General features: G+C 41.0%; 5 protein-coding genes across 9 annotated transcripts in view; 1 reads left to right on the top strand and 4 right to left on the bottom strand.

Moving 5' to 3' along the window:
* The window catches only part of bnip2 (BCL2 interacting protein 2), a gene marked incomplete at its 3' end in the record, with an annotated part of 10,652 nt that extends 1,278 nt beyond the window's left edge, over positions 1 to 9,374 (bottom strand). Inside the window, exons 1-10 of one of the 4 annotated variants that reach the window (XM_080504528.1) lie at positions 8,370 to 9,374; positions 5,556 to 5,651; positions 5,380 to 5,447; positions 4,857 to 5,033; positions 2,594 to 2,776; positions 2,270 to 2,372; positions 2,060 to 2,191; positions 1,820 to 1,906; positions 1,627 to 1,725; positions 964 to 1,020 (exon numbers count right to left, since the gene is read on the bottom strand). In XM_080504528.1, coding sequence (XP_080360654.1) covers positions 964 to 1,020; positions 1,627 to 1,725; positions 1,820 to 1,906; positions 2,060 to 2,191; positions 2,270 to 2,372; positions 2,594 to 2,776; positions 4,857 to 5,033; positions 5,380 to 5,447; positions 5,556 to 5,651; positions 8,370 to 8,743 — 1,376 coding nt within the window. In that variant the 5' untranslated portion in view covers positions 8,744 to 9,374. Of the gene's footprint in view, positions 1 to 963; positions 1,021 to 1,622; positions 1,726 to 1,819; positions 1,907 to 2,059; positions 2,192 to 2,269; positions 2,373 to 2,593; positions 2,777 to 4,856; positions 5,034 to 5,379; positions 5,448 to 5,555; positions 5,652 to 8,369 lie in introns of those variants that run through there. The other 3 variants (XM_080504529.1, XM_080504530.1, XM_080504531.1) reach the window with 3 other exon arrangements.
* A 28,664-nt stretch (positions 9,375 to 38,038) lies between these two features.
* foxb1a (forkhead box B1a) lies at positions 38,039 to 38,980 on the top strand (the record flags this gene model as incomplete). Its single annotated transcript, XM_080504210.1, has 1 exon — positions 38,039 to 38,980. One exon carries the CDS (start codon positions 38,039 to 38,041, stop codon positions 38,978 to 38,980), a length of 942 nt encoding a protein of 313 aa, XP_080360336.1.
* Positions 38,981 to 76,002: 37,022 nt separating this feature from the next.
* LOC308136171 (annexin A2-A-like) lies at positions 76,003 to 80,144 on the bottom strand. Its single transcript, XM_080504408.1, has 13 exons — positions 80,077 to 80,144; positions 79,323 to 79,371; positions 79,109 to 79,202; positions 78,311 to 78,405; positions 78,121 to 78,234; positions 77,910 to 78,000; positions 77,644 to 77,723; positions 77,464 to 77,523; positions 77,079 to 77,172; positions 76,885 to 76,980; positions 76,727 to 76,785; positions 76,398 to 76,520; positions 76,003 to 76,299 (listed from the first exon to the last, which is right to left on the bottom strand). The coding sequence occupies exons 2-13, from the start codon at positions 79,368 to 79,370 to the stop codon at positions 76,240 to 76,242; spliced, it is 1,014 nt and encodes a 337-aa protein (XP_080360534.1). The 5' UTR covers position 79,371; positions 80,077 to 80,144; the 3' UTR covers positions 76,003 to 76,239.
* Positions 80,145 to 80,401: 257 nt separating this feature from the next.
* ice2 (interactor of little elongator complex ELL subunit 2) lies at positions 80,402 to 90,295 on the bottom strand. 2 transcript variants are annotated; one of them, XM_080504356.1, is made up of 15 exons: positions 90,189 to 90,295; positions 87,834 to 87,935; positions 87,416 to 87,716; positions 87,198 to 87,317; positions 86,971 to 87,105; positions 86,648 to 86,764; positions 86,150 to 86,309; positions 85,568 to 85,749; positions 84,738 to 85,470; positions 84,480 to 84,649; positions 84,244 to 84,373; positions 82,633 to 82,717; positions 82,342 to 82,392; positions 81,170 to 81,410; positions 80,402 to 80,688 (listed from the first exon to the last, which is right to left on the bottom strand). In XM_080504356.1, the coding sequence occupies exons 1-15, from the start codon at positions 90,200 to 90,202 to the stop codon at positions 80,560 to 80,562; spliced, it is 2,670 nt and encodes an 889-aa protein (XP_080360482.1). In that variant the 5' UTR covers positions 90,203 to 90,295; the 3' UTR covers positions 80,402 to 80,559. The 2 variants fall into 2 exon arrangements, with proteins under 2 accessions (XP_080360482.1, XP_080360483.1); XM_080504357.1 differs by having other exon boundaries at positions 84,738 to 85,467.
* Positions 90,296 to 97,509: 7,214 nt separating this feature from the next.
* Positions 97,510 to 281,778, bottom strand: roraa (RAR-related orphan receptor A, paralog a). The gene is made up of 11 exons (XM_080504568.1): positions 281,613 to 281,778; positions 157,420 to 157,449; positions 109,418 to 109,503; positions 107,522 to 107,663; positions 104,265 to 104,660; positions 103,497 to 103,618; positions 103,259 to 103,391; positions 101,900 to 102,007; positions 100,784 to 100,894; positions 100,470 to 100,582; positions 97,510 to 100,055 (listed from the first exon to the last, which is right to left on the bottom strand). The coding sequence occupies exons 1-11, from the start codon at positions 281,764 to 281,766 to the stop codon at positions 99,891 to 99,893; spliced, it is 1,560 nt and encodes a 519-aa protein (XP_080360694.1). The 5' UTR covers positions 281,767 to 281,778; the 3' UTR covers positions 97,510 to 99,890.
* Between the last annotated feature and the right edge of the window lie 6,580 nt (positions 281,779 to 288,358).

Raw genomic sequence — 288,358 nt, 5'->3', positions numbered from 1 at the left:
TGACGCTGGCTTGTCAGGAGCTGCTTAAAATCATGCACCAAACAAACGTACCTGTGACAAAAGTTTTATTACCAAGAAAAACACTTGTTTACTGAAACGTCTCAAAACGTGAGGACTGTTCTACTTTTTAACAATGCTGTTGACATTCAGCTGCGTGTCTGCGGAGTCATCCCCCCCCCCCCGGGAAAGTGAACACGGTTCTTTATTCCTTCTCGGGATACGAGTCGAATATTTCCGGGTGCATGACCGACGCTGACAAGGCTCTATTACCAAACATCAGCGGGGGAAGCGGGTATGCAGTGAATCATGCAAAGAGCTGTTAGAGTGAACAGACCGTGTGTTCAGTGAGAGCCGGAGAACCATGTGAGGGCATGGTTCCTGTGCCACCAGGCACACGCACACCACAAGTGACTAAGACGAGGTGCTTCCCTGGAGTTCAACTCCATCCACTCGCACAAACATGAAACTTCACATCAAAGCAGTTTTGTTTTGTTTTTGGTTCATAACATTTGGCTCAGTGCAGCTCAACGCCCAAACTCTCACATCACAAAGCAGAACTACAATGAAGTGTTTTCCAAACTATTCTGCCGGTTTCTAACGTAACGATTTGCGCTATCTTACAGTAAAATCTGCACCTAGCCGACATGGCCATGTGATAGAAAACCATTTCAAAAGGTCCTGGCTTTGCGAAGAACTTCACAGAGCTGGCTCAGAAAATTTAGTTGGTTAAACAGTCACCAAGCCACCTATTTTTGGAAATCGGACTGCCACAGAATTTTTTTATCAAAAAAAAATACAAATACATCAAGAACAGGAAAAAAAAAAAAAGGTCAATTTTATTTGCTATTTTAATCATTCCACTCCCAAACTGTCCAAGAAAATTAGGTGTCTTGGTGCATTTCTGAAAGCCAACTGATCATTTCTTTGTTAGTTTCATGAAATGCAAAGGATGCGGAGACTGACCCTCGGTGAAAGTGCGTATACCTGTTACGGCTTTTCTTATTTTTTTCGTCGTCAAACCTTAAGGAGGGGCAGGGAAACGTGGTTAAAGAAAACACACAGCCAACAGCAACCACACATCCAAAACATCATTACCGAGGCAGAGTTAAGTATTTAAGCTGCCTTTTAAAATAAAAAAAGAAATCCTAACGATCCTCCAGATGTTGAGCCACATGGTGGAAGAAGCTCAGCAGTTCTGCATATCGGCCGAGGCTGACGCTGCAAACTGTGTCACAGCCGTTTTAAAAGACACATAAATCCGGATTGAAATATATCCAGCTATAATGTACTCAACCTATGATGTACTGTTGATAATTAAAGTGAAAAAAGATGTTGCTGCTTAGACTGCACTTCAAATCATCAGTAGATTACTTTTTTTTTTACATACATTAAAAGCATTAAATACTATTTATGAGAGGTGGGAAGACAGACTCTAGGATTCAGGAAGGTTTCCGAGGAATGTTCGAGCTTTTATAAATTAAAAAAAAAAAAAAAAAAGTGCCGTTACCAACATTTTTAAGTTCAACATCCCTGACTCGTCTACATATATCGCATCCATAACATATCTGGAATCACCATGAATTGATCACTACAGCTTGCAGAGGCCCGGTTGGTTCCAATACTTACTGTTTGATACAGTCTGGTATCGACACGTACTCCATGGGGACCAGTTCAGCGAGGTCAGTCAAGCTGTACACGTACTTGATTTTCTGAGTAAATTTGGAGCTAGGAAGAGAAAGAAGTAGAAACGTCACAATCCGAAGAGTCGCACACAAAACGTGTTAACTGGTGTGCTTCGATGATGTAAAATATGAGTTACCTTATGAACGGTTTTGTTAGAGCCAGCAGTGTGCGTATAAACCAGGAGGGATGTACAATTATCAAAGACTTTAGGTTCTTCCGTAACCTGTGTGGAAACGGGGAGGTGAAGGGAAACAATTATACACACCATGTACTGATGAGCCATTTCAGTTGACACTGATATCCTGTGTATTCGCGCATTTTTCTCGATTGTTGGCACGGGTGGTCGTAACGTTATGGCTGATGGCGGTAGACTTACCTCCTATCGATCTGCTGGTAACATTTTCTGAGCCAGCCGACAGTTGGCATCTTTTTCCGAGAGGTCGCCCCGTTTAAATACACAATCATATAGTTCTCAGCCACCAAAAGCTCCAAAGTGCCGATGACGTACCTGCAGCAGAGAGAACCCGTCAGTAACGGCTCGGGAACACCAGCTCAAAAGGGCCGAAGGGGTTCAAGTAGCACTCACTTGAATAAATTGTCCATGATGTATCTGTAATTTGGTTGATTGCTCTCGGGCATAAAGCACACCGCAAACACAATTATGGCATTCAAACCGTCTCCATAGTAACCTGCAGTGAAAAGTTAATAGAAATAAGTATTTCCGTATCAAATCACAATTTCTATTCAGATTTATTTCTCAGCATGTTTAAAAAAAATTTTTTTTTAAATGCTTTAAACTCTTTAGTTTATACCGTTTGTGAGTGTGAAAATAAAGATTCTGCTTTGTTCCCTGAACGTCACAAGGAAGCTAATAAGTGTGTGCGTTTGAGCGTATAAGCCTGCTGCCGACCTCCATGGCTGATGACTCTCTTGTAAGGATCAATGGCTTTCATGTCCACTCTGTGCTCCTGGTCTCCGATGCGAAACACCCTCCAGCGCCGGCCCTCCTCCCGCTCCTCCATGGCCGAGAGCTCCTGCACCGACTCCACGCCTTTCTGCAGGAGGTCTGTGGTTTTTGGCTTCGGAAGATCATCTGAAACAGCCGAGTGACATCTTGAATATGGCGACTGGGTGTCATTCAAATCAGATTCATCTTTGATCAAAAATGCCATAAAATTTTCAGATCATTTAATTATTCATGTTTGAACTTTAGAGTCACATGCACTGAATATTTTGGGGGGGGTTTAATCTTCAGTTCTTCTTGATGACATGCTTTTTTTTTTTTTTTTTTTAACATTCCAAATCAACACCAACAGTCACATTGTTGATTCCCTGTCAACATTTTTATTTTCCAGTGATGAATATATAAAATATACTTGGAACATCACTAATGCAGAGCTCTGCATTGGCTTGTCATATCACCATAACAAAAGGAAACCATCACAGCAAAGCACCACTGCCGGCGTACCCGAGGACTCCTGGAAAGAATGCATGGCTGCATGTTGTGCAGAACATCAAGATGTGATGGAGACATGAGGGGAAGTGTGCAAAGGATCGCGTGTCTCCAGCATGCAACAAGCAGGATCGAAATAAACAAGTCTGCAACCAAATCACACAGAGAAGCCTGCTTCTGAAACGGTTACAAGTCAGACAAGTTGTTCCAAACCTGTGTTAGAGAAGTCGGCTAACTTTTATCATTGCAGTCGAGTCTGATGCGTAAACAAGGAGAGGTATCAAACCACAATGTATTGTGATGTGATATCTCCTCATACATGATTTACTGAATCACTAATAATCTGACGGCACACATATTGAGGTCATTAGCATCTTCCAGAATTACATTTCCCCGGGTGACAAACTGCTGTAATTTCCTCAAACAAAAAGGAGATTCAAAGAAATCAAAAAAACATTCAGTGAAAAATGAAAGCGTGTGATTTAAAGGAAGAAAAAAAAGATGATTTGTTTGAACAGCTGAAGACATGATCTGAATGATAGGGAGTGATTGATTCATGGTTTACAAAAAAAAATTAAATATACAAAACGAGGGCTGTCCATGAGACCTTACCACAAGGAAGAGAGAAACCTGCTGTTGGCCTGCAGCCAGGCAGAGATTGGAAACAATTCTTCCAAGTGAAAAAGAGGAAGGCAGCAGTGTGGAAACACAAGAACAATAAAACATATTTTAACCACATTTTAGACTGTCAGCTGCCTGCAGAACCTGGAAAATGTACAAAAAAGCTGCTATCTTCTCCGCATACCGGCCATCACTCCTCAGGGAAAATCTCATTATAGAAAAGCAACGGGGACATCAGCTGAGTCCCATTTTAACATTTTATACCTTTTATATCAGAGGGCTGGGCAATATGGAAAAATACTAATCACAATATGATTTCACCATGTCGATCGATATTTATTACACTTGTCTATTTTGTATCATGGAGTCGGTTTAAAGACCACGTTGGCCGTTTTAATTTTTTATGAACAATAAAATAAAACAATATATTAATAATTAACAATAAAATGTGAATAATAACAAAATTTACATTCAACACGCACTCTCGGAGCTGTCTGTGGCCGTTTACTGACCAGAAACACCACGGCATGTTTCAGTCACGCCCCAGAAGCAACGCGGGATGAGTCTGTTTTGAAGGAAGCCGTGTGAAGCTGCACAGACGACTGACAGGACAGGAAGTTCCCACACAAAACGCACCGGGAAGCATTTTTGTATCGACGATGGGTCGTATACTACATTCATTTTCAATATAATTTAACAGCCCGATTATTGATGTGAGACAGGACATTTCATCATTCATTTGCCGTTGGTGTGGACTGATTGAGTTTATAAATGCAACCGTTTATGATTACCTGTAGTTGTGACGTTTTTATTTAACTGTCACTTGAAAAAGCCTGAGGTGAGGATATTTCTCTTTCTTTTGATCGCCAGCTATCAAAATGGAAATTCGATACAACTTAGGTAGAACGGTCTGTGTTTTGATCAGTAGTATTGTGTTTATTTACACTCATCCTGCAGCAAAGCACTCAATCCGTGAAACAGACCTACGGTAACTAAAACAGCCCTACTTTAACATCTACATTTAAACTTCAGCTGGTGACATTTTGCGAACCAACGGGCCGTACCAACGCAAAACTTGGCTGAAAGTGAAAACCCTTACCTTCCCATTCAAACTCGTTGCTGTTGTCAGACGGCGTCTCGATGTCGTCCAGGTCCAGCTCGGTACTTTCATCCAGCTCATCAGAAAGAATTGAACCATCGCTGCGGTCCAATGTGAGGCTGATGTCTGGAGCGGCCAGTTTTTTCTTGGTCTTTTTGCCGTGGTTCATTGCATAGCCTGAAGACGACGCCAAATGAATAAGCACTATCCATGCAGACAACTTCAGTGAAAATGCACATGAAACACGCGATGATTAGATTTAGAACATATCCAGTTTAGTGTGAATGCCAGAGTGTGCCGAGTTATACGCAATGCATTCTGAATCGACACCTTGGATTTCTTCCAGCATTTATTAGCTTCATCCAAATGCCAGGATGTACACTGAAGAATGAACAGGAAAGACTACAGGAAACAACAACCTTTAAGTCGCCTGAAGGGACAATATTTCTGCCAATAACTTTAAACCATGGCAACATCCTTGATCGCTGAAGCAAAGTATGATGTAGTGATATAATGCCGTTACCAGGGTCTCCTTCTTCAGAGGTTCCTGCAAACAGCTCATCTTCAAGCTCCTCTTCCTCTGGGAGGGGTCTATAATTCAATCACAAGGCAATGCTGCTGTGAATATCTCTTCATGTGGCTTTCAAAACACACAGATGCAATATAAAGTCATGACGTTAAGAGCGATTGACGCCATACCGTGGAAAGTCCTCGTCCTGCCACTCTTCCTTAAGCTCGACTCCCTCCATCCTTAGACGGGCTTCTGTTGTGGCGACTGACTCCTGGCGCTCCAGGCTGCAAAAAGTAAACACCAATTTGTAATGGATAATGGCCTCCTATTGTTCAACCTCGTCTTGTGCTGCTGATTTACTAGAATTAAGCAGAAAGAGCAGAGATTATCTGTGAAATCAAAACACAGCACTTGTCATATAGGAGAGTGACTTATGGATTATGCTGAAAATGTTGAAATTACACTGAGCTGCCAGGAGTCAAAGCAGGTATTTGTTCTCGAGTTAATACCACAGTGACTAAAACCTTCAAAGTTTGAGGCTACTATGATTTGTCTTGGCTATACAAAGCACTTCAACAAACTCTGAAAACGAAAGTGAAAAGTATATTAAGGGGAAAAAAAAGCTCATAAGATAATGAGAATTCTTGTTAATTAACAAAATCTATCATATATTCTCGTAGGTTTCGAGTTTACAAATGAACATATTCTATAAATCCTAATTGTGGAACTGAATGTAATGAAGACAAAAAGAAAACAAGCCGTCATTAAAAACTATATGAAAATTGCATGAAAATGTAAAGTCTAAGTGACCTGATGTTCACTTTTAACATAAGAGTGTCTCGCCACCACGTGCAAACAGCAGCAAACAGGATCAACAATTATTTAATCAGCTGGATGGAGAAGAGTGTGTTTTTGACTTGATACCATGTCATGCAATGCATTAATAAACAAACTCTGCTAACGAAACAAGCCAGTAATCATTGTGCAAACTATGTTTAATTGGTAACTGGTTTGACTACATTTAAACTGTCCGTGTGCAGAACTGTCAACATGTCAACAAGTGCAGTCAAATAGTAAGATGCACTTATGACAAGTCATTTGACTGATGGCATTTGTGTCCTTATGACTTGAGCTGCCACACCGACAAGCACCGACACGCAAAGGTTCCCGGATCACATAATAACAAATGCAGGTCGAAAACACACACAAACAAAGGCTTTAGCAAGAAGCACTGAGCTATGGGAATTCATCTTGTTCATTGTTGAAATGTTTATATAATGTAGCTGATAAGTTCACAGATGTTTTTTTCCCCCACTTAATACCAAGGCCCAAGCACACGTTACGCCCCCGTTTGAATTACTCACTATGACAACCTCAAGGCACATGACAAAGCATTTAGGCAAGGCATTAATTATGAACTCCTACTGCTCTCCGGTTTAAATATGTGGCATCAACTGCAGAGCACGTTGTACCATGCTTTCATGTACTGTATCCCACCTGCCACTTACTACCAGAGCATTTCATCAGGTCACAATTATGTTTCGACACCACATCATCACAAAAACCCGGAAAACCTGTTGGATTGGTTCAATGAGTCGTGGATTTCCCTTTGGCTTTGTTGTATCTGCAATTAATCGCACGTTGTGCAGCACTTCCCGATTAAAAAAACAACAACAACAAAACAACTCAGGTCTCATGTTTAAGAGACTTTAAGAGTTTCAACTTGCAACTGGCCACATAATCAGATCACTGGCTCCTCGGAAAGCTTACAAGCTTGTGTTAAGGGCTTAGTTTATAAGGCCACTCACTAATGCTGACCATTGCATCTGTATCTTTGCTGTACAGAGCTCCCTTTGATGAACTAATCATATACATGACTGCATATGTGCTGCCAGACACAAAAACATTCTGAGCATTTCACAGCGTATCAGTTTAGCCGACTAGTAACGCACGGTGCTAATCGCCACGCTGCGTCCGACTGCCACAAGAATGCACGTGGATGAAATTAGTTACAGCAGGACGGAAAAGCCGAATACTATTTAAAACCAACAACAATAATAAAGCTTTGAGTGAAGACAAATCAATAGCAATCACATATGGTTGGATTAGCTCAAGTTCACTTTACATAAACAGATTCCGAACGGACCTATTTAAAAGAAGGCCAAGACAAAGGGAACTCTACATGAAGACGTCTGCAGAGGGGATTCCGTTTCCACATAGCTGCTCTGTGTTGTTATGTTTCACCAACATGTGTTTTGCTGCGCAGCCACATTGTTGTGATCCATTACCATGCTTCATTTAAATTGGGTTTATTTATAGCAGTAAAGTGTAATCTGGTTGAACCTGTTGGGTGTTGTGTTGTGCCGCTGCCCACAGGCTTTCGAGACACTGACACTGGTACAGGTGGAATGCCACGCTGTCTAAATACAGTAATCTTATAATTCTCATATTATTCTTATAAGTCTTTGTTGTTTCAGTACACATCATGTGAAAGAAATGTTTGCTTAAACAATGTGTATTTATTTGTTATAAGCTAATGGATGATGTGGTTGCATATTTACACTGTATTGTGATCCTGTTATATTGTTTGCTCAAATACATACTACCCTCTAATGCCAGCAATTTCACTTCTCTGTTGAGGCTACAGATGGAATAACCTCTTCAGTTTTGGAAAGTACATTTCCTCATCTTGTAACAGCACCTGCTTGCAGCCGATTCAGAAATGTGTCAACCCTGGCTTGTAGAGGTCTGGCATGCAAGTTTTAAAGCAGGCATGGGGTCCAGTAATCATATTTCTTGACGTGACACAGTTAGGTTCAGCCTGTGAGAGAAGGCCAAAGCTTGAGGGGCTGAAAACGACAAATTGACTCATTTTCCTGGCAGAGAATAGAGGATCACGGGCCTGGCACTGAAACACACTGCAACACTTGAATGGAGGGCAGTGAATGGACTCTGTGGAGATGAAACACAACAGTTTACAGACAAAAAGTAGAACTACAGACCTTGAAATGGGGCCAGGTGGCGATCGTGGCTGCGGGAGGCTGACCGGGGTAGAGCTCTTCTCTCCTGGAGGTTTTTGGACATTGTCTGGCGTTACTGTCTTTCCCTGTGGCGTGCCTCTTGTTTTGGTTAGGCTGTCTTGGAGTGCCTCTTCGCCATTTTCAACAACAGCAGAAGCTGTGCTGCTCCGCAATTCGATCGAGTCCTCGTCATCGCCTTCTCCCGACACCCCGGAAGATGAGGGACTGGACGCGCGTCCGTGTCCCGGACCCTCAGCAGTCCTCCGGGGTGTGACAGACTCCGGGCTGCTATTGTTCAAGCTCATATCATTGACACCCTTCAGCACGGCCTCGCTCTCAATCACGTCCGATGCCATGAGTCCCAAGTACGAGCGGGCGAAAGAGGCCGGCTGTGTATAACTTTCAAAACACTACTTTGGCGACGAGTTATCCAAATCCGGACACGACTTTCTTTGAGGAAGTTCGTGGCTAGCAGGCTAGCTGGGGTCTGCTAACCGACAGACGCGTTAACAACAACCAGCCTCGCCGACCCGCCGCATATCTCGTTAACTCGACAGTGTCAAATGTCACGCGGGATGCACAGATAGTCACCTTTCCTAAGTGCGTCACGGTGTGAACTCCGGAGTGCCGAAGTGTGCTAGCTTTGCTCAGAAATCCCACTTTATGGGTTTCCTTCCTTCCTTCCTTCCTTTTCTTCCTCCCCCCGATGCACAGCAGCGCTCCGCTTCGGACCGGACACAGACGCCAGTCACGCCGCTAGCTCCCCTGCTAGCCAGCCCAGCTTAGCCTGGAGTAGCCGGGGCACGAGACGAGATATGTAAACTTCACAGCCGGTCGTCTCCTACAAAGTGCGGCTTTAACGGGGCCATGTTGGGCAGATAAAGTCAGAATCCGAGCACGAAGTTTGCAGAGTTCTCCCAGACATCAATCTCAGCAGGTTTCCGCGGAGGGAGGGTGGGATGTTTGCTATCGACGTCAGTGACTGTTAGCCGCCTAGCGGGACCAGCACTTCTGCAATGCGCTCAAAGCAGCCCGCACTGGGTTTTACGGTAACAGCTTTATTCCCGTCATTACGGTAACATGTAGTGAAAAGACGCGTGGAAGTTTTGAAGTGAAACCGCTTCCATGGAGGACAGCAACAGCCACCTCATTTTTACACGCAAAAGTAAGTACATCGCAAGAATAAAGGCTGTTTTTTGAAACAATTGGATCAAAAACAGTTTAATATCTTAAATAGACACATTCTTAAATATAAATTAACTTATATTAAGTATAGTTTTCTCTCCACCGAGTATGCCCACAAATTCATTCAGCATTCAAACCTTCATTTTTCATTTAATTAAGTGTATTTATTGTATCTGTTTCTCATCTACATTTGTTTACATAACAACATTTAAATCACGGTTATTTTGATCTGTATTTATTCTGAACATATCCAGTTCACAAAATAACACATTGACAAAATAGAGAGGGAAAAACATTATTGTTGTTGTTGTTGTTGTTGTTTTTGTTGTGGAGTTATTTCAATTATTTTCAAATGTGTATCAGTCTTTTCTGAAGAGATATTGTAAAGAGAATTGTATACAAAATATACTTATTGTGAGTGGGGGCTTTATCTGTTTCCAATATATTATACATCTTGCACACTTTAATCGTTAGTTCGTGTTTATTATTAGACTATACATAGATGAGAAGAATATACATACTGAGAAGAGTGCAATCAAGTCTCACATCAGTCTAAACCTTCAGCTGTTTAATTAGAAAATGGTCCAAGGAGGCCTTAACCAGCACCCAACTGTTAGTTTTATGAACTCGCAAAGTTTTAAGCTTAACCTTAAATGTAGGGACTGTTTTAGAAAGCAAAGTGTTCTTCTGGGGTAATATGGGACTAAGTTCTTTAAGATATGATTCAATTCAATTCAATTCTACTTTATATAGCACCTGTCATTTCCAGGCGCTTTTTACTGAGCGAAATCCAACAAATATGCACGAGCAAGTGTAAGTGAAAAATTCCCTGAAGCCTGGTTGTTAAGAAATGTATATGTTAAAAGATTAAAAACAATTCTATATTTCATATAAACCCAATAACGAAAAACCAGTATGGGAGTTATATTATTTTTTCTCTTCTTTCCAATATTCATCTTGGATCAGTTGGAGCCTTTTCTTATTTTTGTAAGATATTTATATACTCTAATGACAAGAAATAACAGTCTCAAGTACTTTGATTCATTTCTCAGCTTCACACCAACATGTTCCTGATTTAATAACTGTTACGATGATTATTGCAAGTGGGGTAAATTTCTATGAGGTGCTTCTTTGTCCAGAACTGACCGCAGCTGTAAATTGAATCTATTCAAGCAAACCTTTCAGAGCGTCACATATCTTCAAGAGCCACCGCACTTCATCGGGTGAGCAGTCACCGCTCACAGCTGTCAAAGTGTCTGCTCTTATAATCAGAAAGGAATGGCACGACTGTGCTAAAGAAACTCTGATGAAAGGTTCATAAAGTCCATTCAGTGGTAGCAAAAAGTAAGTGAACTCTGATATTATTTTAGTTTTCTATTTAAATTGGTTGTAAAGTTGAATCTGAGTGAAGACAATCAAACATTACAATTGGAATACATAGGTTGTACACAAAATGTGTACTCATCGGGTATAACTACTGCCACACTTAAGAAACATTTGGATTGTGATTGTCAATAGATAAAATGGCTGTCTCGACAGACAGACAGACAGACAGACAGACAGACAGACAGACAGACAGACACCAATTCTTTAAAATAAGTCCACATCTGCTCTGACCTTCAGTGACCAGAATCTGCCACTAGGTGGAGCCACATGCCTGCTAAAGCCCTGCACCCTCTGCGAAGGGAGGTACAACCTTGCCAGTAACCCTGTGCAAAAACAAATTCCAGGTCAAAAAAAAAAAAGGAAGATCCAAATTAGAATTGATTGAAAGAAATATGATTTTTACAAACATGACAAATTTCCATAATTTAAGAATAATATGAATATCTGTCTACTTTTTAATTCAGGGAGTCGATACGGGTCTTTGTAATGATTGATTCAAGAGTTACATTTATCCCTCTGTGTGGTTTTCTGGAAACATTTTCTTTTTTGAGTATATGTATCTGCTGTACAATAAAAAGGAAAGGCGGCTACCTCTCTGATATGATGATCATGGCTTATTGAGGCTCCTTCTGTGTGCAGTGGATCATTCAGTGTAATTTCTAATTAACACATTGCTATTTACTCTGTTGGATCATTAGGCCTAATCACAAAAGGATAATCCAGGCAAATTGAGGGTTTATGCGCCCCTTTCACTTTCCACCATGTAGCTGTATGCTAATGACTCATGTGGAAATCTGTCTAATGAATTGGGACAAATGTTGCCTGCTTAACCCAAAGAAAAAAAAAGGGATTTCACATGGTTGAATAGTTGATATAAGAAATGCTTTATCCACAACAATTTATCCTAAATATTTATACCATTTTTTAAATTTACACTTGAAAAAGACTGAAATGTAACATTTTATGTTATATGATGTTGGAAATAAATGCCACTGGAATTATTCGTTTTTAAAAAGTGAAATTGGCAATAGATGTTAGTTTACAATGCTGTGTTGCATGACATTTTTTTGTAATGTAAACGTGCTGTGTATTATTAAGTGGCAGCTATTGTTGTCTGTGCAGTAGACCAGCCATAGCTCAGTCGTTGGTTAAAACAACGAAAACGAAAGCACTGGTTTTGATTTAGGATGTATCAGAAGGATTAATTCTTCTAAAAGTAAATCAGAATTCCTCATGTGGAGCAGACTCTTCCTCTTTCATCACAAAGGAGGAATGAAGGTTAGGATCAGAGATGGAGGCTGTATCCTATTTGTGCAGCAGAATCATTAGGAAGGTTCTCCTACCGATTTCCATAAGTGGGGTAGCGGGAAGTATTTAGGCTACTCGAAGTATATCACTAATGAGAAAAGACAAAAAGGATTCTTGTGCATGTTTTATGCGATCTCTTTTTGGGTGTAGATGAATAATTATTTATGATTGGAAAGCCTAAAAGGGAGGCAAGAAGATAGCAACCGCAAAGAGACTGGTAAAAAATTTAAAGAGGAAGTTAAATGAATATTTAAGGGAAGATGAAATATTTAATGGAAACAAATGAGCAAAACATTTAAAACAGCATGATAAATAGTAGTGGGTGCCATTAAAATGGCCCTCATAATTTGTGCTATTTGCTGCAGTAGCCGCGAGGTCTCACTCACATGCTTGCAACAGTGTGAACCGAGGACTCCGACAATTGTTTTCACCACGCCAGTCACAATACGAGGACGTTGTGTCTGTAACCCAGAGCTGACCTCCTATCTGAGAAATATTAGCCTTTGATTCAGTGTAGTTTGTATTGATGCCACAAGGCAGAAACAATTCATGTTTGATTGGCTGCTGGGGTTGAAGTTCAGTTGGGGGGGAAAAAAACACATAATGACATAAATTCTGTATTTGGTTGCAATAAATTTCTCAGGAGACATTCAACAAAATGGAGCTATGAATACAGCGCATGAGCCTGAGACTGTATGTTTCTACCTGGATCCATCGGAGGGAAAGAAATCCAGAGTGAGCTGCTGTACAGGTTCGTTTGTTTTCCAAATGTGAAAATAATTAAATCTGCAAACAAATAATTATTCAAGTCAATGAGAACAATTATCTCAAAGATGCCTCTGAGACTTGGACGTGCATACTGAATTGATTAATTATCATGCCGAAGATAATTGAGTGCAGCCAGATCTTTGACTGCCTCCTCTCAACGCACTCCTGTCTCCATCGTAGTCATGAGCGATGTTAACGCCAGCATCATTTTCTACACGTGATCAATGTGGACCCTTTCGTGCGTGCTCTCAGTGCGGACCGCGTCGTCATGACATAGAGGTCACCGCATATACGTTGGCAGACAAGACTGTTTTAAACAGCTTCGTCTCAAAAAATTAAAGTGCGGCGGTAAAGTTTAGTGACATTCTCTTAGATACAAGATTTGTTACAAATCTTTTAAGCCTTTTTTGTTTTGATCTTTATCAGATTAGCTGTTCAGTGTTATACAGTATCTCAAAACAAAAAAAAGTTAACTTTTCCATTATATATATATATATTTATATACGTATATTTTTTTTCCAGTCATCTGTAATAATCCTGGATCAAATGAAAAGGATCTATGAATAGAAATAAAGGGCCGTCCAATTTGCACTTCATGTCCCTTTGGTTTTACAACATATTCTAATCCTTATCAAATTGCCTATTAAATTGACTTCAAATGTAGCAACACACCCCGGCCTGTGCTCATCTGTCCAAGTTTGTCTCCGTGCCGTGCCCTTTACTAACCTGTGGGCAGACTATTACTTACTTGTGAGCCAGACAGAGATCATTACCTCCGTGAATGATGGCCAGGCAGCCTGGGCCCAACAGCTTTATTTCCCAGCTCAACTCTGTGAACGCGAGCCATCACATCCTGTTAACAATGCCATGGCTCCACCGTAAAGATAAGCTTCCTCAATCAGCCCCGTCTGTCTCGATCGCCACTGAGGGGCCATCAGTCATCGCCATCCAGGAGCGCGGCCCCGCTCGTTCGCTTCTGATTGACAACCGTTTAGAATGAATGAGCCCGGCCCGCTCGGGCTGCTTGCTCTCTCTGCGGGCCGGCGTTCTGTTTTCTGATTGAGGCTGTTCATTCAATATTTATTTTTTGATATCAGCATGTTCACATTTGTGTAATCAGTCCTTTCAGTCTGAACAAATATTGGGCCATTTCATGTGGAATCTTTACCGAAATGAATTGAGTCAGAGGCTCTGACATTTTAATCGGACAGAACGTAAGTGGCCAATTGTCACTGTCAAACCACATGAAGGTCACTGGAGTGGTTAAGAATCTGCTGGCCATAACATTTAATTCGCATGTCCTAATGAGTCGTTTACATGTGAGATCCGGTTGATATTTTATGTATACGCACACGATCCAGCCAAGGCCTTCTATTCTATTAACCTGTGCTGCCTTTATTAGATCCTTTCTGGGATAATTCCCATATGGCTTAGCCTTTGATAAATATGCTTTTAGGTCTACCTAATTAATGCATTCTGCTGTGATTTTCTTCACTTGTCACCCACTCTTTAACCTCACAGCGAAGGAACAGACTTTTCCCACTCAAATTAAAGGTCCTCTGAGACGCCGTACATGTGTGAGCTAATGATGTAGTGCACTGCACAACCTGGTATCTTATCTTAAGGGCCTTGTTGGAATGTCTTGAGTAAAAATGAATTGCGTGACCTCAGCAGCACACAGTGTGGATATATTTCAAGCAAATATGTGTTAGTTTATTGTGTCTAAAACAAGTCATGTTTGTGACATTTTCAGCTTAATTACCCAGTGAATGTGTTGTTTACGTTCTGCCACTGTGAGAAAATATCGTAGATGCATATCTATTGTCACTGATGTATTTGCCTCCAAATTGCAGTTGACCGATTACCTATATTTTGTTTTAACTGGGAGCATATATTTCCCTCCATTTGAATACTAGTAAGACATACATTATATTCATGTGGGCACGGACCAGAACTGTGTTGAGACAGCATTTTCTGAAGGGACACAGGAGAGTAGACCTCCACTACTAAGTGTACTATTTCCAAATTAATTAAAGCAACTCAGCATTTTTAAATGTACCACTCATTTTTTTTCTCCCCTTTTACTGTCTGCAAAAGTGGAGTTTCAGGCCATGTGACCAAGGGACCATTCATTGATATAATGAATGAGATAAGCTGGTAATCAGCATTTCCACTCTTGGCCCTTTTCCATGACTAAAACCGCTTGAAAAGGAAAAAGGCAGTTGTACTCCTATAAGCATATATATAATATGTTGCCTTTCAGATGTTTTATTGTGGTGTTAGATCTAATGTGGTTTGATTTATTTACATTTTAAAAGCAACATGTGGCTCTCTATGAAGAGATACACAGTGTTGTGTATCTATTTCTTGAATAATTCTGAGAGCATATTACCCATAGAGACAATTCCTAATAAATAAAAACAACATTTTGCCACATCATTTATCTGGTGAACCTCCAGCGTTTGTGTATTTAATTTACAATTAGTGGTATATGTTGTTACTGTTGTTGCTAGTTGTTGTAGTTGAATTCACATGTTTCACGTCATACATAAACACACCTTCCAGTGAAAAAATAACCACAAATGAAGTTCACCGAGGACACTTGTCCTTAAGATTCGCACCACACTTATAACTCAGTAAAGAATTCTTTTCTTCTTTCTGCAATACTTAATTATCGCTCTTGACTGAGGTATTAAACAACTTCTCGTACATCTATTGTCAAGGTGCCAAGAATCTTTCAAAACCAAAGATGGATCCTGTCCTCAGCCAGCACGGAACTCTTTGAAGCGCACTTTTAATTTAACGTTTCAGAAAAGCCTTTCGGTAACTGTCAGTGCACACACCTCACATCCACTGAGTGATGAGAAAAAAACAAAACTTATAATTACTCGTTCTGTCACTTTGTCTTTTTCTTTTTCTTTTTTTTTTTTTACAATAAATGTTTAAGTTACCATCCACACAAAACAATAAATACTGTGCACAAAAGCTTCTATTTTCCCTCTCTGGCTTCCAGCCCTCTGAAGAATTTATTCACCATTACAGCCAAACAGTGTAACTACAAAAATACTTTTCCTTGTCTTTTAAAAAGATGAAATATTTTCTCTGCTGTGTAATTCTCGTCTCTGTATTTCGAGAGATACTGACCTAAAAAGGTTGATCAAAGACTGTTGGAACTCTACAGCCTGCAGCAACCAATAAATTGGTCCATTCGATGTTTTGCACTGACAAATTATTCTCCAGAGTACTAACATTCTTGGTAGCAACTCAATTAGCAAGAGACAGATGTAGCAAGAATTCACATTTATGTTTCATAGACGTTTCAATATTTTATTATTTCAGTGCATGTTGGCACGGACTCTTTTATGTCATGGAAATGATAACTGTTTGCTAATTCTCGCACAAAGTGATAGTTGTTTTGGTTGCGTTTTGCACATTTGTTGGGGAGCCGGAAAACTGAATAAAAGCCTTCAGGAATTTGTACAGTGTTCAACTGGCCTCGAGCGTCCATATGTTTTAATTTAACTGTTAAAACCCAATATTGCTTGCTGTCGCTGAGGGGAGGCTGATCCGACTCCCTGTCAATGTAAAGAGAAGCGTCGACAAAGGAAAGTGTGAAAAATATACACGCTCCGTGGTAATGCATCTGTGATGTTTATATGTTTAAAACAACATGAGTGAACTCGGTGTCTCTCAGTCTTACGCGTGACACAGTGAGTGATTAAAAAAAAAAAAAAATGTTTATCATGTTTGTCAGGTGATTACGTAAGACAAGGTTCTCATTCGCTAATAAAGGAGGCTGAAAACACATCTTCGCGGTTGTCTGCAGAAGAAAAACACAGGTTTGCCATCTATCTGATCCTCTTTGCACAAGGGAATAAGTACTGTCATTAATATGCATGGGTCCCTCTTGTCTCTGTTTGGGCATTTGATATTAACCCTCAGATACACGGATGACCTTTTGCCATAACCATATGGTTAACAATGAGCGATCTTCCTGCTGTTCAAGCATCATTTACCTCAGGAAGGCATGAAAATAGAAAGCTTCACAGCACTGAAGATGAGCGAAAGCATCGAGGGATTCTGTTCAGTTCATTGACTGTACAGATTTAGATGAGCCGTAACTTGTTTTTATTTTTATTCCTTTCTACATGGGCCATTTAAAATGTGAAAATAGCTCCTCTACTTAGTGTGCTTGTGGATTAAAGCACATCAACAACATAAATATATGATTATACTTACGTTTTGAAAATCAAACACGAGGGATTACTACCTTATGTCACAGGAATAGCATCCAGTGAGTTGATGATGCGCCGCTATTATAACGTTTTCCAAACAAAGCTTTGGCGTTGCATGTGGTGGGAGCTGTAAAACACATGGTGTGCTTTCTGTTATGCAAATATGAATTAGAATCAGAGCACAGAACAGATTTATAGTCGTACATTTGCTGAGAACATTTGAGAATACCAGACTGCATAATTAACTTCCAATGAACTGTTCCCTTGAGTCAGCACTCTGCTTTATTAACAGAATAATTAAGCTATTTTTAATTGGCCTTTTCATTGTAAACAAACTAATATAGAAAGACATGGGCACCGTTGCAGAAAGAGTCAGCTTCACTTTTATATTTCTAATCATGTCTAGTCATCGTGAAAATATTTTTCTAATCAGATTTATTTATTTAAATGCAAGTTAATTTGTCCATCATCTATTTCAAATAGTAATCAGTAATTTTTATACACTTTCATATTAATTAAAGTATTTCAAACCTTTTTTCCCTTGCAGTCTTTCTCATTTTAAATTATAAGTAATGGCAATTGTTAAAGAAAATCTAAATATTATATTTGTTGCTGTTGTAGGAAAACTCACCTTTTCAATACAATCAATTTTAATACGCTCTTTGTTATTCACCAATTGACAGCATATCTTTAGTTTGAAATGACATAATTTTAGCTATTTGATTTATATGGGCTCAGATATACTTGGTGATGGTTTTTAAACATGATGCAGGGCTTGGACCGCTAGAGAAACACAGCTGCAGCACTCATCACGGTTTGAGATGGAGTTGGAACTGTTTAATAATTCACATCAAAGTAAAAGTTACAGGAAAAACTGAAAGCAAAAGGCATTTTTGTGGAACCGCATGAGCATTTCTTGCAGCATAGCTTAAAGAAGATTATCTAAAGGGTTGACAAGGACATCAAACGGCAACAGAAAAATACAAGACATTTTTTATTCTTTTTTTTTTTTGTGTGTGCGTGTGTGTGGGGAGAGTTGAAGTGAGTCTGTCTTTTGTTGGCAGAGATTTCCAAACTGGTGTTACACCTAACAGTGGGGAGGCAGTCGGTGAAGAACAACCAGGATCGCCCTTTTCGAACTGCAGACCTCACCCACAATGGATCATTAGGATTGTGCCAAAGATGGATGGCACATTTCTGCACGACTTGCTGGCCACCGGTGGAGGAGTGAAGGTACGGGCTCTCCTCCGGTCCCTTGGCCTGCATGCTGACCTGCTCCTGGGTCTTAGTTAACATTCAGGGAGCCCTGACCTGAAAAGCAGGCTTGGCAGCAGAACCAAGGTCCCATCCTCCCCAAAGAAATTAGAGGTGGTAATCTTTCAGGAACAACTTGCTAACCTTCCCAGGCCATGTAAATGTAATAGATGCAGCTGATTGCCCAGCTTCTGTTGTGCAGCCCCCTCTGCGTCTTTCTGTCACCGGCCGTGGCGGCTTGTGTCCAATTTGTGTGTATTCGACAGCTCCGAAGTGACAAATGACAGCTCGGGCTAAAAGAAGGTTACATTTAAACACAGTACAGGTCAATGGGGTAGATGGCTGAATGCTAAATCATTGTCAGGAAAACTAATGATACAACATTATAAGACAACAGGCCACAGTGAAAGATAAAGTGTAGGATGTCATATTGATACTATAATCAACCAATGTCTGTTTCATCCGCACATTCATCTTGATTTTGCATAGACATTCATATATTCTGGTCACTGCTGAATGGAAATCCCATACAAGCTGTTATTCATACTGCTGCATCCTTTTGTGTGTCACAAGAGTATTGGGATATTGTAGTCGTTCTCTTCAAAATTTGGAGAACATTTGAGAATATTTCCCTGTGGTACTAAAGGTACTATTATAGATTCACGATGAGTAAAATAAAAATAAAACTTGTGTTAGAAACAAATATTTATTTCATGTCTAATTTGTGTTACAGCTGCTGTAGCAATTTCAAAAACACACAGGAAGCCTGAATAACCAACACAGAAAGAGCCTGGGAACTGAAGCACAAGTTGTGGCATCTTGACAAGTCTTTAAGTAATTCTTACAAGAACAAACACCCTTAGGCTTACTTGCTTCATAGGCAAGTCAAAACAGAGAGTACATACAGCCAATAGGCTGCCACAGAAATCACACAGCAGTGACCACTATTTAAATTACAGGTCTGAGTGTATTTTATGGCCATCACCGGGTAGATTAGCTTTAAATGTTTTGATAAACACAATGCAGTCAATTTAAATTTGGTCGCATTGAGACCATGTTATTTTCCCATTTGTCAGATTTTTGTTTTTTTTATTACAGAAAAAAAAAAAAAAACAGCATTGTGGTCCCTAATAATAGCCATTAGTACAACCAAACCCAAGCCTGTGTAGCTGGAGGTTATGTGGACATGGAGTGTCCAGGAAACTCAAGGACGGCTCACACTCCCAGATTAAACAACATTCACTCTCTGTCAAATGCTCAGCTCCCAAAACTGCCAAGCCAGAGGAAAATGAGCCCCCACACGACCCTCGCCGTGGATGACAGGATGAAACACAAGACAGTTGCGCCTGAAGGAGACCCGGGATAACGAAATAATCTTTAATCTCTGTCCCTTCAAGGCACTTTCAACACCTGTTATTCTTGATGGCATTGTGAGGGAGGGCAGCGCACAGATTCATTTTAAGCCTGGTAATTATTGCACTAATTATTCACTTCGGTGTGGGGTGATTACCAGTCCTCGTTCAGGTGAACACTCGTCCGCGTGCACACCAGCTGTGGCCAGAGCAGCTTGGTGGAACAGTTGTTCCACTCCCTTTTCCCTCGCAGATATTTGACCTCTTGTCATGTTTGCAATCTGTACTTTGGGGGGTGGATGAGAGAAAAACAGCCAAAAACTTTTAATTGCTCAATAGGAACACTAGTTAAAGGCACAGGTTTGGCCATCTGTTCAGTCTACACCGTCTCTTTAGCAAAGAAACTTCCTATTTAAACAGGTTGCCTCTTTTCCTACATGCTGGTCGACGTATCCGTGGGATTTGGTATTTTTTAATAGGAGTGTTGTTGCTATGCTGTCCTGTGTAACAATGAGATATTATTTCTCTTAAATTAATGAGTACTCATAGTATTTTCCCCCTCTGTTTAATAATTAATGAATCAAGATATATTCTTTTTATTTAATGGGATGCATTTATAATCACCGCTTAGGGGTCTCAAAGCCTTTAAGACAAATATTTCTGCTCTTTGACTAGATTTAATTCAATTAGTAGAAATACAACATCAAATACTATGCCTCCATTAACAGATCTTTCATGTTTAAAATGAGTATCATGAATATTTCATCTGTGGTCATATGAAAACAGCTATTCTGTGATGGTGTGAAGTTGGAAAAGGGATAAATAATTTCCCTTTGTGGCAAAGGTAAGTTTAAAATCAGTAATAACTTAATTGTGTCACTTAAATGTATTGTTTATTTTAACAAAAAATATTGTGTAAGAAAATGCCAAAGTTATCATGCCGCACGTTTGTGTGATTTTAAAATAACTTCCATGCTGTTGAGATATGAAATTCTTCATGTCTCGATCATCTTCTGTCTTGATTGTTTTTTTTAAATTTTTATACTTGAAGTATAAACAAGGCGTTTGCTTTATTTTAAATAATCCATTTGTCTGTCCTTCAATGTTTTGTGACGCCTCTCTATGCTCACATGCGCCTCAGCTTCAAACCCAATCATGTCTACTGAATACATGTTGACTGTTAAAATTGGTCACATTCAACTTCTTCAGAAAGATATTTTTGTGTTTATGTCTCCTGGCTGCTGTAATTCTTGCTCACACGGAAATATCATTTATTGTGGCCGCTGTTCTTCAGCAGATTTGTGAGGAATAAGTGACATCTCAGCACCAACCAATTTTAGATAAACTACGCTCAAGGAATTTGAAGATCATGCAAAATGTTTCTATTGCAAGTTTCATGGATGTGTTTGGGTTTAATATCAGCAATATATCAGACTTCAGAGACCAGGCCTACTTATTAGGATGAAAATCTCAGTTGCTTTGAGCCTTTTTACCATTTATGACAAATTAAAAACAGCAGAGTACAGTGAAGCCAGACTTTAAACATACAACTTGAAACAGGCTTTAAGGATTTCAGTAAACATTTGGATTGACAATACTTTTAGGAATAAACATAGAAATGATTCAAATCAAAAGTCACATGGGAGGAAGTGAAACAGTAATAGTGTCTGCGCTTGTGGCAATTTTCTTTGTAAAACACAGTAAAAACTGACTTTAATCAGAACAACTGACAATCTGGTTTATTTAAGACGTGATCGGGGCTATATTTGTTTGCATTCGTATACGATCCCAATGAGTCAAACACATTTTCATGTGCTGTGATATGTCCAACAGCCCCAACAATTAGATAAAAAAAAAAAAAAAGTGTATACCAATCCTATTAGTAAACATACAACATATTTGGTTTCAGACGTATTTCACATATTAAGAAATAATGTACTCATCTACTGTTAACCTTTAAGAAACTCATAATAAAACAATGTCTTTTGAAGTAAGAAAAAAACTAAAAAAAGAAATTACTTTTTTTTTTTTTTTTAATCTCACCTAAAGGTCATGTTTCACTGTCCCTGGAAGCACTGCTGAAATATAAATGTTCAGTAACACCCGATCTGCTGATTGCTATACTCTCTAGGCAATGTCAATTTTGTGGAAGTACTTGCAGATTAAGGCGGCAGAACATGAAGGGCCCTTGTAGAAGCTGCTGTCTTGTCTTAGCGAAGGGTCCGAAAGCCCTTGTCTATTACTGGAGACACCCCAAGGACAGATGTTTTAGGCTTAGGGGGGTGATAGAGAATAATAGCACATTAGATTCCTAATGTATCTTGGATGCAGGACTCGGGGGAGACAGAACTCCTGGGTAATCCAAATTCATCTTTCTCTCTCTCTCTCTCTCCCATTTCCTCTTTTTCTTTCTTGTCTATCTTCGCTCGATCCAGAGTTGCGTCCTCTCAGCCTCTTGTGGTTCTGAATCTTAGCCTGAAGCTACATGCCACACAATCCATTCATCAAAAGCGTGACCCTCTCCAGTCTGGGACAGGATGCTATGGACTAATGAACTCCTGGTAAGAACGTATGTTTGTCATATCTTGTACGTACGGGAGGGAGTCTTTACCCATTCCAGGCCACCGTAGCACATCCAGACATAGGAGCTTATCAATATTCTTGGTACAGATATAACATTTTACAACTATTAACAATAATAAAAACATATCTTTGAAATATATAAGGTGTAATATTCAGTTGCCCACCGACCAGTGTACACAAGTAACAGATGTGGGCTTTTGAAAAAGTACCTGCAGGGAAAGAAGTTCAGTCACTCAATCTTTTGCCAACTTCACCTACAGGCCTCTTTGTCTGGTAAATATATTGTCTTAAAGCTAATATGTAATGAACACCCCCCCCCTCTGGAGTTTTATTTTATTGTCATACATCATACGCAAATTGGGGATTTTCTCCTCTCTCTCTTTTTTTTTTTGTCCCAGCATGAATCTATGTTGTACTAAACACATGCTCATATTGTAAAAATCACTATCCCCCACCCCCCACAGCACCAGTGTGTCGCCCCCACTCCCACCCCCATCTCCAACCCCAGGCCAAGGGTACACCTTGATGAGTGAGGAGGGAGGCTAATTCAGTCCTCAGGCTTAATTAATCCAGTGTCTTATTTGATGAATGGCTCCCAAATTGTGCTGTAATAGTGGTATTTTTTTTTTATTTTTTTTTGTGGATGGGGCTGCAGAGTGGCGAGTTGACACGGTGCTAGGAGAAAGTCAAAGTCGGGACTTCCGATCGACTTGACTTAGGGCTTTGTTTGCAAAGTTGCTGTCCTCTGTGGACAGTCTGAGCCCCGTCCTCTGACGTGAGGCCGCTGAAGAGAGTGATGGTACGCTGTAGGGAACGTGTGTTTATGGACTTCTCCTCACTCGGATCATGATAGGAGTCCACCGGCTTTGTCACATGCTGGGTTTGTCACTTTTTTTTCCCAAGCATGATTTGTTGTCTGTAAATGCTCAGTGTGGCCTGTGATGTTCTTTCTGTTTTACATGAATATCTGCCTCAGGGGGACAACACATTACAATGATAAATCCCATGTTTGACTTTCAAATGGCAGATGCCTAAACTATGGAAAAACCAACAATTTTTCTTTGTGGTGAATCTAAATGTCACGCCAAATTGTTCTTTTACGCCACCAAGGTTGTAGCGGCGTACGTGCGATGCCTGAAATATGCCATACATCTGCCTTTAAAGTAAACACATTTTTTTATTGAACGTTTTTATTATGATAGGCAGATTCCCTGTACAACTGTTGTGTTACCCAATTGCTCTGCCATTTATTTTTTTTCCCCGTGTAGTAAATGCAGATCATATGATGTCGTTACTGCCCACAGTGGCAAGAGTCTTGCTTTTGCCCAGTTTAATATGAATCCTTTTGTCAGAAAGCCTTCTGTTTTAAGTATGCATTGTCCTAACAGAGGTAGCACTTAAAACTAACGATGTCATAAATTTTTTTGGCTAATGTGGCAGCCGTAAATGGGGCTTTGGCGGGTGGGGTGAGGGTCTTGTGATTTGAGAGCAACGATGATGAGATTCGGTGGCCTCGCCCAAGCAATGAACTTGATTAAACTAATCTCATCTCTATCAAAGCATCACTCAGACCCCCCCCCACCCCCTTGTCCCATTATTCATGGCAATGGGATAATTACACTTAGAAGCATGGGGACCAGACAGATAGTACAATGACACGGGCCCCCAGACCCTTGGCTATGCTATCCACTACAATGCAGCCTGTTCATTTTAAACACAGATTAATTATGGTCAATGGGATGGTTCACATCTGTCACTCTTTGTGAGAAAAATGGAAATTATGGGTCTCAAGATGATAAAGGATATATATTGAGTCATCTTGCAGTTTAACGTTGAATAGGGATGAATACAATCAGCATTTTAATACTTCCGCCAGCACAAGCATCAGAATAATCATATAATATCATCAATGTTGATTTTTGTCACCAAAAGAAATGTACATCTATATTTCTGTATGTTTGATTGAATGGACAAAGCAACAAAGACAGTTAGTGATTGTTTTTAAGTTTAAAAACTCACATTCAGTGATAAGTCATGACATTAATCTATGAAAACGCATTGAAATTGTATTTGCTGTTGTTGTTCGCTATTTTTTTTTCTTTTTTTTATTGATGAGATTCGGAATTATTTTTCAGGGAAGTCAATGGCCATGGTAGCAGCCATCAGAGATAAAGGAAAACTTACAGAGCATGAGAAGTGTGAAAGATTCCTCTTTCAACATATTCAAAATGACCCCTCAATGTATGAAAGAACTCCTTACTTTTAAGATCAACAATCATGATTAACAACTCTCTAGCCCTACTAAATGTAATGTTATTTGTTGAGAAATGTTCACGCCAAGCCTGTAGAATGATATCATCTGTGTTTATGTTGATAAAGAAAGTGTCAATATATTAAACAGAACTCTTGCAGTTCTACTTGCAAATATTTTCCTTTTCAAGTATTTTTAAATTAACAAACACATAAATAATTAAGTAATGCAATATTTATGTAATCAACCTAAAAGTGTTTGTGCTGCGGCATTAACGCCTACACAAGTCATGAACTCATATGGTGTATATTTTCATTTGAATGCCTTTAAAAAAAAAAAAAAAAATTTCTTTAGTGTGTGATGAAAGAAATAACAAGTTAGGCTGTTTTGTGAGTTCAAAACAAATATAACCCCGGGCAGCTTGATTGTACGCAATGCATGTTAATGGGTTTGGGGTCTTTGTTTTAGTTTTGTTTGAATGGCTGCGTCAAACCCGTGGATGCCTGTATCAGCAAGGAAGTGAGAGGTTTGTGGGGACCACCTGACACACACACACACACACACACACACACACACACACACACACACACACACACACACACACACACACACACACACACACACACACACACACCCCAGGGGATTCCTGAGGGACATGGGGTGATGAACAGGCACAAGTAACAGACACCCAGTCTGTGTAATTATCTCCTGAAGTGGTGTATGCAGTCAGTGAGCTCTGCCCTGCCACGGTCAGAGCTGTGTGGCCCTCACTGCTTATCTGCAGGTTGTTTTTTTTTTTTATCACCACAGTGATTTGGCTTCTCCCTTCTTAAGCCCCAAGGATGTTTTTCTGCAGCTCAGCCTTTCAACTCTGTCCCCGAGGACTAAAACCAAGTAACAGATAACTGACCATGCCACTTGGATCTAACAAGATTATTTGGTTGTACACTGCACTGGCTTTTTCTTCTTTTATTTTTTTTGGTTTTCAAAGTTGCTGATAGGTTACAAAGATATAGATTTGTTGTTCGCGTACAGATCAAAAACTGTTCCACAAGTATACGTGACTCTAAATCTAGATTTATTCTAATAAACGGGCCGTGCCAGATGTGTGCAGTCATGTTTATTTTCATCTTTGAGGGTTTATGTATTGGAATAATAGTGTATATCAATTAGGCCCCCTCTCTTTGTGCTGTAACTCCTCATAGTTGGATGTGATCCAGCTCAGTAAATATGCTCTCAGATACAAATGTTTATAGCTGTCCTCTCTGTAATAGCCACCTTTCATTGAACCTGCACTTTATATGCTATGACACAACACCGAAAGATCACAATGTTATATGATATCTTGCTCTGCAAAAGATAAAATTCTTGCTATTTTTAGTACACCAGCTGACTTTGTTTGGCTGAGAGCTGGACATAAAAGATGTTATCAAAGCCTGGAGAAAACATGACACAATTAGACTTGCTTCAAACCCTTTAAACAGGTTTGTGTTTATTAGTATTTCTTTCAAATATAGTACTCGGCATTTTAGTGCGCACACAATCTGTTTGTTCTCCTCTACGTTAGTCTATATTTTCTTAATTGTTCTCTCTTGACTTGCCCACCCCTGCTCAAGGGCGTACCTTATAAGCGGTAGCTTTACAGTCAAAAACCCAAAGAGGCCAATAAAATACAATTGGAAATCGCTAATAAACAACTTCATTTCAATGAAAGACTTTTTGAATTAATGTGTTTAGAAAATTATTTGCATAGCAGAGAGCCTCCTGAGTTGGAATGAATATAAAACAGTGAAATGAGACTTGGCAGTGACAGCGAAATAAATTGGGATGAAATATTTTGGCAAATATATAGATATATATTTTTGTTTCAGGCTGCCTGGACACAATGTTCTGCTGTGAAATGTCATAATATTAACAGATATCGTGTTTGATAGTATACCTTTTCATAATAATGTTAGCTCATATTGAAGCTGGTAGCAATAATACATCTCAAAACAATCTGACTGAGAGGCAAGAAAAGGTTGGGAGAAATAAGTGGTCATTTAAAAAAAAAAAACCCTGCTAAATGAGCACTGTGTAAATTGTCATGATCTCATGTTGTATCGCTGTATCATGTGAAGAAGAGACCAGATGAGAATATGATCCAGGAAAGGCTTTTCTATTTTCTCTTTTCTGTGATTACATTAATTGTCAAGCAAAGTAAAGAGGAGTGAGGTTTTCTCATATGTTATCCATGCACAGTTAATGGCTTTAGTACCGGGTTTCATTAGCACCTGGGGCAGTGTTCCCCTCACTCACCTGGAAGCACCAGCAATGCTGACAAATATGTAGACTATAGACGTTTTATTCTCTTTCAGGGAATAATTTTTTTCTGATGGGCTGTCATGGCTATAATGCTTCTCGCTACACTGCACCCTACAGGTTTGGCATACTCATAGTAACACTGAACCAGGCGTATATGCGGTCTGTGTCAATGAAGATTATTTTTTTTGTGAAACATCTGGGTACAAGTAAATGTGACCTAAAACAAAACAAGGTTCACCTTTTTATTAAAGTGATGCGTAGGCATTGTGCAATATCTGGTAAGAAGTTTAGAAAACTAACCAGCTTGTCACAGGCAGTCCAGTAACCATTTTGTCTGGTTACTGCAGTGACTCAGTGCTGCCACCCAATGTATTAATGGGGAATTACTTACGTTTCACATGTTGTGCCTTTTAAATATTACAATTTAATCAATCATGTCTTAAGTCAGTGTCTAAAGTGAAGTGAGGTAACTCACTTTTCATCAGGCTAAAGAATTAGATATAACCACTTGCATTTTACAAGTTTAACTCGCTCAATGTCCTGGGCCATTTGCCAGAGACAAAACATTTTTTTAAATTATTATTAAAAGTATTTACAGTTTTATTGTCAAGAAGTCATGAATTACAGTCAATAGACAGGGATTGAGTTAACCCAATGGGCTAACTGAATTACCTAAATTACCTATTTAACAGTTTGTGTTTTGGCTCCTCCAATCAGAGGACATCCTCCGTATTTCATCCAATACCTGACCCGATTCCACCCGAGAAGGTTGGGGCTTAAGGGCCTTGATCAAGGACTCACAATGATAGCCTGTCAGCTGTGGGATAAAAACCTGTAAACTTGTGGTTATAAGCTCTCTTCTCCAAACTCTCGGTCTTTACTTCCCCTTTTACTCACAGTGAGTCTGTTGTAATTACAGCTAAACAGCACAGGTGCTGCCAAAGAGAACAAAACCTAGGTTTTTGTGAGTATCACTTTAAGTTGCTGATAATTCTACACATTGTGTCTTGTGGTGTAGTAACTGGCATATGAAAAAAAATATGTATTTACATGTGATGCAGAAGAAGGTGTAGTAAAAGTTCAATTTATTGGAGAAGCACTGTTAAATTTAGAAATAAAGAGTTAACGGCAGAAACTGCATCTGGATTCATTCATTGTTATCGTTGATCAAATCTGCAGAACATTTTACAATGACAGAAGTTGTGAATGTGCAGTACCTAGCATTTTATAAAAGTTCCATTTTCCCTGTTTACATGTGCAGAAGTGAAGCATTTTGAAAATGTTATACTCTGGTAGCCATTTTGGAAAAGGTTCAGGTTTCATAGCCTCAGCTTTATAGACAAAGCTTGGCCTCAGATGTGAAATTGAATGCATAACACACCATTACAATTTTCCACATTTCTGTGTTCACATCATACAGAGTTCAAAATATCACTTTAGAATAAAGTGCATGTGTAATGCTCCAAATGTTCCCTCATATACAAAAACAACAAACTCCTCTTTACTTTTTTTTTTTTTTTTTTAGCTTGTTAAGTGCACTTTGGTTAGATCATATCTTAAGTAAATCAATATGTCTTTCAAGCATGGCTATTAACAGTGGTGTCCTTTCATTCCCTTTTCTCCATCAAACCACACTAATCCTGATTTACACAGTTTAAAACCTTGGCCATATCCCTTACCTTCCAAGGAGATAGGGTAATTAAATTGGTACTTTTTACAAGTCGTTCTCAATAAATCTGAATAAATTAACAAGGCATTACTAAGACTGCTACATTAAATTTGCATAGTGTGTTTAATGAATATGCAACTGCAAGTGAAAAGGTCTGCTACTGTGAACTCTTGAAATTAGCATAACTACTTCCAGCATGTTTCTTAAATAATGCTCTCATTTGCACATCACTGAGTTGGCTAATTCTAACTTCAGTCAGTGTAGCCTCATAATTAAGACTCTTGCTTTAATTTTTAATGAAGTTTACGTTACATCAATCCTGACAGTAATGAGAGGGACATGGAAACAAAAAGGCTGCTAATAATTAAATTCGCCAACCAGTTTGAGGCATAGTAATTCCTGAGGAGAAATTACATGACTAATTATTAATTTGATATTCATACCATTCCATGGATAGACACACATAACGGCTTGTCCTGGTGCCAGTTATGCTGAAATGCAAAATGCCTTTTCACTGCCCCTATGACTGGCGAGGGCTAACATGGATTTTAGTGCACAATTAATCATGTTGACACTCGCAATTAAATGCTTTTTATTGGTCCCGATTTATTGGGCCATATTACCTGAGTTGGTTTAAGGCCCTGTTGAAGTCCGTCAGTCAGATGCACACATAAATAGAGTAATGATTGAATAACAGTGTTGTGGAGGTGTCTTGACTTGGCTCGGTGCTGGTGCTGAATTTCACCTCTTATCTTGAACCAAAGGAAATAATAAATATATCCCAACTGAATCTTCCTCCCGGCCATGGCTGTTAACTTTCAGTGGTGGGGAGCCTACGTAAATACTGCAACTCAACTTATAACTTAAATGAAATGAAAATTTCAGTGTGACAAAATGATATTAATAAAACAAAAAAGAAAAGTGATTGCAGACATAACTTGTCAAGTTTTTTTTTTGATTCACCGTGCTTTTATTCATTAAACCATCAAGCAGTTGTCGACATAACAATAGGATTAACCTGGCATAATACTTGTTCTCGGTCTGTTTCTAAAAACACTTGAGGCGAACTTCCCAAACACATTTTCCTTTTCACTGCAAGAAAGGAGATGTTTTGATCAAAATTAATCCACATGTACGTCTTCTGATCCTAGTTGTCACGACAACTGGCTGCCCGGCTGAAAGTTAATTATTTGGGATTGTAATAGCTTTGGTTTAGGCAGGGGAACTGAACATCTCCTCAGCTGATAAGCCTCTTAACACTCTGTCTGTGCCTACAGTAGCTGTGACCAATACAGATTTTTCCTGATATGCAGCAGTACTTGACATTTCATTGGATTCTTCCTGCGCTTTTCCATTAGTGCATTATAATAGCACCAAACCTCAACTCCAGATTAAATTTGCTTGATAGAAATGTAATTGCATTCTTTTGTGTGCAGGCGAATCTGTGTGTATTTTCCCCATTTATAATTCAAATGCCTTGTCACAGCTGAAGCACTTTCTCCCGAGCAGGTCAGAGTCAACAACATTATTTTCAAGTGCAGACCCTTCAGGGTTTAGTAATCAACATCACAGTTCATCAGTTCTATCACGACTATCCTTCACACATAAATCATCTCAAATATCAGCTACAGTGGCACTCCAGGAACACTTAATCAACAGAATTTCAGACACATAAATACATATTTTTTGTCTGCATACTGGCTGTGCCTCGCAAGGTCCTTGGCCACCGGTTCGGTGGCTGCATCCTCACTTTGACGGTGCTGGAATAATGATGCGGAGTCTGTACTGTGCCCTCCCTGTGAGCAAGCTTGTACAGACACACAGATATTCTTGTCTCGCTTTAATTAACGTGACAAACTCCTTTTGCAGGGTTGCTTCCCGTGCCCCTTTGATTAGCTGTGGATTAACAGGACCTTTATGTTTTCCTCGCTGCACCCATGTTTTCAGCACAGGTTAGCTCCCCTATTACTAAACAAATGAATTAGTGCCTGGAAATGTGTCATGCATATTACCTTTCAGCAGGAGGCACATTGAGCTGGTCAACAATAAAGAGCAGTTCAAGGCGTACCGCGCGGCAATTCTCGTTTGTGCTGCTCTTTAAAGCTTCACCTGATTTACTGGGATGCTTGTTTATGCTTAGCAATGCAAATGTGTGTCTTCCAGCAACATATATCATAGACCAATTAAAACATATGAATGGAAGTGCCTCTTTGTGATTGGTCATTGTGTTAGTCACTCATGAGCAAAGTCCTGCCTCGTAAAATGCAAACACGGTCACAGGCATTAAAACAAGGCTGCTGAGACCAGCGGACTAAGCACCAGCTTGCCATTGAGTCCAATACAGTCTGCAAGAAGACCTTGTAAAGTGTTGCATTCACAGAGAAGACATTTGCTTTTATCTCTTTTTTATATATATAATTGAGGTTTGTTCATTGTATTCACACTTTTAGGAAGATTAGCCGACCTAACGCGACCTCAAAATCAGTGATTCAGACGGGAGAGTAACAGCTGTACTCGTGGAGTAACATTAGTTGTAAAGCCATAATGTCATAATGAAGAGAAGCCCTGTGACAGATTTGAGCTCTTTCAACAGATTACTCAAGTGAAACAGAAAGTGTTGTATTTCAATTGCAACTAACTTCAAAGAAAAAAGTACAGTCCACACGTGTGGCACATGACTTTTGAACAATACAAGGTGTTGATAAAAAAAAAAGATGGTTGAGATAAACATTAGGACTCGTTTTATTCGCCCTGCCCACTCAAGATTAATGGACTGTGTGTGGCCCCTGAACTAAAAAGAGATTTTTAAAAGGAAAAAAAACTATCTTATCGAAATAGGCAGTAGTTAGAATGAGTAAAGAACATTTCAGGTGCTCCTATTTTGTCTATTTTTATCAGTATTTTTCACCAACAAGTTAATTGTGTTGGCAGCAAACTTTTTAAATAAAATCTCTGTCATATGCTGTTCTATTTCACTCCTTTACCTTCCCCGTGGCATGTCCTCAGCGTCAGCCATGTGTTTGTGTTTACTTGTGTTGTAAACACTTCTGTATTGTTATTGTGTATTGTGCTGCTCTGGTCTTTGGCTGCGTCAAGCGTCCGTGGAGACCAGGCATTTCCCTGATGTATAAGATGAAAGACGGAACAAAATGCCCCTCATTTGGTCCCAGTTGGTTAAGTGTGTTCTGATCACTGCCAAGGTCTGGATGAACATGAGCCGCACAAAGGACCGTGCCTTGCAACCACACAGGCTCACAATAAAAAAGGGATTTGCCTCAGTTAAACGTCTCGCACACTGAACCCCCAAAGGACAGCTGTGTTGGTGGCATTGCACAGGATGCGGCAACTTTCTCAGAATTGATACTCCAGTTCAAAATGTTAATTTTGTTGCATCTTTTTACTTTTCATTATACAGATACTTTGCAGTGCGGTTTAATTAAAGCAAGCAGTCAACTCAAGCAAGTTCTCACAGTGTTCCCCCCTCAATAAAATGGTAATAGAAGAGTAAACACCAACGGGAAGGTTAAAGGTGAGAGGTTAAACTTACAACTTTAACCTCTGGGGGGGTTGTAATTTCACTTAATGTGACCTTGTATATTGATCCATTTGCAGCTCTTGAGTTAATAAGTCAGCCGCCGTCCGGGCGGGCGACATCAGTGTTAAATGGCACAACAGTGTTCAGCGGAGAATCGTCTTAAGTTTTTACGGCTCCCGTCTCCTCCCTTTTAAACTTGGTGCACCTTCATTAATATTACTTCATCCTATGATCTCTTCCTCATTGTGCATGAATGCATGGTTATCCATCTCAAAGCCTCCCACCTCATTTTTATCCTCTGTGAAGGATAACTCTTTGTGTGTGATTGACCTATGTTAATTCATACCTTTTTTTTGCATAAAAGCCCTTTTATCTTCCTCTTCGTGATGAAAGTTCACTCTTCTGTTGAGTTTGTTGTTAATATATCATGATCTCATATTGTTTAATATTACATTATCCTTTCATTTTCAACAATATATACAGTGAATGCTTGATTATTGTACATAGGAAAATAGTATAGGAGGGATTCTGCATTTTCTTTTCAATATTGATATGTACTTGATCATATTGTTATTCAGCCTTATTCCTGTCATGTTTCACCAATTTACATTTTTTGTCCCACGCTCTTTTCTTTCTTCCTCTTTGCACCTTCCTCCCCCCCCATAACTGTCAGCTAGCTAAGTATCACATGTACTATAATGGGATGATTTGTTGTTACGGAGTCATCTGTCACCAAAAGCTGAAATGATGAAATGAGATCAGGATCGGTACTGTCTTGTCTGTAATGAATTATGCAGGGGGTCAGGGGCCTCTGTTTTGGTTATCCTCCACAGCACAAACACGGACCTCAGGTAGTACACTCATCAGTCCTGCTGTTTACCACCATATGGAGTCGATGAACTGTGCTAACACACACACACACACACACACACACACACACACACACACACACACACACAGAGAGAGAGAGAGAGAGGCTTATTATGCACACACTCTTATGCCTATAATGTCAATTTCATAGTGATACCAAAGATGGATGGAGAAATATATATTTATAGTGTCCAATATTGCATCATACAACCTTGAAATTAACAGTGAGAATTTCAGGATGGAGAGAAATAGAAGGACACCAAACACAAGAAATAATTTTAAAGTAGTAATTTGAACTGGAATGCATGTTGTCTCCAGACAGACAGAGTTGGGGATTATGTACATTTCACTGTGTTGGAAAAGAAATACAAGAACTTGACTGATACAAAGCCAAAGAGATCGAAATACTGCATTTTTTCCAATTGAGGGATCTATTCATGAGACAGAAGCTGCCAATTAATTATTTGCCCCCATTTATGCTTGTTAAGTGAATTTAAAATAGTTGATAGACATTAAAAGTGGTTGATAGTACAACAATCACACGAAAGATCAAATAAGAGACAGACACCAGGGATTTAAAAAAAAGACTTTGATGCAAATAATTTGCATCTATTAGCTCAATGGATGATAGATGGACTGGCAGAATTGAAGAGGTGACTGTTTTCATACATTTGATTCTGTTTAAATTCTCTTATCAATTACACTGTCCCCATCTGATGGTCGTCGTGTGAAACTGCTGCCTCTTCTAAATAAAACTGCAGAGGAAATAAATCTGAAAAAAAGAATAAAATAAATAAATTCCCGTCTTATTATTTTAAAGGCCTCTGGATCAATACTTTGTCTCCCCCCCCCCCCCCCCCCCCCCTTTCTTTTTGCACGTCTGTCTGTGTTTAATTGGACGAAACTACCAAACAAATTGAATTAGATGTTCCCGCCTCTGTACAATTGAGATATCTGTTACAGATGATGTGCCGTATAATGAATGCCTAATTTATGTAATTAGACCATTAAGCATAATCCGAGCATATGTTGTGAATGCCCTGAGGTCTTCTTTCAGGTACTCCCTCTGATGTCGCCCAAGGAACAGCTAATGGACCGGGCTGCCGTCAGGGGCTCTGATAATAATCCCGGCGTTTGATGGAATAACGGAGAATTATATTTCCCACCGTATGTGAGGATGTGACAGGTATTATTTTTGGTTGTGATCGTGCGTTTTAGATTCCCTTTTTTTTTTTTTTTGCGGGGAATGCATACTCAAGGGGGCAGTGTGTGAAGGTGGCCTTTAAAAGGAGTGTGGGTGTCCCGTCATATAGGCTGAATTGTCCGTTGAGCGGGTTCTTGTGAGAGCTCTCCCGTCTGCTAATTAATTGTCATTCTGCTGAATATTCATACCTGATGATCAGTGCGTCCTTAATTGCTCCGTAAAACATCTCTGGGGGCTGAAAACACCGCGGACTTAATTAGAAGCGCGGGCCAATTGGAAGAGCTCGAGCGCACGGTACCTGTCTTCTTCTTCTTCTTCTTTTTCTTTCTCTCTTTCTTTTAACGCACTGGCCAGCACACAGCAAATCCCCTTAAATCTACAGGCCTGCTCGTGATTATCTGCTGGGAGGAAATTGAAACAGCTCACATGGAAAATTTGCGGGCAATTTACACGCATTCATTGGGATTACAAATGTTTGTCTTAAAAGGCAAATTTGTGCACCTCTAGCGACGATTTGTTTATTTATTGGTTGGTTATTGGCCTAAATCTACATTGCCTGGAGTCTGCCATGGAGCTTCGTGCAGGCAGTCTGCAACCAGGGAGTAAAGCACCACCTGGAAACACATGGAGAGAGAGAGAGGGGGAGAGAGAAAAAAAATGCGTTGAAAGTATCTTTAAAATCAATACATTTTTTTAATTGTATTTTTGCATCCACGTACAATCTAGACGCATTGAAGAAATTAATTTTAATTGACTTGAGCAATTATACGTTTAAAACCTCGTCCCCTGAATAAGTATTTTCCATTTTCTTACGCACTGAATTTAAATGTCTCCTCATCATTTCCTGAATGGCAACTCCTCCGTAGGTCTGGGTGGCAGCATATCTCAACTCGATTCAGTGTGACAATATTGTTTGGCTATCATTCGCTGCTTTAGGATGAATGGCATCGATCCTCTTTTAACAACATTTGTTTCCTATTGTGTTGTGGGGGCGCAGCAGAGGAGGGCAGACGTGTGAAAGTGGCTGTTTGATTCTCTTTTTCATCCCCATGACCTCAGCTTTTGTGTCTCGTCACCCTGGGAATGTCACGCCTCACTACTCTACTTTAAGATGTTTCAGAAAGTGGCCTTTGTTTTCGCTCCTCTCTTTTTCTTTCTTTTCTTTTTTTTTTTTTTAAAGCTCACACAAAATTGTTCTTGCCCCCCCCCACCCCCACGCTATAAAGGATACTTCAGGCTGAGGCACGGTTCACAAGTGCAATGCAATTTGGCTTATCCCAACCTTTGTTCGGTTTTCTACAAATGACCAAACATAGTGCAGACTTGATCTACTGCTGCTTGAACTCAGAAGTTTGGGAGCGGCTAAAAAAAAAAAAAAAAAAAAATACACCCATTCAGATTCAGAGTCATGGTGGTATTTTCAGTGTGTGCATTCGACAAGGGACAAAAGGCCCACCAATATCCCATAACCCTGAAGCTCAAAAAGCCACTGCGCCTGCGAGTGAGGGGAAGAGAAGCGGTCAAAAAGGAAGAATAAAACTCAACACTGCATTTGTGGATCGGTTGGTTAATGCTGACTGCAGCAGGTTAACTTGCAGGGCGCAAATTTGCACCTGTTCTTGGTGCAAATAAATACAACGGATTATTCATTTCGAATGGAAAATGTAAAAGCACGCGTAAAAGAGAAAGGCGTGAAATCCACCAGATTTGTTGCACGCCTCGGTTTCTGCTGTGCCATTCCACTCTTGTATAATTTCCTAATTAATCTAATTTGCAAGAATTAAAAATAACTTAATTCCGGACCGATCTGCCCGCCTTGTGCGCGGACATATTAATCTGTGTGAGATCGGATAATTCAACTTTTCGGCCCAATCTGTGACTGTGTGAAAAGGTTGCGCGTCAGAAGATGTTTGGTACTTAGCAGTGTGTTGTCATTATCCGCGGTGTTTAAGGTAGGTCGACGGGGCCATTTCCTTTTGGACAAAACCTTTTCAGCTCAACGTTAATGTGAAATGACAGCTGTTAAAAGCCACTCTGCGGGGAAGAAATACGGCACATGTAAGTTGATGGTTTCAAAATCTAAATATATGAACTTCACAATCTTTCAATTCGTTCCATATCACATATTTAGTAATTACATGTAAATGAAAAAGAAAAACCCCACTGGTTATAGTTTTCCTCTTTTTTTAAAATTTTATTTATCCTCGTCTTTCCCGTTTGAAAATAAATGCGTATACTCGTTTATTTGCACATTTGACTGTGGCTTTGAGTTCAGTCAACATTCAGGACGCTCCTCTGCAGCCTGCTCCTGGTTTCTGGGCGAAAGCAGCTCTGAGTCCCCCGCAATGCGATTCTTTTCGTAATCCATCAGACTGGTGATGGGGTGCACTGTGGGTTTATGGGGGGAAATTAGCATAAATTATGAGTAAATCTGCGTGTGCGTGTGTGTGGTCCCTGGCATTGCAAACCCTCCAAGCGGAAAGGTGGTCCTGGCCAAAAGCTTGAATAGCAATAGCTCAAAATAGGCTTCCCATTTGGTTTTCACATTCATATAATTGACTTATGGATATTTTATACAGTTTTCGCCACACCATCCTCAAGGGTTTATTTGCATTTCTGAAGTACTTTTGAATCTTCTTTACATAAACACAATAGACCTGATTGCCTCATGAAGTTTCAGTTTGAACAGCATTGTTTGCATTGTGTTGATGTTTTCATATTGTCTGCTTCCTTTGCCCAGCTTTGGGCCAAATTAGCTTTGAGAAACTAATAGTGGGCTCATCAACAAACTTGCTCATGGCAAATTATTTTGCATGGCGTCTGCATTTTATAAACAAAATTACGAGTGTAATTATAAGGAAAGCACCCCCGCCAAAAAAAAAGGTTTTCTCAGCTTTTTTCCCCCCTCTATAAAACCAGCATTCAAATAATTCTTTTTTACATTAAGGTTGATAACATACTTTATGGACATCTTTTTCATACCCATGCGCAAAAAATAAGCACATTTTAAAATTGTATAAAATAAATGAACAAACAAATACAGTTTTTAAAAAATCGCATAAGAGCTTTAAACTACAATATAATGTTCACGTTCATGCCAAATCATATATAGTCTGAGCTGCTCGTTAAGTCCGCAGGAGAAGTATTAGCGCATACCTTCACACCCTGAGTGCCATCGCAGTTCAATTCCGGTTACCGAGTCTTTTCGCCCCTTTTTCTGTCTTCAGATGGAAATGATTTCCATTGGCCCAAGGTGTCCATGTAAATAGGTGTAAATGAAACCAGATTATGCCTTCCTCCCAGCCCCCTCCTCCCATGGCAATTGTCATGTGATAGCAAAGAGGTGGCACATTAATGGAGCGCCTCTACAGGGGTCTTTTCTGCTCATGTCACTACATAAAACTATCAGATGGTTAGAGGAAGGCCATGAAGGCATACGCTTAGCGAGTCTTATCGAGGACGCCAAATGAAGTCTATTCAACTCTGCTAGCGGGACAAGCTGACTTACTTTGCAAGAGAGACTTACGGCGGCCGTCACTCCATAAATGTGCAGCGGCTCCTCCGTTGCTCGCCTGCACACCGCGGAGGCGCGCAAAGCGGCTGCTTTTTACGCACAGTGCAACCTCAGCTTGGTCCGCACTCAAACTTTCCTCAGCAGTTGTTTTCATGAGGAGAAGTCGGCTTTCGGTGAGGACTTAAAGGAGAATTTTTTTTTTTTTTAGACCGCTTTCCTGAAAACGTTCGAGGATGCCTCGTCCGGGGAGAAACACGTACAGCGACCAGAAGCCACCTTACTCCTACATCTCCCTCACTGCCATGGCGATCCAGAGCTGTCCCGAGAAGATGCTGCCCCTCAGCGAAATCTACAAGTTCATCATGGATAGATTCCCGTACTACAGGGAAAACACCCAGCGGTGGCAGAACTCTCTGCGGCACAACCTGTCCTTTAACGACTGCTTCATCAAGATCCCCCGGCGTCCAGACCAGCCAGGTAAGGGCAGCTTCTGGGCTCTGCACCCCAACTGCGGGGACATGTTTGAGAATGGAAGTTTTCTGAGACGCCGCAAAAGGTTCAAAATTCTGGGTGCGTCTGATCACCTGGCCCCCAGCAAGCAGTCGGACGCTGCGCATTACCTCCAGCAGCAAGCCAAACTCCGGCTGAGCGCCCTGGCCGCCACCGGCACACACCTGCCCCAGATGTCCACCTACAACCTCGGAGTGTCTCAGTCGTCAACCTTCAAGCACCCCTTCGCCATCGAGAACATCATCGCCAGAGAGTACAAGGTCCCGGGGAGCCTGGCGTTCTCCACCATGCAGTCCATGTCGGCCGGGTACCCGCTCCACAACCAGCTGACGACGGCCTGGCCCCACATGTACAACACCAGCGTGATCGACACGGCGGCCCCCATCTCCATGGCGGGCAGCGACTACAGTGCCTATGGCGTGCCCATCAAGTCCCTGTGCCACGGCGGACAGTCCTTACCGGCCATCCCCGTGCCCATCAAGCCCACCCCGACCTCCATGGCGGGCTTCTCGGCGCTCCCTCCCCACATCCCCGCGTTTCTATCAAACTCTCCGCAGTCTCTGAGCCCGACGTCCCCACAGACAGCGACGAGCCAAAGCAGCCCCGCGACCCCGAGCGAGACTCTCACGAGCCCGTCCACACTACAGTCCGTGGCTGTGCACTGACCCCTCCCCGGCTCTATGCGGGCCCCCCTCCCTCACCAAACCCAAAGTTTATATTTTCTGCCGTCGGAAAAAAACTATCAAAGGCGAGTTGCAGTTGCATAACGATTTATTTGTGTAAGTGTTGAATGTGTCGCTTTAAAATTGTGTTAAGTCCAGCACAGAATCGCACAGCGAACTATTTGCTCTTGAAAAGATAAATTATTTGATAGTTCTATTTTTCATTTTGTTGTGAGACGTGTTGATGGAGGGAGCGTTTGTTTTGGGCACCATACACTCTCGGTTTTTTTGTTGTTGTTTTTTTTAAGTGCTTACAAATCCTGTGGTGGTTTTTCAGTTTTGTCCAACAAGCAAAACTTTTGCACAGTTTCTGTGTGACCACTGTAATGTCAATGAAATTGCGAGGCGATGGCTCCTTGTTTTTATTTGCTTTGAATACTGGAATGATGGGTAAGGGTATACCAAATAGGAATAGGTTTTAGATTTGTTCTTATACCATCACTGTAAAATAAAAAGCAAATGGAAACCTTTTCCAAACTGAAAAGTAGTATTGTGGGACGTCCTCAAAATGCAAGATGTGAATATTGCAAATAACTGATACTGAAATGTTGTAAAATGCACTTTTTAGTTTTATGTTTTAGATATCTATTTTCCAGAAAAAAAAGTTCTGTGAAGCATTTAATTTAAAAGGCTGTGGTGACCATGTGTATCAGATGCTGTAAATTTGTACTTTTTGTTTTTTGTTTTTAGGTAAAGCATGCATTCGAGAAAAAAAAAAGTGTTGTTACAGTTGTTACTGTTGTTGTTGTTATTGTTGTTTTGTTTTATTCTTTTGCAAGCATGCGTGCTTTGGAGAAGTGTGCAAACAGTCTGCATTGAACTGGGGAAAAAATATGGTCATCGAAATATTTTCTCATTAAAAGTGACGTAAACAATCAAAATGTTTCTGAATATTTCATCCTATTATTATTATTATTATTATTATTGTTCTTATTATTATTATATGTGTATTTTCCAGTTGTAGATTGGAGCAATTTTTAAACGTGTAAACGCTTTATTTATTATTATCGATAACAATAATAATACTAATAATAATAATAATGATAATAATAATAATAATAATAATGGAGCATCATGGTGTAGGGAGGCAGACAGACTGTGGGGAGAGAGGTGAATCGAGCAGCATTAGGATTCAGGGAGCTGTGATGCTTCATCCACAGCGCAGACAACCGGGCTCATTCATCAAACAGGCCCAACAATAAACATTTAGAAAAGCTACACACGGCGTCCAAATTCCTAGATATTTCTAACATCGAATGAAATAAGCACCGTGTTATGTTTTGTATTAATTTTTTTTTTAACTTTAATTGTGAATTAAGTATATTGTGTCCCCCCCCCCCCTAAATTCGAGGGAACTTCATTCAACAGGTTTATAAATACAGAATGTGTACGTATGCGAAAAATGTGTACTAAACCACTTTTAAACTGTAAATTTTTTTTAAATAAATAACTAAATATATCTGTATAGAAAGAAGCAGCCCTTTTCGGAGCATTAAACAAATACATTAGAATTCCGTCACTTTATGCAATCCAGTAGATCAAATAAAAGGGTCTCGGGCCACTTCATTCTCCCTCATTCACTTGTATTGAAAAGGCAAAGAATGGTAAACTTAGACTGGGCCACCAATGTAGATTTAGCCTTTTTTCAGCAAGACAAAAAGAGTGATTTTTCACAAACACATTGCTGACTGGGGAACTAGGAAACGAGCTGCGAGACCCTTTTGGAATTTAAATCCACCCCTCCCCCCACGGACTGTTTGTACAACAGTGTTAGTTCTCTCCTTTTCTCTCTCTCTCTCTCCCCCACACACTTTGTGCATTTGTGTGTGTAACATTAATTCTCGGTGTGGATGATTACATGTATTGAAACTTGAAAAAAAAAAAAAGAAAGAAAAGAAAGAAAAAAAAAATCCAGATTACAGCTGAAAATCTGATTGGTTGTGAGAATTGCCTGATATGGAAATTAAATCCTGTAACACCCGTGTCACACAAATCTACAACGATAGGTGGTGATATATAAAGAGTATTTACAGCAGAATTATTATATTAGTACGTTTTTATATTCACGTTAATTTCAGTGTACTCTGTCCTACATATGTATTGCACTGTTTAAGGGTTTATGTGACATGGAAATCCATTTTTGAAATGAACTATAAATCAGCAGGTGAATTTTACATCTGCAGAAAGTTTTTATTATAATTTTTTTTTTGTTGCTCAAACAGAAACAAAATATGATGGAATTTGAAAGCTATTTAAAAAATAATAATCCAGAAATGCTCATTTCTGGCATAAAGGGAGAATTTCACGATCAGTGAACAAGGGGTTGTGTAAAGGGTAAGAGGTCCACATGGGTATTTACAATATTTTCCTGATCTACATTTTCTTTTTTTTCCAGAAACACATTTAGCTTCTCCTATGGGAAAAAAAAAGATCCAATGCGTTTAACCTTTAAAAACACATGAAACCACTTGTGTTATAATGTTGTTACAGGTGGGAGTCCATACATGCTTCATCCCTGACACTCATGAACTTGTAACAAATTGTCTGGATTACAGTTTTTCAAATAAAAGATCTCCTAAATGCCAAGCATTTTTGTCAGTTTTTTTTTTTTTTTTTTTGTTTAATTAAAAAAAAATACCATCAAATGGTCAATCAATTTATCCATTTTTGCCACAAAACAAATACATCCGGTTCTTGAACTCCGGTGTATAACCCAAGACTGCATCGTCCTTGTTCTTTCAACTATGTTCCACTTAGACAAAGAAGAAGGTCATCTTAGGCAGGGGGATGAAATATAGACCCACATGCAAAACCCCAATGTTGTAGTTTAATTAAAATAATTCATTAAAGTGCTGGCCCAAGGTAATTAGCATGTATAATTTATGATTTGCTTAATGCATGCAGGCAGTGGCCTCTGCAATAAACTCAACTTAACCTCAAGTAGGGAACTGATATGGACAGGGTGCTGTTATTTACTGTGTGTTTACTGTTTGGATATTTGTCAAGAGGAAGCAAGTGTTTCGGAAAGCCCTGGCTGTACACTGTACACAAACAACTTTATCTTTTATGTGTTTATCTTGCAGATTTATGCTCATGCATGAGAGATGCTGTCAGATTGTTGTGTGTGTGCATGTCTGTGTGTGAAAGGGAGAAAGATATTGGGAATTGTTTTCCTTTTTTTTTTTTAATTATTATTCTTTTAGTGTTGCTGCTCACCGTTATTCTGCTGGTCACTGTTGTTGAACGTGGTTTATGCTGCTGACAGAATGAGGATGTAGACAAACAAAGTACGTAGCTCATCTCCTCCTGTCAGCGCTGACTTCAACAAGAGACCAAATAGCCAGTGATAGACAAAACTTGCATAAATATACTTGGCAAATGTGTCAATCCTTGACAAGCCTGTGACATGGCCAGTGGCTATATTTTTATTTCCTGTAAATACAAGCAGTATTTTCTTATTTAATTTTTTTTTTTTTTAGAAAAACAACAAAGCAAAACAAATATTTTTAGATGGAGCTATGGACCACGGTAAACAGATTATTTTTGGTGGCAAACAGTGCAACACTGGGCTGACTTGACAGGCGGAACAGACACTTTCGGGTGCCTACAGATAAGTTGTTATACTTTTGTGAAACATGTGAGCCTACAGTGTATCTGAAGTCGACTCCGAGGTATGAAAAAATACAAATAACATGCCATTTAATCCAAGAAACACAAAAGTCAGAAGACTTTCACGCGGACAAAAAAAAAAAAAAAAAAAAAATCAGGGAGAGAATTAAACTCCACAGGTTTCAACTTCCTCGCCTGTCCTCATAGTGCATGTCATCATTATAACAGTATGTGGTTAAATCATCTGTGTGACCGCCAGGCTAAATACATTACATGGCTGTGTCAGAGGGCAAAGGGCAGGTATAGTGGGCAGCTGGAGGGGAGAGACAGGAGGGGGGGGGGGGGGGGGGGGGGTAATGCAGCAACATTCAAGGCTGGCTCAGCCAAACACCCATGTGTGCATGAAATTAGAGTGTCAACATCTGATTCATGCTGCTGGGTGGTGACTGTGAAACAAATTATATCAGCGGGTGGCAGCGGTGAAATTCCACCGAGCTGCAGCAGACAGTGGCTGCACAGAAGTTATAGCAGGCCATAGATTGTGTTTTATAAACTGTGAAACTTTTTTAAACTCAATAAATTCAGAGGTTTTCCATCTCACGCGTCGTCTCGCCACAAAACCAGGGTGAATGTTATTTATATTTTGAAGAATTGTGTTTTCAGCGAAGCCCTCAGCTGAGCACGGAGGATTCTTCAGGCACCCTAATGGAAGTAGGTCGGTTCACTAATGGGACGATAATTGTTATTCAAGATAAGGACGTGTATTGTGACAGACATTATGGGGTGCGAAGGACAGATGTCCCACTTTCATTTTTAACAAGTGTTTGTTTGGCTTGCAAACAACAACCTTTTTGTAAAGAGTTGAAGTACCAAATTATAAATACTAATATTACTGTAATGAAGTATTATTTAGGATTACTTTTTTCAAGTATGAAGTTTTTAATCGTTTTTAATCGTAGAACAATCTACTGTAATGTACTTTGCAGAGGAGACCGACACATTGAATGAATCCTTTTTATCATAAGTTTTCTTGCCAATAAGTTCTATTTTTTGACAGAGGAAAATCCTGCTTTATATCTGCATTTGCTACCACTGAGTTATTTTTCTATACTTTATTGTTTGTCTGAGAAATGGGTTTTGAATGGAGATATTATATACAGTTAAATTGAATCATTGATTTAAAAAAAAGTAACAAATACATTCAGCAGCTTTTCAGAGGAGTACATTTTGCTTTTACTTGAGCATTTTAACAACAGGACATCTACTTAAAAGCGAATACAAGGAATACACCCTCAATCCTCAACATCCCCAATATCCCACTTTCCACTTTCACACTGAAGATGCGGCTCTTCCTTGTGCGCAGATGGATCACTTGTAGCTGCATGAGTTTGTGCAAGTTTTTGGGCGGGTTGAGGCAAGGCCAGCCTGTCAACCAACAGAGCACAATTCATCAAACTTCAGGCTCCAGACCTGTCATTATTAACTTCCAGCCATCACGTATGACTCGCTTGCAGCCTGCTGCTTTTTAATTACAGTGTATAAATGGGGTCAGATAAGTGGGGTTATCTGATTTGGACATTTCAGTCATTCATTGTGCACATTTGTGGACAATGGTGTCGATTTCAAACTGATGATTGCAGGAAAATGTATCACGGATTTTTTTTTTTAAAGTGTTTTGATGTGTGTCTATATATAGTTCTATATTTATTTTTGACATGCCTGTACACGGCGTGGTCTTATAAATCAAAAAAAGTGTCTTTTTCCTCCCTGCTTGTCTGGTCTAGTCGGCTGCATCAGCCTATCAGATAGTTGTGTCAATTAATGTAAGATTCCAAGAAGTTCTTCAGTTAAAGTTTGACCAGGCGTTTTAGTGTGGGAAGCCAGCTAAACAACCATCCAAACACGTTGCTTTAATGAGGGCACTTATCAGATTCGACACTGCAATGTTTTTGCTTCTCAAGTGCTTTAGCTGTTAGGTGTTAGAACTGTAACAGATTCTGTGGATTTTAGCAGCCTCCTATTTCCCCTTATAAATGTGAGACGAAAAGCACATTCATCACCTTTCTTTGGGATCTTATCTACCCTCTCCAGCCATAAACTAACACTTACACAGGACTTCAAAGGTGCGCTTAGGTTGCAGAGGTGAGAAAAAGGGGCCTGCATCCACTTGGGACCGGTTCCTTCCAGAGATGAGATGGAGCTGATTAGCAGGAGTGCGCAGCGAGCCCCGTGGGGCAGCAGCTGGAGGAGAACTCCCCTCGGGATCAGGGGAGAGGTGTACGTTTTGACAGCTCCCGTCTGTCCCCTCTGGATACTGCAGGGTCAGGGCACCCTCGGCGGGCCTGGGCTCCACGCTGGATAGGAAGTCGGCAGTAATTGCCATTCAGCCAGTGGGACAGAAGCAGAGACAACAATAAGCAGTGAAGAACACACAGCCCGTTTCCTCTTTGTCCCCGCGTGTTTGAGGAAGGATGCTACCTCCTCTCAGACAGAACAAAGCCGCAATAAACCTCTCACATTCAAATACAATCTTGCAGAAGTTGAGGAAGACGACCATTTCGGCGAAGGCCGGTGTTGATGCTGCGCACTTGGAGGCTTTCACGAGCCCAGAGAAGGTCCAGATGGCTTCTTCTTCTTGTTGCATAACAAGACTGCATTGTTTTGTTAATGTGACTTCATCTGTCTTTGATCTAATCTCATGTTGTCATGCTCGGTGTGAAAATCCCTATTAAGTGCATGATCCTGCACTACGCTCATTGTGATTGTGATAATCTCCTACATTGAAATACCACTTTGTTCCTTTGTTTCTTTGTTAGTGAACACAATGTGAGGTTAATTAGCAGCCACTGGTAACCTCTGCGTTCCTGGATACTTCATCACAGCTGAAGTGTACTCTTCACCGGGTAACAGGGGCTGCTGGCACTAACAAGACCAAACACAAGGCCCCCGAGCCAATTGAAAGTAAGCAGAATACAAATGCAGCATTGAGCTAATCCTTTTCAGAGTAACACACAAGCACCAAAAGTATAAACTGTAATTGTCTCTTCACGTCATTAATTGCTCTCATCATTGTTTTCCTTCGTGTGCTGAAAACACACAGAGGAGGATTTGACTAAACCAGCACAGCATCACTATTTGCAGATAAGGTAGCAGTGGTCACATTTATCCAACATTAAAAAGCTTTAATGTGGTTAGGATCTGATTCCAAGGTGTCACAGTGTAATTTAGCTTCTTCTGTGGCGCAGAAGCTCTCAGCGCAGTGCATTTATCTGCAATATTGCCCTTCCGCCACTTCAGATCTCCCCATTCCCTGGTGGTCTAATTTATGTTAAGTCACAAACCTCCCCTATGGCTGTTTTGAAATGTTCAGAATGGAGACTGTGTGCTCCAGGTTTATGCCAGCACCACAATCCCCTGTGTAATTGTTCTCTATGGGAAAGCACATCTCAGTGAAACCATCTGCAAGTCCATGGGGCAGTTTCCTAAGAATGAGTGGACTTCTTAGGGGGTTCCACCGCAATCCAGTTTCTCTTGTGAAGCAAGTAATTAATTCAAATCTCAGGAAGTCAATAGCTGCCTGGATCAGAGGCATGTAGCACGCAGCTGCTGATACCTCCAAACACACCGCTTGTCTTCTCAGGAAGTCGCCAAACAAAAAGGTTACAATGGACGCACACATCCACACAAGGCTGGAATAACACCACTTTTTAACTGTGATTTTTTTTTTTTTTTGGTCTGTGTACTCTTATCATACAGTGCATCGCACACTTCATTAATGTAATTGTAGTGATGATGAGAGTTATCTATACACTTGGGAAATTTACAAATGATGTAACGCCATGTCAGTGAACATGCTTTCAAGGTTCTGTTGCTCCTCCAGCTATAATTATTTATCTCTTGTATTTATATTTTTCTTATAATTATAGCGGCTATAAGATATTAAAAGCATTAACATGGCGGGATCCTTATTTCCACATTTTTCGTATCATCTTCATGTAGAGTGGAGAGAAAAGAAGCCCCAGATTGTGTGACGGTTTTTGTGATGATGCACTTAAAACAAAAGTGGTGTTCTCTCTCATTTTCGACTTTTTTTTTTTTTTTTGTGGGGGGCTCATTAAAATCATTAGCAAAAGCACAGAATGATGAAATGCTGTGAAAGAGCCAGGGCAGCACTTTAAGAACCACAAATGAACATCACTTGGTCCCTCCATCTTTCTCCTCAATGAACTGTTAAGTAGAGCAGACAAGAAGAGCGTGTTACTTTGAGGTAGTTACTCCTGAAGTGGACCAACTCCATTTTGTGCAACTGCTGAAAACTTGAAGGTGTCGGACTGCTTGCAGACTCCGTCTATATATCTCAGACATGACCTCAAACTTCAGTTCTCCTTCACTTGCCTGTATGATCTCTGAGCTGTCAGACTTAGATTACTGTGAACAGAGTGGTGTGTGTGTGTGTGTGTGTGTGTGTGTGTGTGTGGGGGGGGGGGTCTCTCCAATTCACAGGCAGTAAACTTTTCACTCTACTTCTTCCAAAGGACGGGGCAGGGTTGGGCTAAATGCCTTGCCGGGCTGCTCCCCACAGTTCATTGTTGTCGAGCCCATAGAGGAAGCCACTGCTGTGCTTCCAGCCTGTCTCTGACAACAAGTGTAAATAAGGATCTGAATAACAAACAGAGGCATCCGAGCCTGCGTGTCACAGTGAGCTTCACAGAGCTCTGCTCCAGCCCTGCGCTGGCCACCTTAATGACTTTGTTGTCAAAGGGAGCGTGCAATGGTCAGCTAATTTCTTTTCTTTGGCATCATTAGATGGCACTGTAGCAGACAAATGAAAAGCAGAGACCTGTGTGTGTATGTGTGTGTGTGTGTGTGTGTGTGTGTGTGTGCGTACGTGCGTGTGTGTGTGTGCGTACGTGCGTGTGTGTGTGTGGGCGTGTGTGTGTGTCTGCGTGTGTGTTATTAGCTCAGGTCTTGTCAAAGATGCCAAAAAAAAAGCATGACACAAAGAAGATGAGAACAAGTTTTCCATGGAAGTTGCGGTGAGGATTGCACTCTGCAGTTTGCTCTCGTTCCGGTGGTTCATTCACACCAGTTACATGATGAACTACTTGTGGGAAACGCCTCAGTACAGGATGATTGGCAGGACATACAGGCCCTGCAGCACAGAATAAATTACACATCTTATTTACGATTCACTTGTTAAGTATCTCAAGTAAGTCTAAAGTGGAATGGTCATGCTGGATTCATGACTTTGCCTCGTGTAGCATTATTTAATGGAGGTAAAGGAACATTATGAGCAGTGTTTGACACATCCAAAAAGCTCTATTTGTTGCCAACAGCACTTGTCAAAACCTGTTAACATTTTTGTGTTTGCACGTGATTTTTCTGACTGTGGCTAAGTCCTCATGGTGTCACCCGAGTCCGTCTCCACTTGACCTTTGATAGTCAGAAGCCGTCCTTCTTACTGCATGGAGTGCGTGTGTGTTGTGCAGCTTGATTGAGAGCCCTTGAACATATCAGCAAGTTATGAGTCTGCCTCCTTCTGACATCCTCTCCGGGTTGGTGAGAGTATTGTGCCGAGGCTGGAAAAGTGCTTGCCCTTCTGGCCACAAATCAGCAGAGAAAGCAAGCTCGTATCTTCAAAGGGCGAGCTTCTCTCTGTGATTTACAGCCCCCACAGAGACAAAGTTAGGCACGGCCACTGTCTCTGCACCTGGGCCTTTATAAAGCAGCCAGGATGAGCTCTTTGCCGAAGACATTCAAATGTACAAGGAGCAGATTAGGCTGACTCAATCTTCTTTTGCCTGGAGAGAGAGAGAGGGAGAGAGTGAGAGAGAGTGAGAGAGAGAGAGAGAGAGGGAGAATAAAAAAAGAGAAAGGGAACCGGCTGACTTCAAAAAGGCCTCTTTCCCTCTCCTTTTTGAATGAGTGAAAGGCTTCGGGAATGAAAACAGCCTTGTGTATTCAAAGTGCTAATTCACAACTTATTCCTCTAATACACTCATGAAGCACTTTTAATTGTGTTAGTTCGCATTCCAAAGACATGTTTGTAGCTTTTAATTGGGGCTCTCTTTGAAATCATTGAAATGTATGACTTGTGGGGCCAACTTAAACAGTTCTTATGTGCTTGGCTTGGAGGCTTCACGGCTGCTTTTCATTCCCATGCCTGGGTGGCAATCAAATATTGGTTGTTCGATAGAGTGAAAGTGTTCCTGCTTCTCTGTAAACACAGCATTTGTTGTTTATTTGTTGCATTTATCTTTGTTATTGTTGTCTCAAAATCATCAGTTTTTTTAATATGTCAATTCATTAATGGTTATTTACTGTAGATTTGTAGTTTGAAAAGTTCACATGAAATGTGAAAATTAAACATGGAAAGAGTAACATTTTGGAAATCCAATTGTTAATCGTGACGCTTTAAAATGATAGCCTTCTGATATTAAGTGCAACTTTCCATATTAAGTGCAACTTTCCAAATAAATAAAAAACAAACCAATACAAAACTGAAACATGTTCAAACAAAAGTAAAAGACTCCAAACAAGTGTGACTGATTTATGACAGGATTTCACCCAGGTATGTATACACGTCAAACTGAAATGCCGTTTGGAAAAGACGCTGCGCGTTTCCTCTTGAGGGAGGGGCGAGGGTGTTTTGGTGGCGTTAGAAGGGCCACAGCATATCTCTGTCAATCTTCACACATGTCTGCAGCCCTCAATAGAATTTGGCAACCTCTGCAAGTCGCAGTTACTTTTTTCAGATAAACTATGGACTTCTTTCTCCTTGAATGAATTCTTTCTTCGGCCATTCTGCCTTCCTCTCCTGAATCATCCTTTAATCCAGAGAAAGAGACCGGAGAACTGGCTGTCATTTAATGCGGCCACTGCCAGGACTCTTAGCTTAAATAAAGTCAGTGTAGCATGAATCTAATTCTGTGGATGTATGGGCCTGGGATGGTGAATGTTGCGTCTGGAGGGCCAGTCCTCCTCAAAACCTCCGTGCGAATGCCTGGCGACTGCACGGTTACCCACAGTGAAAGGACCACCCACTTAGGGTTGAGAGGGGATTTGAAGCTTCCCTGCCTGCTCATTCCTTTCCAGGCCTTTCTGATACTGTTAGAGCTCATCCAATTGTGCCGCTCTTGCCATTATTCTATAGCTTTCTGAAAGTAAGTGTTTCTTTTAGGATTCATGTTTATTTTGTTGCATCTTGAAGGATTTCTTTGTGTATTTTATTAAATCGTGTAAAAGCAATAATGACACAAATTTCAACCATAGCGTTGCCGCACTAAAGGTGCCTGCCCTCAAATTTCCGAGTTCGGAATAGATATTGTATTTAAACATTGCAAAGTTTAAGAATAATGTACTAACAGGAATCAGCTCCCCTTGTTTGTATTTTGTTGAGCCACACACAGCAAACGTGGGGCTTCCCTCTCTGCTTTTTTCTTTGAGGTCTTGTATATTTGGATTTCCCGCTTCACTGCTCCACCCCAACATGTTCATTTCCAACTGCCCATCTCCATTTACAACCTGTTTTTATCAACTTTTTCCACAAAGCACAACAAAACAGAGGGAGGAGAGCCTCGCTACTTGTGTGTGTGTGTGTGTGTGTGTGTGTGTGGTGGGGGGACACGACCAGAAACATTGTCCATGAACTTCTCCTCATCTACATCCCCCAGTGTTATAGACAAACAATCCTTTCCATATGCAGAGGATGGGGTCGTGGCGTTAACAGAAGGAGGAATGCTTTGGGGAGAAAATATTGTTCAGCAATGACACAGAAGTAATTTGGGTCTCACTGAGTGATTTCATCAGGGCCTTTTGTTGCGTCAAAGTGTTTGACCCAGAGGTCCCTGTCAGCCCTGTTGTTAATGGGAGCCGGAGCAGAGTGACAGCCCCAGAAAGTAAAACATTTTACTACTAATAGTGGGCCTCCAGAGGCTTAGGCATAAATATTTAAGCTCTTCTCCCTTGTCCCAAATACTGGGGGGTCTCCATGGTACATTTATCTATAATGCAAGAAAAAGAGCAAATATATCCGCTAGATGTTACTATACCAGTTTGCTGTCAATTGTTTTTTTGGAGTATTGTAAAATAAAATGTGTTTGATGTGAAATTGAAGTAAGAGATTATGTTGCAAATATGCCAAAAAAAAAAAAAGTAGGGGCTTTAAAGAGGAATAACTCGTGTGATCATTAACAAGATCTGAGGAGAGCTCCCTAAATTCGTCCTGCATGAAGAAAAGGTACTAGCTTTGGCCTGTTTCTCAAAGTAAACTTCATTAAAAAGGCTATATGGCTTGTGAAGGTGGTCTGACGTGCCTTGAATGATGGTCTCCACAAACAAAGCTGCTACACAAGCCATCGAATTATCTCTGTCAAACTTTGGCGTAATCTGAGCTGATCCTCTTAAAAATATTTAAATGAAAACATTTGCACATCAATGGGCTCCATGGCAACACTGTGTGTATTCTTCTTAGGGGTGCCTCTTTAACACCGAGCTTTAGAAAAGCACATCTCCTCCGTTGTGTTGACAAACAACAAAACAAACAATATTAAATGGAGGAGCTGAAGTTTTTCACATCATTGATGGATAGAGGAATCTGAAAGGCTGAAGGGACTCACGCTGAATGAATACTCAAGTTTGAGACGTTGGTAATTATATGATTGGTGCTCGGGATGTGTCGTTATACATGGGCTATAAACCAGAGTGAGGGCATTTTGAATAAGATGACCAAGGTTGTGAGAGTGAATCTAATTCAGGACTCTTCATAAGTATTCACTGAGCTGCCCCATCAGTGCTTTATAGCTGCATATTATTGCTCTCCACAGGCAGAGACCTGAGAGGAGCACTTCTCCCCCTTGTGGCAGAGAACACGCTCGCACTTTTGAACTTAAAATCATCTCTCCCCGCTCAGGTTTGGACTCTTTTTACCCAAACGTTTCTCTGCTGGCTTCTGAATACATTATGAAATCCTGGGATGCAACTGCTGCAGCAAAATGTGATTATGTTTGTGAAAATAATATTGCTTCTGTGCTACTTCCTCTGCATGCAGGGAAAATGGGCGCTGTATTAATATAGCTTGTGGCTTAATCGGGTTTGCGATGGTAGGTTAATTAATTTGTGGCTAATAGGCACAAACATGAGAAAACAAACTTCTTTACTTTAAACTCGGGCTGTACATGCATCTAAGTAAGTAATGTAAATTATGCAGATTGTGTTGATTATTCTGACAAAGAGGTTTTTGTAAGAAGTGCTTTAAAAGATTAGTGCTTCCTGGCATTTTATCAATTGCACACTTCCATAAATAAGCTGTGGATTTGAATTATTAGTCTGCTTTGCTCTAACAAATATTGTTCTGTGATTAATGACATGGGTCATTTCTAAGTTATATAATATCATCAATTTCACAATACAATAGCATCTAAACTGCAAGTACACTCTGCTACAAGCTTGTAAAATAGATTACAAATATGAGCCTTTACACTGATGCTAATACTGTCAATCTTTTGCAGGAATGACAGTGTTAGTATCTGTGTTCATACAATGCAGGAAGCCAATTATACTCTCCTGTCCTTTACAACTGCACTTTTATCTTCAGCTTTCCCAGAAGCAACTGGATCTCTGATGCAACACACACACAGAAAAAAGATGTGAGCTTGAACTGGGCCTTGTAATTCTGCTGCAATCCATGCCTGGAAACGGATAGCTTACAGAAATAGAGCCCCCCTCTGGTCCTCAGCATAAAATCTGCTTTAATCAGCAGAACATCAATTAACAGTTGGAAATAAAATGTCACCTTGGTGTTTCGGGAGGGGAGTCTGCTCCCCTCAAGCTTTCATTGGTAAAACTTCATGAAAAAAAAATCTTTTTATGGTAATGTTCTGATTGTACTGTGTGCTGATGCCATTTTCATTTACTGCAGGCACTAATGATGTTTGCAAAGTTTTATAACTGAACAAAGCACTCAGGGTCAAATAGTTGTACCAAAAAAAATGCTATTGGTAATCTAAGTTTTGGATGAGAAAATGTTGATTTTGATATTTAGTCGGTTCAGAAATGACAAAGTTACTGAAGAAGATAAGTTATGAATACAGATCGTATAATTTAGCATGATTTGAATGGCAAGTTTTAGTCTGATTTCATTAGAGAATTAATAAATATAGCAATGCCATAACATCACTTGATTTGAATAGAATAGAATAGAATAGAATAGAATAGAATAGAATAGAATAGTATAGAATAGAATAGAATAGAATAGAATAGAATAGAATAGATTTGTCATAGATCAGCTTTTTTCTTTCATTTTGAGCGTAGTAAAAATATTACTTTAAATATTGACAAGAATAATCTTTTGTTTATTTCTTTAACTAAAGGCATCTTCTTAAATGTTTCAATGTAAAGCCAGGTCATTCTACCTGCTCCCTCTTTCTAACGATTTGGCCCCAATAAGCGGCGTGAGATCTCCCCCCTAAAATGCAGGAAGTGTATATGACACTGCGCTGAGGTGGGACTGTGCAGCATATATCAGCCAAGTGCTTCCCAGGTGATAATTCTTTGAAGTTAAACAGCCATAAAAGGCTTGAGAACTCTGACCTTCACAATCTAACTAAGCAAGAGAAACCAATGATGTGGAACAGACCCATCGCAGCACTCACACGATGATAAACCGTGCTCCAGCTTTGCTAAAAAATAACTGTATGTCTTCGATGACATATATAGCGCCAGCATTTCAATACGATCCCAATTTATTTTGCACTAAAATGGTTTATTGTCGGCTATAAAGCATATGCAGCAAGAGGCGGAAGGACGAGGCTGCTTCAGTGCAGCGAGAGTGTCTCAAAGGCACATTGTTCTCTGTGCTGCTCAAGAGCACATCTCAGTGATGTGTCTCAGCTCCTGCAGAAGGCCGTAAAAAACTATCAAAACTTATAAACCTTATCATTAGTCTGCCTCTTGTCAGTCATTCCTGCTACTTTACTAACAGCTAGCTGTTTTCGTTTGACGACTTTCGACAAACTTAAGGAAAACTTCTATCGTGAGTGGAAATTTTGACACAACAACATATGAAATGTTTTCTAACAAGCGCACGCACACGCACACACACACACACACACACTTGAATTTACAGACATTTAGGATCCTCAGCAGTGACTTTGTGTCAAAAAGTTATCACAAAGGGTGAAATGAAAAAAAAAAAAAAAACCCAACAAAAATCCCATCCCGCTTTGCTTGTTGTGGGACTTGTGTCATGATGCGGGGTCATTTACAATCCTATAACATATTCAGACGCTGAGCAGATAAGCGGGCGATACATCTTTCACCATGCTTGCCCTTCACACTTGTCATAGCAGCACCATAAACAGCATCCATAACAATTGAATCCACAGAGGGGAAAACCTCCGATATGCAGAGGAGCCTGGAGCTAGGGCATCCTTTGCAAAGAAATGGATATGTTTTTCAAGTCATTGTGAAAATAGAAAAGCATTGTTCTTCTCTCGAGCGCTATTTTCTCATCTCAGCAGGAATTTTATTTTATTTTATTTTTTCCCAGAAAACAGCTCCACAATTAATAAATAATGTAGTATTTAGCAAGAACATCGTTTTATTTGCATTGTTATCACTGTTCTATTATTTGTACTTTGTAGAGGAAATCTTCGTGGCGATGCAATTAATCACAATTAAGAAGATTTTGACAAGAGCTTGGGGAGAGAGGAGACAAAGCCTTCTTTCTATATTCCCATGGAGGGCACTGTGAAATGATGGGAGAGGTATGCAGGCAGCTAATGAGATACATTTGCAGTGGGTCTTGTTATGATCTTTGGTTTCCTCTGTGTTAAGGGAGACCATTGAGGGTTACAATCGCTGGCTGGAGAAGGGAGGACGCACACCTCTTTGTTTCTCTAAACCTCCCCCTTAGATCTATTACAGTGCATTTCACAAGGCTAAGTACCATTTAATTTAGTTGCCCTCCCATATTTATCTTGTGCTTGTGATTTATGGGGTTTGGATCTGTGCAATGGAAATGTAGGGGATCTCTTTATGATGTCGGTCCACAAAATTCTATGCTGAACAAACAGTCCATCTTTGTTTTGATTATTAATTAATTAATAAAAAGTTACTTGTGCATATCGTAATAATTATTGTTTTGGGTACATGTGAGAATAATGGTGGTACAACATAAGATCCACAATTTGAAAAAAAAAGCTGCTTTTCTAAAGCTGCAAAGGTAAATTACCTTTGTAGCCTGATCTGTGCTCGGTAGCCCTGACTTCATCTTTATAAAAAAATCCTTCATAGTTTTATTATCGTGTTTCTTTTCAATCTAGATTTTTCTTCATTTCTGGTGTTCATGCTTGGTTTTGAGAACAAAGTCGGAGCTCAGGATTTTCCATTAACTACAGATTATTTGTACATGTGACAAAATACACCTTTAAAATCTTTAATACACCACAACTCACCCCAAATAGCTTCCATTTCTCTCTTAAACTCAGACCATGAGTGACTCCAGTGTTGTAAGTGGTGAGAGGTTTAGGGAGAAAACCGCACAGTAATACGACATGAAGATAAAAAATATAAATCCTTCTTTTCTCTGGTCACCAACAGATAATAAATGTTGGGCTCTGACCTGTCCTACTTATCCCTGACTTTACCTTCATATAAATCCCAGCTTTGTGACAGTAAAGCATTTATATTTATATTTATATTATTGTATTTCTTCTCAACCGGGGTTTAAGGGGGAAGCTCACCACATTGCATTGCACCATTGTAGGGAAAACTACTGAAAAACATTGCTTCAATACAGTATCTTTAAAACAACATCTTTGAAAAGCTGTGGGGTTATTTCACAAGTTACCGAAACAAAAGAAAATATATATGAATACAATAGAAATACCCAGCTACTTTGCTTATGTGCAGTACTTTAATCATTACTCTTATCTAGGGTGTTTAAATACTGCGCAGGCAATCGTCTTGCCCTGATAGACTCGCTGAGCACCGTGTATGTCAGTTCATTGATTTATTCACACTGAATTAGTTGGAAGTCGGAAGTGGTGGACACATGTACTTTTGTCTTTGTGAGTGTATTTGTCGATAAGAAAGTCCAACAATTTCAAATATACTCACATTATTCCTAAAACTGCATTTCACTACACTGATCATCTGTGCTTGTTACAAGCACACGGCTCAGCCGCCAAATCTTTTGTTACTGTAGTGAACTGGGACCGTCAGAGCAGGCCTCAGTGGTGCTGATTTGAAGAATTCTGACCTGAAAAACAAGTACGCGCTCTTGTACTTACAAGTAAAGAAGAGGTGTGAACATGCTTTCACATTTCTAAGCCTGAGAAACACTGATAAGAGAGAGGTCAGCCACCTCGACATCGAGGAAAGTTCTTTGGAGAGAGTTGCTTGTCAGCACTTGTCAGTGTGTGTGTGTGTGTGTGTGTGTGTGTGCGTGTGTGACTGGAGGTGTTAAAGGTGTGACGCGCTGACTGCTTGATGAAAGTCTCGAGACTCTTTAAAGTCCAGAGCGTGTGACATAAAGAGGCGCCGATGTGATGAATGGCTCTGTCCACCTCTCTAATTTCACTTTTGGAAAAGAAAATGATCTCGTCTTGTCCGTGTTTGTGCTGTTGGTTAATTGCTCTTCTTGAGCTGCGTGGAGCAAGTGGATGACAAAGTGAGCCCACCATCTGCAGCAGCTGCTGACTGGAGGGGGAACGCCCCGAGAGCACGCATACTGTCCTGACACTGGCATTTCTCACTGCGCGCCGTTCATCCAGGAGTCAGGAGCAATAACACCACGCACTGAATAATTTAACCATCGCCTCACTTTAAGTCAGCGATCATCCTCAAAGAGAGCCCTGAGGGGGAATGGCCTCGAGGTAGCATAGTTTACACATGTTTCACTTGGCCTGAATGCTGTGATTAAACCGTTTTCTTGAGTGCAAATGAATGAGTAGTATGTTGATTGTTCTCATTTTGACACAAGACATTTTCTCTGTTAACTCTGTGACAGCAGCAGGAGAAATTGTTGGGGCCAGGAGGGTGCCTTTTCCCAAGATCTTTAAAAAAAAAATTATTATTATTATCCCTGTTTAGTAAATGAAGTTTGAAACATAAAGAATTTTAGCACTGAAATCAGTGTGATTTTAATAAAGACAAACTGAAAGGATGAAATGCGCTTCATAAGTGTAATACTTTAAATTAAAAGCATTTAACTTGCACAAGAAGAGCTTGGCTTTTTGTTGCCTATGAACCCCGACACTAAACATGACCTTATAATGTTAATAGCACAAGGAAGTCTAGCTTCTAATAACAACAAAAAAAATACTACTTGGTGTGAGACAAAACATGCAGCAATGATATGCTTTGAAAAGCCTTGCAATATAAGATTATTCCTGTAAAGAGTGGAGATTTGTTGAGTGATCTACAGCTCCGTCCCACTTGGCGAAGAGCTGAATTGTGTTTGATTTCATAAATAATTGCAGTCATCAGGGACACACATTGTTTTAGGCTTAACCGTGTTGTTTACCCATGCCACATGTCTGAGGGAGAGACACTGTTGTGGATACACATCGCCCTCAAGGAATCTTACCCAGGGCTCGTGGTTGGCAAGTGTATTAAAGGCTTCTCCAGTGTGTGTGTGTGTGTGTGTGTGTGTGTGTGTGTGTGTGTGTGTGTGTGTGTGTGTGTGTGTGTGTGTGTGTGTGTGTGTGTGTGTGTGTGTGTGTGTGTGTGTGTGTGTGTGTGTGTGTGTGTGTCTGTGTGTTTGCATGTGTGAATAACTGAGGGAGAAAACTTAAAAGGGGAAAGAAAAACAACATGCATCTAGTACTTGAGGTATTTAGGCGAAGCTGTAAGCAAACACATCCGTGGCTAATGAGGCTTGGCATATGGAGTGATCATTGGAATTCATCATAGCTCAGTGTTGCTACAGTGCAGCAGTGTTCTGCTCCATCACGGAGACAACCACTAACGACAGTAGAAAAGCTATTTTTCCGACCGAGTGTTAACAAATTACTGACACATCTGTGGGCCAGAGAGAGAAAGTTGAAAAGAAAGGTGATTGATTGTTCCCTTGTTGCCTTCCTGTCAGCTCACTTTCTGTCAGCAGAGGATACATGAAAGATAGAAACCATCTACGCCTCTGGCCCAAATCCCTCTTTGCACTCACAAATGTAGAAATTCTTCGAAAATAACAAAAAGCAAGAACTTTTCTTGTCCTCGTGACCCCCAAGAGTTTTCCGAACGAGAAAGGAAAAGGAACAATTGTTTTGGAAGAGGTGTGGCGCTCACTTCTACATTTGCTCATCAGAGCCTCATGCAGAAGTCTCAGTGGTGGACCGTGCGTGTGTGTATTTCGTGTGTGCAAATGTGTACACTTGCATTGGTGTGTGTGTATGTGTGTGTGTGTGTGTGCCAAAGCGAGCTGAGAGGTGGAGGCAGCAGAGGCAGAGCTGATTAGGAATCAGCGGCTCTGCTTCCTCTCACCGTGTTTGGTGCTGGAGATGAAAGGGAGTGGAGGTGTGGGTGCAGGTGCTTGAATCTTCATCAGAGTGCTTCGCCTGCACAGTGGAGGGACCGCTACATCCCTATTATGGGTGACTGCAGAGAGCACAGGAGTCCCAGTCACTCCTCAAAAAAAAAAAAAAAAAAAAAAAACAGCGGCACAGCATATCCGGTGTGGAGCCAATTAGGATTGAGTGAGCAAACATATGCTTCTGTCTCTCTTTCAAAAAAAAAAAAAAAAAAAAAAATCTTGATGAAAGTGCATATTGATGCCATAAATTAAAAGGAGCACAATAGATTGTTGGGCGTTTGTGTGTAAATGTTTAATTAACCTGTTTGCCTACCTCACTGCTGCGGTTTGCAGCTCAAGAATCAATCTACTTTGCAACCCATTTAACAATACAGGACCTGGCTTGTATGACACATTCATTGGGGACAGCGAGCAGTTGTTAATGTCTTCAAATTAACAAAGCCATTAACCCAAGTGATAATGGTCTGTTTCATGTCTATGTGCAGGGTATCCAAGGACGATAACTCGGTGTAAAACCTTGGGCTAATTTGCTTTATTGCTCCAGGTAAATTATCATTGTTTTAATGATCACAGACACATGTTTAAATCAGGATGCTGATGGTCTAAGGTGTGCAACAGCTTCATATGGGAGATAAGCAGAGGTGGGAAGTAACGAGGTATTTCTTTACTGTACTTAAATAGGTTATTCGTGTATCTGTATGTTGCGCAATAGTAATGGATGATAAAGAAGTTTGAATAATAATTGGAAATGTTATACTAAATTGTAAAGTACATGCGTGACAATATATTCAACTACAAACTTTTAAATTTTTCGAATGAAACGTAAACATAAATATCTGTACTTTTGACTATTCACCTCCCGAAAACTGACTTTTCACTCCTATGACAGCTTGACAAAGGAGACACAACACAGAGAAGAAACGTCAATAACAGGAAAGATGAAAAAGTGGTTTGGTCAGCTGAGCAAAAAAACATCAATCTCCCTTGGTGCACAAAAGTAACTAAGGTTTCCACCATATAGGTTGTCATCCATCCATCCATCCATCCATCCATCCATCCATCCATCCATCCATCCATCCACACACATATTTACACCCACAGCTTCGTGCAATTTAGAGACACAACCTACCTTAAATACAAAACGTTTGGATTGTAGGAGAAAACCAGAGTATTGGGAGGTCACTCTTCATACAGGAAGAACATGTAAACTGCACACAGTTCGTGCTCTGAAGATCCAGGCGGAACACACACACACACAAAATCAGCAGCAACAGTTAACTTCCTGTCTTTCAAAATGCATTGCAGCGATTTGAACTGGGTGATAAAATTGTAGAAGACGCTTTTGTAATTTAGTTTTAGTTTTAGCCCTCATTACGCAAATCTGGAGCCTCCACACGTAGTTTTAAAAAGCAATCATAAAGAAGGTCCATGGGTTTATTAAAGGAGGACATGAAATGTTTGGTGTAACAGTAGAAGAGAGAGGAGAAAGCAAGTCATCTATATAGATGAAGGCATATTCACCCCTCACCCTTACTATTATTGTGAAAAAAACAAACCAAAAACACGCGTATATTTCAGAATTAATACTTATTTAGTGTTACCTAAATAAATGAATTAAATCTTCAACTGTTTTCATCGTCCTTTTTCCACCACTTTTACTTAAAAAGGAAATGTGAGTATTTTCACCACCAATGACAATTATAAATGACAAAGGCAGTGTAGGAAAGAAATGCTAATATTAATTGAGAGTATTTGTATTTCAAAACATAGTTGCCATTCATTGTTCACCCTCAGCTCGTCGCTTTCCTTCATTCAAATATTGATTAAGCTCTTCAGCGATGTGTGTGAATGTTGTGGATGATAAAATCTGTCGTGGAGATTTTTACACCAATTAAATTCTCCACGGTTTGTTTTGTTTTTGCTTCCAACAGTACATAATAGTGAACAGCCTGCACCCCCTCCCCTTTTTTTTTTTTTTTTCACAGAGATCACAGAACACAGAGGGTGGGGTGGGGGGGGATGATGACCCCATCCCAGAGGAGCCTGCTGTTTTGCCTGCAAGGTAAAGAGCTGCGATGCAGAGGAGTTTTTTGATTTAATCACCGTGCTCCACAGTGCACAATGTGTACTAGGAGGAGATGGCAATTATAACGCCCGTGCCGGCCTGCTGTCCTGCCCGTGTGGTGATGTATTCCCCGGGGCAGCGCAGGGAGACAGTGGCGGGGGCACCGCTACCATGAAAGAGAGCAGAAATCCCCCCCTCAGACACACCAGGCTCATCACTCTGCACTCGGAGCCAATGACGAGCCGGATCACTGGGGCGTGCCACACTCAGTTAGAGCCTCCGTGTGCGCAGTATAAACACTTCCAAACAAGGTGCATTGTATTTTTTTTTTCCCCATGTTTTCTTTTGTGTGTACTTTTCTGCCAATACAGGAAATCCCTTCACCACACTGACCCAGTTTGCTTTCTGGCCTCAAATCGATTTGATTACACAGCTTTGTTTACAGTGCTTTTCACATTGTCTTTAATCCCGCTATTAATGCCTCTCTCACAGTCCAGATTTAAAGTCCTCTTTTGATTGTATTGTTTATACTAAGCGGAGAGGAGATGGTTTTATGATACAATATTGATATTTCCATAAATAAGTACTGGCGCCAGCTCTCCCACACACTGCATTCGTCAGACTTTTTCACACTGAGAGGAACTAGCGCAACAACTTTTCATATTGGATCAATCCTACAAGGAATATTGTTGTTTATTGGCAAACATCCTGACACATCATCATACACAATGAAGCGGGCATGAATAATTAATATCCTCTCATACAAAATATTCACTCGCACTCCAATGGTGTTTACTCCCCTGCAGACATCCATACTGAGGATAACCTCTGCTGTTTAGAGGAGCTCTGCGTCTCACTTCTCTGCTGCTGAATACTGAGAAGTTACAAGAGACGCAGTAACAACATGAAAGCGGCAAGAAATAGATCAGTAAATACACAGCAGCGCTGTTTAAAGAGTGGCTTGAAAACGCGGTGATTGTGTTTTTCGAACCAGGAAAAAATAGTGTGCTTCAGCAAGTGCAGTCGAGAGAGAACTGGTTGAATGCAGAAAGGCTCGGGCTCAGACAGGTGAGCAGATGATGAGTTTCATCAGGCTTTCCGAGTTTAAATAAACATTTGCAGGCACAGAAGATTCATTTATAATGCATACCAAGTAAGATCTGTTTTTTTTTCTGTAAATAACCTTGTAAGAATTGGAAGGTTTTTTTTAATTACATTGTTTTGAATTTCTCCGGGCTACATTTATTACCTCTGCCCTGTCTTTGTTTAGTGTGTTTGCTCAGGTTTGGCTCCAGCTGTTAACACATATTTGGATTGGATTGGATTTGACTTGCTCCGTCGATTTACGGCCTTTCTCCTTCAGTTTCCAAAAGCTGTCACATAAATTATGCCCAAGACAAAATTATTGTTAATACTTGTGCTCCATTTTAGCACATCCATAGTTGGTACCTCTGGTTTAGACGAAAACCAACAGACTTACAAGTGAATTTTGTATACCTTAGTGAATGTAACCCAGTTGGGTCCTGTAGACAGTGTGTACAGCTGAATATTAAACTGGTGACTGACTGACTGATGGAAGTGTGGTGCAGCCCTGGGGAGACGTCTTTGTGGGAGAAATGACACTCCCCTTGTAACTGTCTCGGAAGTCAGCGCTATCACATTGTCAAACTCAGAACTTGCTTCCCTCATTTCTTTTATTTTCCCCCCATCTCTGCATTCAAAATCATTCCCACAGCCTAGAGCTATGAGCGCAGACTTTTAGTGCACGTCCGCTCTAGACGGGAAGTGTGGGGGACGGGGCGCATCCTGGGCCACCCTCACCAGGGAAAGTGACAGCCTGGATAATTGGCACTAATCAAGCGACTGCTTGGATTGAGCGAACGTCGCTATCTGCTCCGAGAGAAGAGCAGGGTTGACCCACAGAGGTAGTGCCCAAGGCCTTCAGTCTCTCCTACAATGGATTCTGTCAGTCCTCAGCGTGACAGTCATCATCTACCAGCACAGTCCCTCTTTGGTCAATATTCACAAAAAAGGAAGAAAGATGAAGAAAGTCAGAGACAGAGAGGGAAGGAGGCGGGGGTGGTGGGAGAGGAGAGGGAGTAAGAGAGACGTTTCCTATTTCACATGAAAACTAGGATGTTATGAAGCGCATGCTACATTATTCTTTTTTATAATTTCTCTTACAGCTATTGCTTTGAATTACAGAGGACTTTTTTGTCAAGAGCGAGAAGGAGATGAATCAAAAATTCATCTGAAGAAGTTCTGCATTGGGTGAAGCGAATATACCTCTGGTGGAACCAACATTTGCAAAAGTTCTATCTCCTTAAGCAATTATTAGCGGTGATAGTTTGACATGTACAAGAGTTGTCAACAACTGACTTTAAACAAAGTACAAAGCAGAAGTAAACAGTGCCCAGGGCAAAATTAACTTGGGGGACTAGCCATCTCATGAATTATAAATGGCTATCTATTACTGCAGTGAGTGGTGCTACCAGGAGGCTTCATTCACTGGAAAAGACTAACCTATTTTCAACACATCTGAAAGTCGAGTGACAGCAAGACACGAAAGAATGCAATTCAGGGAAAAATTAGCTTGTTATTTAGTAAACGAGTTGTGTAATTTCTAAATTGTACCAAACTAACCGAGGAATGCCCTCGGGGGTTTGTGTCATCTGCTATACACATTTGCCTCCTAACTGCCATTCAGTTGCAAATTAATTCCCTTCACAGAGCACGTTTTAATCCATCTAATTAGCAAAGTGGCCAATACGTAAAAGCCTATGTTTTATCTTTTTAATCCGCACCTCCCCAAAGCTGCATGGTAATAACAGAAATTACGTCGGCTCTGATGAGAACACGCCTGGAGGATGTTTTTTTTTTTTTTTTTTTTTTTTTACAAACTGGACTTTTGTTAAGCGTTTCTATAGATCAGTTTTCAAAGTGAGGGGTGGGTCTCCCCTGGGAGCGCAGCAGGAGAAAAATCTGGAGGTCAGGGGGATATGGTTTTGTAATATGATGTTTCTTTTTTTTTTATTTATATATTTTGAGAAAAAAATGCTATTTGAAGAGATGTCATCAAAACTAACCTGTCTCAATACAGTAAAAATCACAATGATAAGAAGAGCCGCAATCCAAGGATCAAAAAGCAACGCCAGTTATCCCCTCCTGCATAAAGCCCAACAACTTAGAAGTCCTTGTTAAAAACACATTTTTAAGACTGGGTTTATTGTAAATGCAGGATGCGGTTTGTTGGCGGGATACGGCCCCTCTCTGGTCTGCACCACCCCCACCCCCTGCTTCTGCCGAATCACTTTTTATTACCAATGAAGATTAAATTAATATTCATAGTGATTAAAGCTACTTGACCAGCAGACCAGACAAAATACATTAAATGATTGTATTTTAAAAACATAAGTAAAACAGAGCTGTCACCTCTCACACATCACCAATAAATCTAACTGTAACTCTCATGCAGGACTTCCTGTATTTCAACGATAAAAGACACAGTTGTCAGCAGCTGATTGAGAAGCAATCAATTACATGTGTTGATTGATGCACTGTAGGTCAGAGGCTTCTATTTTGAAAATGGAAGCTATAATAATTTCCATTAAGTTGTGAGGCCTTGTGTTTTCATTGAATTGAAAGCTGCAGTACGGTTCAAGCTTCATCAATAAACGCTATTGATGGATGTTGTGTTTTTGCAACTCAGACACATTTGCATCTCTAGGGAAACAAGTTTAAACTCATCCACTGGAAGAAGAAAAAAAATCCACAAGTTCAGCCCCCCCCCCCCCTTTTTTTCCCCTCTCCACATACCTTCAGAGTGTTTTCCCTGTCATAATTCTCAAGGTGGAGATGTAGTACATCCATTGACCTGAGATGACAAAGAAGAGGGATTAGAGAAGCTCCCAGATGCAGTGGTGCCGCAGCCACAAGGAGTTTGGCTGGTCAACATTGATAAAAGACAACAGCGTGTCCTAACCAGGGACTTGTGCTTGCCAGTGCCTGCTGGGCTCCGTCTCAGGAAGATGGTGGGACGCCTGGATTGGCACCTCTCTGGATACGATAACCACTGGAGAACTGAGAAGCCTGAACTGCAAAGACTCCCTGTAGATCAAGCCACTCACCAAAGGCTTCTTTAGACATGAAGAGTAAACAGATGCTGAAAGTCAATTAGACAGAACAGGTTTTTTTTTTCTTTCAAGATTTTCTCACTCCCTAATGAAGAAACTATTTTCTGTTTTAATTCTAAAGGAGATTAACCTTTTTGTTGTCATACAGGAAGCAGGGCCGATTCTTCAGATTGCCAGATTGCAACAAAACTGGAAGCTGCAGTAAAAACATCACCGCCATATCTGTGAAATGCCTTGCTCCGTCTGACTTTCAGCACGCCACACAGAAGACACAGTTTGCTTTTCCAACCTTGCATTCATTCCCCCGTTCCTCTGCTTTCTCCTTTTTGCAATTTAAGTCTTTGCACAGCGTGTGCAGATCTGCCTCTTCTTCAAAAGACTAGTAAATACAACCCCTTTTTTACACCAGTGGAAATAAATACATAGCTGCATACGATAGGAAAACAACACTGTGATCTGGCTCTACAAACATGGTGATTGGCAGGTGTATGGCACAAAGTGGGCTTCAAGCACAGCTTCACACATTAATTGTAGCTGCCGTTAAAGGATGTTAACCAATATATATTCAATGCTCCCTTTTTAGACTTAGTTCTGAGGAGGCACTCTTCAAGCATGGCAGCGTTGTGCGAGCAGCGGCGCTGCGGAATTCAGGAGACTTGAAATGCCTTTTTTTTTTGTCGGAGCGTCACTGCAGAACAACATTCCCTCCAGGTGTTTATTGGCAACAAAATAAACTTAAAATAACTTTAGTTTGTTTTGAATTGAAAGTCTTCATAAATGAAAATAAACAGTGCCGCAGCGATGTGCTAGCGAATTTTCCTCCCCATACAAATGAATATATATTTACTTTGTATACTTTGCTGCATCAATATTTAAGTTTCTCTTATTTGATTTGAATGCTTTGACAAGGTCCAGAATTATTTATCATCCCGGACACGCCGAGGACACTTGCGCTTTGTTGTTTCTGATTAAGGGCCCCAGTTACAAGTCTATGCTAATCTGAAGAACACAGGACTGGGTGAAGAACTTTGCAGATGAAAGTCGCCGTGCTCTGATAAAAGGGACAGTGGAGCACAACACCGCATAACATTAGCAAGGTGCAGTTACTTCCACTGACTCATAATTGTCCAACATGCCTGGGAGATACACAGATGAGTTGGTGGGACTCCAAAATCCTCGCCCCTTGTTTTGCATAATACTCATGGAAGCGGGGAGAGGAAGCAGGGAGGGGCAGGTGTGAGTGATCTTCCCACTGTCTCCAAGTCATTTTGTTTATCATTCAATTGCAAACCTTGTTCCATTATCCATGAGGGAGCAGCAGTTATGTGTTAATGTCCCCTACTTCGCGGCTCATCTTTCGGTCCGTGCTGACAGCACCGTACCCATCCGTGTCACAGATGATGAGAGACAAAAGGCAGACAGAGGGCAGCAAAAAACAGGTAATTACCTCATACCTACACTTTCATACAGGCGACTCCCTCAGCATTCACGTCCCCGTGTAATATAATTAGCCTAACCAGGCCACAGTCGGGTGATGTGTGTGAGGACACGAAGACTTTGATGAAATCTGAGGTGTCAAGCTGACATGAAGGGACGCCAGCACTTTTGCTCCTCTCTCTCTCTCTCTCTCTCTCTCTCTCTCTCTCTCTCTCTCTCTCTCTCTCTCTCTCTCTCTCTCTCTCTCTCTCTCTCTCTCTTGCTCCTGTGTTTATGCTGCATGCAGTAAAAGAGCTATCGCACAGGGATCCACTGCCTTTATGGGCTCTATGTGATTGATTATTTAGTGAAAAACTCCACAGCCGAAATCAGTCTGAAGCCAGCAAATAAAGTCAAATAACAAGGGAGAGTGCAGGTCTGAGGGAGGGAAAGATCTCAAGATGTTTTTGAAGCGAGTCAGAGTCGCCAAAGGCTAGAAGCTCTTCACACTTTCATATCCCCCTTTTTAATATTTCTCCCCCATTTTAATGATGTGCTTCCTATCCTTGAGTAAAGTTCTTCATAGCCAGCCTTTTTGCCAGAAAGGATTTTTTCTCTTTGAAATAGAATGTAAGTATATATTTAGTCTCTGAGTTTAGAGGCTTACAGGCCAAAGCAGATATTCAAATTTGTGCTTTTATGAATACGCATATTGACGGTTGTCTGGCAATTGCCAGAATGTTAACAATATTTTAATAAATAGTGTGTGAGCTCTGCTTTCAAGCTTTGCTGGGGGAGCATAAAGGTTTGATTTTTCTGTTGGCAAAAATTAATAATTCCAATAATGCAAATAGTTCTCAACTTACTTATAGTTAAGATAAAAAAGGCAGGCATCGACATGGTCTTTAAAAAAGGTGATGTTTTCATATATGTCTCATGGAAATAAACAGGGTTGAACATGAACACTGAGTAATTTGTATAAATCATGGAGTCTTTGCATGAAGAAAAATCTAATATTGATGATGATGATGGTGGTGGAAAAACTTCCAACGGAGAAAAACAATGAAAAACCGAGGCAGCAGGCGTCTGTCGGTACAACAGCTGTAAGTGAGGCGCAGATTTCAAAGCCGAGCCTTTGATATTGCCAGTTTCACAGAGATCCGATCTCCCTGCAAGCGGCTATAATGAAGGCATCTCACCCCACTCTGTCCGTCACAAGCCAGAGCCGAGCTCCTACACTCAGCCCTTAAGGCCAGCTCAGTGTACCTGCTCCTCTTTTTCTCCCCGACTGAAAGAGGCACTCCTCTGATGAAATGCAGCCAGTGAAGTTGGAATATGAGGCTTTTTTGAGGGTTTATCGAGAGCTGGGATCCATCGTGTTGAAATCATAAAGACCGCACCACTGAAATATAGAAAATGATGGCCAGTAGAGCCTGTAGGAGAAGCTACACACATTAAAGATGGCTGCAGTGTTAAAACCAGTGCTGCTATGAAGTTATGCCTTATTGTGACGTCTCTACTTTTGGCAGTAATGCTTCATTATGCACTGCGTCATTATCGTTTTTGTTCAATGCCTCACATGTGGAGCTGCTGTCGCTCTCTGCCCTGTTCCCTCCACACTGCCTGTGATGTATTGGTAGCATTGAACAAACATTAGCATGCCTTGGTCGTTTATCTCAGCTGTTTTGTTGCTGCTTCCTCTTCCTTCCTTCATGAATCTTTTTCTTTTAAGAGCAGGTGTCACTGCTTAAGATTGCCTCCAACAAGTGGAAGCGTTTGCAGCCCATTTGAAAATATCCGACTCCATTAATAACTTCTAAATAACTGACGTCTCTTCGGCTGAATCTAATAAGTGATTCAGTCAGACTGATCCACACAGAGGGGACGGCTCAGCTGGCGTGTCACAGTAACGTCTGTCTTCTTTTCCTCTTCATGAGGTCCTGGTGGCAACATGGCGACCAAAGAGGTCCAGACATCCTCCTTCCCTCGCAACTTCCTCCTCCAACTGCTCTCAGGTCAAATAAGAGATTGAATCTCTCCAGTGGATCCCGGGCTGACCTCAGGGCTCCCTCCCAGCACACATTGCATTTCCAGGAAATGTCTTATTTTTGTTTAAGTGACGATTACTTTTGTAGTCGAGATTTTGGGCTAGGGTAGTTGTTTGCACAACACTGAGTTGTGCAAGTCCAGTGATGTCGTAGTTAACATTGTCTCTTCACTTTGAGGATGTCTGGCTGGACTAGTCTGTTTGCATGTTCTCCCTGTGCATGCATGGGTTTTCTCCAGGTACTTTGGTTTAACCGGCTCCAGTGTCCTGATCACCTGAACTGGATAAAGTGTAATAGAAGATGAATGGATTGGTCAAAACAAGTCAATATTCATTTTTGAAAAGAAAAGTGAAAAAAAAACAACGATCCCTTATCCGATTAAATTTGTATGCACTCAGACAGAAATACACCATAGTAAGGTTTTTAACAATTCCACTATATTTACCGACCGTGTGTCTCAGAAGCTGCCGCACAACAGCGATAGTTCACGGTTTTTACATTAAAAGGTGGTACACTATTGCTGAACCCATTGTTCTGTATCAAAATATTAACAACTTTACGGCAAAGACGTTGAAAAGGGGAAATATGTATAGAACAGGCCTCCCCCTCCTCCCTGTCTCGAGGCAGAGATAGCCATTGAAAAAAAAAAGTGCTGGTTCAGTCTCCCTCTGTCTCTGGGCATAGCTTTGATCAGTCCCACCTCAAGACTTATCCTGGAGGGAACACAGCACTTCTATTCTCCGTGGCTAATCATACTTCCTGTCTTTGTCTTTATGTGCTTTAGACAAGCGTCAGATAGAAGCACAGGAACAGATATGCCCGGAAAACCTGGAGAATAAAGCCTCTGGTTGTGCTGCAGCTCTTCTTCTCCAGCAGATTTCCTCATGAATATTTCCACTGTTTTGGAGAGGGAGGATTTCAACTCATTGCCGCTGTGAGACGACAGCCTCCTTTTTTTTTTTTAGAGAGAGAGAGACAGAAATGAAAGCCTTTCAGAGTTCAAGATGCCAGAATAAATGTACTGTATGTCACCTGTCTGAGGTGAATAATGTATTTTTAGTCGTAGGTACATTTGCTGGATGACAGAAGAATGAATACCCTTCATTGGGTATTCATTGACATATTGGAAAAATTCAACCCCTCGGAGTTGTTGGACGATGGTTTAAGATTTAGTTTGTTATCTAATGTCTTTTCACGTTTTAATATCAATAAGGGCAAGCACGTGACTATTCATGCAGGGGGAAACATGTTTGGAGGAAAATGTAAAAAAGCAGAATTCATGATATTTTATGATTCAAAACTTTCTCTTGATTCCTGCTAAAATGTTTTCCCCAACACCCTTTGCATCTTTAAGTTCTTCTTATGAAGTACACGAACAAGACCTCATTAAATGCATTGTTTGTACTATTGAACTACAGATTCCTTGCTGGCTGTACAGTGAAGACATCAGTCTTTCTCTCGACTCTGAGTTCTCCCAGCACTTTGTTAATCCGGATGAGAAGAGGCCTGAGCACTGAAATGGTTAATAAAATAGATTCACATTCACAGCAGATTCTTTGAGGCAATATTGCTGCCTGGCACCAGTGGCACTTTTTCTTTTTTTCTTTTTCAACCAAGAAATGTGCTTTGTGTGTTTCACACAAGTATAGAAAAGAGCATTTATGCCAGGAGCTAAAGAGAAATAGACAAAAATCTTTCTTTTCTTTTTTTTTCCAGGGAGAAACTGAAGGCTATGAAAAACATCTTGTGCTCTATGTCTGAACTGATTTCCATATCCATGACCACCTGAGGGAGGTCAGGCTGCTCCGGCCAACTTCCTCACAGGGAGAAGGACTGACGGTGACAGGGACACAAACCCAGAGTCAAACGCTGTATTCCACCCGTTCCAACACCTACGCCACTCATTATCCTCACTGGCACCATCCAGACTCTCACATGGATATAGAAATTAATGGCCACAAAAAGAAAACAGAAAACAATCCTTTTTCCCCCCCCCTTTTTACTTCTTTCTTGGTGTTTTTCTTCTGCTTCAAAGCCTGTAACGCTCTGCTGTGCCCCAGGGTTAATTAACATGAACCAAACAGTGAATGATCAGAGAGAATGGGAAATCTCCAAAGGTTAAGTGTCACGTGGGAAGCGTGTTGTCAGAAGAAGAAGAGGAGGTATGCTGCTTCTTTTTTTTTTTTTTTTTTTTTTTACATACACATTTAAAATCAAATGTGAGAGGAGCAGAGGGAAGGAATTTGTAGACACCTTTCCAAAACTTTGCATTTCTCCTGTCAGAAGGGCAGAGCTTCAGCGTCTGGCTTCAAACAAGGTCTGTAATTCTGTGACATTTTGACGAACAAAAGAACTCTTGCAGTTTTCTCCAACTTGCCGATCTTTCGATGGATTTATTCGCTATTCTGTATATCATTAGGATTCACTTTAGCGAAGTAGACACAACACAATTTGATAATGTGATAAGCAGGAGCTTTGCAGAGAAAGAAAAAAAAAAAAAACAAACACATCAATCACAAAGTTAATCACTGCTTTTATGGACCTACTCATTGAAATTGTGTCTCCTCTTGGTATCCGCCCCGCAGGGAAAAAGAGAAAATGACTTCATGATCCACAGATATCCTTGGTAGCATGTCTTGCAGGTGAAATAGTGTGAATTTCCTCTGTAATAATTAACATGGGCTCCTCTTCTCTCCCTGTGGCTTGCCGCTGACATTTGGTTCATGCTTGAGTGTCTGCCTAGCTGATTTCAATCTCTTGCATGAAGGTGAGGGTGTGTGTGTGTGTGTGTGTGTGTGTGTGTGTGTGTGTGTGTGTTTGTGTGTGTGTGTGTGTGTGTGTGTGTGTGTGTGTGTGTGTGTGTGTGTGTGTGTGTGTGTGTGTGTGTGTGTGTGTGTGTGTGTGTGCGTGTGCGTGTGCGTGTGTGTGTGTGCATAGGGTCCAGTGACCAGTCTGACAAGGACATTGCATGCAGGGTCTGCCTTCAGTCGATGGGATTAAGCATCATGACAATATGGATTAAAGACCTCCTCAGTCAAACCCGAACCTCCGGCACATTAGAAGTTGAAAGCCAAAAGCCCGAAACACAAAAGAGTCTCGTCAGTGTTCCACGTGTGTTCCCGCAACGCCGCGTGATGTAAAAGGGTCATATCTCACTCACCACTGAATAGATATTTGACAATTCCCGAATTTATCACACCGATCTCTATACATTTTGTCCACAGTGACATATAGCATTGATTTACGCCACGCACCAAGGATGAAAACACCTCAGAATAGTCACCTCGTCTACCGCTGCAACAGGCCTTATTTTACATTATTACATTATGTATGCAGGCTTGAGTATGGATAATGGATGAATCTAAAGCAAAGCAGTTTAATTACCCACCATCATTCTGTCTCACCTAGCTGCAGAGCACACATCTTATTAGCCATGGTGTAAATAAACATTAATATGCCAGCCTGATAAAGACTGTCCTCCCCCCTCCTGCAGTTCTTGGTATATTATCACCATTGCTGCAAAGTACACACTCCCAAACTGATCCAACGGCATGTGCAAACAACAGAAGTGATGCTACAGCCGGGGCCAGACCATTACAACCACTTCATAGAAAATTATCATTAGTGCATCTGGCTTTCAGCCACACATACACACACATACAGAAATGCACACACACACATGCGGCCCCATCAAAAGATTCAACCTATCAGACAGTATTCATACTCAGAACGTTAAACAGACTTTACTTGCATGGTGTCGTTTTAGTGTGCGTCACACGACCCATCACATCCTCTATGGCAACGACACACGAACATGACAAGCCAGGGAAAGGAGCCACGGTAGCACTCCTGCAAGTCTAACGCAAACCCTGCGAGTTTCTAATCTTTGTTTGAAAGTTGATCAAGAGGAGTTCTTGCGACGCGAGTCGGACCGGCAAGTGGCAGCAGTGGAGGCACAGGGGAGGAAGGGTGTCTCCGTGGACCAGCTGAAAGGAGGGGAGACGTAGATATATAGAGAGGGATATAGATAAAGAGGATGTAGGTTAACCAGCCACAGGGTATTTCTCAGCACGTGGCAATAGAGAAAAAGCTTGGAGCAAAGAGAAAACTCAGCATCCAGTCCAGCTTTGAGCATCAAACCGATCCGAGTGTCTACTTAAATCCCTCCAGGCAGGCCTTTTTTTTTGTTTTTTTTTGTTTTGTTTTGTTTTGTTTTTTAACAATGTGCATTGCGACGACTATCTGACATGATCGACTCAATGCAATTAAAAAAAGAAAGCATCTGTTTTCAAGGCACAAACCGTAGCGTTAAGTGTAATCACTATATTAAGCAGGCTGCACTGAAGCAGTACATCCACAGTGTGCTTCCCAAAAATCTTGTTCTTTCTCGCCTTCTCCAGATGACAGAAAGCTGAACTCTTCAAAGACAAAACTGAGTTACATGTACACAAAGCTCTTTTATAAATTTCTCCATATGTCTATTTCTGCCTGTAGATGGACTGACTGCAGCCAAAACCCAGGAGGAGACGGGCCTTCTTCTGCTCTCTTATGTTGTTTCAATCACCAGTCGACTGTACAAAGGAGGCAGCCTGATGGCGTGACGAGTGCACGGCGCTCGTCTGCCTGTGCTGTTGTCTCAGTTTGAGCCTCATAAAAGGAAGCGGGCCTGACGATGCCAGAGGCGGAGGATCCGGCTGTACGGTCTGAGCAGGGAAACATCAGCAGAGCGCCATTCTTCAGAAGGAGATGTCCTTCAGTGTGGTGCCAACTCTCCCCGGGGGCAGCAGCACAAGACTCAGCCTCTTATTTACCATATACAGGATCTGTGCGTGCCCTTAATGAGCCAGGATATTCAGCATCACAGAGACAAAGGCCACGCTTTCACTGGAGAAGCTGTGGTTTTGCTGAATTAAATAATGATAATTAAGAAAATATTAATCAAACTCTGGCTCGATAGATGTGTTGAGGGAGCGGGTCTTCCAGCTTCGCCTGTAGGAGTTCTCATTTAGAGTATGCCTGCGACCTATAAGAGCTGCAGGCAAACACGCAAACACACACACACACACACACACACGGAGAGATGCACACAATTAAAAGCAGACCCTGGTGGCCTTCCACTCTATAATTAAACACCCCTTGGTGCTCCACACAGAAACACGGCACTGAGTTCAGATGTGTCAAGGAGAGAGGAGTGAAGGGAAACATGAAGAAGCTGTTGGTTCTCTTGCGTCGCAAGTTTTGTTCAATGCGATGAATTAATAAAAAGCACAAACTAATACCTTCCCGACGTGCAGTTGCTATGTCTGGCGGGCCAGCAGTCGCTGCTACAGCTGTCCTGTGAAACTTTAATGCAGCTGGATGCCTGAAGCATCGCCTGGGCTTTTTCTCTGAGGTGAGGGTGGGGCGGAGACGGAGGCAACGTTTCATCAAGTCCACTGGTTTTTCAAAGTGTGGGGCAGGCCTCCCCTGGGGGGCACCAGAGAGCTTCACAAGGGGGGGCAGCAGCAGGAGAAATCTCGGGGTCAGGGGGACACCTTTTCTTTGCCTCATTTTTTTTATTATTTTGTTCTTGTTTGTTTGTTTGTTTGTTTGTTTTTTATTAGATGGTTAAACTAGTAATTGCGTTATTAAAGGACTTTTTTTAAGCAAATTACAATTTTTTTTGCCAAAAACATACTGATGCTGATGAAGCCATATTGACATTGTGCTTTTTCTTAACAACAAAAACTAAACTAAATGTTCCAGCTGTATCATGTCATGTGTTTTCTTATATGCTTTTGTTACACATCATGCATTTATTATTATTTTTATTATTATTATTATTATTATTATTATTATTATTATTATTATTATTATTATTATTATTATTATTATTATTATTATTATTATTATTATTATTATCCGGCCTAATTGTTCTGATCACGCTGGAGAAAAGTGTGTGTTCACTTTTGAGTAGTTGTGTGTTTAGTTCATGCTGTGCTTCCTGACAGAGGGAGTGTCAGTACCTGAACAGAGCTTCAAGTTTGGGCAAAAGAGCATCTGGTTTAAAAAACAAGTTCAGACCTCGGAGAATAAAAGGAATGAAGTTTACTATTTTAGCCACAGAGCAAATTCGATATGAAAATGATTTATTGTTCACAAGTGTAACAGTAGACATGGCTGCAGACCATATATAAAGATGCTCCAAGCATCAGTCAGTGAGAAATGATGACTTGAGTGTGTGTGACAGAAGAAAAGAAGAAAATCATGATATTATGGATGATATCGCAAATTCCACCGTATTTGAAGAGAAACATGATTTTTTTTTTCTGACCTTTAAAAAAACGCAGCCGTCTGAGAGGTGGGAACAGTGTTTGATTACATTTTTTCTTTTTTTTAAAAAACCCTCCTCATAGTGTCTTTTTTCCTTCATACAAAGTAGTCAAAACTCCCTCCTCAAATCCAAATGTTATTAGGTGATTATATGGTATTATTCTTCACCTTTTAGACTTCAGAGTGCTTGTCATTTGGCTCTAGTTGTTATGGTAATGCGAGGCTTTCCATCTCCTTCCCAGCATGCTCTGTGTTTGACATTCATGGGGTTAAAGTCCTCTGAATGATGAAGTGCCAGTGTTTGGGACAGTAAATTGCATCGTTTCAATTGAGAAGAGAGTTCCCCTTGGGTTTGCTGGAGGTCCCAACGGGCTGGCCTTGAGCAGAACAGCATGTTGTACATCCATATAAAAAAAAAAAGAGGGAAAAATATGGTGGTACTTTTCTCTTTATGATGCAAAGATTAATCTGTCACCACATCCCCGCATAAATCTCACTTGCTGCTTTGCAAAATACTGTTTTATCTTACTTTACACTATATTTTATTTTTTTTTTATTGCCCATAAACACAAACCATCACAAAGGGCTAATGGTCTCATCAATATTATTACAAAATGATCATAAATCCAATCCCTTGTTAAGATTTGAAGCCATTTCTCTCCTCAGCTACTCAAGCGTTGCGAACATTAGACAGAAGCTTTATTTTATCAAGCGATTTCTTTCTCAATAATAAATGATCCTCCATCCTGTTTGAGGTTCAGCTCACCACTTTATTTTCATCAGATTATTGCACGTTCCCTTCCCATCCGGTCCTCATCACTTTGTGAAGCAGTACTAATCCTGCCTTTTGGGGCTATTTTTTTTTCTCCTTCTTATCCTTCAGTAGAAATGCTTTGACAACACTGTGGTGGTTATTTCATCCTGAGAGACCACAAACTAAACAGCAGAAACACGTTGTATAGACGCTTGTTTAGTGCTATGCAAATCATCCTAGCCGGGGGTAAAATTAACATTTTCAATTAAAATATTAGCACCAAACAAACACAGAAAAACACACTAATGATTAAATCATCTTGATGGAAACTCGTCGTAGAATTTGAGGGTGATTTCTTACATTTCTTTTTATAATACAAAAAAAGAAGCAGTGTCAATCATGACTCTGATTTTATGAAAATGTGAATCTTTATTTTTCAAGGATGAGCTTAGTAGGTGAAGATTGAAAATTGTCTTCAATTATTGTGATTATCTTATTTGGCAAAAACTTTCCAAATCTTAAAAAAAAAAAAAAAAAAAAAAAAGCAGCATAGTTTTTATGATAGTGAAAACAAAGAAAATGTTTAGTTGTTGTTTCGTTGTCATTTACTGGAAAAAATAAAGACCAAAGATAATAATAGAAGGCATCATTTGCTACTTAAAATTATGTTATATTTATATAACTTGACAAAACATTTGAAGAAAGCGTCATCGTGAAGGCCTCTGGAGCTGTTTTCAACGCTGTTATGTCGCCCTCTGGTGTTCATCTGACAAAACATCAACTCTCAATAAACGAAATCATTACTAAGATTTGAAACAATCATTGTTTTGTCAGTATTCCCTACACGTACAATACATACATTTAACAGTTTCAGTTAACTCTAGTTTAATATGATTGTCAGGCAAGTAAAAGAGAACAAAATTATATTTTTTCATACCTCCTGAGATTAAAATGTAAAGAATATCATAGACAATTGTGATAATACATATAAAATATAGGAACCTTTTTAAATGAAATAGTTATGAATTAAATATCAACTTTTCTTTCCCCAGAGGTACCTGTTGGTCAAAGGCAATAATAAATGAAACGGTGCTCCAACAAAACAGCTTTATTAGTATCCGTGTCATCATAACAAATATAAACTGGAATACACAATTCTTATTTTATTTAAAATCAATCAAAAAGAAAGATAATTCTACTTGAATTTTGCATTCAAATATGTTGAGGAGCATTTTTTTAAAAAGGGCTTCAGTCACAGGAGTCATATCCATTAGCCCGAATTTCCAGTACATGTGCTTTTAATGGAAGACGAGGCCTTTTAAATCAGTTCCTACTCCTCCGGTCCACAGAGGCCGAGCAGAACCTTCTGGTAGTCTCCTTTGGTGTGTTCCTGCCGAAAGGGGAAAAAAAAGCACACAGAGCAGGTCAGAGGACAGACAAACTTAAGTGGAAATCAGAAATTAGCGGCAGGTTGTAAAATTCACTCACCAGGATCGTCTTCTGCAGGGACTGTCCGAAGGTGGCCTTGTACTCCGAAGCGACCTTTTTCAGGTCCACCTCACAGCGGGACACGATAATCCTGGTCACGATCTTCTCCTTGGCTCCTTTACTCTGCACAGACGAGCACAAGTCAGCACTTCAAAGTTGAACGTGCTGGATACTTTAAACTCCAGCGGCTGACGCAACGCCGTGGTAAGATAACTTCAGCCAACTTTGGATTCCTGCGGTTAAATAACACTTTCACAAGCCGTCGTGCTCCATACAGTTGTTCTTTCAAAATGTCTGGCGTTTCGACTGAAAGAGTGGGAGGACTGTACCTTCATGGCTTCATTGAGTCTCTTGGCAAAGTACAGCTGTTTGTTTTCGAAGCACTGAACTGTAAAACAGAAAGGAAGGTTATTTTATCATGTAAATTCAGCTTTGACCATCTTCAGTCCAAATGAACATTAATAACACAATAAAAGCATGGGCGTACCGAGCACCAGGAAGGACTTCTTTAGGTCTCCCTTCACTTCCTTATCGATGCTCTCCTGCATGTCGTACGGGCTGTAACTCTTGTACCTCTGAAACACTAACAAGTGGACGACAAAAGTGACACTTTGCTCTTAATAAGGACAGAAAAATCAACATTCCCCCGAATACACATGGTAAGAAAGCAGGTGTCATTACCTTTTTGCAGGTGAGGGACGCTTCTCTCAGACATAATGGAGATCCAGGTCGCCACATCTGTTCCTTTTATTTTTACTCCAGCATCATACAGAGCCTGAGACAAAGACCAGTGACTATCACCAACACCTTCCATGTTATTGGGCAAATATCTCATCTTTTGGTTTCAAAACGATCATATTTATACTCTCAAGAGGAGAAACGCACTCAAAAATGTCAGTGTTACGAGGTTCTGAATTCACCTCAGAGGAACAATTGAATCATTATTTATAACTTTAGTTATTTAGATTTTTTTCTTAAGTGATTTGTTGTTGAAATGACACTAATTTTATTGTAGGAACTATAAGCTTCCAAATCATTTGTATTTAAGGTGGAAGTGACGACTTACTCTGGCATCGCCGTCGATCTTTTCATAGTCCACAACAGAAGATGGCTCGTCTCTCTTTGTCTGAACAGAAATTTTAAAAAGAAAAAAGTAGCAAATTATAGAAAAAAACAAGGTTGACTTTTAAGCGCCTCAAATTTTCCGCTGTGAATCGTTTATTCTGAAGCTGTGCCAACACTTCACCTGCACCAGAGCCAGAAGCAGCTTAGCAAAGTTTCCAGATGTGTCACCAGCCACGTCTTTGTCCAGGTCCTTTTTAATCACTGCAAAGAAACATGTTTTGACAACTGTAGACCGACATTGATTGTATATGGAATGGTTCATCACTCTATAGTTTGCCCTATAAAACCCAAGTAAGCTAAAAGATATCAACCTATATATAAAATATTTCAATGCATTTTATTTTTTTTCAGCTCTTGGCATGAAACTCTCAGACGTTTCACACTCACAGTCTTTGTAAACCTTCTTGATTTCCACCAGTTCGGCGTTGCTGCGTGAGCACAAAATCTCAATAAGAGTTTCTTCATCTGTTCCCAAGCCCTGAAAGAGACAGAAACTTTAAAGTAACCGCTTCACTTCCAATCCTCCTGCAGAAACAGAGATGTCCCGCCACTGCTCCAGTAGAGGGCAGTATTGCTCCTTCAATGAATCCCTGGTTACCTTGATGGAGCCTCGGATCTCTGAGGCGTCATACTGGGCTGTGCTCTTCATCAGTCCAAGGATCACAGTTTCTAGAGAACCGGACAGCGCCCCCTTCAGGGCTGAGATCATGTCCTAAAAAAAAACAACATGTTACTTTGTGTCGCCCACATTTGATAAAAAAAAAGACACATAACAGTGAGGACTTCACCTTCTTTGTCCTCCTCTCATAAGCAAAAGCAATCTCTCTCCTTTGGCCGTAGGTGCGTTTTGTCAGGACATCAATGATGGTCTGCTCATCCACTCCTGAAATAAACCAAACGCCTGGATTATATATGAACTGTGAGGATTGTTCTGGATGGCAGAGTAACGAGTCTTACTCAACTCGGCTCAAAATCAATATGTTTGCTGTTGGAAGAGCAGCGTGTGACTGTCCACGGTCTACAGGAGCTCCTCTTCCTGCTTGGTCAGTTCTTGTGAATGTAAACTCTGCTAACAGTGATCGTAACACAGCGAGTATGAGTTAAGGTAAACACACAAACAAAGAGCTACGTACAATTGAAAAATGCCGCTGCCGCTGGCAGGTTGGTTATAATATTCTCACAGCCGATCCCAAACAGCCTTTAAAGAATGAGTTGCAGTGAATTTGGGCAGTTTTCAGAAGATATTTCGCTCCAGCACATGACATGGCCATAAGGTATCCCCCCCCCCCCACCCCCCGCCCCTACTCTCATTTGCAGAGAAAACATCTTTCCACATTGAACACATTCTTTATCACAACAAAATGGTCGGGCTGTTGAAGACTGAGCAGTTTGCTGCCAGCAGCTCTGGCAGCACTGAGGCTCAGACATGGAGGTGTGCCCAGCATGGCCACAACATTTTAAGCTGTGATGCTGACTCACAAATACCAGCGACTCATCTGTAGGGAGAAGCTGCAGACTCCAGCATTGATGGACTTTGAGTACAACACACACATACACACACAAACAAAACAAAAACTGGATCTTGCCTTTAGTTTTGATGGCAGTGTCGATCCTGGCAGCATCTCTGTCGGGGTCAAAGTCCAAGGCAGGCACCACGGTGGGGTACAGCTGCTCATGAGCCTGAAGATTAAAAACAAAACAAACAAAAAAACACATCATATACAAAACAGGGAAAGTGATGAAAACACAGCCTCATTTCCAAGCACTATTAAAGACAAAACAATAGTAGTGATGACTTACCCCGATGTTGAGAGACAGCTGCCCGAGAAACTCCGATACCAAAGCCATCCTGAAAAAGATGAAACGTCATCATTAGAACCCTACATGATCGTTCTCAGTTTACCCATGCAACAGGCCATGTTTATTATGACTGAAGATAGAATCACTGCAGCCAGTTCCCTTCTGGACAGAGCCTGTTGACCCCCCCCCCCCCCCCCCCCCACCAGTGTTTGTTCAATAAATCACAAGTCGTTCATTCTTTGTTTTGCCTGCTTTGCGATGTTACTACTGGAAACACAGGTGCAATTAAAAGATCAGAATATAAAGGAAAAGTTCAAAGTGAAACTATCATATCTTAGGATTCTGTACACTCTGTGCATCATCTTGTCTTCCAAGTCTTGAAAACTTGTTTCTAGAATTTAGCTCTATTGAATGATCTGAAATATTGTCATTGTTTTCACAGCAGCCGGTTCTTTTAGAAACATCCAAAACAGAGAGACACACCCTGGAAAAAGCTACTGTGCTGCAGACTGCTGCTAAAGATGACTACGCTTCACACACACACAACAGAACTCGTACAGGAACTTTAAAGTGGAAAACAAGGCCGAAGAAAAAGAAGCAAAACTCATTTTGACAAAGTAATTGCAAGGAAACTTAAATCATTGTTTTATAATGAATGAACATTTTGAAACAAAGTCCTTGCGACTGCAAAGGGAAGTTCATTTGAGCTACAAATGCAGTCATCCAACACCAGTATGTTGTATTTCAAACTTACCTCAGTTAGAAAAAGTTGCGGAGACGTGTCCTGGTGGCGTTTCAGTGGAATGGGTGTGGAGCTCAAACTTTTCCAATGAACAAAACGGCTTCCCCTTTTTCAACTCCTCTGACTCACAATCCCTCCCCTTTCCATACCCTCATGACTCCACCCTGGTGCAGCACATGCAGCGGAGCCGCAGTCCGGCAGCTCCTGGTGTTGAAAATCTGGAGAGGTTTTTCACACAGTCGCTGGTACAAAGTGTCTGGTGTGTCGATTAGAATCGAATCCCGACTCCAGGGCCAACATGAAATCACCTTCAGTGAATCACTTACAATCATAACGCTCACATAGAAATCCAGGTTTATTGTACAAAACTAAACATACACATTGTGAAGAAAATAAAACGAACACATTCGGTTTCTTAAAGTGCTTCAACAATCACATATTCAAAAGGTATTTTCTGTTGTTCTTTCATTTCCAGCTCCTCCATCGACTCCCGTTTTAAACAGACTTCTTAATGAACTTCTTTTTACTTTTGGCTGGACGTTTCTTTCGCTTTTTCGTCTTCCCTTGTTTCCCCGGGTTGCTCTTTGGCCCGGACGCCGTGTTGTTGGATCCATCTTTAGACATCTGTGGGAAGACGAGATGGGGAGGTTTTCAAGAAAAGCTCAAATCAAGAAACAACATGCTGAAAAAAATGCATTTTTGTTCATCACTGTATGAAGTTCTAATATACCAGAGATAGAAATACTCTGAAATCCTGTTTTCTCAGGAATGTTTTTCCTCCACTCTGAAGACGTGTTCAAGTCCTCACAGTGTTGAAATGTCGACAGGCATTCAATGAATGCCAATGCCTATAAAGCGTGCTTGAGCTGCTGGTGCTCATACTGGTATGTCCGCCATTGTTCCCGTGTTGGTTTTGGGCTTTTGCAGACAACGACGCAGCGCTCGGCCGGCTCAGCTTGTCTGATAAGAAAACGGCCGAGGGCTTTGCAGAGCCCACAAGATTACCACGGAGGCAAAGTGGCTTGAAAAGAATCTCTGTCAAGTGTATTTTAAAAGGTGTAGGCGCCCTTAAATTGGTATCGTCCTATTTGTTTCACTGACAAACCTTGGGGAATTGTTTCGGCGGGAAGGTGCAGGGTACTCGGCCGTGTTTCCGGTGAAAGTCCAGGGCCACCGCTGGGTTGACCGGTACCCAGGGCAGGAGGCCGGAGGCCGGGGTTGGAGGAGTCGAGCGGTGCACCTGCTGCAGGTCGTACAACTCCCGACTTGCACCGTCGGCTGCTCTTAACAGGGTCACAAATGGCTTCCCTGCGTTGTGTACGATCAGGTATCGTCCCTCGTCCAGCCTACAGAAACCACAGGAAGTCACCGATTAGCGTTCAAGACCAACATGCTGAAACATGCTGTCATGGTGTTGGGTCCATGATCTCTTGTTGTTGCATGACGACGGGAAGTCAGGTGAATGACGCTTCCAGAAAGGAGAATGTGACGCATCTACTGTATCTCATTGAGCAACGGATTGAGTAATCCTCCAACGCAAACACGAGGTCAGGATAACGTCATTTTTTTCCCTTCTCTTTTACCCCGAGGCTAAAAGACTGAACTGCACAAGAACTGCATCAGATTAATGAGTGTGAACATGTAGGTGTGCCAACAGCTCACCTGCAAAGTCTACACGCTCTCCAGCTACACAATTGAACGCATGATTTCACTTATCATATGCTGGACACAATATTCAATCTGAATTCATGTATATACAACATTATATGAGCCACGTGTCTCCATGGAATCAGTGTTTAGCTTCTGACATTGCAAGGCTCCATAAATCTTTCTTGAACTTTTCAGTGTTTTCCTGAGATTTACTTGACCGCGATTGTCATATAAACATTTAAATAACCTCAATGATTTATCACAAATACGTACCCACGATCTGCTAGTAGTTGGGAAAGATGTTGAATTAGGTCTTAACTTTCAATGGAAGTGTGTGTTTGGTGTGTTTAACCATCATGTGTGCATTAAAACCAAGTAATTAAGACTCAGTGAACCTTTGTTCCAACAAGCTTGAAGAGGTTAATTAGCTTTCACGGATTATTACGACACAGAAAGTATAAACTAAAGTGTATTTATTTTTTTAAAAAGTGTCTGTATGAATGAATAAATAAATACTTTATTTACAACAAAAATAAATGACATGTTACAATGTAAAGGCAATAAGGGTGTGGGCGCTCGACTCCTCCACAAACACATCTAATACAACAAACGCCCTCAAGACCTTACCCAGTTAGCTTTTTCAGGAGGTGGTGCAGGATATTCAATGACTTGGATAGCCTGAGGACGGACAAGACACATCATCAAGTGTTAGTCAAGTCTACTTTGGCTGGAATTAGAATTTCAACACCGAGACGACAGGAGCCGCCGCGAGGACGGCTCCCTCTGATGAAAAGGATCACTGAAAAAGTGACTGGATCTCGAGATGACGACGTCGAAAAGCGAGGTAACGTGATCACGGTGGGGTTATTAGGTTAATGATAATCGTGTGCACACAAACACCGTTCAAACGGCACTCACTTGAACCCACAGGAGATGTTCTGCTTCCAGTTGTCAGGCAGCTTCCTCAGCAGAGCTACTTTTGATGTGAGCGCATTGATGTGAGCTACGGAGTCAAACAGAGAGGGTGAATGATACACTGACGACAACGAGAGCCAGCGAGTGTGCACATCAAGGGCTTCACTTCATCATTGATGTCCCCCCCCCCCCCCCCCCCACCCCTCTTATTGCTTACAAAGTAATTAGTCGACAGTGATTTTCCAACATTGTTACAAGCTTGAGTGGGTGGTAAGCATCGCTTGTTGGTCTTCTCCCTCCCTCTCTGCCTCCCACTCCAGCTGGCGGAGCATGCCGATTTCAACAGTGCTTTTCATTCAATTATGGAGTGTTTGAACGGCTGCGACTACAGCCAGGAATAGAGAAACGCCACATGACGAGCCGCATGACGGACGACAAAACAGTGAACAAAGCAGGAAGTCTTATCAGCTGGGCTCCTTGACATTAGGTCGTTAATCAGAGAAGTGGTATTTTCACATATAGCTGAAAAGTCACCACTGCTTTCTTTATTTTGTCGTAATGCTGCTACCAAACCGACACCGTTTTAATCAATACGTAGTATTTCTTTCCTGCTGCCACTGAGAATTTGACATGCCAACGTCTCATGTGCATAACTTCTCCAGACAAATGGCTATTACGGTGGTCAGCAGGACTAATGGAGTATGACCAGTATAACCGGCATGTTTGTAAATTGAGCTTTTCAGAACCACCAACAACGTGCTTAAATAGCGAAAAATGACCAGATATTATAGATTAGAGTTATGTTGAAAAAAGGGGTAGAGACAATTACTCAACAAACATTGTTTGGGGCAATTTCATAAAATCTAAATAAATACATGAACATTACTCTATGGAACATGTAGAATTTCAGTTCTGTGGTTTACAAAGCTATACTTACAACAGTTAGGGGAAGCCTAAGACTACATTATGTAATGTAAATTATGCGAAACATGCAGAACTCTGTGATTTGACTGGAAAAAAAAAACTCTTAGTAAATGTCCTTGGACAGAAAAAAACAAACTGTTATTGGGTGTGTGTGTGTGTGGGGGGGGGGGTGGAGATTACGTAAATGTTTGGACCACATATTAATGACGGTGCAGAAAGAAAACGGTGGGGGTCTTCCCCCGAATGCTAACCTACAGGTTAACAGCACATGTACACATGAAAGGACATAATTGAAGCTAAAACACGTTGCTTTGGTCTGCCTAGGTATTTCAGTAATCACCCTATAATCAGACACGGCTGTAGTCATGGTAACAAAATAAACCAACCCCGTCCACAGTCACTGCAGGATGGTGAGTCATCTGCTGACTATTTCACTGGTTTGTGGGAGGACCAGCCTCGTGGCCCACAGTGAACTCAGTGAGCGAAGGAAAAAAAAAAAAAAGGCTTTTTTTTTTTTTTAAAGACCCATAAATGTTACTTTGGTTTTGTTTCGAGCTTTTACTAAAAGAAAAAAGAGCTTAAGAGCTGCTCCTTCCCACTTTGATTTAGTTTGGGGAACATTGCGGATTTCATTTTCACTAAATTTAATAGCAAATTCAAAAAAAAAAGAAAAAAAAGAAAGAACTTTACCGATGTAGGACTGTGCGCTGGAGTGGAGCAAGGTTTCAGTCCACAGCTGGCACGCCTCGCTGCTGGTTAAACACTCCACGCCATAACTTAGCTGGTACTCCAGTTTTGGCAAGACGTACAACGGCACAAACTATTGAAGTAAAACACAACAAAGTAATAACATGACAGAAGTTGTTAAATGAAGATTTTTTTTCCACCCCCCTTCTTCTGAGTGATTTGAAGGTACCCACGTATACCTGATTCTGGCCGCTGCCCACGTTTCTGCTGTTGGTCAGTGAAACCGAGCTGCGCACCATCAGCAGCATGTTGTGGAGACTGTAGAGCTTGTAGAGCAGGTTGCCTTGCGCGGGAGCCTCGTAATCTTTTTCGTCTTCTGCAGATGCCTGCAGGTCCTGCGAGAGTATTTCTGTACGGGTGGAGACAAGACAACGGTGGGTAATCCATCCACAGACCCGAGTGTATTCCACGATATGGAAAAATAAGTGGACACCAACTTCTATGCTCTGTGGTATTGGCGTTGACGAGCGGAGATCCGTGGGAGACGGGACAGGATCTCCCGTCCTGTCTCTGCTCGTTCCGATGTCTCTCCAGGTATGAAGACACGCAGGGTTTGACCAGGGATGTGGGATGCGAATGAGCCGCATGCTCCGCTCGTTGACCGGGTGATTTGGGAGAGGGTTTCACTGCGTCACCGGAGGACTTGAGCATGGCTGTTTGCATGCGCAGGATCTCACCGAGTTGGTCTCCCGAGACCTTCTGTCTTTTCGGCTGACGCCGGCAGGGTGCCGCTGGAGGACTGCGGCCGTCTGCCGGTGGATCAGGTCGTCTTCTCGACGTTGCAGACGCAGAATCATCAATAATCAGCTTTTCATCGTCGGAGTCCTCGGTAAGAGCCAAGCCTTCAACTTCCTGAACGCGACCTTGTCCCGTCTGTTCAGGATTTGGTTCAGTGTCATCATTCGCAGCGGGCTGACTCACATCTGCCATCAGATCTTCAGTGCTTGTCAGAGTTCTGTAACCGTCTTCTTGTGCACTTCTGAAGTCAATCACATCTTTCGTCTTCCTTGACAGTGGGGAACTTGAAACTTCTTTGCTCTTAAAACAATGATCCTGCTTTTCCTGCACCGTTTTAATAGGCGTCGACTCCCCAAATGTCTCCAGCTCAGTGATGTCCACATCAAAGTCAATGCCGTCGTTACGAGGCGCACAACTTTTTCTGGGGTTCTGCTGAATATAAAAAAAAAAAAAAAAAATACAAGCTATCAAAAGAGGCAAAGGAAACGATAGAACATGTATAGCCCCATCTACCCAAACATCAACATACCTGCGAGTGCTGGTGCTCAATGTCAGGCAGTTCTGTCAACAAATGAAATATATTTTTACTTCCATTCCTCCGGAAGGAGAGCTTCAGACTCTCCTCGTGGAAAATATGACTCCTCTCTCTCACTGTCATTTCAGTTTTCAGGAGAGGTGAATCTATAAACACAGTCTTCTTCTGACTGCTGCCTGGAAATGGACACCCAGAAAAAAAAAACAAGTGAAACAGCGTCACAACACTGGCTCATTTCACGCTGCATACGTGACATTTTATTCACTTATTGACTTTCTGTCATTTTATGAGCAGATGCAGCGCAAATATGTGCGAGCAGAGCGCCGATTCGATGATTGACAGGAAACTTCTGATGCATCAGTGGTCAGAGCGAACGTTAGTGCAGGTCGGGGCACGGCAACAACAACGAAAAAAAAAGGGGGTTTGAAGCAAGAGGGAGGATGGTAAGAAACTCTGGCTTCACTGCCAAAAGTTGGTACAATGTTAAAAACACGTACGGAAAGTTTTGGCCACAATGTAAACTGGTCTAAATCAAACTTGAAATGGTAGAACGGACACAGGCTGGTGCTGCTGTACCTTTTGCTTGGTTTAATTTGACGCATACGGGCAGTTCCCATTGCTCCCCAAAGTCAGGGCCGTGGTTGTCCAGCAGCCTGACCAAGGCGTCCCGAGTCAGACAGACGTGAGGCTCATAACAAGCGCACAGCTTCTCTGCATTCCCGTCACTGCTGACGGTCTGGGGAGGAAAACCAGGAAAGGTCAAGCCAACCACAATATAAACTGCATCCGTCCCATACAAGTGGCTATCCCAACTGTTTAAATACAAATCAGACACACTTGAACATTACTGCATGTGTGTGACCTGGCACGTTTCAGAGACACAATTAGCACTGGTTCTGCTGAGCAAGACAAGAACACCCTCTGGTGTCTTAAGTGAAAATTGCAAGAGCTGGAGTGAAGTTAACAATAGTCCTGCGGCCATGAATCCCATTCTGGCAGTAAAAAAAAAAATCTCTATGACTTACTTTATTGGAGCAATTAAAAAAAAAAAAAAAAAGAGAGACAATTGCTTACAGCATGCATGTCCTTAGCTTTTTTAGCTGGAGGAATCTCTGATGAAACACTCTGATAATCCGATGCAAGCTGTGCATCAGCAGGCACTATCTGGTGGTCTGTAATATTCACGTTGCCCTGGAGAAATAAAAGAAGTGGGGGTGAATATGGAAATGGAGGAAGTTAATCAACACCAAACGACTGATTCTGCAATACAACACTGCCGAGCTGAACGGAGGCATTTTAAAAAAAAATGGGCAATGACATTTTTTTTTTTTAACAACCCGTGGAAATGGCAACTCTCCACTCGTACCGCTGGGCCGACGGTTCAAAAGCACCATTACCAAGGTTAAAAGCTGTTTTTCAAAGGTCAGAGCGAGTTCTGGGTTGAATGTGCCGCCGGTCAAACTGGTCATCTCGTGGATCTGGTAGAGCTGCGGAAGTGTCCTGGTGTACTCTAAACATCCCCGGAAACATTCCTGAAAGAGACATTTGTTGAGCTGTGTTAGAACCGACGAAAGACGAACCGCAGAGACGTGATGACAGGCGCCATCCTTGCAGCGTCAGTTACCTCTGAATATTGCATCGCTCCTTGTGATATGAAGTTGTAGTCGTCAGCACATATTTTCGCCACGTCTTGCAGGTACCTGGTAAACTGCATCACTTCGTCGTTCACACGTTTCTGCAAGTTCTGAAAGGAAAGTGCAGATGAGGGGAAAACAGCAGTGCAAACCCAACTACTAAGACTCAAAAAAACCACAAAGGCAAACAGAGAGCTAATACAAGTACCTGCGGGGGGTCGCCCTTCTTTTTGCTCGTCAAAAAGCCAAGATATACGTTCTGCTCTTTGCTGGAAAGGCTGGACACGCATGGAAACGGCAACCTGGGTTCGGGATACGCCGGCCCAGCCTCGCTTTTCATCCACTTCGATTTTCCTTGTGAGTTTTTTGCATCGTCGCTGTCGCCTTCAGCAACACTTTGTGCACACGGATCGTCAGAATCACAGCTCTCCCAACAGGTCGCTTGGCTGCTGTCTTTAAACTCTACAGCTTCAGAGGGCGTCTTTGTCGGCTCGACATCACTGTTTACACTGTTTTAAGGAAATGCAAAACAAACAAACAAACAAACAAAACTGGTATAAACAAGTTAGCTTTTAAAAATGAAAGGAAATGCAATGTTCAATATGAAATAGAAATGTACGCTATACCTTTGGAGAAAGGTCCACAGTTCTCTGACATTTGGGGCAAGTGAGTATTTGTCATAAAGATCTTTGGTAAAGAAAGGACCCTCAGGGACCGCGTGCTCCTCCCTTGAAGTTGAGGACAAAAGTCAATGGTAATAGATAGTAGTAATTCCAAACAGATTGACAGTACTAGCCTATGTGCTTGGATTGAGCTTTATTGGTTTTTAATGTAAGACTGCAACTTGAAGTCACGTTCTAGTGTATACGTCATATCATGTAAATACAACCAAGTCTCGTGTGCTTCTTTCCGTCTTTCCAATATGTGATACTAATGAACTGAACCCAAATTAAAACATCTAACAAATCAACACAAAACCGATCAGTTCAGACATTTACTGCAAAATATCTTTTTTTCCCCTGAACATTCTGATTAAAAGAAATTATGCAATATTTAACTTTCTACACTACAAAACATAAGCTAGAATTGAAAGGTGTGTTATAATGTGTTTACACATCTGATGGACAGGCAACTTGTCCAGGCTGCCTCACATCCTTCTCAACTTAATCAAGTACTCTTCATACACTTTTTTTGGTAGAAATGATCTCATATTTAACGAGTCAAGAGTCAAATGCACCTCTGTTTAGAAAGTTTTAACTTTTTCCAATTTCATTTACTATTTCTTCACAAACATGCACATTTATGTATCAATTCATTAATCATAAACAAGACCTTCAAGACACATTTCACAGCTTTTTACTCCCAGCATTAGACATTAACTCAGACTCAAAATAGTCCAGTTTTCAATTTTCAAATTCATTTAAAATGCTTTCCTCTTTGGTCATTCTTAAGGCTAATTTATTTAACTATCTCCTGTCCAAATAGTACCCAACTGACTCTGCGTTGTATGTTGTGTGTTTTTATTAATACCTTTGTTATCTTTCTCTACTTGTCATTCCTTGATCCTTTTTCATTTTCATTGCACTATGGTTAATTGAAGGCAAGGATTTAATATAACGCCCTTTGGCTTCCTTACTCCCCTGCACCGTCAGGTTTAATTTCTTGCAATTCGGTTTTATATTCTTATCTTGTACAAGTAAAAGAAGAAAAAAAAAGAATCCAGCTTCATGATAAACAGCTTAGGGGCTGTAAACCTTTTCATACCGTTATTAAACTGGAGGTCTCAAAACCAGTTGCAGCCCCACAACAGGAGAAAACACCAAACTTACCAAGAGACTACTAACATTTCCAAGGCTGCTTGTCAGCATAAACCACTCAAAGTTTGGAGTAAAACCAAAGTCACATATATTACATGATAAGAAAATAAAGAATATAAATATAAAAATATTGTTAACAAGATATCACTGAATAGTCACACTAACTGCATTAGATGATTTGTTTGGATCTGAATTTAACCATTTGTGAAAGGGAGAAATTATTTTGTTTTGTGAGTTTCCTGATAACATCTGGTTTTATTGTGAGAAATGATTTAAAATGAATACAAATTCGATCATAAAACTACAGAAAAGAGCTATTAGATTAATAAATAATGCTGGTTATTTTGAGTCTACAAATCCACTATTTATACACATTTAAAATTTTACAGACATGGTGTATTTAAAAACATGTTAACTATTATATCCAATTCAGAATAAAAGTATTCCTGTTTCTATTTAACATTTGTTTTAAGTTAAGACAAGGAAAATATAATGAATTAAATATAAGAGGATTGTTTATGAGAACTGATTATGTGACGAGCTCACGGTCAACCTTCAATAAAGCTGTAAAATAGTGATAATCAAGGGTTAAAATTCAGACTGATCTTGAGAGAAAGATAATTATCATTGATTATGGTTTTATTATGTTGTTTCCATCTTTCTTTTCTTTAGTTTTTTTTTTTACTTTTGTTGTTTTTGGTTGTAGATACTCTCGGTTCTTCATAGAATTGACAGGATAAATAAGCCATTGGCTTCAGCCTGTGGCTTTTCTTGGTCAGTTAGTTATTTGTTGGTGTTCGTAGGGTTCTACGTGTTGAATTATGACCAGAAATAACTTCTTCATTCACTCACTCATTCATATTAAAGCAGCTTGGTAGAGGCAGCATGCAGCATCCCAGAATAGTTAGAATCCACGTTGTACACTCGTGTTGGAAGAATAACAGCTAATAGTGAGCGGATATTATCTGTAAACATGATATTAAGTCGAGTTCAATGATCTTCACTTGCAGCTGCGGATGAAGTTTTGATATTAAAGCGTCGATACAGAACAGCTGAGTTCGGCTAACACGAGCTAGCTCAGAGTTACAGTCACTTCAGTTTTCATTGAACATCTGCGAAGATAAACGGATGTACGGTTCGTGTCGGAGAAAGAATGTCACTCACCACTCCAGCTGCATCGTGACTGCTGGTTGTCTATGTGTTTAAAAGCGATGGAGACATTGTTAAATACATTTCAGACGTTTACGTCTGTCAACGTCACTTGAGCGTTAAGTCTTCCTTTGGTGAAACGATGCTGACACAATAAAGTGGGTTTTTGTTCATTACTGCCCCCTCTGGACAGAGTCCGTAACTCATCCACTCGATGCTCAGCTTATTTTTAAACTGATTACATTGATCTATTGGGGAAATTAACACTCCTGGTCAACTTGAAATCTTGACATAATTGATTTAAATACGTTTTTTTTTTTGGGGGGGGGTTGTTTTTTTTAACCATGATTCTTATCACTGATCCTTTGTTTCAAAGAACCGGTGGATAATGACCAGAGATGTAATGGAAATGCATGCTCAGTTACCACAGTAGTGTTACATTGTTTCATTGCACTTTAAAGTACAAATTTCTCTATTCAAAAACTGCTCAAGGTAGCCATTCAATTTATTTATATAAAATATCTCTAAGTTTCTGGGACAAACAATAAAATATAAATAATCACACTCAGGGTTTTTTTTTTTTTTTTTTTTTAAACAAATGTAGATATCAAGCAGTACTTTTGTTTGTCAACTGTATTTTTTTAAACTACAGATCAAATGGATTGATTGTTTATCCAAATTGTGACTTTACTCAGTAGCTTCTCATGAATTTTAAAACAGCAAAAAGTAGATTACATGGTGTAAATTCCACTTCCATTCAATTTGCATACCACTTTATCCAATTCGGGGAGTTGGACCTTTTCCCAGACACCAGTGGGACTGCTCCTCCGAAAAGACATCAGTCCACTAGACAATCACACACTCACATTAACACATGCAGGCAATTTAGGGTCACTAATTATCCTCAAATTGATGTTTTGGGACACTGGGAGGAAACCAAGATACTTCTTAATCACAGTGATTGTATTTGTATTTTGTTACTTGCACTCCTTACAACAGATATGTTACACATATCCTAATGTGTCTCCGATGCCAGCATCAGACGTTATGGTCCACATCACCCTTTTTTCCAACAATCGCCTGTGAATTATTCTGCTGAGGGTCTTCAGTTTTGGTCCATAGGTGTGAATACAAGTGTGTGTGCTGTTGACCGTCTTTCAGTATTTGGAGGAAATGTTATCTTAGTAAACATTTGCTTTGATGACCCTTTTCACCTGTTCATCATCATTTCTTACTGATGATAAACGACATGTATTACAAGTGAGTGATATACAGAAACATACAGGGATGACTGTATAAATGTGCTCATCTATTGTACCTTTGATTCATTTTATTAAATAGAAATAGTTTTACAGTTCAGAGTATGTCGCATGAGATTTTAAAACAGAAATGGTAAATTAGACCAACTGCATAACAGGGAGATTTGTGGTACGTAAATATCAGATATACTTGCTTATTCTTGTTTCCAGAAATTGGCCTTTTCTGCTCCTCCTTACCCAAAATGGCAATTTAGTGCAATCAGTCCAATTCATCCCACATCCATAAATTAAAAAAATAATAAAAAATAAATATAAGCCTCTTGCAGGTGTGTGTGCGTGTGTGTGTGTGTGTGCGTGTGTGTGTGTGTGTGTGTGTGTGTGAGTGAGTGTGTGTGTGTGACATCTGATGAAACCTGGAGATGTGGCTTGCAGCTCCTTGGTCCATGATTGACCTACCTGGACTTCCTTATTGAGGCTCATATCAACATCTGCTTCCGACATGGATTTTTGGGTACAAGCAGCGTTATTTGGGAAATACTTTTTTAAAAATTTGAGCAAGCTCTGCTCGCAGACAGACAATTACCCAAATGAAAAGCTGCCACTGCACATGTCTCCTATGAAAATAATGGCCATTATTTAGATGTTAATTTATGCTGAAATTACAAAGTCTTAACCTAAAAAAAAAAAAATAAGGTGACGTTGAACAGTATATATGGAATAGATTTAAAATGTATGGAAGTTATTCCACAGCTTCATCACAGTGCAGTTCGTAAAGCTTAATCAAAATCATAAATGTAATACATGGAAAAATTTAATGAAAAATTTAAATTCCTTGCAGGGAAATTGAGTCATTTTTAGATCAAAGCTCAGAAGTACCACCTGTTACTGAGAATTAATGGAGGAGTGCGAAGAAGGATTCTTCATTGAGATAATCTGTATTATTACCAAGTCGTTCCAGAATTTTATTTTAAGTTCACTGAATCGAAACTACAAGGTTGACTCAGGTTTGGCGGATATTAAAAAAAGAAAAGTATGTTAACACAAATCTAATCATTCATTCATTCAATCTGCACCTGTTCATATGTATATAATCTGTTAAAAGCTGAATGTGTATGCGGCTCATTAAACAGGAGTCTTATTAGAAAACATAATGATAAAAGTATTTATTTGATCAACTGCTGTTTTCTTCTCAATTTATTATCTCACAAAATAAGAAGTTTGAATCAATATATACTAGCAATGAAATGAATACATTGAAATACTACACACTGTTTTGAATATTATTGCATATACAATTTAACTTATACTTAAGTACAATTTACACTATCTAATGTTTCACTACTTCCAAAATCATTAGTCTTAGTTTGTCAACAATATTAATAATCATAACCTTGTAATCTGCATTTCTGTTGTTGAGAAGTTCAATATTTTAAGAATACTTGCATTTTTGTATAATTTAATATGGTGTAATTTTTATAACTGTCTTGAACATAAATATGTTATACAGGTAAACTGAATAAATGAATGTAATTTGTTAAAATGAAACTAATTATGAATAGATGTTGTGAAGAGAATGTCTTAGTATTTTTAACACCTGGTATTTACTTATAATGGAGTATGCTTTAGGCAACAGAACACTGATAAATACTATCCTACTAATTGGGACACTTGATAATGACCCAAAAGGATGATGTTGGTTTAAAATATGCCATAAAGAGAGTGATCTTCCAATAGAGAGCAGACACCAGAGACAGATAAACAATCAGGAAAAAAAGCCCATTACAAGCGGTAAATTTTATTATGGGATAACAGCACATAAAGCACATCTAAAATCGATGTGTCCAATGCACTTTTAATAAAGGTAATATTAAAGGTACAGTTTCTAAGTACAATATAACAACATTCATATTAGAATGAAAAGTATTTAAAAGACAACATTAAATTTCTTATTTTTCTTTACAGCCGTATTTACAAAATGAATCAAAATACTTATTTTCATATTTAAGAATCAGACAAGAAGGAGCAAAACTACGTTTGTGAATCGACTACCTGCTAAAGAGAGTTCAAAAGAGCTGGATAAAAAGGTACATGATCATCTGTCCCCATTTAACATCAGTAGCAAACGTGTGACTTAGAAATTTTGTGACAACCACACACGAGTTTCGGCTCTCCCACAATTTGTACTGCGTCTGCATGGGAAACTAATCCACCCCAGCTCCACCCACCCTTCATGTAGAGTTACCCTGTCAGACTGAGGGCACGTTGAACACAGAACATTAAAGAAATCCAGATGTGTTGTATGCCTGTATAACAAACACATACAAATACTTAATATACAAATGCATTAGTAAATCTTCTGCTCTCAGTGAAAGAAAGAAATCACGTAACACAAACAGAAGATGAGGAAACGTGGATCTTGAGTTAGTTTTTGCGTCGTCTGAATAAAACAATGTGCAGGTGAACGTTTCTGTCATCACATCCGCGAGAATTTATTGACCGTTTGCGATCAACACGAAACTAACCTTCCAGTTAGGTTCCTGAAACACGGTGAGGGGGTGACATGTACACTCTAAACAAACCAGCTATACACTGAAACCCTCCAAACCCACATGAAAATGATCAACAACACACGAAGAAAGAATCTTGAGAAAAAAACAGTTTTGAGCAACGTGAGAATTGTGAGAAGTCATCCTCATGTACAAAATACATTGTCACTTCAGTACACGTCTGGAAAAAACCACAAAAAAAGACAATCAAAACCATGTATGCATTTTGTGACACCGAGAGGCACTCAGTGTGATACGTTGTGTATTATTGCGAGCATATTTTAACTGATATTTGCTACAGATTCGAGAGAAAAAGGTCAGCTTTGACTTCAAATGGCAATCCTTTCATGTACATTTTTAACACTTCACATGGTGCAAGAGGTTTATGCCACTGGTCTGAGGAAACCGCTGTTTCAGAATCGTCTAAAATTGGGAATTAACAAAAGCATACCGAGGCTCTGTTTAACGAAATCCAAGCACCGCTTCCCGGCATCAGGTGAAGAACAATGCAGACACGGGAGGTAAATAGTTAGAATCTTAAAACCTGACAAACTATAGCCTCAGTGAGTGGTTTTTCTTTCTTTTTCTTTTTCTTTTTTTACAATCAGACAAAGAAAAAACAAAAAACAAAACAAAACACAATACTGCTGTTTCAGTTCGAATATTATAATTCTCCCACAAACCAGAGAAGCAACCTTAAATAGCTTGTTTTTATTAGCAGATACTATAAGTATGCTATAAGTCAGAAGGAAATAAGTGCCTTATCCCAGGACGAGCACACTGATACAGGTGCTGGCTGGGTACATTTTTTTTAATCCTCTATCATTTTTATTATCATTATTATTTATTGAGTCCTAATATCAATAATACATTAATATGAAATGAAATGAATGAACTAATAGGGTGGCCCGGTTTAGGAATCAATACTTTGTTCACGAAATTAACTTACCTAGCACCACACATCAGGGCAACACAAAAATAAATGTCAGCACACCCTATGGCTATCAAACTAATACTAAAGGAGGGAAGTAAAGTAGAAACAGCTTTTTATCGTACAATATGATGTAATTGATAAACAGATAAATATTCTCACTGGGTAGGTCTTAGTAGCAGTATTTTCCTCTTACCTAAACAGACAGAAGTTACAGAGCTACCTTTATACACGTGATCAATAATAACATTAAATATGGTGAATTAACAGCCGAGAATGAGGGAGAGAGTGAGAAAATAAGATATACAGCATACAGGCCATGTCAAGTTCATAGTTCTCCACCTGGGAACAGAACCGGTCAAATATACAGATGGAACATAAAAGCATCCACGGAATCAACACAAAATAAACCAAATAGTGATAAATAAGAAGTGTATTTACATGCAGATGTTCAAAGACTATTATGCACAAAAGAATGAAAAATAATACACAAACATATATTATTGCTTGACATTCGATTATGGCTAAAAGTTGCTTCTTGTTTTCTTTTTCTTTTTTTAAAAACTATATTCTTAAATGCAATTTTAATCATAAATTCTTATCACCTGTGCTTTGGAAAATGAGTTTTGTTCAAATGTGATGACTGACTCATAATTCTGGGCAACACCACTGGCAACTTGAAGCGTGACATAACACTGATCTTCACAATTTACGGTCAAGGAGACTTGTTTCCACAATTGACAGTCCAGAATTCATTTCAATCCATTTCAGCTCAGGCTGTTTGCAGTGCTGCTCCGAGCGAAGTATGGTATTTTTTTTTTTTAAATATATTTCTTTAAACACTCTGCAGACCCATGAATTGTTGAAGGTATTATGTCATGCTTTTAAAACCTACACCTATTATGGATGGATCAAGCTCAGCATTTCCAAAAACCTTTTTTACCTTTTCATTTTATATTAAGAAAAATTTTTTTTTTAAAGTCAAAAAAAAAAAAAAAAAAAAAAAAAAAAAAATCAAACCCTTCTCGTCCAAATAACCCTGTTCCTCTGTAATTATTAAAGCCTTGTCTGGGGTTTATTTTATTCACACACTGAGAACAGAGAGACACACACACGCACGCACACACACTATTGCTTTTTTTTTTTCTTTTTTCTTTTTTACAAACAGACAACAGAGCAGAGACAGAGGGACCAGCACATTTGACGGAATACTATACACTGATTGAGTAGCACACGGAGCATCAATCCCTTACTTACAATGGGATAGATCTCAAATGAGAATATACAGAAGGACATCACTTTTCAGGCCTGTGTGAAGGCTTCGTTTGTAGGTAGATACAAGTATCCATGTGTTTGATGACCATTTTCTGCTTTCCTGCCGCTATTGTAACCACACGACACAAAAAAAAGAAATAAGAAAGAAAGAAAATGGGGCTTTGTTATGTCTGATTTACATTAAATGTTAGGAATCAGCTGTACGAATAAAAGTCAATTCAAAAGGACGATGACTGCATTGTGGAGACCCGTAATTGTAACGCAAGGCATATTGCTTATTATCTTCTTCTAGAGCACATGACAAGCAACTCAACTATTTAGACTTGAATGAAAATCAAAGCTGAAACACATTGTGAGAAAAGAAGGTGGTCGACTTTAGCCGACCATTCACTTACAAAATACGCAATTGTTGATGTGACTTACAAATAATATATGTATATATTATTTAAGAAACACACCATACATTTTTGAAAACAGGAAACTAGCCAGATCTCTATTTCTCCATTATTTTCTGAACAGTAGGTGCTGTGCTACATGCTCAGTGTGCTATGCCAAAAAGTTCAGCCAAGCTCCTCTCATCAGTTGAGTGCTTCAAAGAGATTTCTTTTTTTTTTTCTTTCTTTCTTTCTTGTGTTTAAATATTTTTTTTTTTTTGAAGATCTCATAAATTCACAAAAGAGCTAATCAAATACTCTGCAACTCCAGAGGAAAGCGAGCTGCTTCTTCGGTCTACCTGTTACCTCCCTGAGCGTTCACGCCTCGTCGTCTTTGCTGCTCTCGCCGGGCCGCCGGGCCTCTCAACCTGGATTGTCTAGCAGTGTTCCAGACTGGGTTTTTCTTTTGCTTTGAGACTGAGGTTTCCTAGTCATAGAGGGCTTGTGCATATCCAAATAGCATTGGATCATAACAGAGATTATTATCAGGTACAGCATATCTACTACAAACCCAAACACAACAGATTTAGTATTGCATAAGAATATTTGGTTTGCTAACAAAGAGGGTTATCATTTGTAAATACCCTGATGACACCATAACTGATTTGTGTGTGTATATAAGTGAAATATGTTTGAAAAACAGCTCTTTATAAAAATGATGGGATTTGTAGTTTTTACAAATGAGTTTTTTTTTCTTCAAACTTGACTTGGCTAGAGGCCCCGTATGGACATGAGTAATGTAAAAGTGATGAATTCTTTTTAACCTCAACCACTTCTCGTGGAACATCCCTGAACAAAAAAAAAAAAAAAAAGAACTAAATTAATCAAATCAATACACATAAATGACCTCTCAAAAGAGAAAGCACAAAAGAAACTCTTCCCTGAGGGGTGACAGCACGAGGCGCTAACACCTCGTACAAATTGCACGGCAGAGGAATGATAGTGTGCAAACAGAAAACAAAGACAAACAATTGGATTCTACGTTACAGTGGGTGACAGATGTGTTAACATGCTTTCTTGGGTTTCTAAAGGGATATCACTTTTTTTTTCCTTTTTGCTCTTTTTTTGTTGTTGTTTTTTTTTCTAAAAAGATTTTTTCTAGAAGCCGCTACTGAGTTTTGCTGGAATGTTTTTAGGAATCCATTCTACATTATAGACGAGTAGACTGGAAAGCGGAAGCAACGACTACTGTTTGGCACATCCAGGGTTTTTTTTTCCTACCACTTTACTACCACACTGACAAGAAAGACACACTCAACAAAACAGAAGCACAACAACAACAAAGCATTCTGAAAATAGCACTTGTCCTACCATTTTTATGTTTCTCCCCTAATCATACAAACAACAGCTAGTCTAATTATTGCAGGAATATAGTTAAGTGCTACCTGACATCTTTTTCTCTCCCTCGTTCTCTTTCATGAGTTTATTAACCAAAACAAGTTACAAAAATAGAAGCTTTACAACCAGACAAGGCTTTGAATATTCACTTTCCCTTCACTGTTTTCTTCTGTGTCCTGTTAACAGCTCTGCTGGGTCGAGGCCGCGGTGAGAAGGCAGATAAAGTCACACTGAAACACTCAACAGGAGATCATAAATGTGCTTTTAGGTCAGACCCCGGATCTCTGTCATTACCGCGAACTTGCATGTTGTATCTTTATCTTCCACTAGATGGAACAATTGGATTACAGTAGCTGTGTGATTTCTTTTTCTTATTGCAGTCCAAACCACATGGCTATTCATTGTTGATTTGAGAGACATTGCCGGGACACATGTTTTCTTTTAGCCTTTCTGTTATATGAAAGCAAGTGCATTGCAAATGCAGTATACCTCAGGTTTCTTGTATTTTTAGAAGAAAATAAAAATAAAAAAAAGCAGCAGACAAATGCTAAGGAATCCAAAGAACAAAAACCCTGCAAACATCACTGCGAGGTTTGTTGGTTGTTATTTTGTCTGTGCGTGCTCGCTAAGCGATGTATCACAGCTACCTTTTGACAGGTGTCACACCGGCAGTGGTTGAGGAAACGTGTGATAGAGTGCCTTTAGCTTGCCTTCTCATCCGTGCCTCTTTTATTCACCAACCAGCAGCCACGTCAGCCATCCTAAAAGACATCCCATTCTCTTCCAAACCAGCATCGTCCGCAGCTCCCAGGACTAACCTCTGTGACCATGATTCAACTTGTATTTCTTGTGCACATGCAACACAACACTAGGTAAATATACAAGTCTTAAATTAAAGAAAGGTGTAAATAAAAGTGCCTTATCAATTCAACAATTAAGAATGGTCTAACTACTAATATCATACATGTTATTTAAAATAGATTCTATAAACATTACTTTTTTCTGTATATTAAGTACTTATGACCATATACCCTGTAGTACATTATAAAACAGGTGGAATGGACCCTTTTCATTGTGTTGGTGCCCTGTGCTTCTCCAGGGCACCTGTCCAGAGAAGGATTAATAGCAGATGGCCTTACATGATTTCACTATGCAACAATGGTGGATGGAGTCTTCGACAGCTAAAATCATTGCGTTTTCATTAGAATTACCAGAATTCTACTGTATTTTTTTTTTTTCTGTTTTAAACGATTGTCCATAGAGGTGCCAATTGCATCAGTTTGCCAATGGAACCTCCCTCAAAGTTGCTGTGAGTTTTCATTCCGAGCACGGTGTCCAAAAGATGCGACCCAACACGAGAGAAAGATGGCTGAACTTGACCGAAATGTGCGCATTTATCAGGTATTTCTTTTACTCCGATGATTTTAGTGCATGAAGTTGGCAGGTTTGTCGACACGAAACACAAAAAGTATTTCTTGGGTGTAATCTTGAGAATAATACTGATGTGGTCAGCTATTATTCATTCCAATTGTTTGATCGTGATCATGTATCACATGTGCCGGAAAATAGTTTTGGTTTTTTTTGTATGAGGAATACTGGTAACAATTAATGAATGAAGTCATCTGTGAGTTTCATATGTTAAAAAAAAACAAAAAAAAACGCATAAGAGGGTCAAGTTCAACCAAACAGAAATGATTTGTTCCTATCTTCTCTTCATGTCCCGTGGGGTGTCGGGTCCCACACGTCTTCCAAAGAGAACTAAATTCAATATAGTAAACCTTGACAATCAACTCCCTAAGCCCTCCCCTCCAATGTAAAAGAAGTTGAACAGTGTGCCATCTGTCCGCTCTGGTTTGTGCAGGGCACCAGTAAAGTGTCTCAGATTCCTCCTCCACATTCCCCTACGGTGGGCACACTGGCACCTGGCAGGGCTGCTACCCGTCAACGGGCATGGACTGCTCAAAGTCTGATCCGAACAGCTCCTTGTATAAGGGGGGGAAGTGGGCACGCACAATGTCTGGGTATATTGCTTTGAAAGCTGTAAGCTTCTCTGTATGCCTACTGCACAGCGCTCGCAGTGTCGACACTTTGCATATCAACTGTGGAGAGAGAGGAGACAGGCTGTTTAGATTCACAGGGAGGCAAGGACATGGAGCTGTGGTAGTGAAAAACATTCCTCCCTACAGTGTATTCCTTCTCACACAGGGGCAAACAGACTTGTAAATATTGAGACAAGCGCTCAGGCACAAGGAAAACTTGACACTTTGTATTAGGGGGCTGGTACAATTGATGAATTGCCACTTCTCTCAGGATAAAAGGGCGCTTCATGTCGTATTATGAATGCTTCACAAGAAATCAGTGTTCATTTAATCTAATACACTGAAAATGGTTTATGGCCTGTGGATAAAGATCCTAAACAGTGGGAGATTACGCTGCTACAAGAGTACAACATGCTTAGCAGACAGCCACTTTCAGGGATAATAGATGAGAGTGTGTAATGCATTGCACTGTACCTTTGTGAGAATACCGTCCTCTCTGTGGTTCTTCTGCAGGACGTGCTGGAGAGCCAATTGTATCTTTTGCTGGAGTTTCTCCACCTTCACCTTCTCCTGAAGCCATGACCGATCTGGAGGGCAAATATTCAGAGCGTTTTAAGCACAACAACAAAAAAAGAGAAACTAATTAAAAAACTAAAGCAAGAATGCAGAGCGAGTGTGAGAAAAAAAACATTAATTTTGTTGGAAAAACAGGAGGATAACAGTGTTCATTGTTGTGGGGAATGTCTGTCTGTCTGTCTGCGTTTCTTTGCACTGTGAATGACACCTACCAGCAGACATCAACACAAAGGCAGAGAACAGGGCGATCTCATCCTCAGACAGGTGCATAGAACACAAGTTTTTCCCAAACTCGAAGACGGAGCTGATCAAGTCGTCACAACCTGCCACAGCAAAGGACAGAGAGAAGGGGCTCAGGATGAGGAAGACCAAAGAACAACATTCACTCTTGATCTTTATTGGGAGAGAGGCGCACATGGGGGAGGGGAGAGGAAGGGGAAGGAATGAAAAAGAGCGGCATGCTGACAGCACATGGGAGCATCTTACGCAGAACAGGCGATGCTTTTACTGAGTTTTGCCTCCCAGACGAGTCACTTTTGGCAGTCGGGTGGTGTTATGCAAGCCAAAATGAGGTCACTATTGAGGCTTTTAGTTAAATCAATTATCGGGAATAGAGGGAGACAGGCGGATGCCACCGTAGCTCGGGAAGCCCATCACTCTGCCTCCCCACTGCACAGAACTCTGAACAGGACATTGGGACACATCCTCACAAATATACAAACAAAAATGGGGAACGGTAAGCTCACATCAGCGAATCGGAATTTCTACTGTCAATATGAGACACATTTATTTTGTCACAATGTGGCTGGAAGCGCAAGAAAACCCATGGTGGAAAAATATCAGTATTATCATGGCAGTCAAACACAAATTCTATTTGCTTTTGCCGGGGATGTTTTATGTCAGACTATCAATGATAGTTTTGATAGCACTCTCCCTAAAGACACTCCGTCTGGCTTTATTTATTCCACAGTTACAGCAGCCATATGCAGCAGATCCTCACTAACATCTCTGTTCTACCATAAATAACTGTTGAAGAGACAGCAATGCCAGGTGAGGAAGGGATGAGGGCTCAGTGTTTGCTTCTAGGCGTTCAGCATTGTGCAGAACAGAACAGAACAGCAGACTCTAATTTTGGCTGTTACACCAAGGAAGGGAGCAAGGCACTGTAAAAAAAAATAAAAAACACACACACACACACACACACACACACACACACACACACACACACACACACACACACGCACACGCACACACGCACACACACGCACACGCACACGCACACGCACACGCACGCGCACACAGAGAAACTGACACCTGACTCCACTTACCTAATGACTTGAACACATCAGGTCCGGCATATTTTCCATCAAAATAGACTGTGTTGTTTTGCGAGTCAAAGGCACGGCACATTCTGACAAACACAACTTCCAAAGAGCCTGTGGAGACAGACAGGAACAAGATGCTGAATCTGAGCTTTGTTGGCTTTTTTTCTCCTCCTTTCCTCACGGTTACACATCAGTCGGGGGTGCAAAACACATGATTGCGCTTTGTGCTAATCTTCCACAATATGAGTAACACAGCCACTTTGAAATAAAGAAGCCTGCCATCAGAGGAAAAAAACAAAAAAAAAACTCCTCTGCAGATGAAAATATCATCGACAGAAGGCTATTCTTCTGTAATGACATGCCAGATAAAAATTGTACTTCATTCAGCAGTGACAGTGCTTATTCATTCAACCTTTATTTAGCTAGATAGGTATTTATTATATCCCACAATTTGTACCACTCTGTGGGAGTGGATAAGAGGATCAAGAAAATGTAACAGAAGCCATGATTGCCTCTAAGGGAGATGCTACTGTTTTAAAATGTCATGTCTGACGAGGGATCTCATCCTGTATTTCATTATTCACATTGGTTGCGTCAATGTAAAAAATACCCAGAGAGGGACCCTGGAGAGGCGTTTGTTTGCTGCATGTTAAGTATGCAAGTGTGTATCTGTGTGTTTGTGCATCTGCATTTGTGCATAAATTCAGGTTTGAGTTTGCACAAAGAGCCACAGCCGATTTATATGAGTTCTGGCGCATCGAAAAACAAAATGAGACTATCAGTGTGACAAGTGAATGTCAGATGGGTTTTTTTTTTTCTACACTCATAGGCTCAAAGTTTCATCTTGTTTAAATTTGTCTTGCAGTGATAATTTTTTAACAGCTGAAACAAAAAGGAAATATATTGTGTTTTTCATTTTCATGACCTATAAGCTAAAATTATAAAGAAGAAAAAATAAAAGTGTAATATATCCCAAATATATTGAAGTTTCATGGCTTGAAAAAACAAAAAACAACATACTTTTTGCATCGTATTTATCTATTCTGAGATGCACCTGCGCTAGTATACAGCAGCAGATATTTCTAAGTGTTGTTATCTGAGTTCGGGAATATACAACTTATCTAATGCCGAGTCCTTCTAGGCTGTATTTGTACTGGACAGCGGAAAACAGACAGAGTCAGAGAGGGGAAAACAAGCGGGGGGGGGGGGGGGGGGTCTCCTCTCGGTGACACTGTCTGTGCGTGTGAAGAAGAGGGCTTTGTGTAGTCAGGTCAGATACGCCCTTGTGACAATGCCGGGGGGGGGGGGTGGTAGTGGTGGGTGAGTTTGACGGCAGCGGGCCATGTTGACAGGCTGTCATACCTGCTTTCAGCAGCACTATCTGATCGTTCTGACATAGCTCCATGAAGCCGTCGATGCGCTTGGCAAACTCCACCACATACTGAATGGCCTCTGTTATTTTGATAGCACACAGCTGCCACATGACTTCCCGGGGCTAAGCACAGATAGGACAGAGAATGGGTTATCTGCTGAAAAACAATGGGTCTGATTACTGTGGCCGCGGCGGAGGTCTAGAACGAGCCAGTCGCGGTCAAGTTACCTTGCTCTGGTAGCTCTCCACCTCCTCCTGCAGAAAAGCCTGCCAGGTCATCTGCTGCAGCTCCTCTCTCAGATACTGACATGTCTCCATGTGTGACTTTGAGATGTTCTGGGCCAGGTGTTCTGAAATACAAGCATCGTCACAAACCCGGAAGATCACAGTGGAGATGTGGTTGTTACCAACACGGCTATGTGAAAGTGAAGACCTCACTGATGAAATACGCCACAGGAAAAGAAGATTTATTTACTGAGCTTTCAAGAAGGAGGAGAGGCGGATACGCGTGGGTTTTTTTTTTTTGACTGGGAAAAGGCTTGTTGACATTTCCTTTTACTGCCTGCAGGAAGCTCCTAGCTTAAGGTTGAGGCAAAGCCAATCTAGTTATGACACAAATGCATGGAAAGGAGGAGGGGCGCCGTGTTACTCACTGAAACAAAGGTCACATTTTTCTCTGAGAGAAATATTGAGAATACGAATTTAAATGGTTTTGAAAACACATCTGTTAAAAGGAGTTCCGAGGCACAGGGGAGCCTAAAAAAAATGATTTCCCCCGACGCCTGCCCTGCTGGATCCTGATTGGCCCTAATTAATGGAAACTAATTACAAAAAAGAGGCTCTTTTAATGAGTGTTGGAGATGAGTCTCCAACCTCCTGCTATTTTAAGCAACCTTTGTGTCGTTTGCCCCACGGTTGAGCTGTTCTCTCCCCCTCCTCCATTTTTTGCCGTCTCTCCTCTTGCCTCTTCCTCCCTCACTCTCTCTGGCTTCTTACCTAGTTCAGCCATGGACACCGTGGGGGAGGTTTCTCCGTTGGTGAAGGAGCAGTAGGGGAAGAAGCCAGAGCCTGGAGCAAAGTCGCAGATGGGCTCCGGCTTGATGCCGTTGATGTCCAGGCCCGACTGGTCAGGAGAAGGCTGGATGTCCAGGTAAAAGCTGCTGACCGCCGAGTCCGGTTTGCTGCCGTCAGGGGTGTGACCGTCCATGTATCCGCTGAGGTCGTCGTGGAGCTCCGTGAGGCCGTTGGCTGAGAGGCCATAGCTCGGTGTGAGCGGCTCCGCCTCCCCGGGCTGTTGTTGGTGGTCACGCTGCTGCTGCTGCAGCCGGTGCTTCTGGACCTCGGCGTACAGGCTGTCTCGCTGCTTCTTCGACATTCGGCCGAACTTCACCGCTGCGAATCGCAAAGATGAAAGAACAATCAGACTCTGCTGAAATCATTTAAAACTTAACACACCATACAGAGGCTTCTTCAAGTTGACCAAAGAAAATGATCAACGGTGGAATCACTTACTGTTCAAAACTTTTAAACACGCACATGTACAGCTAACTAAGAAAAAAGGTATATCACAGGAATATCCATTGGTTTGTTATTTTTACAGTCACAACATACCACCTATTTCTATGATTCTTTAAAATGTCATACGTCATAATTATGGCCTCTATTTGAGCCAGGGGGAAAAATATGACCCTGTACTCTCATATGTTGATATGCAGTATTTTAGATTTGTTTGTATTTATAAGATGAAATTGAAATAATTTAATAAGGCTTGATATTGTTTAGTTTATGTATAATAAATGTAAAATATATGTAGGTATCAGTTTGAATTAAGTTATGGAAAAAAAGTATTTTATCACTGTATGAATTTTTTTTATTTTAGAACAATTTCATGTAACAATTATTTAACTAATTGTTTAATGGTAGAATTTGGTACAAAACAAGGTATAATTCCATGACAATCACAGTTTCACTTGTGAAATTATAAACACGGCCACGACCTATTACACCACCCTGCGGTGTATTACTGCGTATAACAGTATAATAAGGACAAAACGTAACATAAATTTAGACTCCGGTTACATCACAAACGATCACAAACCACCAGCAGAATAACGTAAGAACAGTATAAGAGTGATAGATTATTGTAAAATAATTATCACATTTGAGGAGACATCCAGAAATTAGAATAATGATTTCAAAAATGAGCAGCGTCACAAGTACAAAGTCAAAAACTGGAATTAACAAAGAGCTGATCAGCCCCTCAAACATGAGCCAGGCTAAGTTGCTGCCTCCTGTTTCAAGGTTTCCAGACTAAACATTGCTGCTGAGAATGAGACTCCTTGGCCGCCGTTCTGGGGGCCTGGCAGCGAGTCAGCCGGCCACTGTGTGTGCGTGTGCGTGCATGTGTGTGTGTGTGTGTGCGCACGTGTGTGTGTCGAGGCACGGTGGAAAGTGAGCAGAGCGACACAGAAGAGAGTACAGGCAGATGGGCTCTGGTGTGTTCAGTGAAGGTAAGAGTCACTTTCGTCTGTCCTGCGTGTGTGTGTGTGTGTGTGTGTGTGTGTGTGTGTGTGTGTGTGTGTGTGTGTGTGTGTGTGTGTGTGTGTGTGTGTGTGTGTGTGTGTGTGTGTGTGTGTGTGTGTGTGTGTGTGTGTGTGTGTGTGTGTGTGTGTGTATATAAAGTGTGTGCATGTCTGTATGTGCAGAGGAGAGTATCTACTGCAAAGCATGCATTTTGGAGTTAATTTAGTCATGATTATGTGCCCATACAAGTATGAAGATGTGCCAGGCTCTGTGCGTATGTGCATATTCAGGTACTTGTCGGTGTGCATCCCTCTGTGCGCATTGTTCTTTTATATATATATATTTTTCTATACTGGAAAATATCAGAGATCTGCTCTTTTCTGATACCATCTCCTCAGGCCAGTCTAGTCTGGACCAGCCTGGCACAGCAGGGGCCCCTCCTTGTATACATCCCCACCTGTGTGCTCCCATTACTGCAGCTCAGCTGCAGCGGCACTAATGACAACCTCTAACAACCACCTATTTCATCAAACCTCGTTTCTATCACAGCAACAAATTAGGCCCGCAGAAGAAAGCGCTGGCCCACCACTGGCAAACAGCAAGCACAGACCCACATCTTAGCCCCTGTTCACGTTGACAGTTTGTGGGAGAGGTTGCTTGTGCACAACAGAAAACAGTGGCATTATGATTATTTTTTTCATGTTTTTTCAACAAAATCACCTGAGTTCAAGACAACAAAAATAAATAGAATACATAAACACATTTGGGTTCTAATCGGTTGTTCTAGTGAAATATAAATTGAAAATTACATAATTGTTATGCCAGTTATTGAAAATGTGTATTTGGTAAGAATTACTTTTATAAAAAGTAGTGACGTTACTATAATAAGGAATTTTATTTAATGAGCAATTGGTTGCTGTGACAAATTAGTTGAGATCCCTGTGGTTCAGACTGATGACTGATTCACTCATTAAGCTCAACTGAAGCTACCTCAGCCTCAGTTCACTGAAGATCAAATGGTTTTGCACGCATTATTTTGTTCTGTGTAATTTAGTCACTCATTATGAAAGTGGAATTTGTTCAACTGCAACAACTTCATGCTCCTGTTTTCCAGTGTTCGTGCCGGAGACTAAAAAGCACCTCTTCTTGAAGTAATCTTTGAACTAATGACAATGAATAGAAACCCTAACAAAGGGCAGGACTGAATGTAAAGTATAATTCATGTATATTTAGAGCCACAAACGCATCAAAAATGATTAGGAGGCCGGCAAATGTCAGCTTATGTTAAAGCTAAGAGTCAGTTCAGGGAGAAGCACATCAAGAGAGACAGCAGCTCGTCAACCATTTTCACCTAAGACAACAACAGCGAGCTTACTGAGACGTCAGGATTTTTTTTTTCTTTTCTTTTTTAAAATTTCATGACAGTAATCAGTTCGCCTGCCGTCGCCCATGGCTAGCTGGTTCCAGCGCTGCATGACCGTGAGGTGGACAAAGCGATATAACAGATTGATAATAAGTTACGAGCACATTATTGCAAAAAAATAGTGGTATTTCCATGAAGCTCACTGTGCATACCAGCAACACTGCAGCTCGGATCCGAAGACACTTCAGCAGAGCGGGATTATTGCCCACACAGGGTGCCTGAACCTATGCTCTTCACCTCTCACTACTCACCACGCCACACTGCTGGACCCACCCACTTGTTTCTCCTCTTTTCATAAAGCACTTACCGTCTCGTGACATGCCCACTGCCAGGCACTTCTGCAGCCGGCAGTGCTGGCAGCGGTTGCGGCTGGTGCGGTCGATCAAGCAGTTCTTCTGACGGGGACAGGAGTACGCTGCATTGCTCTGCTGACTCCTCCTGAAGAAGCCCTGCGCGGGAAAGAGGTGTGGAAACACCTTGGGGGTTAATGGATGAACCTCTGTGGGTGGAAACATGCTGTGCAAATAAGGGACCAATTTGTGTCTTCATTGTGCTTTGCTACAAACAGAACAAGTTAGTAATTTACAATATATCTAGTGGCAATTTTTAAAAAAAAGAAGAAAAAAAAAGGCCTGCTGCTGCCGAACGCACACATAATTAAACTAGTGATAACATTTTCCTGGCTGTACTGCTATAATGCCGGGTAGTTAAAGAGTGCATTATATCACCAATGTGTGTGTGCAGCACAGGGATGGTGTGTTTGGGTAGGTATGATAACAGTGGAGGGTATTTTTCTTCAGTGGGGGTTATTAGAGTTGATTAACGCAGTCCTGGCGTGTGCAGTGCTAAAGGATCGTGAACGCACACAGACAGGATTTCTCATCCTTTGACTTAATGAATTGATTCCAGCACATCATTAACATGCCCCACTCTACTGCTCCATACACATATGTCTTAATTAGCTGCTCATTGGCTGTTTAATTACAAGAAAACAGCTGACAGCTGCCAAGTTGCTTTATAATGGAAGCCATTATGGAAACAGACTAAAACTGCCAGTGACAAGCAGCACTCTTTAATAATGCTATGATTTATGGTCCAAACTTTTGTGCTCTCACATATCATTAAAGGCCTCTCTGCCTGGACTAATTAGCAATCATTAAAGATAGATTTCAGCAGTTTATTCTTTAGTGTTTCGCCCCTTCCAGCTCCTGTGTGAGGGAGAGGAGCGCAGTGAAAGGAACCTCTCTCTCTCTCTGTCTCTCTCTCTCTCTCTTGCACACACGCACGCACGCACGCACGCACGCACGCACGCACACACGCACGCACGCACGCACACACACACACACACACACACACACACACACACACACACACACACACACACACACACACACACACACACACACACACACACACACACACACACACACACACACACACACACACACACACACACACACACACACACACACACACACACACTGGAGCGAACAGCAAAGGTGCAGAGCTGGCTGAGGAATGCTAATGATGTGCCTGGTGACAAGCATGGGGACAAGAATACACTCTAAGCACAAAATTCCCCTCACTGTGAATGGCTGGTGCATTTGAAACAGTACAAAAGGTGGCTTCAATAGAAGCAACACACTGAAGCAAACAGCCAACAATCTGCTATAATTCAAAGCACTCTCCTTTTGATCATTTTATTTCAAGAAGAGCGGGCTGCAGCAGAAGTAAAAAAAAAAAAAAAAAAACTGCAAAAAGACAGGTCCCTGCAAGGGAACAGCAAGGCAAGGCAGAGGAATGACTTTGTCCTAGTAATTGTAGCTTTCTGTGATGTCTGCTGTGATGCTTGACCACTTTAATGATCACGCTGTGTGTTTACACAGCCCCTCTCCAAATCGTCATAAAACTTCAGCAACATTTTCAAATGTTTTTTCCCCCCTCGCAAGCAAGTTTCTTTGACTTCCTCAGTTTCCTCCGTCTTTCCCCTCTCAGCCCTTCTGTCCCTCACACACGCGCGCACGCACCCACGCACCCACGCACCCACACACACACACACACACACACACACACACACACACACACACACACACACACACACACACACACACACACACACACACACACACACACACACACACACACACACACACACACACACAACCTCCCATGATACAAACAAGTCTAGTCCCTTTCTGCTTACCTTACAGCCTTCACATGTTATCACGCCGTAATGGATGCCTGATGATTTGTCTCCACAGATCTTGCAGGGAATTATTTCGATTTGAGCTGTGGAGAAGAAAAGAAAAGAAATGAAACAGGTAAAAAAAAAAGAAGAAAAAACAACATTTTGCTGTCACAAGTCACTGTACAACATCCTCACCATGGATCCATGTTGGTACATGAAAGCACTGTGCTTCTAAAAACATCTCATCCGGTGGCTTTTAAATCCTCACATCCACTGAGCATTAGCTGAATATTTACAGAGTTGTGTGTGTGTGTGTGTGTGTGTGTGTGTGTGTGTGTGTGTGTGTGTGTGTGTGTGTGTGTGTGTGTGTGTGTGTGTGTGTGTGTGTGTGTGTGTGTGTGTGTGTGTGTGTGTGTGTGTGTGTGTGTGTGTGTGTGTGTGTGTAGGGAAGGAGGCCATTTTAAGTCCTCACAGACAGGCAATGTAAACACAGTGTCAGTTTGCTTCTTAAACACCACTTACTTAAGAAAGAAAACTCCTCTATGAAGAAAACTGTAATATACCACAGTAGTAGTAATACAAATCTTGCACTGTGACAAAGACTCACTTAGGTACATGAAGAAGCGTAGTCCCTGTTGGACAACTTGACTTCATGAATTTTAAAACCATGAAAAACCCCAGGAGTGAATCCATTGCGGCCACGAAGAATCAGAACACGCCCGCTGCGCTCGAAGGGGCCTATGGCAGTGACTGTGAGAGCACCTCTGGATGTACCGTAGAATAAAAAGGTTCAGTTGCAGTTTGGCTGTGGTGTTGTGCTGTTGACAGGCCCTCTGATTCTCCTGCCATGGAGGACAAAAGCACAGAGAGGACGGGCCTCATCTATCGTTGGCCTTCTCCTCGGGAGCGGACCACAGGGCAACACAACAGAACAGACAGAACACACAGACATCAGAGACGCAGAACTCCCAGCTCGTCCCGCTGTTCCCAGCTTTATCACTGCAGCCACTGATGCTGCATCCCTCTCCACCCCCCCCCCCCCCCCCCCCCCCCAACCCCCTGAATCCCTCCCTCCAGAGATCTCTATCTCGTAGCCCTCCTCCACATCTCTAACATCTAGGTCCCGACATCCCAGCAGTGCACTCCAGCTCCAGACAAATGCCACTATCTGATCTAAATCGAGGAAAGATCACCGCGGGATATTTTCTCACGATGCAATTTTTTTCCTCTCCTTTCCAACCCACCGCAAAGCCCACCAATCAGAAAGCAGGAGGAATTAGCAAGTTTAAAAAGCGGTGCCACATTCATAGTGTCACAGGGTTACATCAGCCTCTCCCCCTGCAACCAGGCCTAACTGTGTAATGCCTCAGGTCTCTTTCAAAGACTGGAAGCCTTAAATATCCCTTATACACCTTAACAATCAGCCTCTTTAAAAGTGGTTTGATCACATCAAAAGTACTTTTGTTGGGGTTCAGTCCAAAGATCCCTGCCCCTTTTAATCAGCTGCCTCAGAGCCTGTAATGTGTCATGTGGATAATGTCCTTGTCCCTGAGGCATGCCCCGGAGAGGCCCTTAACACAGAGCCTCTAATCCACTAACCCCACAGCCACACTCTGCTCATTCAGGGATCTCTGTCTGTTCTCCTCGCACTGTTGGAGTCAACATTACCAGCCATGTTTACTTGGAATTAGCCTACATTTTGGCAAAATGAACAAAAGGGAGTGGTGGAACATGCACAATTAATTCTCCTCCAGACAACACCTCCTGCGATTTGCGTTTCAAACATACAATAGAGGGCACTGCACCTCGTCGGCCCGGATTAGAGTGAAATCCAGGCAGGAGGCGGGCTTTGACAACCTAACTGAGAGGGTTAATTTATAATTAATCTTTTCCTTACTGTGCACAGTTGCTTGTTATTTCATTTAGGTCTATCTCTGTATGAGTGCACTCTATTGTTTGTTTTTGTGTTCTCCCTGCATGAGCATTAGCAGTGCAGTGTGCTTCGACTCCTTTAGCATTTTCAGCCTCATTACTTACGTAATTTGTTCTGACATGCACTCACAACAACTGAAGCGTGCTGTAATTATGACTAGCTGTGGTTTTAGCAACCTAAAGGTTGCAGTGACAGGCCCCAGCCATCGGGTGGCAGTGCAGGGCTGTGGCTGTGGTCGTCTTGCCAAGTTAAGCCAAGCTTCCACCCACCCTATCCAGCCCACAGGCTTTGGCTCTGAGCTGCAGCCTCTGATAGCTCTAGGCTTAGACTGCTGCTAGCTTCCCCCCACCCCCACAGCGTAGCTCTGAGATGCCTTCATCTCTCCCGAAGAAGCGAAGCTGGCTGAGTGGTTGCTGAGGTCTGACAGAGGCTGTGCCACATCAGGTGAAAGCAGTGGGAGTAGAGACACAGGGGTGCCAGGCTGGGCAGGGCATACATTCACACAAGCATGCATCACAAAGCCCTATCTACGACACGAAGGCCCCGAGTGCACAGTCTCACCCGCTCGCTCACTCACTCCATCGCTGCACAAGCTCCTGGATGTTCAGTGCACTCAACGATAAAAAGGGTTTGTCTGTGGACCAGCTGAGACAGGCGTTACAGTCTCATGTATGAAAAAAAAAAAAAAAGACATCCCCCAGAACATACAAATATTCCCACACTGGTGTTCGCAGCTTTACATAGGTGAGGGTCCAAGGAGAATAAACACTGAACAATGACTTAAAGGAGATCAAACACCTCATGAAGTCCCTTAAGTCATACGTCAATATTTGTCCCTTTAAGTGACTGGTCATGGTGCCCCCAAGCAACACTTAGGATGCTGCAGATAATTTAAACTGAATTCACACAGGGGACTCAATCAAACAAAAAGGCCTACACTTATAAGCACTCCCAATCTGGCAGTCAATAACTATTGACATGAGCTGTGGAGTTAACTGCCTCTTGGTGTGAAACAGGCAGCTGCTGGCTCGCTTGAGCTTGACCAGTGCAGTGCCACTGATCCCATTCACCGCGCCTGCCTGACTGCCTCTCTGCCTCCCTGCCTGCCCGCTTCCCTGCCAGCCAGCCCTGCCTGCTCTGTTTACGACATCAAAGCCAGGCACAGTTAGACAGGCAGCCATGCTAAAGCCCATCCCAGCAGCCTGCCGCTCCACGCTGCACTGCGAGGCGGCCTCGGCAACGCGGGCCACTTCAAAGACACCTGCTGAGACGTCAAGATTATGTTTGAATCACACCGCAGCACAATCGCACCGAGGACATGACCATAAGGGTCGGACGGCGGCTAAGGACCGATTTCCTGTGTGCAGCACTGCAGCCTGGCGTGGGTGTCTTGGATAGTGGGCATGGCAAAGAGGAGACAGTCAAAGCGAATGTTAGAGCTCATTCTTTGTCTGTCTGTGGCTGAGCAGTTCAAGGACACTGATTCACAACACTGGCAGGCCCTTTGAGGGGATGACGTGTCACTCAGGGTACATGTACAATAGGGCAGTGAGGCCTCTGCATGTTCACCCAGTGCCCTTCACCATCTTCTCCACAGCTCTGAGGCCAACACTCCTGAACGCGACGCAATCAAAATCCAAGGAAACGAATGCCGAATGTGCATTACCAGGACAATTTCGCAATTGAGAAGTGAAAGCTCACAGAGGCCCTTTTATAGTGTATTTCATCATATCCACTGAATATGCAGGAAGCACAGCACAACACAGACCAGACAACACAATTATGTACAGCACAGCACATGGCTTCATGCAAGGACATAAAAAAAAAAAAAGAAAAAAGAATGAATGGGGCATAGGAAAATATACACGTAGGTCACACTATGTAAACTGATTTAAAAATGAAAAAAGCAGAACAACAATTGTTTATTTTTTGGACACATTCATTCGCAGACATTTAGAATAAAATATCATATATTGTTTATTGTAGCCTGCAGATAACATGGACAAAGAAAAATAAAAGTGAAAAGCCTTCGAGCTTGTGCAAACATGGAAAATCACCAGTCAATCTCTGAGCTGTTTCCACTGAACCCTTGCACTACTGACATAACGGCGAAGGATTATGATCATCCCTTACATTACAGACCCATGCCCATGCCACCATCATAATGCTGAGAGCTTAACCCATTACTCGATTGGACCATTAAATCAGTTTCTCATAGCCCAATGATTCATGATAGACGTGCACGATAAATTAGATCCGAAATCATGGCTTCGATACTGTTCAATATCTACAGAGCTGTTTTTAATGGTTCATTTATAATGCACATCATTCTGAAATAAAACCTGTGAACGAAGGAAAAAAAAAACCTACATTGATGTGTCTGTATGTGGTGTGTGTGTGTGTGTGTGTGTGTGTGTGTGTGTGTGTGTGTGTGTGTGTGTGTGTGTGTGTGTGTGTGTGTGTGTGTGTGTGTGTGTGTGTGTGTGCGTCAGCCATGTTGTGTTGACAGCTGTCAATGACAGAGTGACGCAAGCCAGTGGGCTCATGTCAGAGATTATGTAAGGAACTGGACGGGGCGAAAGCATTATGAGCAGATTAACAATTCTTCTACCAGACAAACCGTGTTAATATATTCTATTCCCCCCCCAAAATTTTGCAACAAAAGAAAACAAAAGCTCATCAGGATCACATGGCAGCTCCCAGGACACTCATACAAAGCACATTTTCTCACAGAGCTTTTGCACATGGGCAACAGACAAACACCAGAGGCGGTGAACAGCCTGGCAAATGTGCACAAAGCAACGTTCCTCCATCATTATGTGTGTCTATTTATTTTTTTCAACATGAACTTCCCATTCGGCGATGGAGATCAGCTGTCAGTTCATAAACGGAGTCTTCTCTATACAGAAACCCATAACAGTCAGATCGAGCTGTAAAGAGACGACAGCCAAACAAGAGATGGAATCACAATCCTGCCTCTTTTCATCTGCAGGGGCTCTGCTGTCATGTGAAGTCACACAACACAATACTTTTTTATTCCCATTTATGCAGCAGAAGAAAGGTTATTTGAATGTCAGTGGCAAAGGACAGTCATGGCACAGAACACAGGCTGAATAGTATAAATGTGTTATTTGTTTAGGGAGCGCAGGCTGTTGGCATATTACCATAGAACTGCTCTAATGGCATTTACTGGCGTGTTGCACAAAGAAAGTGCACACGGCTAGCTGGTGTAGAAAATTCACCTGCAGACCGAAACTCTATGCCATCACTTTAAGAAGCATCTATTCAAACTATACATATACTGAAGTCATCAAAAAAAAATATTCTGACCAAAGGGATTAGAGTCAGGAAAGACATAATTGACACATTTTGATGTCTCTATGCTGAGTCTCGCTAATTCCACCCAATCATTTAGCTGCCTAAGCTGTGATCCCCCTTCACAAGAGACCAACTACATTTGAAGAGATAGTTCCGTTTCGAAAAAAAAAAAGAAGAAGAAGGCCCTTTAAGCCTCTCCCTATTATTCTTTCATAGCAGTGCAGTGACTTTGCTAAAGCTCAGGTCTGGACTGTTGCCCTGGGCTGCTTTATGGATCAACTCATGCGTACATCTCTGTGTTTGTTTGTGTGTGAGGTCTATTAATATTTCAACACTGCCCAACTCCAGATGCCTGTACAACACAGCAGTGCTTCTCTCTTCATGTCTCTCCCTGTATTTACTTGACTGTTTTATTGAAGTGCATTCTGACACCCTCTATTGGGGGGGTGGGGGGAGGTGGAGGTGGGGGGGATGTATTCCCAAACCGCTGCACAAGACATCTCTCTCCATGTCTCTTTCTCCACCAGCGCAACAGTAATTTGGGCACTAATTTATGTGTTGTTGTGGCAAAGATTGACGAGCTTCCTGACTGGGAGTCTGCTTCCCCGCACTCTAGGGGAAACAACAAAAGCCCGGGTTTACCGAGCAGACAAGCACTATGAAAGGTAGCATGTGTGCGGTGCTCTCCTTCCCTCCCTCCTCTGCCCCACCTGAGCTCAAATCTCTCTCCCCATCACACTTTGCCTCCCTCTATCCATCTCACCCCCCCCCCCCCCCCCCCCCATCCCCACCCCAAAAGTATCCCCTTCTTGTCTGTTACTACAGTGACAAGTGAAGTTGGGCCCGGGTGTTGGGAGACCAGAGGGCACGCCCCCTCCGTGTATCTGAGCGTGCGCATGAGGGCGTTCACGTACGCTTGGGAGAACGGCTCACACTGTTTACTTTGATGGCAAAACGCAATCTGTAGACAGCACTCACTTATGCATGCTACCAGCCCTAGTTAGTCATAGAGTGCTGAGAGAGCTGCATTAAAAAAAATAAAAAATTAAAAAAAATCTGTGTTGCAAATATTTACATGCTTTGTCTAAGTATTTAGATCATTTGGTTTGTGTTCTTTAAAAAAATATAATCAAATGCAATCTATTCAGTGTGATAATGACATGCATTTAAAAACGGAAATATGTTTTAGCATTGCAAGTGTGCGTAAGAGCTGATTGTGCATTGTATGTTTGACTGCTGCAAGACATTGGGATGCACCGAAACTGAAAACCACTGAGGCTGAAATCACAAAGGGCCGACTGATTGACTGGTGCCGGAGCTGCTGGTTGAATTCTAAGATTTAACTGAGAATCACGCGATGCTTCCGAGCCTCCACTCTGACCACTCGAACTAAGCGGCCAATGGTTGAAGGCTCAATTGTGTTACCTCTCTGCCCTGCGTCTCCCCGCGGGGACAGAAGCCTACTAGGCTCCTGCAGAAAAAACATCGGAATATATAAATAATGTATCCTTCAAAACATCCACTGCAATTACACGCAGAAACCTTTACATAACAACAAAGAACCTTGTTCTATTGCACCAGGGAATTTGCTACTGCCATACTGTACAACTTCCTTCCTATAATTGCTGTATTAGTATGCATTTCTGTAAGACACCCAGGATTCTGCAGCGGGTTTTGAATATGTTGTTTCTACTGCTCACGCAAAAAGGACAAAACTTACATCCATACCTGCCTGGTGTTTCTTTGCCAACGGCGCGACAGAGGAACAGACCATGTGTGTGTGTGTGTGTGTATTTTTTTGCAAAGAGCACATTTAGTTGCCTCACTCGTGAAGTGTGTAAGCGGGGGACAAGAGGAGGGAGACTGGAGGTCCCATCTCATGCTGCTGCTCAGGGTCAGTGGGTCAGAGGCACGCAGCCAGAACACACATGCAGAGCAGGCTGAATAGTTCAGCTGACAGTAATTGTCCCTCTGTGGTCTCCTTAGGAAAACACGTTTCCAGACAAGGCAGACTCGCCGCACGAGCCAGATAGTAATCATGATCTTGATTTGGTCCATCGAAGAGGGAAGCCTCCAGTTATGGAGCGAGTCAGTATTTCCACTGCGGCTGACATCAGCTGAAGCGAGCTGCAGGCAGGAATGTAGAACAGCAATCTCACAGAGCTACATTTCGACAAAGAAAGGAGGATTCATGGTGTGAACTATCTCTTAAAGTCATGTCTATTTTCTCATAAACGACTGTGTCATAGTGGAGTCACAAGCAGATCGGCAACGTTTCAGCCAACTATTTACCAATACAAAAGTTTACATTTTTTAAGTTTATTTTCAGGAGAATATTAACATTTATATTTTTTCTGAATTTCACACAGGATAAAAAAAACAGATCACGTAATAACGTTAGTTCTAAAGAGATTTGACAATGTGACAGCTGTTCTCGCTTTGTACAGACATCCTTCAAAAGTGACTGCTCTTAGAAGTAACGAGATAAAAAGTATATGCTCTCACAGTCTTGTGAAAACACGCTGCGTAATCGTCAAAGCAAACCTCAAAATTAAAAAGTCAGTTGCCAAAACATGAGCAAGTTTGTCTCGCTTTGAACTTGGAAACTTATTCTGATCTATAAACAATGAATGCTCCGCACAGTCCGTCTGTTACTCAACAGATTTTGCAGCAGGGCTGATGAGCACTGCCTCTGCAATTCTGCTTGAAGGTCCTAGGTTTTCATCAGCTAGAAAAAGAGCAGGCAAGGACAGGGAAGATGAATGACATCAATGGCCAGCCGATACTTCCAGGGACGTGTGATTGAGACAAATGAGCCTTGTTACATTAGCTGGGATACTGAATCCCGCTGCTCAAAGATCCAAAGCTTGATAGAGCTGAAACTAGAGGCACCCAACCTTTCCACAGATCACCAGTGTCATGGGGCCCCAGAAGAAGAGCTTTTCACAAAAATCGCCTGCTTCACTGGGCTGCCTTCCTTTTTTGGGTTTTATCTGGACGACATTTGTTTTCACTAGCTTACTGTGCATGCACAGACAATGAGCACTGCTATTTGGCCTTCAAAGACTTTCAGGACGACCACCTCCCCCCTAAATTAAAGAGAGAAAATGAAAGCAAGACACAGCCATTATTTAATCCATATACGGTTCACTTGAGTATTAGTGTCTTAATAAGTGACTGTGAACACTTCCATCATTCATCATGGATCCCTGGTGAGACTAAATGTGCAAAGTGATTATTGTAAAATCACAAGCATGCAAAATATTTACCTGTGAGGATTTAAAAATCAATCTTTATTCTAGTATGCTCCAGTCAGTGTTCCTCATATGCATACCAGAAGCAATGATCTTCGACGGTTTGCTTGTTAATGCACAGCTATGCTACCCCTTTCTTTGTTGCTGGAGTAATGTATGTTATTTGACAGCAAACTTACAGTGTCTGATGGGCTCGTAGGAAATTACAGTCATCTTTTATCAATAGGGTTTTTACTTTGAGTTGTTAGTCTGGATTAATAAAAAAAAAAAAAAAAAAAGGGGAGGGGGGGTGTTACAAAATTGATGTTACATTGTGATATTTTTACACTTCTTGCTGCACCTTTTCAGTTCCCGGAATACCGATTACACTGATGCACTAAAGAAAGCGATTTAAAAGACTTGTAGTCCAACAGATCTGATGTATTAAATAGATGACAGTGACTTGCTTGGCACAACAAATGGAAGGATTCAGTTTATAAAACTGAGAGATGGAAGCATGGCTGTGCACAAAATGTGAAAAAAACAAAAAACAAACTTTCACCAAAACGCCAACACATCTAGAGTTATAAAACACCATAATTTGTTTTATTGACATTGTACAGGAGCATATTGAGGCTAGGGCCTTTCCCTAATAAGTTAAAGAGAATGGAAAGACTTACAAAAAGTACCAAAAACATGAAGGGACCTCATCTCAGGAAGCAAAACAGCTATGTATGGATGTGTTGCAATGTTTTCTATTGATTCATTTACCTACCAAAACTGGCATGAATTGAAAAAGCTTGCTTTTTATATCTAATACTGAGGTGCAATTAATGAATTACAAAGCTCTTAATTAATCCAATTGTTTTTGAGTCCTATCACTAATTATACGATGCAGCGAGTTACCTTTGTTTAGGGTTCAGGTTGCCCTAAGTTGGATAAAACAGCACACAACTGCAAAACTACATGTGATATATTTGAAAACCACATTGTCACTTAGCCTGACACAAGATCATTTACATGGCAAGCCGCAAACCATATTTTTTTTTTCCCCTGTGTTAAAAATAATCTACAATAACCTCGGCATTCGCTGCAGAGGAGCTGCTGAGCGGCTTCAGCTGTCATCCTCCTTTCCTCCAGTTGTAGCAGACCGTATGAAAGGCATTACTAGACGACAGGGGTGCACAAGGAGTATCTACTGCCACACAGAGTTCACAGACTGCTTACAGCGTGTGAGGCACATTCCCTCTGCACTGCTGTTTTCATAGTCCTACAAACACTGGCCTGGTTTTGTTTAACATGGCAGGATTAAGCAGCCATGTGCGAAGCATGCTTCCCTCCTTGCACACTTTGCTTATAATGGAAGGCCTGAGCGCTCCCTGCTACCTTTTGGTGAACCAGCTTCCCTGACTACTGCCGATGAACATGCTGTGGTACTCTAATCCCAGGTAAATATACAAGTGCCAAGATTGATGATTGCATAAACGCATCCCAAAAGGCCCGGAATAACAATTGGCCCTTCGGTCTGTTCTGCTACCATGGAAAGGATCTCGGAGTCAAACTGACAACCAATATATCCCTCGTCCCTTACTGCTGCCTCCGAACAGCCAGCCAGCGCTTTGTTGCTTCATTAATGAAGCAACAATGTCAATATTTTCAACATGAGAGTGGGTACACAGCGCTGCACCGAGAGCGATCCTCTGAGCGAGAGCAGAACACAAGGTCTTCCACTGACCTAAAGCCCTTGTTATCCTACATGATTTTGTCTATCAAGGCGGAGAACCAGAAAGCATGTACATCTCTCAGCACCTCACGTAACGACCATACTCCAAGTAAAACTAACTCGAGATGTCGTTGCAGCTTTTTTTGATCAGTTCTGGAACAAAAGCATTGACTTATTATAAGAAAGGAAAAGCTGAGCAGACAATTAGAAGGACATGAGACACGTCTAGAAAAAGAAACCATCACCACAACAGACCCCCCACCCCCCCCAAAAAAAGCCATTAACGTGACATTAGGAACTCGGTCCATGTTCTCATTTCTGTCATCCCAGGTTTGCAGCTATAAGATGAGCTGTTCTGCCATGAGGTGGGAACACTGGAGACGGGGAGGAACACAGAGTGAGAAAGAAGAGAGGAGATGGGCAGTGCAGTCCACTGGTCCAGGGGCAGGAGAGCGTGGGACGTTCAGATGAAGTGGGAGGCCCCTCTCCAGGAGGTTGCTCCTCAACATGAAGGCAGAGGCAGCACCCCGCCTAATGAGGGGTGAAGTGGAGCCCCCTGTGGGACCCCCTCGGGCACATTCATTAGGAGATGAAAAAGCATTTCCCGCAGCAGTGCATGTGCCTGACTTGGCTCGGACATGTTTAATTTAGGGCCATATGAAAACAGAGGGCCACACCGACCAGGTCCGTTGCTGTCAGGAGGATCGACCTATCAAGAGAGTCGGTGAGCCACAGACGCACTAAATGCTCTGTGCAGAATTGATTTAATCTTTCCCTTGGCTTTGGTTTGATACCACCCTCTAAATATACAACATTCAGATTATGAAAGGTCAAGTGCAGTGATACTTTCGGCTCAGAAAAAAAAAAAAAAAAAAACTGTTGAAGACAGGCTATTATGGAGAAAATGTAAGGCTTATCACAAGTTTCATTTCCTTCAATGCATTGCATTTTGTTGCATCTTTTTGGCTTCGGGCAAAAATAATAGATTCATTTAGCCAGTGGTGGTTTGTGGAAAGGAACCAAGGATTATGGTAATGTAGCACTGAATGCTGCAAGCAAAATACAGTAAAAAAAGAAACTGCTGCAGTAAGAGACACAGGAGGAATATCTGAGAGGTTAATTTATATGATTGCAGAAACCTGCATTCACAAATAGAATCTTGAAAATCTCATAATACACAGGGTTGTTTATAAAGTATAGCATTTATAAAGACAACAGAAGAAACCGTTTCCCTCGCTGTATGAGGAGGGGCGTTACAGGGTATCAATCCATAGTGATTCAAATACATGTCCGCTTATCACAGCCGTTTATCCTTGTTCCTGATGAATCCTCACATTTATTAAGGCTGTCTTCTTGCCTTGTTAGATATGTATAACCAATCTCCTGTAATTAGCAACTGCTAACCTTTGGGGTGCTAATCCCCCATGAATTGTGGATTTGTACATCAAAGCCCACACTCTCCCATATAGCTGGTGCTTGAAATTACACTCTATTTGAAACCTGCAATTATTTGTATAGCATGCATGCAAACAGTCTACTCTTTTATGTCTCTGAGAATCCCGTGGGTTTGCAGTAAAGAATCCTTAATCCACTCCAGTGGAATCCAAATATAGAGTTAACACTAGCTCCCTAAAAATTAGATGCACAGCCAAGTGCCTGCCGTGCTCGTGAAGTGGAGGAAGATCTGTCTCTTTCTGCCTCTCTCGCTTGCTTTCTCATTTTTTTTTTTCCATAGTTAAGATTAGGTTCCTTTAGTGGCTTAGATGCATCTCATAGGAAGCAAGAGGGATTGCCCAGGGCGTAACACAAAATGCGTTGCTGCATGGGGCATGACTCTGTTGTGGACCTGTTATTTCCCAAGCAGCACTTGAATGTTAGCTTAATAATCAATGATGGTGCCCATTGTTTCATGTAATCACATGTCCAGGGCTCTGTGAACAAGGTGAATGCTGTGCTGTTTGCCGTCGACTGCAATTTGCACCCTCGCCCATTCAAGGCTCAGCTAAATCCATTGTGCAAGGAGGGAGAGATTATAGAGAGTGAAAATAACTGAGATAGCTTCCCCCACACATGAGCACACACACAGGCGTGCACATACCCACACACCCGTACTCCAAGTTGATGCTGAAGAGGATGCCTGAAGCATTTACTTTTCTTTAATGAGAGACATGAGTCTCATGTGTCAGTGATGCACAGCATGGGAACAATAGGGTGGGCTTTAATTCCATCAATCTACTGTATTTATCGTTGTATCACATCAATGCCTGTCTTTTATGCAGGATGAGATAAATCATGTCAAGTTGACTTCGGGGGGGGGCCGCAGTGCTCCGTAAATATGCCGACTTTAAACATAAAACTTGGGGTGAATGTGGTTGCGAGCAGTAGGCGACAAATTTAGCACATGGGATATAAAAGGAAAAGCAGGAGATTAACTTGTGGAACAACATGACACAAGGATCATCCTTCGTGCACTTACACTGGTAAGTGATTAAATAGCTGAATTAACAATGATGTTGTTAGGTATTTAGAGGAAACGATACACCTTAGCTGTCACCTAAGCCTTCCATGGAAATCTCTTTACTTACTTTACTGTAATAACAATCCTACAGTTACACTTCTTGTTGCCGGCTCAAATGTGAACCGACAACCCCACTCCCTGACACCCGACATGAAATGCACGCATAAGTGGGCAAGGTAATAATAAATGACACGGAAAACTTGTAGCCCATTTGTGTGCGCTTGTACGTACACACGCGACGAACAGCATGTGTAAAATCTGTCGTTATCTGTGAGCGTAAAAAATAACAGGCGGCAGAATCCGCAGAAGACGTTTCCACATATGTGCAATAACGTAAGATTTATCATCAGGAAGAAAAAAAAAAATGTAACATATAAAACGCTTCAAGGATTGGCTTTGAGCGATAGCAATAACCCTGAAGGTGGCTAAATTGTGATTTATATACTTTGGCTTGAGAGTGCATGGGGCAGTAATGTATATATCTATGGTAGCTGGGCTTCTCACTGTAGCATAGGATCGCCTCAGAGAGAATACATTTGGTGTAAAATTGCTTCATCTGTTTACAATTCCATTTGGAGTTTATGAGAAAGACAGGCAAACACAGCCTGATATATTGCCCCTGTGTCACGGCGTGGCAGGAGCATCCACACAAAGATTCATCTCTCACTTAGAAGCCAAATGATACGTCTAATTTGCTGCAAGCAAAGTTATTTTTAACCTCTCCAGCTGTCAGATAATAGAGCTTGACTGTCAGCGCTGGTGTGTGTGAGTGTGTTAAAAGGTTGCAAACTCTTTTCAATTTACCATTCCCTTTGAGGGAATTACAAAATGCACATTCCCATTAGTTTACCTGATTGACATTACTTCTTCTTTCATCAAAATGAAAGGCCTAGGGGGGGGGGGAGAATAAAAAAAATTGAGACTTCCAACAGGAATCTCAATTTGTTTTTACATGCATTGTCAATAACTATGATGCCCTGAGAACATTGCCAAAAGTTCTGGAAACGAAGGTGGTTTGTGGGTCTCAATTGCACAGTCATTTCATAAAGCAGACTACAATGAGGCCCCTGTGATTCCCACGAGGCGGAAATGCGGATAGTCACAAAATTGAGATTATAAAAATGAAACGAAGAATTGTTTGTGATTTTCGGACACAGTGTTTGACTTCCTCCGAATTTAGCAATGGGCAGATAATGTAAAATACCCAAGCAGCAAGCGTAACCAGACTTGTTGCCTAGTAACCGCATCTTGAAACTTCATGTTCAGCATGTGACTTCTCCGACGTGAGACATTGAGAAATACCCCCTGGTAAGCACAGCACGTCAGAAAAGTTGCAAAACATATTGCTGATTGCTTCATTCATTTAAATAAAAGAGCTTTAGTAGTGGTGTGTTTGTAGTTAACATTTCCGAGATAAAAACTGTTAAAAAAAAAAAAAAAAAAAAAAAAACCCTGAAAACTATAGAAAAAAATTGAATTTGACATAAAATTGAGCACAACTAATAAAGAGCTACTACAATAACACCACATCACCCACCACCTTAAAATCCTCCTATATTATTAAAACCCAGTTTAGGAAAATGTGTCACAGGGAATCACAAGATGTGGTGATTAACCTTCACAGCTATTATTTGATTTGAAAATTTCCCTAAGTGAGGGAGGAAAAAAAAAAAGAAGAAAAAACTATGTGCATTTTATCCGTAAGGGTCTATTTCATCACTATCGAATAACAGGAACAGTTTCCAATGGCCGGTTACATAAGGCCATTGGAAACTGTTCTTAATCAATGAGCTGGCAGCGGACTGCACGCTGGTGTCAGTGGTTCAGCTGATGTAATTTAGATGGACACTAATGGATGGCAGAGACTGATCAACATGGGTGTAAAGCAGAGTACTTTCTGTGTTAGGGGGCATGAGGCATTTCTAACAAGCATGGCTGGTTACACACTCTGCGAACATAATAATATACCAGGAAAACATGATGTCCTCAAGGCAGAGAAATATCTGAAGAATAATACAAAAGGAATGGATGAGCAGTGGCATAAAAAAAAAAAAAAAAAAACATGGACAGAATGGAAGAATTCCAGTCAATATGTTTTTTTGTTTTTTTTTACATTGAAAATAACACATGGCTTGATTTTTTTTTTTCTGGTGTTAAATGGACTAACCCCAAAGTTAAAAATCACACACATAAAATTCGTTTTATTCATCACAAATCGTAGGAAGAAAAGCATTGAGTAAACAGTTCCACTGTCCCAATAACCACCTGATCTCTAGTGTTTGCTAACTCCAGCTTAGCGTCCTGTTATGTAAGAGGCGGGACACGAGGGGAATGAGCTCTGCTCACTTCACTTGGGCTAAACCAAGTACAGGCAACTATCTGCCTCCTTTGCTGTGTTTTATTGGCGCCTTGCTACACAAAACTATAGCATGTTCTCAGGGTGGAGGGAGAGTTTACATCGATCAGGTCAGGCTTTGGCTTTAAGGTTATTTAAGATCCAGCGATGGTACAACTTCAGCGGCTCTCAGCCATAAGCTTACATGGCCAGAGCTCAAGTGGACTGTTATAAAATAGTTCCTGACCTTGGTGGTGAACTGTAAGCTGAAGTGGATCTTGCCCTTAAATCTCCACAAGATCTTATATCACAATGTGAAACTGCTACAGGTGGATAACGCACACTTTGTTGGAACAGGTTGATAATATACAGGTGAATCAAAAAAATCATTGATACATTATTTGTTTTGTCAGTTTTTGGTGATTTGTTTTTAAATACAAAGAACAGATAAAGTAAAATTTTCAAACATTTTTGGTAAATTATGGTCTACATCAACAGAAAATGGCAAAAACAAAACAAAACATGAGTTTAAGAAATGTCCCATTATGTTGAGTGTGTATTTTTAGAATCTTCTAATTAGCTAAAATGATAAAGAATAAAACCAGTAACGCTTGAAGTGTTTTAATTTGTATGTAAAAAAATATAAAATACATTGAAGCTTCACGTTTGAATTTATGCATTTGAAATATCAACTTTTCTATTATATAATACTTTTTTCATTGTAGTATTCTGCATGATGATCATTCTTCTCAATGATCTTCCAGAGTGTTGTTATTTTAACAGTGTAAATCATAGCTTGATAAGTTGATGAGTTTCAAACGTGAACATCTTTGGTTTCAGGTTAAACTGATTTTTTTTTTTTTAGCAAATAAGCTGATGAAGTACAATGCTGCTCTTGCTCAAAAAAGCTGCTGAAAAAGCTTTTATGTATTCCAACCAAGTGCTCACATGTCATGCTTTAGTGAAGCAGCAACTGGATGTAAACTGGATGTGGTTTCACATTGGCAGCATCTCCTGCCACACCTCGTAGGAAGCCATGGCACTCTGATGCCAAAAGCGGCCTTTAGCCATTACGTAAGTGGCAGCTAATCATGCTGGGTCAGTGCTCGGGATCTAATAATCGAAGGCAACATGATCCACCACAACAACTTTCTACACGCTGCCTCGGCCTCTAGAAACATAACACTCTTTATGAATTGAAGCAAACCACAGCAAGCGCTGACGCGCTGGAGGAATGATCCCTCCCTCTCCGCTGTCTTGATATACGAGATTTATTTCTCTGCCTGTTTATTTGGCAAGAGGCATCACCTCATTACAAAGGAGCACAAAGCTTGGGGAATTTTCTCGAAAGCCCATTGCAATTCTCCTCCATGCTAGTTAAATTACAGAAGAGGTCACAGCAGGGGGACTTCAGAATACAGCTACCAATCAACAGCAGCAATTCTCCTGGTGTGTTTGTCAACATTGCTGCCTTGTGTAATTGGAATAATTGTCAGGTTAGAGCTCGGAACAAACTGGGCGTCCTCTTGGCGAGCATGGGCCATGTCATTAAAGGGACATGTTTCTGGAGGCGCTCCCAGGGACACATAACACGCTAGCATGTTGGAGCGACAGCTCGCCTGATAAAATGGCTGCCTCTTATCTCTACTATGCATATGAAAGGCTTATGCCTTCTCCATGACAGATTCTATGCCTCATCACCACGGGATTTGCAAAGATGCAGCAGAACAGAAGCCGGGAGAAAAACAATGTATCGCATGTACAGCCTCATCTTAACACTGTCGGCTGCTCGCGTGCGTGTATCCACGGCTGGATGTGGACTCAGGTTTGAGCTCGGCGAGGAAAAAATACAGATGGAACATGAACACACCACGCTGATTAACATCTAGTTTGTTTTACGTAACAAAATGCGTGTTTTTATCTCATGGACTATGATTCTTAAATTATAGACAGCACGATAAACTTGGTAATCCTGGAGCGAACTTCAGTTATTTTGATAATCTGTAATGAAAACTTGATATCAAAATGATATAGTGTCTACATATAATTATCATAATGATGTAGGGGAAGAGAGTGCTGCAAAATAATCGGTTATATCATCACCGCTGGGTCGCATCATTATTAATCTGACAGCACTAATAAAGCGCTTTGTTTGTTTTCTGTGATTGCTCTTTTACTACCAAAATAAACAACTTGGCTCCTTTGAGTTACAGCGGTATAATTTGTTGGAACAGCAAAGGCATTTATCTATAAATTTATTTTCAATTTGAGGTAAGCTGCAGTCATGAAAGCTAAATCACTACCAGGGAGAAGATTATTCTAATTACTAACCAGCTGTCGCACATGCTGCATGAGCACAGGATGTGTCAGAACACAGAGCAACCAGTAATCAGTTTCACAGAATCATCTGAGCACACATTTACATCTTGCATTAAATGTTAAACATGAAATTGTCTTCATTTGTATGGTAATGTTTTGAAAACTAAAAGATGCATGTGCTTTAATGTGGCACGACAGAGTTTAAAAACAAACAAACAAAAAAAACCCAAATACGCATTTTACGGTGAATTTGTGACGCAATCTCGAAAGCTGGGTGTTTATTTGCAGCTGGAATAAACCGGATGGTATTTTAAAGTGGCTTCCACTCAGATCTTATGGAGCGATACAAGGATTATGTTGACCACCTGACAGCAGAAGTAACTTAGATATTTGGACTAATGTGGGTTGTGTTCATCTTGAAAATTGGAAAGCGCGAGTGAGACCAAAGGTGAACCCTGATTTAGTCACACAGTAATCTAGTACGAGAGGAATTTTCTCATACAAATGTGGCTTCCAAGCTACAGTATATCTGAATTAGACCATAATGCAAGCACGGCTTGGTCTCTGGGGTTTTCTTTGCCATTTGCACTGCTAGCGCTGCAATCCCCCTGACAGGCCTGTTTATGACTGCTCTGCTATCAGAGGGCTGAGCGGAGCCAGGGACGAGCCTTCATTAGAGATTAAAGTGACCGTCGCAAAGTCCAAAATCATCAATGCTTCCCGCAGCAAGGCGAGGGGAGACGCTGAATGGGCTTAAGCTCATGCATCAACAACAAGTCAGTATCAGACGAATCCTCTGCTTAACACAAGTTCCATTTAAATTTCAATGTGCGTTCATGAATGACGCTTGAAGACAATTTTTAAATTGGTTACAATCAGTGTTGTCATGTTTGTGGGTTTGCTGCTGTCAAAGAGACATGCCGTTTGGCAAATACCAAGCATGACATTACTTTCTGAAGACGGCAATATCTCAAGGAGGAATATTTGCAGTTCGGTTGCAGTCATTTATAACAGACAAACAGGGATGTACTGGATCATACTAAGATCACACAATGATTATGAGTTATTACAGCTATCATATATACTACATTCCCTTGTAAAATTAAGCCAGACTGGCTTGCCTCTAGTGGGTAATCACATCCAATTTGTGAGAAACCAAAGTGTTTTTGTATCGAACAAATCATTACATGAAGTTTAAAAAAAATAAGACTAATCAAATCAGACATGTTGTATTAAAACATAATTTTTTGGACTGTAGTCTAAATGTAATGGAGACAAATAATGGTTGAAGTCTGGCATAAAAGATGAACCCACTTGACTTTAACAGTTTTTTTTTTTAAATGCTTATGAATCTCAACAGCTGTTAACAAAACCATTTCATTGTGAATTTCTTAGGAAATTCAATATCAGTCAAAATGTTCGTCTTGGTGTCAGATAAATACCATGCTGTGAGAGAATTTTGCTTTCAATGTGTGAGACCTAGAAACTCTGATTTAGGTTTATTTCAGTTTTTAGTTCGATGTGCTTTGTCTGTTCTGCTGGTGTAGTGCCTTTAGTCAATATGGGAGGGATATACATATTGTACCCCTCCTGTTAAAGAAATAACTCAGCAGAGGGGGAATGTTATGTTGATGGGTAGATCGCCCCCATTGCTCCTGCAAATTGCCCCGAGTGCATCCATCATCTTATCCAAATCCACTTGGTTCATCCAATATATGCAGTTGGATGAACTGTGTAGCCTTTTGACCATAAAGCTGACTCTAACGAGGTAAGGTGTCTTTCCCCGGCAACCTTTAATGCCCTGCACCCAAATGTCTTTTTCTACGAATCCATAAACCAGGAGATGCTCCTTTATTATACCAGTTATTGAGTAGGAGGTTAAAAAAAAAAAAAACTTACTGATGAGTTTAAATACAATCTGTGAGCTCCTTTACACCTACACTGTAGGTAACAAAGAGCAAAGAACAGAAAAATAATGGCAGGCAGAGGTTAGACAAAGCAACAAAGCCTTTATACACATTACGCCATTCCTCCCCTCCATCAGGATTCTTGCTCTAACTCCAGAACAAAGCAGCTATTCTCAGAGGGACATGAAAGACAGACACCTGTCAATCATGACTGGTGTGACTCCATATTTCCTGTGTCAGAGGCTGCAGGATGGAGAAATGTGCAATATTCTGATAATATTACATGCAAACTAATGCAAGTCAGAACACTTCCCTGCTGGCCAGAAGGAGGGGGAATGAGAACAGGTAATTATCGGATTGCCTCAAGGCAAGAAATGATAGAGATTGCAGAGAACGGGGATATTTAGCCCTGCTAATGAAGGCCCATGCTTTGGGAGTACCAGGAAGGGGGAGCAGAGGGAAGCGAGGCTGTGCCTCAGCAGGAGGTAGCGCCTGATAAGACCAACTTACATAATGGCGACATCCAGGGCTGGCTCGCTGTTCGGACTGGGGCTCCCTGTCCCTCACGTTTTCCTCTATAGATTCGACATGGTCAGCCAAGGCAACCAAACATTGTCTGGGTTTTCAATTCCCCCTAAATGTGACCATTTAATACATTAATTTACAAGTAAATGTAGGACGGTTTAGCCCGAGTAGCGGAAGGAGAGAGATGCAGTACAATCATAGCTGGTATATAAAAAGACAACAGTGACATTTGATAAAACGTCAAACGTGTAGTGTATCAACACAATCACAGAGAGACACAGACATGGATGATTTGTGTCAAGGATTGTGAGAAAGATCACTCCCCTCGGCGTAGTCTCTTTAACCCCATTGAAGGGTTTATATTTGCCCATCTCGACAGCCTTACTTAAAGTGCTGAAAAATAAAAAGAGATTGCTTATTTTGTATATGCAGCACTTCCCCCGGACGGATATGAAAGTTTAATCATGGCATTAGGATTCACAGGCATTCCCTTGCTAGACCTGCTTGCAGACATCAGAATTGCTAATTTGCTGGTTTGCCCAGGAAGGGCTGGCTGGTGGTTGAGGAGGGGATGAATGGAAACAGGAGTCTGATTTGTCCAGATAACCTTGAACCCCAATGCTCTGCTTCCTGTAGATTTACGGAGCTCAATCAGTCCCTCTTTATCATGTTGATCTGAGCTGCTGTCCAGCTCCGCGGCCTCCACAACACCACCGTCACTCTTACCTGAGTACTCTGAGACGGTGTCATCAGTCTGAATCATTTCCTGCTTTCTCTCCGGCCGGTTCTGACACGGCCGTCAACTTCTGCTGAAACGTCACGAGTAAATACAGAAAAATAATTGCCTTCAAAGACAATCTACGCTCTGCAGCATGATCCCAATCAGATATTAACACTAAGCCAAAAGTAAGCGTTAGACAAAAATCATAGTAATTGTGGCTCGGTTTCTAATCTGAATAATTAATTTCTATTGCTTGTGATGAGAATCCACCGGAGGCACAGACATGATAAAGAAGAAAGGTCCTGACAGGGTTATGAGTCAGCAGAGATGTGAAATTCAAATTAGCCAGGCTAAGCAGTTTGGAGTTGATGTTGATTCGAGTAGACTCACTGGTCAGCCTACAGTACAGTACAAGAGCCCAGGGCTGAAAGATGGTGGAGTTACTCATGGGCACAGGTGCTTTATCAGCAAACCACATAAAGGAGTGAAGCAGTAATAAATGAAAGATGCGCTCCCAACGTATCTCCGTATTTACTGTAGACCATAAAATATTCGCCCGCAAATGAACATTCCTCTTCTCTCCCAAACGCCGCCTCATGATTATCTACTGAGTAGCTGATCTGAGTGCATAGTTAGAGCAGTACTTGTGCTATTAACAAAATTAAAATGGAGATCTATCATTGGCAGGGAGAGACGGAGCAGCAGGAGCAGGAGTCTCACTGTTTTCTGTCACAGCCTCAGCTGCGTGCACACACTCTCCTTGCACACAGCCATCTTTCACTCAGCCAGGCACTTGCCTCCTCGCCCACTGTGCCCACCAGGCCCGGGCAGCACATGCCACTGCCAAACATCCATTTACTCCCCGCAGGACTCCTACGTATCTGAAGTGGCCCTGTCATTGAGACCTGTTTAGATTTTTACTGAGCTAAATTTGGGCACACAGGTGAATACATACCTGCTATTCGGTGAGCTCCACACAATGCAAGTAATTAAATGCTTAATTTAAAACCAGCTTTGATAACGTTTCCCGTAACACTTTGTCAAGCTGACGGGCCAGAATTGATGGAGGGTGGTAATTGCATCCCTGTAGAGAGGCCGGTAGCTTTCGAAGGTATGTGTGAAATTACTGTAACCATGTTGTCCATTGGATCCAGCCACGGAAGCTGGAAAACACACACCATCATCCCAGTGCTACATAATGTATACCGTGGCTGCATCTGTGAGCGTTTGTGTACTTATGTGTTCAAAAGTTCAAGCTGTGGGAGCAAACACGCATTAATTGGCCACTATATGAGCAACGTGACCTGATGACCACAGATATGTTCACTCAACAGAGAATCCCACCTCCAACATCTTCGCCTGAAGGCAGGTTTTATACTAACCTGCAGATGCTGCCTTTGTCTTTGAAGTGGAGCGATGGATGCACAAGAACAGATGGAGATGTTGGGATGCTTTCAGGAATTATTAATGGCACGCTATGATCCCAAATGACCTTCAGCAAATAGTCTCCCTGCACTGGAGTACACAGGCAGCCCTGCACATCCATATTGTATTTAGACAACACACCTGGGTCAATGAAAAACCAGCAGGCCATCATTGCTGTACCTGGAACTCTAAGCTAAATTCAATTTGGAGGGTCTGCTTATTTTACGCAACGGCAATACAATTACTTCCTATCATATTTAAAACAATGGTATTTTTAAGGTTTAGGCAAAAAACACACTAATTCTGTGAATCCCAATTGGTTTCTTTCACGGTAGTCCTTTTGTGGGGTTATACAGAAAGTACTATTATGAAATCAAATGTTTGTCCTGAATCCATAGTTCAGTTTAGACCTTGTTTTTTCTTCTTCTTTTAAAACACAACAAAAAATAAATGTTTAGGAAAATTATGACAAAATGTCTGACAATCAGAAAAGTACATTGAACTATCAAAGACATGGATATTGACTAAATTATATTAACTTATATATATTTCTTCCCTTACCAGTCATACCTTAAACAGAAATACCCATGCATATTAATACAATTCTATATTCAAATAAATTTAGTAACATTCACAATCTTAATCCTTAATCATTAGTGTCCATGCTTTATTTCCTGGAGGTTTTCACAAGACATCATGACAAAAAGGAATAAGCGGGGTTAACAACCAAAATTAATTTGATGGAAATAAAGACTTTAGTAAAAAATGTGATGTATATTTTTTGGAAAGCAAACACACCGTACATCATAGAATAAGCTCAAGTGACCAAGAAGGTGTAACAATTGCAGGAATACACATGAAGACCTCAATTCCACACTCACACTTTTTCAGAGTAAAAGCATCAAACTAATACCAATTATGATCTGTCAGCTTTTTTTAAATTGGACGTTTTCTTGTTCAAAAAAATCATTAAATATCTGTGAATTGAGAATTCTATGAATGGCTGAAAAAAAAACTGACCTGTGGAAAAACATCATCCTTGCAAATGCTTTCTATGAGATAAAAGGACTAGTTAGAAAAACAATGTGAACATTTATGTGTGTCAGCAGAAAAGGTCAGCAATCCTGAGATTTGGCACCAACTCACCGAGTTGCGTCCAATTTCAAATGAAGTGTTCACAGCAACCTCCTTGTCATTAAAATAAAGTATATTTTTTAAGCTCTGCTGTGACCAGACATGTAATGTAATATATTAACGACATGATAAACTGAAACTTCACAGGACTCTAAAGCAATTCTTCAATATTTAATCTAAATGAATGACTTCATTGTTGGAGCTCCGTGGTTTAGCAAACTGTAACTATAAGAAGGGGAAATCTCGGCTTGCCTTCAGCCAGATGATCTTTTCCTTGTTAATACACACTGTCTGAATTGTTCGGTTTTACTTTTTACAAAAGCTTGCCTGTTTCACTTTATAGCGCTTTTAATACGCATTTATTGCCACTAAAATGCTGCCATAGGTTTTGTTTACCAACTGAACCCTTTTTTGTTCAGTTTTTCCATATGAACTCTCATTATCCAGCTCTTGCTCACTTAAACGCGCACATGTTAAAGAAAGCTATAAAGAGAATTACAAAGAATCTCCACAGAAATGCACAACTGCTTTCAAGTGCAAACTGAACCTGCAATGCTCCAATGCAACGAAGGCTTTACAAATGTATGGATTTAATTGTGGCGATGCGGTCCCTACATTTAGTGGGAATTGTGAGCTATTGGGATGATTCAGGCAACCGTGCCTTGTAATGTTTGTACAGCTCCTGCAAGGTCTGCAAACCTCAGTTTACAGGGAATAAATACAGTGGTGGTACTCTCATAAGACACTGCACGTCTTCAAAGAGCTACATCTAAGGGAGAAATTGATCAGACACTTTTTCTCACACTCGGTAAGGGTAGAAAGGAATAAATTATTTGAACAGTGTCTATCTACTTATATACCACGGCCTCTGATTAATTACCTCAGGGCTTGCTAATGAGAATTTGTAAATGAATACAATGTTAATCTACTATGTATACCATGTTTACTCAAGTTTGTGGAGGCCAAAGAAAAAAACAAAATCCCTTATGTATAAATTATAATAATCCCACATCAAGAGAAAGAAAAAAAAATCCATGCTGAGATCAAAGCAGAAAGACACGATCTAATCATGTGTCAAAAGATCAAAAAACAACTTCCTTTCCAACTCGAGTGGGCAAGGTATGTCAAACGTACAGTATTTTACCTCTGATCATCTTAAATTTAAAATCGGCTTCACCCGTCTTTCATCATTCATGGGTTCATTACGCCTCTTGCTTTTAGTTTATCTACTCCAGTAGCTACGATTCATAACAATGGAGATACGACAAGATGTGACAGGTATTCACAGTGAACAAACCTTATTCAATCTTCATGCAAGACTTACATTACATTGACATATTATAGCCTGAAATGTGGCATACAAGTGATGCATTTTCCATTCAAAATAGTGTGCTTTCTTTGTAATTCAAGATACATAATATGTAAGTGTAACAGGTAGGAAGTGACAGGCCTATAAGAAGGATGCACCTACCCAACAACTGTAAACAAACTTGAAAGTCTTTTTGGAAGTTGGACAAAAAACAAAATGTACTACTTTTGACTAAATAGACTAACTTTCCCCCTTTGAGTTCGGACAGTAAGTGGGTTTACTTTACTTGGCTTTAAAAATACAATTACTTAAATTGTGATTGAGAGTGATTTTATCCCTCAATCAGAGGGATTTGATAGCACTTATTCCCCCTGTCAGATTGCACCCTCTAGGTAACATCTTTGGTTTCTTTCACCAACATCACAGCCCGGGAAGTTTAATTTCCATAAAAACACAGAGCTCAATTGAAATCCATGTCTTTTCTGACGGTGCCACATAAGGAACTCCGATAGCTTCCCTCTAAATTAATCCGGCAATACAAATACACAAGACATGAATGGCAGCACTATTAACGCTGTTTTTATGTATCCTTCTTTGAGAATATGTGTTACACGGCATTATTGCCGCTGATACTTTTATGTTAACAGGACTCTATTCACAATGGTGACTGCTTCTCAGTGAGCGGAACAAATATTTAGGGATGTAAGCATCAAGCACTTAAACTGTGGGTGACGTGTTTGACAGTGGGACGTCATTAGTGGGGCGGGCTGTGCAGCTTTTAGCGTAATTGAGAATGCTCTGTTTGGGCAGATTCCTCCTCTGTTGCCCCGAGTCACACATTAAAGGCATTATAACAGCCATTAGCAGAGTAGGAAGAGGACTGTCTTTCTCTACCCTCCAACTATTGACAAAAACAAAACTCGGAGACGACAGCGGCTGATTTGTAAGTAAGTGACAGATCCCTGCGAGCAAATAAAGCAGCTGTGCAGTCTTTTTGCTAGAAAACTGTGTTTTCCATTGAATGGCACACAAACCTAAAAGTTTACAAGAGGATAACATCTTTCTTTTTTTTTTAAGTATTTATTTCAATTTATCTGATGCCTTTGTCACATCTATTGAATTGTGGGAGCACTGAAAATGAACAAAGAGAGAGCTTTTTTTTTTTTTTTTTTTTTGCAAATCAGGGAGGAAGATCCTTCTTTTGCCTAAATGAGGCTCCTGTAAGAGGGCGATCATAAGCAAATCCGGAGACTTTGAGCGAGGGTCTTTGCTGATGCTGCTGTTGTTGAAAGTGGACTAGGCTGAGCTTAGCAGCCAGGTTGACAAGGACCTGTGCTCAGCACTAGGAAAGCTCTCATCCAGAAACAAGAAGCCCAGGGGAACAAAGACAACAATATGCCAAAAAAACCCACTTGAAAACAACAAAACAACACAAAAAGCCTCCAGAAGAGTCAGCGGTGGGTGATTGCCAGCTGCACTCCAGATTACCAGGCTCTCTGAGAGTCTTTCAGTAAGTGCTGAGAGCTGTAGCATCATCTCCAGCTCCTTAATCAGTTCTGCTGGGGAGGGATGGATCCCGACATGCAAAAGGCTCAGCACGATGGGAAATAAACTCATAATCAGCAATCAGATATTCCACATTGCTGGAGGGGGCGGGGAGCTCATCTCAGATAGGTCAAGGATCTCTCCACAGCCAGTTAACCCCTCTGATCCAGCTGGGAAACATGCACACACACACTCATTGTCTAGGGAAGGAATTGTGGAGTTGTTTCTGATAAGTGACTTGCTGAATTTTGATGGTGAGACCAATACGCGCAAACTGACGGCACCCTTTTTTTTGTCATGTATAAATGGTAAATACAGTTTCCGTTTCAAAACCCACTTCACAGTGTTATATATAGTGGTTGAGTTCATTAAGGCACCTCGTCCATGACTCCGCTATGTGCTGTGGCTTTAAACAAAGTTCATTGCCTTGCACATTCTTCCTCCTTTCATCTTAGTAATTAGCACTGAAGCAGCATTTCTTTTATTTCAAATGAATGCATGTGCATAAAAAAATCAATCTTATGCAGACTCTTCTTGCAAGGCTGTTTTTCTTTGTTATTTATGACAATAGATTCCTTTCATGCATCTTACGTGGCAAGAGGAGTAGCTTATGCTGCAAACCTTGAGGTTTTTTTTTTTTTTTCCATTTCAGTTTGAGACTCCAATATACTCGTTTATTATCTGGCTAAAGGCACAGTTAAGTTAAGAGACAGCCACAACTTCAAAAGTTGGGGGTACAAATACCTGTGTCTTCTGCATTGCATGAAGAGCACCACCTAGTGCTCAGGAGGATACACAACGTTTGTTTGCTCATCAGCGCGGACGCCAGATCAGATGAGTCTCAATGACGCCGCCCTACAAGTAGAACCTCTAATGGCCTCTGCTGGGACACATAATCAAGACGACTAGCACACTTCTCTCCCTTTTGTAATCAAGTGGCGGAGCACATGTTGTGACGACCTGCGTTATAATGCTGCCTGTTCCCTCGTCTCATCAAAATTCTGTGCGCTTCTCATTTTTCATCCTTTCTTCCCTGCCGGGGTCCCTCGACACCGCCCTCGCTCTCCATGAAGCAGAGGGGAGTGTGTCTTAGTGGGCTCTGAACTCTGACCTTTTCTTCATTCTGCCATTCTGCAGCATGCTTTTACTGTAATTCCGGCAAAGCACACACAATTTATGGTCTTTTTCAGACATTCCATGGATTTCTTTGAGTGAAACTAAGGAGATCTATTTCAGAAAAGTTTAAAGATCATGGCTGTGCCACAATAGGACTTCAGCATTAGCACTGTATAAGACACTTGTATCAGCAGCTGTCACAGGAAGCTTTTTTTTTTTAAGTCACCCGAGGTCATATTAACGCCAGAAAAGTACTCTTCCCTTGTTTCACCTCTGCTGCGCTGACGCAAAAGGAGGACGAAGGTGATAAACCCCACACACAATACTCCTCTTCTTGCCTGCTGCCAGCATGCTTGCCTAGCAGGGAGATCTGATTACAACTGAGAAGAGAGCAGCTTGGTGTTTCACGGAAAAGCAGGTCAACTGTAGTACGCTGTCAGACCTCGGGAGTCACCGGCCTGATAGAGGAACGGGGGAAAAACTTCCCGACGTGGAAGGAAAAGACAGAGGTTCGTCTCCAGCTGTACAGTAACGGGCTTTATTTACTCAACCATTAAGAGCAAAGGCGATGATGGGAGTGAAAGGACTGCGCATACGACTCAAAGGACAGATGCATTAGTGTTGTCTGGTGTTCCTCCTCACCTTCTCCATCTTTGGGCTTCTCCCGCGTCTCCCTCCCGCTCGCACACGAGAGACAGAGCTGCCCCACTGCCAACACCTGACTCCTTATGTGTTTTTCTGTCCTCGGTGTTTGAGTCAGACAAAACGTAAAATCAATAATGCTTTTTCTCCCCCATTTCCTCTTTGATGCAACTTCAAAAAGCCAATGGACAGTCCTCCAGAGGCCCACGGAGGAGGAAGAAAAAAAGCCAATGGTACGAAACATGCTCAGAATGAAAGTACAGGGGAATAAAACTTCACCCTTCCTCTTTTAACTTCTAAACCTCAAGTGGCAAAGCATGTAAGGCCAACGCACTGCACATGTGGCAGAGATGGAGTTCTTTTTCTTACACTACTATGCATTCACACATTCATTTATAGATACTTTATATAGGGGTAACCTGGATTTAAACTGAAGATATACATGTTGGGAATGAAATACCAATAAATCATTAGGCTATGAAGCAAGAGGTTTTTTTTATCACATCGCTATTCTCTACACAGTCTACAGAGGAAGCAACTAGAAGAAAGGGAAGAAAAATGAAAGTAAAAATGTACTTTAACTCCATGGACTGTGGTGTATGATAATCTAACGAGTGCTGACAGAGAAAGTATTCTATCAGCAGCTAAATGCTGCATGACAGGGAGACACTTCAAAGGATCTATAAGTGACTCCTGAAATACTGACGGAAAGTAAAGTAGGAAATCACCCTTAAGTTAAAGGCATTCCACTAAGCCCGGTTAGGCTTTACCTGACTCGAGAGCCAAATGAAGAACCCTGACTGAACTTGCGGTTATGGAACGAACACAGATCCTCTCCTATAGCTCGGTGGTTACCTTGAGCCACTGTTGTTCGTCGTCCCCCGCTGTTTGATTGGACGCAGGACAGGAGAGTCGTTTAACCTTGCCTGTGACTGCACTAATCTGTCAAAACCACAAGGTGTGACTGACGTGACAAGAAGAGTGACAGGGCTGCTTGGCACTCTGGCAATGACTTGGATAGAGTCTGTTCAATGTTTATACACTAGATATGATCAACTGGCGGCCCGTGGGCCCCATTCGTCCCCCGTCTTCATTCTGAGTGGTCCACATCGATTTATTTCCAAAAATCAGAGTGATTGGTTTCGCAGTTCATGAGAGGAGGAGGGTCATTTTTAACAGCACTTGAATTAGTTATCAATCATAATAACTCTGCAATAACAAACACACAATACATTTAGTTATCATATTTCTGCTTTTTAAAAATAAAAAAAACTTCCGTCTTCATTAATGACTAAAAATGTTCTTTAAAAAACACATTTATGTAAACTAATGAATTGTTTCAAATACATAAATGAAGCTTCAATAATATACTTTTTTGATTCATGTGATTTGTGTTTCCCTCCAGTAGTTGCTGGAAAGCAATTATTACTTTTAACAGAAAACGCAACAATAAAGATTACTCTTAATATTGCCAAATTAACACATCAAATGATATAAATTTCAGAACTCTGTGTCCATTACTGTGCCCCTCTCCTCTCCAGAGTGCACCTCTCGCTCTTCCCAACTTCTGTGGAACCAAATCAAAAATCCATGCTCTCAATGGGCAGTCAATATCTCATTAACCAGTCCCTCTACACACAGTCAGGCAGCCAGGATGTTTGTCTCAGTGTGCACAGCTCAGACTGGCACACCTCACACACTTTAATAACCTGTGGGGACACCATTCCACTTCCTCCAGCCAGCCAAGAAGCAAGAGAGCGGGATAAGCCACATGCCTTCATTCTATTCGAGGGACTGCTGTTCTGTCTTTTACCTGCTCAGACGCTGCATCCCTCTTTTCTAATTCCACTTTCACGTGGAAGTGGTTGCTTGCGGAGTTGAAAGGATATTCAAAATGATTTTATCACGTCACCCGAAAATGCAACACCTCTTGTTAACACTTTCTTTCTTGGTAATTAGGTCTTTTATTTTAAATCCTTCCAGGTGACTTGTGCTATATTTGCTTTCACCTTAATCTGTGGCAATTTTTTCCTTTGGCTCTTCATGTCCTCACTCCCTAACTGGATAATAGCCAATCTTGTTAACCTCTGCTTTAATGTGTGAGAGCCTGCAGCACTGAGTAGTGAGCACTTCACTTGGCCACTGATGGAAAGAGACAAAGAACACCAAATCTACAGCAAATATTTACAGCCTTGTTAACATAGCCTTAAAGCGCGTATCAGAAGATATTTGGCTTTACCTTCTCCGGGACCCCAGAACATTTTTCACAGTCTAGTACACACTTGTACTAAATCACATATTTATGTGCTGTCTGCATGCACAGTAGTGGTTTACCGGGTCCTACTTTTCCACAATTTTGACACACTGTTACAATACGTACAATCTGCTAAAATAATGCTATTTATTCCGAAGGAGTTAATTACACGTACTCTAGATGAAACGCACTTTTTACCTTTACTATCCAGACATCAAACAACTTTCTTTAATTATGTAATTGGAATTTTCATCTTAATTGTGCTGAGTAGGCTTGCTAATTTGCATGGGGTAATGAGAGGGATGTTTCCATTACAGGTAATTAGGTACTTGAGAGGCAATGGTGAGGTAGAGGGGCTGAACTGAGAGGAGGAACCGGGTGGAGGGGAGTGCATGGTAGAGACAATGCAACACACACACACACACACACACACACACACACACACACACACACACACACACACACACACACACACACACACACACACACACACACACACGTTTGTTGTAATATATTAGCATTATTTTTGAAGTGCAGAGCACGACCAACATAAATAAGCCAAAAAAGGCACACGCGTGCGGTATAATCACGTTACAATATGAGCATAATTTTTTTTTTCGTGTGCGGAGGCTACGAGTCAATGTGCTGTTCATCCATTTCACTGACCTTTTTCAGGAAGAAATTATTACTGCCATTTAAATGAATTTCCAATTATATTGCTTGTTCACATTTTAATTTCATTTGTGACATTGCCAAAGTGTCCTATGAGGACACCTTGTCACAGTGGCGATACCGGTATGGTGAGACTCAGAAGTCAAATAGATCCTGAAGACAAATAGACTCAGATACCTCGTCAATATACTTTACCCTTCTCTCCTACGACAAGCACAGAGGATGTCAGCGAGGATCAGCCTTTTTCATTTGTCTTGATGTAATAAGTCCAAAAAAATGATAAAAGTGTTCTTATTACTTTCTCAGAAGTAATTTGAACTGCAGCAGTACCACCCTGATTTCATGAATTCCCTCACCATGAATTTCACATAAAAGGACATTAGGTCAAAGGTCGTTTTTTCTCCTCACAAGTATGATACAGGGCTTCACTTTTTCTTATATTACAAACATCAAGCTTATCACAACTGACTGGTTTTCACATCAGATATGAACTTTTATACACCCCCCCCAAAAAAAACAAAAACTGTAACATCTTCAAAACAACTAGTAATGTAATGCAATATTAATTTGGTTCCAACACATTTAATTTAGTACAAATATTTGTATACACGTGAATATCGATATAAAACAATGCCACCAAAATATCTTACTCAAGACGAACAAAAGAAAAGTTGCACATATCAATTATCAGTGTTTTTATAATTTATTTATTTATTTACTTAATAAATAATTTGAATTGCAGGTGTCTCACTGAGGTTATTGGAGACTATTGAATTATACCATAAATGCATTTGAGCAAATGTTTGGATGATCGTTCACGTTTATGGAAGGATTAGAAAGCCTACATTAGTGTGGAGAAATAAAACGGGATGATTGTGCATGTGTATGCATGCATGCATGAGAGAAAGCGTGTGTGCGCGTGTCCATGCACGCCTCTATGCTGGGGTGTGTGGGGGGGGTGGGGGGCAGCTGGAAGAGCTGGGATTAAGCATACGAGATCAACATCACAGTAAACTGGGAGGACCCGGTCCTGCTCTCATGGCCACACATGTAAACCCGACTATCCCAAAAAAATAGGTCAGTGGAACACAACACACTCACACACGCAGATATACACACACACATGCACCGGTATCAACTCAAAGAATCACAGTCTGCCAGTCGCGCCAGTGCCTCGTTGCCCGTCTGCGACCCACGCTGCCACACACACGCACACACACACACATCTTCCCCCGGCACAGACACGTCCTCTGGACTGGAACAACAGGATTAAGAAGAGGACAGAAAAGGAAAATCGACAGGACTCCCACCCCCCCTCCCCTCACCCTGTAAGCTAACTAACATCTCTGCCAAAATAGGAGAAAAAAAAATAAAAAATAAAGTTGGGCTGAAAAGCCGCTCCTGTTGGAGACGACCGCGCGTAAAGAGCGCACCGGCTTCGGCTGCCTCTACACAACAAACCACGCGATCAGAAAAATTTCATTAAAAAAATTAAGCATTATCTATGTGCATATTAAAGCAAAAAACCGAGAATGTGCAGTTATATCGCTTTTACAGACTTAAAAAAAAAATTCTGCTCATGCACGGACAGATAAATAAGACCCGTAACGGCGACACAATCAGAAGCGCTGTGCTACTGTATTTTCCCCTCCCGCCTCTCTCCTCTGTCACACTCATGCCTTGCAAATGAAATGCAAAGAGTTGGCAGCCTATGAATAGCCGTACTTCCCTACTTGTTACTCCGATCGCGGGATGCAGCGTGTGCATGCATTCGTGGTCTTACCTTTCATAGCTGAAATCACAAAATACATCATTAAGCTTCGGGTCCATAAGAGACGAACTATCACCAGCGCAAAGCCTTCCACTGCTGTCTCAGCAGCAGCTGGCCAGCACAGCTTTCTGTCTCTCAGCCTGCGAGCATGACCACACCAGAATCCATGTGACTGTGACATCAGCGTTCATGTCTGGCTGCTCCCCACCCACTAGCCTTTGATTGGCACAGCGTGCAGCCAGTAGGGGCGCTGAGAGCTCAGGCAGGGAAGCTGGCCCTCTTCCCACTGATTGCAGTCTCAGTCTTGTTGGATACCGGCTCGGTAGACACAGCATACTCTAACTATCTTATCTTTTCAGTGCATGGATAAAGTCACAACTTGCAGACAGCATCCCCCCCCCCCCCCCCCCCACGTTCTTGTTCCTTCCTGCTTTATTGGTTTACTGCTTTTAAAATGGTGCACCGTCAAGGATTTAACAGAGGGGAAAAAAAAAAAAAAAAAAAGCCAGAGGGGGATGAAAGGCTAGATGGGGATAAGCGAGAGGTGAGATGAGGAGAGGACAGAAAAAGATGGTGCAAATAAATACGGGAGCTGAAAGAATGGATTAAGAGAGAATGTGTAATTTTTTTGTTCTGTGGCTCGGAGATAGAAGCGCTCTCCTCTTCTCCTCCCCGTCTGCAGATATGAGTGATCAGTGTGAGGCCAGATGTCTGCGAGCAGCGGTGGGCCCTTTGCGGAGAGAAGATGAGTGGAGCCTCAGCATCTTCCCCTGACCTCTCAGAGGACCTGCTTGCCCCTCTCTCTCTCTCACCTCTTCTCACTCTGTCTCTCTCGCTCACCTCCCTTCGCTCCGTCTCTCTCTTGCACACACCCTCTTTGACAGGTGAAGAAGGGAAGATAGTGACGAAAGGGTTTGGATGATCCCCTCCACCCCCACAGCGTCCAGGCGATGAGTTTCTTGCTATCACTTTTTTTCCCCCTCTCTTCCTCCTGTGCCCCTCACTCTTGCCCCCTGCTTTCCATTCCGATCTCTACTACCCACCCCCCTGCCCCCCCCCCCCCTCCTCTCATCCTCTCTCATATGATAATCTGTTCCGACTCCTAACCAGCTGCCTCTCTCTGATACAATATTCTGGTTTTAGTGCAATCCAGCCTTGGCCAATAACCATTTGGCAATTCCATGAATAAGCTGGTGCTCATATCATCTCGTCTCAAGACAAACATCACACTGCTTTGGTTTTACACACTGCAATATTTCACATGGAGAAATTAAAATATGCATTTTAACCGCATCAATATTTCACTTTTTGATTTTGAAGGCTGACTTCATGTTCACAGTCTCCACTACGGCACTTTGTCTTTGCTACAGATTTATGACTCTTTCACAGACTAAGAATTTTATTTGATCAAAGCCATTATAACACGTGTGTTGATATTTTTTTTATTGTTACAGCCATAAAATTACGAGAGGTGGAAAAAAAAAGTGTTGTTTTTTTTAATTATTAAGTAAGACTCACCTCCTTTACTCAAGTAAATGTAAAATGTACTTAAGTCTTCTTTGATTTTCCACGGCTCCCTTCTTCAAATGACTTCGGTAGATGGTATGATCTGCATGTTTGAGTTGTTTGATTTAGAAGTTTTACACAGGATGTCCTTCTTTGCTCAAGAACCAACAGTGGTGACCCATTGGTGGTTTGATTTGAACCAGCAAACCTGCTCACCACCCTAACCCTTGTAGCTGTCACTGTTCTAATGAATTTATATAATTAAAGAAGCGATAATGAAGATAGTTTATTCAGCTGATCCCTTTTACAGGGCCGCAGCCAGTCTGTAGGATTTGCATGGGGTTAGATTTTAAGCCAGAAACTCTTCCTGCAGATTCTCGGCTGGTAACCCAGGCCCCTCCCACACTCAAGGTCAGGACTTAATCCGATGTGCCACCAGGGGGACTACTCAAGTAAAAAGTAAATGTGACATTTTTTACATTTGTGATTCAAGATGTGTGAGTTATGGGTCAGAAGGGATCAACTCCAGCCCTCCACAACCCTGAATTGGATGTTGGGACGTTGTATGGATGTTGTAGAGGATGAATGGATGGATGGATGGCAGAAAGTTAATCCAAAAAATAAATAAATTGTAATATAATCCAAAGTATTTGGACTGGTTTCTCCCCACTTCTGAAATTTAGCATTCCTTCAGTGTCCCCTCTTGTGTCCTGTTCAGTGAATACGGATACTTCTAACTGCATATAAAATGGAAATGAGAACTCAGCAGCTTGCAACATAAATCTTCCCATGACAATGTTTCATTAGGACCTCTATGATCCATTAGAGTCACTAAACACATTAACTCAGGTTGTGTCAACACTGGTCTCTTATTGCACCATCTAATGAACAAAATATAATTCAGCAGCTGATGGAATCAAATGGAGCGTGCCTGGAATGTAAACAAGACATACACGGGGTCATGTTAAACTATCCTAAAGAACGGGATGTAAAATACAGTGCAGTCGTCTCATTTCAATGTCTGTGTTTCCCCACAAGACCTTCAAAGCTCACCAGATGAGTCAGGGCTGAGGCCTACGCACAAACACGCTCAACTGCCACTATCTTTGGTTGTCTCCTCAGACACTGGCGACTGATTCCATCTGTAAGAACCAACGTGGCACAACGCGCTGTGGCACAACGCTGGGGTGTATGGTTACAGGAAGAAGAAAAAAAAAAAGAAACGCAAAGAAAGGTTAGCAGCCTGTTGGCAGTTGTGTCTGTTGGCTGGTTATCTAAGAAGATCTGAGATGAGGAGAACATCGGTGTCACAATCTGAGCATCAGGAGAGAGTAGTAAGGAGGCCCATCTCCTCTAGACTTTTTAATCTAACAGTGTGCATGCGAGAAACAGCTTCTGCTAGAGCTCCTTACATCCGGTTCCTTCTGATAAAACCAAAAGGAAAGTCACAGTAAAAGAGAAATGTTTCAAACGTACAAAAAAAAATAAAAAAATCCCATACGTTTTTTTTCTTTTTCTTTTCTTAAGAGAGACAGAGAATGTTTTGCACTAGGATTGGACAAATACAGTTCATAATCTTGAATATGAACAATGCTAATATTCAATATTCATACCACACCATTTCTCCACAACAACACACTTTATGTGCTCCCCTATTTTGAAATGAGTTGCTACTGAGTCCGTGCACAATTCGAAGTTGTGCTTAAATCTTTAGGTTTCCATTATTGGAGTAAAAAGTATATTTTTTTAAAGAGAGAAAATGTGTTTATTTGTTTATAATACATTTATTTACACTTCTGTATTTTTACAAAATTTACTGTCTGGCTGAGAAATGTGCTTTGATTGTTTATCCATGCATATCAAATAAAACGCCTGCTATTGGCAGCAAAAGTAAATGTGGTAAATAAAAATAAAGGCTTGGTGACACGCGCATGCACACGCACGCATGCACGCACACACACGCACTTCAACAAAGACATATCCCTCAAACAAGGGGAAACTGTCTCTGTTAAAAAGTGTGGCTGTTGTTCTGTCCTGTCAGCTATGCAATAAATATAGTGCCTCCAACTGTATATAATTGTGCTTAAAAGCCAAAGCTTCCCTAAGGACGAGTGTTTCCAGCAAAGCTGCTTCATTAGCTTTCCATCACACTCTTCCTAGACTGCTTCACATTACCAGTGACAGTATGCCAATACGCTGCTGATAGCCTACGTGTTCATTAAGGAATTGATTAAGTCACAAAGGGGCTGATGGTCAAATGTCTGAGGGTATTAATGCAGTGATGTGAAGCTTTCCACAGGATCATTTTAGCTGATAGTTTTTAATGCCCCCAGATAGTAAATTGTCAGTGTTTCTGTCAGCACCTTCTGGGCAGAGACGCTGAGCAGGAGCCCCGCACTCAATTTCGGCATTCAGACGGGCCAAGTCATGTGTCTCACAATCCTCATGGATTAATTCAAGCAAATGTATTTACTGTAAACAAGCCCCGTGGAATGAAATTCAATTGAGATGTGCTGCAAGAACATCCACTGGTGCCCCCGGAGGAGGCGAGAGGACGAGACCTGATAATGGCCTCATTAGCAGTCTGTCAGTAGCCATTCCATGCACAGGCTCACCATGCAGCTGATCCACATCAACTCCTACAACACTGGAACCTTTAAGACTGCGGTGGGTATGCTTTCACTCTGTCACCTTTGACCCCCACAAGATAAACAGTTTTGAACCACCTGAATTTTGTTTTGGCCCAATCATTTTTGTACATTAGAGAGTTGAGGCTTACGCTCCACCATGGAGCTGCCTGGCTGTTTGGGAACTGCACCATCAGCCCGAAGCAGCGGTAGAATTAACAAGCTCCAACAGGCACTCCATGAAAACAATACAGATCAATTTAATATAGATGCCAAGGAGTGGAGGGCATAATATTAGAACCATAACAGCACCGGCCCACACCACACAATCATAAACCAATTTAGGGCCATTCCAGGCAATTTCCTGGGGGCTTCCACTTGTGGGAAGACTTCAATAAATCACACAGACAACAAAGGAAATATCTATTTCAGTGAAAATAGAGGACACTATTGGGTTATGTCCAGAGGACTGCGGAGGGCTGCATTTCAAGACAAGTTTAAATAAGAGCGGTAGGAATTTAGAAACATACAACATGCCATGGCTGTTCTGGGACATTATGCGATCCATATCCACAGGAAATGATGTTAACTCATTCCATCTAATGGATTTTCAATGGTGTACCGCAATGTGTGTCAGCCCCCAAAGTAGCAGCTGTGAGTAAACATTAAGTTTTTATTTTATCAAATTTTTCTGCAGTCATTCTCACATCAAATGACTCTGGATTAATGACTAAATACACTGCCCTTCATCCTCTGTACGAGCAGCAGGCTGGGGCCAGATCACTCTCTCTTTATCTGTCAGTAAATGCACGTACACACAAACGCAATATTTATAGAATAGCAGAGTCAAAGTGGGGGGATATGAAAGCATATCATTCCTACATAGGTGAAGTGTACACCCGTCAGCTGTCATGTAATCAGAATCAACAACATAGTACTTATAGTGAACGCTTGACAAGGCTATAGCCTTTTGTTTTACTGCCACAGTTATTTATAGAGCTGAATTTAAATATTCTTCAACAAACATAAAAACACAGGCCTGTGGTATTTCCAAATCAAATGAATCATCATGATTTTGACCAAGACAAAAAAAAATAAAAAAATAAAAAATGCAAGCATTGTGTTCACTGTGTTATAGTGGTTGGCTATCAAGCCTCACAGTAAAATCCCTGGTTTGATTTCAGGGCAAGGTACTTTCCTGGGGTAAGTTTGCAGGTTTCCCTGTGTGTGCATGACTTTTCTCCATGTTCATCCATCCATCCATCCATCCATCCATCCATCCATCCATCCATCCATCCATCGCCAATAGCTGACAATCAAAGAAGAGAAGGTACAACCTGGACAAGTGGCCATCCAATCACAGTCACATTGTCACCTATGGTCAATTTCAGTCAGAAATTAAAGTCAAAAACATTTTTTTTGGACTGCCAACTCTGCACACCCTTTCTGCGCAGGGTTGGCAGGGAGAACATACCAACTCTGCACAGAAAGGCCATCAGGTCTGGATTTGAACCAGAGGTAGATTCACCATGAGGTGAGAATGATGGACTGCACAGAGCCACAATGCGGAGTTTGCATGTTCTTCTCAAGCGTGGGTACCTCAAAGTACTCTGGTTTCCACCCACAGTGTAAAAACATGCGTGTGTGGTTAATTGGTGACCCTAAATTGCCCCTTGGTGTGTGTGTGTCCTTTTCTGTGTTTGCCCTGTGATGAACTGGTGACCTGACCTTTAGCTAGACAGAGTTTACTCTTGCCCCCTTGCACCCTGAAGTGGGATAGAAGATGGATGGACCTGTTATCGCTGCAGGAAAGTTCTCTCTGCATAGTGACCGCAATAAATTCACCCTTTTATTCACATCAGGATAATGAAAGGATGCTGTGAATAATTAGATAAACAACTTCTACAAATGCCTCCAGTTGCTTTATAGTGACTGTTGTGATTAGCACAAGTACAGCTGCTGGGTTTTTTTTTTCCAACATATTTTTGCTAAGTTGAAAGCCAGATCATATCTTACCTATTTCTGGGAACTTCAGCTGGGAAAAAATGGTATATAATCTGCCTACAGGAACTTGAGTAAGTAATTGGCTGATACAACCTGAAACTTTTATTTTTTTTTTTTCACAAAATACAAAAACTTACTGAATAAAGGTTGTCATTCAAATAAAAGCAATACAACAGTTTATTTGGTCTATATGATGAAAAGGAAGTGGTAAAGCGAGCTCATCAATGAAGCTGGAGAGCTATCATATATCTCACCGAGCAATGCTTTCAATAGATCAATAGAAATCAGATTTAACAATGAATTGTGCTGCATCTCTTTTGTGTGAGGCTGCCCTTGGGGACAGAAAGGAAAAGGATAGGAGGATAGAGAGAGAAGGAGCGAAAGGGAACGAGGAGAGGAGATTATCGCAGGCATGGCAGCCTGTGTGAGAGGCTTAGCTTGGCTAGGCAGGGAGGTGGAACCCTGTGAATTCTAATGAACTGGCAAGACTCCCCCAAAACCAGCTCCATCTCCATGGCATGGAGACGATAGGAGGGAAGGAGGAGGTGATTAGGAAGGCGCAGACCCTCTACGGCAAACCAAACAGAGCAGGTCATTTTCCCTGTGATAATTATGGCTATAACCAGGCATGAGGGATTGGTAATGGACCTGCTTATTCTTCATGCTCCGCAAAGGCAACCACTGAGCCTGTCAAGGGGAAAAGCATGATGATGTGTCTTTTTTTTTCTGTTAGTAGGGTGACTCTAGTAAGAGTTGCAATGGCTGCTGAAAAGGGCAGCGGGGGAACTTGGCCTTTGAGGGAGAAGTTAACGAATGAACTTCATTATTGAGGAGCATACCAGGGAGACCCCCTGGAGTGCGTGATGTATTACCTAGCGTCAAACTTACACACTCCCCCAACATCACCAGTACAGCCCAACATCAGCTCTTGGGGGGGGACGCATGTAAACTAAAATAGTTTAACCTTCTGGCTTGAGGCTAGAAATGAAGAAGACAACAGGAGACAATACAAACTGATATACAGTTATCATGTTTTAAAAGTCGCTATTTAGTTAAAACAAAAGATTAAAATCACTTTGCATTTCCGTTGCTCTGGGAGGAACAATTTGATAGTTATGCAAACTATTTAAAGAGTAAAGTGAATAATGAAGCACCATCTTTTCCTGGGACTGCTTAGTACGGAATCCTTAAAAAAAAAAAAAAAAAAAGCTTTAACTTAAACCAACACATATTAATGTGACTTCAGGTGATGAAGTGGGTCCAGCAAGACAGTCCAGATCAACTCATTGCAAATTACTCTCATTTATAAAAAAAAAAAGAAAGAAAAAAGAAACAGCTCTGTTCAAGCATGAAAGTAACTTTTCCTAAGTTCCTTGAGCCTTTAAAAAAACAAGCCACCCACCGGAGGGACTGTTTTTCTTAAGATTGAGGGAGATCTTCAGGCTATGTGTGATGTGCACCACTTAGCCTTCCCCCTTCCCCTCTTCCACCAGGCATGCATGGAGTTTCTCTGTGGTGGACGGGACAAAGAATCTCTTTAGTGTGCGCACTCTCAACACTTTTTACTCTTGACTTATGAGGATGCCACGGGTGCAGGGGAGTGATTCATCACTGGATGTGTTCCTCTTGCACCCTCACACATTAGTAATGTGGTCCGCTGAGGAGGAGTCCTGTCATCAGTCTGTACCCGGACCCTCTGAACAAGGTAGGTCAACAGGAGGCAGCGGCGGCTGGCCCACTTTTAGTCTTTCACAGCACCTTTAAGTTTCCTCCTCTGCCACAGCTGAGCCTGACGGACATACAGAGACCAGCTTGGTCAAGGGGAGGCACTACCTTGGTGGTGTATGCGCTGTACTGGCTGTATCTGTTGACTCAGTGGAGCTTGTCCTCTGAATGCCCGAGCACAGCAGGCCAAATAAAACTTGGTGAGAGGTTAAAGTGAGAGGGGAATAGACTATCTTCATTCAAGATTTCAAAGTCCACAAGGAAAAAAAAAAATAAAGTGGAGAAACAAACAAGATATGAGTCATTGCTTAGATGAAAAGTTCCCAGACTTAACCATCTGAAACGGCCTGAGGGAATTTCATCACAAGACTCCCTAGTCTTCTGTAATAGAGCCGCAGCAAAATAACACATGATTGTCTGTTCTTTCACAAAATACAGAGCCCCCTTTAAGTCAGCATAAGCCTTTGACCTTAACATTGCAGGTAATGCACGTTTAAATACCTACCTCACTATTCATGTTTGTCATTTTACTTGTGAAGATTAGGTGTAAAAAGGCTATTTGAAACCAAAACACAGGATTAAGGGATAATGCTGCTCTGTGTCTTGTGAGTCGACCTTGATTCTGTAATCCAGCACAATACTAGAGAACAGCATATTTCTCGCGCTTGTATATTCAATACTCTTACTGTAGAACAGCTCACTCTGATGTAATGGCAGAGGAATAATGGCACCATGCTGAAAGAAAGTAATCTGAATTAAGGGGAACTTCATTGTGATACATGTGTAATGGAACAGGAAATAGTATTACAGGAATTGCACAAAGAAAAGAAAAATATTATTGACAGCCCTTTTTATATTGATTAGATATAAAAGAAGGCTACTTGAATGCATAAGCTGAAAGGGATAAGAAAAAAAAAACACAACAACATAAATAAATTGTTCTGAGTTAGGCAGATCTGCACTTTCTAATGATCGCGAAGAGGAATGAACTTGATCTTTAAAGTGAGCCAACCTGCAGTCAGCCATGGTGTTATTAAGGCCTGTGCCACTTAATCAGAGTGGACGCCAATTTAGCAAGGTGCTAACTATGCAGGTGGGACCTTCTGTGGTGTCAAACACATTATAGAGCATAGTGTCACCTGACTCCCACATAGCGATGTACAGTATACATGCTCCACTCTCTTCTCCCAATCTGTTTTATTTTCTTGACTCCATATCTCCTTACCTGCCCCCCCCCCCCCCCCCCACCCCACCCCCTTACGCGGTGCCGCAGACACAGTAGAATGAAAACCTGCCTTTGATGTCTGGGATCCTATAATGCTGAGCAGAAGAAATCCGCATGCCTGTTATCTGCAGAATCTTAATGATGACGGCTAACTTCACAATGGGTTAACCACATTTCTCTGTTCTCGCACAGCACACCCACAGAAACACAAATTAATAGCAACGCGGAAAAAACAGGATTCCTCTAATAAAGCAGATTCAACAAAATGGGCACAACGCGATCAGCACAAATGTCAATGTATAATATCACCGAAAGCTTTTGTGAGCACGTCTGCTTTCTTCTCTGCATGTGTAACTTCCTTCTCCTACTTTTGTTTCCAAACAGAATGACATTATTTGTGGGAAAGTTATGATCCTCGCTGAAAATGATCTAATTGAGTTTCACTTCACATTTGATCGGTATGCAGGTTTTGTGTTTTGTCTTGATGTTTCTTTTTTCCTTTGATGCACTGTGATGATTTATATTGATTTCGTAATGGTGCAATTCAACAGAATTATATTACAGGGCATGTCTTACTAACTTATCCCACAATATTTCAACAATTAAATTACATGTGCTTATCTTACCTGCTTTTATTCATGTGTAATATTGCATAATTAACATTATGCAGATAATTTCTAACAAAAAAATGCAATTTATTTTGCTGCTACACTGTTTAAAAAAAGGAAATATCAAAATCTTCACAGGTGATAAGTTTAAGAGCACATTATTATGGAGCTCATCTCAAAGCTTCCCCATCGGCATCAGTCAGGATCATATCTGGAGGAGCTCCATGACCTCCGCCTCTGTCGCCTTCCATGAATCAAACCTTTCATTACACGCTGACACCCCTGTCCTGTGCTCAATGTGTGTACACTATGGGAAAATGATGAGGCATCGGAAGCCTAATGAGAGAAAGATAACCTGTGTCGGTGCTGCGATGGGCCGACCGTGTGCTGCAGCGACAGCGAGTCCAGCCGTGCCCTCCCAGCCATGCCAACTGCTTCGCCTGGCAGCAGCCACCGTCGCTCCCTGGCCCCCGTTCACCCGAGGCGGCAGACAGCCGGCATACGAGAAATCACCGGCAGCAGACGGGGCCACTTATTCTGGCTGGCCCATCGAAGCATTGTGTCCTTGTCACATGTCAGTTACTCTTGTTCTGTGGTTTGACAACACTTCAAGTCAGGGTTATTCAGTTTTGCATGAGACACAAAAGGGAAAGGCTGAGCAAAAGCTGGCAGGGTCCGTCTTTACTCCAGTTCATATTCTCAGAAAGAGAGAAGGACCAGATTAAAAGCCAACAAAAGCAGCGCATCCCCCAGCCCTGCAAAAAAACCTGCCCCGCAACCTGACGGCCCCCCTCACTACACTCCACCTCATGAAAGTCTCCAAGGCCCAGAGAAGATGATAAAAAGAAGAGACTTTACGAACAAAAACTTATGCAAAGAAAGTGCACGTACAAAGGCCATTTGCAATTTTACAAAATGGCAGACATACAGTAATGCTTTTACTGAAAAATGAGGAGCTGCCATATTGAGTTGGAGAGGAAAAGACATAGCAGGAGAGGAAAAATAGAGAAAAATCATGTTGGCCTGGTTTACGACAAATAGATGGCTCTATTGATTTCCCTTTTACAGTGACTGTCCATCCCTCACTGTTGTGATTACACTGACCTATTTCAGACAAAAAATTGCCGTCTATTATAGATTAAACCAAAATGTGCAAAAAGAAAATACTCTTTTTGTGGAGCAAACAAATAGAGTAAGATGAAACATAACCTACAGTACAGAAGGAGGAAAAGATTGTGTCAATTTAAGCATTCAATGTTGCTCTGGGAGAAGAGGAAACAACCAGTCCCCGTACCACGCTGGGAAACAAATAACTTTCCACAGAAAGAAGAGGCTGCGCCTGTAGTTGGTGCCCAGCATTGTCGATTTCAGTTCTAACAAAACGGCAACAACATTAAAATCATTTTAATATTGCTCAACTCAGGTTTAAATGTCAATTTTTACAACTCAGAATAATGTTTGGTAAGAACAAGAATGCACAACGTATTGGATGATAATCTATTGTACAGCATGGGGTACTGCATTGCATTTTTCTTTTTTTTCTTTTTTGTTCTAACACTCCACCACAGTCTTCGGTGTTGTATGTTTTGTGCTTCCTTTGTGTCTGTGTGTACTGCTGTGTGTGCTCGTCCTGCTCCACTATGTCTGCGCTGCGCGTCTCACTAGACTATCTTTCTCTCTGCGTAGCTCAGGGGACTCTGGCTGGCTGATCTTCATTATCAGCCCTAGCTTAACAATGTACTGGATGCACTTCCCACATGAGTGCAACTAACAAATCCCCACAGAGCTGAATCAAGGCAACAATGTGATGAAATACCTTCAAACAACCACTGAGCATGGAACACTGAGCTATGCAGAGACAACTCTCACTGCCCCGGGCGATTCCACAGGAGTGCGCCTGTTGCCAAGCAAAATTAGACAGCAACTGGGACATATTATTCTCCTAAATTGGCAATGTACAGCACTATTAAGAACCATAAATCTCATGTTTGATTAATGGAAATATCTCAACTCACAAAGCCAGTGCATTGCCGATCTACAACTAAGACATCCGAGCCTGTTCTGCGATGTCATATAGTAGTAAAGAGGACTCTTTACAAGGGTGAAAACTGCAACCGTGCTATGTGAACACAGCGAGTATTATTGAGATTAATAAGGCTCTCAGCAAATTTCCAAAAATGTGCATCGGACTGCTTTATTTTAATGTTCTGAAAAGATAAAAGGCATGGAGTGTAAAAACCAAGGCTTTGAGTGAGCCTCAATGAGTGTCATACTTTCACTGAAACTCTGCCATTTGTTTTTCTAATGCTGTAGAGAAAAGTCTAAATCATGCAGTTCCTCTGAAAAAGATAGGCTGCACGATTAGTACGTGCACACTGCCGATGATAGAAACTCAATACAAGCTGCTCGCAAATAAATGAAGACGCAGGAGTAAAACCATGTTTCTCAATCAGTGTAAGGAGTCTGTCACCAAAATAGAGATGAATACAGGGAGGAAAACACCCGAGCTCTCGACAATGTATCTGCAGACTGAAGTGAGGAAGCCTCGGCTGTCTCCTTTTCTCTTTTTCCAGAGTTACATTTGTACTACTGCCTCCCTCTGGCCATTTTATTCCCAATATGAAGCCCGACACATCCCATAGACAACACAATAACACATATATAATGTGTGTGAATAGATGACAATACAACAAAATAGAAGTTATTGTCTTAGTTCCAGAAATATTTTGCCGTTTTAACTGACAGTGTGAATAGAATAGAATAGAATAGAATAGAATAGAATAGAATTAGTGAGAAGAGTCCGAGCTGGTGGTGCAAAAAGAACACAAACAAAAATATATAAGAATAACTATATAGTACTAAACAGATTTAAGGGATTGAGGAGCTATTGCAGATCGAGTCTTCAAGATGTGTGTGTGTGTGTGTGTGTGTGTGTGTGTGTGTGTGTGTGTGTGTGTGTGTGTGTGTGTGTGTGTGTGTGTGTGTGTGTTATATATCAAGAACCTGATAAAATTAAAACAATGCCTTCCCTAATTAATTATTGGTGCCTCTGTGATATTTTTAGTGTTTCAGAGTCTCAGATCAGATGAAATTCAGCTCTATTCTTTATCGAAGTATTTCTTATTTGAATGTGTTACAATATTGCTTTTTATCCTGCACACTTTGTCCACTCCTTCAGAAAGAAAATTGTAATAACACAGCTTAATACACAGATCTTTGTCTTTGTTATGCATCATGGCCTGATCAGTCATACGATCAGTGTGTTGTATACGTACAGCTGCAAAAGGAAGAAAGAGGATTAGCTTTGGGTAATCGGGAGATCTGCCCTGTGCAAGGAGAGCATCCTAACTACATGACCTGTGTGCGTATGTGTTAGCTAGCTTTCTGCTATACGAGCTGTGAGACCGAGTCCCAGACTGCTGATTGTAGATTAGAGGTGAGACGTCTAATCTCACTGTAATCAGCTGCTGCATCTGAGCCTCTGCTCCGCACCAACTCTCTCAACAGGTCCAAACAGAAACTCATCTAACAGCAACGCATCCCTGCCAAGGCAGCAAACGGCGGTGCTGCGTATCTGGTGTACACCACCAAAGATAATGATAATAAAAAACACCAATACAGACAATACAAAAATGACGTTACTGATCTTTTACTGTCACATCCTCCTCAGACTTGTCAGTTTGAGAAGTCCATAAACTTTTACTGACATTGCATGTCACAGATAATATCAAAAAGTGCCCAAAACATTTGCAGAAAAACCACAGCAGATATCTTACTGAGAAGTACAGCTATGTGGGTGAGTGAAGTACTGGTGAAGGGGGAGCCCCTTCTCAGGAAATGAAGAAAGAAAGAGGGGCACAGACAGAGGAGAGAAGATGCAGCCTCAAACTATAAATCTGTTTAAGTCCTGAATGGAGAGAGGACGTCACCGCCTCTGGCACCGCGATATAAGTATCTGTTTTCATCAAGAATACTTCACCTTCTGATGGCTCGATGATTAGTGAATTTGGGTAGATGGAAGAGGGAGAGCAGAGAAGGAAAAGAGAGAAAAGGAAAGGAGAGGACGCTGCCAGTGAACAGCTGCCTCTGTAATTTATATTGATGAGGGGACTGGCATGGCAGGGAGCTTCCAGCAGTTTGATCACTCAAGCAGAGTGGGGAGTTAGTCAGAGACACAGTCCATCCCTGTGGTCCAGGTTGGGCTGGGAAGACCTCCTAAACACACACAAACTAACATACTTGTGCGCACATACACATACAAGCAAGACTGCCAAGCTCGCATTACGGCAGAGTGGCCCGGCGGAGTGGGGAAGCCAATGTTAACACTCCGGGAACAGAAATAGATCTACAGCCCGGCTATAACCAACTAGGGCGCAGGCATCTCCCTCATTATTACTCCACCAGAAATATAATCACCAGACTTCTCTAAAAAAACACCTTCCCTCCACATTCTCAATGACCATTAACTGGCCCTTGAACTTATTCTTGTGCACACAGCTCTGACGAGGCTCCACAACCGCTTCCTGTCTGTGAGGCACACCAATCAACTACTTGTTAAGGGGCTTTACTTTGATTTCCTCACATGGACAAGATTTGAATATTTCTCCCTGAAATGAGACAGCGTAGTCCAGTCTCTGCCCAGGGCTTTGAACCCAAGACTCCTAAATCATGCTCTTTGATTTGAGCCCCCTTCCAGTGTGGAGGTGCTTAGCGCCGCACTAATTAAGATCGCGGGGTGGTGGATGGTGGGTCAAAGCATTTCTGTTCTACCTTGAAGATATTCTGACAAACACAGACAGTCGTGCACACGTGCACATGCATCAAAAAGTACCACAGCCCCACCAGGCAAGCAAATGGCTTAACACACAATCATGCTACTGTTTTGACGGAGCTGTTTAGGTAAGGTAGAGCTGTCTCGCATTGAAGATCATATCCTTCGCCCTGCCCTCTGATGTAAGAAAGAGCTGGGGTGTTTTACAGGGAGGGATGTAGCTACGCACAATCTGAAATGCTCAGACCACTCTTACAGAAAAGCCCTCTGGCCTTCCCTCTCCACAAGTTTCATCAGAGTGATCAGAGAGAAAGGGTAGCCTTCAGGGCTAGTTTCTCCCATTCACACAGTGGGGTACGAACACACACATCTGGATGTACACGAATGCACAGACACACTGCCGAACACTCCACAAAAGTGTTTTTACACGCTTTTTCGATTGCACTTCACACGTGTCAGAATAGAGTACAAATCTCTTGGAAATCATTGATTCCTACAGGTTTGACTGTTCATCAATTGTTAATGAGGAGACTGAGATTGAAAAGACAGGGGCGGTTAGATAAGGCAAAAGCTGTGTATTATTATTGAAGTGCACAAAAGAGCCTGGCATCTCACGTGCCAGACATGTGTCACATACTGTGTCTGTAGCTTTCAATTTTGCTGATATGATCTGTAACTCAGGAATACACACTCTGGTAGTTAATGCAGCTTCAGAGGTTTCAAACCACCACGCAACACCACATCCGTGTTTCTCAGCTGCAAGGCTTTGCAGAAAACAGAAAACAAAGAGGTGCTTCACCACACTGCCTGCTTCAAATGTACATGATTATCCAGCAGTCATAAGACTGCATAGCATTTTAATTTCCTCTCTGGGGTTATCATCATATTCTTCCCAGCATGGAGATGGAGGAATACAAAATGGTGAAAGTGGATGGCACAGATCTCATTGAAGGTATTGATTTATTACTGAGCAAGCCATGCAATTGCATGTCCACGGGGGATGATGAAAAAGAGTCAACGCAGACACCAACACAAAAGACATCATCTCTACTGTATTTTACTATATTACAAGTCTAAAGTCTTTTACAATATGTGAGACTTGTAATATGCCCGGCCTTCTAATTAAAACAGTAGAAAATAGTTTTACTTACAGGTATGTGTCTTCTTTGTTACTGAGAGACCTGCAAAAAAAAAGGGAAAACAAACATGAGAAATAATATCAAAAACAAATGTAAAGAGCAAACACGCAGCCTGCTTGACATGGAACTTAGCTGATAGCAGGCTGATAGTGATGAAAGCAACAGAGACAGAAACCCGGTGTTTCATCAGACCGTGACTGACCAAGGTCACTTAGGTGGCACCCCCCCCAGTAATTATGTGTGTAGGCTGGTGTCTAACTAGCGGCCATGCAGCATCAACAATGACAAGGTGGCTGAGACTCTCTTCTCTGCAGGCAGTGGATGTAAATGTAAACTAAAACAAACAACATTTGGTATGCTAATGTGTTGGGTAGCCTCGCTGATTGGGCCAGAGCATGAGTAAGCCTTTGGCCCTGAGGTAGATGGAGATATTTTGACCTTAATGTTTGTTAGTTAGTCCTTTATTTACACAGGGAGCCTCAGTGACATTGGGACTTTGTCCTAGCGAGACCATGGACACAAATGTAGATAGAAACCAGGGATATAGTTTAAACATATTATTTGTTCAACATTTATTTTCAGTACATCATTGCTCGTTGTATTATGACCAAACGAACCGTTGGCTCAAAAAGACTAAATTGAAAAATCAAACCCACTTTGGTGTTGTGATGCAGAGCTGGCTTTTTAATGAAGATGCTTCTATTTTTACAAAGTTTATAGACAATGTTTTTCGAGCTGAGGCAAGTTTATTGTATCCACTATAAACACATTATTAGGTCTAAGGGACTGTTTACTGCACATTGAATGCTTCTCATGTGACCATCTTTGTTATTATAATGTGTCTGATAAGCCATAAACTGGCGACAATGCTTGACACCGACTAAAGCAAGTCAATCAATAAACAGAGAAAACCAAGGCACAGAAGCAAAACATGCATGCATAATGTATTCAACAGAAATCTGAGTCTTTAATTTGTAGCGGTCACAATATTTAAAATGCTTGAAATGTTAAATATTGACGTTTTTATGAACTTAAGGTTATGCATATGGGACAAGTAAACAAAAACAAAAACTCTGGTAAGAAGGCAGCTTTTACTTTTGAAGAAAAGAAAAAAAAACACGCTGCTGAGTTTATCGCGCAAGTTGCTCTGGCTTGTACTCGCTTTCACAGTAGTGGTGTAATAGATCTGATAAAGTGTAAAACGGATACAAGCAGCAATATCTGCAATTGCATACTGCTTGTAAAACAAGTGGTCAGTCGGACCATAATGAGTCAGACCTGGCTGAGGCAGGCCGAGGTGGAGCCGCTCTGCCACGGCTCAGACCGCCCCTCCTCACCCCTTCAGGTGTCAACTCATCAAATGAGCCACGCCGGCTTTTGCCGAGACTCCGGCTGCTGCTTCTGTCTGCAACATTGCTCTAATGCCCCAGGAGCTTGATGCGGACAAGCACACAGCCAGCTGAGGTCCCCAGCGGCTCTCTGGATGCTCATGCTTTGCAGGACGAAAGCACACTAATAGATCCCACTTGTCATGCGGAAGCAATGGCTAATTTTTCTACAGCTTGCATTTGAAACTCGGGGGACAGCAAGTTGACATGATTCAATAACTCTCTGTGAAAAAGGCGTCTGGCCAGAGATAACAATGTTTCAGACACGTTTGAGGGGAAACGAGTCAAAGAGCAACGAGGGGGAAAACAAATAAGCCCTTCAGCCTCCTATAGACGAAGAGAAACACAACTGATATCAAATCTGCTGAACAAAAAAAGAAGGAACACAGTCACCTAGGAGCAAGCAGTCTGTAATGGAGCTCGAGCATTGTTCTAGTGGTCACGACCAGACTGTGAGGTTGCACTATTAGACAATAAACAGTGATGCAATTCTAATTCAAAACTTCAACCTCATGTGACAAAAGCCAGCAGGAGCTGATGGTCCTGCAAAAGATTATGTTATGGAGTTAAATTTGCTCTCTGTTCTGATGGGTGAGACAACTTCACAGGCCATGTAAAGACCATAGCAGGCCTGCCTAGTGGAAAGTGAATTAGAGGGAAAAGACGAACAGGCAGCTTTTTCCTGGCTTTATTTCAGACCTTGCTGTGCCGTAACAAATGCAAAATAGACATCCTCACATTTCATCTTCTTTAAACAGAAAAATATTCCAAGATGGAAAAGATATTATGTAATTTGGACACATGAAATATCCTAAATTTCCATGAATGTACTTAATTTATTTAAGCTATAAAAAGTTATGAAAACTTTGAAATGACTGCCTCATGTCAGCATCTTGTTACTTTATAAACCACATTTTCTCAACTGCTGGGACATTTTCAGGGAAAAAGTTCTTTTGCCTGGAGTTATTTTTTTTGTGTTGTCTATTCACACTCCTTGACAGTAGGTGGCGATAATACCTTGTAATGTGAGTTCACAGCCTTGAATTGACATGATAGAAGAAGACCTCCTTGCATTGCAAAATGCCACTGGTATGATACAGGATATGAGATACAGTTTTTAATACTCAGTAGGACAATGGAGGTTAAAAACCATTTGTATTTTGCAGCAAGGTGTCAGTACATGAAAACATGAAGGCGTAAACCTGAAGAGGGATCTGGAATTGCTTTTTAATCGACATCTCAAATTGTGCAGCAGGCCTCTCGCCTATTGGTTGTCAGAAAGCTTCATCGGTTTGCAACAACAGGAAGTATACAGTAAGTAGTCGGGAAAAGTAACTTTTCAGAAGATATAACAAAAAATATATTGAGGATAAAACATTTTTTTAAACACAGCTTTACAACTGATTGTGATATAAATGTTTCAGAGAAAAAAAAATGTATTATAAAAAAAAGTCTTATCTTATTTGTTTTTTTTAAAGCATCTCATGAGCAGGTTTTTTTTTTTTTTTTAAATGTCTTTGAGAAAAAAAAGTCCGTCATTCAACCAACTGACTACTTGGTGTGAGACAAAGAAATGTGGCGTGGGAGGAAGAAGGCCCTGTGTGGTTCAAGCTGTGCGAGGGGGGCTCACCGCCTCACACTTTCAAACCACTGTATTAGTCAAATGTTTTTAACAGAGGAAGGTAAGGTACTGCGAGGGTGTGCATACAATGCATGCACATACCTTTGCCCAACATGAACCACTTGGACCACAATGATATGTTCATGACGTGCTCCGCTCCAATCTGCATGTTTCCAAAACATCAGTGTTGTTCAGTCAATACATGCATAAAATCTGTATGGAGGAGGAATTTCAGTTTTTGTTGTTTTTAAATGTCTTTTGGTAAGCTACATAATACAAATGATTTGCACAGTCAAGGCTATGTTCAGGGGGACAGTCACAGTAAAGGATACCCTGGGGAACTTGCAGCATAAACAAACAGTTTTGTTTTCAGACGTTTGGAAGTTCCTCATAATAACATATTGTGTGTATCCCGAGGGCTTAAAAACACAAATTGAAAAAGTTTAATTGACTTGGAATTTTCTTTTTTCTCCAAAACTTGCATTGTCTAAATGTCCAGCTGTGTGTCTGTCCACATGCTTTCCCCCAAACCTTCATAGTTTACGCTGCACAGGTTATTAATTTAGTTAAAATAACTGCATCCACAGATAAAGATAAATGCAAACCACAAGAAAACATAAAAAAAAACGTAAAAAAACATAAAACTAACTCTAAAAAAGTACAACACAACAAACACACCAGTTCTTGCATTGACTGATGATCGGAGTTTAAAAAAGATCCCACTCATTACTGTCCATCTCCCACCAACCAAATCCTGAACAGCTAGGGGTTAGCAAACTCTCTCTTAACCATGACTGTATTTTAGTAAAAGATGTTGCCATGCAGGTTAGAAGATGCAGAGGGGGGGTGGTGTGCGAGCCCACTTCCTCCTCTATGTGTCATTCAGAGCCCTGTGATTGGAAGTGGCAAGGAGAAGAGGCCATAAAGCCAACGAATGAGTCAGGCGGTGAGAAAGAAGGAGTTAGCTCTGGGCACTGACATTGGCAATGCCTGCCAGCTCCTGTCTTCTCCACTGGATGGCAGGTTCAGAGGTCAGTCTGGAGGTGAAGCTCTCCTTGGCTGACAAGCAGGCTGCCATAAACATGCTTACAGCTTGAAAGCTGACTTTTAAAATCTACGTGCATTATGGGCACTAATAGAGGTTCGAGTTGAACCATAAGCCTGTTGCCTGTAAGGAGATGCACCTGAATTCTAATTTCTGCATTACCATTCGTTACAATGGAGGGTGGGATACTTGTCATTGCGTGGCCTTTGATCAGTCATACTTTTTTTTCTTGCATCGGTAAACAATTCAGCTCATGCTCTCATGAGACATTGCCTACGCTGGAGAGGAAGAGTTTCACTGTGCAGGCGACTGGAGATTAACCTGCACCACATCTATCTGCAGGGGGCCACACATCCTGTAAACATGCCATTTAGACAGGAGGAGAGTGAGTCTGGGGTTTGGCAGCCACAGTGCTGCAGCCGGCTGTGGAGCACGGTGCCATCGCAGGCGACTCAAAGTGACAGCGTTGTAATGAAGTCTGAGGCACACGGCAGGCTGTACGTCATAATTTCAGGTTCCTTAAAGCCTGACAGGGAATGATTATCATGGATGGTTATTGTCACCCTGCCTCCCTGGTAGACGAGGCGTGCTCTGGGGTTGTTGCACCGTGACATTCAAAGTTACAGTCTCCTTCATATAATGGAGCTGTCCTCTCAGCGCGCTAATGGGAGCGATCCATTTAACCTGTGCCAGAAACACACAGACGAGGAAGTTCCTAATGCGAGGCCTCTCCCGTGGGGACGTCACACTCCCCCCCTGGCTGCTCCCTTCCTGCTGCTTGATTCATTGACTGGCGCTCCTCACTTATCCTCATTCACTGTTCAGTCTGGGGAGACAGGGAGGCTCGCTTCCTGCTGCCTGCTCCACATGCCACTGCTGCACGCCCGACGCACACAAGGACACAGCCAGCGCAACAGACCCAATTGCAAGAAGATGCCAGTGAGGGTTCGGCACGGGACTGGCGAGACACCTACTGGAACTACGGGTCAATACCACTGGCCTTGGGAATGCTAACAGTACCAACTCTCTGCAGTTAAGGCCTCTCATATTGACAAAAAAAGAAGAAAAAAAAAACTCCACACAGGAATGGAAGGTTTGCTTATAGTCTTAATGAGGGTCACTGTATGGGACTGTTCATTTTAGTTGACTCCCGAGGTTGCTGGTTAAGAATGGTGGCTGAGCCATGGTCATCTTAAGAATGATAGATGTAGCCACAATCAGCAGTCCATCTTCCGCCTTCTGTCCCAACTAACACATTGCTGCTACATTCCTGAGAGAAAATAATGAGAAAAAAATTAATATGTTCCTCAACTTGGCCATTAACAGAGCTCCAAAAATGAGCTCAGGTTTGTTAGGAAGACTGTTGTTTACAACACCGTACAATTAGAAGAGACAACACAGTAGTAACATAGACAAAGGAAATTTAATTATTGTATATTTATCAGGTAGCGTATGTAGACTGGCCTTAATGTAATGCGATGGTAGGGCATCTAATGAGGAGCAGAGAGTTTCAGAGGGTTACATTTTTCGGGGCAGAGGGTTGCATTTCCCAGCATGTTTTTTTCCCCTTTAGAGAAATTAAAGGTTTTTCATAAAACACATATTTATATTTGGGTTTAACAGTTACAGACTAAACAGAAAAAAACACACTTGATATTTCCAATTACAAGTATCTACTGAGCAAAAAATTACTTTGGATCTTTTGACAATAATACGATATAATGACAAAAACATCTGGAGTTTCGTCATTGAAAATTCACCACTTAGTGCAATGAGATGTGGCTGGCATTGTGTGGTTTAAGCGGAAAAACACTCTTTATATTCAGTGAAATAATGTATTTTTTTCCCCCCTCAGCTTGAACTAATGTTGCAAGGTTAGAAAGTATAAAACAAGGTTAGAGTGCTATATGATGCTATGTTCTTCTTGCATTAATGCCCATCTCATCAAAAGTCAGAAAATATGATGGATGAGCTCGCTCAAGGACCGCTCTCCTGTTCTTTGGCAGTCTTTGCGAAGGCCGTGCTTCATACACAAAGTCATTTAAACAACCCTCCCTTTTGCTGTGACACACTTAGTCTTATTAGCTATTATACAGCTATAAACTATACATGCACAATTTAATGATTAAAAAAGCACAATGATTCTAATCAGCTGCCCCCTAATATACTAAAACACTTAATCCATGGAGAGGCCAACTCTCTTGGGAGGCTCAAAGAAAAATGACTTCTCTGTCTCCAGGCGCTGTTATTTCTGGTCATTTCTAATTGGCTTTAACTAAAAGCAACCACTCTGAGACTCCACAGGTTACTCCAATGCATCGCTATGGAATTGTCTGCAAATAGAAGATATACATCCAAATTAGTTTTAGAGGACACCACAATTGTCTTTCAGAAGACGGAAGAAGAAAGGTCAGAGGAAAATGAAAGCATACATGCATTACTGAAAAAAGGCACGGAGGTGGAAGATCCCCATGGAAGAGCAACACTATCGGGGTGACCCTGACATCACAGACACCCTGGCTGATGTGAGGCTCCATGTCAGACGCATCTCGACCCGAACAAATGTCTCCCAGGTCCATGTACAACATGTCCCTCTGTGCAGTTCTGCATTGCTGGGCCCGCGAGTCTCCAGGTGAGTCCTCAATGCTGTTTGGTGGCTCGTGAATTATACATTGCAGCAGAGGAATTGACGTGGCCCAGGAGGGCCGAGAAACAGCAGGCATGGCTGGGAGGCAGACTGAAGACTCTGACGGAATTTTAATTGTACCACAGGGAACGCTGCGATAAGTGCTATTGTTATTGGTAAGACACTGCTGCACAGGTTCACTTAGCTGAGCGATTAAACAAAATGACTCTGTTTTACAATGTCCAGCCCCCACGGTTAATGACTCTTCTGAGAAGAATGGTTCATATTACTGTTGTACTAATATTTATGACTGTGCTGTCTCTGCATTCAGTATTTATGTGCAACATGCTCGGAGGACCAACAAACATGGCGAGGCAAAAGAGAGAGAGAGAGAGAGAGAGAGAGAAAGAAGGGCGACGAATGAAGAAACGTCCCCACACTGAACAAGAAACCACTCAATCAGAAACCACTGAGGTATTCCATTCAGTTGTATTGTTGCGTGATTCTGTACAGTACTGCAGGTGAAAAGCCAAAATGGTCGGGTTTCTGCTGCTCTGATGTTGTTCACTTTGATCCCAGCTCTCGCTATACTATATAGTAATTCTCCTCTGAGTGTGAGCGGGTCCCGGGGGGCCTGATGGATGCAGGAAGGCCTTGGGCAATGGTCAAAGACAGGCCACGAGCACAGGCAGGCCTCAGTAGGCTCTCTGCACGGGCACTTCCCAGCCCAGCGGTAATCTCTCAGTGATCCGGCCTCAACTGCACATGAAACCCAATAGCCTTTCAGCCCGCACCATAAATAAAGACAAACCACATTCAGAAGACCACCATGGATTATATTTACTGTTACTGAGCTGTACTGAACAGCGTGGACAGACCACCAGTGGCTGCGTTTACACATATATAATTTCAGATAAGTTTTTAACTATACAGGAGATTAAATTAAAACTTTGTCAGAGGGCCATTTATTTAAAATGGTGTTATTACATAAAACCATAATCCACACTTTTTTTTAAACTACGCATACAGGTGTTGCATCACAACATTATCGTGATGAGATTTGAGCTTAATCTGCTAAGTCAATAACAGCAACAGTCCTCAGAGACACCTATCCATTTTCTCTAGCTACCTATTTGTTTTTTTTATCCGATTCAGGGTTGTTGGGGGCTAGAACCAAACCAATGTCACTGTGAGTGAAGGCAGGAAACAGAGATAAACACCAACACACGCGCATTCATATTCACAAGACTAGCAGAGTCAACCATTGACTTCAAATGCATGAGGAAACTAAAGAACCTGAAGAAACCAGATGCAGGCATATGGAGAACATGCAAACTCAATACAAGCCAATTCTCACTTAGAAATTCTTGCTGTGAGCTCAGAGTACTAAACCACGACTCTACTGCGCAATAATAGATTGTAAGAGTGACGCAGCTGACCAGTAAGGATAAGGCCACATCAAAAGAATGTAAATCTTCAAAATTCTGTCAAGTATGTACAACCTCAGATCGACACTCATTGCTTGTTTTGTTTTCTGTTTTTGATTTCCACTTGTGGTTTCTAACGACGATTCCAACTACTTCAGGAAACCACAACGGTAGACTGCCTTTGCTCGGTCCGTATGTCATTTTAACAGATCAAACACTTTTCAAGATTTGTTTTTTCAATCCCCACCTGTCCAAGCCTGGTATGTATTTCATATCATCTCTAGAACAGCAGTTGTAAAAGATGGGATTAGAATAGGTGAGTTGATTTGTGCTCTGACAGTTAGTGACAATCTGTTACCAGAGCGGCACAGGTCTGTCAATAGACTGTACACACACACACACACACACACACACACACACACACACACACACACACACACACACACACACACACACACACACACACACACACACACACACACACACACACACACACACACACACACACACACACACACACACACACACACACACACACACACACACACACACACAGAAGCTTGTATAATCACCTAGAGGGAGACTGCAGCTTTGATGACAAACTAATGTCAGCTAATATCATCTCTACAAAGGCTGACTCAGAAATATACAGGAAACCTTTCATTACCATCACTCATTCAGTCTCAATTCTCATCCAGCAAACTACTGTACACTTGTCTAATGAACAAGGGTCTGTGGGGAAGGATCACTCTATGCGAGTGTGTTGGAAGTCAAGGTCCCACAACAGTGGACTCGTGGCACTGCTGATAAGGACTTGGCTGTAATTGCTCAAAAGGGAGGGAACTGCAGCCCCATTAGGTCTGGTCTTAGCACTTGCCAATAAGCCAAACTGCCCCTCTGAAGCCTCCCATGTAATGAAAACTTCCTCTGAGATGAATTACATGTCTGTCAATCCACTAATTAATATCATGGACTCGTCTTTTTTGCTTCTCTGCAGTAACGAACTGAGTCAGAGAGACGGGGATTGAGGTATTTTGAGGCACTGGAAGACATAAAGGAAGGAAAGGGAAAGGCAAACTAGCGAGCGCGCTGCTACTATGATTCACTGCAGTCATGGTCGGCACTTAGTGCAGCATCTATTTTTTATGTATTTCATAATTAAAACCTGCGAGTTCTGTAAGCCCTCCATGCTCCATGTAGATCAAAGGTAGTCCTATTAGCAGGGAGTTCATCAGTGGAGCCACTCCTACATTTCCAGGCAGAAGTGCCATGCTTAAAGCACAAATACGCTGTAATTACACACATGTGATAATGGGACAGCCATGGAGCTGGACTATGATTAATAGAACAGAGATCACAGTTTCCTCCTCCTTTTTCAAAGCTAACACAACAGAGGACTTTACACACGAGGATAACCCATGTGTAGCAGATAAAGAGGTTGATGAAAGACTGAATACATATTTCACACATCCCCTCTTGTGGTGCAGGTGGAGAGTGCTTCAGTTTGTTGCCTTCTCCCTCCCCGCTGCATTCTCTATGTAAATGTAATCGGAGGATAACACGGGATAAAGCACTGCAGAGCAGAGACATGATGCCTGCCTTCTGCGGGGATAGAGGGATACAAATCTACCTCACACGGTGTAATGAACAGAGTGAGCTGCGTTGAGTTATTTATTTGTCCCACTGACTCCTGGGTAAGTTGATGCCACAAGGTGCACCTGTCTGGGAGCTCAGGCTGTGAGCTAATTTCCATCAACCCTGTAATTAGACAGCTGATGAACACCTGAATTCTTTCCGTTCTTCATTGTGACACTATGCATGTTTACGCTCCCAAACTTTTTGAAATCCTGTTCCCATTTAATTTTAAGTTTGCGAGTCTTCAGAACAGGTTGCATTCATTTAGTTTGTGACCATTTCAGAGAGGAATTCACTTCAGCTCTTTGTATTCCTACATTCAATAATCTTGTACGTTCACAAGAAATGAGTAAACACTTGAGAAAAGTGGCAAGATTTAAAGTTGTAATGCCTCAATGTAGAAATGCTCCTTCAAAGTGGTTTAAAAAGTTTAGGGCGAGCCTCCCATGAGGGGCGCCACAGGGCTTTAGGGAGGCCACGGCACACCAGCAGGAAGAGTCAGCGGGTCTGCAGATGCCTTTGCCTAACATGATTATTTCGTTTTAATTCATTAGATGCAATCATGATAAAGAGTAAAAAGTGGATGGTGAAACTAATATTATTTTAAACATTTATTGTAATACTACTATTGTCACAAGGACCCATTTTGGAAACCGGATTCATTGTAAGTGTAATTAAAAAACAAACAAACAGACATCTAAGCAGAACCAAAGCATTTCCAGACTTTATACAAAGATTTACCAATGACTTTTTTTCCCTATGGATCCCAACAGCCGCAAACAACAGTCACTTATGTTGTGAGGTTGGTTAAATACTGGGAGCTGCACTTAATGCATGCATTGTGAACGTTTCCTGCAATATTGTAATCTGAGAACTTCTGAGGATTGTTTGAGGAAGAATCTGAGGAGAATTACAATTTGCTTAAATTGAGTTGGGGGGGGGGGGGTTACAGTTTGTTGTTAGAAAATATGCATCAGTTATATTGGGCAAGTTGATTATACTATTCTAAACTTCAAATATGGAGTGGCATTAAAGGAAGAAAATGGAGAATTGCATTGATCAATTGATGTACATTTTAACTTGAACACAATCCTCCCACTGGAAAGTAGACAAACAGCTCATATAGAGTTAAAAAGCACAACGTTTATATCTTCCACTGTATCTTGATGCTAAAAAGCCTTCCTGCCATCAATGGGCTTATTCTTATGTCATTGCGTAACAATGTCAGAGGAAGAAGTTGTGGTGAAGTCATTTCAGAAGAAACTATAATTAGCTATAGTAGAATGTGCACGCTCGCATAGGCATAGTACTTTTTCACTATCTCTTGCTTACCGAAAGCAAAACAACGCTCCAGCCTAGCGCCAAGTGAACAGTAGGAAGCAAAACGCTGAACTTCCTCTTGGTTCCTGGGGTCGGTAACAGTTCACAGTAAAAATGTTCAACATAAACAATTGGACAAGTTAACAGGAACTGCTGTCGGTTTATTGTCGGAAGATAATCTGGCTGTGTGATCGCGGATGTTTAACTATGACAAAACCTTAATGATTGTCTCTTTTGTGTAGGTTCAAGTTACCATAACATGCAGATGCAGTCCACGAGATAAATGGTATGAGGTGCATACGAGATGAGCAGACATCTCCAACACATGCACAGACAGGATACCGACACTGAACGTAATCACATCGCCGAGAGGGGTCAGAGGTGGTGTCTGGGACCACATGTATGCTGCGACCACAGCCATACATTCTACGCAATATGAAAGCTTGCAGCCGTGGCCGGCAGTAATAATTAATAGCATACTCTATAAGCATTCCATTAGGTGCAAGCAGCTGTCATAAACATCTTAATTAATTTACAAAGCAAGCAACTGGGGAATTATGGCGACGTAGAAATCTGCTTCCCTCTGCCGCTCCATAGCACTGGAACAGATCGGGCTTTTAAATTTTTAAACATGCCTTTCATGTTCTCTAGAGCACTAAAAAGCCTTTGAACAGTCAGCTTGTTAGGAGATGCACCTAGCAGCCCAATACCTACGGGTCGTCTTGCTATTCTTTTCATACGGCGACAGGAGGTTTTGGGCTTCTCTCTGCTGCTCTGGCTTGACTCAAGGAATCTCTCTCTCCCTCGTATTTTTTTGTCACAGTGACATAACAGCATAGTGTGTCCCCCCCCCCCCCCCCCCCCCCCCCTCCATCAAGGACTTTTTATGAGCTATCCTATCTCCATTTCCTGTGCTTGTATTTATCCAGTGAAAACACACATTTACAGATAAACCATTGATGAGATTTCTAAACATAGCTACTGAATTCTATTTGACATGGCAAACTCATGGCGGAGGTGTACAGAAAATGAAGAAAAAAAAACAAAACAGACACACACACACACACACAGAGCATGCTTTGTGTTTAAAGCAAATCCTCTTGAGAATACTGAAAGGTGCAGGTGAGAGACCATGACAACACCGCCTCCTCTGCATCGTACTGTAATCTGGACACTATTGTGCCAAAGCAAGGGTCAGGGTGCTGTGGTAAAAAACTCTCTTTGCAACCTACTCTCACTCAGAGAGGGCAAGATTAGACTGGCCACTCCATTATAGGAGAAAGGCTTAAGAGCATTTCCACTTTCAGAGCTAGGATATCAGCAGCTTCTGACACTAAGCAGGGCTGACCCATCACTTTGGAGGGGGTTGAGTGGAGAGTATCGGCTGTCTTCACAGCAACACAGTTGAGTCTGGGCTGAAATCATTTTTCCTGACCACTACAGTGATCAAAAACATACAGTGCTCGCATACAACAGTACACATTTGAATACACTGCCAAGAAACAGGGCCGATGCACCCTGTCTCCATTATTATGCAGTATATTGTCTATCTACTACTATGAATCAGTTTAACTATGCATAACATCTACAGTATGCCATTTACCAGGCGGACATGGAATTTTAATGTGCCCATTACTCCCTGATGATAGCCAGGCATTGCATTCCTTTTTTCTCACTCCCATTCTAACCTGTCTCTTTCTCCCCATCGCTCTCCATTTCAGCCCGTGCCATATTTGCTTAACCCAGCCAGTGTGACAGCACTCAATGCTAAAGCACTCCCAAGGCAGATGATCAAAGTCAGCAGTCAATTCACATTACAATGCATTGATTTGATGTTTCCTAACCTCCCAGGCCTTTCTCTAATGCTGCCAAGGACCTTCAGGATATTTCACAGTGTACCCCCTTTCCCAGCTTTGCTCTGACTCGCTCTCTCTCTCTCTTCCTGTGTGTTTGTGCACCGTGTCGGAAACTGAAAATATGGCTGACAGAGATGTTTCTTTGGTCATGTTTGCATATGATTCAAGTATATTTTGTCTAGTTGAAAACTGCTGGTTTAAAAATAACATACCGCCTGACTCAATTCAAGGATAGCCACTTCAAAAACAACCTTCCCTTTTACAGCGTAATTATTTCCCTCATTCACCTTCTGTTTCAAATATTGTTTTAGAGTAAATCACTCCCTTGTTCTAATAAACCACACTTCGTTTGCTCCTCATCACTTATTCATTTGCAATTCTTTACAGAGTTGGCTTCCATGCTTTAGTGACTGCCATTTCCCTTTGAGGGGATGTTCAGAGCACTTCCATGTTTTATTCAATTATGAAAATCTAATATGGAGGAAAGGTGTGCATGGCACTCACTTATAAGCATGCATTATTTCACACATATTTACTCTGCCACTCTGTTTCGGAGGCGCAGACTCGAGCACGCAGCCCAAACAGTGTGCATGCCAGTGGGCGTCTGTCATTGACCTTTATTTGCAATAGACAGAGAGTGAGAACGAGTTACCATATCCATGGATAACAACTGAATCTATTGCATCGGTCTTGCTTTTGCATGGAAGACGTTTTTTTTTTTTTTTTGCACTCAGAAGTTGTCAAAATGCATGAGCTTCATCGCAACGGCACAGTGACACACTGACCTACAAGCACAAAGGAGAACTTTGTCTGCCTTGATAAACACACACACACACACACACACACACACACACACACACACACACACACACACACACACACACACACACACACACACACACACACACACACACACACACACACACACACACACACACACACACACACACACACACACACACACACACACAAGTGACAGATAGAGAAAGAGGAACAGTTAAAAAAAATGGGATAAGAGAGAAATAAGAACTTTTATTGATTTATGTACAAGAGGCATTCTTTAAACAGTATTAGTCATCATGGTTGTGTGCAGCAAGCTGGCTCCTTAATTATTCGTCAGAAGGCAGACAAACTCAGTGCCGCGTGAAGAGCGCCTATTGATTTCTGCCCTGCAGATGGGACACTATCACTTATAGCAATTCACAGACCATGCGAGTGATCAGAAAGACAGAGATGGTACTTATCTCTATTTCAATTTACAAGGAAACAATAGAGCAACTAGTAAACATGGCCATTATCCAATGAGGTGAACTTAAGACTTTATCACGTCAAACTAAGTATCGGTAACATGGCTTGGGAGATGTACTGGATCTGGCAGGTGAGTGGCACCTGTTGTTACATGTCACAGTGATAGCACTCAACAATAGACATATAAATGATATGTCATAGTGCTAAACGTATATAATAGGTCTGCATCTGTTTCATAAGGTCGATTATTCAAATCTATGCATCATTGCTGGCTTTTCAGCATCTGAAGTCCATCCCAGATTATACTTGATGAATATCAGTGCATACCCTGAACTAATCATACACTACAAGGCGAACACAGAAAGAGAATCACCTACTCACACATTCACATCTATAGACAATTTATAGTGAATAATTAATGGACCATGCATGCAGGGAGTACTATGAGAAAATTCATAAATGATCCACCATACTGCCTGTTTCATTGATAATGCAAGCATTAACTAAAAATATGCACCATTCATTTTCAAATGTGCAATAGTCTAATAACAAAACAAAATCAAATGTTAAATTTTTTGCACAAATAATAACTTGAGCATCAGAATTCTTGTTCAATCATTTTCTGTCATTTTCATAATCACTCCATTGACTATACTGTAATCACCTAATTGGAGTCTGATCATCTGTTTCTGTTTAGTCAATCTCTTGTATGTAAGAGGAATTAGGAATTAGAATTAGAAATTTTAAAATACGTAACCTGATGTTCGCTCTCTCTCTTACACACATACAAGTGCTTTAACCTAATAGATCAGTTTTTTAAGAGGAAGATATTCAGGAATATCCAACAAAAACTAAAAAAAATAAATACAAGCAGTTTACAGGGATGGGGTGGAATCAACCTTCCAATTTGTAGACACCCCCTTTTCTGTGATTGTATTTTTATCACAGGATAGATGAAGTCAATCTCCCTCTCACAGTGATTAAAACTACTTCACCAGCAGACCAGACTAAACACATCCATCAAATGTATTTCAAAATCCAAGTAAAGCGGAGCTGCCAACTCTTACGTATTGAGAGTGAAACTCACGCTATTAAATCTCTCTCTCTCTTAGCATCTCCCATTCCAATTTCCTCAAAAATAGCATGAGGTACAGCAGGCCAATGTTTACAATAATAATGCTGCATCACATTCAAATATTGTAGTTGATATCGAATAATCAACAAATACAAACTACACACACACACACAAACACCCTATAATGAAAGTCAATTTGTTGCAGTAGTGTCTTTCTTTCTTCCTCAGTGAGGTCTCTATTTTAAAGTGCTACTCTATTGTTATTTCATGAGAAGGGCTGAGCACGGAGCCGGAGCCTCGTCTGAGCGTCGGAGTTAAGAATTCCCCTGCATGGCTACACAATACACAGACAGCACATTTAGAGATGTCAGCTCCTAACTAGAGAACAGTCAGTGAGGTGAACCTTCTAACCCCGCGCATTCGCCATGTCTAGCCAGGCTGCACTGGAAATCCCAGTTAAAAATGCATCTGGGTGTAGGTGATGCAGTGGTTAGACCATGTTATGAGGCGTGCCGGGCCGGCTAGTCGGCTCATATGTGCTGTTCATGACCCTGGTTAGTGAAATGCCACTACTGTATGCCTCATCACCACTGCCTCCCCCTGCACTTACATAATTTACACAAGCGAAAGGAGGAGGCACGGGGAGGGGGTTGGGATGGTGGGAGGTGATGAGCTACAGGGAGCTCACGTCCAATTGCGTTTGGCCATGTGGAGAGACAAATACGGCTGTATGAGAGGAGCTCATGCCACAGCGGGATTTGATGACTACATGCTGAGACATCCCTACGACATGCTGATAGACAGTATAAGACCCCACCCCTCTGATGCATTTACAAAGCCAAGCAGAACATACAAGGAGATGCAACAAGAACAAGGCAGAGAGTCTGAGCACATTAGAGGTGCACTGATCCAAGACCATGGCATGGTTATTTATTAATCAGCTGAGCTTAGCTAACTGCCTGCTTAGATGAACAGTTCAGGTTTGTGCAACACTGCAGTAAGACAGCAAATTTGTTGGCATAGTGTTGGCAACTCAAAACACACAACAAATTAACTTCAGATAAAGCAATTTGTTAGTGAAATGTGGCCTTATATTGTTTTTTTCTCTATTTTCTTGAAATATGTATCACTGTTCCATTAATACTAGACAGAGTGAGAATAACATATCACACATGGAACAAACAATCTAAAGCTTCGAACTGTAAATCCATTTGTGCTTATTTGGCTACAACACAAAACGTTTCTATGTGATCCAAAGTAAATACTGTCAGAGTGTACAGCAAACAAAGAATGTTTGCCCATTTGCACATTATTCATCTCCTAGGGTGAAGTCAGTGATGAGTAACAGCATGGCGATGTTGTCAGTAAATACACTCTAACATACACAAAATCACCCCTTTCATGTTGTACTTTTGGAGTTCACTGGCACCACAACACTGTGCGCTGACAATGTTTTTTGCCAATTTCAACACCTCACAGTTGGGGTGTCAGCACATTGAAATGGTGTTGAGAAACATAGCCTTTTAACTGAGAAGAAACATCTCTGGGAGGAAAAAAAAAAGAGAAAAGAAAAACAGAATGGGATGCAATTCTCCTGAGTATATCCCCCTCATGTCTCTTCCACTGTTTTTTTGGCAAGCCGGGTAATACACAGGAAAGCACTGGCACACAACACTCTCTACCTGAACACAAAGGGAAACATCTCAGCCTGGAGTTTGGGCTTCAGAGACTAATAGGAGGCTTGCACATCACCACAGGGAAAATGAGTGTTAGCATTTCCATTGGCTTATACTGTTGATGCAAGCTTTACAGACTGAAGTGATATCACTAAGTTCTTCATTACTTTGGAAGGTTTTTTTTACAGAGGTGCCACGAAGGTGCCACAAGGCTTCTGAAAACACTCGACGAGGAAGCCGTGCAGGAAAGGCAGACTGTGGTCATTACAAGACACTTCCTTTCATCATTTTCGGGGCTACCTTGCACATTTTCTCACTCGCGCAGTCTTGTGCAGCACAGAGCTGGGAGAACCAAAGCCTCTTGGACAGTTCATTTGGGATAATGCAGTGATGAGAAATGAGGAGCAGGGGTGGGGGAGCGGCGTGTGAGTGTGTGTTGGGAGTTTGTGCGTGCTCGTGCGCGTGTCAAATCACATCTGATAAATGTATCTTTTCAAAATGTCTCTTCTGCATTTCAAGCGAGAACGCAAAACATGTCAACGAAGACAAGAATGATTATTTTCATAACCTGCTGAAACATAAAAAGGCTATCTAAAGTGCAGACATATAATTATTTTATGAATTCAAATGAACAACACAAAAAGGATATTTCAAAGAAATTTCACATAAAAAAGATGGAACAGAAATTATCTAGGGGCTTTTTTCCCTTTCTTCAGACTTCAGAAAAGAGAAATTTATTTCTGCCTTCATCTCTAAATTGGATGCAATTTATTGCCTCTCCAAAGCTCATTTTTCACTGGCTTGCAGGATCCATGGGCCATGGCAGGCAATGCGTATCTGCCCGCCTCCCCTGGCCTCGGGTGCTAATATGTGGAAACTGGCCTGGGGATATGGAGCCCAACCAATGGAAGAGGAGGCAGAGGGACAGGGGAGAGAATCAATCCCTAATCGCTGAGGAGGAGGCAGCAGGAGGGGTGAAGAGGAAGTTAAAAAAAAAAAAAAAAAGAAATCAGAGAGAAAAGACAGAAAGCAGTGTGTTTACCAGCAGACATTTGGGTGCTGTCAGCTGACTGCAAGAGCTCTGGGATATCAGAGAAAGAAAACTGAGTTATATAACCAGCCTGTTAAAGCAAAGGGAGAGAGGGTGAGAGAGACAGACAGAGACAGAGAACAAGACAGGAACCAGAAAAAAAACATTGCCATTTAAAGTGACAGGGACAACATGATCAAAGCAAAAACAAACATGGTACACAGTGCAAGCATACAGACACCAGACAGGCAGGTGAGTGTTTGACCAGTGGAGAGCTCTGGTATGTAGTTAAAAATGCAAGCAGCACACATGTGAGCACAGGTCAGAGGTTATTACATCCATCATGCATGCTTTATCTTGGCACAGGGTCCCGTGTAAGCAATGGTTGCTTGCCCCTGGAGACACCCTGTGGTTGCCTGGTTACCGTTTCACTATGAAGTTTTTGGGCTTCATCCAGTTCCACAGAAAAGAATCTCAGACAGTCCAAGTCACATACCAAGCCAATACCCACTAAGACCACTAATAGCCTCCAAAAGTCCACTCAACCCCACAGAGCCCACCCATCAACTACCATTAGCTTTGCACTTCAGCTGGACTCCCACGCTCATTTATGTGGGTTACTATAAAAAAAAAAAAAAAATTGATGAATTAATGTTCTCATTTGCATAGAATACGAAATAAGGGATTAATTTAAGGGAATATGTTCAAGTAACACGCCACATGCTGTGCACCCACACATCGACGTTAAGTACAGTTAGCTCAAGGTGCATTCTGTCCTGTGACCTTGCTGTTACACTTCTGCAGAGCAATGAATAACTATCACATTTCTTTGGCTGACAGCTGACACCAAGAGGCCCAGGTGATATACGAGACATGACAAGTGATTCTAATTAAATGTAGAGCTTGTGGATGTAAAGTGGCAGGAAGGGAACAAATCCTGTCCAGGCAGCAAGCGGCAAAGCGGCATGCCTTGCTCCAAACGAGATGAGCTGGGCTGTCAGGGCTGCCTCAGCTGTCCTGTAAACCTGGGCCCAGCTCCCCAGGGGGACTGACAGGTTTCAGCTGGAGGGGAGAAGGCACACCGCAAGCCTCCTGCCCCTCCGCAACAACAAACACATGACACACGAACGTGCAGTTCTGATGCAAAGCAAACGCTACAGAGACCATGTGCATTTGTCACACAACCATGTACTAACAAGGCACAAAGCATGGTTGTCTGTACCCAAATCTCAGACAAAGTCCACATGAATGCATGCGCGTGGGTGTGATTCAGTGACTAAATAGAAAACAGGCTAAAATCACAAAGAATCAATAAATACAGGAAGCAAGACACCTCTGTTGCTACTGCATCCCACTCGTATTTGCACCATGACTGTATTCATCCAGCTCAGGTAGAGAACAAAGGACTAGACATGGTGAGAGTTTTTTCCCTTCTTCTTTTTCTTCTTCCACAGACAGCAGAGGACCCAGTGGTACTCAAAGCAAACATGAGTGTCAGTAAGTGACACAGGACTGCACTTTACAGAGGACACTCAGAGGGTCTTCGGGTTCCCAATCACACCCGTAGAGACAAGCCTCGCCAAATCAGTTAACCTCTGACCCATTTGGAACAACTTGGGCCCCAGGAGTGATGGTCAGCCAGTGAAAAGACAAACATACATTGCATTCTTTTCAACTGACAGGAGCAGTCATGTTGGTTGGCATCTGTCTTGTTCAGAAAGTAAAAGAAGAGTCATAAGTTCATTTAATGGTGGCGAGACACAGATATTACAAAGCCATTGCCACTTCCTTTTTGCTCTTGATGAGAGTTAACCGTTTAGCTTCATGGCCTTCACACACTGAAACCCCGTTTGCGCGACGTTTCAAGTCAAGAAAAATCGATTTCACATTTTTGTTTGAGAAAGGTTTTGCATTTAGACAGTGTCAACTTCAAAACAATGTTCAATTGCATGGAAACGGCAGAAATACTGAAAACTATGTAGTTTCCCTGTAAGTGGGTGCTGATTTTACAAAATTAAAGTAATTATGTATGCATGAAGAGAACAATACGATGCAAACATTAAGGCTCCTTTAAAACTGACTTTTTTTTTTTTTGTCATTTGGCCCACTCAGTATCTGTTTAAAAAAATAAAATAATTTAAAGTATCTCGACATGTGATCCAGATGATGATGATGGTGTCCTCTCCACCAACAACATTGTGCATATATTACACTTTTTACCTCAACAGTCTGAAAAACTGCTTTACGCTTAAGGTCTCAATCGCCATTCAGATAGGCCTCTTGGCCTGCATGTCATATACTTGACACTGTTGGCTTGGGTGTTGCATGCGCTTCCAGAATATAACATTTACTCAGTTGGACTGGCATTGAGTAGTCATTGCCCAATACAGTTGCTTTGCAATTGGTTGAATAACAATCATATATTTGTTGCATTGAGTTGTTTGTTTGTGCGTGCGTGTGTGTGTGTGTGTGTTTTTTAATGTATTCAACTTTGCTGCTCCCTGGACACACGCACGCATGCACAAACATTGATGGCCCCGGTCTCTTCACTTTATTTGACCCTCTTCAACCTGTGTTTTCACTTTGCTCCTCCCCCTGTCCAGCCCACAATCAACTCTATTTTGGGTGTCTTACAAAGCCGCTGATGTGATTAGAGAGGATGATGATTACAGTTGCATAACAGAATCAAATTAATTTGTGGCTTGAATACAGCAGCGACAGCAGGAAATCACTCAAGTTCTCAAATCTCCCTTTCTCCTGGCTCTTACTGTGTTCCCTATCTTCAGTCAGCACCCTTCTGCTCCCCCCCCCCCCCCCTTCCACTGCACCACTGCCCCTTCCTGCAGCACAGACACACCCCTCTCCCCTCCCTGCCCCTCCCTCTAGTCAATTAAAGTCACATCGAGGGATTAAAAGGAAGTAGGTCAGTGGAGCATTGCTGGGGGAAAGAAAAAAAAAATGCAACAAACCACGTCAGAAGTCACCATGTCGACCTTGTGAAACATGGACCACACTGGCAGCGGCTTGTGATGTCATCCTGTCTACATAAACCAGGTTCAGATCCCACAGACCAGGCTCTGCCCTCACCTTGATTTCTCTGCAGCTCACAGGAAACCCACCTGGAGGGCGGCCTGGGGAGCTGGGCTTTGGTGGTGGACACTTGATACCCTTACAGGATGCTTTGTCTCCTGTCCCCAAACAGATTCTCTTCAAATGCGGGATTATAGCAGTGCTACAGGCAATGAGAGCCCCATAGCTCCACTGCAAGGAGACTGTGCCAATAGCCACCATGCTAGGCAAACACAGCACACATGGTGTTACACTTTCATGTCCTTTCCATGCAAAGGAGCTGTTGGAGGTTGACAGAACATGCACAATAGTAGGCTTCAAATTCCTTCATCAAGTACTAGACAGTTGTCAAACTATAAAAAAAAATAAAAAAAAGTCAAATTATATTACAGAAGTTTTACATTAGCTGATTGTTTATTAGTTTTCACAAAGTCTATAAAATAAAGAAAAGTCTTCGGTGCATTAATTTGTCAGATATTTCTAAATCTTATGGGCTCAAGAAGAGCTGCTTTTTTATTGCCCATGCATCCAAAAAGGAATTAACAACAACATCAATAAATACATTAAAAAGTCTGACTCATCCTCATCTAAAAACAACAGATATTATAGTTGTTGTAAAAAGCAAAATTACAAAAATCCTTTAAGATGTTTTATCCCCCCATCATTTAATTTCTTTTTTGGTCCCTGCTTTTATATCTTCATTTTTTTGGTATTAACTACACCCACATGTTGGTAAATATTTCAGTATCATCAATTCATCCATTCAATCCTTACCACATAGAGACACGAGTTCATCAGAGCTCAGGAGCATCTGAGTCATGGTGAGAGGAGGGATTGTGTAGTAAGATTAAACCCTCCTAAACCCCGCCTCAGTCTGATTGGACTATTAGAAGTGGTCTCCACGGTGTGATTGAAGCTCAGCAAGGGAGGCAAGCGGCGAACTGCCTCACGTGTACCGTGTCATGTCAAGAAGGTGCTGCTGTCAACATAATGCACTGTACACGTCCAACTTAATCACAGTCTGCACACACTGAAGCAGAGTGAATAATAATAATGGCAAACAATATAACAAGCTTGTCACCACTGCACATTAGCAAGTGGAAATTATCTTAGCTGGTTCCATGCTCACCAGCTGTGAATGTCTTTTACAAATGCTGTGAAATGAGGTTTTCTCTGACAGACACAAAGGCGAGACGACACATCTAATTGTTTAGCAACTCCAAGAATTGAGATGAGAAAGGATTTGAAGTAAAGGGATGCTTCAAGTAATTTGTTTACCTTTTTGATAAGAAGAATACAGACAAGACAAGATTAATAGTCTGGACACTGAGAACAATTGAAAAATGATCATACAGGCTGTACAATTCATTCTGAATGCTTGAGCGAGTGTATGAATCAATCATCAGAGTGTTTGAATAACCAGCTGGGAATAAAGCCAGATCTTAGTATGCATGATGCCATACATATATAGAGATATATACATTGCTGTGCCGTACATTTGCCATTATCATCTACCTCCCGGCACTAATTTGCAGAGACATCCAATACTGCAATTCATGTGAATAAATTGACCCCAACCCTACATGTTATGTTTACTTATTGTTGCATGACTGCGTCCATTTATTTAATTTTCACATTTTGCAGGAGGTCATCTCATGTTGAATCATGCTTATGAACGGCTCATTCCCATGGCGGTCTTTCATAGTCGGTGGAATTAACTCACTGCTCATATGAGGTCTGTTGTGTGTAGAGTGTTTTGAAGGCTTTCTTCATACTGTATGTCTCATATGAGCATTGTTGGGTCCAGATGTGACCCTTTTGGCCATCCTTGATTGTCCTGCAAGGGGTAATCGCTAGATTGAGAATCAAATAAAAACGAGTACGTGATGCATGCAAGGTGCACGCTAAACAACAGCTTTGCCTTTATAGTTCATACTTTGCCATATTGAAATATTACACCAAATCACCACTATCAAACAAATCATGCAATTAGCACCTTCAATAGTTTGGATATTCATTTCAGCCAGCTTAATCCGTCGTACCTAAAACTAAAAGCTTGACTTTGAAAGTTTTTGAGTGTTCGTTTTTGACTGAAGGCTCCAAAGAATTCAAGTGAACACTCTAAATATGTTTGGAGTTTAAACATTATGCAAGAATCACGTCTTCAGGTTTTAGTGGTATGCAGATTTGCACAGATAAACCTCACCATTAAGCTACCTGACTGACGCCGATACACCAAGTAAAGCCATGGCACATCAACATCCAGTAAAGAGACAAAAAAAGGCAGTGAAAGTTTTGTGATTGATCTGTGAAGTTGTTTTAGAGAGGCTGAAATGACAGAGTTGATTTAGGTGTGGGCAGACACGCAAACCGGCAGCCACACCAAAGACTGAGGGATTTGCAGCTGCGTGTCTAATGCTCCCTGATGACCACTAAAGGGACGAGATGGAGGAAATGAAATAATTCCGTTTGACATCAGATAGTCCAAAAGATTTTCCCAAGCTAAGCTCATAATGCAGCTCTCTTACATCCCATCTAAATCTTTCCAACACAGATCTGCTGCGTGAAGCCATTACTGCTTAAAAGACTATTTTTGTGTCATTTGTAGCACTCGGAGTTCGTGTTAGTTAGAATTTAATTAAACTGGAATTCTTTTGTCACATTTTCTTCCGACAAACCCATGTCATTTTTCTTTCTGATCTCAGAAGAATTACTTGGTGATGAAATGTGAAAATAGCAATGGTGATTCTCCACCAGGGAAATAATACCAAACAATGTTAGTTGGTTTGAGTAAACAATTGTTTTGCTTTCTGAGGTAATACATCCACCATTCTAAACGTCTGGTGCATGAGCTAAATTACACAATTTTTATGGACTTTCACATGGTTTATTTCTTTTATTGAGTGAACAGATTGACAGATCAGAGTATTGTATTGACAAACATAAGAATTAAAAATAAAAATCTACTTCCAACATGTTGAAAGTAACTGTTCAGATATGTGATATTATGTCAGTTGCAATAAAGGGCAATCAAAATTGGTTTTAAAATTATTGTTTTGGGAAGAGTCTACGGCATACATTCTGTGAGTGACTGATCAATTCTGTAAATGTGATTTGCTCTATTTTGTGGTTTTAGATACAAGTCTGATCACATGGCTTGAAAATACATTTTGTTTTGAAAACATTCTTCATGAACAGAAACCAAAAGCATTCTACAGAGGAAAAGCAGAGTATGGATACCAAAATATGTTGACTACTACGAAATAAACCCCAGGATTGCATTCTGGAATGCTATACTTAAAAGTATGTTTTTATGGAAGAATTTATCAACCTGATCTGAGTGCTGAGGTCCAAACAGCTCCTCTTGGTCTTCAACTAAAAGATGTCTGTGATGTACCTTGATGCACTTCTTTATAGAAACCACTTAATCTAAGACCTTGAAAAGGAGAGAATCTTGTCACCATTTGCATGTCTGCATGAATGGAGTGTGAATGGGTGAATGTGACCGCCACTGTGAAGCGCTTTCCTACTATAGGATATAGGAAGTGCTGATATTGTCCTGTATAACTGCTGTTAATCCCAAGTTAGTCAGGACAGGCTTCAGCCCCCGTGACCCTACCTGGACGAAGCAGCTGTGGATAATTGATGGATCGATTACCGTCTATATATATATATATATATATATATATATATATATATATATATATATATATATATATATATATAACGAGTAAATTACGTGACTCATGGACAGCCCCTATATCAGGAACAATGTTGTTGTGTGGCTGATAAGTTAATCAGCTTTAGATACATCTGGAGGCACACACACTCTGACTCAACTTCTCCTCTGCTTCTGTGTTGCAAGATGAAATACAAAACTGATGGAGGATTAAAAAAAAAAAAAAAAAAAAAAGTGGTCAAGCCTGCCACATCAACATAACATCAAGGCAAAACTCCAGCAGGGATGCTGGCTCAAATCCACATTTTGAGACTTCCGCCATAATAAGCATGTTATCGCATCCTGATTTCAATTAAAGGAGGACACAGATCTAGACAGCTGCACGTTAAAGCGCCTGCACCCCAGGATTCCACATCATTATCAGATGAGGAGGAAACTGAAACAAACCCGATTGGTTCTGTGACAAATTGCTGCAGGTCACGGTCTGAAACTGACTTGAGTATTCATTTGTCGTGCCTATCACACGGGAAAAAAAATCACATGATATGTTGACATCAGAGTTTTGATTAAATCAGCGCTGTTGAGGACTACGTAAACCTAATATAACCCTAATCCTGAGAGAGGGTGAAGGAGTAAGTCAGTTGAAGTCGTGGTGACACAATATAAACAAAACAAAAAAGGATTAGTATTTGTAATTTGCACAAAAAATGCACAAAACAGACTTCACATGGTCAACAATATGTGTTTATGTACTTGGAAAAAAATAAACTATATAACTGACAATCGTCTGTGCTTGTTTTTGACAGCCAACGGTCACGGAGGGCCCTGCACAGGTTGTACTTAAATACACATCTTTTCCCATGCTATTAAAGCATTGTCAACAGAAAAGTTCACCTCCAGTTTACGAGGTACAATTGAACAAAGACGTCTATATTGCCTCCAATTGTGACCCTTTGAAGAAATGGCTGTGACAGTGTGAAATACCACAGGCTCGTCACTGTGAGGATGAAAGTCTAAGAAAAGCAAGGGATGAAATCTGCATTCCCGAAAGAGCCTGCTGCTCTAATCTTTGCATTGTGAAGGCAAAAGACGAGTGAGTCAGATTTACGTCACCATTTGTTTGCTCTTTTTTCCACCCACAAATGGCTCTTCCTGCTTCCTCTTTCAGACTTGCCTTAAGGAGATGAATCGTTTTACAGTTTAGTTCCTCATTTAAATGAAGTGGGCGGGATGTGGGGAGGGTATTTTAATCACTTATATAAATATTTGCATTCACAAGGGCTGACCCTTGGAATAGTCTATTACTTCATCTCTTTCACCCGCTGGCCCCCACCTCTCATCCAGACACGCTTATTTACCTCTTCTGCTCTCCCTTTCAATAAGACTCCAACCAGCCTGGAGACATTAGCATAGCCACACAGCTCCACAGACCAGCCGGCTATGAAGCTTTGTTCTACGCTTTGTTCTGAGGGGACAAGTAAAGCCTGCTATGTGCGACTAGTAGAGAGCAGCAGAGGGGAGGGGGGGGGGGGTGGACCACAGGGGAGACTGGCAAGTCCTCTGTATCTACCCTCTAATGCTTTGACAGCAAGTAATAAATTGATCATAGCGCTGAGCGTGATGCCGACCTTGAGATTTCCTCTTAAAGTAGCCGAGAAATAGAAAGAGCGAAGTGGTCATCATCGCACTACAATGCGTGTGTGATTTACAGGGAAGAGTCAACGATAGTGATCGGGGATGGATCTCAGAAGAGACAAGGCTCCTGCATCTTTAATTGTTCAGAGGAACAGAGCCTCATCACAATTATAGAGCATTCAGGAAGCCTCCAAACTCATTTAGCGCTTCTCATCTGGGAACAGGAATCCACTAAACACAAATTCCTCTTCTGCCGCCTGCGGCAAAAAAGCCTCTTTTTTTTTTTAAGATTAATAAGATAAGAGGTTTAAGAATATCCAAAAGACAGAGGAAAAGACTCATCGTTGAAGAAAACACATCTCCACGTGTCAGCAGGAACAGAGGGGAAGAGAGATGACTGCTTGACAACAGCACTGTCCATTTTATTCTATTAATTGTAAGTATCCTGAAAGAAATTTACTTTATTTCCTTTTCTGTGTGCAGTTTGCACATTTATGCGTGATCTCTGTTGCTGCTCGCTTTTCTCCCTCTTCCTCGCTCTGTGTACTCCTGTGAAATAAACGCTGCAAACCGATACAAAAACAGACGCAATGGATGTTTTAAAATACAAATCGAATTTAGTCTAGTAAAAGATGAATTCGTGATCCGTGAACTATTTGTGCAAAAATGCCAAACGTACTAAATCTTCAGAGTTGTCGTCTTTGTCACAGTTAAGGAACATATGGATGTTTACATCATGGTCTTTGTGATGAACGTCCCTGGGCGACAGCAGTGAGTGCACTCTGATATCACACATGGCTCCGGTGAAGATGTAACATCATAGAATGAAGTAAAGAGGGATAGAAAGGTGTCAGCAGGTATCTCTCTCTCTCTCACGTGCACACAAGCACACACACACACACTTTCAAGCAAACCACACCGAAGCTTTCAGAGGCAGTGAAAGCAAATAAATATTTGAGGTGAAGTCCCGCTGTTCCCTCACCTTTGACAGGGTACATTTTTAATGTTGCCTCAGACCGGTGATGCACTTTATTGGTCTGTTGTAAGAAGGAACAATGTCAAGAAAGAAAGTCTACTCATACGACCTCTAATGATATTATGCAGCATGTAAGTACATGTATATCAGCTCTCCTTTCTGGTTTTGTCACTGTGACTCCAAACAAGTCAAATCCTGTGCTGTGTTCACCAACGCTGACGGCATGCACCGCAGAGCACTAAGAGGACATCACCAACATACACCTGTAGAGGGCATTGTAATGCATGTAACCCATGAGGAGGGGGGGAAAAAAAGAAGTACAGACAAGGCACAACTGTCACCACAGTGCAAGTCTCCCTCTGTGTAATCACATCACCCTGATCATTGCTCTTAAGTCATCATGGTCACATGAGAGAGGGGAAAAAGAAGTGACATAATTTCCTCCGTTTCAGCACATCTGTTCCACATCTGACAGCCATCCAGACAGATTTAGTGAGGGTTTCTGCCCCAAGCTGTGGAGATTGTAAACAGGCCATTCAGCTTGTGTTGTTAACTCCAACAAGATGTGAGGCCCTGGGCCAAGTCGGCATTCAACTTGGGGTCTTGTGACTAGACTGCACTCAGGACAGATTGGCCCCCTTGCTGAATGACTGTCTAAACCACAACACCTGGTCTGAGATCAGTACAAGAGGCAAACATTTTGAGAAGAGGGTTAGCCTGCCATAATCCATGGTGAAATGCTGAGCAGGCAACTCAGGTTGCATAACCCAGCCTCCATCAAGAATGGCCTTAATGAGGAGCGGGCCTTTCAATTCACCTCACAATGACGAGCAGTAAAGAAGAGTGTGAGAGAAGAAAAGCACGTGGCTACAGGAATCCCATTTGTATTTTCAAGATGAGCTCTCTCAGACAAAGGTGTCGCTCCAAAGTATTACTGTGTAATGTGGCTAATCTCACGCCGAGGATATTGTAAATGGCTGTTTAAGACCTCTCATTCATCTGCTGCACTTGTTCACACTCATCCATTCGATCAGCATCATTTAGCTCGTAAACATGCTGCTGGTGACAGGTATCAGAGCCGCCTCTCTAATCATACACATACCTCACCATCGTGGCATGTCCTCATCTATCTCCCTTTCCTCAGAGGCAGCACAGCCTCCCAATCAGTATGGATAATACCCTGTGGACCAACTACAGCCGTCTCCACAGACAGAGAAACACTGCAGCTAAAACGAAAAGACAGCTCAGGCCCATTTAGCATTGGTGTGTTGACACTAATGGACACACAGACTACACCCTCATGTTTGAGAATAAGGATATTATGCAAACATGCAGCCATCCCTTCACTATTCGCCCCTAAAGCATAGGGTGGCGGGGGAACAATTGGTTTCATGGGTGCTGTGGGGTATCATTTGGTAAGGTCTTCCTGTCTCTGCCGCTACTTTCTGAGCTGGGGCTGGTGGAGTTTAAGAGGAAGGGGTATTATCTCAGACTCTTGCCAGCCCAGTGCACTCTTTGGGATAATGTTCTTATTGGGCGTGATCCTCCAACTGCAGAAGTCATGCTGTCTTTACTCAGAAAAGCAGAAGGGGGACTGGCGGTGGGTGGCTGGCTTCACCAAAACAGATTTAAAAAGAAGAAAAAAAAAATAAAGTTCCTGTTACACTTGCTTAAACCCACATGTTTGCAGAAAATTAGAGAATTAGTAATAAGAAGAAAGAGAGTGATATTACTATAATTACTCTTATAATCACATGGGAAATGTAAGGAAACAACTCAAATATATTGGTTTTCCACAATGAAAAAAAAAAAGACTGAATTCTTTTTTTCTTTTTTTAAACATTTGATACACTGGGGATCTTGTTTTAAAAACTCAGGTTAAGCATATCTTTCAGGTATTTCGTTGTCCAAATATTTGATCACAGATAATACTTACAGTGCTTTTTGGTGAACAAACAAACCACTCAGGGGTTCATGTGGACCAAAGAGAACATTTCATCGACTCGACACAGCAAACTTTGAAGAAAGTTTCACAGTGGTAACTATAAGCTGTGTCAATATTTGACTCAGACCCTGGCAGGATGTTCAGGGGGATCCGGGAGGATATATAGTTCCGTAAGTACATTATAACACAGGAAAGCAATAACAGCACCAGTGTCTAATATCGCTGTACGGGCACACAACGGAGACAGGTCCAACCTCAGCTGACCAGAGTAGGTTCATAGGGTCTCGCCCTGATTGACTCTAAGCTCACAGAATTAAAACACACTGTTGTGTTCACACCTCCCCTCCAGCCTGCCATCAGAGAGTCTTTTGAAGAATAAATAAACAATCCACGAGGCTTCAGGTGACAACACACAGCACACTGGCAGCAGCTCAGCATCTGATAAAGTCCATCTCCTTGCCCGTGGCTCACAATCACAGAGATCAATTTCAATCTGGAGACGTGATAAAGAGAGTTGACGAAGCGCCCCTGCAGCTGTAAATACACAATGTCATGTCTGAAAATAACTGATGAAAAATGATCTGAGCTCAAAATGTGCATTGATTTCATTGCCTCTCCCTCATCCCATTCTGATCATTTGAGTTATCAGTCCTGCTATTCGCAGGACTCCAAAGAGTTTTAAAAACAGCACTGGAGTCAAACGCTTACAGAGATTGCTGTTCCTGCTATACAAGTAAAAGCTATTGCATTACAGTCTTTTTTCCCCCCGTGCGGTTTCTCTGTTAGCTAATCTAAATGATATAGTGTCATTTCATACAGCAAATGTGCTCTTTATTAACTAACAGACATCCGAGAGTCGCTCGCCAGACGGAGGTGATTGTGTTATCTGTGAGGCCGGCTGTGCAACTCTCCGCTGGGCTCCTGCAGCTCGAGGATTGTCCCTTACCTCCCCACTACCCCGAGCACTGCTTCTCCCCTGCACTCTAATTGCCTCCATTACTGTATCTGCAGTCAGATAAAATGCTAATTTCACAGCACATTAATTTCTCCAGGCTGAACAATAAGCAACACAAAGCCCAGGCCGCCTGTCTTTGCCTGGGCAAGCACGTCTGTGGCGCTGGGCTCCTTCCCAGTGGTAGAGGAGTGAGAGCACCATTATGCACAGGTCAATGAAATGAAGGAAAAATCCATCGATTCTACATTTGAAAAGAAAACACAGGAGAAGGGCCGGGGCAAGGTGATTTATCAGTCTCAGACGGAGTCTGGCAGTCAGGGCTGGAAAATGCTAAGGGAAAAAAAAACTCCATCCTCATTGGCCTGCTTCAGCCAAGCTATAATACAGTAACATCTGTCTCTGAATAGATATAGCTTTGCAACCTTTACCTGTGTCATGCACGACTTTCAGAAATGGAATCAGACATGCAGATAAAACTGCAAATTCACTAAAAATGAAATGGTGTTGACACTATGAGGATTTTTATTAGAACCCAATCTCTTATCTACTTAAATATTATGGGGTAAATTAACTCATTTCATATCCATCATTTATTCCTTCTGGAGTTCATCGATCATCCCTATTTCTCTTGCTCTGAAGCACCCGTCTATGTACATCAACCTAATGTTCTCATATTATATGCATGGCTAGATTTCTCCCTCCAGCATCCCCAACTGTCTCTGGATTAGCGAGTCCACACCCCACTTCACAGATCAAAATGTAATACTTCCCATCTTCTAATGGCCACACAACACACTTCATTTATTCAATCCCAGTTCTTAATAAGTTATTATCAAATTTTGCCTAATTCTATTCAGCCCTCTGGGGCAGCAAGAACAGTGACAGAAGTGCTTTTTACCCCAAGCAAAATTTGCATTTGTTTGCAAGTGCGTGTGTGTGTGTGTGTGTGTGTGTGTGTGTGTGTGTGTGTGTGTGTGTGTGTGTGTGTGTGTGTGTGTGTGTGTGTGTGTGTGTGTGTGTGTGTGTGTGTGTGTGTGTGTGTGTGCGCACTTGTGCCAGAAGCAAAGACAATTCTGACCCAAAGACGCTCCTCTTGCGAGAGGCAAATTTCGACACTGAAGCGTGGCTGCCAGTGACTGCTTCTGATAAGCTCTGCACATAAAGATCACTGCAGGGCTCACTATAGTGTGCACCAACATAAACAAGTCACATCAACTCACAATTCAACCCTGTAATTATACAGTATATTACCAAACACCATGAAATACGAATCCAGCTACAGTATATGCAAACATTAAGCATCGACTTTTTTTTTTCCTTCACCAAAACAGCACCAATTCAGCATATTTATTACATTACAATGATGATTCTGCCTTAATGCAAGCTCAATCTGTCTGTCTCTGAATATCACCGCTTTGAGGAGTCAAGTCATCTGTTGCAGGGCTGTTTCTTCTCCTTGTGACTGAATATTCAACCTTTTCGCTCATGTTGTGTCTTTCGGTTTATCGTGATGTGACAGAATACATTCAAGGCCAACTGACATCTGGCAATGTGAATGATTTTGAAATATATGGTAAATGGGCGTTTAATTTTTTGTACATTTTGACATTTCAGCCATATGATCAGTCACATTCACCCATTCACTCACACTGCGACGGTGACGGCTTCCATACAAAATGGTCACACAACACTGGGAGCTACTTTCAGTGTCCAAGGACACTTTAACATATGGACATGTCACAGGGGGGAATCAAATGTCAACCATAGGATTGGAAGATACCAATTAAACAGGGTGCAATACAGATTGACCAAAGCTTTAACCCTATGCTGTAGGCAGCAATAGCCATTTGGTTATTCACGACCAGACTGGGTCAGATAAAGAAAATATGTTTCGCCTTGAGAGGTCAGAAGGTTCACCAAAGTCAGAAAAGGTCTCGGTTTTTCATTTACGTAACTAGTCCTGAATACATTCCCACTATATAAGGTGATGTAAAGGATATGGGCATATTAGAGAGGCATTTAAAGACTGCTCTGGACATTGTAGTTCATGAGAAATTAGAAAAAAAAGTCCCTTTATCCAGAACACGAGGTTTGTAAACTTTGGTGACTCATTGTGTCGCTGGTATTCAATTTCATGGAGGTTGTTGCAGAAACCAGCCACACTCCACCCTACAGACGTCATCACAAACTGTAGAGAGCAGACATGATGAAAATGCAATAAAGATGCGCTTGAATACATGGTCTTCTGTGCAACAGCAGATGTGTTCCCAAGAGCCTAACTGAAATCAGAATGAGAAACGGCACCGCTTCTTCAAAAGTTGCATACTGATAAAGTCCTACAAAACTAAACAGGTTCATAAATATATTAGAGTAATAAAACTGATATAATTAGTATTTCTCAGAAATATCTTCCAATTAACGAAAAACCAAGACAGAAAGTTTACTTAAAAATACACTTAAGTAAGAACGATACAAACAGAAGGAGGAGTTGATGCCAGAAAAGAAAGTAAAATAAAACATCTTCTTAAAATTTCAAGTCTTGATGTCAGGTAATATGCCACTCTAAAAAAAGTGTGAGTAGCAGGAGGGCAGTTGACGCACGCACACATGCAACTACATAGCGGTGCTACTTAACCTCTAATGCATAAATCCATGCATGCACAGGAAGAACATGTAAACCATACACAACACGTTTCTGAAGCCGAGAATCAACCCTGTGAAGGAAAGTGAAAGTACTAACCAAACCATGTAATTCTGTAATACTAAAGTTATTTTGCCACTTTTTGTTACTATTTCAGTTAGACAATGAAGTTTAGGTCTTTTTCTTGACATTTGAGACACTAGTGTCTTTTCAGATTCATAGTAAAACAGCAGATAACGAAGGAAAGACAGCGGGAGTTAGAACTTAAGTTTATTTAGCTGCTCTTTTCGTTTTAATTCAAATTATATGCAACACACAGACTGGGGTATAATCCTCGACTATAATAAGTGATCTAAGTGCTCACAGGAATTTTCTTCTGTATATCACGTGTGCAGCTTGCCGATTTTCCCCACTAAAAACAATGTGCCATGTTTCTTCACAAAATAACACAAATCCCTCTCAGTGTCTAATGTAAACCTCCACAGTGTAACAAGTGTATACATTTCGAATGTTTACTGTCCACATAACTAAACGGAACTGGATATCTGTTAAAACACAGTCAGCGAGTAAAAGGCTTAAGGCCGGCCGGCCACGTTACATCACACTCTCGCTCCTATTAACCCCCCCGTCTCTGAGAGCTGTTCTGGCAAGTCTGTATGGTTCCTCCTGTTTCCATTCAAACAATCGGAGTGCTGTGGAAGTGTTGACAGACTGAGCACGCCCGCACTGGCTGCCTGGCTAGGGACTGGGTGGGGTGGAGTGAGGGAGGGCGGGAGGGAGAGAGGGAGAGGGAGAGAGAAAGCCTGCGAGAGGAAAAGGAAAAAAGCATAGTGTTCTGGTTTCACAACCTCCACGAGGGACAATATGCAGCCAGGCTCTGTTAACTCTGCAACTCTGCATGCATCACGCAGGCACACTGCTAACGGCTCCAGCAGATATCAATCAGGTGTTTATCAAACATCGAGGGGGGGGGGGACTGATGGGGTGAGAGGTGTCCCTAGTATAGAAATCAATCGGTGCGTGTTTGCGAGGTGATGGCAGGTGGGTTGCCACGATTCCTGCCTCCCCCTCCCCTAATTAAACCATTACTGGAGGGCGTGGAGACTTGGAGGGGATTACATAATGCACTCCAATGTGCGAGAATGGGCCAGTCCCAGTGGACAGCAGGCACTGAGAAGAGAAAGAGTGGAGGAGAGAGGCATTTGAGGCATTTGAGATTAAGTCCCTTTCATCTTCAACCAGACTCATATTTCCTAAAGTTAAGTATGAGATGAAGACTGTGCGATTACTCTCTCCCTCTCCATCTCTCTCTTTCACACACTGTCGGCAGATATATAGACTCTCTTGGTCTCTTTCTCTCTCTCTTTTTTGACTTTAGTGGAGGACTCACGAAATGTGCATTCAAATGCCTGTGGAAGACTCAGGCTCCCAATCCCCAGTGCTAAATACAGGAATTTCTAAGAATCACAGTTCAAAAAGGAGACACACAGCTATCTGCTCTCACATTTCACAAGAGAGCTAGAGTCAATGGCTTGGCTAGGATGCTTGAGTGAAATATCTCAAATGTTTCACAGAAAACTACAGGGTTGCCCAAGCAGATAGTAAATGTTACTTGTAATATGCCCTCGCAGCACTTTTTTTTTTTTTTTTTTTAATGATCAAAACAAACACACAAGGAAATAACTCGTCTGAAAAATAGAAGAGATGTCTGGCATCCACTGGGAAACTATTTCACTAATGTAATCAAAAACAAAAACCAAAAGAAAAAGACCTGATGGGAAAAAAAAAAAATATGTTGTGGCCAAAGGAAATACAGGCATGTGTTTGTTCAGTATCAATTTCCACAGAGCACATGCAAATTGCACTTGCACAGTCTTTCAGTCTCCACGCAGAGAAAACGCTTTGTTACTGCCCACGCAGGTCATAACTTACACCTAAAAAAGGCTCCTTGCAAAAACATCCTTTTGCAAGCAGTTTGAAGTGCTGCCTCCAACACGGCATTGTGTGGGAATCTCTTCCTGTCACGCTTAAAACACAGAGATGCACTCGTACAGTAAGTCGTGAACCAAACAACGATCTTTACACAGGCTCATATGTGTAAGATGGAGAGATTATTGTAAATCCCACATGTGGTAAAATTGTTTCAGCGACGGATACAGGAGGCAGGAGAGTAAATCAATCTGATTGCTCACAAACAGCTGGATTCGGCTGAGATGCGCTCACAGGTTGGGGAGCTATCACTCAAACCCCAAGAGACAGAGCACTCGAATCCCTCTCTCGGAGCCCTCTCCATGTCAAGTGCATGTGGATATCGCGACATGAAAAATGCCTATTCTCTGACTCCAATCACACAGGTCCTCATATGATTAAAGCATCGCAGCAATCAAGCAAATGTCTGGTTGTGCCTGTGTGTGTGTGTGTGTGTGTGTGTTTTGTTTTGTTTTTTTTATGTGTGTGTGAGAGAGGCAGCGATCGCCACCAGGGCAGGGCTTCTCCACTTGCTGAAATAAATCCTCCATCTCCAGTGGTGCCAGACAGCAGACGCTGTCTTTGCCAGCTGTCTGCCATGCCGCTCCGCTCCGTTCTACCCGCCACTTGCCACTGCTGTCCGATGCTCAGCTCTCAGCTCCTTGTTTTCATAACAGTTCCGGCACGGACGGCTGGCACAGCTGTTCTGTGGGTCCCCACGGCCTTTTAAAAAAGGCAATAAATCAATCTAGGCACTCAATACAGGCGGGAAATTGACCAATTAGAGTGGCCCAAGATGCTTATGTTCAGGCGGACGATTTTACAAATTGGCTATCTATTTATACCAACACAGGCACTCGACAAGAAAAACTCACTGGCTGCAGTAAGTGCATTAATGTTTTGTTTTTTTTCCTTCCTTTTTTTCTCAGGCAATAGCCACCACATCTGAGTATTGTGAGGCCCTGCTGCTTAATCACATATCCCTCGTTCAGCAGTCTTTGTATAACTACAACATCGGTACTAACTCCCACTGTTTCTATTACCAGCACACTGAAAAATTTGTAATTTCATGGTTGTTTTTATGCTTCATGTTAAAAGATATTTTTTTAAAAAGGTCACACGCACTTTGTTTTAGTAGTGATGTCTGAGTATTTATATTCACTTGCTCCGAGGTACATGCTTGCAAGTATTTGCCAGATATTACTTTATTATGTAAAGTCTAAATGTGCAAAGGATGTTTTGAAGTCAAACTGTAATAAAAAGTAGAGTGACCATTGTACACATGTCAAAACAATTCAGTTTGTTTTTTATTACTCAAATGTATGTATTCCTATATATTATATGCTCCCATTCAATTGGCACAGATTCAAGAGCAGCTAAACATTTTCTAGTTACTTGTGAAACAATGGCAATGAATCCACATTCTATTCTATTGCATTCTAATCTATTTCTGCAATACTTCCCAGTTTCCTTTCCGTGATTGTACACAGTGCACATAACAAACACACAAAAAATACATCACCAAGCGTTTCATTAATTAATTTGATGACACTTATCAAGTGTTATCAGCTGTCCAGTAAATGATATGCACTATGTATGAACCTTTACATTCAGCGACAAAATATCTCTGCACTTACCTGTTCATTTCTTCACCTGTTTACCTGATTGATGTGTTTTGGGCATTTCTAAGACAACAATGGACTTAATTACCACTGTTGTTCATCTTTTATAGTTTGAGCCTGTTGTCTGTGGAAAACCTTTCCTCACCCCAAAACAGGAAATTAACTCAATTAAGAGCTACAGGTACACTGGCATCTGTTAGCAATCTGTCTGTGCGCGAGCATTTTTCCCGCGCTCCACCTGAAATGCATTTATCGGAAGCATTTCATTAGACGGGCTGAACATCATCCTGATGCCGTTGTTGTGTGATAATCAATCTCTGGGTAACAATCAAATAACAGGCTGCTCGCACCTGCCCGGCTGTATTTCCATATGCTGCTCTGACAACAGGTAACAGCACGAGTTAGCATTCAGCCCCAGAACTGGCTGATGCAATGCTCGGACTAAATCATGCACAAGATCCAGAAAATGAGCCACAATGGTGGTTTTGTAGAGCCGCTGGCTAAACGTGGTAAAGCCTAATTAGTGCTAGTCTGTAACAAAGTCCACTGACTACATTCTGAGGAATGCCATGAGCACAAGCAGCGGTCCCTTATGTTATGCTAAGTAGAACTCCAGAGCATCATTATCATTCACAGTCTACTTGCCTGCAGACTCATTTATGCTTACATGTCACTTTCCTTCCATACAGTCTAATCAGCTGATTATCACACTACACACATACGCACACACAAACAGTGGAGACTTTAAAGGTTACCGTCCTTACAGCTTAAACAAAAGCACAGTGGTACACAGGGTTTACGACATTTAAGAAAGAGAAATAATTAACACAAACAAATAGGAATGTGTTGTTTCTCACCAGATTTTCTCTCTAAAAAAAGAATAGCTTGTAGCTCTGTGCAGCAGCAGGGGGGGGGGGTAATAAACCCCCACCACCATGACTCAATCCCCTCTGCTCGTCACGACTCATCAGCCGGTCATTTTCTGTCGTTCAGTCTGGGCTGTAACCGTATGGAACGTTCAGAACAAAGGTCAATGGTTCATCTTGTACTGAATGATTTTGCTGCATTCTTAGCACATATTGCTGGAGCACTCCAAGAAATATTTAAATAATAAAACAGGATTCAAACACTTTCATTCTGATGCTATCAATTACCCTCTTTATTCCTCAATTCCAACCCCTTAAATATTAATATGATTCCATAATGAGGCTGAGTGGTCGGAATCACTCACTGTCCCTCAAGGCAGCTTCGCAGTGGACGAGTACACAGACCTCGCTTGATGAATAAAACTATCCCATTAAGCTTCACTTCACCACTCGTACATGCCTCTGTGGAAGTTTTGTCTTCTTCTTTGTGACAGTACCTATATAAAAGGCACCCTGCTCCGTCTGCAGGTGCCTCCTCTAATAACGGCATTCCTCACCTGGTGTCTTTTAGCCGCACGCTGCCAAGTTACACTTAATACATTGTAATTGGTGTTTGCGTGCTTTTGCATGTGTTAACGTATCTGTGTTCTTTGTAGCCATTAACACTGAAGAGTAAACTATCAGGAGTAAACAAATAACTTGCAAACAATTACTTGCAAACTACTTTCTCGACTGTGTTTGATGCACTTTAACCAGTTTTCCATGCTTCTGAATGAACTACATGATAATTTCCATGGGGTCAGTGGTCTACAGACAAAGGAGGACCTTTCAATTACAGCCTGATGAGGCCTGAAACGAGACGGCCCGCTGTGGAGAGCACAGAATGAGAAATGAGATGCTTAAGATCACTGAAATTGTTACATTTCAAAAAGCAATTTTCTTAAATTGCTGAACAAGTTACTAAAATCAGACACGCAATTAGGATCTGATTTTTGAGAGTGGAATTAAAGGAGTGGCTCTACTATCAGCACTGTCTGGGGTACAGGCAACCGTTGCTCATCTCCACAGCAAGGCTTTTATGTGCAGGACCCCATATCATGCAACTCACACAATCTAATTAGCTCCCCTCAAACAGACGAACGCTCATTTTTGAAATGCAGCTAAAAAAAAAAAAAGAAGGCACAAGATAACTTGGGCTGCTGTTATTGTCGCATTTATCGACAGATCCTCCCTTTCATGTGTCATGTAAAAATGAGTAGCCACGCTACTGAATCATCACTATTTAGACAGTCAGCTAATACACTGTGAAATGAACACTGCTTCGCCGTCACACAGCCACATAACCCATGCAGCAAACAGAGCTTTTGACAAGAGCGTATATTATTTCTGTAATAGTGTATTAGGAAATGATCCCCTCGTGGAAGTGCGTTGACCTTTCACGGAGCGACTTAACATAATAATCTTCAGAGAAATTAAGTGACGACACAGGCTGCTACTTCCTTACAAATTCAATAGTTGTATTTAAAAAAAAAAAAAAAAACTCTCTTGTGAATACATGCATGTACATATGCAATATACTGTATCTGCACCAAGAATCATACACACACACACACACACACACACACACACACACACACACACACACACACACACACACACACACACACACACACACACACACACACACACACACACACACACACACACACACACACACACACACACACACACACACACACGGGCGAGGCAACCAGTGAACCATGAAACATCTTCATCCATCTCTGTTCCCATGGCAACAAGTGAAATCATATTCCTTTTACAACTTTGTTCTCCACTCAAAAATGTAACCATCTGCTAAAAACATATAGTCGCACAGAAAAGTTATGTGATGAATATTTTAGAGGGCTTTGCTAGCAGCTGCAGGCATTATGGTCCCTGGCCAACATCTTCCTTCCAGGCAGAAAACAGCCACATCCTCCCCCACTGTGGATGAGGCTGAGGGGGACGTCCTTCTTCAGGAGAGTCCTGGCTGCTCACACTTCTCTGTGGCTGTAAATCTCATATCACAATGCTGCATAATTATAGCTGAGTAGGTCCTCATTTTAAAAACATAAAGTTTTAGTTTTCACTTGTATATAAAGTGCAGCTATGGTTAGTGGTCTGCACCACTGCCTTTAATCATACAAACATTAAATATAGGGGGGGGGGAAATCCCCAAACATTAATGATTGTAAAATGATTATGATATATTGTAATTAATAAAAAAAATATTGTAAAATTGATAAATGTGCAAGGATTCAATGCTTTTTCTTAATAATATGACAAAATTGCATGCACGTTTTTTTGAGCAGTTTTGCCTGAATATAAACTAACTGCAATATAAAGAGATCTCCAAATGAAAACAGTCTCTTTTTCCACAAGTAAAATAACAGCAATAACAAAAAAAACAAAACATTTTCACTCTATTTCCTTTTGTTACTCAATCCGAACACAACTTTTGCACTGATGAACAAACGGTCTCGCTGCAAATGAGCCTAATAGTAAAAGCATTTTCACACCTCAACAGTTCTTTATGATGCATATTTCTCTGAAGTGTGATCAAAGAAAAGTCTTCTTTTTTTTATTGTCCCAATGGTATCTTCAATGGTCGTAATTGAAATCATCACTTCCAGTTTTCATTCCAATCATGCAATTATCTATCCTCTCACTTTGAAGGGAATCAAATAACAGACAAGTACTTGCTCAAGTACTGTTACGAGTATTCATCTACACAACAGACCGTCACTCACAAACATTTCATATTCCCTATGTTCAACTTAATCCATGCACAAATAGGTTTTTTCAGTTACTGGTGTTGAAAGATAAAATATATTATTAGCCTGAGCGATACCTCGAGACAGATAACTGGTGTTAATGTAATACTAAGTCTAAATCAGATATGTTACACACACACACACACACACACACACACACACACACACACACACACCACTGACTCTCAGAGAACGTATGCTTTGTCTCATGCAATTAACTTTCCACAGCATTAGATGTGACCAATAGGTATTTAAAAAACTTTGCAATAACTGGTAAGTTTTAATATGGCCTTCGACTGTCATACTTATAAAGGTCCCATATAAGGTTTTTCAACAATTTCACCTGGTTGTCATAATAATAATAATAATAATAATAATAATAATAATCACAACACCATGCAATTTAATTAGGAAATAAATGTAGTGAATTCTAAATGACCTTCCATGTAGTTGCAGAGCCTTAAATTAGTGCTTTAAAAGAATGATTTGGCAGGACAGTCAACATGAATCACCACCAGAAGGAATCCAGACACGACGTCAGGACTTCACCTCTTCATTAGCACTTCATAAAAGCTGTAAGTTAGGTAATGATTTCCTGTTTACACTTCCAAAACTCACAAGGCTAATTTGATGACTGGAGTTTGTTTTGAAAATAACTTAGCCCCTACTGTACTGAGCTCTTTGACATCATGATGTGCTGGCAAAATGTAAAAATGACCAATTTTCATCCAAAGTCAGAAGAAACAAAGAAAACAACCTTAAAATTCCTTGCTTAATCTTTTACAAGTGCTTCAACTAAAGTAGGGCCACATGTGGAAAAAAAACAAATTGCTAACAGAAATCACATGGACTATTTGTGTCTCTGTGTGTGTGAGTGTGTGTGTGTGTGTGTGTGTCTGTGTGCAAAAGGAAAAAGAAGAGAAGTGAAGTGTATTTAGGCGCCCTGTTGATGGCGACAACTAACACACTTCAGACAGCGCGGCTCAGACTCTGGGTTCCAGTCTGGATCTGTGCCAGAGAGCTTCACATGGGTTGGAACCCCATTGTGTACCGGTGGGTTCACTCCTGTTGGGATATTTTACAGGTGGACGGAACACAGCTATGAAATAAAAGGGACAAGTGAACCAATACATTAAACTCAGGGAGCATCTAATTCATTAAAGTCAGCATTAATAGCCAGGCTGGCCATTTAATATTTCATCTACAATGAGGCCAATTTAGAGGAGTCGAAACTAGCTTGTTGGAAAGATGCCCATTTTTTAGCGCCGTGTCACACGACACAGCCACATTATTTATTCCTCCCTCTGTCCCCTTCACCTGCCAGAATTAATGGCTCGCAAAAACCTAATTATCCGGCTTAATCTGGATTATAATGTATGTTCTCCTGACCAACAGCAACAGTTTGTGCAGCATATGTAGCAAGTCTGCAGCGTCGCGCTGACCTCGTGTCCAACATTACTCTGGAGGACCGACACTCCACACACCAGATGGGGGGAGACTGTGTGTTTCCTGGAGAGGTGAGAGTCGGGATAAAACAACTTGCATCAATACCAGAGCCAACACATCTGCTTCATCCTGTGGTCTTGATGAATTTACTTCTCCTTTTTTTTTTTTTTTTGTAAAAGTCCTTCCACTTTTTGCTCGCCTTCGGAGCAACATTCAATACGAGTGACCGGCCCCGGGGAGCCGCACACGGCCCAGAGGAAATGTTTGCCTTGCTTTCTTTGGCCGTAACGACAAGTTTAATTTCAACCACAGACATGCAGTGCACACTCTGAGGGAATTTCTGAAACTCGCTCTTGTTCTTTATTTGCATTTTACAAAGTTGGAATTTTTGTTCCGTCCTTGAGATAATATCAACTATAATTTGTGAAGTTTCAGAAGCAGCAGAATGTTAATGAGTTAGAGAAGACATAAGAAATGTGCTTCGGTAGAGGAGACTGCAGTTTTCAAAAGACAATATGTAGGGACCTGTTGAGTAACTATGAATTACAGAAGGTGATTTTTTTTAAGTGTATATATGGTGCAAATTAGGGAAATATGAGAACAAATTCTATTACAGTACATAAGAAATTATTCTACTTTTACTCCCAACATTTGAAACATTTGTATTTTTATACGTCTTAAAATGTCAAAACTTGACAGAGAGGTGAAAGGATACAGAGAAACACACAAGCAGACAATTTAGCTAAACCCTGTTAATTTGTGTTTATTGGTTACAGTTGTCTCAACAATTTTCCTCAGTCTATTTGTACATCTTTTGATTAGGTGTGATTACACTTATTCTATTACACGTATTCCAAAAACTTGAATTATAGTTTAAACGGTTGCTCTAAATTGCCTCTGTGTGTGTGTGTGTGTGTGTGTGTGTGTGTGTGTGTGTGTGTGTGTGTGAGCGAGAGAGAGAGAGAGAGAAGGGAAAGAGGCTTTTTTAGCATTTTGCAGTTTAGAACATGGATGGATGAAACCCTCAGTTCTAAAACAATGTTTCATCTAAAAACAAATAATTTAACCCTTCTCCTATTACTTATTTATTTCAATTTCTTCTCAAAAAGCACAAAGAAGGCATGCAGCCAAACTTTAAATTGTGACTTCAAGAAAAACTTTTCTCCATCTTCCTAACCTCCAATCACCTCCTGATGAACTATCTGCTCAAATACCTGAAATTAATTCTTTCTCCCTGTGGTGGTATTTGATTTTTGGCAAACAGTACGCTAAATATAAATGATCTAAATATAAAAGCAGTTAGAGTTGTGTTTGATTTCGAAGGATCTGAATCATCTGTGCTTGAACATTTGTCGGAATCTGTAAAGGTGCTGAGCAGGTACAGAGTAAAAATGCTAAGTGTTTACTTCAGTATAGTATGGGAGTACTTTTGCCACTTCTGGCCAAGAGACTGCCCCTTGCTGGTCGTGACATCTGTCTGCAGTAGTAACACTGACACCTATTGGGAGAGGAGTGATTTAGTGGATAGATTGGGACAGGTAGTGTGTATATATTCACCTGTATCTTGGAGAAGCAGTTTCCGTGCTTTCACAATTATTTTACAGGAAGAGCAACTTTCTACAACTCCAAAACATTTTCCACACTTCATTCACTTTCCCTAAAAGTGTCTAAATCATTGGCATCAGGAATTCAAGCAACCCACCAGCACACGCTCTCGAGACAACGCACTGTTGTGGGATGAGGGGGGGGGGTTATGTTAAAAAGTGGGGAAAGGATTTTAGCTTAAATACAAATACTATATCCATCGTTCCCTTGTTGACTGCATCCCCGGGCTTAGACACAACTTAAAGTAAATCTTACCCCTTCCCTCCACCCAGCTCTGGAGGGGAGAGGTGGCAGTGGGGGGAGGAATAAATCATTTGGCACTTGAGGCCCCATGAGGAGCCCAACTTTGCCTGTAAAATAATCACAAATACAAGTGAAAATGTTCCATTTTGAACAGCATGCTTCCTAATGTAAAAGTGGCAGGTGGCATATTTCAAGTGGGCTTTGATTGATCCCCAGCTGTTTGTAAAATTGTCTGTCGTCACAGAATTCAGGTCAGAGCGATAAGCATTGTGGGCACTCCTTCTGGGAGTGCTGTTCACATGTTCAGAGTCAGACGTGTGTGTGGCAGCAGCAGGCCGGCGCCGCGCAGAGGTGGAGGCGCAGGGAAAAAAAGTTTAAGAGTAAAAACAATTTATTCTTAAGATGTGCGATATGAACTCGCTTGAAAATGTTATATAAACGCGTTCTTTCGTTAAACATTCTTTCACTCTCTGAAATGTTAAATATTATGTGTAGAATTTCTACCCGTTTAAAAAGTAGACATCTATAGAAACTAAATTTTCTCAAAGAGAAAGTCACTCACTGCCAGAAAAAGGCAAATGCATTTTAAAACAAAGTAATATTAGAAAATATGGCAGCTGTAATTTTTTTTTTTTTTTCTTGAGGTGTCTTTCTTATTTTTTTTTCTGCCAACCTGGCGAATAATCAAAGCCTCCAACAAAAGGGGGTGTGGGGGGGGACGAGGGGGGGGCGGAAAAATGAAATAAAAACTACATGAGCAGTCATACATTTCTAATGGGACTCTTTTAATCTTGCAAGGGAGACTTTCAATAGTGAATTAGTCTTTTTTGTATTCTTTTAATGCGTCCAAGAGAAATATATGCAAATCTCTAGCTAATGCTAACAGCAGTGACAAAGGAGCCAGTTCTCTCTGCCTCTACACTGCTTTACCCAGCCGGCGGTGCAGCAGTGGCCAGCATAATACCTCCCGATTTCAACAAGGCCTCCTGGATCAAAACCAGTAATGAATACATGTGGATGTTCTCTGCCAGAATGATTTCTATCGCCTGCTCGCCAGCACCGTGGTCACGGCTGCGTGTGTTGTTTCAAGTCGCCATCAAGCTGAGGTGAAGACATCTCAATCCTTTTTTTTCCCCATTCTGAAAATGATAAAATGTTGTGGTTTTTTTTTATTTGGAATGATGAATCTTGGTATGCTTGAAAACAACAAAAACAAATCGCAAACAGACAAGAGAATAGACTTCAAAAGCACATAAGTCTCACCGAGACGTGGAAAAACAAGCTTGGGAATTTTGAATGGAAATATGGAATAGTATTGACTATGATTTAGGCAACCGGATATCAATTAAAAGTAACATTTACCTGCAAAATGTCAAGTTGATTAAAGTTATTTAAATGCTCTAACTACTGCAGTTATTGATATTTTGATAAATGCATAAATTGAATGCATTGCCACATGATACTTGATGCCACACAATCAAAACGCACTGATGTAGGCATTTGAAATCCATCTATTTTCATTTTGAGGGCCTGCCTGGCAAAATCTAAACGTGGTTAACTAGTAGAGGCAGAGTTAATCCTTTTATCTAGATCCCTGCTGCAGGGGATCCCAAACACACTCTGATTAAAAAAGGAAACGTGGGCAATGAACAGTTTAAGAATCATGGGCCCTAAACAGATAAAGGCGGAACATCTTGTTGCTATGGCAGTGCATATGGAATGACTGGCGACAGTTCTCTCCTCCGTCTAATATATTCACATTATTTATGAAATATTTTATAAGTAGCATAGCAAATGCTAAATATAAATCCCAAGGAGATGCTCTGTGCCTTTCCAGCTGGAGTTGTGGAATGCCAGTGCCTGTGTTACACAGCTTCTCCTTCGGAAGAGGCTGGGTGTTTGTTCACAAGACACACCGCTTTTGATTCTCCCATCCTCCTATTCTTCGATATGAAGGAGGAAAAAAAAAAAAGTTTAAAACAAGAAAAAAGAAACCTCAATCTCTTTTTACATTGGAAGATAGAACACCATGAACAAAAGAGACAATTTGATCTGCTCATGTGGGAAATCGGATTTCTGTCTGAGATTTATGCAACGCACTCCAGGATACAAGCAAAAAATTAAAATTAAAAAATTAAAAGGAAATTTGAAAATTATACCTTTTAGAATGGGGGCTTTTTATATAGAAACTGAAATCTTCACATGTAAGAGAGTCCGCGCAGATATTATTCTTTAACAGTGAAGAAAACTCACAGCATAGATGCAGAAAATAGATTTTTTTTTTTTTTTTCTCCTGTGCGGCAGTCAGAGAAACAGATGTGAACCAGACATCCAGAGCACAGGACATGCTCCCTCCCTCACATACGATATGACAGAGCGGGACAACTGCACCGCTCTTTCTCCTGTCAATACTCTCCCAGCATCCATTTTCACCTGGCTGACACCTTTTACTGGTCAAGGGATGAATAAATCACACTTAGTGTACTCCCCTGGTACTTTGACTAAAAAAAGGATATCAACATGAAGGAGGACTGCAGTGTTTTCCTGTCATCGCTGCCCCTGAGGTGCGGTGAAAAATTATCGTTGATAAAATATCATTTTTCAAAGCGCCTTATTGCTCTTTTAATCTATCCGCCACAATGGATGGCTTCTGGGATGCGTTTCATTTCATCTGAACACAAACAATCTTTCAAAGGGCTTAATAACAGTTACACAAATGAGAGTCATTAATTACCTGCTAATGGAATAATAGATGTGCCATCTAGTGCAGCTCTACTACCGGAAAGGTGTGGGGCTCGGGAAAAAAAAACAAAAAAACAAAAAACAATTATGTAGGACTCCACTTGTCTTTGAGCTTCATTAGTGCTCCGACACAAGCGCCATAATGCAAATACAGGCACAAAAATATGCTGATCATATTCTCTCTGATTCTGGTTATCTGTTTACATAATGATAGAAAAATCCACGAGTGGGATTCATTTCAGCCGTATAGAAAGGCTATGGTAAAGAAATAATGCATAAATGTGCTGCACTCTGAATATTACTCTGTAGATTCCTCAGAAATGTTTTATGGTTGTTTTTGTTTTTCCTCCATATTAATGAAATGTGTGGAGATGAAGTGTAACTGCGGCTTAAATACATTCCCAGCATTAATGTAAATAAATTGCTCAAATCCTGAAAAGGAAAAAGGAAAAAAAAAAAAAAAAAAAACCTCCTGCAAATGATGGCAAGCGTGTGTCACTTTGGCTTCGAGATGACAACAAACTCCACGACTGAGGGAAGAATTTCACTTTGATTATCAAATCATACGTGACTGATGTGACACACTTGCAGCCAGAAATCACATTCATCTTTCTGCAGGATCAAAAACCAACACATAGATATTTTTCATCCTAACCTTACTGATAAAACTAACAAATAGAGATGGATTTAGGCAGAGAAAAGAGTAGTTAATGAATGATGAATTAGAGACGAGAGGAAACATCATAAATTCTGACACGCCGCTGTTGTCTGCTGGATGATAAACAGCACCGCTGGATGGAATCTGCCTCTCTGTGTATCTCTCAGACGCTGGCTGCCACTTTATCTCTTCCATCCTGCTAGATTACACCTCCAGGGTTCAGGTGGGAATCAATCATTGCTATTATTACCTGAAGTCACAAGATGCATCTATCACCACTAAGGTTACCATAACCTCAATATTAACAGAGGAAAAACCCCTCTAATAAACAGCAGAAAGGATGGGCTGGCTGGTGGGATTTCATCTTCCTTTCACTTTTAATAAGGCACTCAGAGGAATAAAGATTACAGGCCATATTTAGCATGCAGAACAAATCAGGCTCTTCCAGGCTCTTCCTCTCCTCCACTTCTCATTCTGGTTAGTCATTAAGACCGAAGAGGAGGAGGAGGGGGGGGGGGGGGGGGGGGGTTCTAGTGTGGAGAGGCGTTCCCTGGTTCAGCAGTCATGCTGCCGCTCTCTGTGTTCTCCGACTGCCTGCAGCTGCCGTTAATAAGACTTTTCTGAGGCCCGATATGTGTAAACTTAGTAGAGAGTCTCCGCGTGTCTCTACCAGCTTGGTTAGACCACTGGCTCTCTCTCTGTCTCGCTCTCTCTCCTTCTCTCTCTCTCTCTCTCTCAAGCCTACTGTATATAGTTCCCCATCAGACAGATCAAGTGAGGGAACAGTGGTTAAAGGTCCTGGGGACACAACCCTGTTAATGTTCATCCTCTTTTATAAGCCACCATTACACAATGGTGTCTCTGTAAAACAAGATGCAGAAAGAAAGTGAGCATCAGGGCAAAAATGGCTAAGCTTCTTTGAGGATTAATGGAATTTAGTCAAGTAGCAGTCTGTGAGTGCATTAGAGCAGCGAACATGAGGTCATGGCACTGCCGAGTGTTTTCACACGCCACCCCTGACATGAATCATTCATTGCCGTTCAAATGAATATCATCAGCTGAATGAAATATCATTAACCACCACTAAAGTCTTCCCATAATAATATACCTCCAATTAAACTATGATCAGAGCATCAAGCCTGATAATAGATTCACACCAATTAAGTTAGAAATATATTCAGAGGACTTTTCACTTTGAAACCAGTCTTGTTATTCCCCTCGACATCCAACAACAGCACTCATTACAGTGGCTCCAAAACTAGAAATGGAGAGACCATGTAAATATTTAAAACCCTCACAAATATATAAATATTCATTCCAGAATGATTTGATGCGCTAAATAAATAATCCCTTGTTAAATAAATGACACCCTAAATAAAACTTTAAAAACAGGATCTGGGGAAATGAAGATGAGATGAATCAGAGGGGAGGACTCAGGCGAGAGGGGAAAATGTCAGCTATCACTCCACCCTATTTGAATTCCTAATGGCAGCCATGCAAACGAGCCGGGCTAATTAAAGCCCGGCAACCAATTAGACAAGTTTTAGCCGAACCTTTTGGGAAGGTACTCAGGCTGAACCACGGGGGAGGTGGGGGTCTGTTTGGAAGGTGGAGTTATGGAGTCAACTTGAGATTTTTCTACAGTTTTATTCTTTCACATGCTAAAACACACATTTCTATAGGTTTGTGTTTTGTATGGCTCAAGGATAGGGAAGAAAAATTATGCAAAGCGTTGACATTTTATACACACACACACACACACACACACACACACACACATATATATATATATATATATACTTGAAGTAGGAGTATCCTTCATTCTGCTCTAACCTATTATTGCTTACTTTTTCTTGTCCTCGTCATCTGATATGAAATTATTACTGTTCTATTACATCGGCTCACAGACGAACCGCCTCTGATAGATGTCTGGTCCTACAGGTTTTCTCTCCCCCAACGTGGTGCACCAGACACAATCTTGGGTGTCACCTGGCCTATTCTGCTTCCCATTTGACTGCCTCTTCCAGCCTCCTGGCTCTCTGGAGGGCCAGGCCTTTATGCTGCCGGAGACTGTCCTATCACACACTGGGCTGCAGGAACAGCGCTTTTGTGATGGCTGTGATTAGTCTTTTGTGTTCCCAGGTAGAATTAAGATGAAATTCTACAGGCAGTCATTGTGTTCCTATCTTCAGGACACTCAAAGAAATATGTTGGGTTTTGAAGGGGTGAAATGAAGCCCGCGGGGCTTTGGCAGACCTTGCTCTGTGGGGAAATACACAGTGAAAACACAATAGGAACAATCTTGTCCTTCAGTTTCCCTTTGTGCTCTGCTGAACCTTAGTCAGTGCTGCCCATTTACTGTAGCGTCTTTTTAGCAGAGCAGCATTGTCTCACCCAGCCTGCCTTTTCCCTTTTTTTTTTTTTACCAGCTTCTGAGAAAGACCCAAAAGCTGATGAGATGACAGCCGTGACTTTGCCAGAGTCTGGGAGACCCTCCGGGTTTATTATCCACATTCCTCCATGTGTTGGGTATGCAAATAAAGTTTGGGATGGCGGCTTTCAGATGTGATAATTATGGATTTATTTGTAAGCTGTCACTTCCCTTAATGCTCAGGGACATCAAAATAAGTTCAAATGCAACCATCAGAGAGGATCACATTTGTTAGTGTACCAGAGATTCAAAGACCATGTGATTCTCATGACGCCAAAGGTCTGTCAATAACCACTCATTTAGACAGCCGTGTGCTTTGGAGACCTTCCCTGCATGCAGTCACACTCAAACGTCTGGTAGAAAATATTTACATTTCCTCATTCGTTTAGATATTCAAACATCAAGGCGCTTTTATCAGCAAATAAAACAAACAAAGACAGAGAATAAATCTTTATTGCCACCTCATCCCTGGTAACAGATTAGAGCTGCGTACAACTGTTTTAAGATACTTTCAAGCTTCAGGAGTAACATCTCAGTAGATAGCTAATGTTGCAACACTCCTTGTATAAATCCTCTTTTACATCTGAGGACTACACGGCCGTTTTTTGAAAGTAGGGCATAAATGAGGGACCACAAAAAAAAGCAGAAACAAAAAGCTTCACAATGCATTACACATCTATTGTCTTGCTTTGAGTGGTGCCTAGTCGGGTGGAGAGTGGGTGAGGTTTCCCAGCTGCTGCATCAGCATGGGTGGAGAAAGGCAGGGCAGAGCGCTGAGCGTGATGACTACCTGAGAAACAGCCCGACTGCCGCGGCTGCCTCACATCACAGACTCCCTGATGGAAGAAAATGGTTGAGCCCAGAGAGCGCTATCTTCCTCCAGCTCAATTCTCAAACATTGGTCTGTCGGCCTCTCGGAGAGTTCTCTGTCATTGTATAAGTGCACATTAAGGCCTGATAAAAAAAAAAAACCAACTATAGAATCCAGCCATCCGTCTTAATTTGCTGGGACTCGTGAGCGGGGAGTATGAGCACTGAATACCTGCCACTCAGTGGAAGAAAACTGCAACTGTAGGTGGTGAGCTCAGGACAAAGTGTCTCCGCTGCTGCTGAACTCATTTACAAGTGTGACAGATAAATGATTATTGTCTGGTCATCATTCATCGCTCACGTGTATCAAGGATTGTTGTTTAATTAGTGATTAATATACTTTTTAGCACAGTTAAGTCTGGAAAAGAATGAGTAATAAAATGTATGGCAAACATGAACTTAGATAAAAAGTTGTATTTTTTTTACATTTATATGTTTTTACAAAACCATTATTAGAGTCAAACAGAAGCAACACATTTTTATAGGTAGGATGTGATTTGTGGTAAAAGAGAGAGGGGCGAAGTCTCTGAAAAATGGAGTAGTAATGTTACTTCTCACATCATTCTTTTTTCTATAATCACTAGTAAATATAATGAACTATGAAACAGCGGGGTATCAATCTAAATATTCATGTGACCAGAAACTACTTGTTAGAACCCAATATTTTCAGAATTGTTAACATGTTAAATTAAATTATAAAAGGAGTAAAATTGCAACAACCACAATTGGCATGACTGTTACAGGCCTAAATATAAGGATCCACATACCTGCTCCTTACAGCTATTATTAGAATGTTTAATGTTAAATTCCACAGGACACCTGACATCACTTAGTATGTGATCTCAGACATGTTTATTAGTGTGACTTCTACTCAGAATAACAGAGAGGTATCGTTGTATGTTCTCCTGGTGAAGTTGTGTTAATTGTGGTTAGTTGGTAATCACATATGGTATATATGGAGAAATTTTGCATAAGCAAAAAAAACCCAAAACAAAACCCTAAAAACCTTAAGTTACAGACATTTGAACTTACCTTTTATGTCTTTTGAGAAAAGGAAATGCATTTAAAAAAACAAATAAGAAACATGAGGTTACATAAGAGTGTGATATGCTGTGAAGTAACTATCCTTACCTTTAAATGAGTTGATTTTCATATGAAGACGGCACACAGAAGAACAGCACCGGAAAAAAAAGAAGAAGAGAGGCATTCAGTATATTCATACTTCTTGGACACAGAATCGGCTGTGACAACTTATTAGAGCAATGTGATTTCTATTTCATCAGTTCAATTTATGACAATTTTCTTTTTGAGAATAAATTGTGTAAATGGCATTGAAATGACATTTTAACTGCACAGCTCATACGTAACAAATCGTAGCTCATGAAGCACAAGTGGTTGTCCCGTTGAAAAAGAGTGTAAAACACGTGTATCAGCCCTCTGCTGGTTACAATCAGGAATTCAGATGATAAACGACATACAAAATTCATCCCGTTATTACAACACGGCCCGCTCATTGCAAACTAAATGAAATGTAATGATAGGAATCACAGCAATGACAAACTGAGGTTAAATACTGTACCCTACTGGCAAATACGTGTGTTATACTGATAAATAGAGCCGGCTCCCAGAGAATGTCTCTTAGTTGGTCTGTTGGTCCCCCCGTTTCTCGAGCTCAAATTGTCTTTCTTTCTGACACGCACACGCACCCGCACCCGTACACGCACCCGCACACACACACACATACACACACACACACACACACACACACACACGGAGGGATACACAAACACACAGAGACAAACACTGATAGACAGAACTCACACATGTGCGCTCACGCTGAGACGGTGGCTCTCTGGGGGCTGTTTCACAGTGGCGCTGGGCTGCCTCAGAGCACATTCTATCACCAGCGCAAGATAGCATCTGATGACTTGTGCGATGTAATTGAAGTGTAGATTACTATCTCTCATGTGCTTGCCAGATCAAAATAATAAAAATGCAGGGAGGGAGCGATAGAGAGTGAATGTGAGCAGGCTACTCCACTGTGGCAGAGTTGTAAATGCAGTTCCACTGTTGGAGACGGGGAGAAACCTCACAATCCTTCTCAAGAGGACGTATGCCACTTAGAAAATTGAATCCCCCTCACCTCCCTCCTAAACTGCACTCTGGATGCGTGTATGACAGGCCAGGACATGTTCCCCTCATACAGAGTGAGGCGGAAGCCGGGGTGTTGAGAGATGGGGAAGTGTTGGAGGACATGAGCGTCACCGAGTTGACGGACAGCTGTGACAGCGCTAAGATGTCGGAGGTTGGCTTTACAGGAGCCAGACCTGGACAAACAGTTCAAGGACATCGCAAAAGCTTGCAGACTTTCCCAGTGTAGAATCAGTGATTTTGGAAAGGATTGTCCTTCTAGTTTAAAAGCAACCGAAATGAAAATTGTGAAAATATCCTGCGTTGTAGAACAATAACCGCGCGTAAAACATAAAAGGGAATCTTAAATTTGGGATCAATGAATGGAAGTCTGAGGGGAGAGATGGAAAAGGTGGAGGGGGCCGAGAGACCGCGAGGGGTGCGCGAAGAGAGCAACGAGCAGCAGAAGCAGAAAAGCATGAGCGCACACAAAATGAGAAAATGATCAGGTTCACACATGAAGCGAGGCCACCAAATTTGTCGTTGTGTAGAAGAACCCCTCATTACTGCACCTCGTGGGCACTCGACGTGGCCTTTGAAGTGCTTTGAGGTACATCATCCCATGAAACGAGCATAGTTAATCCACTTGTTAATCAAGTGTGCTCATGAGCTTATGTCTGAAGTGGCTCTTTCTCCTTGGAAAGACTTAGAGCGTTCAAAGGAAACCGTGGTGGGGTGAAAAACAGCAAGTATTGTAAACTTCAGACTAAATCTGAGTGCAGCTGTGTCAAAACAGATGCAAAGTGTGAAAATCACTGCAGAATTCATGCTCCACGACAAATACTGATTCCTAAAATGCTTTGTGAGGTTACAATTTTTAAGAGGAATCATCAATTCAAATTATAAACATTTTCATATTTATGCCTCCTGTTATACGTCTCAAAATGATCAAAACATGCAAAGTCAAATATTCAAGAGGTGATTGTTAAAGGTGGAGGCAGTTTTCTTCGGCTCGTCTCCCTCTTTTCCCTGTCCATCCTTTCCTGATGAATGGATTGTCCCCTTTTTCTATCCACAGCAAACAGGGAACTGACAGAAGCGAGAGAAGGATGGCTGCCTCACCCTCACTACCTCACCTCTCTGTCTCTCTCTGTCTCTCTCTCACTCCCCCCCCCCCCCCCCCCAAAAGCCTGTGGGCCGCTCTGAGGCACAGCCACGGAGGCCTGGCGCTGCCTCCCCCTGCTGCGCCAACAAGTCTCCTTTTCACTTCAATTAATGAGCCATAAATAACCCAATGAAGGTGTCAACAAAGAGCACCATTTATCACGGCTTTCACCAACTCCACTTCATGTGACGGGGAAATCTCATTCCCAGCCTACAGCTCACCCAAACAAAGACAATGGGAAAAGAGCGAGATTTATTCCTGGACAAACACTCCAACCTAGAATTCATCTTGCACGGGGACTCTCACAGGTGCAGTGATTTGACAAATATACCAGGAACAGTGGCCCCGTGCCTTTGTTAGATTTCCACAGTCAGACGAGCAATAAATTTGGTTAAGAGTGGGGGGACAACACTCTCACTAAGCTCCCAAGAGGCTGCCAGGGAGCCCATGTTAAAGACACTTCTTTCTGTCTCAGTCTACTTCGGGGCCGTGGATCACAAAAGGCAGCCAGGGTCTTGCTGGAAAAAAAAAAAGAAAAAAAAAAAGAAGAAGCCGTGAATACAAATGAATGAGAAAATCTGTTGAAAATATCAGGCTGGTCTGAGCAGCAGGAAGAATTGCTTTATCAGGGTGTCCCATAAATGTCACTTTGAGTCAACAATGAGGGGGGGGAAAAAAAAAATATACAGCACTGAATCATAGACCTCTCCTCTAAACAGAATGGCTCCAAGAACTGTGCAGAAAGCAGAGGTACTGTACTATAGTGAAGTGCTTCGCAGAAAAGACGCAAACTCTCTGAATAATATATGACAGCTTGGGTTTGGAATCCGACATTAAAAGTGATGATGCGAGTACAAACTCAGCTCTGCTTCATCTTGGATCCACAGATCAAAACCTAAGGCACAAAAGTGAACAGTAAATAGTCCATCTTCACAGTAAGAGGGTCTATTGTTTGGAGGAAAAGCAAAAAAAAACAAAAAAAACAAAACAAAACAAGCAGAAGCTTCTGAATACATCTGAACGCAAGCATTTTCTTCCTTCCAGCTAAGCTGGAACTAGTGTCTATACAATCCTGCTAAACCAATTAATGGTTCCTGTTAACCCACTCATCTTTGGGGAGGATTGTCTTTCTAAATAATACAGCAAGATGTCCCCTATCCACCACGCAGCCCACACACACACACACACACACACACACACACACACACACACACACACACACACACACACACACACACACACACACACACACACACACACACACACACACACACACACACACACACACACACACACACACACACACACACACACACACACACACACACACACACACACAGGGAGTGTGACAAAGACTAGCAGATTGTCACATAAATCCAGGGCTCCTCTCATACCACAAACACACATTCGAATCGGAGGTTCTGCACAATACAGAGGATGGTGGAAGTCTTTGTCTGGCTGTGGAGTGAATCCCCGATCTAAACGCCTCCACACGCCAGACACTTTGATGGTGTCTGATACATGCTTCATAAAATAAACTAGCAAGTACAGCATATAACACCGAGTCTATTCAGACAAGAGAAAAGAGGTAAGGGAACAAAATCAAATCCATTACTGCGGAAGGGATATTAAGTGTCGTTATCACAGAAAAACATAGCATTTGTACAATTTTCCAAGCCACCCCCAGTGATATAAATGTCCAGCAACCATAATCAGTCTGGGTTACAGACACGGCCAGAAAGCTGCGATAAATGACATTTCCCAAAATCACGCTGACATTTTCTCTTATCAAGCAGCAGGCACTGGCATGGTGAGAGCAGGCTTGTCAGTCAGAGGCAGACAGGCCTCACACCTTATCACAAGGGCACTCAGCCTCTCTGGAGCTAATGCTGAGACCGGGGATGAAGTTTAGAGATGGGGCTAAGGGGCAAAGACCGATACTGAAGTCAAACCTGGAGCTCGAACACCCAAATTTCCCCAGCACAGTTGCACCGAGTCCCGACTCCTGGGTTGTTTAGAAACGGAGGCTTGTAACTGGACTTCAGATGGAAGTCGATGTAGGAAAGAAAAAGTGCCTGCTGCACTTCTGCTTTGGTTAGAACTGACTTTAAAGCAGCGGATGCAGATAAGGCTGATGCTACAGCACGACTCTTTCCATCCTCCTCCCCCCCCTCTTCCCTCGCCACCGCCGCCACCTCTGCTGCAGCTCTACCAGTCAGCCTCCCTCGGAAGCAGACACAGAGCGGAAAATTAAATATTTAAGGTTGATAATGACGCTCTTCATTAACATGTGATTCCGAATAAAAAGTGGAATACATAAATAAAGAAATAATAGAATGCCTATAAGCGGACAAGTTGAATGAGTTTCGGTGATGATAAAAAGGAACGAGCGAGAGCTTCTTCTACTTCTTTTTTTTTTTTTGGTTGGTGAGAAAATGATTGAAGCAAAGGGGAAGAGATCAGAAAGAAATATCAGCCTGGGAAAGAAATGACATATAGTGTGCATTACTGATTGTCGTGTTTTTTTCTCAAGACTGCTGTAGGAATCAATTACCTCTGTATTTTAATTTTTTTTCCCTGTGTGACCTAACTTCTTGTCCTGCAGTTCTACGCATTTTGCTCATCACAACTCCGCTTCTACATTTTCAGGGTCCAGATGGTGCATTTCTTACGGTCAACACTGAAGCTGGACTTCCAGCAGCTGGCTTAGTTTCGGCGCGAACACAAATGTCGCCAGAGTACAAATTCTCCAGAACAACACAGTGAGTCGGAAAAAAACAGAGATATTCTTCTGACAATTTCACAAAGGTGCTCAGATTGCAGTCAACGGTCCGACTGGCCCGGGTTCGTGAAAGTAACAGACTCGAAGGACAAGTTCCATGTTTTCTGTGGGATGAAGATTTGGTTGGAGATGGCTGTCTGAGGCAGCATTGTGGCAGCGAGACAATAAAAGTGGGGGAGAAAGCCTTTATCCCTGGCAGCACATGTCTGAGTCAGAGCAGTAGATCCTGCTAAGCCTCAGTGACTCACAGCACAGCTCGCAGTGCGGATCATCAGCTGTGTTTCTCTGATGTGTAGGAGCTTTTCAAAGTCAAAAGCATTACTTCAGGAATTCAGGGTTAAAATCTGCATGAAATGAAAGGATACGCAAATAAACACCAATGTTTATGAGAAGAGCGCGCACAAAACATCTCCGGTTATGACGAGTATTTCGGCTATACGGTGCAGACGAGCACCGTTTGGAGATTTAGAAAGAAATCCTGTTGCTGAAGAGCAATGGGATCATAGTTTGTAGTTAACAGCGAGCGCAGAGGTGTTCGATGGGTTAACAGGGCATAAATTATATAACAGCAGGTAAACGCAATGCACTCATTAGATTTCAATGCTGTTATTTTCCCCAGGAGTATCAACATAATTGATGTCTTGCTCTTCCGTCTGTTTGTTTTACCCGACAGAATCAGTGAGATAATTCACACGAGGCTGCCACATTGTCATTAAATAAAAAAAATAAAAAAAGCAAAAGTGCTCTTCTTCTTCTCTCTGAGAATGAAAGGAGACTTTACAGAACAGAAACCTGGATGAGAGAGCAGTAAGTAACAAAAGTTGAGAGAGTTGGGATTATGTGCCATTAAACACCTTTCAAATTATTATTTATAAAACAATCGACTGACTACCTGTTGAAATCATTTAAGTTGCGATCAATCATAAATCAGTAAATAAACTACTGTATACTCTTCTCTCATTCCACCTTCAAATTTCTCATATTAATATTCGCTACTGCAATGAATACTGAAAAATGCACATCAGTTTATTATCATTGATTTCTGAAGTCAGTTACAAAATAATGCAGTGTTTGTGCCGTTTGTGCCCCCCCTCGCGTAGTGGTGAGTACACTGCTCTTGTCATCTGTCACACAATGACACAAAGGAAAAAATTATTCATAACATTGCATGAGTAACGTCATGGCCAGCCCGGGCAAAAACACTGATTATATGTATGACTCTGTTTAATATTTACTTCTGAAACTGCTTATGACAACATGACAGAGAGAGTCTAAACAACAGCGGCTTTTGATTTGGTTAAATTGGTCACCGACTTTGTGACTGGAGTAAAAATGTGTTGATTTAAGCCAGTCTGAGTCACTGAGGCAGAAAAATAGATTGAAATGAGGTTCTGAGACAGAACAGTCTCACTGAGGATTTCAGATGTATTTTTCTTTTCACATAATACATGTCATTGCCTTTTGTCTGAAGCATATTTTTATTAAAGAATCATATTTCTCTACTATAAAAGATGTCAGTAATCAATTTCTTTTATTGTTGTAAAGGCAGTTATTAGAATTGAAGTTTTTGGATGATCCGATCATTCTGCATTGATAACATAAACCCTAAAAAGTTTGAAACATTACTTAAATCTCAATTATGGTAACTATCCCTTGCTGGTTAAAAAAACAAAAAAAGAAAAAGAATTTAATTAAATTGGAATCAAATTACTGGGGAAAAGTACATGTTGATATGATATTTTAGTTGGGAATAAAATGTGTTTAAATTTAAAAATGTATCCAAAACAAAAATAAAAACATAATCTCTATGGACAGTATAAAAAAAAACCTGTTGATTAATGAAAGTTAGTATGCTCACCTTCCAGCGCAGCTCTGAAATATTTCTTTGCTTTCCCACAGACGCTTTTGTCTCTGACTGGCCAAACACAGCAGTGCACAGGGGTTTGGTAAATCACTGGGAAGTTACAGGCTCCAATTTCTCTTTACAACCTTGACTGAATTCTGTTATAAAAATCTAATAGGTCTATTACAAAGACAGGGATACTCCAAATCCCCGCTATGTACACGGGGAAACTGCTTGGGACACGGGTCCAATTTATTTCCCTTTGACATTTTTTCTTCATTACGTCGTGTGTTGAGCCTGCGGCCACAGTCAACGGCAGCCTGTCCACTCTGCTAAGTCTCTAAATGGGACAGCACTATTGCGAAGATTGGAGGAAAAATATATTATTGCTCTATAGTGAAGAATTGGACGAGACATAAACAAGGATGATCATAAAAAAAAAATCACGTCAAAGAAGCTGAATTATGGCTGCAGAAAAACAAACAGTGGAGTCGACATTTCCTATTAAGAGTGCACAAAATACCCAGTTTTGAGGACCTTTTTATTTAAGAAAGAAAAAAAACAAAACGAGAGAAAATAAAAAGCAGCTATGCTTAACGCTTGACATTCATTTTTCAGGGAAGATATCTGATGCCCAGCACAGTAGCTGTGATCAATATCTAATCTGGAGAAATAAATTGCTGCTGTTTGTCTTTCATCTTTGAGGAAACGTATAAGCATTCTGACAACACCGTGGAGGCATTAATCAAATAATAAAATAATGATTTGGGGAGGAGGGAAAAAGAGAAGCGCACCGTAGCCTGCTCTGATATTCACTGTGACCTAGTGTTGTTGACATCCTTGCATCTTGTATCACATCCTGTTACTTCAGTGCAGTCGGGGGAACTTCGGGAGAGATCATCTCCTCTCTTTGTCAGAAAGCAAAGCGATGAATTGGATATCTAAGAAAAGGTATCAGTCCCCTGTGTACACTGTGAATAATACACTGTAACATGCATGGATGTCATACACTTGTGCTTCTGACCTTCCTCTATCTGACAGTAAAGAATTCTTTTTTTTTTCCCCCCATTTATTCTCAGCCCTTGTCTTTGCAATTACCATGTTCCAATCTTGCCTTGTCCCCACAGTCACCCGCAATACCCAGAAGGATCGGCAGTCTTTCTTCTGGTGCAGCAATTACCACCCCTATCTCTTTGAAACAAAAAGTTTGGTGTAGGGATATTAGAAAATGTCAAATTCAGGTTATATTTCACTTAAGTCCAAAGGCGGTGCGGTGTGCTCTCAAGAAACACTATTTTCACAGCCTTTGCATTATGCATGAACTGTGAGGTCCATCATTATTTTCTAGAGGAGGCAAAGGAGGAGTGTTTGCTATCAGCAATGCGTAGAATACATGACGGGGGGAGAAAAAAAAAATCCCCAGGTATTAACGTTCACAGTGGAGTAAAAAAAGAAAAAAAGAAAAAAAAAAAGCAAGGAAAAAAAGAAACCACTCGAAGCAAGGCTTCCTCAAATTTAGCAGCTCAATTAGCCAACGGACGATGATTGACTCAAACGCGCATTTGACTTTTTTAGCAAGTCTTTATTAAGTATCACTTTTCCAGAGTTGAGTCAAATACTTCCTCCTTCACTGATATGCATGAACTGTGGCCTCTTATCACAATCCTGCAGGACAGACTAATCACATTCCAGTATTTCACCTGCATGCCTGACATGCTTTGCTAGAGCTCATGATGAACCTTCTCAGGCAGGCATGACACCACTCTGTCACCGATGGTGCCAGACTCATCTGCAGAATATACCACTGCGAGTTCCGACTCTACCCGTGCGTTTGCCACGACCGCCAGTAATAATACTAATAAAACTTTTTTTTTTTTTTTAATTTATTTTTTATAAAAAGCTCCCATTAAATCATATTTTAATAGTTTGGCTGTCACACCGTGTCCTCAAATTAACAGCTCAGTGCAATGAGCATGGCTATGATAATGCTCGACATATGAAATAAAATATGTAAATAGGAGGCGTAGCAGGCCAAAGGATTCAACAGGGGGTCTGTGCAGAAATAGAATATGAGAAGTTCTAAACATATGGCTGAAACTGAGTGCAATCCCTGTGGCGATGCATTTTTAATTACTTTGCTAACTAGATAATTTCTCCAAGTTTCCAAAGATCTAAAAGCAACAGAAACAGCAGCTCACAGAGTTGATGAAGTGGCATCCGTGTGTGTGATAGACGAACTCACATCACTATTTTATTAATGCATTTTGTGTTTTTATTGCATTTCTTAAAGTGATCAGATTGCGTAGAGACAAATTTTTATTGGTCAAAATTACAGTGATGTTGAAACATTCTGGCTTGACTTCACAGTTAGTTAAAAAGACCAAAATATTTGATCGGTTTAGTAATTCTTTATAATCCAATTATGCACTTGTTAATTTACCTTTTACAAGATGTATCTTAATAGGAATTTCATAAACTGATGCAAACAATTCTTGCAATAATACATCATATAATATTTATTATCCATGGCCTGAACCAACCTGAACATTATATACAAGCTGCTTATGAAAATGTATTATAAAAGAAGAATTAATGAATCAAACTTATCTTTTTCAATTGTTGGTCACAGGAAAATCCAAACATTATTGTTTAAATGTGGCACATTTCAAAGCTTTAACACTGAACTATACTTCTTTTTCAGTTTTAATCTCATACTAATATTCATCAGAGCAGAAGAGAGTTTGGTGTGTATATTAACAGTTCAGGTTTCAACTGATATGTACAGACATATTTGATGCACTGAATTTATGATCTAATAAAATGTGTTGTACATTAAATTGCAGCACCTGAACTTTGAGTTCATACTAGGTGTAAAGAAGACTGACTTTTTTTTAACTTTATGCAAAGTTCTGAATATCCAGTTTTTTTTAGGTGCAATCTGAAAAAAAAAAACAACCTTTCAGCCACTTTTCCTAATAAGAGTTATTTAGTCAAAAATGTTCTCGGTATGTATAATTTCTGCAGCCCCCAGCATGCATATTATCACACGATGTGTGATTTAATTTTGTATTTTATTTAATGTGCTACATGACGACTATCGTTTCAATTTAATTTAAAAAAAGAAAAATGTTTTTTTTTCCAGAAGTTTAAAGCCTTTGCTGTTATAATTTCCGGTAAAAATCCAGAGTTTTTCCCCTTGCAGTGGTGAAGTACGTGTGGCCTGATGGAAAAGGGGGAAAGTCTGGTGATGTAACAGCCTCTGAGGCTGAACGCTCCCCACCCTCTTCCTGCGTCTACTACCACTGCAGCCTTTGTGAGGCTTCTTTTCCACCCCGTTTTATTGTTGTGTTTGCAAACACTGACAAAGCAGAAACACAGCGTCACAGATTTGTTTAAACTGCGTTTTCGGTCGACTTACGCATGGTCTGCCGTCTAATCAGGAAGCCTCACTCTTGAGGTCAGTCCTCGCTGTGAAGTTTGAGTTTTGCTCGGTTCTTGCTCGGAAAGAAACTGTTGATGAAGTGTTACGAGAAGGAGGAAAGCTGTGTGACAAAATTACTTTGGAGTGGATCTGGCAAACAGTCCACTGACATCTGTTTTCTACTAGTTTAGCGACTGTGATGTTGAAGCCCGGTCAGGCCAAGTTAAAATAGCAGTTGCTATAGAAACATAACAGGATGGACAGCATTGTCGGCTGTGTGGTTGAAGGTCTGGGATGAAGAGGCTTTCATTGTATTCACAGGTTGGCGAGTAGAACACGTTTTAATGAAGTAGAAGAAAGAAAAAAAAAAGAAATATCCTGTTTTGAAGGTAGCTTGTTTAACCTTTGACCCATCATGTAATTCATCAAGACGAAAGTTAACAATACCCCACCAGCTGACTCCCAGTATGGGACGGTGCAGCTGAACCAGAAAACAGAAAGGGTCTTTTAGTCCAGAAAAGTGTAACTGGACAGATGGCGCTGCTCCGGTTCGAGCCTCATCGTTTCAAGTGAAATCATGCAAAGGAAACAACCGCCTTCCCTCAAAGGAACGCGGTTAAAAACAAAACAGAGGCAGGTTGCTCATTTTCTCCAGTTGAGTTCAAGGAAGGTTTTCACACAACAATGAGAATGCCTACAAAGTCACTTTCAATCCAAAGGTAGCAGCTCGTCTGTGCAAAGAACAAAGCCTTCTTATTACCTGACCTCCGAGATGAGTTGTATTCTCTGCCATTAGAGAGTGCACATTCAATTACAGAAGCTGGAAACAGCTGCGGGGTGCTGAATGGGTGAAGAGAGCCAGACAAGACAGAAATTAAGCTTGTTACAGGCTGATTTTCAACTTCACTTAATTCTGCCTCTCTTTACAGAGCCCTTCCATACTTGAGTATTTTGCTTTTTTCCTTATTTTTTTCCTCTCTTCCTCAACGTGGAAGCAGGATTTACATATTGCAGGTAAACTGGGGAATAAAGAATGCAGATCAAATTAAACCTCTAGGGAGCTAATTAGTTACAATTAAGTTTCTGCTTCACTTGTTGTGTGGGATTATTTGGTAAACACCTACAGAATGTTGAAAGAATCTTGGCCTTTCCCTTGAACTTGTGAAGAGCTCCATTCATCTCGCAGAGATTTAGCCTTTGTAATGATATTTTTATCATATTAATTACCGTGTGTGGATCCTGTGGTGAGTTATTGACATCAAAGTTGATAGAGACGTGGCAAAGGAGCGGAGCGTTCACTCCACGGCTGTTAAAGGAAACTAAGAGATAAACAAAGCGCATAATAGAATGGCCGGTGTTGTTATTGGGGGGGGGGGGGGGGGGGGGGCAGGAAGTCATTGCACAACCAAGGTCTGCCTTCAGTTAATTGCATGTTGACTTCATTAACCTTGATGCTCACTATTAAGTACCTCTTCCACGCTGCCTCATTATATCTTAAACTGATCTTTCAAAAAGGACTAAAGCGAACACATAGAGTGGGATGATGAAGGCTTTTGTATCTGGCTTGTTGCTCAGTTGAACTGTTTACTGGCAGCAAAGAGCAATGTCACATTATATCAAACAACATTTACTGAGGCTTTGCACGGCCCTCTGCAGACTGGCCGTGAGCCAGCTATAGGTGTGTGTGTGTGTGTGTGTAGGTTTTGTCCTGTCATCACATATCACCATTCATTTGTGCACTTCACATGACACATCGCTTTCTTTTTACGGTGCATGTCAAGTGGCGGAGTTTCGATCCGCTGTCAAACAGTGCAAATGTACCTGGTGTCAAAAAAATTGAAGACTAAAGAGGATTTTCTTTGTCAAATAATAAGTTCCTGCTGACTGTTTTCTCAGTCAACTTAATGAAAATTCAAATTTGACCGGTCAAAGTTTAAAACAATTTTTACAAGAGTATTTTAAACATTGTCTCTGAAATATATTGTACAGTTTCAGTAAAGTGATCATGTGAATTTTTTTGACACAACCTTCACAACTTTCGTTTCACAACTGAAAGTTCTGTTTTAAAGTTGCCGTCGACTACTGGAGGGCGAGCCTATAACAAGTAACTGGTGCTTTGTGCACGGATAAAACACAAAGCAATGACTAATTGTCACGAAGATTTTTTTCATTAAATGCATTAACAGGGTGCGTCATAGGTATGGTATGTAATATTCGTAAACAGCAGTCAGGAAGTTCTCCAGTTGATGTACACATATAGTGTTCAGATCAGAATGTCCAGTCTTGCAAAACCGCATCTTATTTGTTGTTGACCCCCCCCCCCCCCCCCCCCCCCCGTGTTATTTATTTAATTAAATAACACATATTCTCTGTTTCTATACTGTGGTTTCACATTAATAAAAATAGCCAGGGCTCAACTCGTAAACCTGAGAAAAGTCCAAACCTGAGCAAATACAACCAGAACTGTCTGAGAAACGAAGAGAGGGAGGGTGAGATTTAGGTATTTTGAAAGTTTTGCGAACAGACCCTTTAAGTTTTTGTCAAAGCTAATAGAGTTTAAAACATCATCTTAATACCGGTCGAGCTGAACAAGCAAGCACATCACTGATCTTTTCTCCAGGTGGTGCAGAAGGTGTTTAAAGAGGAGGTCTGTGAGCTCCATACTTAAGTTGACATTGGCATTCAGGGCGCTCGAAATGCAAAGCGTTTCGTATTATAGCAGAGAGGGAAACGGCACCTGCTGGGCAAACACACCATATATTGTAATGTAGCTTAGCAGCACTTGCCCAGCTCCTTGCACTACAAAGCAGTCCATCAAAGTGAGATCTGAGAGGGAGAGAGAAGAAGATCATGACTCTTTTCACACCTTGTCAGACTGACTCGCCTCTGCCAGTTCCTGACCGGACAGTGATTTCCTCTCTGCACGGGAGGAATATCACCAAAGCTGAGATGCGCCCCCCCCCCCCCCACACACACACACACACTCCAAAAAAAAAAAAAAAAAAACCCTAGAGACGGAGGTGATTGTTAACACCAGAGCCCTTTTTAATAAAGATGAGAACGCGAGTGGTTCAGAAGGGGAAAAAAAATCTCAGCGAAATCACATGTCGATATATATTACAATTCTGCTGGTTTCATTTAATAGCCAAGCCATACCGTTTAATAGGGTGAATTAAGCTGTCAAATGTTTATTCCTATATCCTCTCATCGCTGACAGGATTTGGCATGTGTGCTTTTCTCATATTAATTATGATTTGAAAGAAAATCCAAAAAGCAGAAACAGAGTTTTGCAATCACACGCCACATTACATGAACTTCTCAGTTCTGTCAAAAAAAAAAAAAAACTACGGCAATACCAGAAAAGTGCCAGATCTTGAAATCGGAAGTTATCTAAAAAAGAAAAAGAAAAAATGAGCAAAGGAAGTTAATCATTTCCCTTTTTACTGACAGTTCTACTGTATTAAATCTGAATAAACCCAATCAGTCTTGTCATAGGAGCATTAGTGTGTGTATCTGTATGCTGGTCAAAACTTGACCTTAGAGTGTAGCTACAATAGACACTGTACAATATTAATGTGTTTCAAGTCAATACGAGTTGCTTGGAAAGAAAATGTGCCTCACAAACTGAAAAAAAAAACCCCGAAAACATTTATTGTGACGAGAAGACTGAAAGGTAAATGAACCCCGCAGAAGCATTTGGCTTTGTTTTTTGTCTATATTAATGACCTGTTGGATGAAACTAATTACAGTGATAAAAATGGCGTGAAAAAACCTGCTAATTTCAGATTCATGAATAAAAAAAGTGCAGTGCATACACCTATTGTCCTGATGAAGCTTGTTTACTGATTTCATGTTTCTTGTGATAAAATATACAGACACTACGGGAATAACCATTTTCACATTTAACACTGCAGTTACTGTTACCTTGCGTGATTGTACTCTATATGGCATATCTGGTTTTCTCCACTGCTCCGACTGAATGCCTTCTCGACTCCATTTCATGAGACAACATGCCGAACATAGAGGAATTGTTTTTGATGAGACAAAACATCAAACTTTGCCACTGGAGAAAACTAACGCACAATGTTAAATATCCCGGTCAACAGTTAGATTACAAGTCATACTGGGAACTCCTGCGGCGTCGGGGTCTCTAAAATGTCAAAGGGAATGCTTTGCCACATGCCAAAGGCACTTGTCTCCATTAACGCTGCACCGGGGGGAGACTTACTCAGACTGACAGGCGGCAACAATACTGAAAACTCTCCCAACTGTGAGAATAGAGAGACACGAAATGAAGAGAAGTGAGAAAAATGAGTTTGGAACTTTCATTGTCCTAAGCTTTCCCTCCACACAGACGCACAGCTGAGCCAGTGCAGCTGGCCAACTGACAAATGGGAAAAAATAGTCCAATTTGAGCTGGTCGTTAGCAGTCGGAGCGCAGCATTCCAGATAAATGAGCGGCTGCCTCAGGTATGGCAGGAGATCTTCCTGAAGCATTCCTGGGAGACCGGACCGTACCACGGCAACCCCTTAGCCATGCCTTCGATCCGACAGGCCCGACACTACAGCAGAGGTGACCTTGCAGTGCCGCTCCTGCCGGGCTTCTTATTTTTACACTCCCCATCACAGCCCCCCTCTTCTCCCTTGGCCTCCACCTCTTTTTTTTTTTTTTTCTAATCCCCACTTAAAGAGACAGTGCAGCGGTTTTCACATAATTAAAGTCCTCTTACATCTAGTTTGTGTCTGAAAACAGAAGCAACAACTGAGGGAGCGAACGAGAGAAAGGTGGCGGGTTTTCTTTTTCTTTCTATATGGATGCAGTGTGAAAGATGGAGAGAGAGAAAGAGAGGGCAAATTTCATAAAGGTGTCTATGAGGGGCTGAGCCGAGTCTGTGTGCAAGACTTACTCCGGATGTTTGGACTTTGACTCTCCCTTTGTTGTACGTCTGCCTCGCGTCCACTTCCATGTGTTTGCACGCGCGTGTCCGAGTGTGTTTGTGTCTGACGCCACACGCCGGCGTGCGCCACTGTGCTTAAGTATATATGTTTCAGTGCCAGCTGCCAGAGCAGGGCCACTTTCTTCTACACACCCACTGTGGCCTGTGGGACCGTAATCTTTGTCAATGCCACGCTGGGAACGTTTCGCAAGAGCCCTGAACGGAGTGGGCCAAACAAACACGGACATGGTTGATTTCGCTTGTTTTTCCACTCTATTTTCAGTGAAACCCTGATCCAAAGGCAGTATTTTTGACATTACCAGATTATAAATGAATCAAAAGCCAATTTACAAAATGGCTTTATGCCCTAAATGAACTGTCTGCAAATGGAACTGCGTTCAGTGAAAGAAAGAGAAATATGTGAAAACAGAGAGTCCAGGAAATGTTCTTTCTCTCATTTTTGCATTCGAAAATTACTCATTTCCTATTATGTATTCATCATCCATGTTAGGTACACATATACCATCTATCATTTCCATCAGTACTCTACCATAGATTTTGCCCTGACAAAAAGAATAATGTTCAGTTTTTGTACAATTGTGGTGAAGATTCAATGATTATAGTAGATTTTTTTAATAGACTAACTATAACTTTTAATAGAGCACTTGCTAAAGTACTTTGTCACTAATCTTAGGTTTCATTGACTATAGAAACACATTTAATTAAATTTAAATGATATAGACATACATTTCCATTCAAACACATTCGACAGTGCACATCTGACCCAGACCCTTCATTTTCTCAACAAATATGGCTATTTATGAATGACTAATTATGATTTATGACTGAATATTTGTGAATATGATGGATTCCTCACTGTAAAGTGTTTTACCTTCCTGTTTATCATGGACGGATTCAAATAAAGAAAAGAATTGGAGAAAAAAAAGAAAGAAAGCTCAGTCAAGAAAGTAATTCATGGTGGACATTGACATTATTATTGATGGGGCTATTTTATGTGTATGTGTGAAAATAGTTGGTTCAATCAGCTGAAAAAAATACAAAAAAAAAGCTAAAACAACTCAAATCAATGGCTGAAAATGGCTTAATGAGCAGAAAACAACTGAAATGCTGAAGAATGATTAGCATATGTTAACCAGTTAGCACATATTCTACGTTAGTATGGAAAATTATCAATCGTATAGTTTACCAATTGGACATAAGAGATCTGTACAGCTGCTAATAGACATCATTTGTAACAAAGTTAGAAAAACCAAAAATGTAACACACTTGACGACACCATGTTATGGGGGTCTCCAGACAAGTCATTGCTACATGATAACTACAGTTCGTTTTTATGCACGAAACCATCCAAGACTCCATATTCAAGGCGCCGCAATTTGAAGTTAGTAGAAATTGCTTTTACCTTCACTTCATCATTTTGGTGGGCAGGAATATATGGCTTGTTTGCTTTTCATTACTATGGTTTGATTGTTGTTAGTTTTATAATTGTGATAGTATATTGAGATGTGAATCGTGGAAGTATGTTTGAGAACGTTCAAGATTGAAACAATTGAATGAATCCATTAACAATAATATTTTTTTTATTTTTTTTAAACTTACACGAAAAGCCAGCCAAACTTAAACAGTTCTCTGACAATCATAAGCACTTTTGAAAATATGTATTTACCATGTACATACCATGGCCAATAGAATCACTACACATTACTAAGTTTTGGTTGAAATAAAACATTGTCATCTCTGTGGACGATAACAGGAAACTCCATGCGTCTGTCATCAGCCTTTTAACACTTCACACAACCATTTTGTGACAACAGCTCCATTGAATAAATGATGACTATTGATTAACATGCGGACAAACGTCTGCAATGGTACATTCGGAGGTTTGTTTCTCGAGTGCCAAGCTCATTTACCAGAGACTCTTTCATGTGAGTAATTGTGCATGCTTCCAGCCATCGACAACCCCCCCCCCCCCCCCAACACCACCCACCCATGTAAAATAGAAAATCCCACAGCTATTCCTCCCACAGAAATTAGTGAGTTGTGATGAAGCGAATTGAACCAATAATTGCCTTAAGGTCAAAACCTATTAAAAACATTTTCCCCCTGTTGTCATCAATTATCTGTCCTGATGTATGCAATCTCATTTTGGTTCCTACAACAATGTGCGACACACCTTGTGATCGTAATATCTATTTGTATTCACTCGGCCCTTTCTTTACATTCGCAGCGCCACACTTGACAAACTAAGCTTGTCTGAATAAATACTGAACAAATAAGTGCTGAACTACTTTTCACAATATGACACTATGTTTAAAATGTAGATATTGTGACTTGTCTTTGAAAAAGTTTAGCCTTTATTTTATATAACCTGTCAAAATGCAAAATCCTTAGTTTGTAATGTTATGAAAGCATCAATGATATAATACCTCCAACGATATCAACAATATATCCATTTTAGCATCAATGATCATGATTATATCAACACTGTGCATTAATTAATTAGCCTCTTTTTTTTTTTTTTATAATCAGTAGAAAGTTTACAGGTCATTTTCACATGGGCAGAAAGGAACTGAAACTTTTATCACCAGTCATAGTTACATTAAAAAGGACTGTGGAAATGCTGCATGCACACACACTAAGATAAAGTCAGATGCTGAGATGAGTCAAAATGTTTTCAGCTCTAAAAGCAGAAACAAAAATAAGAAAATGTGTCTTAGCTTGGTTTCATAGAATTCATTTCAAATAACTCCCCTTTTCTCTCCATTCTGGACAAATTAAGCCTTTAGAAAAAAAACAAAACCTTAGTGAATCAGTGATGAAAGCATTCAGTTAACATGGTGTCAAATTAAAAATGAAAGCTTTCGGACCTCGTATCTGTCAAAAAATAGTTGTGAAGAGAAAAGAGGAAAACAAAACACGTGCTGCACTGGCGTAGCGCTCACATTAATTTTTTCAGACATTATTGCACCGTCGGATGCTGCTCCAGAATCTTTTGTGAATATCTTCCACCATGTCTTTGCCAACGATTAGCATTCTTTGTTTTTTCAATGTCTGCTGCTCTATTTCATTTATTTGCTGCATGTTTTATAATTTTTTCGTTTAAACGTAACTTTGTGCATTAGTTTTGGTTTTTGTTTTTTGGGTGACATTTTACCTGCACTGTTGGTCAAATAAAGCAGTGATTAGCGTTTGGTGACGTATTTTTTGATGTACTGGAACATTGTCTGTTGTCATATAGTGCCATCTAGTGGTCCAAGATATATGTACTAAATATTTTGATATGTCAGTAAATAAAAATCGCATAATGAGCAAAACAACTAGAAAAGGTCTGATTTAATTATTTTCTTAAAAAAACAGGACTATTTTACTAGTTACTTTATATTGTGTAGCTCGAATAGGAATTCCATCAGGAAAGAGACTCCAATGTTTTCAAGTATGACAAATGTAACAAGTAGCACGCTTGTTTTAATTATGTAATACATGTCAAAATAGTATTAACTTATTGAGCGTTACTACCAAAGTTATAGCTAAGCTCACATATCAATTTCAACTTTTTTCTGCATTAATGCTCACTGTCAGATCTGCATAGTGGACTGTACAAACACATCTATTCATATTCTGTGTTCAGTTTGTAAAATAATTCAGTTTGTGTCCTGAATGCCCATGGACAGACTTATGGTGCAGTACCACTGATAGCCATTGGGGGCAGTGTTGAGATCAGAAGCAAAACACTAATGGCAGAAGTGTTTTAAAAGCTGTTGTGGGACGTCTCAATTTGTTTAAAGGCTTCACAGACCACTGCAATCATTTAACAACCCAAACTGTGTTGTGCTTCTTTAATATTTTATATATATTTTACCAGTATTTTGATTTTGAGTTGCATTCATTCCAATACATAGTATAAAGTAGGGGGCAGTAACATTTACACTATTTGAAGAGCTCGTGTTTATCTTATTTGTTCGCAACACTGGTATAACATGCCCAACTTAGACTCAAGGAGTATTTTTAGTGGGCATGTCTCCAAAGTTGACATTGCGTGACATCATTTCAGTTTTACAACAAAACTCTTTCGTGTGCAAGATAAGCCAGTGACGGGAGAGGGTAAGAGAAAAGGGGGGGGTTCTAACTGTCACGGTTTAGAGAAAGGATCCCAGAGACAAGGAGCACCCTGGGACTTGTTCAAACACCTCAGTGTAACAGTGAGTATGTAGATCTCAGCCCCCAGCCAGCCATCCAGGTGCCCTGGTCATGCCAGACAGTACCGCTTCCCCACCAACAAATGAGCCACAACTGTGTTGGACAGGCACGCTCATTATAAATGAGGATGAGAAATTGTTACGGGGAAAATAGGGAAGAGCCCGGGCAGAAATCCTGTGACTTTCCTCCCACTCTGAACATCCCTCTCTTTTTCGTTCCCTCCTGTGGAAAGCCGAGGACCAGCAGAGGAGGGTGAAAGCATCTGGATCATGACCTTTCCTCAGGCGCACTGAGACAAATTAAAGCCAGACATCTGATGAGAAGAGACTGAGGAGACCTTCCAAGCTGCTCCGAGAGCGGCCCAGACGCTTCCACACTTTCAAGTCACTGCACATATAACAGGTTACATTTCCCAGCTATTTTAGCAACAAGCTGAGGGCATGCATACCATTTCAATATTTTCCACGACCATTCTTTTGTTTTTGTGCACGAAACCCACTCTGAAATATAACAAACATTATTTAAATGAGAGAAAAAAAAAAGACATAGTTTGGGTAAACTACCTCAAGTGACGGCGCAAACCCATTCACATCTCCAAGGAGAAGTCGATCCACACCGCAGATTAATTGTTGATATTATGGGGAGATTAACAGAGTCTGACAGTTGGACGCTACGAAATCAAACATCCAGAAGATGTGGTTGAGGCTCAGGCAGAGCATCCACTTCATTTGATTTTCAGCACTGTGGCTCTGACAGGTTCATCTCAGTCGAGACCAACAGAAGCCGCACATCAGGGACGGGCCAGACTAAATAAAGTGTTCTCCCTGAGGTCGACACGGAAAAAAAGACTCTTGGAAAATCCTTAATTGCAGAGGAAAACCAAGAAACAGAGAGGCCGTTGCTTAATACATCAGGCAGAAGTGCAGAGATTGGCTCGTAATTAACCGTGCATCTTGAGCCGGCCAGAGGACCTGCTTCAGCAGTAGCAGAGCATGCAGGTTCGGATTGAATGTGCAAATTTCACTGGAATATGGCTAAAGTAATTGAGTTTAGTGCAAAATGAATCAGGCTGATGAAATGTCCAGGGAAAGTTTGGAAAGTGTTTTAACAGTATCGTGACAGGGTTGAATTAGGGCTCATAGTTTTTGAAGCACTTTTTTCCCCCCCTGTTTCTTTTTATTTTAAATATTGCACAACTCAAAAGAACACATGTTCTGGTGAAGTTAATGTTTGAGGTAATTGTTATGAAAGATGTACACTGAAGAGAGAAAGTTTTTCAGATGAAAAGACAAGCACCTATTCTAAAATCATGTCAAATTAAAAGCAGGAAAATTCAACAAATTGTTCCAAACAATATTAAAAACATTTTTGATGAGGTGGAACTTTTACATTTTATTAATTTATTGATGGACAGAGTTGAACGAAATTCTTTCTTACCTGAGTTAGAGACAGATGGGGCACCGACAATGGGACAGCAGCGCATGGAGAGAAAAAAAATGAAGAGAACATTTTTAGGCTGTAATTCACAAAACAAAATCAATGCAGCTTCTATAGTGCTTTTTTTTTTTTAAACTTATAGCGGGTTGCTGGCGCAGATACCAACTCACTACGGCTGAATAAACCACTGTTGCACCCTGTTTATCATACAGCAAACACAAAGACAAACACACGCTCACAATCACACCACCATGAGTCATCAATTCACTTCAGGTTTGTGGACTGTGAGACGAGAACAAAGTGCTGGAAAAAGCCGTCGAGCTCCACACGAAAAGCCAGCCAAACAGATTTGAACCAAGGATCGTGTCACTGTGAGGTTTAAGTGCTGCAAACCACTACAGCAGAGTGTAGCCTGAAATAAATCACTATTTCATGTTAATTGTGATAGATGAGTGTCAGTTTAAATAACCTAGATATCAGACTGCAGTGACAACGTTCGAGGAACAATACGAGCGGAGGCATTTCACACGGAGTAAAATAATATGTGACCTTCAAGACCACGAAGGAATAAACCTAACAGTGAATTTTACATGACTCGTCTGTGCCCCACAGAGTGAGAGGCTCATGTCTCTGATCTGCTCAAATAAAAAAGTACAGATGAGTTTGTAAGACATAAATATTCTCCTGGAAGTCTCCCTCCTCTCTGCTACTCCCAATGCCGTAAACCTGGACAGACAATCACAGCTGCTAATCAACACTTTGGAGTAAAATTCAATAAAGGGAAAAACACTATTGTTTGAAGTACCGATTATGCAGCGAGGACAGTTGTTACACTGAAGTGAGGTTTGTAATGGAGGGGGGGGGGGGGAGGGGGGGGGGGGGGGTGTTTCTCTGCAGGAGAGCCTTCAGCCAGGCCTGAATACTGATGCATCTGACTGATTGCCACGTCTGTGGGATCTAATTTGAAAGGTGGACAGTGATGAATGTCTTTCCTCCACTTACTGGCCATCTGATGTATTATGCATCCCCATCTGATCAGAGAGGCTGATGAGGCGCGGGGAGACGAAGGGTGTCCATGTCCGACGCACCCTGACATTGGTTATATAAATGAATGCACCTCCACGCCTTTCATTTCCCAGCTCACAGGTCACGGGAGGAGCTAATAGGGCCATCGTTAATAGGGGATGACTGACTTCAGCTGGGGCCGCCCGTGCATTTTGATGGGCTCCACATTTGACAAAGTCTCTTAACACAGTGGCTGAACCACACGCTCCTGTCAGCCCGGAGTCTAATTGTCAGAGACACAAACGTGGGCAGCAGCCGGAGGATAGCGCTATCGGCTGCCCAGCCACCACTGTGATCATCTGTCTGTGTACATCTTGGCTCTGCGTGAGAAAAGGTGTGCTTACTTCAGTTGTTAGGCTGTAACAATAAGGGTCCCTTTTACTATCGCCTCTATCTGTCAGTCAGTGGCAGATAGATGAAGAAACCCTCATGATTTAGGGGTATTTATTTGATCCATTGCGACTGGATAGCCTATTTTGTAGCCGACGCGATGCTGCCAGCTGTATAACTGAAGGAGTAAAACCTTTATATTAGCTCGAAGGAGAGAGCCTGAGTGCCGTGCCATGTTTTGTTCTCTCCCCAGGAAAAACAGCATTGATAATTGTGTCTCTGCTGAGGGAGTGGAGTAGGCTCATTCTTTGTCTAAGTGTCCACCAGGAGAGCACTTTCTGACACAACCAGGGCTCCTGAGCGCCCATCAACTGCACATTTTAATGTGCTGAAGCAATATTAACCGCAGCGGCAAATAAAAAAGCCCCGGTTCAGGCGGAGCCCAACGTGGGCCCTAACGAGTTTATGGCTGCCCTAATTGAGCCATTTTCACATCAGCTGCTGTGTTGTTTTTTTTTTTGTTTTTTTTTGGTCAGATCAGGAACTGCTCTCCCACTACCAGCTGTGATTCCCCCTCCAACCGTCAACTCATGCCTCCCCCGTAAACCCTGCGTAGTGGAAGGTCACGTCTTCGGTACGGATGAATCCATTCGCAGCAGACACACCTCGAGAAAGGTTTGTAGTAGAAAAAAAAAAAAAAAAAATCTTCTGGGAATACAAAACAGGATGTATGATCATTCTTCAGGACCGATCAGACAGAGCACAAGTACAGAAGTTGACAGTTATTATGAGCTATGAGTTTACAACTGCATAAAAACCTGTTTTTAGCTTCTTTCACTCTCAACCATTATCCAAATTTGGAAAATAACCATTGCATTCATTTGTATAAATCCATATGCTGATTATGCGGCAAACAGCAGTGTTTACCATCCAGAGAGCAAGGAAGCCATCTTTAATTCATTAGAAAAACACACTTTGTGGGAAGACTTTCAGAGGAGGCTTTACATTAGTTGCCCTGCTTTAATACATGATCAGTATGCAGCCGAGCCCCATGTTAAAGTAGTGGATAATGGGTGAAAAAGGCTGGGGTGAAATACCGTCCTCCTCCAATAAGCCATTAATTAGTGTTGAAGGAGGTGAACGACGTGTTCAAAAGCAGAGGATTTTTCATTAGTCATCCCGCGGCTGCCACACTAGTCATAGAGAAGCACAATTAGCCCTCGTACCGGCAGCACGGCCGCCAATCTGCTGTGGAGCCAGCTGTAGGATGGCGCTGTCACAATCTGACAGAGGACATGACCAAAGTAATGTCCGAGCTGTCCGTACATGATGTCAGTGTCAGTGTTCCTTCTTGATTGAAGTTTCTTTTTTTTTCTTTCTTTTTTTTGTGTCACACATTTGCATTGATTTGAGATAACACGTGTTCTATTATGGCATATCTGGCCGTCATAATTAGACGGCTGGAGCAGATTCCATGAGACGACACTGCATGTGATCTAATTAGCATTTCATTAAGCCACTAAATCAAAGTTGCAGGACATGGGGTTTTGTTTCAGAGGGGTTTTTTTTTTCACTTGTTAGGGGGCAGTTCAAGATTGTTCATTGACTGAAGATGTTAAATGAGCCACTATATTAAGACAATGGTTGATATTTTGTGTCCAACCTAATTTGGTGCACAAGAGTTAGTGTAATCAATTCTTTGTGACTTATTATAAATGAGAATGACAGTGAGTAGGATGATGGTGGGAAAAGATAACAAAAACTTTGTAATTCAGTGAACTAATCCAACTTTGCATCCAATCAGTCCAAAATGCAGTTGCTAGTCTTTTAACCGGAACAACCCAGACAGCCCACATTAACCGAGTCCTCTCCTCCCCTCACTGTCTCCCGGTTACCTTCTGTGTTCATCTTAAAATACGAGTGCTAGCTTTTAAAGCATTACATGGCCAAACACCTTCTCACGTTCCACTTCAGCTGAGATCTGTTGACTCCTGTGGTACTTTCATGAAGCAGTTAAAAACATTTTTATTCAGACAGGCCTTTGACCTGGAGCGGCTCAATTTTACTTTTTTGTATAACTATGCATGTTTATATAGTATCTGTATTATATAGCATTTTTACTGATCTTATCTGTTTAGTTTTTTTTTAATGTTTTTATTGCCATAAAGTACCTTGCGACTCATGTCTTTGAAAGGTGCTATATAAATACATTTCTATTCTATTCTATTCTATTCAAAATCACATATGTTGCACACCATCCATTTTACATATAATTAAATGACTGTGTATGCCATTAATGAAAAACTTGAGTTATATTTCTTTTTTTAATGTTCTAGTATCTCATGCAAGTCAAAATGTTGAAGATCCCTGAGGCAGACAGTGGTTTGCTCTCCTCTAACACACAAGTGACACAAAGAAAAAATGTTGTCTTTTCAGCTACTATTCTCAGTAAGTAACCACATCTCCAGTTTATTTATCAATTTAACATCAATTCAATGTACCGGTAGGTATAATTTTGACCAGTTGTTTCTTCCTCTCCTTTTCAATATAACCAGCAAGCCAAAAAACTATTTGCCCCCCTGGTGTAGTTCCTCATGCGTAGAACAATTTGCCGATGGTAAAATCTCATATTTACGCGCAAACCAGCTAATTAGACGCAAATCTTTTTACAGCCACATCTCAACTGCTCGTTCAAGATGTGTAATTATCTCATCTTTCCATAACCTTTCCATACATTTTTTTTTCTGTACAATATGTAACTAATGTTTCCTTATACATCATAAACTGTGCGTAAACACTGAATGTACCACTAAAATAAAGCATGAGTCAGGTTTCAAAAGATCAAGGCCCCGGCGTTAAACTTGAGACGCTTGTACTCTGGACAAGTATGGCAGCCGTCATGAGTAGAGCAGGAGGATTGAAAAAAGAAGAAGAAGGAGACAATTCTGCTGTGAATGCAACAGTCTCTATAATGCTGAGCGATTCTTCCCGACTCGTGTAAAACACATAGATCTGCACACACGTGTACGCAAGCGGCTTCACTCAGCCTCTCGTCACTGGTCGCCCTCCAGCTTTTTTATTTATTTGCTTCCTGTCGCGATTCGTTGATAAGTGGCAGAGAGACCAAACAGTGAAAAGTAAGAAAACAACGCCGATATAGTCATTTAAAGGGAGTCTATTTTGAGTCAGGGACAGCTTCTCTCTGCGTTACCGAATTAATCAAATCCAAAGGACATCATCTTCAAACTCGACATCCCCCTAAAGGCGAGCATCTCATTCTGTATGCAGCTGAGGAAGCTTCACAACATCCTAAAAATACAGCGCTCCTGGAAGAGAGGTGCTCTACCAGTCTGAAGGGGAGCATGAAGAAGTAGCAGGCCCATGGGAATAGACATTGTGATTAGATGCGAAAAGTCTGCTTTCATAAACAGCATTAGTTCTTGTTAGACATCCCACCCCTCCCACAGACGCAAGACCTCTCTGTTTTGCAAAGCAGGGAGAAGGCATTATTTTATTTGCGTTTTCCTTTTCTGAGATCTTTACCCCCACGTGTTAAACACGAGTGGGCAAAAGCTGTTCCTGTTAGACAGGTGTTTGGACTAAAAAAGCCACATTCATCATCCTGTCCCCACGTCAAATAACAAGAGGCCATCTCAACCTGTTTGTTTGGTGTTTTTCCCTCTTTCACCCACCACCTCCTTTGAGCTAATCAATTTGCTCCAGGCGATTGCCGTGAGTCTGTGATGGAATAATAGGAGTCCAATACAAATTCCTAATGCACCAATTGCATCAGTTTATCAATTCAAGTCAATGTTAGTATGGTCTCAAACAGAAAATTAAACAGTGATGTGGTGTTTCACAGCTTGTTGTTTGACAGTGGAGGCTGTGTCATCCATTTAAAGTACACAATTGTTCTTTGTTTTAAATAAAAAAAGTTACACTGCACCCAAATATATGTTTTTGAAGGAGTACCTGGAGGAAAACCACACATACACACGCACGCACACATCCCCAATAGAAAACTTTTTGTTGGAGTTAAATGATATTACTTGAAAATATCTGGTTAGTCCTGGTGTATAGTCTGTAACTATTATAACAGTTGCAGTTGTTGACAGAAGCAGTTTTTCCATTTTAATCTGTCTCTATTAGTATTAAAATGTGCTTTAATAAGTATTTGAAATAGATAGAGAATGTTGGAATAAAATAATTAATTGTTATGACTTTCTTCCAAAAAAGTAAAGAGAAAAATCATAAGGCATCCCCTTCATCCCCAGATTTGTCCTCCTGCATTCCCACACAAGCAATAAAAGCACACATTACATATAGAAACTGCTCTCTGATATCAGCCTCGCATCAGCCAGATGCATTATGCAAGATATTTCTCTAAGGAGTAAATCAGAATAATCAGAAATATCATAAATCTCCATTGGTAATAGTTGTATTACAATTTAATACTCAATAATTAATGTCATTAAAAGGGTAAAAGATGCTCTTTTGGGTGAGGTAGGGACTTCAGGTGACATGAATACAAATGACATGACACAACATTTCAATTCTAAAAGGTAATGGGAACAGACTCGTTTACTGCCCATCACTCAACGTCAGAGTCTGTTATCAACAAATTTGTCTTTCTGCCAGGTTGTCACTCTATTGACTCCCCTATTACTCTTCTTCCTAAATTCAAGAAACATAATTTCAGAAGCAAACACGCTTTGAAACATTATTAACAGAGAAAAGGAGACTGCTGTGCCAGGCTCACAGTTTAAATGAAAAGAAGAATAAAAACTGCATTATTGCACTATGCAAAGTATTCATTCTGCACGAGGCGTGCTTCAAAGACTTCAAAGAATTCTCATAATTAATCAACCGCACAGTTATTACAACCATCTGCAGAGGTTTTGAAATGTCCAGTAGATGGAGCTGTGTAGGTTCACTATTTGTTTTTTTATTATTATTATTATTATTATTATTACATTTTTAAATCAGAATATGAGATAAGCAATGATAAACCGTGGACAAATTTCACTCTGAAACAGAAGTAACTCATTTTAGTTTGACATCAATTGAACCGGAACGTAAAATTATAGCATAACAACCTGTCTAATTTTAGTTTCAGAGCAAAATTTACATTAAAAAAATGATGGAAATACTCACATTAATGCACAACTTGTATTTTTTATTGAAAGAAAAAAAAGTGAAATATGAACTCTCTGACACTGTCACTTCTCGGGTGCATTTTTTTTCCAAAGTGTGGCTTGGATGTTAATACAATTTTCTTAGCTATAGATTTGTTCATTTTCAGATATCAGAGCTACGATTACGGCTGCCATCTGCTGTTTATTTATGAATCACAACAGCTGTGGTTATAAGGACTACATGTAATCAGATCAAATGCAGATCCAAAAAAATGATGTCATAAAAACATTTCTATTTCATCAGATTCTAATCATGTTGACGGTCCAGTCAGTTTATCGAGATGAGACAAGTGTGACTTGTCTACCTCTATTCTTACTCAAACAGTGTGACCCCAGTGGATAAATTAGGAACAGCAGTTACTTTCATTAGAGAAATACATTTAATGTCTTCCTTGGATTGAAAAGAGTTGTGGTTCTGATTTTTGAGTTCCAATTTTGGCCTGTTGGTCACATTTTGAACACCATACACCGTAGTTTTCACTTGCCAATAGTAGATCAAATGTTGGAAAATGGGATTAAATTGCCTTTTTAGGACAATTGAAATGAATGTTTGAGTCTCCTGATGATTTCTAGGACTGCCCATGACTCTCCAGTAAAGTGCAACCTTGTGTTCAAGTGAAGGGTTTAAGTAAAATACATCCAATATATCATGATTCATTCACTAGATCAGCTTCAGTTTTCCTTCTTATATAAACGTCTACTTCTTTCGGTAACTCAAATGTACAGCTTTTTCCACTCCAGTTAGTCACTAGACTATTTTACAGCTCCGAGGCTGGAGGGAAACAGAATGACTGTTTTGTATGTGAAATGTTTATCAACATAAACGTTAGAACCCACGTGGGAGACATGAACAATAAATGTCACTTTTAGGCTATTGCTGTCCACATATACTTTACCACATGATGAGTTGGAGTTCGTGTACACTATCAATTTGTAAAAGCATTCAAATATATTTCTTTTTTGCTCACAGGCAAGACCCTTTGGGCTTTATCCATTGTGTTTCAAGAGACAATTTATAGCTAGACTAAAAGAAATCCTTAACACCATAGCACCATTTGAAAACAGCCAGAAGGAAGACACATTAAATTCCCCTAATCCATTTTGATTACAATGTCTTTTCATCTAACTTTAACAGCCATCTAAACAAATATTGCTGTGTGCTTTTGCACTGAGGCAGCTATTTTAGTGTAATGCATTTTGAAACTGGGCAAAAACTTGTCTTCGTAGCCTGCAGTCAAGTCGTGTATTGACTACAGTCAGGACGTGTTTCTTGCATGAAAACACATTTTCTACCCGACCGAAATATACATGTCAGCAATAAGTAGCACTGAATTGAAAGCAGTATTTAAAATCAAGAAAAAATCTTCTTCTCAGAAATCACAACATTTTTAACTTTACATCACACAACCAGCAAAGCAGTGAAGAACCAGGAAGTGACGACTGAAATGGACACAGGCCTTTGTGGTTTGATGAGGCGTCAGTTGGATATGAATATTTCAGTGTCGACGCTTGTTTAATTTTTTTGCTACCAGTTTTCCGTCAGTAAATCAGCATGCCTCTATCTATTCAAAACAAGCCAATCCGCCGCACACAAACCTGCCTGAACATTTCTGATACCGCTGCGGCTGATTTATTGTCTCGAGCAACACATTTGCAATTGCAAAGGCTCCTAAGCATGCACACATCTGGTTGTGTGCCACATCCTTGCCAGAGACTGCGGGATCCCGTTGTCCGTCAGTATTGTGAGGCGTCTCTGGGATATGGATGAAGCCATTTTGTGCACATAGTTCTTGTAAAATGAAGTGTATATAAGTAATAACATGCAGGAGGGTCTCCTCTCTGCACCATGAATGAGTCGCTCCTGCCGTGGGGAGCCGGTGACATGATTGTGATTGGACGAGACACAGAGAATCCAGATCAAAGCAATCTCTAGTGTTTTGGCCCCCAGCGCAGTGTAGAGCAGGCCCACACACACACACACACACACACACACACACACACACACACACACACACACACACACACACACACACACACACACACACACACACACACACACACACACACACACACACACACACACACACACACACACACACACACACACACACACACACACACACACACACACACAATGTATATACATACACATGAGGACTAACACTGAAACACATGCATCCCCTCCACCTTTTCACTCTCACACATGTATACTCGCAGAGTGTCACACATTCATGCACTTTACCTCACAGATTCAGTCTGGATCTCTCCTGACACATTCACACATGTACAGCCGACACTCTAATGCACTGGCTGCACAGTGTTGATTTGGATGAGTAAGCAGCAAGAGCCCAAGTACGCTCCCAGGTCTTTTCAAAGAGCAACATATACAATTTATACATTTAAAATGTTAATTATTTATATTGACTAAGAGGTTGAGACTATATGCAATGAGGATAAAATATGACTTAAAAATTAAAGCAGAAAATCTAGTTATTTTATTTATTTGAAGAATCAAATAATGACCATATTTTAATTGCAAAATGAATTACTAAATAAAAAATACAGTTAAATGTGTGCATTAAGGGAGCTCCACTCCTTAAAAAAAAACAAAGACAAAAAACATATGATATAAAATAAAAGAACTGAAATAACCACAACCACTGCTGCAATCCTATTTCCTGATAATGTCACATTCCACAATCTTATCGTTTTGAGGCTTTAACAATAACATATAGCTTCGGATTGTAGCGTCCAAGGGGGCATTTCCTTTCTGTGTAACTTTACAAGTATTGTAAATTTGAAACAAGAGAAAATGCTAGAAGTATAAATTATTGTTCACTTTGGTAAGATTTACACTTTCATCTCAGACAAACAGTTGTGGCCAATTGTCGCAAAGACAATAGCAATGTCACACATTAGAGATGTACTAAGAAATTGCTGGCTCTGGGATTAACAGGGAATCTCTGATCAGCCATAAAAATATGGCTACTGACGGGTGATGAAATGTATTTTATTTTGCCACAGTTGATGTGTTAGAAGCAGAAAATATCCAAAAGAGTGATCCAGTTAATGCCAAACCAATTCAAGGGAATCTCAAGCCAACTGATGAGTCCAGTCCATCAGAAGTTACTGCTGGTTCTGATAGAAATGGTGTCAGAACACACTTCACATCACAGTCCCTCGAATATGCAAATGAAACAACATGAGATAATATTAGCTTATTATGTGATGGCTGGTGGGTTGTAAGATGCAACTCTTTCTGTGGTAGTTATGGATATATATTACTGAATTACAGTTCCGTCTGCATTTGTCTCCAATACATTTGAAAATAATGCAAATCTAAGAATGTGTAATTTAAGAAATTGAACGCGGTCCACATGTCAATACTGACATGATATCTTCTCAATATTTTAAAGAAAACAACAACAAAAAAAATAATGCTGTGAAAAGGCTTTCCCTTTCCCCTTGAATCTGCCTGGTGCTGAGGGAAAGCCCGGCCCACATTTTGAAAACCACTGTTGTACATAATAACACAGTCCTGACTCTTTAACTCATTCATTCAATCATTTATGCTCAGTCAATTAAAAATTAACCACATTTACAGGCTGCAGTCCCCACAAAGTCGTCTTTTGTGCGCAAGAAGCAACGTTTGGACTTTTTTGCTTCGCAACTAAACATTTTACCGTTAATAATAATAAAACAAATGTAAATCTTTAAGATTTAAATGTTAGTGGCACCGCTCTGTTTTCTACTTTATTGTTCATGTTCAACCCGCTGTTTTGCATCAACAGGCTCCTCTCATGTCACTGCTACTCGGATGTCTCGTCTGACTGAGAGAGCCGAGGTGAATCTGAGGTGATGATGAGGAAATGCCCTGTCTGCTGCACGCAACAGCAGCACACATTTACCACGCTACAGATTCAGCTCCCCTGCCTCCCCCTCGACTGAAACGGACCATTTACAACACAAATACAATTATTTTCCCCCCAATATATTTAGCACGGTGGGTAATGATCTCACCGTGGCCAGCTGCCAGGATACATAAACACAGCATCCCAGTTTGAGTCCGAGGTTATGAGCGACATCATCAGATGCAAGCGTGCGCTGATACGCACGTGAACAGTCTTGGTCTTGCCCCCAATCACACACAAACACACACACACACTGAGGTTGGTGTCACGTTTGCTATGTATACACGCAAATCCAGGCTCTCTCTCTCTTTCACACGCTTTTGTTTTTGGAATCACGCACGTGCAGACGCAAACAGGAAAAACTCCTCCACTTGTTCGCCGCACAGTGTGCATCTGCTGGCAGACGGGGGCGGAGCTAAACCAGAGCTGAATGGGAAGATGTAGTGCCTTCAATGTGACCTTGCTGGTGACATCAGACCAGAGTCTGTTCTTTGTGGATGCAGGAGCAGACAGTTTCAGACTGGCACGCACACACACACACACACACACACACGCACGCAGCACTGAAATAGGAACGCAAAGCCGCGGTTACAAGACTCCCAGTCTTATTTCATACTTTCCAGTGGTAACAGTTAAATTGACATTTTCTGTTCCCGCCATCCCCCATAAATGGAAGCCTCCGTTAAATTGCTTTCATATGGTTAATCCAAATTAAGCATGCCCACAAAATAAAGATATTCCATTTCATTTGTGTAGCTGATGATTCCAACAAATCTTTCCTTTCCTTCTCTGTGCGCTTGCAATACCGAGCTCTTCGGATTGAATAACTTCAAATCTTGGAAAAGACCCAGTTTTTCTCAAAAGTGTTTGTACAAGACAATCCTCCATATTTGCCATGGCATGAACGATGAATATGCCAGTATTGAAGTGTTTTAGTGGCTTAGAGAAAAGTACATTGCAGTTGGAAAAAGTTGCTTAATTGAACCAGATACTCTATTGTGTAACATTCACGTTCTCCCTATAACCAACAGAGAGGAAAAGAATGTGTGAAACAGCTGAAAGAATGACAGAATTATCTTCATGTCGTAATTCACGCGGCTCTTAAAAGCCCGCTGATTTATCTCAGCAGTGGTCGGATACATTTCCTCCTTCATAATCAGTGACGAAAAGGGAATTAGAGCTGCGTTCATTAAAACAATTTCTTTATTCTGGTTCCTTCTGCTGTGTGCCCTGTTTGAGGGCTTTTTTTTTTTAATGTAAAGATTCTCTAGACAAAAGTGTAAAGATATTCTGGAGAAATACTGGATAAAAAGTACTGTGTACATTCATCGTATCCACTTCAGTTAACTCATCCCATTAGTCGAGCTTGCTGGGCTTAATCGGGAGGGAATTCAAATTGTTTAAGTTTCTCTGCAGTGACATGCTTTGATCATTTTCTCCATGATTTATGGCACCAAGATAAACCAAACACTGGAGCGACTGTGCACCAGATGTTTGAAGCAACCAAAGACAAGACAATCGAGAGGAGGGATGTCAAAGTAATTTTAAGTCAGAGTCCACATCCAGCTAGATCCCAACTGGGCTGGACCAGTAAAATGATAGCACTGGAAAGAATGGCAACTCGAATATGTTGCTTTTGTTTTGGTGCAAAGAATTACGAGTGAATTCTGAAAACACATTGGACAAAACCTTTGTTAAACAAGATTACATTTTGCAAGTTCTGACACTTTACATTACATACATATATATTAAATTGTGAGATAAAAATATAAATAACTTGCATTAGCTCTGCTGCCACTTATGTTGACACTTTAACCAGCAAAAAAAAAAAGACCTTTTCTCTCTCCTCACAGAAGGAAAGCAACTGCTTCTTTAAAAAAAGAAAAAAAGGGGGATATGGTCTTCAAGTCCAAACGCAATCCCTCCCTCTCCTCCCCTCGCCTCCTTTTCTCCCGGCTCGACACTTGATTCCCACAGGCTTCTGTTGATTCCTGCACTCCAGTGTTGATAGAGAGCAAACTGATATCATCCTCTCCAGCACACTAAAGCCTGTGTTGGCTTTTTAACCCGTCTACTGATAGAATTTTACCATTTTGAGTCTTGTGCATACCTGCTGATAAAGCAGAGAAGACATCCCTCATACTTTACACACACGCGGCCTCATTCTAACCTTAAAGTCAGCCTTGTACACGTCGACATTCAGCCAGTATTTACACCCTCGTTGAAGTGTGGGTTTGAATGAGAATAGCAGAACAGTGCTAAAGATATTTTTCTCCCCCCATTGTCAACTTGCATTGTTGAATTGAGGCAAGACACATCACTCTGCTGTCCCACGGTAAATGGGATTATATGCAGACAAGTCAAATGAAAAAAACACACGAAAAAAAAAAAAATCCGACAAGACACTCGGGGTGACTCAGTTTGCAAGTTCAAGTCAGGACACATTTCAACAGCTGGCTCTACAAGAGCTCTTGTGCAATTATCAACAGCAACAGCAGGGAAAGAGCCAGGAAAGGGCCAAACTTTATGTCATCCAATAAGACAGCACCAAAGCCAGTTCCACTTTAGCAAATTTATGAAGAAGCGTATAACAAGTGAATACTTCGCCTGAAGAAAAATCAGGTCGTGCTGCCTCAGCTGGCAATAACATGTCTGAGTGATTGTTCACCATCACCACCATGGACAGGATCTCTTGATTAATATATAATGGTTTCCATATATAATGGTTACACCTTAAAACTGTTAACTGTAGTTGCTTCACATTAACTCGTCATAGATCTCGACAATACTGCACAAACTTCGGAGGGCTCCCTCTTATCTAGCGGGGCTGCATTGTCGAGTAAAAGCAGCTGAAAGCCATCTGCTGTGGAGGAAGAACTGGCTGCCTTAACAAGTAGGCAAACTGTCAGAGAGGATTAATGCTCTACCTTAAACCTGAGTTAATAATAAATGGGCTGTTTACTTGTTCAAGGGGGAGGCCATAGATAACAGCACTCAAAACCCCTCCTCTTACTGCCAAAAAGATAAATTCTGGTTAAGTGGGGACCTGCCTGCATTGTGGCCTCCAGTTCCCCAATCATTATGAACAAAAACAAGAGTTTTACTCTCACTTACTAATGGAAAAGGTCAGATTGGATGCATGTGTGTGCCACATTCTGGAGGAGCCTTTGGGATATTTTGTTAAAATTCAGTAAATTCGAAGGCCTGACTGGACTGACGTTTATTTGCATTTTTCTTCCATGGGAAACAACACAATAACACCTCTGACAATTGACCATGAAGTCTTTATTACGCACGACCACCAAGTGCTACACCCATCTTCGTGGAACCAGCAGTGGAGGGCTTCAAAAGATCGCTGAAGGCGGCTTTAAAACCAGCGACGTGCATCACCTTCTTAGCTGCTGATGCATGCAAGAAAATGTGGGAAAGAAACCCCTGAGAAGGAGTCAAAGAAATGTCTTCTCTCTCCTTCACTCCTAGAGGGCTATATTAGCCCACGGTGGGGATTTAACTAATGAGCCTAGCTGCTCTCCAATGAGGGCATCCCAAGACAGCCTTTCTCCGACAATTGGTTCCAATGGGTTTAAATGCACTGGTCGTTGCAAAGCTCCACTCTGTCCAGGAGATTATAAGGTAATAAAATAGATGGAAGAGATGTAGGAGAGAAGTAACATTTTAGATTATTTCCTGTGATGATGATTGCCATAAAAAATTCAAGCCAGTAAGTCAGCGAGGAAAAGAGGCCACATATAATTTACAGTATAATATTACTTTTGATGCATATTAAAAATACATTAAATGCAAAAAAAATGAAAAAAATAAATTCATACTCAATTGAGCATTGCACTTTACCATAAGAAATCGGTTAAATTTACATTCAACTGTGTAGGGAATTCACAGTTCAATTAAAAGACCCTTTACTATTTTGTATGATCACTTCTGGGACCACCACTAAACTGTTCATATAGCCAGTATTTTATTTCTTGGCCAGTAGCTGCTCACACACTGCAAAGAATCCAACTTATATATAAAAAAAAAAGATCGCTCAGCTTCTTTCTCAATCCATGAATTGATATCTATTTTTTGTAATTTGCTGCTACTGTGCATGTTATATGCAATTCTGAGATTTCCGTTCTCCGCAAAAACTATCAATGATGCAATAATAGATTTCTGTGCCACTTGGGAACAGCAGAAAGACTAAATGTATCACTGCCAGTGAATCACTTTATAATGTGGATAAGCAAAGCATGTGAGGCAACACTTGTTTATTTACAAATCCAGCACACACACGGCAATATCAGCATCAATTTGGAATTTGTGCCTCTGTTCACATGATAAATGTGTCCGATACTCACCGTAGCCATAATAGTGCTGTTTTGGCCTTTCACCATAGAAATGCTTGATTATGTCAATCGGGATTTTGCCAACTTTGAACGTTGTTAAGTAGAGGGCAGGTAAGCGTAAACCGTGTTAATAAGAAGTGTTTTTTTAAAATGAAAAATTACTTCCCACTGTGGCTGGGGCTAAGTGGGGTTGGGGTGATGACAAGTATTTAATTGTTTACTTAAATATTATTGAGGAAATGCTCCAAAAAGAAACAAAAATAAATCACAATTTGGAGCCTTTCAGCTATTTTGTATTTTTGTGTCTCTCTCTGACAATAAAGTCAGCTCCAGCTCAGCTTTAATCAGACTCTGGTAATACATAACAACATTTGCGCTCATCTCTATTAACCCATTACAGGCATAGAAATGCAGATAAGCACAAGTTTAATTAAAAAGGTTTACTGACAATTGATACCATTCTGACCATTTTGTTCTGGCTCTTCTCCTGTGCATAGGTTCTGTTTTGCACCAGAAACCTCCTCAGACATGACTGGTCAATACTTTTCAAACTACAAACAGAAACTTGAATGTCTTCCGGTACTACAATCTATTCCCCTTGCTTCCCTGAGTCTACATTCATGTGGACATATCTATTCATGGAGATTAAATAAAACCCAACTATGTTTTAACTCAAAACCAGAGCAGGATGTAAAATAGTTCCATAGAGACTTTACCTTTGTATGTTACAAGTGATTGCAAAAACTGGATCATTTTGGATTTTGGGTGTTAAATATCAAATAACTGACAGGTGGTGCATGGCAATTCAATATGGTTTCATATTACTGTCAGAATGGATACAGTAAAACAAAAATCTACAAGTTGTGAATCGAGTTATTTAATGAGATAAATGCTTAAAGGTTATTTGCTGTGATACTATTTGTCTGCAGTTGTTACCATTCAAATAGCTAAATCCTGAGTGGCATCGAGTGCACTCTGCATTCAGGCGGTGACCGGGACAGCCGGGAGATGCTCTGAATATCTAAACAGGAACACTCGCACACATAATGAAACATCTCACAAACATGACCATGATGTTTTACAGGCAAACAGAAAAAAAAAAAAAAAAATTACCATGACATCCAAACCATGGGGGCTCGGCATCCTCACGTCAGTGGAATATATTTTCGACTCAAAAATCTTGGCTCAACCCATTCATTCATAAAGATCTATTTCAATCTTTTGTTAAATGTGCAACCAAAACCTGCTATAATCCTGACTTTGTTACACGTGTGTAAGGAAAGGATTCTCTGGACTGTTCCTGTAACATGAAGCGCTGACAAAGAGCTTATGAAAGGGGATTAGAAGGCGCTTTTCAAGGTGTTTTTCCACATCAAACCTGCACTTTTTTTTTTTCACACACCACCAAAGAGCATGGGTGTGGCATGCAGAAAATGGCTTTTTCTTTCAAAATCTCTCTTGTGATTGCTGAGCTTTCTGACAAACCCAACATGACAAGATGTCGAGCAGCAAGAAAGGCATTTACAATAAACATCAGTCGTTGGAAGCTGTCATCCGCTGTGATTATTGTGCACATGCAAAAGTAAGTACATGGATTACCTTAAGGAATGAAACAGTAGATCTACTGATTGCTATTGACTGTGAATGTATCTACAGTGTATTTGTCATTGCCGCTGCACAATCACAGCTGACTTTATCCAAGCAGAACAGTCACATGGGTGTGTCCCTGTACAAAGATGTCTACTCAATAGCCTATGCTTTGTTTTCTTGACAACCAATAATAAATAAACATTGAACAGTCACTCACTGTCTCAAACTCTAAGCCTAGGTTAACCTCCCTCATTACTGAAATGTTTAGGCTCTCTTCTCATTGAACTCAAAACAAGGGAGTATAATTCCTTGTCTCTGAACAGATTTTTTTTTTTTCCCCAACAAAACCGGCAAAGGAGCATCTTCTCACTTTTCTTCGCTCCTCTCCTCCTTATTAGGCATCCAAGGGACGCTCATTTGCAACACTGAAACGATGCCGTGAATATCACCCTCAACTGCTAATTCTCAGAGGTCTCTGAGGTGGCATAAATCATTAAGACAGATTCTCCTCAGAGATGCTATGGTGGTCATGCACCTCTCGTGCCAAAACACATTTTGATTTCATTTGCTCTGCGCTTTGTCTTTGGCAAGCCCCATAACAAGTCGAGAGATGTTAAATATAACTCCTTGTTAAGATAATTTACGATCTATTCGGCTCATTGAATCACTACAGCAAAACAGACTTGATAAAAATGGGTGTTAAAGGGTTTGGCCACTGAGAGGAGAGAAGATTAAATGACACAAAATGCATCACCTCGGTTATTTTAACCCATCAATTGATGAGCGAGCAGTTGATTGAGTCTCACTGCAATAGGTGAGCTTTCCATCTGCAGCAGATGCAGTGATGTGCTATATGGAGGATGCTCATTGTGAGGGAACCATTGTTCTACTGCTAATCCTGGCTCAGCCTCTCAACCAACCAGCACTGGAGGCTTAAATGCAGCAGCTCCTTTAATTCTCGACTTCATGCTGCCGTTGTTGTGTGCTTCTCGTAAATAATACCAACCGACTCAAGAAACAGGCTCGCAATTGAATATGAACCATGTCTGTAAAAATGAATTGTGACGTGTAAATTAAGTTTTTTTTCCCCTCTTTCCTTCCCTTCCACTGGCTCTTGTTGTCTGCCAGGAGATGTGCAGTGGCAGAGATACGACTCTAGTGTCGAAGAGCACATCAAAGACGGGGCCTATGAGAGGTCTGCTTTACCTTTGAACATAGAATAGGATTGGAGGCTGCGCCAGCTCTCTGCAGGCAAGGCTCAGGCTGATCAGAGGCTGCCCAGCGCAGCAAATGCAGCAGCAGTGGGCACAAACACTCATAGTATAGTCAGTTTCAAAGGAGCCCTCTACCCACCACTGATAGCCTACACACAGAGTGAGCACAAGCTTTGCCACTGAGAGAAACTGAGACTGTACGCCAAAGCATAACACCCTGCAGAGCTTAGGCAGTGTCATATGGAACAAAGTTACAGATTCAACAGTCTCTCGCATAGTTTCTCCTAAATACTGCATTTCCCACTATGCCGAGCCAGCATGAGCCGAAAAGATAAGTGCACACTTGAATAGAAGCTCTCAGGGGGAGGTTCAGAGTGTCCACATATTTATTCAGAAAAACAAATCACACACACACAGACACCTTTATGTCTGTACTGGCCAATGGGAATTGGATGGCACAGATAAATTCAGAGCGCTACGCTGACCTGTTCCCAGGGACGGACTCAATTAAAATTAGCTTTATGTTTCTTTTTCGTCAATCCGTCTTCCACTTCTGCACAAAATATTAATTACATGAATCACAGTTCACAGTCTCGCAGTTAATTGTTCAGCAGTAAAGCATTTCACAGGGCCACAGCTGAAGCCTGGGAGATGAAAACAGAATGGAAAAGGGGGTTGGGGGGGCATTCAGGAAAGGAGGAGGGGCATTAATGCTTTTCCACTGTCACTGGACTGTAAAACGCAGATGGGACCCCCATCATGTGTTGTTTGTCAGTCGGCACAATAGTCATTGCATTTTCAAAACTCCACATCTATTAGTAATTATTATGATTGGAGGGAGATATAACCACACCACAAAAACATCTAAAGACTACATTAGGTAAAACATCTGTTGAATAATCAACACTGTGTGTGTGTGTGTGTGTGTGTGTGTGTGTGTGTGTGTGTGTGTGTGTGTGTGTGTGTGTGTGTGTGTGTGTGTGTGTGTGTGTGTGTGTGTGTGTGTGTCCGTGATACATTGGTGCTGAACAAATCAAATGTTCCAAGTGGAGGAGGGGACACATATTCACACCAAGGGGTCTTAATTATGAATGACAGGAGACATTTTCTTGAACACTTAGGTCAGAGATTCAAATGAGGCCTATCAACTTTACTGCAAGATGTCAAAATGTATATGAATCTTTACAAAAAACAAATACTGTATATACAAATGTTAAGTGCTATCTGAACAGTTTCTTTATTATATTTGTCTGTTTCCATCAGGACTTGATTATTGATAAAAATGACAGAGACATTTATGAGGGTATATTTTTTTTGCTTATGTTTGAGCCTATTTTGTATTTGTGTTCTGATCACGGAACTTGTGAGGTTTGCCGATGAAGCAGGTGCAATCACTGAGCTTGTTTTCCAGGTGGACATTACATAGGTTGTGAAGTGTTTAATAGGACTGAGACATCGAAACACCATCAAAAGATGAACAAATTGTGGATTTTTGTGGATGGTGATCTGCTCAGGATTAGCTGTAATGGAGGCTAGGGTCGACTCCAGCAGCTCAAAATTCTTTTATTTTTTTCCAGAAACACATTTGTTTGAACATCCCACACATAATGCTGTCCATTAACCTTCATGTCTTTGCTGAAAATAACAACTGATTGTTCTCTGCCCTTGAAAATGCAATACAAGATGCTACTCACCCAATAATAATATTAAATCTACAGTAACTACAGCCAATGCTGTGAACTCATCCTAAAATTGAAGCTATATTAAAGTCCTTAATCACAGTGGATAGTCTTGTCACTGCAGAGCAACATGATTTTAAAATCATTTGGCAAATTATCTCTCAAAAATGTGCGTGGGAAGGAGAGTGTTTATGAGCACAAACGATTATCAGGTTAAGTAGAAGAAACTCATGAGCAAGCGGTTTGCTTGCTTTGTTATCACTTCCCCCATATCTTTGTAACACATTTAGTGTGGACTCCACAACTTTACCAAAAAATGGTCTGTGATCTGGCTGTTCCCCACCAATTAAACAGATAATTATGCAAATGTGGCCTTTACTTAGTCGGCGAATGGGCAGAGGCAGCATCTAGCGTTTTCTACAGGCCAAAGGCTATCGCTACGCTCGCACAGGAGAGTCTACAGTCAGGTTAACAAACCCATTCATGATTTAGCCTCCCGTAAGTTTGCAGACACGTTTGCTCACAGAGCTCACCTTTAATTATCGGAAACGGGAACCCAACAAGCTGAAGTCAATGACCACAAGGAGGAAAAGAGAAAATAGAGGCACCCCTGCTGTCTGTGCAAGAACAACACCGGAATACTGTAATTGTGTACTGAATCTGTATCAGCCTCTTTCAACAGATGGGAACAAAATCACCAAGTGAAATATTTATCTCCAATGGACATAATAGCTGCTTTTGGTTTGCCCGGAGTAAAACTTTGGTCATGATCCAAATCAACCAAAATGGGGAAAATTAAGTGGAATTGTAAAGTGACAAAGGTGCCAATGCAGTTTTAGTATAAAGGAGACCTCATTAGTATTGGATGTATCTCTTCGAGCACGACGACTGCCAGATTGAGCGGTTCAAGGAGCGTACCGAGCCATTCAAGATGCACACTGCAACAAAATGCTAATGGAAGACACAAAGCACTGTGCTGACAGGATTTCGATACAGGGATTTTTAACAGTCAGAGGGAGAGAGAGAGAGAGAGAGAGAGAGAGAGAGAGAGAGAGAGAGAGAGAGAGAGGGAGGAAGCATGATGCTCGAGTGCTCTAATCCCACCTGCCTTTCTGTATGCTGGGGGAGGAGACGAAAGAAGCCCCCAGGAAGTTCAATATCTGCTTCTGCTTGACCACATCTCAGCCCCCTCGTTGAGAAGCCGCGTCTCTGTGGCAAGGTGAAGCAGCATGGCTTGAAGAGAGGCAGGATTAGACGTGGCTCTCCGGGCAGGCCTCACAGCTGAAACTTGCATGAGATTGCCAGCATGGAGTCACATAGGGAGAGGCCATGGGCAGAGCCCCCCCACCACCCCTCAACCCCAACCCCCCCCAAACCTCCGCGCTTGAACTGGACCCCCAGCTGCTCCTTAACCAAGGTGAGTGTGACAAGCCCTCTCACATAGCCCATCAGCCACTGGCTGCGGGGCTCTGCGGGGACTCTGGTGAGCTTCGCAGGTCCTGGCCACTAACCAGGCCCCTCCTGTAAGGATCTTGTAGCCACGCTGAGGTGCTCTTTAAACTGACAGGACTCGCGCTCCGGAGGCCGAGGTTGGGGCTTACCTCTGCAACGCATGTGTTTGTTTCTTAGTGACAAACAGAGGGCTGCTTGTGCCTGCAGAAAAGACACGCTGAGGCTGACATGTTTGGATTGGAGAGCAGTCAGGCCTGTCTACATAGCCGCAGTGAAGCAACAAGGGGCTGCCATAGAGCTAATACTGACAGAGGAAAAAAACCTTCAGACTGCAGGAACGAGGATGTTTTCATACTGTAGCGAGGTGCTCATGGATACTGGTAGAATAACAGAAAGGTCACAAACTTACTGTACCTTGCCAATCACACTAATTGTTACTGAACTCAAAAGAAAACATCCCCCCCCCAAAAGTCTCCATCAATGTCGTAATAGGTAATCATTGGTTAAACAATCTGTGGGATCCAATTCATTTCCTCCAGTTTCCATAGTTTATCAGACCTCTGTGAACAGATGTGCCAGATTTGTGTCAGTTACAGTAACATGACTCACTTTTTCCTCCGCTCAGCTCTGACTGTTTACCACTAAATAGATGGACTTCATCTTGCTGTATCCTCTATGATACTCGTTTGTTTAGGGAGAAGAGGAGACGGACACAAATAAAAAAGCTCTATTTGAAGAATGTTTTGATGGGAAAAAAAATGAAATGAATGAAGAGGAAGAAGAGAGTCAATGCAACTGACGATGTGATGTTGTGGTCCAACTCGGACAAAAACATGTTTGGTAATTTACAAGTCAGTTTAAATCAGATTGGATGAAAGCCTTTTAGAAAATGCTTTTAGCTCATGCTGGACATACAAAACAAAAAAAAACAAAAAAAACCCAACTTTAATTAAATAGATTTTGTTTTTAAAAAAAAAAAAAAACTTTCCAGAAATTTCTGTTGAAAGATATGAAATCAACTGATGATACTTTGTCTGGATATTTTGCAATCATAAATTCTTAAAATTTAAACCAGTGTGACCAAGTAATTCTAATATAATATATTAATATTTAGATTAAATATTTTACCAAAAATAAAAACATCTTGAAAAAATGTAAAATTCATACATGAATAATAATTATAACTCTGGTATTTTGTCCATGTACAGCTGAAAGTTCGTCTGTAGGCCCTTGCATCTGCTGGCATTTTTACACACGTAATGGACGTTGCATACAGATGTGTGCAGTGACGTTCCACACATCAGCAGGCTGGAGCAACATGTACGGCGCAGCACCTCAGAGCTACCTGATGGAGCGAAGCACACGCACAGCGAGATAGAAAAATCAAGTCTCTCTATTACCTTTCCACCACCAGACTGCACGACAATCACCGCACCACAGACATAAAGTTGAGCTGTGTTAATTTGAGCATTACATATCCACGGGCAATCTGCAGAAAGACACCAATTACACAGAGTTTTAAAGTGTCTAATTGAGGCCCTTCAGTCTGAATATGTTATTGCCAGTTCTGATTCAAGAATGAAGACAACATGCTCTGCTGCAGTCTGCCGCTTACTCTTCAAGGGATATGTGGTGTTAATAGGATGGGTGCTCAGCCTTTGGTTCGGCGTCCTCCTACTGAAGTAACATGCCACAGGGTGATAATCCTTATTTTGTTGCACTAGCTTATTACAATGCTAGCAGTAAATTTTGCATTTAACCACAGGCCCTAGCTGCTTGATGTGAAAGCAACCCTCCGGAGGGAGTGTCAAGTCTACCGCATATCATGAAATGTCCTATTGTGCTGTAAAGAAAACTTTTTAAGTTGAAAAAAAAAATTATGCTTAGAAAAAAAAAAAAAGAAAAAACCCAAGCATCACGTAAGAGAAAAACTGCAGAACGCTCTCATTTTTGACGTTAATTATCACCGCCATCCTCTGCGTTGATGTTACACTACACTTGAAATAATGACTCATGAGCTTAAAGTGAAAGCTTTGAGACAGACAGGCATGCAAAGACAGAAGGCAGTGATGAATGTGAATGATTTCTCTGACTTGAATTCAAAACTCCTCCAAATTGGAGCGCTGATGAACTTGGTTGGCCTTTAATTCCACTTTTGCTGCGCCACAAATGCAAAGCTTTGTCCACAGACTCGAGTCCGGGTCACACTGATTTCGATGACTCTAACTCCAAAAACAGCCACCCGACTCTCATTAGGAACCCCATGTTGGAGAACATGAATAATGCAGCACACTTAGAACACTGGCCAGCGTCTGTACATTCACCAGTGTGTTTGATCTTGTCAAGTTTAGCTCACATTTCTGCATTCATTCTGTGGCGTTTAACTAAGCAAGTTCCCCCGAATGCACACAAGGGTGTCGCAGGCAGTCACTGGTATTTGATGGGTATAAATATGGGAACGTTTGAAGATTAACCCAAAAGACTAATGCTGCTGTAACACTTGCAACGGGTAGATCAGCTAATGAGAAGCCAGCCCTGGTCTTTGGCATCATAAACATTTTTACCAAATGTATTCCAAAGCCCCCTGGAAAAGCAGCTTGAGAGTTCTTCCCCTCATGTACTGTACTTCATCTCATTACCAGAAGGAGTCAAAAACATCAACAAGAACTTTGAAGCTCTGAGCTCTCCGGTGAACCAGAAGGCACAGAGGTGAGAGTGGGCATATTAAAAAAAATAAATGAATAAATAAAAAGAAAAATGGATGAAAATTAAAAATTAGTCCATCCAGTCGACCCACTGAGGTGTTGCAGGATACAGTGACTCTATCCAAACAGCTGCAAGTAGCAACTTTGGACCAGAATAACTGTGTTCCTTTTATCTCATATACCAGGATTGATGCATCAATTGTCAATTTCAGACAGTTATTTAATATTTTTTATTTGACTATACGTGTTACAAATGTGGAAGCAATTGTCTGCAATAAGATGGTCATATTGCAGAAGGCCTGTACATAAACACAAAGCTGTAATTCTGTGCTTTCTTTCCAGATCCTAAAAGGTCCAACACTTTTGGTTCTGAGAAATATGTGTGCCAAATCCTATAAGATCATATCAACTAGATCAATAAATCAATTTTTGTAGCAATAAGGTTACCACATTATCTAAGGAAGAATGTAATCGATGGAGTCAGAAACAAACACCTTTCCAGTGTTTTTTTTCTAAAGAATCCAGTGACATTTTACAGGAGGTAAAAAAAGCCCCTCAGAGAAACCAGCAAACTGATGGAAGTTAATACAAAGCCATCATGTTCCAAGCCCGCTGATTCAAAAAGACTTGAACAAAAAGGGGGAAATAGGCATGTCAAGCTTTGCTTTATTGAAGGTCAGAGTAGCCTACTTGCAGTGTGGGCAATCTTCCCCTTAAGTCATTTAGCTTTAATTTCCACATCTGATATCACAAAACGTGCTCCCTGTAAGAGGGATAAGCTTAGCATTGGCCAGAGCTAAAAATAATAAGTCTTCGATGTTAAGAGACCAAGGTTTGTTCTCCCAAGTCATTAGCTGAGATAGCCGGTATAGTGACTTTTATTCCCTGGGAGGAGTACCGGAGGAATGGTACTCTGCCCGCTCTTGCCTTCAATGTCATTCCAAAGAGTTTAGTCTACTCCAAATAAAACAAGACTTTCCAAGAAATATGAATCTAAAAACCAACGGTTCTAGACATATTGAAGGTCCTTTTCCTCCTTATGAGCATAGTGCTGAAATTATGCTCTCACAAGTGACTTATTTAGTCACCAAGACGCAACCTATCAAGTCAATTTAATGATGATTATCTGAGAACAGTCCCCGGTGGATGACAAGCTGCTCCATCTGCATAAAGATAAGCATCATCTCCAATGCACACTGGAGAGATACCATCAATGCCCCTGTGAAAGCAAAGATGAGAAAGTTCAGCAGAATTACCACATGCTCATCGAAGAACTCAATTACAGTAAACAAGAATAGTTAATTTGTTGCCAGCAGATAATCAAACTGGATTAAGCTGATAAAAACTGATTTCAAGGTGCTGTGGCAGGCAATGTAGCGCGTGAGCCAAAACGTTTCCAGCGTGATAACTCAGCCGGCTCCTCCTTCGAGCACGTTGGGATATTTGATACAGAGTCACTCATCCTGCCCCGCTGACAGCAATGAAGGTAAAAAGTTAGGGGCTATAAAAATGATATACATGACAACGGCATTTCATCATGTGTTGTACCAGCTCCCAGATACTCGCTGTTAGCTCAGGACCCAGAGGAGCTTCTGTATCTCCATGATAAACTCATCTGGCATGATTTATTAACTAGTGAATCACACTCTGCTCTCGCTCCGCAACGCAGACACACACACACACACACACACACACACACACACGTCTCCACAGCGTCTCTGGAACAGTAAGCCTTTCCACAGGGACAGTCAAAGTCATTAGCACCTCCAAACTTTCTTCATGCTAATTTTTGCTTTGATATACTGGGTAGCTCATTTAAAACATAGTTCAGAAACATGGTGCTTAATGTTTAAAACTTTCACAACAAATACAACTTTTTTTGCTGCAATCACAGACGAGAGCGTCTCGGAAAAGCACATCTCTCAAATTCCTCAAGTTAAAAAAAAAAAAAAAAAAAAAAAAAAAAAAAATCATGACTCGTTTGTCTTTCAACTCGTCTGTGGATTCAGTGCCTCTGCTCATCAGTACAACGCCCTGCTCTGGCTAAAGTGACCTTGCAGAGGTTAGGCTAAGGCAGCTGTCTTATCACATCGGCCCTGCCCAGGTCTCAAGCGGTCCATCGAGTGCTCTGCTGGCACCAGACCGCACAAAGAATGCTGGCATCATTTCATTCTTTGAGCCTCCATCTGCCACGACTCTGACCAAGGGGCTACTTCTTATTTTAGACCATCTATTCGCATCCCCGCGTCCGCGTCCGCTCACACAGACCCCCACCGGCCCATCACCCCTGTCCCATTTAGGCCTCACATCCACTCTTCAAAAGCAAAACTTGGGTTCCCAAGGCGGAGCTGGGCTGAACTCGATGAAGTAGACTAGAAACATCCCACGTCCTTTCCCAAACTTTGTCAGGTGAAGGATAGTTCTGCTCCGGTGGACAGAGGAGCAGCGCCGCCCGCTCACTTACACAGCACTTTAAAAGGAAATCCCACACAGCCGTCACAAAGCAAACAGGACACACTGAACGCTTTCTAATGAGTACAGTTTATTAATAACGTGCTCCTCTGAACATTAGAACAATCAAATCTCTGCATTTTAACGATGTGCAATGATTTACACATGAGCACAACAAGCTCTCAAGCTTTAAGGGGGTATGCCATAAGCTCAAATAATCATTTTTACATTTTCAAATTGACACAGAAATCTATTCTGATTATACAAATGAAACGTGTTTTTCTATTATCATTCCCACTTTTGCTTATCTCGCCTCTTCATCACACACAAGTATACATCCAGTCCCAGTAGACAGATGTACACAGTAAAACATGGTGCGACCTCTTTTAGGAAATGCATCATAGTTTTTTTATGACCACTGCAACGACCCGGCACAGCAGTCCAGAGACCGCAACATCTGTAATGATGGATGGCCATCACATTAAAGCTATCAAAATAACCCCAAAAGAAATACATTTGAAGTGACATCGATGCACTGCCATGGGGGAACGGCTGGACATAATTGACTTCATATGCAGCGAGAGTGAGATCTGGCATGCAGCTGACAGCTCTTGCGGAAATTTTACACCACACAGACGGTGCCGTGGTGGATGGCGGACTGCGAAGACCAAATATTTGGTAAACGGCCTGTGTTTTAAATTAACATGCCACCTTCTTTTACAGACTTATGTAGAAATGAACATTAGCAGGACCATCACTGGAGAAAAGCCACTTTTTTGTCGAGGAGATTATGTAAAGACGTGTAGTAACATGAAAATAGATGTAAGGGTGACACCTTTTGATTGGTGCAGGCTTCAGTATTGTTGCTCCACCTTGTTGCCTGGGCAGGTACCTGCAAACGCAGTGCCAAGTAACGAAAGATTGCCAAAGAAGTGTCTGGCAGAAAAAAAAGAAGAATCACTCCTGCTGGATAAATCTCCACGGTAGGATATGCACCTGAGGCCACGACTGTACCAGAACAGTTGACTTTGACTTTTTTTTTTTTTTTTTTTTTAAAGTTTGAAGTCTCACAGGTGTGACAAAACTACTACTGTAATCATACTCAACTTCTAAATTACAACAATTAGGAATAAATAAGGGACAGAAAACCTGATATCGGGAAGTGTAGGCAGTATAGTCATGTGTATATCTACTGTACACTTCCCCACCTCCTGCTTGAGAGCTAATGGTCCAATGTAAGAGAGAAGAACCAGTTTTTATCCGTGACCTCCATTTCTTGAACTTTTGGCTTTAGAGCGTCTGTTTTGGGGTTTTTTTTGCCTCTCAGCTGCACTGCGTTACTACATTATCTATTCTACATAAGTTGAAGAAGACAGTACTTTGGTGAATTTGAATTGTTCTGTGTTTTAAGATTACTCCCCGGTGTGCACATCACAGCCCCACACCGTTAGCTTGGAATTCGAAGGCAAGCAGATTAATAAATCATAATCCCGAGCTCAGCACTGCTCAGTCACCTTTTTTGTTGCATCTAACACCCCAATTCCCAACAGGCTGGGCACAGAGAGGCATGTAAGATCTGTGCTGCTCAGGAGAAGGGAAACAAACAGGTGGTGTAAACCTCGGCGGGCCCAGCATCTCCGCACGAAGCCTCCCTGACTCTGTCCTATCAAAGCAGGTTGCGAGACCTTGCTGCAGTTAGCTGGTAGTCCCTTGCTATGCACACTTAGCGGCCTCTGGGAAAAGCACTCCAGGTGCTCATTGACTTGCATGAAGGCTGACTTTAGTTCTCACGCTGGTGCATTCAGAAGACTGATGAGCTGCTATTGATCTCTTGCAGAAGATGCTGTTTTCTCATGTACAAAGAAGATTATACACGTAATGGCAAGAAAAGGATTTGGCCAATTATCTCCACTGGTTATTATTCCAGTAAGCCAAAAGAAATTATTGCAGGAGAAACATTGTGCATTCCCTTCCTTGTTAACGCTGCCAGTGGAGGATGAATGTGAATCCACCTGATACAATGTGCCTGGAGTTTGTAGAGTAGACTGCTATTACCCATGAGTGCTGAAAGATGCCCAGCATAAGTGCGATGCCGTTTGCTTTCAAGGACACTTAGGATCCCAAGGTACTTGTTGAAGAGGAAGAATATTATTAACCCCAGTGGCAAGCCCTTCCATTTCTTCATATTTCACCGGCAGAACCGTCAAACCAATATATTACAACCGTTCTTTGAATGGTGAAAGCTAATTTGACTTGGGGAAAATTGTTCCGCATAAGGTCAATACAATGCCACAACAATGGCGGAAATGGGGCATTTTAAAAATAACTAGACAGGAGAGGAAACTTCAGAAACACAAGCTGTTCTTTTTTTCTAGGCCAGTATGCACCAGCTTGCCATGACTAGACACTTGTCTAAGTGAAAAAAGAGGAAGTAACACACTTTTACTTTAGAGAAAAGCCAGATGAAGGCTGATAGATGCATTACCTGCTCTTAGATTTCTGGCTCCATTGTTCACTTGAGGAAACTTTGTTGGACCTTTGTAGGTCTTCACTTTGTACGACCTTGGAAATTGTCACATGACAAATTTTTCATTTTCACCGACCAATTTCAGCTACAAAACACATTCAGGGAAAGTAGGACTGTTGGATTAACAGTGAACATCAGTGGAGGTGGCAACAAACTAAGTTCTGTTTACATTTAATCCATAAACTAGTATAAATTAAAGTTTTGAGCCCATCTGTCTGCCCAAAGGAATTTCAATGCTCATTATCCCACACTCAAAATGTGTGAGTGGCAAACATACAGATGAAGATGTAAAGCTTGTTCCTGCTGAGGCAATATAAAATAAATGTTTTTTTTCACCTGTATAAGCCACTGTAAATTACGAACACAAGTCACAATGCATCTTCTGGTGACCATTTATATTGGTAATGTCTACACTTACTAATACAGTATATACACACTATGTGAGATGTCGCTTGCAGAGAGTTTGACCTGCAGAGGGTCGCACAGAAAAGCTCCTGAGTACAACTCTGGAAATCATTCATTCTGTTAGTTGTTGGTTACGAGGACCAGATTTTTCCACATGAATTTGTGCCATAGTGATTCCTGGAAAAAAGGTCAAGAGTTCACAGAAATCCATCAGAAATACAGTCTTAATGATCAAAATTATGAACATACTGCAATCCTGCAAAATGTTTTCTTTTAATATCCAAGTTGAGTAAGATATGGAAGACCTAATCAAAATTGAAATCCAAACCTTAGAAATAATTCAAATTCACAGAATTACAATCCTCTTTTTGACAAGCATGATATAGATGATATCCGAAGTAGAATTCCGCAGTGACTTGCAAGCATGTTTGACAATTCTACATCAAATCCTGTTTAAAAGGTACTGTGTAGTATCATTGGATGTGTGGAAAAAAGCCAAGCAAAGTATGATATATCGCTTCAAGTGAAGTAATTTGAGGCTGCCAGTGTACTACAAGTTTGAAAATATAATGGAGAAAAAAAATCAGTGGGAGTGGATTTAAAAGGGAGTAAGATTAGCAGCCTCTCTGTAGCTCCTTCATCCTCTTCTGTCTGTGCTGTCTGAGCTCCAGGCGAGAGGTTCAAGGCTACATTTGCCATTTCTTTGCAAATTTAAATTAAAAATGCAATATCAACTGGCTCTGCCGCGTTGATTGATGTATTTTTTTTTTTTTACCAGTCCATTGTGAGTCTGTCAGTGTTGCCGAAGAAGAATGCTAAATCAATCGAAGGAGAACTCTTAATTTCTCCACCCTCTAGAGGCCCAAAACAATGGCAGCCAGGAACAGTGTTTGTTAATGTGAGGGGGGGAAAAAAAGAAGAGAAAAAAAAAAGACACTCCGGGTACTCCATTTAAACAATATCACCTCATAAGTAAGCAGTTAGTGTACGTAAGTCTTTTTTTTCTTCAACTGATTTAGCCACCAAACACAATTTAACAGCCATTTGGCTTCTGGCCACTGTTCACTCCAGCTCTATAGTCACTGTCGAAGAAAGAGACGCCACGGAAACTCGGAGCCGAGCAGGTGTGCTTTTACTCTTGTCTTTTCAGCATAGGACATGGCAGTATGACAATATTCTGTCTACCATCCTTAGTGACACAAGACTCTGGAGCTCCCCTATAATTAACCCTGGCTGAGCTCCAGCCCAGGTAGTGCAGGAGAGGAGGCCCACCGACTGCCAGCATGTCTGGCAGACACCATCCATTCCCCAAACCTGGAGATGATCCTGCACAGGAGACACTTTGACACTCTCTACCGCATTCGCGGTGGACGCAGCAGAGCCCCAGCCAACAAACCCATCTGTGGAAGTCATTATTAGATCACTGCTAAAGACTCAAACAAGACCCTCTTCACTGAAACTCAATTGTGCAGATATATGAAGCAATCCATACACAATATTAGTGTTCCATCAGCTTGTTCAACGAATCACTTGTTTCTTATACACAAGTAATTTTGGAGAAAGGAAATACCTTTGTGTTGGTCAGCTTGGCAAACCTGACCGGCTGTAAATTGGGTTCAACCAGGAGCCAGGAAACCTTGGTACAAAAAGATTTCAGTTTGGGGAGCTTTTTCTGCCTTCCCACGCCCATTTCCACATGCGTCACTTACAAAGTACCTCTTTTTTCTCGTAAATTATTTGCAAATTTTCATCCAATAATTCAATTTCAAAATCCAAGTAAAGCAGAGCTGCCAACTCTCACGCATCAAAAGTGAAAGGCAGCGTATATTCCCCTACGCTGTCACTTGCTGAGCATTTCAGTTCATATCTGAGTTCCTAAGAAATGTCTGACAAGATTTTGTTGTTACCAGCTGCTGGGATACAAAAAAAGAAAAACATTTTCGGAGGTGTTCATCATGGATAAACAGGCAGGACCAGAATATGTACCAAGTGTCCCTGCTCGGATATATACAATTCCATCTCGATGCAAGACTTCCACAGCATCCAGAGGTGCTGAGCTTTATTGTGCATCAGCATTTTCTAAAAGGACCCATAAGAGCTGCAACATTCTGGGTATCATCTCAGTCCTTGTTGGATAAAAGGAATCCATAAGCCCCTCATTGTTTGCAGTTTGACCAGGTGCTTGGCACATAAAACCCCTACATTCATCTGCCAAAAAACTGCTGGCTTACACACAAGACTTGCAAACATCCTTCTTGCTCATTGCTCTGAGATTGGGCTTAAAAAAAAAAAAAAATGTAATAATAAAATTGCAAACCAAAAGGGGAAATTGAATGAATATTCATATCAACTGTGTAAAATGCACCATTATCTTTTACTGACTCTCCATTGTTTGTCATGGTTTCCGACGACTCAGCTTTAGTTAATGATAAGCATGTCTTCACACATAAATCAAATTAATAACACACGCCATAAAAATAACAGCATACTCCCACTTTGTTGCTGTATTGGAATGAATAAGAATGTAGGGTGAACCAGGGTTTTGTTGAAAAAGAAAAAAGACAAGCAATCAATTAATATTTAATTTGTCTCCAAATTAAATATTGAGAGAACAGGAGGTTTTTTTTTCTTATTAGATTAATTTGAGTGTTTTTCCATCTACCACTACACCAAACCCTTTGACCCTTGTTGTTTTTTCGGATGTACTCTTCTTTCTAAATGATTGATTCGTGAATGGCTGGCTGCACAGGCCTGGCGTTCCATGCAGAGTTCCTGTTGTGCTGCGAGCATGGTCTGGTTTTAAGCGTCTCAAAATGTTTCTTTTATGATGTTTACTTGACCTCGTTCATTAAAAGAAGTTCCACAGATTAGATTTATTACAAGTTAATGTGAAGCCACATCAGGGGTGATGATCACATCTACATCTTTTCTTTAATCCCACAGCTCTGTGTTCAACAAATCCACAAACAATTTATTTGTTCTTTCCGGACTCATAAAGAAAAAAAATGAAAAAACAAAAACAACCTTGAAGTAATTTAACCTCATTAGACTCCCAATTAAAAGCTGTCAATTATGGATTTCATATGCAATTTCTTTGTATTTGTCTTTGTCATTTCAAAGTAAATTGGAGCCAAATATGATACAAACTCCCAACTTTTTTCAGTCACCATGAAACAAGAGGTTTCAAAAGTGAAGGGTGGGCTTTTCACGATGGCTTCGTGTTGAATGAAACAGCAGCAAAACTGTGGGGATCAAGCAGAATGTTTTAAAAAATATATATTTTTAAGAAAGTCACAATGAAAATAAATGTTATTAAAATATATTTTTTTAGAACGGCAGTTTTTTTTTTATAAGACAGCCAAACTAAAGATTTGATTAAAATGTAATTGTTATAATAGGTTATATACAGACAGATATTTTTGCTTCTTTGTGATCTCAATAGTACACGACTCCAAAAATACTGTAGCTGCGTTTCCCTACTTGGAATCAAAATATTAATTTAATCTATGCTGACCTTGCAATCGACTTGATCACCATCTTCATTTCAAATTTACATTCCTCAATTGCTGCTCAAATGCATACAAAGGAAGGGACTCTGTGATTTGCTACTGAACCTTTAGAAGGCAGAAACTATGCTTGTTAAGCTTCGACATGTTCAGCATTTCCAGTCGGGAGATCATTGTTGCACAAAATCAAACTCACTGACTCTTGAAAGTAGTTCCTGATATTCAAATCCTCAGATTCAAATTATCAAGAAATATCAGACATACGATGTAGAAGACCGCGTTAGGTGGTATCAGATGCATCAGTGATAGCAAAGTTAGAATGTAATTTCACTTTCCATTAAATACACTGCAGCATTAATCATTTCATGAAATGGATGTCTGAACCTGGGCTGTCGTTAAGGGTCAAACAATATCCAAATGTGTGACACGGGTTGAAACCGCCCAGTGCTCGGCAAATCAGCTGGGCACAAAATACCCTTCTGTTCCCACTGTCACCTCCTGGTACCTTCACGCTTTGTGGATATATCTGGGAGGGAGGGGGAGGCGGGGGAGAGCCAGAAACCAGGGGCTGAGGCCGAGGAGCCTGGATAAATTAGCCAAACCACTTAGGTGATTTCAACTAAAATTAGCAGTGCTGCCTGTGGGCTCCATCAATTCTGAACTTGCTCAAACTCTGACAAGCATGAGGGGGAACTTTCCCCCCCCCCGGCCTCGCTATCGAGAAGCTCCCTCTGTCTAGTATTTCTCTCTTTCCTCCTTAAACCCCATCGTCCCCTTTTCCCTCCACATTTTTACTACAGAGAGCTCCAATTAGGTATTTTCCTTCATGTCTTTCCTCAGTCCTGCACCAGCATCAGTGGTGTTTCAATTTAGGAGCAATGTCCTTGGTGTTAAAAAAAGATAACTAGGATCTCTGGGGTAGGGGAAAAAAAAAAAAATCCCTATAAGCCCTTTTTGCAGGTTGAAAGCAAAAAACAAATGGTGGCAGTGTTTAAAACCGTGCCGTGATTCATGTTCAAGGCTCACATCCAGCATCCAGCTCCGTGTTCACAGGTTTACACACAACAGTGCGGTAGCTGTGAAACATAATCTGAACAGAAGAAAGCACAATGAGCTGCAATTTCAAAGAGCTCTGTTTTAAGAGATGTTATACAAATATTAGCAGTAACGCTACAGAGATTCAGCTTTTTTTTTTCTCCCCCCCAAAGCAAATTTTGATTTGCTACTGTGACTTAATAAAATGAGAGAATAAATATATCCATGTGTGATTTTCTTAACAAGCAGCACTTATCTACACCTGGTTTCTCACAAACGGTTTTTATTTTCTCTTGAGAAAATTGGCAGTGAACAGAAAATGTCAGGTGCTCAAGAATTAAGTAATACCATTTTAATATTAATAATAAGAACTCTACATTCAATTATAGGTAGTCGAGGTACACATTTTTGGAACCAAAGTCAGTTAAAATACAAATCTCACACTATGTAGCAAATTTTATTTGTTGGACTAACTAAGGAATTGACAGTCAGACTATACTGTTCAGGGACATTGGCACCCACAGACAAGAAAAATATCACGTGCTAGTTCAGAGGCTTTGAAATAGGTCGGTCAGGTGGGCATTTCAATTTGACTTCAATTTGATTCAGTTCTATGTGTTTTATTAAACTCAATATTAAACTTCTGTTATTGTTGTAAAATCATGCAGGAAAAACTGAATAGACATATACTGTATGTGCTACAATGTTCAAACTGATAGCAGATTTTTATTGTATTCAAGTAGAAAACAGACTGGTCTGATGACAAATGTTAATTTTCTTTAATATTTCTTGAAGTTAAGACATTTTTTGGTAGACTGGTAAGACGTGATTAAAAACAAAGTTAATAAAAGACAATTTATGTCCATGTTCTTGACATTCCACACTAAAAGCCAAACCCTTCTTCTGAAGTTTTGGGGAAAACTGGAATTTGACCCAGACCGTGAGCCTCTCATAGCCACTGTTCAAAGATCAAAATGTCATTTTATAATCACACGAGACAATCATAAACCTTCAATAAAACAAAAGGCACTTGCGCTTTCGGTGTGATTTGGTGTCGCAATATGTCAAAACCGTGAGACGAAGACAATGGGAAAAACAGACGGGAGGTAGAAGTGTTGACGTGGTCCATCTGAACACGTGAGTTTTCAGACATGATTTAATAGTTAGTAGTGTCCTGTAGGAGTGTATGCTCGTCTATGAGCTACATTTTATTGCCGTTATGCTTGTTAATTGTCTCCCAACTACTACCATGCTGGAGTTGCTCCTATTCTCAGACATGTGGTGCTTTTGTTAAAGCCTCTTCTAAATGTAAACGTAAAGACTGGCAAAAAAAAAAAAAAAAAAAATCTCATTTTCCTGGTGGACGTAGAGGGTAATCAGTGAATTTTTATGCGGTCTTAAAAAAATTATAAATTCTGAATAATTTAATAAAGGTAAACATTAGGACATTTAATTTGAGGAACATCCCTCCATATACATATGTTTATCAAGTCAACCAAAAGGTTCAGGATGATTTTTTTTTTTTTGCACAATTAATTGCTCACTGTAGTTGAAGCTGCGGGGTGAACAGTACCTTTCATTGCTAATCAGACAGCAACTCATCAGCACTCAGACAGCTTTTCTGCTCCAGCAGAGCACAGGAACATGAAAACCCAAACACATGTGCAGCACACATACATTGAAAAAAAAACAAAACAAAAAAAAAAGCATTTAAAACGATACTGCTGTGACTCACTGAGAGCCAGACATGTAAACATGCATAAAACTGAGGACTCCCCAAACCCTGAGAGCATGCAGAGAAAGACATTTCATCGGAAATACTGCTTGGTTCAACCAGCCGTGCAGACTAAATTGACCTATTCTTTAATCGCTTTTAATGAAGACAATGTGAGCCCAGAGTGCCGCCGAGACCGCCAAACGCTGTCGCTGCCGTGGTGCTGCAAACTGGCTGCCACATAAACAATGAAGAGCAGCTGATTCTTAATTTTAAATTGTGAATTCCAAATCATTTCTCCCGGAGATTACCTTTCCCCCTGCAGACTCTCCCTAATTTGTTCAATTAATGGGAATGGTGTTCCAATTAGAATGTCAAATCCGAATGAATTTAATTTGAGATGAAACTGCCTGTGACAAGCGGTTGGTGGGAGATCTTCGACAATGGGGATAAATGAAGCTGTTATGGTAACGCGCATCCATCTCAGGGATTTTTTTTCCCCCCTAATCCTGTCAAGTGTCATTTCAACATGTTCAAAATTTTACTTTACATTCCTTCCCGAGCACATTATTTGTCTTTGTTGTCTCTCATAATCCAGACCTGTTCGTTCACCCTCTGTTTTATGAACTCTAGTCAAGTCAACGATGCTGCAGAGACAAAGAGGTTGAATGAAATTACAAGAATCTGATCACACCGACAACTGACTAACTTTTTTCACAATTATGCAAACGTTAACATCTATTATGGGTTTTCTTTTTAAATGAGCCAGACTAATACAACACAACACAGACCATTATGACCAATCAAAGGGTTAAATGAACGTTCCACTATGCAGTAGAACATTCGGGGGGGGGGGGGGGGTTGTGCAAAACAGAATTGTCTCTTGGTTTTTTTTGGTAAAGAATATATGATGGTCGCTTTAAAATTTGCTAAATAATGTATTCTCTGAGAAAACTTTTTAAGTTCCTCCATCTGCCTGACGGTGGTTGGGTATGTGCTTGTAGTAACTGACAGCAGCACTACGGAGGCTCGCAGCGTTGCGAGATGACTCGTAAGAAGCCGATTAGCAAAGACTCACATAAGAGATGTGTCAGACACTTTGAGTTACTTGTAATATTTTGAAGAATCGAACACATTAGTGTAAATAGGCTACATTATCTTCACTTTATCACCTCCCAGTTGAATGATTATTCAGGGTGGAGGCAGCAGTCATACAAACTAAAAATCACCACCATGGGCTCAAAGTTTGAAAGAATGTGAGCGTAGTTTTGGTTTGGTTACCTTCATATTTATGAAAGAGAAACTTTGTACAATTATCGTGGATGGAAACGGTGCATCCATTATATATATTTCATATTTCATGATTTCAAGCTCCATAAAATGGAACACTGAAAGAATTCAAGTGATGCATTTGTAAATGTATTAAACTGTATAGATCAAGTTCTCCCATAATAATGACGTGGGATTCCTACCCTCGCTATGCAGTTCACTCCTCCAGGTCTCAATGTGAAGTAACACAGTTACATACGTTATTAGAATTCATTTTGTTTCACCCTCCATCTTCTACAGGGGCAGGATCTGTAAAAATGTAAGCAGACAAATGTTCTCATCTCTACTGGGAGCGTCTATTGGAGGACATTTCTCTGGGAATATGCGAACATTCTTTATTCGGCATAACAGCTCCTGCAAACCTATTGTTATGAGTTGACAAGGTGCTCCACGGAAGCATGTCAGCTCTTATATCAAATTCGCCATTCTGACCTTCGCCCTAGTTTCAAAGTGGGGGGAAAAAGGAGTGCATGTTAAAAAAAAAAAAAAAACAGGGTGGGAGAGGGCTGGGGAGAGAAAAGACAGGAGAAGTTATAGAGGGGAGATTTCCAAGGACGACTCCAACTTCCTAATGGAGTCTGCAGAAGGTGGAGACTGGTACCCCGGTGAAGAGGATGAGAGCAGGGTCAAGGGCAAGTAATCAGATTACTGGCAGCTTTACTGATCCAGCGTAAAGATACGAGTGAAGCAACAAGATACCTTGCATAGATCACCTATTGTGCAGATTTGATAGAAAATACCTTCTGATCTGTATCCACTTGTCTGTACTTATTTATATTTCTATCCTATAGATCCTTATCAGCTCATAAAACCCAGTTAATTTTGATGTTGCAAACATCACACTGCTAAGCCGATTTGCAAGTGCATCTCTACAAGACTGCTGCTACAGGGAAGTGGACAGTGCGAATATCTTTTTTCTATAAATAAAACATCAACCAGGGGAACGTAATTCTTTCTGCATCCTTTTATGACGTAATTGTGTATTTTGGCAATTCAGGAGATGAACTGATACAAAGACAAAAAAAAAAAAAAAAAATGCTTGCCAGCGTTAACGTAATGCAACCTTCAATATGCGTCTCCAACCGCATTTTACGGTCGAATGCACTTTCTACACTCACTTGTTCACTTTACACAAAACTCTAAACGCACAACACTTTATCAGAGGCGATACAAAAGAGTAAAAAGGAAAATCTCCTTTGTCTCCTGTTATTTCTGGCTTGACAAAGTGCTGAAAATGTCACCATTGCAACACTGTCTCCATATGCTTCCAGACATCATCAAAAGACTATTTTTACTTTTTATTGGTAAATCATCAACTTTAATTTGAAAGTAAAACAAATGACAGACGTTTCAGCCCCTTGGCGCACCATCATGTGGGCAGGACAGCAAAGCCAGGCAGCCTGACGAATGCCCAGCCAAGGCAAGCTGGAGGGAAGTAAAAGACACTCCTCCTCAAACGGGCCCGTCAGCTTTCAAAGAAGCAGCCATTAGTGAGTGCTCATCAAGCGGGAGCAGGGGCCCGTCCATTCCCCCGGAGAAGCGGAGCAAACGGCGGGCCACAATGCCTCTATGTGGGAGGAGGGAGTCGGGAGGACTACAGAGATGAGCCCCGGACCCAGTGGTGTTTCCGAGCGGAGTCAAGCCGTACGTCCCCGGCACGCTCAATTCCCAGCCCAACTGTCACTGCTGGCACTCAATTCAGCCCCTTCAAGCACATAATCTGTGCTCGTATGGCTGTTAAACACCACACTCCCCGGTCCTTCACTCATTCCGTGCCATGGTATTGTTGTGTCTGCCGTCCTTCTATTGTTGAGCCATTAAAGGATTTGGATGGAGAACCATTTCTCAGCATATGGTATCTTGATCAGTGACAAGTAAATGAGATAGAGACAATAAATTCTCTCTATACACACACACATATATATATATTTATATATGTATCTATGTATTTGTCTGTCTTTGTTTATGTGCATGTGTGTGCAAACTTGAAAAAAAAAAAAAATGTGGACCTGCTTGCAGTGCTATTACAAGGACCAGACGAGAGCCGACTGATTCTTGCAGGTTGGAGGAGCTCGCTGCATTAATCCTGGTGAACACAGTGGGGTCTTAGGTGGCACGGTGCCACGCCGGAGATTCCCACTTACGGCTATCTCTCCCGATGACAGAGCGATAATGTCACATGGGTCCAGGTGAGCAAAAAATGGCAGCCCGCTTGATGCTCAGCCGGCTGCTTTAATTGGCTAAAACAAAGTAATTTGAGTGCAATATGGGGGGCACGGGAGGGTAAATGATGGGACAGAAGGTCATCGCTTCACTTTTGCTCTGCTGTGTGCCATCCACCAACACTCCCAGCATGTGCTACAGTTAATATTGAGATCTATTATGCACTACCCTTTCACCATCTGCTTCACACACACCGAGAACCTGTGCCACGCACGTTATCGAATTAAACAAGAAAGAAAATTTGTTTTGCTGCACTGGATGTCTTCTTGAAAATGAAGCTGCATACTTTGATCTCCATGGATCATAAGACACTCGGAACGTTACTGATGGTTGGTAAATTGTGGCAAATGATGTAACATCATCAAAGCAGCTTTTAGTGCAGCACAAAGCACAGAACCTTTTAAAATAGCCCCAGTATCCACAAAACCTCTTACAATCATCCTTCAGCCTAAGGTGATATTTGCTTTGTCTGACCAGGTGTCAAAATCCCCAAAGTAGATAGTTTTCAGTGTTTGTACAAGAAAGAGCAACCGCAAAACATGTTCAGAATAAAGATGTTCTGGCAATTCTACTTGTGATTATGTGATTACTGACTAAAGAAACTGATGTCTGACAAATACTTTAATCTGTAAGAGGGAGGAAAGCTCCAAAACATCCATGTGGCTTAAGTAAACATCCAATTTAACACGTGTTCCTTATACTTACAGTGCCACCAATTTATACATGTAATTCTGTATGATGCACCTTCTTAATTAAAGTGAGACTTATGGGCTGAACCCTCTGCCAGCTGACATCAGGATACAACTTAAAACAGGTCACCAGTCCATCTCAGAGCCGACACAAAAAGATACACACACATGCATGCACATGACTACAGGATGGGCAATTTAAGTATGTATTTGTATTTTGGGGGAGGAAACTGAAGTACTTGTCCGGTCAATAGGAAAATGTGCACATTTCTGCTTTTGTTTGTATTAACCACTAAAAAAAAGATTTGAAATTAAGACAGCATAAATGTAAAAGGTTTAAAAAAAAAAGAAGAAGTTCTGAAATGTTCACACTCAAACAAGACAATACTGTACTACATAAAATAAACATTTTCAACTTTCAATCCAAAACAACACCTTATGGAAGCGGAAAAAGATGTCCCACTGCAGATATTTTCCAATTTTATACTGCATAGAGACAGCATTTCAACAACACTTGTATATCTGTGTTCATTTGGCCGTGCGTCTGTCTTTGAGTGTGCACTGAAGCACACACGAGTGTGTGTGTGTGTGTGTGTGTGTGTGTGTGTGTGTGTGTGTGTGTGTGTGTGTGTGTGTGTGTGTGTGTGTGTGTGTGTGTGTGTGTGTGTGTCGAGATACATGATGCACCTGTGTTAAACAAATGACCCCCATTGCCAATGTGGGTTTTTCCCAGGTGTGGCTGATGCATGGATCATGTGGTGCAGAGTGCTCGGGGCCACATCGGCTCAATCGTCCTGGGATCATCTCTGAATGTGGCCCTGAATTTGCATTGAGTGAAGGAATGGTTCGACTCCTCAACGCAGCCTTCAATGCATTTGAGGCGCAGGGGGAGGAGTGTGCTGGACCAGCCCCCTGCAGGCAGAATCAGGTGTTATCTGTCTGACTGGGGACACCACCATCAATCTCTCCTGTCCACTTTACTTTGCCCAGAATCAAATCAGCATAGTGTAGTACATCTGCGCTGACAACATGCACACAAGATAAGCAATCGACTGTGTCAAAATCTTGCCATGTTTGTCTGATGTGTGGAAGGGAGTCGTGATAATGTATTTATCATTACATGCAACTGGTTCTGCGTCTCAACTATCAAAAGGAGGTTATCGTAAAACACAACGCTGCTGTTTTTTGTCTCCCGACCCCTTGCGTGCATTGAAATATCAGCCACAAAATAAAGGTCTTTTTTGTTAAAGTAACCAACATGTTGGTTTCATTCTTAATTTTTTCATTGCAAGCTTTGACATTGAATTCAGGTAGAATTGGTCGGCTCAAACCCTCAGTCAGATGTAAAAACGCCAGAGTATTTGGTTCAGCATCTATTAAACCTCTTACACACCTCATTCTCATCTTTTCAAAACACATTGCCTGTGCTGCTCCTCAAGGTTCAATTTTATGCTCAATCTAATTTTCTATTTACATGCGCTCTCTGCTTTCAGATCAACAGGAAACAAAATCATGCATCCTCTGCTGCGTGAACAGAGACATGCTTTTCACTATGAACTCTGGAGAAACAAATGCATTTCTTAAAACATGGCATCATTTTTACACAATATGAATAACTATGGTTATGGTGCAAGTGGGGGGGGGGGGGTAAAGTCTTTCATCTTTTGATATTTTCATGATCAATCACGCGTCTGTTTCATTTCTCTGGCTCATTCAAAATTTAGCATTTATGCTTTTAACTAATTCAGGCAGACAAAATAGCATCAATGGACATGCTGTTCTTTTCACTGGTTAAATGTTGAATGAAGGACTGATCTGAAGATTTCACCATTACTTTTACAAGCAACTGAGGTCTGGCCCCAAGCTATACTGCAGACCTTAAAGTCCACTGTGAGCTCGCCTGCAGCTCACAAGAGATTCTCCTTATTGCCGGGGAAAACGCTTCAGTTCTTCAAACTGGACAGGGCCATAATTAAACCAGACAATTTAGGAAACATATGCATGGCTTCCACAACAATTCTGTTAAACCACTGAATTTTTACCACCGAAAAACTCCCCAACAGCCTTTGAAATGTAAAAAGGAGGCAAACAGCAGCACAAATCCCCACATCATTCACATTAATCATGAAAATCTGAAATAATACGGCACTTAAGGGTCTTGTTTGGTGCGCCCCAGGGTGCGGATGGCAGCGTTCACACTCCCAGGAATGAGCTGCACTCATTTGTGCAACACAGCATTCACACCAGTGTTTTTACTGGACTAAACATGGTAACCTATTGAACACTTTGAAAATGTGATTGGTCTAGTGAGTTTTATCCAAATATCACTTACAGAAATAAAAATAAAAATAAAAAAACTAAACTATGGATCTGTCCCCCCCCCCCCAAAAAAAAAGGCTGTGTGTGCTCTGGGCCAACAGTTTAAAAAGTGAGACATCCAAGGGAGAATCTCAAAAATCCCCTTAAAGATGCAAAAAGAAGCAGAAGGTGAGAATGGAAGTGATAAACCTCTGTTGACACCTGGTCTGTATGATAATCTGATCTGTGTATGATGGCTTGGAGTTTGAAAGGCACTTTGTCCAATTAGAAGTGTGCAGCAAATTTCCACCTGCCCCTGACAGAGATGAAGTGGCTCTTTCAGAAGACACTGTGGCACTGAGCCAGCAAAGAGAGCCCAAACACTGCAAGTGGAGCAAGCAGAAATTAATGAGCATCACAAGCCACACTTGTTTAACACAAGATGACACCGAATGAATACTTCCTCGGTTAGACTGTTTTATACTATATTTCAATTACAGACATACAGCTTTTAAAAGGACATTTTGCATCAACAATTAATAATAAAAGGAGAAGAGTTTGTGTTTTTTTTAAGCTGGATATGTGCAAAATATTTGCTAGTTTCTACGAGAGAAAAAAGGGCGTCGTCCTTCAAGCACTTGTATGTAAAACTTCTCTTGCAGCATTCTTAAAAAAATAATCAACAGGGTGAGAAAAGACTATTTTGACTCTCAAAAGCTACACGCAAAAGTGGCTAAAAGTAGATTTTTTTTTTTTTTAATCACTCTGACAACTTTCATACATAACTGATATTTTTCAACTGAAGTCTGAACGATCATTCACATTTCATCTCGACTTTCACATTATTGAATGGCACCAGCATCATAATTCTCCATCTTAGGAGGCGAGAAAATGCAAGATCCCATTTTCAAAACACATACCTCCAGTACACAGGTATCAACCACTGATACACAAAATATTTCTGATTCATTTGTTAAAGAATTCGTAATGTCCATATTTACAGACTTCACCATTAACACAGTATGTGTGTTGACTCACATAGCATTGGTGTTCATTGCTCCCTTCAGAGCCATACTTTATTTATACTGTAGTTTGATGGCGGTTGCATTGAAATTATAAGATGAAATTTATATCTTTGCAAAAATTGTATTTGAGCATTAAGCCCTACAGAATAAATGTGGCCAAATACGTTTGTGCATCAGTCTGACGAAGGACTGCCTAAACTTTTTCTTCTTGAGACCTACTTTTAAAATCACCAGGTCAAAATTAATGAAGTCCAAATATCACAGCAAACACCAAAAACATGGTGGTTAACTATCTTTTGAAGAATGATAATACATGAAAGATTCACACAAACCCATTCCACGAAAGTACAGTAACACGTTTTTCTCCGCCTCGATGCTAAAGCAACCCATTCAACACACAAAGAAGGCTGCATCTGTACAATAATTATATATTTTACAACCCTATAACACCTTATAAATCATACACAACATGACTTAAATAACTTAAAAACCAAACAAAAATCCTAATATGCGATAAAGCCTCATAATAAGTTAATCGTGTAAATGTGTAAGGAGCGCCTGCAGTGTGCTGGTATCACCCTCAACCAAAAGGTTTTTTATCTTCCTATTTCTGTGCGTCTATTTCAGTCTGTCACATAAAAATAGGCTTTTAACAACCGAGCACGGCGTTAATTATTGCCCCTTAAGTACGGCATTACTAAAATAAAGCTGCAAATATTGATTGATCAGACAGACGATATTTGTCAGTGAATAAGGATCGGAGAGTCGTACACGGTGAAGAGTGACTCCGTCTTTCAATCACTGTCAGAAAGCACAGCAGCAACGCCGCATTGATTGAGCCCCATCGTGCCACACTCCGTCTTAGTAACCCTTCCTAAAGCAATCCATTCACAGACACACGCAAGAACCAAATATTCATTAGTGACTGATTCATATTCAAAAGCTGCCTTTTGAAAGCAACAAAAGAAGCTGAATAGTCTTTGACAGGCACGTTACAGTGATTGTGTGACATACTGTGTGAGGTAGGAACAATTGTGATCATCTTCTATTATTCTGTGAGTGGAGAGTTGTGTTCACTGCTGTTGTCTGCCAGATGAGAACATTTGTATGAACAGCTAGTTTGTTTAAGAGAGATTACAGTGTTACGAACAAACAAAATGGACCGTTTCATATTCTCACATTTTGTCTAATTACACAAATATTTGACACGTTCATGTCAACAGAACTAGTAAAAAGCTATCTTAATAAGACAAAATCAATAACAACGGGTATTATTTAACTACAACTGCTCACTAGCCCTTGGTAAGTGGCAAAAAAAAAAAAAAAAAAAAAAAAGGAGAGACGGCTGCAATGTTAATAATTAGTTAGTTCTGCGCTCAAAAAATTCTGTCCAACCTCACCAGATTTTAATCAAAGGCTGAAAATAGTAGCTGATTGTAATCGGCACTCAGAAGTCACCAGGGGTGTTTGAAGAGCCCGTCAAGCCTGCGAGTGGAGCTAATTCGATTAAGTGGTGGCAGTACCTGGAGGGGACGGATCTGTATCTTTCCCTTTTTTATTTATGAGATTAAGTTGCGCTTGTTATTCCAATATAAATAATCAAGCCAACAGAAATGACACTGATTTTCAAGTTGTTTTATCTCTCGTGTCTCCAAAAGTTTTTTTTTTGTTTATTTCAGGTGACAGCTAAACTTGGTGAAGTGATACCGTAGCAGTAAAAAAAAAAAAAAAAGAACTAACTAAAACAAACATGTGGTATGTGTGCTTTGCCATCCTCAATATTGTTAGCTTATCTCTAAGTGATAGAATCAAAGAAAAAACAATGTTTGTACTTCAGAAAAAATGCTTTGTTCTTGGAACAGCTGTTTTATTTGTTTTTTTGTTTTTTTGGGGGAAAATTCAATGATGGATTTGTGAAAATGAGAAGTAATAACCTCCAATGTGATGAAATAGCATTGCACAGATTGAGGAAAATTTAAAAAAACATACTATTCCAGCTGATGTTAAGCAATTTTTGAGTCCATTCTGTCAAGTCTTTAATGTTCGACTGTATTTAAAGTGCCCTGAGAAGACATGAGTGCACACACTGTTCAATTACATTACTACTCTAATGAAAAGAAAAAGCACATAGATTATTCTGCCTTGTTTCCTTTTGTGGTCACAACTCTTTCCTTGTGCAAGTCAAGCAACAATAAGCAATGGATAGCTCCATTTTTTATCAAAGTAAGATGTTACATCCCCCCCTCCCACTCAACCGAGTCCTTAAAGCATTGTTGTGATGAGGCCCTTTCAGCACAGAAAGCAAGATAAATAACAGTAAAGAAGCTTGTCTTGAGGTGTGCTGTTTGAATAACACACTTCAGATTTTACAACGCAACCCCTTCCTGTTTTAAAGGAGACACACGCATGTCACGAGGCGGGGGGGGGGGGGGGGGGGGGGCAAAAGCACAACTCTACAAATTGCATGGACAAAGTTAGCTGATAACAACCAGAAAACTAAACATTCCATATCTTACATATTCCGCCACAGATTAAAAATATTAATTTGAGGTACACCGATGACTCTAGACTGCCCCTCGGTGTGAATGTGAATTTATAGCCATCTATTTTCTGTGATGGACCCTGGACAGAATCGAGTACAGCTCCTCCAAACCCCGGCTTGGATGAAGTGGTATAGAAGACGAGTAGATGGATGGATGGATGGGACTTCACACGCCACACATAAGCATGATTGTATGCATTCAGTCTGATTCTGTTCAAAGGCGAAGGACTGATGCTTTGAAAGATACTGCAGGTCAAAGAGTGCTAAGACTCTCTCTGTGAGGGGCTTACCCACCTTCTCGGGATCGTGGAGATGTGAAAGGATTGGCACCAGATGTAACACAAAAAAATCCTCGGAGTGAGGCTTTAGACCCCTCTCTCCACCTCTTTCCCTTCAGGCCTCTTCTGAGGGGCCCTTTTCATATCAGAGAGGCACAGAGCAGCACTGATCCAAGCAGTGCGAGTACTTAGGTCACAGTGTACCACATTAAAATTAGACTCCTTTAACGCCCTCCAATAATGCATCTGGAGTATTTCCGGTCATAACTATTCAAAAATATCCATCAAAGATACAGATTTCTGTAAATGGGCCATAGATCTGAGCTATCAGTCACCACTGGAGACTTCATATCAAATCTGGTGTCTGTCACCAGTTGAAATTTCCTCGCCAGCCCCAGTTAAGCCACCGGTGATTCAAACTCCAAAATAAGTTGTCCCACGTGAATAAAACTTTCACAGTCTGTCTAGGTTAAGTATTTTAACTTGGTTTTGTATGTATAGATTTTTAGGCTATGCGAATGAAACCAGAAAGTGTGTTACGCCACCAAAAATATTTTAAAAAAAAGCTCAAATTGAAGCGGCATAAACAGAGCTACAAAAGTAAATATGTGGTTTGCATTCTTGTGGCAGTGTTTTAGTTTGAGTGTTTTGTTTGTAAAATATTTTGTTTTAACTTTGCTCAGTATTTAAAACGTTTATCCAAAAATAGTAAACACTCTTGTATAATAGTGAAACCTACAGAAACTATTTGTAGTGTACTTGTGGGATAAATGAAGAAAAAAAGATCCTCTACTGATTAAAAGCACAAGGATGTCACTTGAATTCTGGCCAATTGGATTTGATTTGTCATATTAAACTAAATAGAAGTGCTTGAAGCTACAAAGTTAACTTTTGAAAAAATGTTGGTTACATGAAGACTGGAGCTCCTGAGTCATAAACTTATGTTTCATAAAAGCAGAATCCGATCCAAAAACCTATCATGCATCCTTTTTTCTTTTTTTTTAAATTTCAAATACAAAACGAGCTTCATTGTTGTTTGTATTTTGAAATGAAGTTTTCTATTCGATTTCGTGGCAATCCTTTTGGTAGAAATTAAAAAACTAAGTTTGAAGTATTCATATCCGTCTACAGCTAATCATCAAATCTAATTACAATACTTTCAAACTGCACAGAACAGACATCTAAAATTGCTCCAATATTACTCATATGAATGAAGTTGTGTTTATTTGGCCCTGTTACTTGGGGTCACCGCAGCAAGTCTCTGAAACTTGCACCAGTTTTTACACAGGATGTCTTTCCTGCTGCAACTAGGATATGAACCCAGGTCACCAAACCTGAAAGTCAGGACTGAAGCCAATGAACAGTGAATAGTAATTAAAAAAAAAAAAAGGTTAAGCCCATGCGCATCTTAAGTCACTGCCATATCAAAAAAAAAACAAGCAAACTGATCATAAGCACAATGAAGTGATCATTTCTCTCATTAAAAGGGCTTAAAACATCTTCAGCTTGAGCACCATGTGGGTTAAACATGCAATATATGCATGCGAAATGTTAAAAGGGAAGATGTTAACTAAAGAATTAATAATCATGACAAAAGTCAAGGAGATACAGTGCACTCACGGCATGTCCTTGACACGTTTTGAATGAACTTGTGAATGTGCACCATTACATAAATTGCAGGGTAAATAGTAGAGTTTTAGTAGAGTTATGATTTCAGCCTAAACTTCACCGAACACATTGCAGTCAGCAGTTTTAACCTTGTTTTAACCTCAGAGAGATTCAGTTGGGACTGTTTTGCATATCAGTGTGTGTGTGTGTGTGTGTGTGTGTGTGTGTGTGTGTGTGTGTGTGTGTGTGTGTGTGTGTGTGTGTGTGTGTGTGTGTGTGTAAACCAGCAGTTTTGTCACAATAATTGATATTTTAGGGGAAAAAAACTTCTTATACATTTCATAAAAATGTGATCATACTTTGTTTCTGAGACCAGGAAAAACTGTCTTGATGTATGTTGGTGCCGTACAGATGGAGGACAACATCATGTGGAACGACAGCTGTAAGTCTGCTGTGTTCACAGGAGAGCTGCGACGATATCAAGAATATTTTGGTCTGTTATGAGACTATATTGTAGTACTCCTTTTTTTTTTTTTTTTGTCCGATCATCAAGTTGAAAACAATAATAACTCTCCTAGAAGCAGTATGACAGAGCATTTTGAACAGTAAATAGAAGTGCAGCATAAATATCAAAGAATTATAAAGTGAAGTATTCCAGATTATGCGAGAATGCATTTCAGCTTTTTAAATAGTAAAACAGCACATTAAAAAAAAGTCTTCGAAAACTAAGCTCAGCAACCTCTTTAGACATCTTTATTTTTTGGATGCACCTAAATAAAAGAAACTCAAGTTGATTTTGTTACTAGTTCTTCAAGGAGATCATGCTGCAAGATCCCCTATGTATGTACGTATGCAGAAATTCACCCACACAGTATAACAGTTTTAAAGTTACTGCTACCATAAGTTGCAATACAACACTTTCACTGGTATTTACATTTCAGTCCCCACTCAATAAATTCGGAAAAGCAATGACTTCTATTGAAAAATCAAAGTGTTTGTGTTGTAACGTCGTCACATCCAACTATAAAATCTGTCACTGTCACTGTTCAGCGTTTTCCTTCACCAGTAGCTCAGTCAGCTCATCAAGAAAAAAAGAAAAAAACATGGTTGATACGATTTTTTTGTTGTTGCTCTATTTATACAATTTTTTTTTTTAATTTTGCCTGACAGAAACAAGTGAATCTCAATTGATGCATATTTTACCTTGTACTTAACCTATACTTTTACCTAATACTCAACAAATACGTCCTTAGATAACTGTTCAAATGAAATTGACCTTTGAAGCTCATAAGGACAGGAGACCTTATTGTTCAAAGGCAGCGTTGCCACAATCGAAACCAGGAGCAAATGTCAGCAGATGTAACAGCTCAGTATAGAGGCGAAGAACGAACCGAAAGAATGGGCTGATGGGTAAAATTTTAACAACGTTAAGTGTCTGACAGCTACCAATAAAAGACTTGATGGTATTATTACTTCAGCCACACTTTACAATTGAAATCACAAGAGGACTGAAACTCAATATGATGTTATAGGCAGTCAGTCAGAAAAAAAAAAAAAAAAGAGAGAGAGACATAATAGAGTTCCTCTCCTGGATGTGTCCGAGCTGTAGGCTCAGCGATCAGCTTATACCTGTATCTTCATGCTCTCCAGCGGGCAGAGAGCCGTAATTCATTGAATTTGAGAATGCCACAGCCACAATAATGCTGCTGTCCACTCGAGTGGTGCGCAAGCCCCTTGCCAACACCTGGCTTTTTGAGATTTTGTGTGAGACGTTTAAAAAAAAAAAAAAGTGGAAATCCCTGCACCTCATCCGTCTTGTGTCAACCGCTATATAGAGGCTGCCACTTTAGTTCTTCCTGCAGTCGAAAATAAAACAGGTGTGTGTTCATTAAGAAGACGGTCTTCATAATCTGACTTTTTATTATGGATTGAGACTTTATTCTTCCCCAAAACTAATACTTAAATATGCCATTTGAGGCAAAACATCTTGAACTATTCTCCACTAACCGCAGCACACCTCACTTTGCGACAGCTTTCACAATTTTCTAAGTGGCAAATTTCAGATATGCACCATAAGTGTTCTTTTTCTGCATGTCAAAGCAGAGTAATCCTCAAACGACTGTCAATGTGAGTGACAACAACAAGTGTGTGTACAGTATATTAAGTCGAGCTCAGCAGTTCAACTCAGTCTATACTACACTACCAAAACACACACTTTCAATATTAAAACTTGACTTGAATAATAATCTACTCACTCACATCAGATCTGCGGCTTCCAGTTTCCCTGTACACTTTGTGAGGTTTTAAAACCTCTGCAGAGACCATCACCTTACATAACCGAGCCATCAATATCGATTGTTTCCAAATTTGACAACGGAGATCTTGCCCTATGAAAATAACGCACTTTCTTCTTTCCAGTAATCATATCCACCAGCCCTTCAAGGCCCGTTCTCTGACCCACTCAAGTCTTACAGCAGAGCTCCTGCTGAAATAAACCCCTTTCTACTTCAAAGGTATGAGCACTCAGGGTTAAAACAGGAAATGTCCTGCATGCAGGATAAGAAATGTGCATCCTTAAAACGTCTAATACAGGTGGTGTAATAAAAAAAAAGGAATTAAAAACAAAGAAAACTGTGTCTGACGCCTTTCAGGTGTTGCTTTCTGTGGCTGTAGCCTCAAATACTGGAGCTGGTGTATTTGATTGTAATCCTAAAAAAGCATATTATGATTCTGTGACACAACTGTTTTGTTTTTCATTATTGTTTGAGTGGTCTGGTGCTCAAATGTGCTGCAGCACTCACTGGCTGACATTCATTTTTAACAGAACATGTATATTATAACATGAACACTTTATTCAATAAAGCAATTAAGCCACCAATTTTTTTTCATGAAAGCAAGCTTTTCTTCTGCTCTCCTGCATGATGAGCTCTATAAATATTCCTGTTATTACATTTATGAAACATCTCCTTTGTGACCTCTGCTAAGCCTCTTTTAATACAATAGACAGGCTGTCCTGATGCTGTGATGGTGTGTAAAACCACTCCAACATGGGTGAGTATTTGGATTAGATGGAAAATCACACCAGACTGGTACTGTGGCGTTGCTTATAGACGCTGTTTATATATCAATTTATTAAGAGTTTAGCTATCGAGTAATCAGGCTGGCTATGAGACTGAAAAAAGGCACAGGAGAGAATGAATATATGTGAGGTGCGTTTTGACTTAAAATAAGTTCTTAAAAAGTTTGGGAAAACTTTTCTGTGAACTCTCCCATGCTAATCCACCCCCACCCCACAAAAAACAACAACATTCTTATATTTTATTCAAACACCAAAACTTAAGTTTCAGTGCGCAGATCCTCCTGTTAAACAGCAAGGATCGCCCGACTGCTTCTTTTTTTCTTTTTTCACCCATTCAGCATTACATAACAGAGCAAAGGCGTCCTTTTTCCTGTCTTTCTCTTTCCCAGACGCACTTTAATCCTGTATATAAAGGGTGGGGTGAATATGGGTCAGCAGGTTAGGAGTGTCTGAAAGTCAGACTTTAGAGGAAAAAAAGAGAGAGAGAGACAGAGAGAGAGAGAAAGAAATCAATCCACAAAGAATCTCAACTACCTGTCTTTGCCCCGCTATTACATAAGCGCTCCGGCTTGTGCCAGCCCACAGTCTCACACACACACACTCTCACACACAGTTTCCCTTCAGTTGAAGACACACTCGATAAAGTGCAGCGCTTGTTTCACATAAAAAAAAAAAAAAAAAAACACAACCTCGGTGACAGCGGGTGAACTATTTGGACAAAAAAGAAAAAAAAAAAGAAAGATCTGCTCGATGGTGATTTCTGCTCTTCGGTTGCGCGCCTCTGTTTATGGCTAAACCTGTTACATAACCAGCTTACATTCCACATTCACCATATCACACTCTAAATATAACCTTGCGCACAGGAAGAGTGCGCACAAAAAAAAAAAAAAAAAAAAAACAAGCACAGAGAGAGATCGATCAGTGAATTATTAGTGGTCACATCTACACGGACCGTGTTGCTGAAGTGTGTCCATCACAAGAGTCTGCTGGTGGAGAGAAAGAGCAGAGAAATCACTATTTCTTTTGAACTTGGGTGAGCCCGGTTTGTCTGAGCTGGAGACAGCAGCCGAGAGGGGGTGTGGTTAAATACTGTCTTGTACTGTACAACATGGACGGGACGTGATGGGATAAATCTGGTTTTAAAAAAATAATAAAAATCGTATAATATAGCCACACTTTGAAGGGAGGCGATCGATAAACGCACACACTTTAGGCTTCACTCCTCTGACCACGTGACGGTCCAGTCGCATTTATATTATATAAATAAATTACAAATGTGCAGTGCTTTTTCATGCCTGAAACAGTGTTTGCTGCCACTAAACAAATTCCAGCTGCCGGGGCGTCTTTTTTTTTTCTTCTTCTTCTTTTTTTTCTCCACACAAGGAATAGTCTAAATGTGTGAGCAGGAGATGTGAAACAAACCCGAGGCGGACGGCGCAGCGGAGGACACGTCCCTACAAAGACGAACCGGGACTTGATCGATCAAAAACTGAGCCACAGTTTCCCAAAGTTCACTTTCAACACTTTGACATTATCGCGTACGGCAGCGCGTGGATTTGTCGCCGGTGTTTGGCGCCGGGAGAAGGTCCCGCTGGTCGAACCGGAGTTCCTGGATAATTGATTAATGTTGCAGTCGAGAGTAAGAAAAAAAAAAAAATGTGACATGTGTGACCGAAGCACCCCCTTTATGATTTGAGCTGTCAGTGGAGCCTGAACACAAGCAACGCACACGCGAAGCAATTATTACAACCAAGCGCGCACAAAATAAAATAAAGACGCCGCGTTTCTGCTAAATAATAAGGCACGTCTCCTCCCTTGCATGCCTGAATTTTAGACAATGTGCATGTATCCATGAGGACGCGATTTAATTCATGTTGAAGTTAAATAAATAAAAAATAAAAAAAAAGGAAGAAGAAAAGAAATAACCCTCGATTGGATGATGTTCCTGTATGAATGTGATCCGCTTACCTCTGTTGGTGCTGGAACAGGTCTGCCTCCGAACCGGGGCTGGATGGTCCGCTTTCCGGAGCGTCTCCAGGTTTACCGGGGTTTCCCTGACCGGGGTAGCCGGCTCCGAGGCGCTGTTGCCCGGGTCGCTCGCTGGATCTGGAGGGGACTCCATGTTGAATCTGAGATACACTGTTTAACTACCACTAGTACTTTAAACTAATTCTGTGCGATCTGTGAGCTCCGACACTGCGCCTTGCTATCTAATTTAGACTAGAAGTAAGAAATGAGAAATGCGAGTGTGTCTGGAGGTGGGTGTGTAGGTTTGATTGTCCACTAGCAGCGCTAGTGAGAGCTCCAGTCATGCACACTGGAAAGGGAGAGGTTGTCAATAGCCGAAGAATAGATGTAGGCCTGAAAGTAATCCATGCAGATCGACCCTTGCGCAGCTTTACATGGGAACAGCAATATTATTATTTTTTTTATTACAGTCTCACACCCTTTCAGTGGTTTTACGCAACTGTGCATGCTTTTACATTCAGGTTTCAACATCTGGGATGTTATACAGGAATATATAAATTCAGACCGACGATGAATGAATGTGGAAGTGGAAACTGTAAAACTGCCAAAGTACAGCTAAAAAAACATTAGATATAGCATATATAATAAAGTCAATAAATAATCCCAACCATGTGGATTACAAATAGGAACACTCCATGGACATGAAATGGATATGTTGTTCAACTCCAATTGGTCATTTGTTTCATGAAATGCAATACTCTGATGCATTTTACATCAGACAATATTATTAATGGCCAATGTATAAACAATGCAAAGTATTTGAAATATCTGGTAAGTCTTTATATATAGCCTGAAACAGAATTTTATTCTACTTTACTCAGCATACCTACAATAAAATCTGCCACTTGACAAAAATCTGTGTGTGTGTGTGTGTGTGTATGTGTATATATATATATATATATATATATATATATATATATATATATATATATATATATATATATATATATATATATGACATTTATTTATTTTAGCATACAGCATGATTTCTTCTCAAAAATTTTAAGAAATAAAAAGAATTCCAGAGAACAGGTATTCCCCTGAACCCCAGCAGATCTTTTCATTCTCTGGCGCCCCCAAAAGGAAGGTCACCCCCAAACTTCGAAAACCTCCAATCCCCAAAAAGTTCTTCTGTGTTATGAAACTTAAATAAGAGTGTACACTAGATAGAAAAATATCGCGTTGTGGTTATTTCAGCTTCAAATCCCAGTTATATGGGATCATGACAATCATCAAAATGTTCTCTTGATGTTTGCAGATTCTGCCAAAAACTATTCCAAGTACAATTCTGCCACTGTGAGTGTTTCAAGCACCAATCTGCAGTTTATTTCATATCTGACATCAAATCTCTCAACTTTGATGTCCGAGTCAGAGCGCTCGTTATGGTTTTCATTAACACTACCATCGTCACCATCACCATCACCATCATCATTATCATCATCATCATCATCATCATCACCACGGTCTCCTCCATCCAGTGGGAGGCTGTGTGAGCAGTCTGCCGCCTGCCGCTGATTCTTTACTCGCAGAATAACCTGCGCGTCTCCGCTCCGGCGGGCGAGACAGTGGGACTGACAGTGAGCTTGGAGAGGACGCGTGTTAAAGACACTGCGCCGTGTTTCAGACGACATCAGACGTCAGACCGGGCCAGTCTGGCAATCCATCCGTGCGCGCGCCCGCCGCTTGTTGCTCCCAGATCACCGACACCACGCTTGCCGCACGTGATCAGCGGCCCCGCCTCCTCACAGAGCCGCACGTGGACTTTGACATGGCTCTGCCCTCTCAGCACACAGACACGCTTGCTTATGGACAACACCGTTATTGAAGAAGTTTTAAATGGGCTCACACTTATTCCACATACAGTCTATTATACTATGAGCTAAAGCTAAAAAAGGGATCTTTAGTTTTAGTGCAGTGTTTGTTTTATTTACAATATATCAGGGAATCAGCTATATTTTGGTAACTATGTCCAGGGGCAGATTCAGAGTATATTAGAGGCACACGGGGTACCATGTGTTGAACTTGGGGTGGCACCAACATGTGATTACATTTTTTTTTTACAGCTTCTACTGAAGTCTGGCTTTACTATTTTGAGCAGGGGTGTTAAACATAAGGTACGTGGGCCAAAACCTGTCCGCTAGAGGCTCTGATCCGGCCCACCAAACCACCAAGCCAATTGTAAAAATATCATAGAAAACTGATTTTTTTTTTTTTAAACAAATTTGTTAAGATTAGAAAACATAACACAACAGAGACCTGAGCTGAGATTGCTGATACTTCCATGAACGATAGCTCCCTCATAGCTATCGAACTCCCACCAGCCTCAAACCCATGCTGTCAGTGGAACATGTATAATGTAACAGCTACAGAAGTTTTTAGGACATTTCACTATTTTGGCATCAGAAAGTCATAAAAATTGGCTTTATGTTGAGATTATAGTCATTTTTCTGTGGTGATTGTTTGGTCATGTATACTGAAATAAACAATACAACAAATAAAAACAATTTAAAAAGCTTAAAAGTTTCAATTTAAAGGTTATCATGGCACGATTTTACTGGTATGGCGCACTCACGATGAAATTGGATTGTTTGTCGTCCCTAAATTAAACTGTGTTTGACACTATTGTCCACATGAGCCAAAATGTTTTATTCTCTACCCGTCATTCCTAAAAGGTTTCCCATCCACAAGGCACCATAAAAGTGACTCAAAACATTGGTGCTGTAACTCTGCCACAAACAAACACCAAAAGCATTCCAAAAATGTGTTACTGTAATCATATTACATTTTTCGGCTAACAAGTAAGAATTATTTTTGAAAAAACAATAATTAGATTACTTTCCTGCAAGCAGGCTGCGTCACCGCGTTACTGAACCATGATTTTGTTTCATGACAATGACGTTGCAGCCGCACGACGTCAATGGGAGACGGCATGGAGCACAGGAGACAAGACCGTGCAGCGTCATGCCGTTAAGTTCAACTCAGTGAAAGGTGACAAAAACCTGAGCGTCCATTGTCCACTCTGTATAGGAAGAAAACTTATCCACAGTGAAAAATTCCACCTTAAATCTGAGCCAGTAGTGAGACAGCCGGCACAGGAAGTGAAACTCATTAAAAAAAAAATCTGCAGATGAACTCCGCCTTCCCGAAATGAACAAAACAAGTTCGTTTGAAAACAAAACCAGTGTTTCAGTTGAGTCGGTTTGATATGATGGAATCTACAGAAAGAATAGAATGAGGCTGAAAGGTCGAATGCTTTATAGGTGGCGCGTCGTGTTTTTGAAAAGTAACTAAAAGTAACTAACAACTAAGTAAAGCAACTCATTACTTTTGAAAATTACAGGGCCTTAGACTAGAGAGAGAATAAATATTTTGATAGATGCTCACATGACACTGAAAACTCTCAAGAGACGTGACAAACCAACAAACAAATAGAAAAATAAACAGTGCCAGAATGAGTTTGTAATTTCTGTTCTAGAAAAGTTCCATTCTCAGACAACAATATTATTACAGCCGCACACCTTGGAACGTGGGAACCAAAAATTATAGTCAGGCCATTAGTTGGTGGAATGGTTTTGTAACGCAATCACACACACATGCCCCCTGAGAACAGTCAACATGTAAACATTCAAGACATTTAGTCGTCTTTCACTGTGTATTAGTACAACTTCACTTCGTATCTGCTATATGTAATACATGTCACCACTGATCAACATGATGGTGTCGTAAATGTCCACTTTGTTGGTGAAGCACTATTAAATTCAGAAGAGTGAGTGGTAAAAAAAAACAACAATTTTTTTTTCCATGTTTACAAAAGAGATGCACCCTTGAAACCATTTTTTGAAGAAAAAAAGTGTCATTTCCCAGAGGTGCTACAAATTCGAAAAAATTTAATAAAATAAAATAAAAATAGCCAAAACGCAACAAAAGTTTGCTAAACAGGCATGAGGTGTTGGGCATGTCAGCTCGGTTCATTGTTCCCTTTAACATCTGCTTCTTCACTGCAGTCGGCAGGATAACGATTCATTTAGTCATAATCAGCTCCAGTGATGTAAAACAACACTCATTGAGCACATTCACTAATTTTTCTGTGAAAACATGAACATTTCCACAAAGTAAACTTGAAGACATAATTCATGCTCCACTTCTTGTTTAAAAAATACTATTGAGTTATGAGTCTTATTGTTTATTTATAATGCCAGCACTGAAACGACACCAGAGTTTGTTGTGTTTGGTTGGATTTCTGTCATGGATTGAATGATGGCCACACTAATAAGCATAAACAGTATTTTGTGCTGCATCTTCAACAAAACAAAAAAAAAAATCACAAGGGCTTCCTATTCTCATTCTTTTGATGTCCCAAAAGGTAATAATAATAAATATTTACCAAGTTCTCTAAGCATCAGAGTCTCGTTGTGCGTCACATGTGCAACTCAGTTCATTTAATCAAGCAGAAATAATCCCTTATATTGAGTGCAGCTCTTGTAATTGGTCATTACGTTTAATTCATTTGTTTGCTCATGAGCGAGATAAACATTCCATTAATCAAGGGACATAAGGGTAAATAGGGACAAGCATGGTTCTTTCACTAAAGGTTAGGGAAGTGGAGTAAATGTGGTTTTGTAATTATGCTAATGCAGTAACACTGAGATAATTACTTTTAAATAAAGAGGGGATAAATGGAATCAGCAGATAAAAATATTTCGCAATTCGAGGTCTGACTTCCGACACGTGTGGACTTTGTCCCAAAACAATTGCATCGCAACATGCGACTCGCCAACAAGCGCATGATATAACTTTTGGAGCAAAACTGTGCTGAAGGACGACTTTTGACAGAAAGCCAGAAGGAATCTCTCACTGCCAAGAGAAGAGGCCAACTTCCATTCCTTCTGCTCAGCCTCAGCGCCTCCAAATTTCCCTGACCCCCTGACCCACTGCAATTTGACCGCGTGAACCCCATACTCACATTCCTCGCCTGTTGCATGTTCAGAATTGAAACTGAGAAACTTGAACTTGAGAAGGTATACAGACACCGAATCTTGCCTATGAAGAAATGAAGAAGAAGAAAAAGGGAAAGACACAAACCAGCGCACGTCTGCAATGTGCTTGGGCACACAAACCACACTTTGAATTTAAAATAACTGGTAGACGCGCACACATCACAAATGTCCTTCAATCTGTTTATGCTGTTGACGACATAAGGATTTTTGTTCTATATTTATTCTAAAATTGCACCCATTTAAAATAGGTTAGGAAAACAACACAGGCACACACTCAGACAACACGCTGCCCCGTGTTTGAGCTCAAAAGACACAAGGACAAGTTTCACGCCACCACTTTAATTTTTGAGTTAAAATGAATTATGCTGCTGTCACATTGTTGAGCAGGGGGAAGGATGTGGTGGATGTGAAGCGAGTAGAGTAAGCATGCCTGCCGTGATCAGATGATTGATTAAGCTGACACTGGCTCAGGGGTGCAACACCGCTCTATTTTTCTCCCTCATTATGTAAGGCTATATTTCAAATCAGGAGTGCAGTGGAGGAAGACACCAGAGACACAAGACAGGACACCCTTCAAATAAAAAGTTTATCAGACAACAGCCAAGGAGACTGATGAGTTTCTCCTCTAATCTTGTCTTGGGAGAGGCGAGGGAAAAGAAGAATGGAAAAAAAAAAAAAGCCTGTCAAACAGAGTGAGTTTCGGTACCCAAAACTAACTGATTTCTAGCAGTTTGGCCATAAAACACAGCTTTTATTTTATAAGATTATTAATAATAGAAATAACCGATTACACTTAGATACTGAAAGTATTTTCTTAAAAGGAAAAAAACACAATTAATCAACCAATGACGGCATGACGTGTTCCAACTTATAACCAATTTGACTAAAACAGAGCAGTGTAAAATCATCACAGTATGAAAAACTAAATACTGCAGGAGTCATCTGTTTCCACAACGGAGGGCGAATTCTCAGAAAGTCAATTTTTTTTTTTCCCTCCACGCAGGCATGGTGTCATTTCTCTGTTGCCTTACAAATCGGACATCAGAACCAGAGCCCAGCAAACACACAGTTCTTTGCGTGCTCCATGCAGTGCAGAGTGCCAGAGTGTAATGAAAGAGACATATTAATGGCCTCTCACTTATTCATGTGTCGGAAATGAAGAGGCACAGTCACATTTTGAAATGGTTGACAGAATAAAGAGCCAACATTGGGGAAATGATTGTATTTATGATTTCAGGCTGACAGATGACAGTATCAAGAGAGAGACTGAGTGACACATCTCTGACAGTTCAAAGTGTTAAATGATGTGATGTATGGCAATATACTCGAGCACGGGGGCACTCCCTCTTATATATTCACACTTTAAGAATCAGAGCCTTCTGAGTTCAGGCCTGGGAGGCAGATGAAAAGTCACTGCTGTTATTTCGGCAAACATGGGTAGTACAGTGTTTTGTACATTACATATAATGCATGGAAACATAAAAAAAAAAAAAAAAACTGAACCGCAATGCAATTCCGGCAAATGCAATTTGTTTCAGTTCACTAAGAGTACAGCCTCTTCCACAGAGGCAGCATCACTAGCACCACCTAGCAGCGGCCTGACCACACTAAATCTGTGGACAAAACATCTCACTTACAAGAAGAAAATTCAGTGCATGATTGAACTTTCTCGTAATTTTAGCAGTTCAC

Source organism: Blennius ocellaris (assembly GCF_963422515.1).
Source record: "Blennius ocellaris genome assembly, chromosome: 11".
NCBI classification, from domain to species: Eukaryota; Metazoa; Chordata; class Actinopteri; order Blenniiformes; family Blenniidae; genus Blennius; species Blennius ocellaris.
This window is presented reverse-complemented; position numbering and strand designations above follow the sequence as displayed.

Coding starts and splice junctions, on each gene's coding strand:
- ice2 (XM_080504356.1), bottom strand. Junction 87,717..87,833: donor CTGTGGACCTTTCTCCAAAG/GTATAGCGTACA, acceptor TCCTTAAAACAG/TGTAAACAGTGATGTCGAGC. Junction 80,689..81,169: donor CGCCGAAACAATTCCCCAAG/GTTTGTCAGTGA, acceptor GTCTTCCCACAG/ATGTCTAAAGATGGATCCAA.
- roraa (XM_080504568.1), bottom strand. CDS start 281,766: ATGGAGTCCCCTCCAGATCCAGCGAGCGACCCGGGCAACAGCGCCTCG. Junction 107,664..109,417: donor TAACATGTGAAGGCTGTAAG/GTAAGCAGAAAG, acceptor TTTCCCGCGCAG/GGCTTCTTCAGGAGGAGTCA. Junction 102,008..103,258: donor GATAGTGCTGCTGAAAGCAG/GTATGACAGCCT, acceptor CTGTCTCCACAG/GCTCTTTGGAAGTTGTGTTT.
- LOC308136171 (XM_080504408.1), bottom strand. CDS start 79,370: ATGGCTTTGGTATCGGAGTTTCTCGGGCAGCTGTCTCTCAACATCGGG. Junction 77,724..77,909: donor CAAGAAGGTTTACAAAGACT/GTGAGTGTGAAA, acceptor GTTTCTTTGCAG/TGATTAAAAAGGACCTGGAC. Junction 76,521..76,726: donor GACTCAATGAAGCCATGAAG/GTACAGTCCTCC, acceptor TCGTCTGTGCAG/AGTAAAGGAGCCAAGGAGAA.